Genomic DNA, 288,358 nt, shown 5'->3' with positions numbered 1-288,358 from the left:
AAGCTGATCTGGGATCTGAGATTGTGTTTAAGTTTGCTCACACTGCTGTTGCCAGTGGAATAAATCTCTCTTCCTTACGCCCTTGTGTATTCCTGCTTTGCATTAGCAATTTACGGCATAAAGTATTAGACCGCAATTCTTCTTCACCCTAAGATATAGAATACTTGGAAATAAGAACAAATTACCAGTACTCAAATCCATTTAGCAAAAAAAGAAACAAACAAAACACAGCTTGTCTGGTATAAGGAAACAACAATGTTACTTAGCGAATCATAAAATTGGTACTGCCTCCCATGGGAAAATAATTTGCCCCAACTCCCAATATTCATAGAGTAATTCAACTGAAAGACAACTCCCAATGTCTCCCCACCTGCACCTGCAGGACTTCAACAATTCAAAAGAGTCAAATGTAACATACGTTCTCAAATCAATAGAATAAAATATTATGATTTCATGTACTGTATGAAACTTGTGCAGGGCGCATCTTTCACTGCTTATTTTATTACACCAGTTCTAGAATGATGTTTCATTTCGTGGACCCTTGGGTGAACAATAACATGGTCCTAAAGGGAAGGAAAAACAAACGAACAGAATACTAGAGGCAGTAATTCAACTAATAGATAAATAACATGAGCAATTTAGCCCTGCTATAACCATAACTAGTAGTAAAATGATGAAATGGTATAAAGACAGCATAGTAAGAGTTGTAACCACAAAGCAATTCTAGATTGTAATAGCAAGAAGGATCTTGTTTGTCTTCAGATGCACAAAGACATTAGGTCTAATAGCAGCTCAGACTTCTTAACAATGAGATAGGGTATCGCTTCTGGCAAAGGGCAGCTTATACAATTCTACTGAATGGATATGAAACAGAATCTTTGTTTCGCCCTTGTGCATAATCTGCAGACTGAAAAGGACTGAAAAGGAGGGCTGGAAACTTTTCATCAGTATTTTTTGTTTGGAAGTTAGGACATTTAGAGGAAACTTTTAATCATTACAAAGTAGTTGTGACTGCAATCAAGCTGCTGCAAAATTACTGTATGGAAACCGAGCCATTCTCTGTGATCTTTCATCACTCAGCTTGAAGGTGACCGCCTTCTTCAGCAACTGGGCAGCTCCTCATTTCTTGCTAAACATAGGAGATGTGTATTACAAGTAATTGGGTGTAATTACATTGACACTGTGGAAGAGAGACAGGTGGTAAAAAGCTGAGAGGACGATGATAAGCCAAGAGATGGTATAAGAGGAAAACAGGCAAATAATGTGGCGGAACAAAATACAAGGATGAAACAAGGTGAACACAAGATGTGAGTTGTAGGGATTAGTTAGGGAAAATTGAACTTAAACTATGATGAGAACCTAAAACTAGAAACATACAGGGAATCTCAACATTAAATGTGAAGCTTTTTGCTATGGATAAGGTTTATGGAAACCAAACACATTGATGGCAGGAGCCAAGGCAGGTTTTTGAGAGTGTAGGCCCTACTTCTTGAGCCATATGCAGGTTCAGCTATACTAAAGAAGCAACTTATTAATAAAAAAGGCAAGATGAGTATAAGTTGCTTGACTGGAACAATCAAATCATCCAAGTTCAGCTCTATTGACTTTAATGGTTCGATATAAATATTTCAATGCAAATGACACAGGCAATATGATAAAGAGTATATACGCTTTGACTATAATTTGCCTTTCCTCCTGTCTAAACCTTTCTAAAAGCATATATTGCACACTTGGCAACCATTCCAGTTTTTAAACAGTAAATACTCATATAATTAGTTATATACCTCATGACACATATACTATTATTTTATTATTCGGAATGTACTGTGTTATAACCTCTGATGTCCACTTATGGAACCTTAGTCATATTATCCCCATTTACTATCGGCCTAGGCTAGGATACGTCACTGACCTAAATCTGACATAGGTCAGCACCCCATCTACTCCCATTCCACTTACATTCATAGCCGTCATCCTCTGTGCTTCCTTTTTAAGGATTTTAAGTTCCCTATGGAGGCTGTTCTAGCTAGGCGCTGTCCTCATAGTAACATAGCAATTAAGCTTGAAAAATACAAAAGTTCTTTAAGTTCAACTCCGTTGTTGATATAGAAGAAAGCAAAACCCCACATTAAAGTGGTTTTCTAATTGTGCTTCAAAAGAAGATGAAAGGTAATCTAATTTCTCAATGTGTAAACAAGCTATAACTAATCATATCTTTGTAAGCAGTAATATCACTGTATATTTTACTTTGCTTAAAAAAGTCACCCAGCCCATATTTAAAGGCATCAGTTCAACTTGATTGCACAACCTCTGTTGGTAATAAATCCTACATCTATATTGTTCTTTTAAAGAACCATTTTTTTGTAGCTTTCTGAGAAAATTAGTGTTAAAATATTATGGGGTGGAGAATAACCATTTATTAGATGTTTAAGAGGAAAAACCAGGAAGTCCAAAATCTTACTTAGTTCACATTTGCACATCAGTCCAAGTCAGTATGTCCTCCTTCAGCCTCCCACACCCCCTTGGTATGTAAATTAATAGTATAGATATATATAATATAGGACCATTCTCAAACAAATTAGCGTCAAATTTCATGTCTTGAAATATTTCTTTGGGGATGTCCAAGCAATTTCCTGTCACTATCTGTTGCCACCTCTTTCTTGAAGCATGACAGTGTCAACAGTATCTTCCAGAACTGAACCTAAATGTTCTGCCAAAATCAAATCGGATGAAGCTCCAGGCTGTTCAGAGTTTGAAAAAGGTACATTTGACTTATCAAATCTTGTGTTTAAGTTGTCCTGAAACAACGTTCCTTGTTGTTAGGCAAACACACTTCATTTGGATTGAGTGTGTTTCTCAGAAACTGAAAAATGTGAGCTTCCAGGATAGTCTCTCGAAAATATTGTCCATCCCAAGATTCTTCTTGTTACTTAATGATCTATATTAGCCTTTTTGGGGTAAAACACATAAATATGCTGAAGCAGTCTGTTTTTGACACGTCTTGGAATTGCTCATTACATTCAATACAGATAAATCCATTCTTTCACTGCATATAATAGAGTTTGCTGCATTGGTAATCTTCAAGGCTATAGATTCCTAGCAAATTGTTATTTTCCACTCTGCATACTCACCAGTTATCAATCCAAATCCCATGTAATCGATGTACACAATTAGTAGGCATATTTTATAAATACAGCAAAGCCAACAGTTCAAAGTAAACCTCTACTTATCCAATGAGATCAAAGTAATTGACAAAATAAGTTCAATTCAGTTACATAAACATTTAGTCTCATTAATTTAGTTTTATGTAACCAAAATGTATTTATTAAACCAGTAATTATCCAAAGATATTTAAGTTATAAATTAACCCCTTCGTGACACAGGACGTACTTTTATCTCCTCTAAAACATTCTGTAGTTGACCGAAGACATAATAAGCCTGCGGTTTTTGCACCAGTACACCAGAGATCAGGCTGTCATTAGACAGCATGGGGTCTCCCCTGTCGTCAGAAGACAGCATTGCTAGCTTCTCGCAGACTTATCCAGTGTAACAACGTTCAGTGTGTTACCTCGCCGGCGGATCCGCGGTGTCCTCGTGCGGGGGAGCCGAGACGCAGCTCGCGCCGGCAGCTCCCGCCGGCAGCTCCCGCCGGCAGCTCCCGGCTCGTCTCGCTCGCGGGAAACACGGCAAGGTCCGTCCTGCTGCGGGACGCGCGCCCCCGTGTGAATCGAGTGATCTAGACGGGACGCGCGCCGAGACATCATGAGAGCCGTTCGCGCATGCGCAAACGGCTATCTCATGAATATTCATTAGGGGAATTAAAGGGACCTTTTATCTTTTTTCCTCCTCCCCCTTAATTAGGTGGGTAGGAGGATCTAGGGATGGAGGGATATTTAAACCCTCAGTTTAGAGCTATACCTTGCCTGTGATAGAGCCTTTATTGCCTACACTAGCGTTCCTGTACCTGATTTGACTTATTGTTGCCTGAACTCTGCTTGAACCTGACCACCTGTTGTTTGCCGCCTGCCTTTACCTGAACTCAGTTTGTACCTGACTATCCGTTGTTTGCTGCCTGCCCTGACCTCTGCTCGTGACCCCGACTATCCATGTTTGCTGCCAGTCCTGATCTCTGCTCGTGACCCCGACTATCCGATTGTCTGCTCCTATACCATCTGTTCCTGCATTACTCGCCATCACCGCTTGGGGCGCCTTTCCTTGTACTGCAGCGAGGGTCTACAGCCTGAACCACCGTTAGTGACACAGTGTGAGCACCAATTACATGGAGATTGCACGTCTCTGGTGTTTCTCCTTCTTGTATACAAAATTGTAAATATTTTTTAAAATAGTGAAAAATAAAAATGTAAAAATAATAAGCAGACTGCAGTGACATTACATCATAAGGGGTGCAATTAAGTTGCAAGAGAGATCTGATGTCCTCAAAGGAATCTCCAGTAAAAAGCTAAATAGTGTAAAGAGTAAAAATAAAAATCTAATTTTAAAAAATGGCTAATGTAAAATAGGTGTTTAAACACCCCATGCCCCTCCCTTTGCCAATATACATAAAAATCTCTTTCTTGCACCAATCCAATTATTCTACTCAGAGGATGTTGTTGAACTTCAGTGGAACCTAACTTGTGGAGTTAATTTGTCAACCTGTTTTTTCTATTTTTTTTACTGATGTTATAAATTTAACTTACACTAAAGGACTGTACACGTGTATAAAAGAGAACGCCTTACCTGTCCTTGAAAAAACAATATATCATTTGCATCAGTGCTCTAAACACGGAAAAGGGGAATCATCTGTGATATGCTGAAAATACCAAAAAAGCTGTATGTAGGGCAGGGGTATAAACTTTAAAAAAAAATAATATACATGCAAGCAATTAAAGTGTTACATTTTAAAACATATTGTAGTGTCATAGTCAATTGAAATAACCACATCAAGGTTACATACTTAAACTGCTTGGCACAAATGTGTCAATGTAAGTGTGTTGCAGAGGTCCATGTAAAAAAAAATGCAGTTGTCACCAATTATGGATATTTACTTGTCTAGGCTTCATCCCAGAAATGGATGTGTATGCACTTAAAATATTTTATACTCAATAATATTTGCTATTTGCCTACCTGCCTATGCTCAAGATTGTGAAACTCAATAGTTTACTTTTTAAAGCCAGGATAAAAACTACCTTAAGATAGTGTATAGCATTGCACGAGTGGGTGGATTAGCTATATAGAGAGATGGACATATCAACGCCCTTGAGGGCTCTGGCTACCTGTGGGACTTGGCCAGGATTGCCCGCTGACGTCGAGGGCGGCCCTGCTGACGTTGGGGGTGGTCCCACTGATGCCGTGGGCGGACCCACGAATGCTGTGGGCGGACCCATTGATGTCACAGGAAACACCCCCATTTAAATGGGAAATGGGTGGGAAGTGGGGTGTGTGTCAAGCTCCTGCAGCCCAGAGGATTTGGATGTTGACCCGGAGAACCAGAAAAGCGGTGCTTTTCCCCCCAGAGTTCTCCGGGTCAAACCCGGAGAGTTTCCAGGTATGCAAATGGACAAAGTTAACTATTTAAAAAACAAATATGTCTGTCTTTTGGCTGAACCTGGTATGGAAGTAAGATAAATTCAGGTAATATAGGGTTTATTGAAGCGTCTGAGCTAAGGAAATACTGTTGTCTTTATGGATATGCTGTGAATATGAATCTTTTTAGATGCTTTGTGAAAGCTGTGTTATGGTGACAGCCTGCAATTATTGCTGAATGTGTCGGTTCTGAAAGAGAAAAAAAGATTAAATTGCACCAATTTAGAAGATTTTGCAGAATATGTCAGTTTCTTTTATTATAGATTTTGAAAGCAGAACTTTAAGTAACCTTAGGATGGTTTATGCATAAGTTAAGATTGCTGTTACAATGTCTAAAAAACAGAGAGAGATACTTTATCTATGGTTATAAAACAATCACCTATGCCGTGTATAGTCTAAGAGGCAAACAAAGCCAAGCAGACAGATCCGATCTTAGAGAAGATATAGACGTTTACGTTAACATGACAGAAAGAAACACGATTTCTTCACTTTTTTTATATTTTCCTAAGCTCGACACTCAAATAAATGTCTGTAAATATGAAACCATCACATGTCGTGTTCAAGCTTTTAAATGTTTTTCAAAATATATCACAATTTTCCACTTATTTGATTTTTACTAGACATGTGCAAATGGGCGAAAAACTATTCAAATTTTTCCGTTTCGTTTTTGGTCCATTCGTTTTCTGGGCAAGGAATTACGCTCCCTGCCTGTTCAGTTCCGCTGAAAATTTGGGGGCATTTTTAATTTAGGAACAAAATTCATTGCTCGGTGCCCACATCACTCTCACACTCTTATTCAGGTTTACTGTCTTTCTCACGCTCTCTAAATGTTTCCCTACCTTCTCTGTCAACCACTTCCCCTTCTGACTACCACTTCCGCTTCAACATCTTATTCTTCTTCATCCTCTATCTGCAATCTTCTATCTTTGTCCACATCTCCACATAACCTAGAGGGAACTTCCGCCAAAATGGAGGTGCTTCCAGTGACAGCCCACTTCCCAATTCTCCAATCGGATTGGAGGATCGGGGAGAGAAGCACTGCCATATTGCCCTATGTTCTCCATGGAGATGCGGCCAAAGATAGAAGACTGCAGATAGCAGATAGAAGGGAGAAGATAAAGATAGAAGATGCGGTTGGCAGAGAAGGTAGGGTAACATTTAGAGAGAATGAGACAGAGAGCGAGAGAGAGAGAGAGAGAGATAGAGAAAACGAGAAAGTGTGAGTGAATGTGGGCCCACATGTCGGACAATAATTCTGAGCTTTTGCTTAGTTTTTGTCCGATTCGTGGAGTCTTGCCTCATTTTCATGGCTTTGTACGAATTGCCAAATTTACCAAAATTACATACATTTCATACAAATCCTAATACACAAGTCTAGTTTTACATTTAATAATATGTGCCAGGATTCACAGTTATTTATTTCTGTGAGACACACAGTTTGCGAGAAATTCAATTTTAGTTATTTCACTTTTTAAGATACTGACAATAGTTGCTTAACTATAGCTCATTCACAGCTTTGAAGCTATATTCCATTTTTTACTGTGGCTCTAGCACTATGTTTAAACTGGAAAGTGTCCCAGTCTAGGATAATTTATTCTCCCTACTTTAAGTTAGAGAAAAATCTTGTCTGGCATGTCCCTGAGCCAAGAGTGATTTGGTATCTACAGAACAGTGGCATACCTGGCTTTTAAAGCTCCACCGCATTAAAACAAAATAAATACTATGTAAAATGTAGAAAAGAAAATACATTTCTCTAGTATATATCCATAATAGAAATTAGCAATATAAAATTATACCTTTGTGTATATAACAGGGAAATGCACATTAACATTAGTATTTATGCACAGTTGCTTGTTGATTCCAAGCACCAACATGTAATTTGGAAGCCATTGCGTTCACAGTCTGTTTACTAGCTGTACCAAACTCCTCTACCCCCTGTTTGAGGTTTTCTTGCCGCAGGTAAACTTTTATCCACAGAATCATTACTAATGTATGTCAATGTGATTGCATTTTCCTCAGTGGGTAAAAATGCAGAAGTGATAAACTGTGGTCCATAATTCGTTGGAACACACTCAGTAATTCCGCAGCGTCTGTGTTGTGCTTTGCAGTATTGCGTGTATTGTGTATTGTGAGCCTATTGCCAGATATATCAACCAAAGAGAAACCAGAGGGTTAGATCACTATAATGAGGTTGTCCTGACAATTTAAACAGGGTGGGCTAATGCCAAGTTTTCCTTCTCGCTGAATTGGGAGTTGGGATTTAAGCTTTTAAATGATTCTAGTTACACTGCTGTTGATTGCAGGTGCAGCAATCCTGTATGGCATGTTCTAAACAAAAATCAAATCTGACATTTTGGAATACAGCATCTGTTCCTAAGTGATTTGCTGGAACTTTCAAATCTGTGCGTGGCTTTTTAAGCATGATTCTCCTATGACCTTTGAAGAGAATTCTGTTTTGCAGTGTTAGAGAATTTTTTTTTCTGATACAGATAAGTGCCCTGGCTCAGCCATCCAGCAAATGCGTTTTTTTTTTCTTTTCATAAAGCCGCATCTTAGTGCGTCCGTTCTTGGGGCATCAGAACGACATCTTGCACATTTCTAATTTAATCTGCTGAGGCTTTTCACTGAAAAATTTCTTTGACTTGAATATAAAATATTATATAACTCAGAAGCATCTGATTTGATTTGTGTTTGAGAGAGAGTTGCTCTAGACAATAAACCTGCAAAACCATGCCTTATACTTTCTTGTAGGTCACAGTTAAATAGTACTTCACCAGCCATATACTGGGCATTATGGACCCCTTAGGTCTCAAGAAAGTCAAACGTGCTTTTGACTAGTGATCAAATTCTAATTCACTTTGCCTCCATTGATTAGTCCATCATAACCTACATTATATGACCAAATGTATGTGGACAACACACTTAATTATTGAGTTTGAGGTGGTGTATAAAATCAAGCACATAGCCAGGTATCTCCATAGGCAAACACTGGCAGTAGAATGGGTTGGACTGAAGAGCTCAGTGACTTTAAACATGGCACTCTCAAAGGATACCACCTTTTCCATAAGTGAGTTCATGAAATTTCTACCCTGCTAGATTTGCCCTGGTCCAAGTGCTATTATTGTGAAGTGAAAGTGTCAACGCATCACAACAACCCATCCCTTAAGTGGTAGACCACACATTCACAGAGCAGGGCTGCCGAGTCCTGAAGAGCATAGTATGCAAAAATCTCCTTTGCAGCATTACTCGCTACAGAGTTTCAAACTGCCTCTGTAAGCACAAGCACCGTGTGTAATGAGCTTCATGAAATTGGTTTCCATGGTTGAGCAGCTGCTGCTGGTGTACAGCACCATGTCACTGGACTCTGAAACAGTGGAACCATTTTCTCTGGGCTGATGAATCTCAATTCTGCTGTACAAATATGTGTTTGACAAATACCAGCAGAACACTACCTACTGGTATGCATAGTGTATACAGTAAAGTTTGGTGGATGAGGGGTAATTATATGTTGCTGTTTTTCAGAGTTTGGGCCCCTTAGTTCCAGTGAAAGGTCATGTTAATGCTACGGCATACAGACAATTGTATGCTTCCATATTTGTGGCACCAGTTTGAAGAAGGTCATTTCCTGATACAGCCTCGCTGTGCCCTTGTTTAAAAAGCAAAGTCCACAAAGACATGATTGGATGAGTTTGGTGTGGTGGAACTGGAGTGGCGGCACAGAGCCCTGAACTTAACCCCAATGAACAACTTTGGGGTGAATTGTTACCCAGGTCTTCTCGTCCAACATCAGTGCCTGACCACAAACATGTACCTTTGGCTGACTTGGCAAAAATTCCAACAGACAAACTTCAAAATCTTGTGGAAAGCCTTCCCAGAGGAGTCTGATATAGCTGCAAAGGGGTGGGGGGTTGTCAGCTCCATATTAATACTTAATATTTTTAGAATGGGATGTCCAACAGGCTCATATAGGCGTGATGGTCAACTGTCCACATACACTAGCCTTGGTGCATTGGCATTTCACACACAAAAACTATTTTATAGTTTTTATCCTGGGAAATTAATGTTATGTTGTATATTTGATCTTCTAGTCAAACTCATAGATTCTGGTTTTACGAATATCAGAAATGTAAGTAAACAGAAAGTTTTCTATTCTTCTATGTGTACGTTGCATTTGTTGCCAGGCAGGTAAATATAAGGCAGCTTAATGTTCAAGTAAGGATTTTGTTGGACACTTTATAACCATTTTAGGAATTCTTACCTGCATGATAAAAACTCCCTCCCACACATGTCCTCCTACACACATTCAGCAAAGGCAAACAGCACACTTTCACAACCTTACCCATGAATACAGCCCATCTATTGCTCCAAGGCAAATCCCAAACTCCAGCGATACACGATTGAAATATTTAGTCATGTTATTGTCTTGATATTAGCGAGACATGGAGGCCAAGCCATTAACACTTTAATTCTTGAGTCATATAGTTCTCTTCTCCATTATTTATTGGTATGTGTCAAATAGGGAAAGAAAAAAAGAAAGAGATATAAAAAAATAGTACATACTTAATAATATCCTATATCATTGTAGGTAAATGCTTCAATGAAAATACAGTTTTCCAGGATAATGGAAAACCCTGTTATTGTTATGTAAGCATTGGTTAAATAATGCATACTAGAGAATGTGGGCCATTCTGCCAGTAATGAAATGTCTATATTTGTGAAGACTGGTTACAGACTGAGCTCCACTCTACAGTGCTCACTGCTCTCAAATGAGAGTCCAGTCTTGGGTTCCGCTAATCTTTACACTTCAATCAATGTTAGCATGGATTTGTAAGTGGCTGGGGGTAAAGATGGCACAGGCAGATTGTTTGGGGGCAAAGATGGAACAAGAAGGCTCTTTGGGTCACTGACAAGCTGTTTGGGGGCAAAGATGACACAGACAAGCTATTTGGTGGCAAATGTGGTACTGCCATGCTATTTGGGGCAAAAAAGGACAAACTGTTTTGGGGAAAAAGGTGGCACTCACTACTGTTTGAGGGCAAAGGTGGCACAGGTTGCTTGTAAAGCCAAGGAGCCCCCGGGGCAATTTTCGCACAAAGACCCTGTGGTTTCCAGTTACGTCCCTGACCACTGACTTAAGACAGATCCAATCTGGCAGACATGATCCAAAAATGAAATAAGGCACGACAGAGAAAAAAGCTAATTGAAGTTGAATTTCCAGGTTTCACTCCAGTCAGCCTTTTGACATATGTTTACCCTACATAGCACTTTCTTAGTATGGAGAAATTTCTAGAAAGTTATCTCTGCTCATAACTGCACATTATACAGGACAGCCAAGCTCTTCTGGCAGGAGAGGCCCTCCAGCAACAATCTGACATGCAGCATGTAACCCAGATGCTGAACCCAAGGTAAACAATGGGAACCCCATAGCCTCTCTGCATTGGCCACTGAAACACAATGCTTTTACATTAAAAATGATGTGTACATTATTACAGAATCTGATTTTCACCAAGACAGTCTCTCCTTACATAATGTACCGTATTATTATCAAAATAGACAAATCACCAGGTACAGATGGCATTCACCCCCGCGTTCTAAGGGAGTTAAGTAATGTAATAGACAGACCCCTATTTCTAATATTCAAGGACTCTATAGTGACAGGGTCTGTTCCCCAGGACTGGCGCATAGCAAATGTTGTGCCAATATTCAAAAAGGGGACAAAAAGTGACCCGGGGAATTATAGACCTGTTAGTTTAACTTCTGTTGTGTGTAAACTGTTTGAGGGTTTCCTAAGAGATGCTATTTTGGAGTATCTCAATGAAAATAAGTGTATGACTCCATATCAGCATGGGTTTACAAGGGATCGGTCCTGTCAAACTAACCTGATTTTATGAGGAGGTGAGCTCAAGACTGGATCGGGGTGAATCGCTGGATGTCGTATATCTTGATTTTTCCAAAGCATTTGATACGGTGCCACATAAAAGGCTGGTACATAAAATGAGAATGCTTGGGCTGGGGGAGAATGTGTGTGTGTGGGTAAGTAACTGGCTCAGTGATAGGAAACAGAGGGTGGTTATTAATGGTACATACTCTGAGTGGGTTACTGTTGCTAGTGGGGTACCACAGGGGTCAGTTTTGGGTCCTATTCTTTTTTTTTTTTTTTTTTTGAATTTAAAAGTTTTTATTCGTCAGAGTCATGGTACAAATGGGGAGGCACATGTCACAAATGGCAAATAACAGCCGTCACGCAGGACGGAAATGTCATCACATGAGCAGCATAATGAATGGTAACAAAAAGAAAAAAGGAAAAAATAATGAAAAAGATGACCTCCCTCAGCAGATCTATGCATACATCAGAGACGAGACTGACGACGGATTTTATATTTTTTCTAAACATATCCAGCAAAAATAACGCAACGGATGCGTGAGCACATGTAATACAATGTAGAATAGACATCGTGTGTTGTATGGAGATGCGGAAAACAAATGCTCACGAAAGCAAAAATAAAAGTAACAGTAACAAAAAAGAACTAGAACAGATCAGTGATATATCATGAGATGGAAACCGCGGGGCAGCAATAATGATGAATGTGTGAGACGTCCTGCAGACAGGGAGTACAGTAGAGCTCCTGCACAGTGCGGAGCAGAGGACGATATATATGAGAACGGCAAAATATCAATATGTCAAGGTACTGGTCGGGTGTGGTCAAGATCAAATAGTCAACAATATTCAGAGAAAACCTGACTAGAGAGCCAGGGGGTCCAGATTTTCGTGTATAAGTGTGAGGTGCAGGACGAGTCGTGAGACATTTTCTCCAAAACCCTGTGTCTTTCAACAGTGGTAACTATTTCGGCGGGGGCAGGAGGGAGAGGCGCCCTCCATCGTTTAGCAATACAGAGTTTAGTGGCTATGAGAACGTGTATAAGAAGCTTACGTGTCGAGGGAGGGATAGGTTCGGGAAATAAATGGAGTAACGCAAACTCCAGGAGAAAATCAAAAGGGCAGTGAAAAATGCGGCGTAACAGGGTGAAAATTTCTGTCCAAAGCGGATTCAGGACTGGACAGCTCCACCATATATGAAGCATGGACCCCGAGTGTCCACAACCTCTCCAGCAAAGTTTGGATTGGGTAGGCCACATGTGTGAGAGGCGGACCGGGGTGAGATACCAGCGGCAGCTGAGCTTCTTTTGAAGCTCCAGGTGGTTGGTGCAGTGGGTGACCCCCCGCATCGCCTCCTCTGCCTCCAGCCAGGATTCCAATGGAAATTCCGTGCACAGCTCCCTTTCCCAGGCAAGCATATGAGGCAATTTACGGGCCGAGAAACGGGCTATTAACAGCGAATACCAGATGGAGATGGCCCCTTGAAACCTGGGAGCTGAGTCACGTAGGGAAACCAATTGATGGAGAAACGGGGCAGAGTGGCACACGGGGGAAGGCAGAGAGCCCAGCGTATGACGGAGCTGGAGGTAACGGAAGAAGTCTCGCCGAGGGACGCCGTGTGTAGAAGTGAAGTGTGAGAAGGGGAGCAATACCCCGTCTGTGTATAGGTCCCCCAACGTGGAAAGACCAGGGATGAGCAGCTCTAGAATCCGTAAAGGAGTGATACGTGTGAGGCGATGCAGAGTAGGAAAACGCTTGGCCACCTTGTCCCATGTGTCAATAGTGTGCCTAGTTGTCGGGGGCAAAGGCAGAAGGCGCGGGCGCTTAGAGCGGGGTAGCCACAATAGTTGGTCAATAGTGAGAGGAGAGATGACACTATTTTCCTGAATGGTCCAAATTGGAGGGCGGGTGGATGAAAGAAAGGGAAGTGTCTGAGCAAGAATGCAAGCCTCATGGTAAGATTCTATGTGGGGGACGCCAAGACCACCTTGAAGGCGAGGCACGTAACGGGTACGATTCGCCACTCTGGACCTACTCCTGACATACGTGAAGGAAACAAAAAACTTCTGAATAGAGTGTAGGAGCCCCCTTGGGGGTTTAACCGGAACTGTCCGAAGCACATAAAGTAATTTCGGGAGGGCTGTCATTTTTAAGGCATTTACCCTGCCCAGCCAAGAGAGCTCATAGCCACGCCACCTAACAATGTCCCTTCTCACAGAGTCCCAAACCTTCACTAAATTAAGAGTGTTTATGTCGTGAAGTGACTTGGGTAAGCGAATACCCAGATAAGAGAGGTGGGAGGACCTCCACTCGAACTTGTAAGCGGAAGAGAGACGAGCCTTGCTACCCGGGTCCAGATGGAGACACATCGCCTGCGTCTTAGAAATGTTGATAGAGTGATAGGAGACTTTAGAGTAGCGGGAGAATTGAGAGAAAAGAGCGGGGAGGGATCGCTCCGGGGAGGTGACCGATGCCAGAATGTCATCCGCGAACAGTCCGAGCTTGCTAGTATCGCCATTAGGTAACGGAAATCCAGAGATCAGGGGGTCCGAGCGTATGTTGGCCGCTAAGGGTTCGAGTGCGAGCGTATAAAGTAAGGGGGATAAGGGGCATCCCTGACGGGTACCGTTCGTAATGGAAAACGGGGAGGAGAGGAAACCCATCATCGAAATGCAAGCGGTGGGAGCTGTGTAGAGTGCTAGGGCCGCTTGAATAAATGGAGGGGGAAAATTAAATTTATGCAGAACACGCGACAGAAATTGCCAATGGAGTCTATCAAACGCCTTTTCGGCGTCAAAAGAAATAAAAAGGCTGGGGCGTTTGTGTTTGGCTGCATCCCAAAGGGAATTCAGGAACTTGCGGGTATTGTCGGAAGGCTGGCGACCCAAAACAAAGCCGACCTGATCAGGGTGCAGAAGGGAGGGCAGTAGAGGGGCCAGTCTATTTGCTAGAATTTTCGCGTAGATCTTGAGGTCGGTGTTGAGGAGAGAAATGGGACGGAAATTAGGGCATACTGTGGGTGGCTTACCCGGTTTAGGCAAAGTAACTACATGCGCTCTAAGGTTCTCAGAAGGAATAGTGCCAGACGACATAAAGGAACGGAAAAGAGAAAGTAAATGAGGCCCTAAAGTAGGTAAGAAAGAGCGATAATACGCGGCAGTGAATCCATCCGGACCCGGGGCTGAACCCTTTTTAAGCTGGCACACAGCTCTTTCAATCTCCCTCAACTCAATAGGCGTGGCAAGAGGCTCAGAAATCTCAGGTGTGAGGATGGGTAAGTGTGTAGAATCTAAATAAGCATTAATGTCCGCTAGTGAGGGTTGAGAGAGGGCAGTGTCATGTTGCAGGTTGTATAATTTGGAGTAGTAGGTGGCGAAAGTCTCGACCATTTGAGAAGGGTTGCGAATCTCGCGACCCGTAGCGTCAAGGATATGAGAAGGGCGGGATAAAGAAATAGTGTGCCTAAGTTTTCTAGCCAAAAGAGAGTCAGCTTTATTGCCTTTCGCATAAAACTTTTGTTTAAGCTTCATCAGCATATATGCCGTGGAGCGGGCGTTAATTTCCGACAATTGGGATTTAATGTGTTTGATATTGCGCATTAGGGAATCAGACGGGTGGCGTTTGTGAAGAGTCTCAGAATCGTGAAGTTGCATGAGAAGGGAAGTTTTATCAGCAAGATATTGTTTCTTAAGGTGGGAGGCTAAACTAATCAGCCGGCCGCGCATGACTGCTTTATGAGCATTCCAGACCGTCTCCACAGAGGAGTCAGGGGAGGCGTTGTCAAGAAAGTAATTAGTGAGATGCGTCTGAATTTGTTCCTTATGCGCCGGATGTGACAGCAGGCTGTCATTAAGGCGCCAACTACCTCTGCCCGAGACGGGATAAGAAAGCGCAAGGGTAAGTATAAGAGGGGCATGGTCAGACCAGGATATGGACCCTATGGAGCACGACTTGGCTGATTGGAGAGTAAATTTATCTAGAAAAATGTAATCTATACGGGAATATGATGAGTGTGGCGCGGAATAATACGTGTAATCGCGTTCAGAGGGGTGTAGGACCCTCCAGGCGTCAAATAGTTGGTTGGAGTGTAATAAAGAGGACATAGCGGAGCCAAGCGCATGTGTGCGGGAGGTGTGTGTGGAGTGTCTGAAGGTGGAGCTGTCCAGTTGGGGATGAAGAGCCGCATTCAAGTCGCCACATAGGATGACCTGACCCTGTTTTAAAGCATCTAGTTTAGATAAAAACGAACTGAAGAATTGAAACTGGGAGGTGTTGGGGGCATAAAAAGAGGCTATAGTGTATCGGACGGAATTAATGTCGCACACCAAGATGAGGTAGCGTCCCTGCGGGTCAGGGCATTTACGTATCAAGGAAAATGAGAAGGTGTTTGAGAAAAGAAGCGAGACTCCCGCCTTTTTAGAGGTGGCCATGGAGTGGTAGTGCCAGGGAAAGCGTTTGGAAAATAAATTAACCGTACTAGACTTTTTAAAGTGAGTTTCTTGGACACATACGATATTGGCTTTATGTAACTTGACTTCAGACCACAGGGAGTTCCTCTTCTGAGGGGTATTAAGGCCCTTGGCGTTTATGGAGAGTAAAATCAATTCAGCCATAGGTATAAAGTGTAAAAAAAAAACGCAATTGTCATGTGAAAGAATACCCGCAGGGGAGACAATCCCTCAGAATGGAGCATGTGATAGCGACATATGGGTGACCACACCCGACCAGACAAAACGAAACGGTGTGGAGATGAAAGAATATTCAAAGGAGAAGCATCACTGATTACAAACAAAAAGATAACATATGATAAACAATAGAAATGTATAACCAGGGCAGCGAGCCCAAACATGATATGGAAAAGGTGTGCTAAAGAGGTAAATAGCACTAGGGGGGTGGAGAGGTGACATAGGCACATCAAGTGAGATAGGCACATCCAGCGGGAGGCCGCGTAGCCAAAAACTGTGTGACGCAACGTGGCCGTATGTAGGAACCCGAGGAAGATGTGCATGTATATATATATATAAAAAAAAAAAAGGAAAAAATCGTGTATGCAAAACGGTATATATATATATATATATATAAAAAAGAAAAAGGTGTAATGAAGTGTGCAGTGCTGGTAAACAGCTTCCCAGAGGGGGAGATCAACTAGGGCCCACGGATGGGGCAATAAAGGTCACAGACTCGAGCAAGTCAGAGCCGGGTCTTATAGATGGGAATCGCCCAAATGAATCCGGAGTAGCCGGGGGCAAGCGAGAAAATGGAAAGTATGTGTGTAGCGCACGTCTATGATAAACGAAAACAGTAAAACGTGTAGAAAAATCAGCTAAACACAAAAAAAAAAAAAAACAAACAAAAAAAAAAACCCCTCACATAGGGGAAACATCGTGGTCGACCCGCTCAAGACCCTGGTGGCAGCGGGAGGCACAACATGGAGAAATCAAGAGGTTACCGTCCCGGAGAGTAGCGTAGGGCTTCAAGTTTTCGTGGACCAGTCCCTCTTCAACTGTTTCTGCGGGGAGATCTTTTCTTTCGCGGCAACAGGTGGCGGTGGAACAGGATCAGCAGGCGGGTCGATTCCCCATGTATGCAGAAGAGCCAAGCCGTCCCCCGGGGTGTGGATGGAAGACGTGGAGCCATCTCTAACAATGATGAGACGGATGGGGTAACCCCATCTGTAGGAGATTTGATGAGATCTCAAGAGGCTCGTCACCGGAGCGAAGGAGTGGCGACGCTGAAGGGTAAGTTGAGAGAGGTCTGTTAAAAGCATGATGTTCTGGAAGCGAGGAGGGAGATCAGGTTTACGTCTGGCCGCCTGCATTATCTTTTCCTTTACATCATAAAAATGCACCCTAGTCTGGGGGCGTGTCTGGCCGCCGAGGAAGATGGCCGCATGAGCTAGTTGCTCCGCCGCTGCCCGCTCGTTCCACTAAACTCCCTGACCGCTACACTAGCATGGGACGCAATAAGAAGATGGTCTCTGACCCCTCTCCTGCCGTGGATTGTCACCGGCCCTCCTCGGCTTCTCTCCGCGAATATTTTCGCACTCCGGCTGACTTGGCCTCGCAGGCCTCAGGGGACCACGAGGCTGCATCTCCGGCCAGCTCTTCCTCCGCGGAGGAATCGGCTTCCATCTCACACCCACCTTCATCATCTCACCCTCCGGAGGTTGTCCAGCTATTCTCCTCGGCACCGTGGAAGGCTGACTTCTCTCTTCTCATCGCCGAGCTCAAGCAGGTGGTCCGCGATGAAGTCTCGGCCCTGCGCACGGATCTCTCCGCTTTGGAACAGAGGGTCCTGACCTTGGAGGATTCGGCAACTCAACAGAGCCTTGCTGTTGCATCCACTCGACGCCTTGGTGAGTGCCACACGACTTACCTCAGGGAGCTGCATCGCCGGGTCGAAGACATCGATAACCGTAGCCGGAGGCAGAATGTACGGGTCAGAGGGGTCCCAGAGTCGGATACGCCGGAGGACGTCATCGGCCTGCTCAGAGAGATCTTCAATGGCCTCCTGGACCGTCCGCTGGACACCCCCGTGCCTGCAGATAGGGCTCATCGCGCCCTGCGCCCCCGTGGAGATCCGGGATCCCCTCCTAGGGACATCATATGTCATCTGACTGACTTCCGCCTCAAGGAATCCATTATGGCCCGCGCAAGGGAGGTTGGTGAGTGGTCCTTTCATGGACACCCAGTTTCCTTTTATCAGGACCTCTCTGACTTGACGCTCCAGGCGAGGCGGGCTCTTCGTCCCTTGCTGTCGGAGTTGCGGCGGCTCCGCATACCATACCGCTGGGGCTACCCATTCGCCTTGGTCATCCGACACGCCAACCGGTCCCTGACTATCCGTTATCACCACGATATCCCGGAGGTGCTACGATCCTTGGCCTTGCCTGACCTCCAGATCTCTGACTGGGTGGATTTCTCTGCGGCGCCTGGCCGTCTCGCTGGTCCCCCACCTCGGCCTCGTGGACTGCGGCGCCCTGACACGCGACGGAGTTCTCCGCTTGACCCCCCTGCCTTATTGGCCTCTCGGCGTATGGGCCCGATAGAGGAGTAGGAGGCTTTGCACCGCACTCAATTCCGGCCTGTCGTGGCGATTTATTTTTGTTTATTTACTCGGACTGGACTGTCCTGTTTACTCCATTTATTTTATATATTTAATATTTTTTTTTTTTTTTTTTTTGGGGGGGGGGGTTCGGGCCTCTGCAACTACTTGCTTCTCGTAGCCCTTCTGCCGCCCCCACTCTCTGTGTGGGTTTGGGGGACAGGGGTGCTGTGTCCGCATTGAACCTTCTGTTGCTCGTGTCTGCCAGACCCCCCCCTGACTATGTATGTGTACAGTGATATGACTTTCTCTTTATTTCTTCGCTATGTTCACACGCACTCACACACAACACTGCGGCTATGGGCGCCCGAGCTCTCCCGCACACACACCCCCTATCTAGGCAGTGCCTCTGTCCTGTGCCTCTGCCTGCGGTCTTCGCTCCTGCCGCATCGCACTCAAGTGCCTGCTAGTGCTTCTCTGTGTGGGCTGCCGTGGATCGCATAGGATCACGTATGTGTTTTTTGTTTGTTTTTTCGTGTGTAATACGTATGTATTTTCACATGCTTCCACCTATCCAGCCCAGTCCCCCTCGTCCTTCGGGCCCCTGCTTGGACGGGGTCTGTACCCTATGCCTGCGGGCGTTGCACATGCTGCGCCGCGCTTGTACGACTGTCCACCCATTTGTGGGCAGGCTGACATGGTCCGCCCTGCCTGCGTGGTTGCGCTGCCACCTGCGTTCTCTTACACACACACACGCACGGTATATCTTTTCTTGGGTTTGTTTTTTTTTTTTTTTTTTTTTTATTTTTTTTTTATTTTTTTTTCTCTTTTTTTTCGTACATTTGCACAGGTTGCTTGCGCCTCGTCGCGCATACGTTTCTCCTTGTGCGGGGCTGCCCTCTGCGTCGTGGCTGGCCCCTGGCCCCTTCATTTGCTTTGCCTTGGCGCGGCCGGTGACTTTGTCTTACCTCTGTGCCTGCGGGCAATCCACACACCACATCACATTAGCGTGCCTCCATGCGTTTTGATGTTTTGTCCTGTATACGCACACTCACTCATGTTATATATTTTATTATTTATTCCCCCCCCCCCTTTTTTTTTTTTTTTTTTTTTTTTTTCTTCTCTTTCGTACATTTGCGCAGGTTGCTTGCGCCTCATTGCGCATACGTTTCTCCTTGCGCGGGGCTGTCCTCTGCGTCCTGGCGGGCCTCGGGCCCCTTCATTTACTTTGCCTTGGCACGGCCAGTGCCTTTTTCTTACCTTTATGCCTGCGGGCGATTCACACACCGCATCACACTAGCGTACCTCCATACGTTTCGATGTATTGTTCTGTATATGCCTGTACATTAATATATTTTTATGTTTATGTTTCATTACTTTTATTTTCTTATTATTTTTCCTGGCCACGACACTTGGCCTTTCTCTTCCTTGGTGACAACCTCTGAGGTCTTTCTGATGTCCCCTCCCATTTGCTATGTTTTGGTATGCATGGCGGTCTTTTTGTCACCGCTCTGGTTGCTCTCTCTAGTAAAGTTAGCGGGCGGCGGCCTGCACGTGGTTCACTTATTTTTGTGTTTATTTTCTGTTCTGTGGTTTCATCTTTCCCTCCAGATTTGACATCTCCCCTGCACGGGGGCGCCCTGTTGCTGTCGGGTGTATACTACCCGTCGGGCGCCGTTGGTGTTTTTCTTGTCCTGACCCTTGCGGTTCCCCCCTCCTCCTGTTCTCCCTTCCTTCTTTCCTTTTCCTGCTTCCTTTTCTCTCTTTTCCCCCTCTCTTCTCCCCCCCCCCTCTTCTATCTTCTCCCCCCCTCTATCTTCTCCCCCCCCCCCTTTTTTTTTTTTTTTTTTTTTTTTTTTTGTTTTGTTGTTGTTTGTCCAATGTCGACTCCACCTACCCGCGGGCTTCACCTGCTCTCACTTAATGTCAAGGGCCTCAACACCCCTGAGAAACGCTCCTCCCTCTTCCGAGACCTTCGCAGAGGTCGGGTAGACATCGCTTTTATTCAGGAGACTCACTTCCTGGGGTCTCGGGCTCCTAGGCTCTCCTGCCGCTCTTACCCCACCGGTTTTTTCAGTAATAACCCATTGGCAAAATCTAAGGGGGTGGCGATTCTTCTCTCTGCCCAGTTACCCTTTTGCGCCTCGGGCGTCGTCGCTGACCCTGAGGGGAGGTATTTATTGGTTAAAGGCACGATCGCGGATCAAATGTACACGCTGGTGAACGTTTACCTCCCTAACCGAGGTCAACACCTAGCCCTTCGTTCTGTACTGCAGCAGCTTGATGGCTTTCAGGAAGGGATTCTGGTCCTAGGGGGTGACTTTAATGTAGCACTGTATCCGTCTTTAGACACTTCATCCGGGACAACGCGGACCCCCCGCCATGTCCTCCGCAGGATCCACTCACTCCTTACGACCCATAGGCTAGTTGATTGTTGGAGGGCTCTTCATCCTGACACTCGGGACTACACTTTCTTTTCCATGCCGCATAACTCGTATTCCCGTATCGATCTTTTCTTTCTTCCTTGCCACTTCGCCACCCTCCTCCGCCGCTCTTCCATTGGGGCGACGACCTGGTCGGACCATGCCCCCTTGTCCCTTTCCCTGGCCTCTCCTCTCCCCCGTCCTACTGGGGGCTCCTGGCGTCTTAATGAATCTATTTTATCGGATGCGCTGGCCCGCTCTGAGTCACTTGAGGTTCTCCGCCATTATTTTCAGGATAACCTCCTCCAGGGTACCCCTGAGCTGACGGTCTGGGAGGCGCATAAATGCGTCATTAGGGGGCATTTTATCAAGGAGTGCTCTAAGCGTAAACGCGCGGAGCAGGAGCGGATAGACGGTCTCTACGCCCAGATAGCCGTGGCAGAACAGGCGCACAAAACCTCGGTGTCTGGCCGCGACCTGCAGCTCCTCTTGTCTCTCCGGGGTGAGTTGGCCTCGCTCCTTAATCGCCGACTGCACACTTCTTTTCTGAAAACTAAGGCAATTTATTATGAGCACGGCAATAAGCCGGGTAAATATTTAGCTCGGGCCTTGCGGGCCATACGGAAACCGACCTATGTGCCTAGGATTCGCTCTTCGGTCTCCTCCGGCTCCGCGCTTCCTAGTCAGTCCCGGGACATCAGGTCGTATCTCGATAGGACCGTTAAGCGGAAGATCACGCCGGATGAGGCGGCCGCTCTAGACTCCCCAATCACGCTGCCGGAGTTTCTCCTTGCCCTTAAGTCCTCCCCGGCGGGGAAGTGCCCAGGTCCTGATGGGCTTCCTTTACGCTACTACTCGGAATTTAAAGATCTTTTGGGCCCCCACTTTGTGAGTGCCTTTAACTCTATTCTGTCGGGTGGCCGTATTCCGGATCATACTTTGTCTGCCGCAATTACTCTCATTCCAAAGGAGGGCAAGGACCCGGAGCAATGCAGCAGCTACCGCCCAATTTCATTGCTTAACGCAGATTTGAAATTGCTGGCCAAGATCCTTGCCAACCGGATCAAGCCTTTCATGCGCTCGCTAGTTCATCCGGACCAGACGGGCTTCATCCCTGGGCGTGAAGCCAGGGACAGCACTATCAGAGCCCTTTCGCTTATGCACTACGCCAAGCACACCTCCACCCCGACCATGCTGCTCTCCACGGACGCTGAGAAGGCCTTTGACAGGGTGGACTGGCTGTTCATGCTGTCCACCCTGTCCCATATGGGCTTCGGTCCCGGTCTGCTGACCTGGATTCGGTCCTTATATTCCACTCCCTCCGCTCGCGTCCGGGTTAATGGCTCCCTCTCGGATTCTTTTGCTATCCGTAATGGGACGAGGCAGGGCTGTCCGCTTTCCCCTCTGCTGTTTGTGCTTTCTGTTGAGCCCTTACTCCAAGCCGTGCGGATGAACCCGGATATCTGTGGGTTGCAGGCTGGGGGTACCCATCATAAGATTTTAGGTTACGCGGACGACCTGCTGTTCGTTGTGTCTCGCCCCCAGATCTCTCTCCCCAATATCCTTCGTGAGTTCGCCCTTTATGGTGCCCTTACGAACTTCAAAATTAATGCCTCCAAGTCCGAAATATTGAACATCAACCTTCCCCATGAGGTGGTCGGTCCCTTGAGGACCTCGTTCCCTTTTGCTTGGTGCCCCTCTAAGCTCAAATATCTCGGGACCTGGTTGTCGCCAGATTTCTCTCAACTCTTCCACTATAATTTCTCACCCTTACTGACTACTCTCCGGTCTGATCTGAGGTCCTGGAAGTCGCTGACGATCTCTTGGTTGGGTCGTATCAATGTGCTCAAAATGAACGTCATGCCTCGTTTTCTATATCTGTTCCAGACCCTCCCTATCGCTGTCCCCCCATCTTTCTTCGCTTCTCTGCGTACGGCATTTCTTCGCTTTGTCTGGGGTTCCCAGGCCCCTAGGGTACGTCTTGCCACGCTAATCCTCCCTAAATCTAAGGGCGGTCTGGCCTTGCCCTGCCCTAGCACTTACTACAGGGCGTGCCATCTGCTACGTGTGCTGGAGTGGTCCCATAGTCCGGCACACAAACAATGGGTGGCTGTTGAAACCGCCTTGCTGGGCCTTCCTGCGCGCTCTTTGCCGTGGCTTCTGCCTCCTACTGCCCGGGGAGTGGCTCTGCCTCACCCCTTTATACGGGCCACTCTTGATGTCTGGCTCCAGGTTCTTAAGAAGACGCGTCTGTCCTCGGTGCCATCGCCGCTGACCCCTGTTCGGAATAACCCTGACTTCCCCTCTGGGATGAGCGGGGCCCTCTTTTCGGCTTCGTCTGGGGGCGGGAGGTCAGAGATCCGCGCTTTCCTCTCCAGTGAGGGTCTTAAGCCTTTGGATCAGCTTTCCCCCCGCTCACCCCCCTCTTTTCTAGACGCTTTCCACTATGCTCAACTGCGTAACTTTGTGCGGTCCCTCCCCCGGAGACATGACATGACGCGTGCGCTCACGGTGTTTGAAGACTTGTGTGTTGCTGCTGAGCTCCCGCCGCATGGCGTCTCACGGCTTTATGGTTTGCTCCTTGAGGCACTTAACCCAGTGCCCCCTGTGTATATGGGGCGGTGGGAATCCGAGCTGCAGGTTGTCTTTACGGCGGACCAATGGGAGAAGATTTGTGTCTTCACTCATTGCTGCTCCAGGAGTGCTAGCGATCAGGAAATGTCATACAAGCTGTTGGCCCGTTGGTACCGACCCCCTGCCTTGACTTCTGTATATCGCCCCAACGTGCCGAACAGGTGCTGGAGATGCGACGCCTCTCCAGGCTCTCTCCTGCATTTGTGGTGGCAGTGCCCTCGTATAGTTCCTTACTGGAAAGCTGTTCATGACCAGTTGCAACGTCTCACGGACCGTGTGGTTCCGTTCACGCCGGAATTTTGCCTTCTCCTTCATACCCCTCTCTCGGAACGTTGGTTCCGCAGGTCTATTACGCGCCACCTTCTCACGGCGGCTAAGGCGCTCATCCCGCTGCATTGGGGTGATCCGGCCCCGCCTACCTTTAAGGAGTGGGTCCTCCGAGTTGAGCGAATAAGGGTCCTGGAGGAATTGCACCTGCTTGCCACGGGTGCGGAGGTGCGCTACCAGAAGACTTGGTTTCACTGGCTGGAGTTTATTGCAGGCCCCCTTGTTCGCCCTCTACTAGATTAGCCCCACAGGGATGTTTTCCCTTTGTGTTTGGTGTGGTGGCCCGGTGGGGTGGTGGTTTCTGTCGTGGTGTTTGTGTGTAGTGGTGTTTTTTTTTTTTTGGTTTTTTTTTTTCTTCTCTCCTTCTCCCCCTCTCTTCTTCCCTCTCACTCTCCTTCTCCCCCTTCCCTCCCCTCCCCTCTGTGTTTCCCCCCCTCCCTTTCCCACCTTAGTGTTTCCCCTTCAGCTTCGGGGCTACTGGAACGGGAGCTTCTCTAGCGGCCGTGTATGCGACAACATTGTGCCCTTTGCACTACCTTGCAGACCCTTATACCAGGGGTTCTTATGTATGCCACTTTGCCTCTTGTCATATGGTTCTCCCGTGCAGACGTACGCTGTTGCTATGTGATCTGCCCGTTTTACGATGTAATGTTATATTCGTCTTTTGATGTGTAGCTCCCTCTATGCGTACTGTGAGCTACCCTAATGCGTTCTGCCTCTTGTATCGAGCTATGTTACTGTGGGTCTCTTGTTCTGACCATTGTTTTTTCTGTTTTACCCCGCCCTTCCTCCCCCCCTTTTTTTTTCTTCTGTATCCCTTTTTCCCGAAAAATTACAAAATAAAGAAATCTTGATTTACCCTAAAAATGCACCCTAGTCAGAACGTCCCTAGGGGATTTCAGGGATAGTGCTTTGGGCCTCGCGGCACGGTGCAGTCTGTCTAGGCGTATGTCAGCGTTATTACCTTCTCCCAGGAGATGTTTGAAGAGGTCCACTACAAAATCTTGCAAGGCCTCTTGGCCTATGTCCTCTGGAATGCCCCGTAGGCGTATGTTGTTCCTCCGGGAGCGGTCCTCCAGATCCATCACTTTCGTCTGGAGATGTGCTATCTCCGATTTAAGTGCTGTGTGGTCATCCGCAAGGGTGTTGTGAGCGTCGGCGAATTCCTCCATGCGCCTCTCCAGTTGATCTGTGCGGTCTCCCAGGCCATCCAGGTCGCGGCGGATGGAATTAGCGATGTCCTGGATGTCCTGACGGAGTTGTTCCCGCATCTCGCGTAGAAGCGACTTCATAGTGTGTGAGGTGAGTGCGTGTGTGTCTTGAACCAAATCGGCATGTTGGGCGTCCGATGGTGAGGGAGGTCTGGAGCGAGAAGACAAGGTAGGGCCTGTAGATGCGTCCGAGTCCTCCTCTGGATCACGAGGTAGGCCCGACAAACGAGATGCATGCTTTTTCCGAATTTTCGGCTCAAAAAAGTTCGGCATTTTCGTGGATTTTTTCGTGCGGTGACCCGACATGTACGTGGGACAACCAGGATGAAGTAACAAGGTGAAAATAGCCACCGATGGATGCAGATGGAATGCTGAAAAGCTGGCTAACCGCGGAGCTCCCTCACCTTGCTTCCGTTCAGTTCACCATCCAGACCACGCCCCCGGGTCCTATTCTTTTTAATATATTTATTAATGACCTTGTAGAGGGATTGTATAGTAAAGTATCAATCTTTGCAGACGATACTAAGCTCTGTAACGTGGTTAACACAATAGAGGACAGTGCACGATTACAAATGGATCTGCATAGGTTGGAGGCTTGGGCTGCGATGTGGCAGATGAGGTTCAACACAGATAAATGTAAGGTTATGCACATGGGGAAGAAAAATCCAAGCTGGGAATATGTATTAAATGGGAAAACACTGGGGACGACTGACATGGAAAAGGACTTAGGAGTTTTAGTTAACAGTAAATTTACCTGTAGCGACCAGTGTCAGGCAGCTGCTGCTAAGGCAAATAAAATCATGGGGTGCATCAAAAGGGGCATAGATGCCCACAACAAGGAAATAATTCTACCACTGTACAAGTCACTAGTCAGACCACACATGGAATACTGTGTACAGTACTGGGCACCAGTGTACAAGAAAGATATAGTGGAGCTGGAGAGGGTTCAAAGACGGGCAACCAGAGTAATAAGGGGAATGGGAGGACTACAGTACCCAGAAAGATTATCAGAATTAGGGTTATTTAGTTTGGAAAAAAGACGGCTTAGGGGGGATTTAATAACTATTTATACCCAGGACTGTATCTATAACAAGGGGACATCCTCTACGGTTGGAGGAAAGAAGGTTTCTACACCAGCATAGACGGGGGTTCTTTACAGTAAGAGCGGTGAGATTATGGAACTCTCTGCCAGAGGAAGTGGTAATGGTAAACTCAATAAAAGACTTCAAAAGGAGCCTGGACGTGTTTCTTGAAAGCAATAATATTACAAGTTATGGATATTAGATTAATAGGGACAGAACGTTGATCCAGGGATTTATTCTGATTGCCATATTTGGAGTCGGGAAGGAATTTTCCCCCTGGTATGGGGCAATTGGCATCTGCTTCATAAGGGTTTTTTTGCCTTCCTCTGGATCAACACAGTAGGGACACAATATGTATATAGGTTGAACTTGATGGACTTTGGTCTTTTTTCAACCTTATGAACTATGTTACTATGTTACTATGTTACTATGTATTTGCTTGATTATAAGATGACCCTGATTATAAGACGACCAAAAAAATCTTTATATTAATTTAGGGTAAAAAAAGCCTGAATATAAGACGACCCTATAGGAAAAAAGCTTCACTAGTAAATATTAATTCATGTGAACTATTTTTACACTCTGGCATATAAGGGGGTATAAGGCATTTCTGGAGGCAGAGTGGCATACAGGGGGTTAAAGGGCATATCATGGGGCACCCTGCCTCCAGAAAAGCCTTATGCCACCCATACAACACCCCCCCCCCGACTTACCATTGCTTCTGACTCCATGGTGTCTGGTGGGGCAGCGGGTGTTCCGCCGGAACTTCTATGAGCACCATAAGGTCATGTGACGCCGGTGCTGCGTCATAGACGCTACGGCGGGGGTTGTCTGCGTCCATCGAGCGGATGTTCGCCGGCTGGCACAGAAGAGAATTCCCCGTAGACAACCTCAGCTGCTACCGTGATAGACGCCTGGTGTAAGTGCCGGCAGCAGCTGAAGTTACCAGACAGGAGAATCCAGGTCCCCTGCAGCGCTCCGGAAGATCTGGATCATAGTCGCATAGTCAGACCTCATTTGAGGTCTGATTTAAAGACAACCTTGATTATAAGACGAGGGGTATTTTTCAGAGCATTTGCTCTGAAAAAAACCTTGTCTTATATTCGAGCAAATACGGTATTTTTAAAATAAATATTTATATATACAGTGGAATGACTCTTATGTGCATATTATTTAGCATTTTATAAGATATAAGATGACATGTAATATTACTACTTTTATGCAAGGCTTATGATTGTTTCTAAAAGCCAAGGCAAATTAAAATGTTTTTTTGTCTACTGATCACTTGTTAATGTAAAAACTAATTTAGACACTGGATAATGGAGACTTTCTTTGGAAAGCTGGACAGGGAGTAGAGTTAACATTTGGGAATTTCTGAATAAACAGTTCTACGGCATTTGGGAGAAAAACATTTCATTGGTCGGCACAGTTTTAAATATACAAAAAATGAAAAACAGAAATAGCAAATGTGTCCAGTTCACTACCAAAACATTATAAGAAGTGTGTTTACTAAAAAAAAATGAAATGCCACGACCAGCATTTCAAAACAAGGAACTTCGGCTTACTTCATGGAAGGAAAACACAGGTTATTTTCACTGAAGAAAGTTGACTATATAATTCTAAAATCTTGATCATGGTCTTTTAATTGCTTAATATAGATATATTTAGTCATTTACCAGAGTATCAGGATACTCTGATGTATTTTCTTTCATTTAAGCCAGTGCAGTCAGGTGATTAAGTATAAAGATCCCTGTCTTATTTTCCAACTTTGTAGCTGTTTATAGGCACAACAAAACAATCACTATAATTGCTGTACATACAATTCCTTGGATATTATCTTGATTTTTTGTTATGTTGGAATGAATAACCTTTATTAAAGGACACTTCCATCTATCATGCTGGTATACTTACGACTCCCAGGGTATATTTTCACTGCATGGAAAATCCTTATTTAAAACCTCACCACTAAAAAGATTTGACATAAAGCGTGACCAGTGTGTTACACTAATATTTATTGGGATTGTCATCAAATCTTCTATTTCAACAGATTCTGTCCACAAGACTCAACAATTTCTATGAATGGGGCAGCCAAGATCTTGTGATAACCCTTATTAAAAAATTCTAAATTAATTTATATTATTAAGTAAATAAATTCCTAGTTAAAAGCCATGTCTAATTGTGGTAGTGTTTTATTGAAACAACTAATAATTCATTAATTCAATGAATTAAAATTATGTTCTGTACTACATAATGGAGATATCATCAATGTACCATAACAGTGCATTAAAATTATCATATTCACTTTGGTCCAGAGGCTTCTGGTGTATATAATTTCTGATTTTCTTTGTCCCTAGGTATTAATTCTGTAAAATCTATAAAATACAGTTAACAATAATAATAACTTTGCATGAAGGGCTTGGTGGGGCATAAGCAAAAAGTTAGTTTGGTGGGGTTTAGAAAAAGTGGGTTAGGTATAGGTATTTTTACATACCTAGTTTGTCTTATGGCAAATGTGAGAGAAGTGATTGTCTCTCCTACATAATGAATATATCTAGCACATGTAATAAAATTGTGAATTAATTATCATACCTTAACCAAGAAAGTTTACACTCATCCCCTCATTAATCGCTCCTTATGTAATTGTTTTACATTTAAGAGCAGATGCCAATGCAATCTACAGTAACACCTACCGTAACTCACCTACAGTGGCTTATTTATCTTCAGTGCTGCCCTAGGTCTAACCGAGAGCACCACCGCCAGCTGCTCCCTCCATGCCAAAATTCTTACTTCTCATCCCTAGGATATGACCTGATACACCAGAGCTATGCCTTTTAAGGACGCGTGGTGCCAGGCACATAATAACAATGGAGGACTGTGCCAATTCAGCACAGCCCTCCATAGTGTGAATGGACCAGTTGAGACGACCAGTGATTCCCCTTTCAAAACGAAAAAATTGTGCAGTGGTGCTAGAGGGAGCTTAATCGCCCAATGGCTGCTAAATTGTTTTGTTACATAAGAAAGTATTGTTTAATCTTATATGTTTCACTCAGAGATACCTAACCCAGTCCTCCAGGGACACCAACAGTTTAGGTTTTATGAACCTTTCTAGTGTAATAAAATGGAGTAATTGCTAAACCTTGCCCTGATTGTGCGCCTTGAGGAGTGGGTTGGGAACTACTGGCTAACTAGTCTTCAGCCTTCAAATTATGTCATTATGTTAATTAATGAAACCAAATGACAGCAACTTTGCTGATTAGCCTTGGCAAGCTAACCTTTATGAAGCAACAAATACATAGCCTATGAAAGTATTACTACAAAGATATTAAGGTAATAACACAAAACTACAACTAATGTATCAATCATCAAATATTATCAGTATGTAATTGATTAAAACCAAAAGTTGTTATATTTTCACGAAAAACAAAGTTTTAATATATTTTAATTAAAATGTTTTATTATTTTACTAATAAGTCTAATGATACCATGCCATTCAAAATTCAGAAAGATTCTGATAATGTTTAAATAATATATCATGATTTTATTAGATTATAAAAGGTTTTAAATATAGCAGTTAAATGTTTTAATCATCCAGTGCATTCCAGAATGGGTTTTATAGTCCTTGAAGTGAAATTACTATTATGATGGTGAAAATAAAAAATAAGGATATATGCCAGGAATTAGAAAATATATTCTAGGCATCAGACCTCACTGGTATTTTCAGTTACTGACCTTGCAATTTCATGAAGCAGCTGCATATTAACCATAAAGCATAAAATTCATTATTACAGACTAATAAACACACAGACATCATATAATGCATCAACATGTGGTTTTAGCTCAAAAGTATATTTTAATTTATTTTAAAATCTGTTACAGAATGTTTGAGCCCTGTATGCCTTAACCACCTATTGTCCAGAGAAGGGTGAAATAGAGTCTAAGTCTTCATAGCAGTCTAATATGTCATACTTTAAATGAATTAAAATAACATGTTGCGGGAGCGCGGTCATGACATGCCCCGCTCCCCGCCCATTTTCCCTTTAACCCCTTCGCGACCTTTGCCGGTTCAGGACCGTCATAACAAGAAGGTCACTAAATGACCTTTGACGGTCCTGAACCGTCAAAAAATTAAATAAGCTTAGAAAGTGATAAAGGATCACTTTCTTCGCTTAAACGGCCTTGCTGCAATGCCTCGATGTCGAGGCATTCAGCAAGGCCGAGATCGGCATCGGGGGCAATGTCTGGCCCCTTCCCGGGGCGTCAACAGCCGCCATACATTGTATGGCGGCGGACGCCCGTTTTAAAAGCGTTTAGGAGGCGATCAACGATCGCCTCCTAAACTTAAATGGTGTCGCTGGAATGCCTCGATCAGGAGGCATCCAGCGACACCAAACACTTACCTCTGGGTGGGCTGTGACCGCTCCGGAGAGCGGTCACAGCCGCCGCTGCCGGTGATCTTCGCCATCAAGCAAGATGGCGGCGGCCCGGGAAATAAAACAATAAAGACGAAAAAGTTCGCTAGAGGGTCTCCAGACCCTCTAGAGAACTGGCTCCACTTGCTGGTTGAATACAGGTACTGCATTCAACCATGCAAGTCAATGGAGCCCAGCTTTCTAATCACTATGTGATTAGTAAAATATTCAAAAAAAATAAAAATAAATAAAAAATGGAAAAAAAAATTTTAAAAAAATGTGCTAACATTTAAAAATAATTATGCAGTGATGTCACTAGATGAACCATCCAGTACCAGCAAAATGTGTAAAAAAAAATATAAAAAAAGTATTAAAAAAATAAAATAAAATTAAAAAATAAAGTTTATTATTTTGAGCAAGTGCTAAAATTTCTCAAAAATCTCAACAAAGAGTTAAAATAAAAGCACTTCAAATACCCAAGGGGTGTCTAATATATAAAAAAAATGGCTGATGGGGTAAATTGGAGTGGCCTAGCTCAAAGATAGGGCATAGGTACAGACTGACCAAAATGGTGAAAAAAAGCGCACTTCCCAAATGTGGCATTTCAAATCTGAAACAACCCGACAAACCCATGCATGTCGGGTATCACTGCACTCAGGAGATGTTCCTGAACACACATTGGCGTGTTGTTTGACAGTGGCATATACCAGGACCTGTATATCTATAACTAAAGTACAATTTGTGTGGAAAAAAAAATAAAAAAAATTACTATTACAAAGTTTGACAAAGTGTAGTTGTATAATTGGTGCATGGAAAGGGTTAAAATAACAGCATTTGGAATACCCTGGGGTGTCTTGTTTTCAAAAATATATGGTTTGAATGGGTTAAATTGAGTTAACCGGCTTCAAAGATGTTCCAAAGAGGAGATGGAGGCAGACTGACCAGATTTGTTAAAAAAGATTTGGAAATCATAAAACGCTGCTTGTACTTATTGCCCTATAACTTACAAAAAACAGCAAAAAAACATAAAAACATTGGGTATTTCTAAACTCAGGACAAGTAGTAGAATCTATTTAGCTAGTTTTTTTACTTGCTTTTTTAGGTGAGTAAAAGATTTTTCAAATAAAAGTCATAAAATGTGTTTTTTTTTTCAATTTTTCACCATGTTTTTTTATTTTTTTTTATAGTAAATAAGATGATACGATCAAAATAATGGTATCTGAAGAAAGCCCATCTTGTCCTGAAAAAAATATATATAACTTATGTGGGTACACTAAATGGGTGAGGAGAAAATTACAGCTGAACACAAGCACCACAAAAGTGTCAAAACAGCCTCGGTCCCACAGGGTACAAAACGAAAAAATGAGCCCGGTCCTTAAGGGGTTAAAAGGGGGTGTTTTGACTCCCTGATGTCAACGGAAACAGACCCAGCGTCAGCGGAAACTCCTACTGATGTCAGAGGGGACCGGTCCCGTGATGTCAGTGTGCAGTCCTGGCCACGTCCCGCAAGGTAAGTCTCCAGATAGCCGGAGACCAGAAGTTCCCCGGTATGGACATGAGTAGGTTTTATGTCTCCAGTGGATAGAAACATATAAGCTCTTTGTCTCCAATCTGAAGAGAGCAAAGTAAAATTTGCAAGTTGGAACAAAATTCTGGACTCCGGGTATTGGAACAGATTGCTCTGTCCCAATATCAGGCCCCGGGCACCGTAACCGCCACTGGGAACCCACCATGTGCCCCCCTTTCCCCCAACCCCCTACTTACCTGATACACGGGTTGTGACGCCACTGTGATACCAGTCCTTCTTTTGAAAAGTGTTGAGAAACAAAAGTACACCTCTCCAAACATCTAAGATTTTTTTTCTAATATAAACCACAGTCAAAATGAAATAAAGCTAAATTCTAAATAGCATTGCAGGTCTACGAGAGCACTGAAATAGGTTTTCATCCTTTAGACAAAGCATACAGATGTTTATTTAAAGTATAATGTGTTTTTGGTATATTGGAGCAAGGGGGCATTAACACGTAGCCTTTGAATGTTTCTATATCTGGATTTAGGCAGCTCTACATTCTTTTAGCCTCCTCTAATTATAACTTTGCCAAGCAACTTATAATGATGCTGATAGAGATACTGATAGCTGGTAGTCTTGTAAAAGGCCTAGTATGTTGCTAGGAAACAAAAAACGATCATTTTGTGTTAATTGTTAGCAGTGACCTGGACAGGTCATTGTCCAGTTTGAAAGAAGAGATGACTTAGAATTGGTATAATGTATGGATTCCTGTTGAGGATTTGGAAAGTATATATATATATATATATATATATACCAATCAGCCATAACATTATGATTGAGTGGGACATATTAGGCAGCAAATGAACATGTCGTCCTCAAAGTTAATGTGTCAGAAACAGGGCAAGCGTAAGGATCTGAGCAATTTTGACAATGGACACATTTGATGGCTAGACGACTGGGTCAGAGCATCTCCAAAACTGCAGCTCTTGTGGGGTGTTCTCGGTCTTCAGTGGTCAGTATCAAAAGTGGTCCAAGCGGTGAACCAGCACAGGGTCATGGGTGGCCAAGGCTCATTAATGGACATGGGGGGTGAAGGCTGGCCCATGTGGTCAAATCCAACAGACACGCTACTGTAGCTCAAATTGCTGAAAACCTTAATGCTGGTTCTAGTAGAAAGATGTCAGAACACACACATTGTAGTTTGCTGTGTATGGGGCTGCGTAGCAACAGACCAGTCAGGGTGCCCATGCTGACCACTTTTCACTACCCAAAGCACCTACAATGGGCATGTGAGCATAAGAACTGGACCACAGAGCAATGGAAGAAGGTGGCCTGGTCTGATGAATCACATTTGGATGACCCTGTATGTGTATGTCACTTACCTAGAGAACACATGGCATTATAATGCATCCATGGAGGCCCCACCTCACAACTTATAGGACTTAAAGGATCTGCTGCTAACATCTTGGTGCCATATACCACAGCACACCTTCAGAGGTCGAGTTGAGTCCATGCCTCGATGGGTCAGTTCTGTTTTGGAAGCAAAAGGGGGGCCTACACAGTATTAGGCAGGTAGTCATAATGTTATGGCTAGTGTATAATGCTCAATAGCATCTTGCAAACCGTTCCATGACAAAGATGGTGCAACCATAGTGTAATTGCTATGACCATAATTACAAAAAATTCAGAGCAGCACTGCATTTCTTCATTATTCTAAATTAAAACTCTCATAGACTTTACAGATATGCTACCTAAAAAAATCTGTATGGGTGAACCATAAATTGCATTGAGTAGTGTGATGGGTACAACATGGTCCACTTTACTACTCCCAGCTTTGTAATTAGCTAGAAGAGGAATTGCTAAATTATTGCTAATCATTATTATAGTTGCACTTAGAATTGTAATGTGTTTTATGGAACTTTAATACTTTTATGCTCTGAACTTCTCTTATTAATGAGAGTCAGGAATGTCATGACAATGTCAAAATTTCAGTTGAAGACTGTTGTTCAATCAAAAACGGACATGTCACCTGAAAAAAGACATTAATCACTATGGCATAAAAAATGTTCTACTACAATTTTTGAACAGTTCAGCAGATTTTCAGATACTTTTAATGTTTTCTTCTACATTAGTTTTTAAAATTAAAATTCACCAGCAAGAACCTGATAAAACCCCCTCCCCCACCCGTTTTTGTTTCTCATCTCTTATTTTTTTTTTTTTACTTCTGGTGCAACAAAAAAAAGAATTTGAATGAGAAATTGATTATTGCAAGCCCAATTCATGGGCAGTAGAGAGCTTCAAGAGATGATGCAGCCTCAACATTTCTGATGCTTAACGACTCTCGAAAGTACATGGCAAAGATACCCTGCACTTAGCCCAAAGATTAATAATGCACATAGGATTATTGCAAACAAAACTGTAACAGGGAGAACACAAGGAATGACATGCATTTCACATTTCACAATCAAAGGGGCTTACTCATAGGTTTACCTATGATAAAGCTGGAAAATTAGACATGACCCTTTGCGCAATTTTGTTATTCACAGGTTAGCTGAGTCGGAGTATGCTTCTGTGTGTGCTATCGAGTACTGAGTGGGTACCCAAAATGCCCACAGCATGATCAGTTATGTATTAAAGGTCAAGCCTAGGGTAACACCTATACAACCCCTCAGAACTTGACTCTGTAGTTATTGTCCTCTCTGCGCTAGGATATGGCATCATGTTCCTCTGAAGAACGGTCACCACTGGGGACAAGGCATTATAAAGGCAGGTAATAAATTGTAGAGAGGCACTCATATAGCTCTAAAAGGGTGTACAAACATTATGTTAAAGAATGCAACATTCCAAGGATAACTAACCCCAACAGGAAAGCATACATAGCAAACAAAAAAGGTAAGGAGGCGCACAAAGACAAACAAGACATTTGAAAAAATATATATTTGTTCCAAAAGTAGTATTTAGAAATGGTCAACTTGCAAGGGTGGTCAATAACCCAACAAGCAATCTAACCATAGTTTTGTAACAGAGGTGATGCTACCTCCCGTGAACCTTCTGGCCTAGGCTAGTATACATAATGTGCTAAGTTAGAAAACTCCTCATAACTACCAAGCGTATATTATTTATTTTTCTAATTTACATTAAGAAGGTTGCAAACGCTGCATTCTTTGGACTTCAATGTATAATGTTAACCATTTCAGTGATGCATAGTCAATAACAAATAGCATTTGGTTACTGTGGAATTTAATGGTTAAATATATTGTCAATGCTTTGGTCGATACTGTAGACCATAATATTTAGGATATAATGTCCACTAATAAATGTAGTACTACACTGTAAATATACTCAAGATCAATAAATATGCCATCAATAAATAGGCCAATACATTTGCCATTTAATAAATCAGCCATAAAACTGATGAAATAAGGAAATGAATCATTTAATCATTGGATGAATTGCTCTCAGAAGCAATGACAAATGGTGTAGATACATCTGTCATGCATAAGATGATCTCACTGGATGTGCTTTTAGCGTACATTATTATTGTCATCTGATGCTCTGAGAATGTGGCTTAATAGCCAAATAAATGTAAAATGTAATTATTAAAATAAAACCAGATTGCGCCAAAGAATGGTAATCCATCATTCAGCACCAGTGAAAAAAACGATACAATGCCACCTATCTCATTGAAATAATTCTATTATTTTAAGACTTGTAAGCTTTGATCGCAGTACAAAACAGATGGCACTGCAGTTATTTACATAACAGTAGTCCTGCTAGGAAAAAAAAGGTCCATGTGTGATCAAACTTTATAATGCAGAAACTTTGGGAATGCCAGTAAACAAACCCTTGCTTCTGAAGTGAAGGATGCACTTGGCTGCATGGTTAACTATCTAGCGACATCATGTTCTACGCTTCACCACTGAAGAACGGGCACCACTGGTGAACAAGGTACTTCAAGGTACTACGGAGGATTTGGGCTTTAAAATGAGGCTTCTTTAATTTGAAGAGAAAGCTCTTGAAGGCTAAGCATGCATGCGGTAAGCAATTAGGCATAAAGCTATCCTGAATCTAAAACAGGACCAAGGGCTGATTAAGGTCTGAGTCTCTACATCAGGTAAAATGGGCGGAATAAATGAGGTCCTGGGGAAGAGGCGAGTGGGCATTTTTAACATGGAAAGCACCATGGGGCGTACTATTATAGCCTCTGATGCCTACGCTAGCTAATACAGTCGCTTCACCGAAATGTCACCAGTTTTTTTTAAATTCCATAGAAAGCCCAAAAAACAATATATAATGTATGGGCACACTAAACATGTAACAAGGGAATCAAAGGGTAAACAAAGAAATGCCAAAATTTATATATTTTTAAAAATCTACTAAAAAAATAGGATCGCTTCTAGCGCAGGCAGTCTGCATAAACCATCACTGAGACCCTTGATTTGGAAATCCTAATATAGCTGCTTGCTACCACGCCAGCAGTATTACAAAAGAAAGAAAAAACTGCACCTGCATATTACCAGCTGTAGATCTGTACTGGCTGGCTGACATGCTGCAAAAAATGTTTTATCTTTGCTATCATGCAGTGGAACACACTTTGTGCCACAGAAAACATCCCCTCTCTCATCAGATCCCCAAATAATAATAAAAGAAAAATATTCCTTAAAATCACATTGTTTATAAATATATTTTTCTAAAGAAAAAATGTGCAGACACACTTTTGCAGACTATTACTCCCCTTACCCTCAGCCATACTGAATTTGAATGTATTTGCCATGTAAATTGTGTTTCTTTAGAATACTTATTGCATTTAACCCAACCTTATATGCCATATGTCTTGCATATACATGGGCTGTGTGTTCAATCTGCACTATTAGGGTGACCACATTTTATTTCTGTATTTCTGCCATTCAGAAATACAGACACAGGCTTATATTATGTATATATATATATATATATATATATATATATATATATATATATATACTGTATATGTGTATATCACATGTACACTGATTCACATATATATACCATCACATATATACACCATCACGTAAATACATTTTATATTATATATGTATACATGATATCTCACATACACACTGATTCATATATACTTATATATTAATTATTAGGAAGCCTTGGGATTTCAGATTTAATAATATACTTATTATATACAATCATTACAGACATGAGCAGATTCAGAGAATGAACGCCTCTATTACCAGACATTACACGCAATCACACAGACAGACACAGTCACACAAACAGTCACATACACAGAGACAAACACACAGACCTTACGCTGGTTCCAGCTTACACTGAGTTGGTGTGAAGGAGGGACTCAGCCTATCAGGAGATGAGAAGCCTCTCCTGATTGGCTGAGACCTCTTTCACTCACGGATTGATGGTGCCCAGGACTTAAAGTCCCTTTGCGGGACTGTCCAGGGCAATCTGGGACATGTGGTCACCTTATACACTATATGTACTAAAGCTTTGGGACACCTGGCCATTAGACCAATAGGGACAAAATCTCTTACACCATTTAACAAAAATCTGGGATCATAAGATGATGCAGTCGATAGAAGTCCTGACTTGAGATTTCAGGACCTTTCTCTAGTTTAACGTTATTTTTTAGTTTTTATTTACTAAACACAAATCATGAGGCTTAAAATAACAAAACTAATATAAATACCCTTTATAAGGTGAGAAATTAATTGGCTACTAAAACATTGCTTTTTCAGATATTAGTTCTTGATATGTGCTATATTAAACACTTTCGCCACTACGTGACACTACACTACACTGCTGCAGCGCACATGCGATAGAAGAAAGACCCTAATTGCTGGTGCGTTTGCTAAAGCGCCGGCTGAGCCGCCCATTAGATCCCCGTTCGCACAGTAAAGTCTGTGCGAACAGGGGAGGAGCTCCCAGCGGTCAGCTCCCAGCCGACACACCCCCCGCCCAGCCCGGAGTCTCCCCGCCCGCCCCAGTGACTGACATGAGTGGGGAGGCGGGGCTAACAACGCAAGGAGCGAAGCGCCATTATTCTGTGTGTTCGTGGAGAGGGAACAGAAGCATGTGAACCCCCTTTGGAATTACCAACCAGCCACCACTGCAGCTGTTATGAGAAATTCTGTATAAACCTGCCCCAGTGAAATAATAGAAAAGAAGAGAAGCAGGAATTGAAATTAGCTGCTCTGATCACCAAAGAGAAGGCGGTTCTCAGTATTCCTCAGAATAGTACAACAGGATAGATATGTTTACATAGTAGTACATAGTACATAAGGCTGAGAAAAGACCATCAAGTTCAACCCTTCTACCTAACCTTCCTACTCTTGATCCAAAAGAAGGCAAAAAAAAAACCCTAATGAAGCTATCAGGGCGAAAAATTCCTTCTTGACTCCAAAAGGCAATCGGATTTCTCCTTGGATCAAGCTCTAAAATATTAATTCTATTTATAGCTCTGTATGTAATGCCTTTTGAAGAAATCTAATGTATTTGATAACACCACCTCCCTTGGCAGTGAATTCCATACTTTTATTGTCCTCACTGTGAAGAATCCCTTCCTTTGTCGTCTATGAAACCTGCGCTCTTCCAGTCTCAGCAGGTGACCTCTTGTTCTTTGTACATTTCTGTTAATGAGCAGGTCACTGAAGAGCTCTTTATATTGGCCCTGCATATATTTATATAATGTTACATTAATTTGAACTGTTTACATATACATTGATAAAACCAATAAAACAAATGTTTGCAGAACAAGCACGTTTGATTCATTAATTTATTCTGAATGTCACTACTATATTATATTTATCATTTTATTTAGACATTATAACAAAACTGCATTATATATACATTTAACTGCAGTCTCTCAGCCCAGTACTCTTAACACCTATTATGCTCCTTGATATTTTTTGAGCCTATGAGTAGCCCATACTATGCGTCATCTTACCCAAACACAAGATCAGTTATCCACAACTCAATTCATGATAAACAAGTCAATCACAGATCTCACAAAGATCAACTGTATAGTCAATAATCACTGATCAATAGTGGGAAACTAGGGAATTGAGTTGCTACATAAGTAACTTCAGAGTGACAAGCGATTTGATGTGTGAGATCATTAATCTTTAAACATATAGCACATTATAAATGTGTGATGAGACTGTTTAAACTTTTCAGTGCTATATGGATGATCAATATAATGCTGACGGTCAACTAATGGATACAGTTTTTGACCAGTGCAGCACTGGCATAATTGATGTAAGCTATACCATGGATTAAATATGGTGTCCTCCTGTATAATGTATTTTTTAAAATATCCAAAAATTTCAGAAAATGAATAATCATACTCACAAATCAGCTACCAAGGAGTAAATCCTAAAAGCAATTGCTACCTGCTCAAATGCATATACATGTTTAACATGTTTATCTGATAACTACTGCACATCTAATAACAAGATCCAAGGAAAATATTTAATTGAAAATAGCACAGGTTATTGCCATAACAGAAGCTCATTACAGACAATATGGTACAGCACATAGAGTTTACTTTTTATGTTTGCTGATGTTAAGTGTTGCCTGATTACCTCTGTTAAATGAATATGTTGTTGCAGCAAATAATATGTAGCTACTTATATAGTTAAGTTCTAAAAAGAAAGCCCAATAACTGTGTATGTGTCAAATATTGAGATGAAAGTGAAAATAAATGTTTGGGTTAGAAGTCCTATGGAAGTGGTTTTTTTTTAAGTGGCCGATCTAGAATCCATGATAGTTATCAAAAACATGAAGTTTCAGTCACCCATTTCCTGTCCTGGAAGAGACCGAAGGAGTGAAGATACCATGTTTATCTCAAGACCATGTAAAGCTAGTATGTTTAAATACTTTAGATGAATTAAGTCTTTGATTTTCCCAACAAACAGAGAATGAAACACTGACTGCAATTTGAATTAGCCATAGTAATCACATTGTATGTGCTTGTAGCAGAAATGTTACAAAGCTTTAAGTGCTCAGTACATTACACAGACAAATTGCCCTCTTTTGGATAGATATTTTAATCTGACATTTTATTTGAATCCCTTTCTGACATTTTATTTTAACCCAAATAACGCTTTAGTTTATCTTTATCAGCCAGATTAAAATGTTGGCGTACATTCAGAATACATCTACTGTATAATTCTTTGCCTGAGCTATCAATCCCAAGATGTCTTGATAATAGTGAGGTTCTGCTTTCTTAGACACTACGAAGTCACTGTAGCTTAAAACAACATACAATGTAGTAATTCTTGTGTACTAAAAGCATGCAAAGCACTTACTGTACACACCAATGCTCTCACAACGGTCAATAAACTTCCCAAATAGTTTGGAAAATACTGCTTCCCTATGAAAATGATCAGCTACTGCATTCACTGGGAGAAGTCAATGGCATTAGCCTTTCATTTCCTGGTCCCTGTCCATGGGACTGAGGCTTCATATATCAAGACAAGTGGTCATTTGGGACATTATTATTATCTGACACGCAAAACCAGGGGTGCACAACCACAAACAGGCCACAGTTCTTGGATATCAAATCTTCAACACATACACCTCAATTAAAAACATTCAGAGACTACATTATTCAGGCATGGATACACAGAGATCCTGACCTTTTAGTGGCACTGGAGGACTAGGGTTGTGAACCACCGCCTTAAATGTTATAAGCAGGCAGGTATCCAAACTGTTCAAATTATAAATGAAAAGAAACAAAAGCATGCAATAGTTCCCTCTCTACTATAATGTAAAGTAAATTCCCTAAACAACAATTGGGATAGTTTTAACCAACCTGCTAAACAAACTCACCTACACTCCTGGTCTCATCCAGTTCCAACTAGACTTGCACTAATGCGTTTTTATGCCAAATGTTACCATTTTGTCCACTTGTACAAATAACAAACCAACAAATGCAGCATTGGATGAAAGAAATGAAAAACGAATGTGCGCAATACGAAAATCTTAATTTCTTCCTTCTATCCATTGGTCTCAAATTCCTTATGGAAACCGGACGATCGAATGGGATTTCCTAAAACGAAAATCTTGGCCGAATTTCATTGAATACGAACAAAATCAAACACGAAAACAAACACTATTCCCGCCGATGCCCAAGTCTAGTTCAAACTCCATACTGCCCTTCAGCTCTGAGGGCTGATAGTTTCAAAGTCTCATCATCTGCTAATTAGGATCAGGTGAAGGGGTACAGGCCATGAAGGATTCTGGATCATAAATACTTTCCATTTAAAACCCTCCCGTAGACTCTGTCACTCATTGAACAAGAGAACAGCCACTAGGTGCACAGACACTCTTTTTTTATTCCACTAGACCTTGGTGATACACCCAAAATATTTCCACCCATGGGTTCACCAGGAAATTGGTTTTTTATACACCAGAACTTTTGTACACAGGTTCTCAAGCTCCATCTACTGATCTGGAATGCTCTCAGGGAGTCTAATTTTTGTTAGCGTTTTACACAAAACTCAATGGATATACCTCTTTTTACTACCTAAAAAACAATTGTTCACAGAAGTCATTTTTTCATACTTTAGTGTTTTTAGGCCCTCTGCACAAAATGATAGCTTTTCAATAAAAATAAGTTGTTTTATGGTGCTGAGGTTGAACATAAAGATGAACTGATATCATTAATATATTATCACTACCTGAATCGTAACATAGTATTATATTAGTGAACAAATATACTGGTAGACGTAGTGGTATATTTTGGTTGAAAGCTCCCCTAGGACTTGCCCAGGCCCAGGCTACGCACTAGGATCTGACATCATGGCTAGGTGCTCCTCTTCTTCGGGACATACAAGGCTGGTAAACATTGCTCTGGAGGCAGTGCCAGCTACCACCCCACGGACCTCTTGTCCTACACCTAGTCGGTCTAGGTCAGAATACACCATTGCATAGACATCTACATAGTGCAGAGACTAGTATTAGCTGTATCCACTGTAGCGTCCATGTTGGGCATTTACCGTGTCCATCAATTCTTTTTTATACCAATACATTGGACAATTAAATGTTTTAATGCCACCATTGCTAAACACAGCAATTAATTGAAACGTGTAATTCTGCAGCACAAAATATTACACTGTGGGTGTACTATATGTGTGGTTTATTATTAATTACCAACAATTAACAACCACCCTTCCAAAAATTAAAGTCAGGAATGCCACGAGTTGGAATATTACTGCTATTAAAGTATTTTAATAAAAATCCAAGAGAATTATAATTGTTATAATTAAGATTGGTACACCTACTCTACATCAATAGCAGTTGGATTGTAAGATACTTCTTGGAAGGAAGACAGGCTTAGCAGAGCTTGCCAATTCCCAAACCCGCAACCACACTGTCACTGTGATATTTCTAAACATAAGCCCCAGCTGGCAGAGCCATCGATCATGTATATCATTGTGCTGTTTTCACAGATCTGTGTATATAGAATTTCAAAATCACGATGCTGGAAAAATGTACTAGATGTATACCACTGTCAGATCACATAGTGTACTTACTGCTAAATGGCAAGAGAACAAAACTGTCTCCAGGATACAAAGCTAAGCAAAACAAGTGTAAAATAACTGCCCCTGAATTATTGAAGAGTACAATTATGTAGTATATTTTTGTATTCCATAAAAAATAACATACATTCCTCTTTTGTAAAATGGTCACTAAGAAAAAGGGAAAATTTAGTTTATATAGTGTTTTTTGAGTTTCTCTGACTAAACAGTAATTTAAACAAGTGGAGACGCCACCGGCTCACATCCTTACGCTTTCCCATTTTTCCTGCTTCTAGCACATCAACTTTGATGACGAAAATGTTAACTTGCTGCCTCATATAACCCACCCGCTGACAGGTGCCATGATAAATAGATTATCAGCATTATTCACTTCACCTGCAAGTGGTCATAAGGTTGTATCACTGTAAGGTAATTTTCTCTAAAATATATATTTTCTTATTTTTTTCATATTCCTTAATTTAATTTGTGTTAAAGAGTATGGCGAAAATAAATCAAAATAGAAAAAAAAGCACTACACTTGTTTGGGAGATCCTATGATATCAGTTTAATCCGTATTGGCATGTGATATTGTGGTTAGTAGTATTTGGATCTCGGAAAAGAGCTCACATGAAAAATATAAATACGATATTCAATTCCAAGGGCACAAATACTAAGAAAAAAATTGCTAACTGCTCACATACATTTACATGTTTAGTGCACATATGTAAGACAGCATGTGACATTTCCATGTCAAAACCACTGCACGTCCGATTTGATTAGAGGAAAACATCTATTTGATGTTAGTGCACGCTGCTTCCACAGCAAAACCTTATTAAAGTCAATCCCAGGACAGTAGGTTTTCAACAGCTTTCCAAAATTACCTGTATAAACAATGTGCAAGATTTTGCCAGTGTTTGGACGGTTCATTGATCTATAGCATAAGCCTTAAGGTGAGGATGAAAGAGCAAAAGAGGAGATGGCAGTCAACTCAACATCCTCCATTTTTTTTAGCAGGCACACCTACTGCTTACAGTCCCCAGGGTCTGTTCCTCAAAGCCTGCCAAATACTCTGAACAAGGAATACATCAACATCTAGAACAGGGGCGTCCAACATGCGGCCTCGAGGTGCGGCCCGCGTGAGATCGGCAGCCAGGATCACAAGAGCCCTGCTGCTTACTTGTGGGAGGGTCTATTGTCCTGTACAGAGGAAGCGGTAGGCCACGCCCCCTGCTGAAGTCTGTGAGCGGTATCGAGAGCTGTAGTGCAGGTAAGGGGGTGGGGGAGGGTGTTTGAATGAGTATGCGTGATTGAGGGAATGAATCTGTGAATGAATGAATTTGTGTGTGTGATAGCATGGATGTGTAAGTGCTGGAACCTAGGCATGATGGGACTGTGATTGCTGTTAGCAATCACACTCCTATCATGCCAAGTCAGCCAGTACATGCTGAAACCTGGCTAGCTGCCCCCTTGTGTATTGATGCTGCCAGCAGTATGGGGTCTGCACTTACAGCCACCCTGTACCAGCATGTACTGGCTGACTTGGGATGATAGGAGTGTGATTGCTAACAGCAATCTGCTAACAGCAATCACAGTCCCATCATGCCTAGGTTCCAGCATTTACTGGTTGTCTGGGTATAAAAAGAGTGTGTTTGCTGTTAGCAATCACACTCCTATCATGCCAAGTCAGCCAGTACATGCTGAAACCTGGATAGCTGCCCCCCTTGTGTATTGATGCTACCAGCAGTATGGGGTCTGCACTTACAGCCACCCTTTACCAGCAAGTACTGGCTGACTTGGGATGATAGGAGTGTGATTGCTAACAGCAGTCACAGTCCTATCATGCCTAGGTTCCAGCATTTACTGGTTGCCTGGGTATAAAAAGAGTGTGTTTGCTGTTAGCAATCACACTCCTATCATGCCAAGTCATATTGTTGATTTTTTTTGTCCAGTTGTGGTGTGTTAACGCACTAAAATTAGACAAAAAATACAATAACTATTAATTTATATATGATTGTTGACAGCACTCCTATCATGCCCAGCCAACAAGTACATGCTGGAGTCTGGGTATTGCTGTTAACAATCATAATATATAACTTTTTTGTACAATTTTGGTGTGTAACTTACTTTTATTAAAAGTGTGGGATTTTTTTTAATTATTTTTAAAGGTGAGGGGCGGGGTCATTTTCGTTTTCGTTTAAGTGAACCCTGAATTTTCAGTTTTGGTCCAGAATTTTCATTTTAGTGCATCCCTAAAATAAATAGAACTATTTCATTTTTATTTATCCAGAATCCTGAATTTGTAGTCACAAAACTTTGTAGGCCCAGAAATCAGTGAGAGGAAAAGTAAAGGTTTTGTGTCATTTACTTTATTTTAATCTGCATATTTTATTAAAGGCCATATTTTCTCACAGTGAAAAATGAGTGCGGCCCTCGCACGTATACAATTCTGATTAAGTGGCCCACAGCAGAAAAAACTTGGACACCCCTGATCTAGAAGATACAACAAAGCCAGGAGCTGAGGTCGCAATACTGGATATAATGATGCCTTTATGTGATACATTTTACCAGGTACTGGCACAGAGGGCATGAATATCAGCTTGGCAGTCTTAATTATACTACATAAATTGGCAGCAGCCACAGTGATGCCATGGGCAGAGGATGAGGGGCCCAAATAACTTAGGAATAGCATCAGGCACCTGATAGAAAAGCAGTTTATACTACCCACCTATTGGTCATCCAAGTTCGTGACAGTCCATGTCTCCAATTGATACTGGTAGCCGAGAAGAAAAAAAAACCAAGAACATTCCTCATGCCATATTGTGCTGAATGTAATAAAACTGATTTCTGTGTCAATGTGAATAATCATGTATGGCCGCCATTATTTCTAGAACAGGGTATGTGGACTGGTGAGTGATGCTAGGAGTCATGGCCTGAAAGAACAAAGGAAAAGTACACATTTGATGCCGATGTTCAATGTTTGTTCCACAGTCTTAACCTATTCTTTATTGAGACTTTTTTTTTTCTGCATTTTTAAACTTTGTTTCTTTAACCATTATTCCTCTCTTTAAATTTTTGTGCACCCGCACAAGTTATATATTGTTTCTTTAAGGACAGATAGATTTATAGTCCAACATGAATAATACATTAAAATAGTCAAAAACATTTTTCCTAATATTTCTATTTATTTAAAAATGGTCCCCAAACCAGTTCAGTTGACCAAAATACCACCAACAAATATATTAATGTAAAAGTGTTGAAAAAAATTTCTATGCATGGTGGTTTTTCAATGTTTTTTTGGAAGTTATAGGGCACAAAATGGAACACTTTATGACACTGTGGTAAAGACAGCACTTACAGATCATTCAGGTATAAAAAAATGTGGCAGCGTTTTGGCTGGTAGCCTTTGTCATGGGTCATCTTTCTTGACCCATGCTGTCATAATAGGTTTTAGGGCCCCTTTTTTGATGGCAGCATGAAACATCATGAAGGTTTTAATGGGTTAAGAATATATGATACGTGCCTAACTGCCTTTGGCTAGAAGTGTGTCGATCCCATTTGTTTTCCAAATATCTGGGTCCAATATATCACAATTTCTTAATTTTGAAATATCAACTTTCTGCATGTGAGCTACTGTAACTTCTTTCTGTTGCACAGACGGACGTGTACGTCGACGCTGCTTGTCCGCAGCGTTCCAGACCTAATGAGTGAGTCGCCGCGGCACGTCCGTGGCGCTTGCACACTGATGTACGCGACGGCACGCTTGGGGGTTACAGTGCACACCGACACGGTACATCAGTAGAATGACGTGCGGGACTACGCTGTTCACTTGCATCGCTCGCGATGGCGTTATTCTCAATCCCTATTGGTTGTTTTCTACTCTTTCCCGCCCTTGTTCCTATTTAAACCCTTAGTTCCTGTAACACTTTTTACTTTGGGCCTGACATCCATCATAGTGTGTACACCCTGGCTGGCGCCTACAGGAGATCCTGGCCTCTGCATAGTGGAGAGTTAGGGGTTAATATGACCGTTTGGCAGTGCCTCCACCTAGTAATTACTCCAGGGAATTAGAGTGTAGTGTACTAGGACACATATATATAACTCAAACACAAATAATGTAAAGTTGTCAAACAGATGAACTCATGTATTAGTTTAGATCAGGAACCAACAGCATTTCAATAATATCAACAGATATAGAGCAAACAAAATATAGCTGAATCAAGCCCAGTCCAAATCACCTGCCTCCCCAAATAATTAGGAACCCAACCTTGTATAGTTATCAGTCCCCTGGGGTAACGTTGGTGCACATAGATGTTGGGGCCCTTGATGGAGGTAATACTTCCCTTGAAATGGGTAATGATGGTCTCAATGCCTGTAACTAATCCTGAGTACCTTCCTCTGATATCTGGATCTGGTGCAGTCTGGCAGCTTTAGCTTCTGTAGGCCTTCTGCTGTATACTGGATTCAGTATTCCAACTGGAACCACATGGCAAGCTCACTGCAGCACATCTGCCTTCAGACACCTAGCAGCCTGACACAGGAGTCAATCAGCTAATCATAGCAGAGACTTGTGGGATCCTCAGCAACAGGGAAGGTACAGAGATCTCTTTGGGTGCTTTTCTGTAGAGACCAAGTCACCCTTCCTTTTCCCCAGCTCAGCCACCTCCAGTCTCTCTCTCTCTACTCCCCAGGCAGTCTGGGGGAAGGACCTCACTTCCTATTGGCCCCAAGTCATGCCCAGTGCTCCAGTGATCACTCTCTGCCCAGGAAGTCTGTATCTATGGTAACTGGAGGTATATAGATACCAGGGTTACATTCCATTACTGCAGTGCCCGTTCAAAGAGTATTACTGTTGTTTGCTCTGGGTATTTGTGCTTCCAGTTCCTTGTGCTATATCTGTTTCTACCGTGTACCGAACCTTGGCTTGACTATTGACCTGTGCCGCCTGCCCTGACCTTGGATATCCTCGACTTTGCTTCTGTGCCGCCTGCCCCGACCTTGGACTTCCCTGTTTTTGGCTTTGTCTTGTGAGTCTGCTATATCATCTCTGCTACGTGGGTCCAGCTACCTGTACTACCCTGCATAACATGTTCTTACTGTCTATTTTTCTCTTTGCGAGTTACTTTTGGATGATGCCTCTCTAACTACCATTTCCCTCTTGTAGTCCTATCACTGATACAATTTAAATTTTTACCTGAATGTCTGCTCAGGAAATTTGTTGTCAATGTTAATGTGTCAGGATGAGCAAGAACAGCCTTTTATCTGAAATGGTACTAAATAATTGGCATAGACTCTTGATTCCATGCTGCGTCCTTCTTCAAAGTGGTATCAAAATTTCAACCTGAAAACTAGCAACATTAAGTATTTGTACGGTTGGGACATTTAGAATAAACACGAAACAATATTCATTAACATACATTGCTCAACTATTTCTTAGTATTCACTAGAATGGTTTTATGAAGGGTAAAAAAGTCACAAAATCACAGCAAGGGAAGCATGCACCCAATTTTCAGGTGCTGCTGAAATGATCAACAGGTACATATAAAGCACAGACTTAGCTCGCATCCAGCAAATGCATACTAAAAATGCTATTTTAAAACACCTAGCAAAAAGTTTGATGATTCCATGGCACTATATGGCCACATATAGCCCCGCACTTTGGCAAAGTACCCCACTATTGGCGAGTCCTATCTAAAACCAACATGGTTGAATTGCTTCTGTAATGTATTGCCCCTTTTTGGAAAGCATCATTATACCTGTGTGAGTTTAATGAAGAACAGACCAAGAAGAAAGAACAGAAGTAGTAAGTAAAACATAGACCATGGTGTTGGCAGGCCCAAACTGGCCATGGTGTAAATGCCCAATGAGCTGGTGCCCAAATAACCCTTTCTAGTCACCGTCAAGGATGCAAAATGTGTGGGTGCTAAAAACTTTAAAAAAAATTTATTAAGATTATGCAAAATGTTATCATGGTATTGTTTTTGTTTATTGTGACTGTGAACAGTTTTATTTGATCTCATTACTTTATCCCTACACATATGTGCTTGGGACACATACTCTGGTGGAATTTTGATCTGTTTTGTTTTTCAGGATTATAAATAGGGTGGATAGGAAGATGGTAGTTATATGCTGAGGAAGCCAAAAAAAAGTGGAAACCAAGGAGAGCGCAGAATGCTGCAACCACCAACATTCACATAACCATATTATTGGTTATTATATGTTTTATAACACGTATGCAACAGGGAGCCACAACTGTAAAGTGTGGTGGGCTGATCAATATATGATCACATACCGTGGTGGAATCCCCAATATTTATGTTATATATATTTATAACATTGATAAAACTATAAATATATATACATTTTGAAGGCTTTTTCCTATTTGAATCACAATTAGCACTTTGGTTTGATGTTTCTTTATTTTTTTAATAATAAACATTAGCAATGTGTATAAAACAAGCACGGAAATTGTTTCTAGGCTTCAGTTGCTATGTTTTTTTTCTATTATCTTCCGTCTAGATAAAACATTTCTTAGAACTGCAGTTATAAATCATGTGGTACCATGAAAAAAATGTATGCTCAAGGAGCTTGGCTCAATGACCCGTCTAAACCTTAATTGGTGTTAATGGTGATTGAAAATGCTTGGTTTGCAATTCAGCTCACTAACTAGACCCAAAATAGCTGCCATGCATTCTGTAATTCAACTTGCTTAAGGAAAAAGCTACAATGAAGTCAACAGAAAACAACTACGGTAGTTGTATTATACGTGTCTCCTAGTGAAATACCCTGGCTTATCTTCTGTCCAGAAATATATACTATGGGGGTATTTTGAGCTGGTGGGCTCCTTAACAGTTCCAAATTAGACTTAGGCTCACAAAATAAAATTTTAACATTTCAAGTTTAGCATTTTTTTGACTCATAACTTTAAAAAACAAATATATATATTTTCCAATTCAAGACACTTACATTAATATGTTTTGGGGTATTTTTGTCAACTGAACTGGTTTGTGGACCATTTTCATAGTAAAATATTAGATTTTTTTTTAAAAAAAAACACCATTATTTTCTGTATTTTATACTAAATGTTGGACTATACTTCTAAAAGTGGTATTAAAAGAAAATGCTGAAAATGCCTCAGGTTCTCAGTAAAAAAAGGTTAATATAATAATATAGTACCAACTTGCACTGACATCATTAAGCAGTTTTCCTTTGATTTTAATAGATGGACATTGGCTAGGCACTGGAAACAGAATATACTGTGAGATATACACGCTGTTTGTGTGCATGCGTTGGTAGTTTTAAGCTCTTTGTTTCACCTATGAGTATGATATTAAGATAGAATCTTCATTTTATGAAAAAAAGTCTACTTTTTAGAGGGATTATTGAATCAAACACAAGTTTTTTTAATATGGGTTAATGGGATATTTATGGAATAAAGACTTGCTTAACTTGGTGCATGCTAGAGGGGTTAACAATACAGGTTTAGTGGTGAGCTCCACTCATTTTACTTTGCTGGCGTTTGTATTTAATAGTTGCATCCTGGAGCTTACAGAAAATTACTAACTTAAAGCTGTCCCTTCCTGATAACAAATTTTGCATTTCCTCTTACACATTCAAAAATATGTTCTCTTCAACTGTAATAAACCGTGATAAGATAACACAAGTGGAATGCAGTCTGCAATGAGTGGCTCCCTGGCACTTTACACCTTAGAGGAGGCCATACAATGCACTGCAGGGAAGTGGCCAACATAACAGTAACTGTTAATGAGGGAATTTTGGGTCAGAGGATTATTACTGGCTCACAAAATATTTTCAAATCTCTTCCTTGTGAAGACCAGACACACATGGATAACTGCAAGTTATTATCTTCTATGGTCCAGTACACGCTGTCCCCGGTCAACTATCTGGTGATGGGCATTAAAGCTGGACAAAAATTGCTTAGAAGAGTTGATTGAGTAAGCCTTATTTAACAAAATATTTCTTCTATCTAGGGCCATCATCAGAAATCTTGGGGGGCAGTACAGTCTTATAACCTAGCACCCCCATCAGCCTATCTGTTCAGCCCATTGACCTACCCTTTGCTCTTCCCCTGTTTTACCCATTACACCACTGAGTCAAAGCTGATCCCAAGGCATCGAGTATGGTCAGTAGGGGAAATAGTTGTGTTGTTAATGTATATAGGAGAGAGCAGCGAGCTTAGCCAGGTTTCAGCTAGAGCGAGAAGGTGTAGGGAACTAGAGGCAAAGTGGTCGTGTGAGGCCAGGGCCGGCCCGACAATGGAGCCGAGTGGGGCAACCGCTCCAGGCGGCACTTTTGAAGGGGCGGCACTATGCCGCCCCAAGCCCCTTTTTTTTTTTTTTTTAAAGCGAAAGAGAAAGAAAGGGGCACCGAGCTTACCAAGCTGTCAGTACCCGCTCGGCGCCCCTCTCTCCTCTGCAGCGAGTCTTCCTGTTTGGTCTCGGTGCCGGCTTGTAATGCTGAGTGCTGGAAGATTTCCGGCGCTCAGCATTACAAGCCGGCACCGAGACCTAACAGGGAGACTCGCCGCAGGACTGCTGAAAGGTAAGTACAAGGGGGGGGGGGAAGGGTAGATAATGGGGGGGGGGAAAGGGTAGATAATGGGGGGGGGGCGGCATTTTGCCTTGGGCCGGCCCTGTGTGAGGCTGTTACTTTGTTAGACACAACGTGCATTCCAGAGTGCAAAGGAAAATGGGGGCTAGGAGGAGTAGCAGGGTATGTGGACAAGATTATTGACGTTTCTGGAATGTTGACTGGGAGAGGATGAGGAAGAGAGAAACAAAGGAGGGCCAGGATTTGGAGAAATATTCCCAGCAGCTAAAAGAAGTAGAAGAGATAGTGAGAGGAGGTGGGTATAGGACTTGTGTGAGCGGAATTTGAAAAGTGCTTGGGATGAGAGGAGGGGTAAAGAAAGTAATCATGGTGCAATACGGACATAGTGTGGAGGTGCTGGTGGCTGGAGAGAGAGATAACTGTTCTACTAATAATAGAGGAAAATGAAAAGAAGAACAAGAGGATTGTGAGCATGGTAACTGGAGACAGATGGTGATGGGAATGGAGTGGTGGTGTAACAAACACAATAAGCAGTAGGCAGCACTTGATGACAGTTCAGTGGAGTATTGATTACAGGAAGGCCAATCCTTCTACTTTCTCAACATTCTTATGATTGTTCCTAAAAAATAAGACATGTATTTGTTACATGATCTCTTGTTTTATACTCTTGGTATGCCAGGATGAGGTGGCAAAAGACCTCCTGCAATGCATTAACAAGAGCTTATGTTCATGCAAAATGAAAAGTTTGGGGTTCAACAAAAAAAGTGGAAAAGCATTGTTATTCTTTTACATTAAATGAATATGTGTACTTGTCTAACAACATACATGCTAAGAATGCCTCATATTGTGACTGTTACGGCTGTTCAACACTGCAACACCATTACACACCAACATGGCCGCCTTCAGAAATTATGGGGCCCCTTACAGAACAAATGGGCTTGACCCTCCCCTCCTTGTCCAGACAGGCTGTTTGGGGGCACATGCAAGCAGTTTGGGCCAAACATGGCGCTGACAGGCTGTTTGTGGGCACAGACAAGCTTTTTGGGGGCAAAGATGGCAGACAGGCATGATATTTCAGAACGAATACGGAGGTGCCCCAGGCTATGTAATATTTAATAATATTTAAATATATTGGTATCAAATTGTAGCAAAGTGTGTAACATTGTTCATGTTTGACTATTAACAATGTGGAATTAAACATGTGTTGTATTAAATGGGTTACACTTATAACAAGTAAATATTAAAGAACTGTAAAGAACACAGATTCTTTTTAAAAGGGTTAAACTTTCCATTGTTTGGAACAAGTAATGTTTGGGGCCACAGAGCTATTTGAAGATAAAGATGGCATTGGCAAGCTGTTTGGGGACAAAGATGGCATTGGTAAACTGTTTATTTTTAGACATTACTGTTGGGTAAAGGCAGGTCAGGGGCAGGTAATCAGGAACACAGGAGAATCAACACAAGTTAACCTTTGCTGCTTAAATATGGGCTGGATAATGGGCTGGTCCAAAGGAGAGTAGCCGTGGTAAATCTGACTGGTTGTTAATTAGCCTTCAGCTGAGTAACTCTGGTAGTAAGCAGAAAGGCAGCCACACCATAACAATTACACAGTCACACAACAGACAAACATAGTCACACATCTATCACACACACAGTGGGTTTCTTACCTGGTGCTGGCTGCAGCTAACACCAAGCTCCTTGTGAAGGAGGGACTCAGCCAATCCGGAGAGGCTTCTGAACTATCACTCTATCAGAAGAGTTGAAAAAACCTTCTTGATTGGCTGAGACCTCCCTCACTCAGGACTCATTTTAGAGTAGGGCTTTTTTTTTAAAACTCTTACAGCTTACATTTTATAGGAGAAATGGTCTCTGTCACACTGTTTTATTAATCTGGATAGCAACCTGCATGTTAGGAAAGGTAAGTTTGTAGGTGTCCTTAAAGTAGTGGTTCTTGAGGGACATTTTGAAGGACAGAAGACATGAGTTTGCCAAGTGAGGTAGTGTAAAGTGAGAACAGGAGGTGTGTGAGCCTTGGGGTACCCTGACTGAGAGAGGTAGGGGAGGGGAAGGGTTACTGGAGAGGGAGACACTGAAGGTACGGTCAGAAAGGTAGGATGCGGACGAGGAGAGACTAGTGTCATGGAGACCGAGATCATGAAGGGTTTTTAGAGAAGAGGGTGGTCCACAGTGTAAAAGGCAGCAGAGAGGTCAATATGATTGCAATAAAATGTACCAAAACATTTTGATTTATCCCCTTCAACATATAGCTTTGATGGCAGCAAGTTGTCTAATGAACTACATCAACATTTTGATTGGAACATCGCATAAAGTACTGGTATCACCTCTAAAAACAGATAAGTACAAATCTCGGTATCTCTCCCCAATCGTTTTTACTTATTTATCTTGTTTTGACATGGCAAGTAACCATGTCTAAGCAGAAAATTCACAGGAAGGAACATATTACCTAACCACAAAAACTCTTTGGATATATTTATATATCTTGTATATATAACCAGATTTAACTGTACATTTTATTAAAAACTTGATTTTAGGCTATGAAACATTCTGAACAGTCACACTATAACAATAACACATACGTCCTAATTTAATGAAGCAATAAAACATACTCTTCTTGAATAAACAATACAAAATTCAATTTACACATTACGTAAAAGGACATGTTTTCTAAACCAAATATGATTGTTACTTCCTCAGATGAGTTGTATTCATTTGTGTTTTTAAGAACAACCATAATCCATTCCATCTTGAATTAACCTTAAATTAAACATTTATAAGAAATGTATATAGTTCTAGTTTCTTTGAAATGTCTGCTGTCGGTCTGTTTGCACAGTGGCCCAGGATCTGTATATTTAAATTGCCAGAAGGGATGTTAAGGCAGCGTAGATGTGTTAGTGCTGCACCATACACTAGTTACTGTCATCTCTTGTACTGTTTAGATTCTTATAAGCGTATTAACAGGGAGAAGTGACCTTTGGCAGAAAACAAGTCATCGGATACTTTTGTTAGAAACCAGACTGAAGAGAATCAAGAGGGGAATTATAGGAGAGGAAGCTAGTTAAGTGATTGTTAACAACTAAGAGTCAAAGGGAGGAGAGAGAGAGAGAGAGAGAGAAACTCTCCAATTTTTGGCTGGAGACTCTGGGCTGCATCTCCAGGTCGTAAAGGGGTAACTCTGGGTTGCAGGAGCGGCTTTGTGTATGCGTGCCTCCATGTATGTACCTAATGCCTTTATGTGTCTATGTATCAGTATAGCAACATGAGGGCAGTGGGAGGCAGCTGGTGTCCATACTAGGATGGTTCTTAAGGTAGATAGATCACTGCATAGTCACCCATTTTCCATGGTTCAAAAGTAATTAGACAAAATAACATAATCATGAACAAAGTTGTGATTCTTAATACTTGGTTGAAAATGCTTTGCAGTGAATGACTGCATTGAGTCTGGAACCCATGGACATCACCAAATTCTAGGTTTCCTCAGAAGTAATGCTTTGCTAGGCCTTTAATGCAACTGTCTTAAATGGCTGCTTATTTGTGGGTGTTTCTGCCTTCAGTTTTGTTGTCAGCAATTGAAATGCATGTTCAATTGAGTTGAAGTCAGGTGACTGATTCGGCCATTAAATAATATTCCACGTCTTTGCATCGAAAAGCTCCTTGGTTGCATCTGCAGTATGTTTTGGGTCGTTGTACCTGTACTGGATCTGTACTGTGAAGCATCGTCCTTTCAATTTTGCACCATTTGGCTGAACCTGAGCTCATAGTATAGCCCTAGGCACTCCAGAACCCATCCTGCTGCTTTTGACAGCAGACACATCATCACTAAACACTAGGGACTCAATTTGGCAGCCATACATGCCCGTGTCGTTACACCTCGACCATTTGATATGCTACATGAGCTTTCCTTCCCTGTTCCATACTCTTCTTCAGTTTGGTGAAGGCCTGTTCCTATTCCAGCCTGACTGTGCCCCAGTGCACAAAGCAAGGTCCATAAAGACATGGTTTGACGAGTTTGGTGTACAGGAACTCAGGTTACCTGCACTGAGCCCTCGGGAAGAACTAGAGGCCAGGCCTTCTCATCCAACATCAGTGCCTGACCTCACAAACGCTCTTTTGGCTGACTGGGCGCAAATTCCCACGTACGCACTCCAAAACCTTCCCATCAGAGTGGGGTCCACCTGATCTTGATTTGTCCCTGATGGACTCAACCGACTTTGCGGGGTGACCCTGCAATTTGTGCTGTATCACTGTGATTAATAAAGTAGACTTGGGCGCCGGCCAACTCTTCATGTTCGTGAAAAAACATTTTTTTCGTATGACACGAATATTCGCCCGTTCCTGTGTTCAGTTCGGGGTTAACGGGAGTGGAAATCCGTAGGTTCGCCGTCAGGAGTTAAAGGGCCATAAGAATGACTTTATTGGTAGCCGGCAGGGGCCTCCTCTAGCATAAACCAATTGGTTAATGCCAGAGGAGGCCCCTGCAGGCGACCAGTAGAGTCGCTCACATGGCCCTTTAACTCCTGACAGCGGACCTATGGATTTTCGCTCCCGTTAACCCCTGCAATGCTGCGTAGATAAGGTAGGCCAGATGGGGAAGGGACCAGGGAGATTAGTAAACGAAGACGAAGATTCTTTGTGTTGTGTGTCTTCGTATACGTTTTGCCGCCGCCATGTTTGTTCGGTATTCGGGCTAAACAACGAAAACGCACCCTTCATGTTCGTTTTCATGTTCACCCGAATGCGAATGCACAAGTCTAGGATAAAGCATTGTTTTCCTGAACTTTTTACCATTCAGTCGGTAAAATAACGGCTGTATAGGGAAGCTACTGCCCCGCTATACTTCGTGTATCTTTATATAAGAATTTGTCCCAAAGTTCAAGATATGAAAACCGACTGGAAGGTATAAACCTGGAGGTGAGAATTAAATGCTTGCCCTACGGAGCTTACAATCGAATTACCCCTTTCTTTCATGGATCATTGATATATTTACCCCTTGCATTTTTTTCTTAAATGTATTTACCCTTCTCTTATCAGTAATATTATCACTGTTGATAATAATAATCATAATAATAATAATCATCATAATAATGTATTACCCTTCTAAGCCATCTCACCATCTCCTGGTAACTCTCTCATCAATCTCTTTCTCGCTATTTTCTTCATGTTTCCTCTCTGTTATTCCTCCCATCTTCTTTACCCCCCCCCCCCAACTCCCACTCGTTGCCTCATTGTTGTTCCCCTCCCGTCTCCCCCCTGTCTCTCTCCTCCCCCTCCACTGCTCTCCGTGATGTGACTCCTCGGTACTCGCCGCTACAGACTGTTACAGCCACCGGCCGGGGGTGCAGGTCTCATACCGATAAGGAGAGAAACGCTTAACACCTAAGAACGCGGCTCAGGCTGGGGGATACCGGGAGCCAGGCCGACTTCTCCCGGCCACCAGGGACCAAGGTGGACACAGGGGCCACGGAACACAACCGGGAGCATCCCCCGAGTAGCCATCAAGAACGAGAGAAGAAGCCCAGCTGTGAGCATGTCACAGTCAGCAGCACGGCGGCTGCAGCGCGGAACTCCCCTCCAGCTGCCCCCAGGTAACGCACCTGTTACACGCCGGGCTGCCCTCATATACGCCGGGTCTCCCAATCATCTGCAGGGGTCCGACGGCATAGCGGCTCTCACAGCGCTATTCTAACGTATAGCTATACACATAGATATACATATAGATATACATATAAATGCACGTATAGATATACATATAGATGCACAGCTGGTGCATTTCATTGTTTAGCATAACATGGCATATACACACATGATGTATCTACCATCAGTATACGTATGTGTGTATATATATATATAATATATATATAATATATGTATGTATAATGCCAGTATATAACTGATCGGATGTGGCGTTATGAGATTGTGACAGGAAATGGACTAAAGCAGAAAATGTATCAAATATTTGCCATTTGTTGATAAGTGATCAGTGTTGGGATCTTTAAAAACTTCTGACATGTTTGGGTTGGGGAGCAGGGCAGAGCGGACCAAACCCCCTTAAATGTATAACTCTTTGTAACCACCTATAATAGATATCCTATATATTTGTGTTTGTCTCGTTTATATTACATACATCTACGTACATTACATACATTCCTAAACATATTCAGATTTCTATACATGCATATGTGCACAAGTGCATGCTTGCATTTTCCCATCCAAGTTTTATATACAGTATATATATATATGTATACAGTATATGCAAGATGTATGTGAACTTGTGTCTGGTAGTTTGACAAACTGAGCTAAAAATAGACCATTTACAAATATTTGGTAAAACGTACATATCTTTGTAAACGATTGGGCTGCAACACTAACCACTGATTTGAAGCTGGTGTTCGTATAGTCCTAGCAGATGTGGCACCGTAGACAGTGTTAAGTGATTGATGCATTGACTCGCTAACCCTTAGAGCTGACATTCTTTCTAAAGTGACCTGCCCATTTACAGTGTATAAAAACATTCTGAAAATGAAGCAACAGCACACAGGCTGTAAATGTTACCATCCCAAGGGATATATATCTAACTGTTTTCAGTTATCTAGCCCCTGTCTGAATGTGTATTGCACTTATTATAATTCCGTATTATAACGGCCCTTACATGATCATTTTCCATTCTGTATTTGTGAAAAGCTGCTCCGTACATAAAGTTTTCCCATAAGAGGTGTTTTCTATAGTTGTCCTTAAATGTCTTATCCTCTCGATGACCTGCATGACCTCTTACTCCAGCTAACAATTTGCCTATGCCAGTGATGTTCACAATGTAATTAGCCGTTGTCTAACATTTTGTGAATCAACAACACCGAGATATTGTCTACTGCGCACCTGCATTGTTGGGTACGGTTGAGCACTAAAGCATAGTCTGTCCTAAACCTAAACCTTCGCTCCTCCGATCTTGTCTTTGTATGTAGGATTGGCTGTCCAGCACACACAGGTTTAGGTATCTTCTGCCTTCCCAGACTATAAAGCCTTAAACTGAAGCTTTACTTTTATTCTTCTATAATAAGGTGCAGAAGGACATATTGAAATGCAACATCCTGACAAATAATAATAAATAGTCATTCTGGAAGCCGGTGAATGTACATTGCTTTTGAATATTATGTTTAATGCCTTGGCTTAAATATTTATAATTTAAAAAAAAATGATATTTTTGGCAGGGTGGTTTAGCGTAGCTGTAGAATTATACTTGAGTAGTTTTACTTTACTGAAAGGGTGGTAGATAAATGGAATAGACATTCAGTAGATATGGCGGAGACCAATACAGCGAGGGAATTTAAACATGCATGGGACAGGCATATTGACAAAACCAAGGCTAGGTTAACAAAGAAGCAAAAACAAGCAAGAAAATATGGTACTTGCTTGATTTAATTCTTGTTCAACGATTTAATGTTGTTTTTTGGCATAGACTCTCTAACAGAGTGTGATACCCACATTATCTAAAAATGAAATGTTCTAATAATGTAGACATGCAAATGAATAACGTTACCTGTCTGCGTTCATTGGAAACGAGTGAAATGAATTTACCGTTGTAACTGGACCCCATCACCAGTGCCAGGGGCTTCCAGGGGATGAAGGAGTATGTAGTCCGGGAATAGATGGACTACGAAAGGCCACCTGTCTTTATTCTTAATTCTATTTCTTGGTGGCAGTCTTTCTGTACATTTTATTATTATTTTTAATATTGTTGGTATTGAACTTTCTGTTCAGTATTTTAGCTATATGAATTTAAAAAAAAAAATCTCATTCTTGGGGAAAAAAGTAACTCATTTTATGTGTATTGTGCATAATATAAGTAAACGTGATGTGAAAGATGTACTTCACCAAACCAAACCACTGGAATCCGTCACATGTAATATCATATTATCATTACATGCATCGTATGTTTCATGTAGTATGAATGGCAAAGAGGGATTATTGCACCCCAACCTTTAATATAGCAATTTATCAGACATGTGTCACTCATCTGGCAGTTAAGGGGTTAATGACACCCCTTGCCCCCCCAAAAAAAATATATATCTACTTATCAATACACAGGAGTGTTACTATGCCCCCCCTAAAAATAAAATAGCAGGAATGTAATGAAAAATATTCTGTCCAGCATGATCAAACTATGACCGTCAATGAGACATTAGCGATATATTTTTAAGTGATTTCATGCGCTATTTATAACTGTTTGTGCAATTAATTGAATTATCTGTTAAAAATAAATGTCTTAATGTCAGGTGGATTTACATGCGGTGTTCAGGTCTTGGGCACGAATAGATAACACAATGTTATTCATAGAATTGCTGAAAGTAATTATGCCGTTCTAGAATTATGCCATCAACCATTAAAAATGGATCACTCAGTATTTGGAGTAACATGTTTACTCCAGTGGGCTACAAACTGTCTACCTGTAGTAACAAATGACTAATTAATCCCCTCTTTGATTTATTAATTGAGTGTTTTAAATAGCCCATCATATTCCGTAGCGCTATACAATGGGTAGACAGGACGTAACAAGTAGTATGTAACATAACAATTTGACAGAAACAACAGGTGAGGAGGGCCCTGCTCAAAGGAGCTTACAATCTAGAGATAATGAATATGAGACATTGATAGCAATAGACGGTATATACCTGAGAAGACCTCTGCAGTTGCTTCTCGATGATAGGAGTTTCTATGGTTCCCAAGCAGAATGTGGAATATCCTAAAAGCCGTGATCCTACCTACATAGATGAATGTATGTGTTTGTATGGTGTTGCCAGGCAACCTATGGGGTGTCACGCTAATGTTATCTGGAGATTTAAGGAAATGTTTACCGCACAGTCCCCCTATGGCTGCTTAATATGTGCACCACATACTTGCAGGTTCTGCAGTGCGAGCGTGCTGGGTTATGGGCTAGTACTCGGCAGATATATAGAAAACGCAGTGGAAAATGATTAAAACGCCAAATCATTCTGCCCGTATACGCATTATCTCATCATGTTGATGATTTGGGTCCAGCTTGTGCTTTAAAGAGGGTCCAGCTGGTCGGGTATCGAATGTGAAGCACCCACTGGTGCAGTAGCAGTCTCATTATGTGCTGTCGTTGTCATGCTGTATGGTCATAACATCCACATGTGGCATCTCTAAAGTCCGAGAATGTCATTATAGGTCATACACCAAGGCTGCTGCAGAGAGAAGCGTATGTGCAGACTCCCATAACCTGTTAGAGTCACTAGGGGAGGTTCTCCCACGGATTAGCTTTATAACATGCTCTCCCGTTCGCATACACACACAAACACATAACGGTTACCTCTGCAGAAGGGGCAGGCGTCCTGCTTTATTCTGTCCCTGCTCCTTTTAGTCCCCCCCCCTTCCCTCTGCCCACATTTATCCATCAACGCGTAAGGAGAATAGACTGATTTCCCTAAAGGACACAAGGACGACCGGAGAACATGTGAGAAGAGAAATAATTTGCATGGACCCCCTTGCCTGCGTACAAAGAACACTTAGGTTTGCTGGCAGCCAGCCACTCGTTCTGCTGTGATTGTTATGGTATATGTGAGTGTCTGTGTGCAAAGCTGTTCTCTGATCTTTAATGTCCATTATTGAGCTGTTCATCGGAATTAAATGCCTTGTAGCATCTCCGCAGCATTCTCTGAACTCTTAGGTGCTGTAACGATCAGGCTTAATAGCTATTAACTCTTTTGAGTGACAGCCTGCCCTGGAATATACATATGTTTAACCCTACAGTTCCCTGATAGCATTTCCTCTACTACGTCGCATTCCCAGTTGATTAAATTATCATGATTATCGCTAATGTTGATTTTTTTGTGTGTGTGTGTGTTCAGGAATGATGGAGTCTCCCAGCGTAGACAAGGAGCTGCTTGAAGGATGCACTTCTCCATTAGAGCTGAAATCGGCTCCCAGCAAGAAGATGTGGATCAAGCTGCGATCTCTGTAAGTAGCAAGTGTTTGAAGGGTTAAGGGGCTTCCCCTCCCCACATGCGCAGACCACCAAGAGGAATCCCATCCCTGCTGGGTGATTTCCACCTCCCTTCCAAAACAGAGCCCCTCCGATTAAAGATATAAGAAACCACCAATCACAAAAGAGAATATGTAATCAGACGTATTTAGGGCAATAATTAACTCTTCGTGTGCGCTGTACCTTTTGTCAAATGTATTTTGTTGTATATTTAAATGCTAAGTAGAAGCAGCAACCCTGATGTACTAATGCTTCCATCACCATAGCAACCATCAGTGTTGGATTTCAATTAACCCCTTCTTTGTCCTTATGGATTGGCAGTGACCATATTAGTAATTTTTCCACTACGCATATACATGTAAAGAGCTGCCCTGCAGTACGTGTCAAGTAGGGACTAGCTCAAGGGAATCATTACTCGGTTATACATCTCACATACGACAGAGCAGCATTTGACATGTACCGGTCACATGTAAAATGTATGCGTGTCCTGGAAATATAAATGGCTGATATACTCCACAGCAACTGGAGTGTCAGATCTAGGGTGACCATAACAGCCATTGCGCCATGATGAGCTGTTCTTTGGGATTTTGATCCTTGGCAGATATGTCTGCCATGTTCTTGTCTATGGAACATCCATCTCTGACATCATATATTCTGAATGTCAGATGCAAGTAAGTGCACTTAAAGTATCATTGGGAAATTCTAGGTAATCCTTTTTTTATGAGGGTTTTAAGGATAAACGGGTTGAGATTTACTGGTTTATTGTAAAAAAGTGCACTTTTTATTTCATCAAACAACAGTAACCAATACCATGTATACAAGGAAGATAATGCCATCTGTGGATATCTGGCTGATGAATAACCACTAATCCAATGATCTATTGGTGGAAGATAAAGAGATTTTTTGTTCATCAGCTGCTGCCTCTGCATTTGAGGGGGTGAATATACTCTGCGTTACTCTATAAAGATATAGGTAGTGTTATAGGCAGATATTACATTAATCAAATCAAGTTTCTGTGCGTCACAGGGGATATTTTGGCCGCAATAAGTTAACAAAATGTCATATTGTGTTGCAAAATATACATGTGCCAAGGTTGTGTTTATTACCTTTTACTTGGACAACATCTGCGATGCATGCCCGTGACTAGATAGTACTTCTATCAGAACGCATAGCAATGGATTCTGCCATAAGCAAGCAATGACAATTTGATAAAAGTAATTTTGCCATGCATGTGCCTTAACTAATTTGAAAATAAACCAAGCAATAAATGTATTTGTTTTCTAACACAACAGCAACAGTTCTTTTTAGGGAGAACCTGCCAAGGATTGCAGTTGAAGGGCATCCCAGTCATTCCCTGTACCCAACTAAAGATTCTCACTTATTGTTCATCTGTATAAGGGAGAGCACAAAACCCGGAGACCTGCAACCTTTTTTGTTTTAGAAAATCAGCCCTCTCCATGACTACCAAATCGTGATGCCCATGGGTGCTGTCACTTTTTATATACTGCATATAAGTGCGGGTGCTCTATATGTAGCCGCTGAGTTCTGTGCTGTTTGTAAAAAATGGGATACATTTTAAGTAGGCTTACGAGATACTGAATGTTTTTGGGTTGGGTAGAGTCTTGTCATCTTTAAATGAATAAACGGGAAAGCCTGCTCCAGGTAAGAAATGAAATGTAAGCTTTATATTGCAGTAGCTAAGATATAAGCATCTTAAGATGAGTTATGTCCGTCAGTTATATCTACATTAAATATCCTACTTTTTCAAGAGCATATGTTTACCTTATTAATGACAGGGGAGCGTTCAAGTTCTATTTATGTAGTAACACAGTGATGCCTGTAAGGAGCCAACTTGTTCAGATTCCCTTCCAAACACTGTTAGCATGCAGTAGATCTAAATGTCATCAAATAGCTAGGTAACAATTCCTTCCAAGAGAAATTTCGATCTTCATCCTGCACAAACAAACAAAAAAAATAATTTGTGATGGCAGGACCAAATAATCATGTCTACAATAATACTGTATTAGGATGATATCCATATGAAAGAGTCAGCAAAACTTCTCTCCTGTCTCTTCCTTGGAAGGGATAAATGATCTGCTTCCACTGCAGAGAAATGATTTGTAGAATTACCAAAAGTAATTCGCCTGTCACTCATTTCAGTTGCGTACACATTCTGGTTATTTTTTAAATATATACTGTATATATATATATATATATATATATATATATATATATATATAATGGCTGCTGGGTTATCTGTTGCTGTTAATGTGAAAACAAGGATAATTCACACTTGACCCAGAAGCTCTTGCTTAACCAGATTTCAGGACTCATTTTCAGCAGGGTCATGACAAGCTGACAACCTGATTTCTCTTACATGACAGTTGAAGGATCGGAGGTTTCCCTGTAACCAAGCTAGACATCCATGTGTGCTCTTCAGGATGTATTACATTTTAGTATGCAAGATCACATGACCTGGTACTTTTTTTTTTTTTTAAGAGAATTAGCTCTGTCAGACCTCAAACTTTGTTAGACATTAAGCAAGGACATGCCAGCTGTAGCAAGTCGACTCTACAGGCGACCAGACGCTTATGTCAGAGATCCACCCAACGCCTAATTGGTCTTAGTTTGCTATGTGAGATATTCAGGCGAAAATTAAAATATGCCCCCTGTACATGTTACCTCTCTCTTTTCAGCTCCTTCATGCTTTTTTTTGGCCTCTCTTATCTTTTCTTCGGGGCTCCCTTGTCCAATTAAGTTAGTACTCAAATACCCGAGACAATTTAATGTTTTTGAATCGTGTCTATTGACCGTAACAGAAACAAACGATTTTGTAACTCTTGTAACTAATCTTATACAAATCAAATAAGAGTGTTGTGTTTTAATCTTATATTTTCAATGTTCTCTTACCCGTTCTCAGCGATTGTTATACCCAGTAGAAAAACTGATACTTGTCTTTGACAGCTTGTATATAGCCTGAAAGTTCAGTGCTCACATCTTTGGTGCACAATGAGTTATAAACTTGAGGGAAACTGGTTTGAGAATGAGCACATTTTCATTATTCTTGCAAGCTTTTGTTTGGCAAGTGCACAGATGTTTCATCTGTTGGATTCCCTCACTGCAGCGGATGTTAGCCCAAAACGCACTGTTTAGAAAATTAGTGTTCAAATATACGTCTATTGAATGAAATTGGTTTTTGAAAACTAGTATCCTACTGCGCCTATGAGAGAAGATGGAGTGGGGAGTATCTTCAAGCTTCCTAAATGTTCTACAAAGGAGCTGGCTATAATATACTGGGAAACACTGTCTGAATTTCAAGCAATAACAGAGTCTCGCACACAATTGAAGAGGATAAAAACGGAAAAATACATCTTTAGATACTTTTATTATATATTTTTGATTTTGAAAGTTTACACCGGAGATCATAGACAACTACATTTAATTTAACAAATCAATGCTACACTCATAAAGAGATGTTTTGTTTAAAGTAAGGAATCTGGTTATGTGTCTGTCTATCAGAACAGCCCACCATCTACGTGGTGATATTGCATGTCACGATTGACCAATTGAACACAAAACTACCTTTTCTCTTTAAAAAGTTCAGTTCAGTATAAATTAAATTTCTGCAACATTCCATATCTTTTTGCTGCAGGGACAAATTGGGAAAGCAATGAAATCTAAACTCGGAAATGCTTAACATTTCTCTTTATACAATTGTATATCTGCAAGCGTCTTTGGCTTGAAATGTTTGGGTAGAAAAAACTTTAGGAATGTTAAACCTGGCTTGGCTGACAGCGTTGAAAAAAATAATATTGGCAGCGAATGAATTCTCTTATTTGTTACTGAAAGAATGCTTCTTATTAGCACAAAGGCTAGAAAAAGAGAGATAAAAAATCGGGACGAGGTAGAAGGGTTGTGGAAGATAAAGGAGGAAAGGGGAGAGGCAAAATGACCAGCAAATGTATTGACCTAGGGTTGGTTTCTGAAACATTCCTCAGTCTAAATGCATGGGCAATAAGAAGTACTCTCTTATTACTTCGAGGACTTCAGCTGAGCACAAGAGGTCATAATCTTAAAACGAGAGGGTCAGATGTTTAGATGTAAATTTTAATGTAAGATAAATGGAACAGCCTCCCAGCAGAGGAGGTTGAGACTAATTTATGGGATATGGGATGCATGGGATAGGCGTAAAGCTATCCTGAATTTAAGACAGGGCTTGACAAATTTGTTTTTAATCTAGGAGCCAGCTAAAAAAGTTAGGAGCCAGGACTTTTTTTTTTGCCCCAGCACTCGCACTTTGCCCCATCACCCGCACTTTGCCCCAGCACCCGCACTTTGCCCCTGCACCTACACTTTGCCCCAGCAATCACAGTCCTGCCCAGACATACCCAGGTTCCAGCATGTACTGGCTGACTTGGCATGATAGGAGTACATGCTGAAACCTGGCTTGCTGCCCCCCCTTGTGTATTGATGCTGCACATCCCTGTGCCATGCTCCTCCCCCCACTTACACAACCATGCTATCATACACACTCATTCATATACGCATTCATACACACTCCTTCACCCCCTTATCTCTCACACGCAGACTTCCATAGGGACCCTGCTAATTCTCTCTGTGTCTCTCTGCACAAACTTCTCTTGTCCCGGAATGGAGCACTCATGTGACTCCTCTGATTTCCTGCTTCCTGTGGCCAGCACAAGAGAAGCTGCTTGCACATTCATTTTCGGCTGTTTTGTTTTTTATTTCGGTATTAAGATGTGTTTCGGCCACCGGTTTGGCTCACAAACACCTAGGCGCCAGGACAAAATTATCAGTCACCATGGCGACCTGGGGGGGGCAGTTAAATTGGCGAGCCCTGATTTAAGACATGACCAATGACTGATTAAGACTAGATGGGCCCAATGGTCCTTAACTGCCATCAAATTCTGTTTCTATGTGTTCATGCGCATAATATCATATAGAAGAGGAAAAGTATATTTTCACAAAAAACAACTAGAACTAACTAGGTAGAAATGTGTGTAGAATTTTCTGCAATATTCCAGAAGAAAAAAATATCCTTTACTATATTTCTTTTTTCTCTTCTTCCTCTATCTACCTTTCGCCAAAAAAGTTGAAAGAATGTTCAGTCACGAAGGGCAATTCCTTTTATATTATATACAAAGGTTTTTGACAGAATCAGCATTTATTTCATTATTTCCACTAAAGTAGAAATCTAAGTTTAAGACATAAAATAGAGCACAGTTATTAATTTAATTTAGCCCTAAGGGAGCTCTCTGTAAGGAAAAGGAATGTTAATATAGCCCAATTTTCTTGAATCAGCACAAATGAAAAGAATAACTTTATTAAATTGGATTGTAAAAAAAAAAAAAGGTAAAATGTGTTATTGTGCTGGGAAATAAACCATGGCCTTAGTCCATTTCTATACGTTTAATGCAACATAAATAAGAACAACAGTATTTATCAGAAATCCCTCACATCTCATAATTACCCAGATGAACCCTGACAGATGTATAGGTTTATAGGGGTGACATAATGTGTAGGGGTGCAAGTTGCACACTTTTCAGGCAGTATTTGACTATTCAAAATAATCAACAATTCTAAAACTGGCTAATATTTTCTGAAAGTTTTATTAAACACAATCTATATTATCTAGTTTTATATATTTGTTTACCAGTCATATCTAAGCCTGTTTTTGTTAAACCAGATCGTTATATCATATCTAGATTTTTTTCCTTTTAAAGTGAAACGTGTCATAATCTATCGGATTAAGTAGTACAGGTTACTTGAACAGTGGCATCTTTTTTTTTTTTTTTTACTAATGGGAGAGTTGACCTAAGAGTTTGCACTAATATACAATACTATACAATAATATAAACCTTTATTTTTTTCAATTTTTTGTTTTACACAATGAATTATAATTTATACAGATTCCAGCTCAGCCCTTACAGCTAGCAAAACCAGTGAATTGTGGCCCTTTATAATGAATTGTGGAGTAAGAGGTTTTAAACCACAACGTCTTCCTTTAGTGAATACACCTATTTATCAAAACCTATAGTTTCCCGTAATAAGGTTGTTTCAGAATCACTTAATCCACAGATTTGGCCTTTAATCTGGTGCTCAGGTTGTCCATTGCTGAGAAGCAGATACACAATCAGTTACTATGTTGAGTAAGTTTAAGGATGGGTTTACTATTGTGTAGGAAACAATTAAGGGAAGGTAGTCTCTTTTCCTTCCAGTCCAAAGTACTCAGGAGAAATGTAAGGTCTGTCCTGGTCTGAACCTTCCTTCAGTATTCAAAAGGTACTTTGTGTTCTCTTCTCTCTTACTAGTGGGGTCTGGTACCTTTCTGTATAAGGGGCAAGCAAAAGGTCCTTTAATATTGTGACCCACAGTATGCCCACAGACAACATAGTCATGTTGGAGACATACAAAAGGAGAACACCAAAGATCCTGTTATGGTGTAAACACTGTTTGCATGTATAAGAAACCCATGCTTTCTTTATTCACTATACATATATTCACTGTTGGTATAGGTGAAACATGAGTGGCAGCACTGTCAAAGGGTCTGACTGGGATGCTGCTACGGTAAAAGAATGATCTGATAGTAATATAAGGAAATTATTTCACCCTAACTAATGTTGTAAAGGGTGTAAAAAATGTGTATTATATTACGAGGTCTCTGTTTTCTAACATCTGGAACCATAATCTTTAGCACATGTAGGTTCCATCGTCCTGTTACCACCTCCTGTTGTCAATTAGTGCTATATGTCACTTTCTCCAAGGTCACATTTTAAATAAGGCTAATCTTAAACATATAGAAGCTGTGATTTTATAATATATTTAGGCAACCGAAACAAACAGCCTGTTACTGCAGTAATCAATTCTGCTCCTAGTGTCCAAAATTCATCATGGCAGCCCTGGCCCATCGGCACTCCTTGCCAAATTTCTTCAGAAGAGCAGATGATCCCAAGAGTGTTACATCTTCCATCACTTTCACACCAGACTTTCTTCAAGTAGCGACTGTTTGTTTCCAAAGAATGGATCTCTCCAAGGTGCTGAACACCTGCTATCCGGTTACAGAAGCGCACAGTGCTCTGTCCAGAAGTAACACTTAAGATAATAATTTCAGCTCCAGTGTCTTCACTCCAAAGCAAGTGCCTCAACTATCACAAAAATACTTCAGCGCTAAAAACGCGTTGTCTTTTATAATCACGCTCTTTATTAAACATACAGCTCATCGAACAGTAACTGAGTGTAGTTAACAGCATACTTGCTGATGAAAATGTTATATCCCTTTCAGAGCAGTTAGAGCAAATTTCTATTTATTATTTTTTATTATTATTGAATTATTTCTCATTGCTCTGAATATATGTCACATCTAAATTATTAGTATATGCCATGTGTCCATTACGCCATGGAGCTTCAGTTACTTCTTCAATAGAGGGAGTGTTGGTTAAATGAGTTCCCTATATTTTGTCTTTGCCCATAAAAAGAGGGCAGGGGAAAATACCTGACAGAGGACCCCTCCCCAAATACTCAGTCCCAGTACAGGTCTTGGAGGACGCAGACCTGGTACAGAGCAACCAGGATCCGTAGCAGCAAAGACTTCACATGAAACCTGCCGGAAAACAAGTACTTATTTATGGCAATGTATCTAAGAAATGAACAATAGGCCGTAATAACTAGATGGTTAAAAGCTTAGAGAGCGGTATATATATGGAAAAGTCTCCCATCAGAATTGATAGAGTCCAAGGACTGACTAAGGTCTGAGTCCTTCCATCAGGAAACTTGGGCAGACTAAATGGGCTGAATGGTCCTTATCTACCATCAGCTTCTATGTTTCTTGATAATCTTCAGAATTAATCTATTAATCTTGATTTATCAGTGGTTATATTTTCTGATCTGGTGGGTTAGACTGTGTAAAATGTAGTTAGCAATTTATAGAAAAAAAATAAGCATAGCTAAAATCTGCAAATTACCTTGAGATAGTCTAGTAGGAAAAAATTTGAAAGGTAGGATCTGTGGATGCAAGATGCTTTCATTATATGGTATACATATGCCCGAGCACTATATATCATCAGCTTCAGTTAAGGCTATATTTTTCCTAAGAGCTCTGCTCATTCATATAACAAAGGTTGTCATGGTAATGGTTCATATGGGCCATAAAGTGCCTATGTGCTTTGCGTCTCACGCTAAATACGCCTGCAGAAGGTCTCGGTATTGTCTTTGGGATCAGAAATTATTATTTTTATGTAATGCACAGTATATCCAACCTCAGCCGGTTTAGCATTGCAGCTTCATGCAGAGAATCTGTTAGTTCACACACAGTCAAATGAAAACCTTTGCCAGAGTAATGATGTTTAAAAAGAATTTTGCATAATTGAGTTTTCAGCAGAATCCGTGCACCTAATTGTCCGAGAAAAATGTCACTGCAGGTTTTAATGCTTCCTCTCCTTAAGATACTGCAAATAAATATGGTAAATTAGGAACAGAGAGGCTTCACGAGAAACAATTAGAAATTCTGGATACAATTCTATGGAATCGGGCACTAAGATTACTGAATGTATTTCTCGCAGCTAAAAGTGTATATGAACTGTGAAATGAGAATCTGTTCTATATCCTTGACTGTATGGTTGCTAATGCTTACTTATCATTCAGCCTGGTTTGCAGGAAGAGTTCCACCAGAGGAGTCTTTCCCAACTTCTTGTGTTGCTCTTAAGGGAATGAAAGCAACCATCTTACTTGCCAACATGCTGTCACTTTTATTATGACATCAAATGAAGGTGGTCAGTTTCCATTGCTCGAGAATCCAGCGGTGATGTGCTTTACACCGCCCCAGCCTACTCTTGGCATTGTGCACAGTGATCTTCAGCTTGTGTGCAGCTACTCTTCTTGACACACAGTGATTGTGCTGATGCTGCTTCCAAAGGCAGTTTGGAAGTCTGTAGTAAGTGATGCTACAGAGGACAGGCATTTCTGTTACGCGGTTCATCACTTTTTCATGAACTGACATGCGGCAAAAGTGGCATCCTATGACAGTGCCATGTTTAAAGTCACGGAGCTCTTTAATACGACCCATTATACTGCCTGTGTTTGTCTATATATAGGGTTTATACAATGCCAAATCACCTGGTGCATTGTGCTCTCATGCCTCAGATATTTTTCATTTTTTATGTGTAGCTACCTATAATAATGATAAGATCAAAATCACTTTTTCAAATAGGTCTCAATTTTTGGTGCAATTTAGGCACATAGTATCACTTTTATACATGCTTTTGAAAGAGAAAAATAGCTTTCATTTCATACCAAAATGAGCCCAATAGGTTAAAAAATAAGCAAAATGGGAGGCTTTTTGGAAACAATGTGCAAAAAGTGGCTACAATGCGTCCAAAAAACCCAGAAACACTTTATTTGATGTTATATCATAGGTATTGACAGTCAAATATTAAAATCATGTGATTTGCAGTGGAACTGGACATAGAGTTAAATGAATGATGATTAAAATATTCTAGCTATTTAAAAAGTTGTAACATTGTTTTTGTTATGGGTGCTTGCCTGCAGGTGGCAGAGCATCATTTTAGATTTTTGCTAGCAGGGGAGATAAAGAAAATAATAATAAGCATTTAACCCTCTACATATTAAACCATTCAGCAACTATAATAGTGAGTGACTCTATCCTACTAAATCCTGACTTCCACGGCAAATGCTTTTTAACTTCACATGTCCGATTCACCTGTAAAGAATTGTCAGTTAAGTCAACAAGTCTTGTTAATAATTTGGTATATACTAGTTTGTTTGGATGCTAATTTTACAACGCACCACATTAATGTAGTTATCTGTTTTTGCTTTGTTAGGGAGAATGCGGGTTCTGTTGACCTTGACAAGGACATTTCACCCTTTATCTCTTTTATAATAAGATACGTTCAATGCATTCTGGGTTATACATTTTCTCCTGTGTTTTAATGCCGAATACTTTATATAAACATTTATTTATGTCTATATTGCTGTCAGCATCTCTAATGGTGGTTCTGTTGAAGAACGAACAGACAGTGACTGCAGATCCTTTGGGCTGTTCTCAGTCTTCTTTCTATTCTAAGCGGTTTGTCTTTCCATTTAAAGAAAAGCTTAAATTTTTTTTTAAATTCTCCCTTTTTTCTTTTTAATGAAGCCTTTACCAGCTCTGTAACTGCTTAGCTGTAAAGAGGAGTGATTTGTGTAAATGGGGGATGGTGGAAAGTGTCATTCTTTGGTAAGGTATTCCCAGGGCTTGCCTCTCCCAGCTTCTGCAGTATTCAGTGGAGAATATATAAACATGCTATGGACAGATGAACCCTTCAGCTATGACAGAGCATCAGAGTAGCAATTGGATTCTGGGTTTCCATAGAGAATTAAATCATGCAGTGTCACAGTATGCTACTTTCTAGTATACGACCATGCTGTATTTCTTCCCCATATAATGATTAGAGTATTTTTTTTACTAGTATCCGATTAAAAATAAGGTTTATGCTCTTTTCTTTTCGAAAACGGTTTGAATTTTTGTGTGATATAAGCTTTTCAGACAGCTGCATGGTAGCCAGTTGTATGGGTTAAGAACCATTGGCCCATCTAGTCTGCCCAAATAGAAGACAATAGAAAACAATGTACTAGACAAAACACCCTGACTTCTTATACTGCCGATGGTAAACAATACAATGGTTCAGCCTCATTCACCTAACCAGACACCTAGAGTAACGTGTGGAGGAACGGACTTCATTAGCATTGTCATAAAGGATCAGCTCAATGTGGTGATGTGATGCACAAGTCACCCAAAATATTACATGACCAACAACAATGGGAGCCTCTAGGTAGTTGATCAGAGCAAAATTAGATAAAAACAGGTTTTTGCTAACGCTAGCCTACATCACTATATAAAGCACTGTATTTTATGCTTAAAGGGAACCATATTTTTTTCAAAGGCGTTACCTGGGAAGTGCCCTGGGGTGACATTGGCGGACCTTACATTTATAGCTGTCCACTTCCGTAGCTTTCTGGATCTTTTTATCCATTGACCTTGACATGCAGTGTTACTGTAAGTTTGGAGAACTTCTCATAAGAAGCTATCATTAGAAGGCCAGATGACTTTTGAAGGCTGCTTTCTCTTTCTTATAGCATGGTTTCAGTCTACTTTTGGAATGACATCAGTCACTCTTGGTTATGCATAAAAAGATGTCATATTTGCTGGTTACAAAAAGCTTTGATATATTGACATTACCTTATGTTACCTCGTGTCTTGTTTGCTGCGGGAGGCATGACCACAACATAATGTAATAACCTTCAAAATAACTCACGTTTAATGTGTGTCTAAGTCAATTAGTGCCAAAGCGCTGGAGGAAGAGACATTCAATTTTCTGGTGGTTTTACACTTGATAATTGGCTTTTCAGCAGTAAAGGGGTTAATTTAAATACAAACATTTTCGTGTGCGTTTGTCGGATAAAAATAGATATTTATTGAGAAACTTGATTATTTTTTTTTGCAGTAACGGACTAGCAGGGGAATTGGGTTTTTTTATATAGCAAATCCTTCTTCAGGTGTATTCAGATTATGATGTACACAGAGGAGTCCCTTCGGGATCTATAGGCTGTAATAACTGCGCTTTTATCCCTAAAGATCTGGGAAGAATTTGTAGTGACATAAGGTCATCTATGATTTTTTCCTTCTGCGTATACATATGTTCTGCTTACTAGAATATTGCCCATTAGGGTTTAATATTGCTCTCGGGTGGCATATACTTACTGTCTGAAAGACTACATATGCAATATAAATAGATAAAATGTGTGGTTGCAGAAAGATACCATTTTTATTGCCTGCTATTGTTATGATGTGGCTCTAAAGCCTCATATTCACACCACAGATTTATTTCTTTACGCTTCATTCTTTCACTCATTTATATCTATATTGCATGAGATTTGGCTCAGTTGTGCAGTTAATAGGGACATGATTAAACAAACCAAGGAACAGATGTATGTATTATTGTCACAATCCGGCCAGATCCTAATCTGTTTAATTCCAAAGAAATTTAGAGCAATACTGGTCCAAAGTTTTAAAAGTGGCAAAAAGAGTATTCCTTTGGTCTCTATGATGATTGGACTGTTTTTTCCACGTTGCACCAGGATGGCGCCTTATGTTACCATTACACACACACACATATATATATGTGTGAGTGTGTGTGTGTATATATCCCCACCATAGACCAGTAGACATGGGAACACAGCAAAGAAAGGATAATTAAACCATATTAACATTTACATACCGCTTAAAGTAGGTTGCATTTTGCACCTCACACTGGGCTGCTGTAAAATTTTGTTTTTGTATTCCTTTTCTGTATATCTGCATGTTTTTTCTATTAATGAAATATTTGGACATCACATGACAAGTCTCTTGCTTTAGTAAATCACTAAAGTCATGAATATTTGAGTGTGTGCTCATCTTCATTGAATGTTTCAAGATCTATGAAAAATGTCAGGAAATCACATTCTCATTGGAAACAAATAAAAACATAAAGCGTGCCTTGCACTGCTTCCTAAACATACTGTGTAAACCCCTTGGTTAATAAGGATTACATTCATGTATCTCTTTGGAATGACCCTGTCAAGATTCTCACTCCAAGCTAAAATGCATGAAATCAGCATGGAGTGCTTATAGTCGGGATGCTCAAATCAAACAGTAAACTTCATAGCAGAATCTCTCGGCAGGATGATAAAACAAGCCTCCCGTGCACCATGTCATAAGCTACTGCACAAAGCCAAACAGACTGAAAAATGTACGCACTAAATTCCTCGCCAAAGTTCCCTGCAGCGAATTGCTTTTCTGAAATTTGGATTCCACCAGAAGACATACTCATGCTAATGGAATTTCTTGACCGATTTATGTTCCATAGTAGCATAAAATAATCTTTACATGTAATGAGAGCATAGAAGACATAATGCCTATTTTAAGGCGCTTCACTCCAACTATTTTAAAAGACGAGAAGAGCATTCTATTTGTTGTTTTCTGACTTCACAGGAGTATTTATGGCCTGAGTTGTATTTCAGTAGGATCTCCAATACCTCAGAGATATTACAAAAAAACCCCAAGAGTTACATATCAGACTCTACAGACCTCAGTTAGCATGTTAAATGTTGATACAGTACAATTAGTAAAAGACTGAACAAGTATGGTTTGTTTGGAAGGGTTGCCAGGTAAAAGCCTCTTCTCTGTAAAAAGAACGTGGCAGCACGGCTTAGGTTTGCAAAGCATCTAGAGAAATAAAAAACGCAAGACTTCTGCAACATACAAGACCAAAGTGGAGATGTTTGGCCATAATTGCACATAATGCAATAACTCTCAAGCACGATGGTGGAGGGGTGATGATTTGGGCTTGTTGTGGAGCCACAGGGCTTGGGAACCTTGCAATCAGTCCACCATGAATTCCTCTGTATACCAAAGTAATCTAGAGTGTAAATGTGAGGCCATCTGTCTGACAGCTAAATCTTGGCCGAAATTGGGTCATGCAACAAGACAGTGATCCCAAACACACCAGCAAATCTACAACAGAACATCTGAAAAAGAGAAGACTCAAGGTGCTGCAATGGCTCAGTGAAAGTCCAGACCGCAACCCGATGAAATGCTGTGGCAGGACCTTAAGAGAGCTGTACATAAACATATGCCCACAAACCTCAATAAACTGAAGCAAGGTAAAAGGGCATATTCAGACCTCAGCTTGACAGCTGCCCTTTATTTCCGATGGAAACGATGGCTCCAGGACCATTCTTCACAAAAAGTTGCACCTATGGCAAAATGCATTTGGCATTTTTACTTCATAATCTTTGTGCAATTTCTCTTGCTTCAGTTGCTATACGATTTCCCCAAGATGTCACTGAATGAGACTTGACAGGGTCTGGAAAATAAAATATTTTTTAGAGCTGGCAATTTCTGAAAATTCTGCTTTTGGGGGATTTTCCCTTTGCTAAATACTCCATTGTTTTGCTATGTTCTACCACTACCTCATGATCCTTCTCTTCATTCCTGTATGACATTTTTCATGCTCTTGTTGTTTAATCATTTTCACTGTGTGATATTTAGGCCTAGACTGCATCTCGTGAAGAATAATACTTACAAATTTATGTAGATGTAAATTTATTGCATGACCAAGAGTGATGAATGAAACATAAGGAAGCTGCTTTAAAGGCCATATTTGTAGTTTGCTGCATACTATTGATTCTGCATGTTTGCACTTGGTTTGCCCATGTGTAAATGCGATGTTTATTGGGGATGATGAGGCATCTGAGGCTTGTATTTTACCCTTAAAGCATAAAGCCTAAACCATCCATCAGACGAAGCGTGTTGACACTTCTCCTTTCGGTAAATGTCTTTGTGTAGTTCCGCACTGTCGTCCTGATGGCATTGATGGAGATTTTAAATTGCACATTACCTTTCGCTCCTAGGCACTTGGTCAAAATGCTTGTATGGATACATGAAGGCCTCGTCTGATAGTTGAGGAGCCTTTACCGCAATGGCATAAAAATAACAAATTCATGTTTTTTTCATAATAACATATTAACTAGAGAAGACACCAGGATTGTGTGCAACATTCAGTGAAGTATGATGTCTCTAATCTCTCCAGCCTTTAATGCGGTATTGTTTGTTCTGAGAAGACACTGATGAATAGTATGTAATTATTTCTTTAAATTTTGTAGGAGATGAATAACGGACAGATAGCTAGATAAACTTATAAACATATGTTTTCCTACAGAATAAAAGACTGATTTTAAAACTGAGTTAGGTCTCATGCTATCAAGTTGTTTTGTTCTTTTGTTTGATTTAAGGTGACAAAAGGAGCTTAATGTAATAAAGCCAATATAATGTCTCATGTAGGGTTGCCACCTTTTAACGAGCCATTTCCCTGAGAGTCTTTGAAGGGTCACTCCCATACTCAGACACACACACCCTAACACTCACACTAACACACAAACATACCCTGACATGCTAACATAGAAACACACACCCTGACACACACAGACACACAAAGTCTGGCACTGACACAAAACTCTCACTAACACCCAGATTGAAACACACCCAGACACGCACACAATCACTCACATACCCAGCTTGTGAAGCCTCAGCTCCTCTTCTATGCAGCCGCACAATGGGAGGTGGTCATGCCACTCGACACAGCTGCTTTTTCTGCTACTAATGCTCCTTATTTATACTGCTTGCATTTTCCACTGCTTTATTGCATTATCTGCTTACTCATAAGTCATTAGAAACAATTACTCCTATGTCCCTCTCTTCTCTGTTGGCACTGCCTGAACATTGTCCCCAATGTTAGATTCTTCTTTTCAATGTTTGCATCTCAAGTGCATTATTTTACATTTCTCAACATGAAACTGCAGATGCCACACTCCTGACCTTTCTTCTACGTTACTTAAATAATTTGCAATTTGACAGTAGCCATGGAACAAGTAGCCATAAAAGAGCAGTAACTATGGGTATGGTTAAATTTTTTTATAAGAATGATCTGTGTCAGTGAAGGATTTCATGCAGAAACTATGCAATTGTTAAAAGTATGCATTTGATGTGTATACACAAATTTCATATTGTTTGTTACTCCAAAAAGAGGTGTTTGCTTTATATGAAATTAAAGTAGTGAGTATCCACTCTAAAGATTTATTATATCTGAAAAAGGACTTGTGAGGTTTAAATTGTTCGCCCAATGAAAGCTATCACAAATTTATCTGGAACCAATATAACAGTATTTGTATTCATGTCTCAAATACAACACACAGTGTCTGACAGAAGACAAGCAGCAAAATCACCCATCTTACTCTTCTCTGATTACTCCTATTAATGCTTCTGTGTTCAGACATACCAGGGTTTGACTCAGTGAGAATCTGTCTATATAGTCCTATAAATGCAAAGTCTGTGTTTGCAATCGCTGTCAGAAAACATGTAGAAATGAGACAGTTCTTTTAACCCCTCACAGCTTTATTTACGCCATACTCTCCAAACTATAAATTCAGCCAAAATATATGTTCGTTATTAGAGTGTCAGTACATTCGATTCTCCCTGTCTAAAGGGTTAGCGTGAAGTGGCGCACGGACTCCTCCCCAGTATTGACTTTGTGAATGACTTTGAAGGATAATAGGAAAAATGTTACAGAGTTTAAAGCTTCCAATTTAAACAAGACATTATAATTTCTCTCTCAGAAGCAGCGCCTATTCCCTTTATAATACCACAGGGGTGTCTTGTAATCATTCTGTGTGTAATTGATGTCAGTGTAAGTCAGGTTCGATTCTGTCTGCTGACTCTAGTGGATTATAAACACAGTAGTTCGACAAACAGTGACGGTCCTAGTAGCTAGTGCCATTCACGTCAACGTGTCTGAAAACGTTGCAATGAAAAATCACAGGAGTGGTTTACAATAGACATCTTTTATAAATTAGTAAAATCTACTGACATATCGAATCACATAAACTGGACTGCTTTATATACAGTTGAAAATATATAGATATACTAGCATGTGCACCTGTCATTAAAATAACGTTTTTTCACTTTCTCTCCTCCTTTCATCTCTTTCCCTGTCTCCATTTCCTTTTTCTCTCTGAGTTACAGGAGGGTGTTTGTGAGTTACTTAATTCAGTTCAAGCATATAAACATGTTAATGTGGATATGATCATGTAGTGCAGTTATATTGCTATGGCTCACTATGATATACCAATAGATGTTAATTTATATATATATATATATATATATATATATATAAAATATAAATATACGGTATATATATATATATATATGTATATATATATTATACTGAATTTATAAAATGGGGATATGGGCTCTAATATGTGTTTGTTCCAAAACAAGTAGCATTTTGGGTATATTAATAGTGAACTGCAAACCATCTGACCATAAGACTAGAATACATGATGTAAGGGCCTTTTCGATTATTTTATTATTTACTTGTAAGTCTATTCTGATGCGCTCTCTTTACTTTGTTTTCCTATTCTGGGTGTTTTTTGTGTGATGTTAGGCACACTGTGATAAAAGAAAAATATTCTGAAATATCTTATGCTTCCAATTTAAACATGTGTTCTTGTTTAAAGCATAATCTCACAGTGTAACTTAGTTGTTTTGAAACTGATAAAATATCTTATGATTGGCTCTATGCCTATATACACTATATTTTAAGTGCTTATTATGTAAACATACAACCTTCTATTTTGTAAACTGTTATTACACAGAGGGATCTATTGACTAAATGGAGAATAAACTTCAATATTGATTATGAAAAGTCAATCCCAGTGAGCTTCTGTTGCAGGAAGAGCTTGACTGGCCCTGTATAATGAATAGTTAGGTCAGTGAGTTTTCTCCAAAGTGCCCTTACTTAAATGATGCATTATACAGGGCCAGCCCAGACCCAAGTGATGACCCTTTATAATGAATAGGGAAGTGAGAAAGTTAAAACATATCTCCTGTAAACTGTCATGACAACGCTCCCTTTAGTGATTATGCCCCATAAAGGCGCATGCCTTCTTAGGCCTAAAGCCAAAATTAGGCCAGCATTTCAGTTAATGACCACAGGTTTATTAACATAATCTATCAAAATAAATTACATAACACCTCTCAACCAATTATTCTTGATGAAAGCAAGAGTCCTAGGAGGCCATCAGTTAATAATGGGAAGCAACATCCCAAAACTTGTGCACATGGATCTTCCTGAATGCATAAACATGGAACGCTGGCCAGGAGCATTGCCATTGCTGACCATGGACATTGCCACTGCCTGTAGCCCTAAAATCTCCACTGAAGCCCTAAAATGGATTTGAAGGCTATTCATGGTAAGAAGCTCTTAAGCATGGTGGCCAGCTAGCATCTAACTGAACATAAGGAGCTCAATTCAATTCAATGATGGCTCAATAAAATTGGTTTGAGTAATTTAAAGAAAAAAAATATTACAGAATAATCTACCTTCAGATTAGCTAATACAGGAATCGACAAATTTGGAATTTAGGAACCAGCCAAAAAATGCAGGAGCCAGCCCCCCCTCCCCACAATATTAATTAACATACATACTGACATACTTTTACACATACTAACACACACATTCACATAATAACATACTTACACACAAATACACACACATACTAACTCACACGGTAACATACTTTCATGCATGTACTAACATACACTCAGTGTTAGTATTTTTGTTATACCATAGGAGTAGTCACCTTTCTATTGTATGGATCTCCACGGTTATTCCTCTTCATTAATTTTTTCCTCCAACAAGTTGCTGAATTTTCTGCCAGCTTTTGTAAGAGTTGCGGGAGGAGAAGGGGTAAAACATAATGGTAGCAGATTGTTTAAAAATGTAAATGCAGGTATCCAAAAAAAAGAGAAAAATCTCTTTAACTATCTTAGCGATAAAACACCTTGGATTAATGACATTGTAGATGAATTTGTTTTACAGTGTGCCTCCACTATAAATGCTAGCCACTTAAAAGATGCAATCACAGATGGAAGTATGGAAAAAAAGCGCCAAAGGGATCACTGAAACAAAAGCGACCTTTGACGACTCGCGGAACTAAAATCAGGATAAAAAAAGAGCGATTGCCACTTTTGACAGATGTTTCATTGCGATGCAACCCACGCCTGCAAGGAGGCAAAAGGTTTCACGGATGCCATCGCTTCAAGCAAGAAATGAGTCCCCTGAGCTCCCCACTTAAAAAATCAAGTGGAAGATTAGTATGGAAGCTGCCTGAAACATGAGTTTGGCAGTGTCTAAATATTGTAAATTTCACTGTTGTACTAACAAGACTTAAGGGAAATCTACCAAATTAATTTAGGTACAATAGAACGTATCATGTTAATTTGCTGATGTTAACATCATTGAAAACATAATATAATCTCACGGGATTTCTGTTTTACTCCCTGTGGAAGAGGTCCACTAAAATATCTTCATTCATACACAAGTTACTGAATAAAAAAATGGCTATGTTTACTGGTTTAACATATCCTCTGCCAAAGAAGAAAGCATACGGGACCCTTCATCTATATCAGAAACTTTTTTTTTTTATTAATAATGTAAAAACACCATGTTTTGAGTATGTTCTTCTACCTTGTTGGCAATGTGTGATTAATATTACACTTACTGGGTACCAAAGTAATGCACATATACTCCTGTCTAAAAAGGCTTGTAAGATCTAAATCAAATAAAATCTACTGCTTAGAAATCTGGAAAAAAAAATAGGATGCAGCTTATTTGCCGTGACAAAAAATTATATTTGTTCTCAAAATACCTTAAATTGCGTAGCTAAATTTTCTCACAGTTCTCCCAATTTTCATATGACCCATAGTCAAATCAATTTACCTCTTCAAATTTAGTTTCGTCCAATATATTAGCAGATTGACAACCATTTGATGGAACAAATTACATCAACAGGAATTTACTTAAATGGGCACTCCAACTATCATATGCCCTTTAATGCACATGATAGCTGAGTATCCTGTTCAAATTAGCATTTTTATCCCTTACTCATGTATAGATTGATTCATCGGGTTCATCATTCTTTTCCTTGCCCCCAGCAGGAGATGTGTTCAGTCGACCAGTGCACATGAGCAGTATACTCAGCTCCAGCCAGCTCTGACTCGCATAAAACGAGGTACAAAAGGGCAAAACAGGATCGTAAACTAATTCTACAATCCTGTCCTAAGGACGTTGATCAAAGAGACTTTCTGAGGGACAGGAGATTAGTGAAGAGTCTCAAAAGCTCAGTTAGGGCATTCCATGGGATAGGGACAGCTCGAGACATATTGTATACATACATAAGAAGTAGTAATCAGAGCACAGGACAAAGATCATTAGACGAGTCTAGGGACCATGTAGGTGTGTATTTGGAGAGATGTATGTGGGTAAACCACTATGAAAAGGTTTGTAGGAGAGAGTGAGAATGTGCAGGCAACCAGTGAACAGATTGAGGGGAAAGTGATGGTAAGGAAGATATGCCTGGAACCAGCAGGAGACCAGAAGACTGAGATGCAGTAGTTATCTGATCTCTTGTGTATCGTGGGGAAAAGAACCACAGGTGCAGCAACCATAGCACATACTATAAGGTTCTTATGTTTACCCAACACATGGTCCTTAGGACATAATAGTACATCCTAGGCTCATTAACTGGTTAACCAGTAAATGTTTTATTGATGCTCCATGATAACTTTCATATGTCCTTCAGATTAATATGTGTTAACATAGTTGTGTTGCAGTTGTTAAATTAGGATTTAATGTGTTTTTGTATTGAAATTCAGTAATGTCCTCTGTAAGGTGATCTATCAGTAATGTCCAGAATTGCTGCTACTGCATGTGCAGAACATTATTTTCCTGTATCACCAGTGGGATTTATTGTTTGAACAAATCATGAATTCATTGTTCATCACTCAAAAGGTTTAATCCTAAAAAATAAGTATACTGATTGCTGATAACTTTTGATCTTGAGTGATTTGTTTCCCCCACCAATATCCTCGGGGTCTGCTTTTTTATCTCTAGATCAAATGCCCTTGCTCGAAAGTCAATATCTGAGCTTTGATGGTTCTCTTCTGACTGTCACTTTACACCAATTTACATATGAATGCCCAATTATGAAAAATTAATTATTATTTTCCTTCTGTTTGTGTTCATGCAGAGTTCATATTAAATGAAATTCATTTTATGCAAGCAACTTTGTTGAAGAGGTATAACTTTCCTGGAGAGACCATTAAGAAAATATATAACCTTGAGAGTTCAAAATGTAGAATATTTATGTACTTATATTTATTTTCCATGGTTATTAAGTACACATACTGAAAATAAGATACACAGAGAAACATAGATTCTACTTCTCTTTTAGCTGCTATTACCTTGGTGGCACATACGTGAGAGACAGACTTCTCCCTCTTGGGTAGGCAGAACTCAAAAACAAAAAGGTATTAAGTGACCCACCCCGCCAGGGCTCCTTCAGTGAGGAAAAAAAAGAAAACTTAGGTACACTTGAATACTGCAAAATATCAAAATACTTTATTAGTACAAACAAAGGGGAGGGAACTGAATTGTGCCACAAAGGTAATAGGAGGGAAAATAGAATTCTTGGTAAGTAGAATCTGTTTCCCTGCCAACCTTGGTGGCACATACATGAGATGTACCAGAGAAAAAAGGGTGGACACAAATCAACGAGTCAGCTCAGAGGCAGCAGCTGTAAGCACCATTCTACCAAACGTATGAAGACTTTTCCATGTAGCTGCTCTACAAGTTTCTTCTTTGGCCAAGACGTAGCCATTGCTCTGGTGGAATGGCCATTAATTCCCACTGGTGGAGATTGGCCTGCAGATAAATTACCAGTCCTAACAACTTGCGGAATCCAACGCACGATGGTCCTTTAACCCCTTGATGACAATTGACGGTCCGGGCACGTCACCGGAAAACAAACAGTTAACGACAATTGACGTGCCAGGACCGTCATGACTTTAAACGGGTGCAGAAAGCGATCTACGTTCGCTTTGTGCACCCAAACGGTGTTGCTGTAATGCCTCGACCTCGAGGCATTCAGCAACACCATGATCGGCACTAGGGGCCATGTCTGGCCCCTCCCCGGGGCGGACGCCTGTTTTAAAAGCGTTTAGGAGGCGATCAACGATCACCTCCTACACTTAAATGGTGTCGCTGGAATGCCTCGATCAGGAGGCATTCAACGACATCAAACACTTACCCCAGGACGGGCTGTGACCACTCCGGAGAGCTGTCACAGCCGCAGCTGCACGCAATCTTCACCATCCGCAAGATGGCGGCGGCCCTGGAAAAAAAATTATAAAGATGAAAAAATTCGCTAGATGGTCTCCAGAGCCTCTAGAGAACTCTGGCTCCACTTGCAGGTTGAATACAGGTACTGCATTCAACCATGCAAGTCAATGGAGCCCAGCTTTCTAATCACAGTGTGATTAGTATAAATAAATAAAAAAATAAAATTAATAATAATTAGAAAAAAATAGTTAAAAAAACAGTAAAATGTAAAAATAATTTACCACTAATGTCACTATCAGGGGAACCTTCTAGTTGAAAAAAATATAAACATTTTTTTTTAAAAAAGGCAAAAAAATATAAAATATATATATAAAAAATATGTTTTTGTGAGCAAGTCCTAAAATTAGCACATTAGCTCGCATGGAAAGAGTTAAAACCAATTCTCGCATGGAAAGAGTTAAAATACTGACATATTAAATGCCCATGGGGTGTCTACTTTTAAAAAATGTATGATCTGATGGGGTAAATTGAATGGGCCAGGTTCAACAATGTCCCAATTAACACCGGGGGAAGGATGGCCACACATCTAATTTCCAATTAGAAAAATGCACACGTCCCAAATGTGGCCTTTTAGTTCCCCCATAAAATGACAAACCCATGCATGTGGGGTATCACTGTACTCAGGAGATGTTGCTGAACACATATTGGGGTGTTGTGTAAGCGGCATATACCAAGAGCTGTAAATTCATACATAAAGTAGGTGTGTGGGGGAAAAATACACACAAAAAAATACTACAGCAACTTTGAAAAAATGCTGGTGGTAAAATGTGTGCATACAAAGAGTTAAAATACCAGCATTTAAAATACCCTGGGGTGTCTAGTTTTCAAAAATATATGGTTTTGTTGGGCACACTGAAATGGCCCGGCTCAAAGATGTACTAAATAGGGCATGGGCAGTGGATCCCCAAATGCCAAAGTTCAACATTGAAAAATGCGCATGCCCCAAATGTGGCCCTTTTCCCCCACAAACAGCCAGGCAAAATCATTCATGTGAGGTATCGCTGTACTCGGGAGATGTTGCTGAACACATATTGGGTGTTTTATGATAGTGACATATACCAGAACCTGTTTATTCATACCTGAAGTAAAATGTGTGTGAAAAACAAATGCAAAAAAATGACTACCACAAAGTTTGACAAAGACTGTAGGTAGATATGGTGCATGGAAAGAGTTAAAATACTAGCATTTAAAATACCCTGGGGTGTCTAGTTTTCAAAAATATATGATTTGATGGGGTAAATTGCATTGGCCGGCTTCAAAGATACCCGAAATGGCACATGGGGGGAAGAATTACCAGATTTGGAAAAAATGGCTTTGAAATAGCAAAACACTACCTATACTTATTGCCCCATAATGTGTAGAAAAAAAGCAAAAAAACATAAAAACATTGGGTATTTCTAAACTCAGGACAAATAGTAGAATCTATTTAGCAGGTTTTTTCATTACCTTTTATAGATGAGTAAAAGATTTTTCAACTAAAAGTTAGAAAAAGTAATTTGTTTCTAAATTTTTCACCATATTTTATACTTTTTTAATAGTAAATAATATGTTACAATCAAAACAATGCCATCTAAAGAAAGCCCTTCTCGTCCTGACAAAAACAATATATATAACTTGTGTGGGTTCAGTAAACGGGAAAGAATAAAATTACAGCTAAACACGAGCAGCGCAGAAATGTTAAAACGGCCATTGTCCCAAAGGGTACAAAAAGTAAAATCAGCTTTGTCACGAAGGGGTTTAAGGTGTATCGGCCTTTGTTAGATCCTGAATGACAAATCAAGCTGTTAGAGACTAACATAATTTCTGTGTCCTGGAAAGGTAGATAGATAGGTACCTTTTTACATCTAGAGTATGCATTAAGGCTTCTTTCTGATTGCAGGGATTAGGAAAAAAGAGAGGGAGTGTAATATCTTGCTGTCTGTGAAATGCAGAATTTACCTTGGGTGCAAATTCTGGTCGTAGGGACAACTTTGTTAGGAAATAAACTTGGAATGGTTCTTTTGGCCATGGAGCCTGCAATTCACCCAGTCTCCTGGCCGAAGTTCACCAGGAAGGCTGTCTTCCTAAAATACAAGGAAAAGAGGTGCCAATGTAAGCGGTTCAAAAGAAGACTGAGTCAGTTGCTGGAGTGCAAGATTAAAGTCCCAAAGCATAATTTTTACTGACTGGTGTGGTTGTAGCCTGTCTATAGCTATAATAAATCTACAAAAAGAAATCAAGCCTGTGTCACAAAACATGCTGAGTGCCGAGATATGAACCTATAGTTGGCAAGTGAGAGGCTTTTATCAAAGCCATCTTGCAGAAAGTCCAATATAGTTGCACAAGAACAAGATGTCAGGCAATAGCTCCTAGACTCACACCACGGGGAAAACTTCTTCCACATCCTCAGATAGCAACGAGAGGTGGCCAGTTTCTGTAACTGGTGCCGAGTATCCCATCAATCTCAGGATTCTCCTATAACTTTTCAAGCTGTGAGCTGTAGCATAGCTGGATTCGGATGACACCCCTGGTACAGGAGATCTCATTTTAGTGGATTAGCTTGGAGTACCAGATGCATCAAGTCCAATCTGTTGCAATCAGGATGACAGATTATTGAGCACTCAAAATATTAGGGGAAACGGGGGGAAAAAACATATGCAAGTTGGAAAGCCCACCTTTGAGACAATGCATTTACCGCCAGGAAAGAAAAGGGGCAGATTTACATCAGATCGATGGCAGGAATACCTGACCAATTGACTAGTAGTTGAAAGGTGTCCTTGTCCCGGTCTCAGCTGATGACTGCTTAAGATATCAGCTTGTAAATTCAGAACTTCTCTAATATGCAGGGCTGCAAGGGAGATGTGTCGTTTCTCTGCCCAATGACAGATACGCAGTGCCCCTCTTAGAGAGGCCTGACTCCTTGTTACTCCCGGGTGATTTATGTAGGCAAACTATGGATCTATTGTCCTATTGGTTGTTGTGCACGCATTTGTTGAAAGGTAGACTGCATCTCAGATTTCAGCCATGATATAAAATCTCCCTAGGGGATTCCACCCCTGCAATAGCTTCGAGACACGCAGAACACATCTTCTTAGTAATATTATGCAGAGGTTTGCAGCAACCTACACAGGATAAATGCCTGGTTTTCGCTGAAGCCTTCTTAGGCTTCTCCTCCTCTGTTTATCTGGCAATTTAGGAGCAGACATCGTGGCAGACGTACACACTGCACCAGTGGCGGATCTACCGGGGTCGCGACTGCGACCGGGCCCCGGCGGCAGGGGGGCCCAAGCCAAGGGGCCGCCCGAAATCTTTTTTACGTTTTTAAATAAGGCAGGGGCATCCAACATGCGGCCCGCGGGCCAAATGCGGCCCGCGAGACCTCGAGGTGCGGCCCGCGTAAGATCGGCAGCGAGGGCAACCGATCTTACACGAGCTGCACCTCAAGCCCTGCTACTTACTTGTGGGAGGGTCTTCTGGACAGCACAGAGGAAGCGGAGTTCACGTGACTTCCTACTTCCTCTGTGCTTTAGCAGAGAAGGCAGAGGGAGGCCGCGCCCCCTGGTGAAGTCTGTGAGCGGCATCGAGGGAGCTGCAGTACAGGTAAGGGGGTGGGGAGGGTGTTTGAATGAGTGTGTGTGATTGAGGGAATGAATCTGTGAATTAATGATTATATGAATAAATTAGTGTGTGTGTGTGATAGCATGGATGTGTAAGTGCTGGAACCTAGGCATGATGGGACTGTGATTGCTGTTAGCAATCACACTCCTATCATGCCAAGTCAGCCAGTACATGCTGAAACCTGGCCAGCTGCCCCCCTTGTGTAGTGATAATGCCAGCAGTATGGGGTCTGCACTTACAGCCACCCTGTACCAGCATGTACTGGCTGACTTGGCATGATAGGAGTGTGATTGCTAACAGCAATCAGAGTCCCATCATGCCTAGGTTCCAGCATTTACTGGATGGATGTGTAAGTGCTGGAACCTAGGCATGATGGGACTGTGACTACTGTTAGCAATCACACTCCTATCATGCCAAGTCAGCCAGTACATGCTGAAACCTAGCTAGCTGCCCCCTTGTGTAGTGATGCTGCCAGCAGTATGGGGTCTGCACATCACTTACAGCCACCCTGTACCAGCATGTACTGGCTGACTTGGCATGATAGGAGTGTGATTGCTAACAGCAATCACAGCGAGCACAGTCCCATCATGCCTAGGTACCAGCATTTACTGGTTGCCTAGGCTAACAGCAATCACACTCCTATCATGCCAAGTCATATTGCTAATTTTGTCCAATTGCGTGTTACCTACTTTTATTAAACATGTGAGTTTTTATTAGTATTTTTAAAGGTGGGGGTCATTTTCGGTTTTGGCTAAGTGAACCCTGAATGTTTTGGTCCAGAATTTTCATTTTAGTTCATCCCTAGAATAAATCTAGGGAATCCTGAATTTGTAGTCGCAAAACTTTCAAGGCCCAGAAATCAGTGAGAGGAAGAGTAAAGGTTTTGTGTCATTTTACTTTATTTTAATCTGCATATTTTATTAAAGGCCATATTTTTTGTCACAGTGAAAAATGAGTGCGGCCCGCGCACGTATACAATTCTGATGAAGTGGCCCACTGCAGAAAAAACTTGGACACCCCTGGATTATGCCCTTTGTACATGCGCCCCTTTTTCTTTGATTATGATTCAATATGTAAATTGAATTTGTTGAATTAGTTGAAAAAAAATTGTTGGGTAAAAATCATGTTTTTTGGGGGGGGGGTGAGGGGGCCCTTAACAGATTCTCGCACCCGGGCCCTGAGGCGTCTAGTTACGCCCCTGCACTGCACATACACACACACCAAATGAGGCAGTAAAATGAATGTTGAATGAGCTGCACCAAACTGTGTCACGAATGCTGAGACTACAGTGAAAACACATAAAGATGCCATCCTTGTACAAAATCCCGCTTCCGCTACTTCATTAGACTTAAGTTTGGTGGTACAGTGTTTAAAACACCCTGAAGTCCATTGCGGGTTGCACCGAAAGAGATGCGTACATGGGCGGAGGCTCCAGCCTGCCAGCATCTTCTGTAGTAAAACCTGCACTTGGGAACACGCAGTTACTCGTGAACAGAGTCCTGTCTGAGATAGGCAGGGAAAACAGTGAAGGTGCCCTATTGAGAGAGGGGCTATTAATACCTTTGCTTTTTTGAGTCCTTCCTACCCGGGAGGGAGTAGTCTGTCTCTCACATATGTGCCAGGGTTGGCAGGGAAAAGTAATTTTGTAGGTTTCTGTGTGGTATCTCGATCTGTGCGGCAGAGAGAGGTGTTGGTGTCAGAGAGAAGTGTCTAGTTCAGAGAGATTGTTGATGCCGAGAGTGGGATATTCTACAATGTGATCTTTATGGCTAAGAGTCATGCGTGTGACTGAGAGTGGTATGTGCCATGGGATGGTCTGTATAGCTGAGAGTGGCATGTGATAAGTGTGTGTTATGTGTTGAGAGTGGTAAACCTCTGTGAAGCTGCTGGTGAAGCCTGGCCCATTCACAGTGCAGTCATTCAGCTGCTCTATTCTGGCTGCCCGCCGTGTTTGTTGGAACAAATGAACTGTAAATACTGTATAGTATTGGGATGTGGGACACCAGGGACAGACTTCCTAAAGTAGGGACTGTCTCTTGAAAATCAGAAAATGGTAACCGGTGAGTGATGCTGGAATTATTGCCTAAGCTACACTCAGATACACTCAGATCAGCTTTGTTATTTTTCTGCGATTTAAAGTATTCCACCATTATAGCCTTTAGGTTATAGGATCCTTGTCTCTTGGGATGTTTGTTATAACATGTAATGTTCTACCACAGTTTTAAGTCCATAGTAATGTGAAAACAAACTTCAAAGACAGAAGTGAAATCTTTCATTCACTGAAAATAAATCATATATAAACTTTTATTTTATTGCTTTTTGAAACATTAATTTAAAAAATCTCCTGAGACATCCAAATCATCACATGGTTTTCATAGCAAATAATTTCCCCCAATGATTTATAGTATTTATTTATTTTATCTTTAAGCAATAGTAAAACGGCCCTCTCAAACTTGTATTTGTCTCAGTAAGACATGAATGATACATTTACTACATTTCATTGCTTTATAATGCATTGCCCACCCTGCTGCAAAATGCCCACATCTGCGCCTTATTAGAGTCCTGGCTTTCTTTCATGGTAGATAAGAAAATCTTGGAATTGTTAGCTTTTATGGGAAGGCTCCTTAGTTCCGGCAATACGTTATCTTTGATTTTTCTGAATGCATGATAACAGCATTCTTTTTGGGTTTTTTTTACAATTTTTGAGTCAGAAAAAGAGTTTATAGTTTTCTTACGTTATATGACTACTCTTCACCGTGGTTACCAGCGCATTAATCCAACTGGGTTAGCCAATTCATGCTGTTGTTGCTAAGATGGGTACAGCAAAGAAAAGCACCCCACACCAGCTGTGGAACGAATGGTCCTTAATTCCACATAGAAGAATGCCGGCTGCTGATCATCCAGGAGTTGTGGATTGTGACAGCTGATCCGTATGTAAGTGCAATCATTTTGTATTCACTTAATGTTTATGAAGATACCGTCCCATTTTGGTCCTTTTGTTTCCTCTGTTTATTCAGATCACAGAAAATTAAGACAAGCTTGAAAATCACAGACACACTGTGAGTGCGACCATTGCCGTATAAAAACACATCACTATTGTTTTTTATTGCTGCACCATTATTTCTGTTTTTGTTTTTCCCTTGCTTCTGTGTTTATTATACACAAGCGCCCCTAGGTGGATATATTTTTGGACATCAACATTTGGAGAGTGTAGCTGTGTGAATATACTAGGAAGGCTAGGTTTCCACTTGGGTTTTTGTCCTGCGTTTTTTTTCTTGATGAAAAACGCCAAGAAAACTGCCACTGCATTTTCCTGCGTTTTGGCGTTTTTTTCTGGAGTTTTTTCTGGCGTTTTAGCCTTTCTGTGGAAATTGCTTTTTTTGACCTTAGGCAGTTTTTCCAGCCTTTACAAGTTAGAAGTTTCACCCAGCTAAAAGGGATTAAGATAAATGGCAAGTATCTGCCCCCTGATGTCATTTACTTGGTAGAGTTCTACTTAAACGCCCCGGCAGACCCTTTTTTCACTTTTCTGTGGTTTGTAAGGCCTCCTTTATTCCGAATGTCTGCTCCTCTAGGAAGATTGGCCCCAAATGATGGTGCAAATTGTTTGCTGTTGCTTTTGGCACGCAGGATCCAGTTGATGCGTCGCGTATGTTTATTTGTAATGGCATGTTTTGTTTTGTTTTGTGTGAAACTGTTTGTTTCCAGCCTATTTCTCGTAGGACACACAGATACTGGGTCCATCCTCTGCATTGTAACTGTGGAAAAAACGCCATAAAAAACGCCAAGGCAAAAAACCCACATGGCTTTTTCATGGCGTTTTTTCTCTCCCATAGACTTCTATTGGAGAAAAACGCCAAGATTTCCTTGCAAAAAACGCCAGAGTGTCAACATGCTGCGATTTTGAAAAACTGCCACAGAGCCCAAAAAAGCAGAAAAACGCCAAAGAGGACTGAAAAAACGCCAAACAAAAAAACGCCAAGTGGATATGGCATTGTGCGATTTCCTATTGAAGAACAGCTAACATCTGGCTGCTGCGTTTTTTCACAAAAAAACCGCCAGGTGGCGCTATTGGCGTTTTTATGGGCGTTTTTAGCTAAAAAAAACCAAGTGGAAACCTAGCCGAAGGGGAGTATTTATTTCATTATACTGTATTATCACCATACTCTATAGTACGTGTTCACCAAAGGCATCCGTACCCGATGTTACCAGATTAAACTAATACATAGTGGTGTGAGATTGTTTCGCTGCTGGATCACCAGGATGATGGAATAGGAAGCATGAGGCATATTTTAATGCATGGTTACTTCATTAGATCTCATGACAATAGATATTTCCCCTGCTGTATCACTTGAGCTACTGGAATAACTTACTGATATTTTCGCTGCTTGATGTATGAAGCCCACAGCATAACACAATGACTGTTAGAACACAGACACAAGTAATACGTAGTCACCACTGCTTGATTACCTGAAAGCGATCAGTGCATCTAAATTTGATTTAGTGAGGCTAAGTGTGTGTGTGATTGTGCTATCTTGTTAAATTCTCCCACCTGTAAACCAAGGGGTGGGTTCTCCCCTGTAAAATACAGTGAATTACAGGCCCCTTTATAATGTATGTTTTATCCATATTTACTGTCACATCACTTTAAGTCTATAGCCATCTTTATCTCTTCTCTGAGTATAGAAGTTTGTGATACTTTTTACTACTACGTGCTCTGTAAATATTTTGTCTTTTATTAAATATCTCAATATATTACGGAATATGGAAGATTATTTTTTTGTTGTTTTCCCCAGACTATAAGAAAGATTAGCATGATGTGAACAAAAGTTCTGTCAGTAGACCTAGCCTACATCGGTTAACAGAGTCTGGATTCAGTTAGAATTTCTAGCCTGTGTTACGTCGATGCAGTTTATTTCTGTTTAGCTTAATGTAATGCATCGACCAGAGATCTCCATTCCTCAAGGGCTGCAAACGGATTTCCAAGAACTATGGTTGGATTGTTGTCATCGAAAACATAGTTTGAGATCCTTACCCTAGATCATGAAGTGACTCATGAGTCTTGTCTCCAACACAACACTGCTTTGTTTCCTTTTTTAAGTACGCAAATATACGTTAGCATTATAATGCTAACAATGCCTATTATTTTTTACTCTAAAGGTTTTATTACATAAAACATCCCACATTTTTGTTCAGTTTCAATGACAGCTACCTATCAGCTCCTGCTTTTAGGTCACAAAATTAACTGTAACTGGCAAACAAACAAAATATATGAACTAGACAGGATTATTAGTACTAGCAATTGTGTTTCTAGTGTTGCATTTAGTTATACAAGTGTTCAGCAAAGTAGGTGGAACAGCACCTTTAAAAGACCAAGATCCACAGGGCATATGTAATCTGCGTGAGTAAAAAATGACCAGCTTTTTTATTGTAGGCACTCATATTGCTCATAGATAAAAGTGATATCGATGTGGTTATATTCCTGACCAATACCTGTTTTTCTTATAGTAATCTAATAAAAGTAATGTAGAAATAACTACACATACAATGTTTGACCAGCTGTATTGAAATCTTAAAGTATGTGGAATTCACTGAGCAGCATAGTGTTGACCATTGAAGAACTGTAGTTGTTTCTGTCCGTAATAACACAATGATAGTGTTTATGTGTAAGGGAAGATGGAACGCATTACTTTTAGAGGTTAAATAATAATAAAAAGTCATTTGATGTAAAGCTAAGCCTGCTCGAGATCAGGTCTAAAATGGATTCAGAATGCAAGAGCGATGTAATATAAGTAATTTCTAAACAGAATATGTCAGATAACATAGGCTATCGCAGTTGCTTGGCTAATGTAATGGATGACAATGAAAAAAAATACAAAACGTCAACACAAGGCACAGCAAACCTAGCTTTAACTCTGATCTCATAATTAAGTGGATTGGACGTGTGTATACTTGCCACTCTTGCTGATGCAGTCTCTAAAATGTGTGGATTTGTTTAACCGCTGTTTGTTTCATGTCGCAGTTGAAGGGATCTAAGAGCAAACATTCAGACAAATCAATACAAGGTGTTCCGGTGTTCCGAGGATTTTACTCAGATTGTAATCATCAGTATCGAGCAGTACATGTGTACCAGTGGCTACCTGCAAATGGCACAGAAAGGAATCACAATATCATATAACCTCCACCATATACACCTAGAATTGATTTTTTATCCCCATGAGTGCCCGGGGTTTGAACAATACACTTTCTTTAAATAGTAGTGTATAAATAAATCAGAGATCTCATATACTCTATGGAGTACTGTGCCTAGACTCTATAGCAAACATACTTGGTACTGTGCATCCTTAAAACGCACTGCGCGGGGATATTGATGTCATGTCTCAGCGTTCCACATAGAGGATGGTGGCTGTAGAGGTAAACGGTGGGAGGTGGCTGGGGCATTGCCCTGGGTCAGGCCTAGAGTATAATATAAAATATTAGTTAAGTGTAATCAAATGCAAACCAACAGTGTGTCACAGTGTTTAAGAAATAACATTAATTGTAAAAATGTATACATTTTTAAAAATTAAAAAAAAAAACATACAGTGTCTTGACTGCCCATCACAGAATGTATAAGAAGGTAACTCATGCTCAAGGGAAGATGGAACCAAATGGGCCAATTTGGAGAGGTAGGAATTGTAGGTAGTATTGGGTATCACATTGCAAGATACATTTTATCCACAGAATCCAGAATAGAATATTTTTTTGTATTCCTGACCCCAAAGCACTACTGACCAGTTCCTCCATCCCTTTTAATAATAGAGCAGAAGCATTTTAGGTGATGGAGTGAAGGTAGTGTCTACCATTTTCGGAATGTCATGTGGGCTTCTGCCCAAAAATAGGCTAGAGTTGAGAAGGACCTCCACATCGTAGAAAAAAAATATGATGAATAGAAAACTAATACTTAAAACGCACCCATACAGATAACACACTATTACTTTCCATTTTTTTTTACTATTATATGTTCTGAATTAACAGTAAAATATATGTTTTGCTGATAAGGAAGTGTGTTTTATTGCTACTGAGTTATTAATATATATTAATAAACAACTTCTTTTTAGTAATCTAGGGAAATAGCTTCAATGGGGCTTCAAAAAAATAGCTCAAATTCATAATATATTGCTTCTAATTAACCTCTTAATGCATTTTTAATCCATATATTTATTATTGATGCCCCTGGAGGGTGGGATCCAACTTTGTTTCAGCAGGAAGCATCTGGAAATGAGAACACTTCTCACCAGATACTGTGTGAGCAGCATAGGTAACACTAATATGATATTAACCCTGTTTCTGCTGGAAGAAACCAGTAATTAGCAAGAAACTCTTTGTCTTAGCATCTATGATATACAGCCATGTTAAATGTTTTTTTTTTGAGGGTGATGAGGAAGGTTGAATTAAATTTGTGTTTCAAAAAAGTGTTCTTACATCATGAGCAGCTACATTTGTGCATGAAGACAAAAAGGCAAAAAATATACCCCCTGCAATATCAGCACAAATCCATACCAAACAAGTGCCCAAGTTTTGGCAAGACAGTGAAGACTTTTGGGCGCTGTCCCAGGTGGCTGCCAGCTTTTGAGGGCATGGGTATCATAGACCGATTATACAGATCATTGACCTTCTACTTTCAAATATAAATTCCACTATACTTGCAAATGATATATTATTATTATTTATTGTTTTATATAGCGCCGTCAAATTCTGTAGCGCTGTACAATGGGTAGACAGGACATAATAAGTAGTATGTAATATAACAAATAAACTTACAGAAACGAGGTGAGGAGGGCCCTGCTAAAACCAGCTAACAATATATATGTGGAATTGTTAAATTTAGAGTCACTTTCACTTATTTAAGGGTAGTACCATTGGGCTTTTTGCTAAAAAAATGTTTGTTGTTCCTGAGTGACATAACTTAATATGAATAGATGTTTGGATTAACAAGTTAAAATGTCACACTGGCAAACTTCTTGTTAATAACACAGTAAATACAGAACATTCATTTGTATTTAGTAAGATTCAGCTCAATCAAAAGCATTGCTCCTATATGAGAACAAAACCATATATAAAACATATATTGAAAACTGTTTGATACTGCTACCATTATATATAAACATTTTAAAATTAAAAGTAGAATGATATACAGAAAGGGTAATAGAGGGTTTAAAGAGTTAAGTGTAAATGCTTGTCACATGTGCTTTCTCATCAGCCGTTTGTGTTAATGCATTAGGATGTATAATAAGTAAACCCTCCGTTTAGATGCCTCCAATTAGCAATACAAGAAGAGTTGTCTGACTAATAGAACGGTCAAAAAGCTACAGGCAAATGTCTTCCAATTAATGTAAAACATACTTATTAAAATGCAGGAGGAAATGGAGCTATTTGATAAACAGTTTGGTTCAATTCTTGCTATCTACATGCTGTATAACCATATTTCCCAGACAAATCAGTTGGGTTCTGTTTGATGTATGACAAAATATACATAGGCAACTGCAGGCAGCGACAGGAGAAGGGACTTGATGAACCTGCAATGGAAACAAACAACCAAGGGCAGTTATAAATTAAAGAAATTGTGTAATCTGAAACAAGCCACAAATGAACACAGGTAAAATTAGGGAACAGGTTGCATTCTGGAAGAATTCACACTAACTCCTATTGTGAGATGGAGAAGTAAGATTTTGGATAAAGGCACTGAGAAGGAGTCAATAGTAATAGAAAAATGAATACGAATATTCGCCTGAAACAAGCAGGGGAACGGGCGGATTTACGTAGAATACGTAGATCCCCCCCCCCCCCCCAAAGACAAACACGAAGACTTCGCCGGCATGCAAGTCAAGTTTGGAAGGGGGATCTCTAATAAAAATGATTACAACAACAGTTATACATGAAGGAATTATGGCATAACATATGATCCCATGTTTGTTTAAAACTACAATAATACATTTATAGATTTATTATAGAATAAACCAGTCGCTTTATTGCATAGCACGATACATAGAGGCTCCAACGTACACCTTAATGCTAGCCAACCCATGTACCGTGTACTTCTAACTGTATTTGACACACATTGCACATTGTAATATAGTGAGGCTGCTAACCACATCTTCCACTGCATTCCATGGTGCCTGGGAACAATGTGACCATTCCCTTAATATGCACAAATGCCCTATGTACAAAGATTTGGGAAGCAGAATAATGGCCACCAACCACATCTTCCTCCCATTCCAAGCGCAGTTTATAACAAATATAACCTTGGCTTTCATTTGGACTCTGGTTTTTACTTGGGAGTCACAACAATTATAATCTAGAACATTGTCAACTTGCAACATATGGTGGTATACTAACCACATCAGCCAGTTCTTACTCATGCCTACAGCTTGTTACGCTGCATTAGAGCTAGTCCGTGCTTAAGCAGAATTCAAACTCACAGAGTAGAATGAATGAACAAGCTAATAAAGTGCAATGCCCAGTTAGGATTAGTCTGTGTTTATTTCTGTTGTATAATTTGATGTTACTTTGCAGAATGGAGTAAATTCTAAGTTTACTGTATCTACTTTTCAGTATGAGCTGTATAAATATTGTTTAAGTACATCATGAGGACAGGAAGACATAAAAGATGGTTATCATCTGGCTTATTGTATTATCTGTTCTTTTTATTCATTACTATTGTACAGTCTGTACATCTCTGACCCATTTCCTGTTAAATCTCAGATCGTGGAGAGTTAGAATATGTTTTTGAGTGACACAAGCAATTCTTTCAATGGCTTTATAGCCTTCTGTTATAGAACAGAATTCAGTTCAATTACCAAAGAACAGACCTTCTGCAAAGATTTTAACTGGTGCAATTGCCGATTTACGAGCAAAAGAAAAAGCGTTGGGAGCTTGTGGCAAGCGCATCCCGGCTTTGTTTTGTATTTTACTAGAATGACTGAAGCAACATCCATCACTTAGAGCTTTGGATGTTGTAGAGGCAGTAATTTTTGCAAGAAAGTCATTCATTTCAATTGTCATGTGTTGCCTGGAGTCCAGCTTCGGGCATCCATAACAAAGAATCATACCTGACCTCTAGGGTATAGAGAAATGACGAGGGAAGAGAACTATACATGACGCATGCTTTCTTGCCAAGGGGATTGTGTTTGTAAGATTCAACCTATATTTATCATCTTATTTCATGATTGTAATGTTGGTAATCGTACATTGTGTTATGGCTCCAAATCAAAAACTGGTTAATGTTGACATTAATTCAGTGCATTGAATGATATTGAAAGGCACCAGGATACATGTTAACCTTCATGCTAGCTATCATACTAGCCAACCTATGTACCATTAATTCCTTTGTCTTTCCCAAGGGTCCAGGAACAATGACCCCTAACATTGCTTGCTAAATAGATCTTTGACATGTTGTTATGGATGTCACTACACTACACTACACTTTGTAGCCTCTCAATATGCACATTTCACCTGTACGTACGGCATCAAAAGACATATTCACAGCTACTAATCACATCTTCCACCACATCTCAATGGCCCTTGTATTAATGGTGGCTGCAGCACTATGTAGTCATGCCTTAATATGCACATTTATCCATTTGTCCTGTTACTGGAGATTCCTGGGACATATTTAACCCATCCAAGCCCACCACATGATATACTGTAGATACCACTGAGCACAAATACAGTGTGAAGTTCTTCATTATCATTTGAAAGTTCCCAAGTCTTTTTAAATAATGGAGAGGTCTTCATACTTAAATGGTTTAGAGGTGCACTTGTACATTGTAATTATTAGTATAACTTTAAATACAAAAATATTTCAACTAAAAACACAATAACTGTATTATGGTTATCAGAGGCTACTGGTCGCTACAACTCTGTTGTGTGTCAACAGAGCCTGTAGCTTCATGACATGTTACATGTGATGTACATACTATATTTTACTGTGAGAAATTAGTTATGACTCCACACAAGAACATTTATTATACTTTTGGACTGATAATATTAAGAGCACATATCAGCGCTGTGTCCTCTGTAGGTGCCTACTGCACAGGGTCATAGCAAAAAAAAGGGTATTACAATCAACAAAGCATATACCCAATACTCTCTAACCTATAAAAATAAGATATTTGGAATTGATGTAACAGATGAATTATACTTTGAATTGGGTTTGTCCAAAAATCAGAAAATTGCATTAATAAACACACATATCTTACCAAGTGGCATTTGCCAAGCTTTAATTCTTCCGGTAAAGAGAGCCCTGCATGCAAGCTTACAATCTACACTCAATGTACAATGGCACTTATCGTACACTCCCTTTATGAACGAATACAATTAAAGATATATACATACCTTGAGTATGTATGTGGGGGAGTCCATGGGTAAGGGACATGTGCTGGACATACTGTATCCCCAATGTAATGAATATATTTTATTTTGATTATTGCGGTCAAATTAATTGTTCATGATAGTTAACCATTTTTCTAAAACTTCAAAGCAATCAAATGATATTTTCTTTTCTGAGCCTTGGTTTTAAAATGAACCTGATGCCAGTGCAGAGAAAAAAAAAAGTGAAGCGGTTGAGGTATATTAGTCTTTCAAAAGATTTATTTTTTTGGGGAATAGATGTTACCACTTAGAAACAAGGTCCCCTTTTATAATTCTGCATCACGTGGGCTACAATGATGCTTCTTTTGGAGAATAAAAGGCAAGACATTAAGTAAGATCTTGAGTTCCTGGTAATTGCATTGCATTTTAAAATAGGGAAAAGTGAAAGTACTTAACAAAGACAAGTGAAAATGTACAATATCCTTAATACGTGTTAAAACATATTGTTATAAAAGGAGACGAGGGCGCTGATCTTACAGTATTAATTGAGGTGCAAATACTTAACACTCGTGACAACCTAATAACACATCCCCTTACACTGGATAAAAGCATATATGCGGATGTAATAACATACTTTTACTATGGGTAAGGGCAGAAGTGGAGATCCTTATGGTTTTGGATACTTTTTAACAAATTTTCTTTTATGCAAGCAAGTACCTGTTGGTTAATAAACATTTTCTAAAAGGAATCCACACATGGTCAGTGGCTTATTGGTTTCTTTTTTTTTTTTAAGCCTTATCATAGCAAAACAATGGTCTGCCTTTGGGAGATCTTAAGGGACTGTATATTGATACTGACTATATGACTATGCGCTGGCTATACATTCCTACGCTAAAAATATATTTTTCTGGGGTACTTGATAATTATTAGACTTGAGAAAAACGATTCAGACAAATTTCTCATTTCGTTTTTGGTCCATTTTTTATTTTATTTGCTCACTTTCATGCTCTTTCACGCTCTCACACTCTCATTTATTTTCAATTACACCCTCTCTTACGGTCTTCTCTGCAGACTGCTTCTGTGCACCTGTCTTCTTGCTGCACAGCACCGTTTAGCTTGCATTTTCTTGTCTTCTTTCTTCATCTGGTGCTTTTTGTGTCTTCTTTCTTTGTCCACTTCTCTGTGGACATGGCATTCCTGTGAACTTCTGCAAAAGGTCGGAGCCTCCGGGCACACCCTCTCTCCCGTCCTTCAATTGGGGAGAGATTCTGCCCGGAAGCTCCACCATTTTGCAGAAGTTTGCCAGGAGGCCAGAATGAAGAGAGATTCGCTGAGAAAAAGAGGCATTTCCTCACCTCTCTTTCTCAGAGAATCTATCTGCATTATTATGGCCTCTCTGTGCACTTCCACAAAAGGGCCCGGGGGACAGTCTCTCCCCTTTTATCAATCAGGGGAAAGGGTGTGCCTGGAGGCTCTGCCCTTTTTGCAGAGGTTCACTAGGAGGCCATGTTCACAGGGAAGCAAACAAACGAATAAGACACAAGGAGCAGGACAAAGATAGAAGAACAAGAAGATGCACAAGAAGAAGCGGACCTGCAAGGCAAGGAGACTGTCACGGAAGTGGTCGATGGAGATGGTAGGGAGACATTCAGAGAGAGAGAGAATGAGAGTGTGAAAGAGCGTGAGTGAATGAACCAACGAAATTCAAATGAAAATTTGGAGCTCTTTGCTTTGTTTTCGTGGTCTCTCGTATGAATTGACGAAATTGGAAAATTTTGGTAACATATTAATTTGTACGAATCCAAACAAGTCTAGTAATTATATGGAAGGAGTAGGGCTATAGTTATTGTGTTGTGCTTTAGGTTTGGCCAGAGAAGTGGCCCAAGGCCAAACACTGCTCCCATGTCAGGAGAGAGAAGAAAGAAAGATGGTGAAGCAGTACTTCACCATCATCCACAAGTTACAGAAAGCAGATGCATCAATTATATTTGTATAAAAATAGTGAGTAAGATTAAAAGAAATATATTTTGACGGGAGAAACTACTTATAGTTTGTAACATGCTGTTTGACAGTGACAAGAGCAGCAATTAATTTCAGTGTAGTTAACGTTGCTTGTTTTGTACTGGGCAGGGAGCTGCACAATTCTGGGTGCGCTCCAGCTCCATTTGGTGGCAGTCTTCATATTTCCAAAAAGGCAACAGACGTTTTCATTCTTTCACTCTTCAGTTCCAAGTGGAAAGCTTTCCAGATCACAACAAACAGTGCAAAGAGTGTTTGGCTTGGGTCTAAATGGCACTTTTGGTTCTTTCTTTAGAAACAGAGCTTTTTATCTCCGAAATCAGAGTCAGAATATTAAATTTTAAACAGAGTGGCTTATTAAGCACAAATCAAATGATTACATGAGTTTGGGGGGAAATCTTGCTAGATCAGCGGGCTTAAAAATAGGATTTCTTAAAATGCTGTTTACATTATACTGTATGCAATTTCCCTGTACCTTAATTAGAGTCATTGGCACAGGGATCACTGCTCACCAGTACAAAATCAGAGGAACATGTACTCGATTGAAGATTTGATACAGAGAATATACATATATACAGTATAGATGGAAAAAATATAAATGCTACCCAACACATAATGTTGCACGATTTACAATGTAAGAAAAATATAGTCAAACAATGCCAAACAATATAGCTTATTATTAGGCAAATGCCCGGTGGGCTCGTGGTCGACAAGAGGACAGACCCACCTGATCTACCTCTGTTGCGGCTTAAAAACCTAGCTTAAAGACATATTAATCGGCAGCGCATATATACAGCCGTCGACTGCACCTATGCCATCGCACCTACATCACCAGTCTGGTCCTGATTAAGAATGTATGCCTTTTGCTAGACATAAGCCACTTGCATGTTGCTATAGACAGGCACATGAACACCGTTATTTCTGAGATGGAGAAAAAAGTGGATAACATTATTTTAGGGAAGGGGCTCAGAGTTGTAAATGTTTTCCACAAGTAAACCAATCCATTTTACCCATCTATACCAATAACCACAGCCTAAGACTTCAAATGTTAACCATTTTATTGCACTTGCTCATTATGGTGGCAACCAGCAATTTTCATTGTAGCCTAAATGAACACCATAACTGAATTAAATATCTGTATTCAAGAAAGGATTTCAGCAGCGAAATACTACACAGAAAAATCTCCAGTATGGGTGCTCAGATATTATTAAATCAGAGAGAATATAAAAGGAGTCATTGACCATCCACATTCACTCATTGTGAAATTAAAAAAACTCAGGTCAGTCACTGAGATGTCCCAGTAGGGTGAGTGCTGGCACCTGGACATCATTGTCCATGACAAGGCTTCTGGAAGTCCTTGGTGTCTATGACTCATTTATTGAAATTTCTAACACCTCCTGTGTTGGAATAGGTTAAAAGTAAGCGAATGTACTTAACTTAGTAACTACTCAGGTACTGGCTGTTTGAAAGTTTCTGGACAAATCGGAGCCATCAGAAATCAAAATATATATTTGATCTCAGATGCTGAATTAAATGTAATCAGCTGGGCAAATGTCCCAGATGCCTATTTGAAAATAGCACCTAAAAACACAATTGATCTGACATAGACTGTAAAAGAATATCCACTCTGAAGAAAATGCAGTACTAGGGTTCCCAATTACCCTGCAATTGCTCACATACTGTAAAAGGTCTGGGTAGGTCTATAATTCTACAATAGAAATCAATGGATTACACACATCCACGGGCGTAGGTAGTTTGACAGATTCATTGGTTAACAGCCCGGTCCACTTCTCTGACCATTCCGTAGCTGATACTAGTTAAATATATGTATACGTTGCTCAATAAATATACAGTTCAAGGCTAATGTGTCAGTTGATTGAATGGAATTTCGTCATATCAGCCTCACTTAAGATAAACTGCTTTGGAAAATGATATTGAGTTGATATATTTGACTTCTTCCAGGAGGCCTCTGTAGATAGGGATATATTATGAGAGGTAGATGTTTCGTTTTATATACAGGGGTCTCTTTTGGATTTTAGGGTCAAGAAGAAAACTAGAGAACACAATATTTATCATCACAGGTTAGTTTAAGTGTACACTGAAATTGATTTATTTAAAAGAAACGTCTAATCTTAGCCATATCATGCCCTGCCAACTACTCACTTAGTCCTACCCATACTTTGCATAATGACTTTAAATCGAAACTTTAAGGTGGTTCCAAGTGGTGGCCTGTCTAACCCAACTAATGGATTTAACAGAGGTTTGTCTACAATGGGGATATTTATTCTGTACACCCATAGGTAATACAAAGCATAAATGAAGGAGCATCAATCCCTTCTAAATATCCTAGATATCACCCACAGGTTAGCTGTGCAGTCATCAAGCCTCAACCCTGGCTCTTATTCCATGGGTCAGTTCGCCATTTCTGGGAAGGAGCAGGAAAGTGGGAAATAGAAGTTCTTAGTGGGAGTTCCACAGAGCCGCTCCCGCGATGCAGGGTTTCTCCATGCTGACCCAGAGAAGCTCTGCTTCACCCGGAGTCTCAGGGCAAACCCCAGACAGTTCCCAGGTATGCATATGTCTTTATTACATGGTATTGTTTATGTATCATATCATAGAGCCTTTAGACTTTTCAGACTTTTATTTTAAAGGAGATACAAAATGAAATTCACCATCACAAGCCCTTTTTATTTTGCCTGGAATGTGAAATGGCATGGATCTTTGGTAAACCCATTGAGTTCCTGCAAGTTCATGATCTCATCTGTAACAACGCTGTGCAGTGCGCTGAACAATAGCAGGTAATGAGTAGAACGCATTATCATAACCACAGGGTGCATTGTTATATTCCTGCTGGCTGCATCAGGGGGATCTAATTTGTAAGTGTGGAAATTTCCTGATGCCGTAGAAATATTGCTCTGAAAATATTTGTGTATATTTTTTGTAGCTAATGAGATGTCAGGTGTTAAAGCACCTGCAGTGACAGCACCAAACAAACAAGCAGTGTGAGTCAAGGTGTCAGGAGGATATGCAGTGCGCACAACCGGTTTCTATAGGGAATTAAAGGGACAGTAATTACTTTTTATTATGGTGTCAATGAGGTACAATTGTGAAAGAACGGCCCTTTAAATATATGCTTTAAGTGTTAGAAGGCCAAAAGTTAGATTGCTCAGTCTATATATATTTCTGTCTATCTATCTAACTAATCTATATTTTAATCTAATGGGGAACGAAGGGAAAACTTTCAGAACGTAGCACCACACATGTTAATGACAGGTTCTTAGGAAAATGTTAATGTCAATTCTACAGCTTCTCTTTCTTAATTTCTGGCTTCTAAATGCTTGCTTAGTTCTACTTGCCTACTTGTGGCTGTTCAGCTCTGGAAGCTTAATGACCAGATCTCCCTTTTGGCACTGTACATAAGGACACTGTGCTTATTACATTTACGGGGAAATTACTAATGAACACAAGGGATAGACATGCTGCTGCCTGTTGGAACAGAAGGAAATATGAACAGAGGGTGATTGCTTCCCCCAGAGCTCATTACTCAATGCTCAGCTTCTGTTATTTTAATATTTGTGCTGACCGCACTCATTGTTGCACACAGGGCCGGCCGAAGACTTAACGCCGCCTGGGGCGAAGTTTAAAATGCCGCCCCCCGCCGACGCGGGGGGGGGGCGGCATTATCTACCCCCCCCCCACACCGGTACTTACCCTTAAACAGTCCTGCGGCGAGTCTCCCTGTGCTGCCACGGTGCCGGGTTGTAATGCTGAGCGCCGGAAATTCACGTCACTTCCGGCGCTCTGCATTACAAGCCGGCACCGAGACCGAACAGGGAAACTCGCCGCAGAGGAGAGAGAGAGGGGCGCCGAGCGGGTAAGCGAAAACCACTCGGTGCCCCTCTCTCTCTCTCTCTCCTCCGCTTCAAAAAAAACAAAACGCTTGGGGCGGCAAAGTGCCGCCCCTTCTGAAGTGCTGCCTGGGGCAATTGCCCCAGTCGGCTCCATTGTAGGGCCGGCCCTGGTTGCACAGATAAAGACAATGGATGTAGAAGTATTGGTTCAAGATAAATGGACTCTATAGAACCTTTAGTCAAAGTTGATACCTTATATTGGCCCAAACATAAAAAAGATGTAAAGTTTTCAGGACCTCTGGTTTTTTTCAGATTATTTTTCACCTGAAGAAGAGACCACTGGAGTTCATGCCATTGTACATCATTTTCTGTATTGGTCCAGTAAAATATACCAGTTACAACTAAAGACATTTATTTCCTGCTAAGGTAAACTAGTATTGTGGGAACTGATAAAATAAAATAAAACACAGTTTTACAAATAGGACTTTATTAAGGCTTTATTAAGACTTTAAGGCAATGCTGCACCCTTTCAGATGCCTGATGATAAATAATAAAGCCAATAGCAAAAAAATAAAATCCCACTTGGACACAAAGAATACTTACCCACTTGCTCTAAAGGCAAAGTATTGAAATTCTCCCAAATTCTGTGTTTTTGTGCATTGTACCTTAAATGTTTTAAATGTGTAGCGCAACATGTCTGCCAAGCCAATTAGGCACTAGAGTCCTTTATTCTTAAATTGCCTATTCTGGTCCCTCTCCATATCATGCATGGAAACTGGATTACATTCCCTTTTGAGAAACCTTGATTTGGACATAAAAACTATATAGTGCCATTGTAGTAAAAAAAACAAGTACAAACAACAGGTTTGTTTCTCTTTTTGTCTTGATAGAACATACATAAATGTAGGGATATATTTTACCTTGATTTAATTCTGATATTAGAGTGAGACAAGTATTTTTATGTTGGCATAATGCAGTGATCAGCTTTCATGTGCTGTGGCATTATCTGGTTAAGCATTATTGAGTAACATATTGTCTGCTTTTGTACAGTGTGACCTCCAAATTAATTAGTGTCAAACTTTATATAATATATTAATTCATTTATGGCAGTTAGCATGGTGCAGTAACCTAGACAGAAATAAAAGCAAGCCACATTTCCAAGTGTACCCAGACTCAGCCAGGCTTAGGACAGATCCTCTTTATATATGTGTAGGGATTATGTTTCGCTAGTCAAGACAACAGTAGCTAGTGTTAGCACGCAGCCTTCTTTATGGTACAGAGCTGCAGCATGACTTTGGTTTACAAATAGCCTGCTTTCCTGCGTGTACATGATGAAGTAGGTGCTGTGAGGAGTCCAGCAGGGTCCTGTGGTCTCAGTGTGTATATGTACAGTATATGTACAGTGGTGTCGGTGTGTGTTTGTGTAAATGTATAGTACCAGAGTCAGTATGTATGTATAAATAAAAAATTTAGTTTAAATAAATAACATTTACTGAACATATATGGTACAGCAAAACTCCCATTACTATATACTGAGCCAGACATTGATGGTAGTGCAGCCTATCCTATATCACTATATGGTAAGCCAGACTTTGATGTGGTAGGCCTCAGCCCCTAAAACAGCCTCCCCATTCCACCGCTGGCCCTAAAATAGCCTGCCTGTGACACTGCTGCCCTTAAAACAACCTGCCTGTGACACTGCTGTGCTTTAAACTACCTGCCTGTGCCACCTCTGCCCCTAAAACAGCCTCCCTGTGCCCCAGCCTGCCTGTTGCACCCCTGTACCTAAAACAGTCTGGTTGTGCCACCTCTGCCACTGAAGCAACCTGGTTGTGCCAAATCTGCCCCTAAAGCAGCCTACCAGTGCCAACCCTGCCCCTGAAACAGCCTGCCAGTCCCAACTCTGCCCCTGAAACAGCCTTCCAGTGCCACCTCTGTGCCCCTGAAGCAACCTGCCTATGCCACCTCTGCCCCTCTAAACAGCCTGCCTGTCCCATTTCTGCACCCCCCCAAACAGCCTGCCTGTCCCATCATTTATTCATTCACCCATTCAGTCTCCTGCACCCCCTTTACACTCTTAAAGATTATTGGTCTGGGGGCTGGCCGCTCATCACTGGGGCTGCGCAAATGTCTATGTGGCCCGACGGCCGCCCAACATGGGCCTGCCCTGCAGCTCACTGCTGTGGCACCAGCGCACTGTGTGATGAAACTCTTTCACCGCCCAGGTTCCTGCTCCCCCTGGGCAGGGAACAAGTTCCCTCAAACAGTGCGCGGGCTCCACAGCGGTGAGCTGCAGGCCCGTGTTAAGCGGCCGTTGTGGCACCCACCTGATGAGTGGCACCCGGTGCGGACCGCCCCCCTTTAGGTACGCTACTGGTTAGCCAGTGTGTGTAAGTTGTTAGATAGTGTGTGTATGTGTACATACACAGTTTTAGCATGTATGGTGATCTGTATTTTGCAGTATGGCATTAACATGAGTGTGTATGTCAGTATACAGTGTGTGTGTATTAGTGTAGTGTAGAATCTTAACAAGTGTATTACTGTAAGGCGTTTGTGAGAATAAGATGTTAATGTGTGTCTGTGACTGTATGGTGTTAGTGTGTGTACGTGTAAGAATAATGGTTAAAAATACAACCTTGAGTCCTGGTGTAAAATACCCCTTTTCGCAAAGGAGTTAACTGCAGGGCTGTACAAAGTGGTGCAACGCTGAAGAAAGGTGTATTTTATGTCCTATTGTCCCAATAAACATCATTTAACTTCAGATCAGGGGATAATAAATGAAAATAAAAACATGGTTAGGGAAGAAAAAAGAGCTGGCTGTTAAATTTTTCAGCTGGCTCCCAGATGCAAAACTAATTTGTCGACCCCTGGCCTGAAGTATCTTTGTGTGTTTTGCTTGAAGTTACACATATAGCCACTGGGGTATTTGTAGCATAACAAGGACCTTAGGTGGAATTTACACAGTTCCGTAATAGATTACAGTAGCACTAGCTACCATTACAAGATCCTTACTGATGTCTTTGTGAACCTTCATAGGTTTTCTATGAGGTTCTTCTTGGGGAATGTGAGTTGAACAAGCAGTGCACAGCTAAGGTTTATCAAAAGTTGCCTTCACTATTGGGCTACTTATTGGGACTTGACCACCAGGCTGAATGTTGCCAGCCCTCCCCTGTTTACAGCTTTGGTATAGATGCAGCAGTTCTCCAAAGTGGAGCCTTAATCTCATGGGGTGAAGATGGGAACAGCCTTCCAACATAGCATAAAGAGATGAGTAAAGTGAGGAATTTAAACATGCACAGGATAGGCATAACGCTGTTGATGATCAAATAAGGGTTGAGGAAATTGTGCAGCCTAGATGGACCAAACGGTTCCTATCGGTCATTAAATTATATGCAGGATCAAACATCTGCATGCTGAAAGCCATTTTACATCTATAGACAACTCCACCCCACTATATGGGTTAAAACAAACTACAGTCCCCAGAACAACTGCAATTACACTTGATAAGACATTGAATCAGAAATCCTTTCATTTGATGTGAACACAATGGATTCAATTTGGCATGCCTTCACGCTGCCGCTGTGGTCTATAATTATAATAATTTGGATTCATATCAAGCCTTTCATCCAATCATGATTACAAAGAACTTTATAATTATTACCTCCCCCTTTTAAAAGGATGAATGTGCTTCTCAGTATGTCAGTACAGAGTATAACTATGTATTTCACCATGTCTTTCTTTTAAAAACCATAACATAGCATTTTGTCTCATGTACTGTAGGGTACACCTTGGCTCCTATTCACTAGACATAAAACAAACAAACATATAAAAGAAAACACAAATATTTCCAACAGAGGAAAGTGTGAGCATTTGCAGTAATATAAAAAATATGTTTCTGATTTGTCAGAACAAAATGGAGAATCTGTATGTGATGAAGAGGCTACATAAAAAAGTATTTCAATTCTTGTTAAATAAATGATACATTTATGGGCAGATTGGATGACCAAAATCTGTTGTCAATTTCTATATTTCTAAATGAGACAATTAATCCCTTTGATACATGCAATCAATGTGTTGGCATTGAATGACACGACAGATTTTCATACAGACGGTCATAACCAGATTATTTCCTCCTCATTGTTTTTTGTCTTGGGTAGAATGGCTGAGATCTAGCAGGCACATGGTCATACAGGACAACGTCTGTCTTCTGGGGCTGTTCATGTGTATCATTGCTTAAGTCATTCTCAGTCGATACACCGCTTTCGGGGCTCAGTTAATGAAATCCATATACAATATGAAATATCAACTCCAGACTACGTGACCCTCAAAATATATTTTTATTGAGTGACAATTTGCGAAGTGCTTTCACAGCCTCACAGCTGAAGAAAAGTAATGCTTATTAGAAAAATGTTGGCAATGCTGGGTTAAATAAATAAAATTTTGTTTAATATGACAAATAAAACTGCTGTCTCTGTAGGCTTTTTTTTTTCCGGGCACCTTTGCAAATGACCCCCATTATATATATTGGTTTAGTTGTATGAATGATGAACATGGGGCTTGTGCACAGCACAAAAGGCCTGGAGGATAATGCGTAATGATTTGGCATGTAGTTATTTAATCAGATCTTCCAGAAAGGTCAGGAAAACATTGCCCACTGGAGCCGTATCTGAACGAGGGCACACTTATGTTTGTTACTGTATAACCCTTTCACCCCGCAGTGTTGCTTCTCTGGCAGGATCAGGACATCGGAATCTATTAGATGGTTTCTCTAGAGCATTGGAGTCTTTGGGATACTTTAGGCATTCCCTGGACCACACTTGTTCATGAAGAAATAATTTGTATCATACTAATATATCCCCAAATATAGTATCAGCTCTGATATTTCCTTTAAAAGAAGTCATTAAGTAAATACTTGTATTATAGAGGAACAAAACCAGGTAGATCGACAGATATACATGAACAAGTTTTAGTGCAGATTTGTATTGACTGGCTGTGAAAGGGTTGTTTACTAAAGTGATTTAGTAATTTAGTAATTTTGCACGGTTCACCTTGTGAAGTAAACAACTGCCTTTCCAACAACAAACACAAGTACAAATAACTTAGGCAATGGCCATGAGAGGTGACATATCCAGGCCTTGGCCAACTAGGGCAGCAGGTCCAGGCGTGGCTGTAGTCCTCCTGTTACTCTGCTGCACAATGGGCCGTTACGCTGTAGAGGTGCTGTACACGGATATGTCGGGATATGACATCTTGTCCTGACGTGCCGTGTCTTAAAGGCCTAGGACAGCGTCCAAGGTAAATACACCTATGGCCCTGAGTATAAGCATGTGCCTGACTGCTCCCACTTCTTCTCTGTAGCTTCTGTGTGCATTTCTTCTCAGAAGCTTAGGGAAAAGCTCACCTCTCCTTTCGCTGGTGCAGAGCATGGTTACAGTTCCCCGCAGATCCCTTATAACACCTATAGGTATTGTTAGTCGGTCTCAGTGTAAAACCAGTAAAAAAACAACTATATCTGAATTCACGTAAATGGCCAGTTATTTTACAGACACTAACTAATCATTACATTTAAGAATTTTGAATTAGATCTTTATTTTTCACTGCACCCCAAATAATTGTGAAATAACTTTGAGGAAATGAGATTTGGGGTGTTTACACTAGACTCATTGTCACTGGGCAAATGCTCATGGTCAGCCAGTCTGCTACTGTTCAGATTTTTCTTGGATGTAATAATAACACAGCATCTGAAATTGTGATTTGCTCACTTATACATCACATTGTATATCCCTACACACATAGGTGACTTCAGTCCGAATTGTTTGGTTGCCACCATAAGCTGTTATATGGTTAATACAATATTAAGTATTAAATAGATGGGCTGCTTACATCACTCTTCAGTTATTCTTCTAGGATATCTGTGGAGGTGGGGTTCTCAAACTCTATAAAATAAATCCTTATCATGCACTCCATAAAGCGGTGGCTGGTTTACACTTCTAATTACAATGCAGAGTATAGTTTCTTAAATCCTGGCAAAAGTGTTCTAACGTTCACTTTCAGCAATAAAACACAAATGTGTTCCTTCTTTTTTATTAGTACTCATTGAGCTCATGAAATGCACTGGAAATTTTCAATTCTCATTTTATTACCTGAAGTTTTAATGCCTATTGTGGTTAACCCTTTCTAAGCTTGCGCAATAAAGCACTTCAAGCTCCCATTTGTTCCAGTTAGCAGATTATAACTGCCTGCTCCCTACCATGCTGTTGCTGTGCAGAGGTTAATAGAGCCTCTTCTATATCTTGGAACAAATACAAATTCAAACCAAAGGAGGAGGTATGAACCCTTCCTCTCTATCTATACAGCAAATAACGCTGGAATCAATTCTGCCCTTTTCAAAAAAAATCATCAATTTCAATTGTGCTAATCCGCTTCCAAATCGATGATCCCATCAGAGCTTTATGCTCACCCCATCTCAGAGAATCTTGTTGGTTTAATGATTTTGTTTCTTTCTGATCAGCCGCACTGCCTCTGAGCAGAAGTTTTTTTATTCACTAATATATCAGAGAAAAAATACATGCCGAATGTGATAATGTTAACAATTTTCGCCATGATGTATACTGGTACAGAAACGACAGGTCACCTTGATTTTTTTTATTATATTTCTCTTTTCCTTTGCAAACCCTTTTTCACCTGGATTTTACAGTTACTTCTGTTGATATCGCTTTTCCATATGCAAGACCCTTTTACATTAGGGGTATCCAATAAGTGACTGTAGGTGTTGTAGACCCTTGACTCTCTTGAATCTTAATCAGTATCCTCTGATGTATGCATGTGTTAAACGTGTACGACATGTGTTATGGAACATGGGTAGTTTGCATATACAACTTCAACTTTTTAGGGATATAAGCACCATTCTGCTTTGTATTGCACAGTAACTTCATAAGGCTCTCAAGGCATGATGATGGGGTTTCTGTGGTTGCCCTTGAAATAGCGTCTGCTAGTCTGAGGCACCCATCCCTGCCATCGAAGGCTATGACTGCAACATGTTTTCAGGAAAATGCAGTTTATAGTTGCACCTTCCCTAATTAGATCCCTTCTAAAACCACTGGGATTATAACCATCATCAGCTCACAGCAAAATATATACAGAAAGGAGAGCATGAAGCATAAAAGCCATACACGTTCAGATTTCTGGGCTGCTGCCAGAACGATAATAACCAACAAGTACGTAAAACAATGCAAAAATCTATCGCATACCGACCAAGTGCCATTAAAAAAACACCTATCTAAGGCATAAATATATATGGCCATATATTGCTTAGCCCGCAACTACATCAAAGTTTGGCGAGTCCTATCTTATTTTTCATGGCTATGTTGCTTACCAAGGAGTTGAATCAGTGCTGCATTTTAACCCAAATGAGGTTCTCAAGCAATTGAAAGCCTTCTCTGGACACCATTAATGAGGCATCTTTGTGTCAGGAGGGGCTGCTCAACCCTAAGGTTTGGCCAGAACCTACAAATGTGCTCAACAAAAAAATATACAGAAAGGGGAACAACCTAAAAAGCATTCTATTCACAGCCAGGGGCATACCTGGGTGTAAAGTCACATTCTGCTTTGTATTGCACAGTAACTTCATAAGGCTCTCAAGGCATGATGATGGGGTTTCTGTGGTTGCCCTTGAAATAGCGTCTGCTAGTCTGAGGCACCCATCCCTGCCATCGAAGGCTATGACTGCAACATGTTTTCAGGAAAATGCAGTTTATAGTTGCACCTTCCCTAATTAGATCCCTTCTAAAACCACTGGGATTATAACCATCATCAGCTCACAGCAAAATATATACAGAAAGGAGAGCATGAAGCATAAAAGCCATACACGTTCAGATTTCTGGGCTGCTGCCAGAACGATAATAACCAACAAGTACGTAAAACAATGCAAAAATCTATCGCATACCGACCAAGTGCCATTAAAAAAACACCTATCTAAGGCATAAATATATATGGCCATATATTGCTTAGCCCGCAACTACATCAAAGTTTGGCGAGTCCTATCTTATTTTTCATGGCTATGTTGCTTACCAAGGAGTTGAATCAGTGCTGCATTTTAACCCAAATGAGGTTCTCAAGCAATTGAAAGCCTTCTCTGGACACCATTAATGAGGCATCTTTGTGTCAGGAGGGGCTGCTCAACCCTAAGGTTTGGCCAGAACCTACAAATGTGCTCAACAAAAAAATATACAGAAAGGGGAACAACCTAAAAAGCATTCTATTCACAGCCAGGGGCATACCTGGGTGTAAAGTCACATAACACAGGCACTGGTTTTAGTGTAGCATATGGTTGGTGGGGTTTCTGCAAAATGGTAAGCAACGTGAGAAAGGATGTTTGTGATCTATTTTAACTTTTTTAGGGGTTCTTTTTTCTATGTTAATGGAACAATGAAGTCTTACAGAGGGGCGCCACATTTTCTGTGGTGCCTCTGTCCACAGCTGGCCATGTATGGGTAGGGTTGCAGCCAACCTGAATATCTAGACCTGTGGTTGTCTGGTTATGTTGCTACCATTCAGTATCGTTTGTCAATGTTGTGTTGTAAATCCTTATCTTACCAGCAGACTGGAAGCATAATGGCTGTTTTATATGTTGATACATTTTCATTCTATCCCTGTAAGATGTTATGACTAACCTTGTATGATATAAGTCAGTTGTAATCAAGTTAAATGGTAAGGTTTACATATACCTGGTTCAGGATAATCTGCATATGCAAATGCAATAAACTGGGTAAAGAACATTTATCGTATTTAGGGTACAGGAGATGTGTGTAGGGGTGTTATATATATTTTAAAATTCTGACAGTTTTGATGTCCCTACTACATGATATTCTCAATATGTTGAAAAGGAACAATAATACCCCTTAAAATAGACTTTTATATCATATGAACTATTGATGCCTATTTATTTTTGTAATTAAATAAATAAATAAATATGCTCCATTTTGCAACTGAAATTTTTGATGAACAATTATATTTGTTCAGTTGAGGAAGGAGAACTAGAACTATTTAAATCTTGGATTTAACCTGGAGGATCAAAATAAAATATTTTAAGGTATTTGACCTGAATGGCTTTCTTGCTATGTAGAGAATGTAGCCGATTAAGAACGTATATATTTTTTTTATATGTATTGGGAATTGCACAATTTTTCATATTTATTTTTGAAGAACAGTAGTCATGATTTTAACAGGAAATGATAGCTTGGACTGTCATAAAAGAAAGTTATTATTTTTTAGCAATATAAAAGAAAAATTGAGCTTTTTATAAAAGACTGTTACAAAGACACTAGCAATCCACCAAAATGATATGTTATCGTGCATCAAGGCAGCTCGCTCAGGAAACAAAACGTTTACCCCAAGGCTCAAGAAAATAGAAAAGAGAAATAAAAAAAACAGATTTGCCTTATTTAAGCCCAACAGCTGGTCAAAAGCAGTTTTAAAGCAGCAAATCCTTCTCAGTGGCAGACAATCACTTTCACCAACCTCTAAATTAACGGTTAATCCCTTCTCTCAAGGCCATAATTGGCACAGAATTGAAAGTTAAATAGCTTTAACCTGTTGGCTCCTGGAAAAGACGTATTACAGTGAAGGATGCTTAGATTTTCCTCTTTATAGATAAATAATGTATAATAAAGTTAAAATAAAAAAACATATTCATGAGTCGCGCTCTCAACCTTAATATCTAGAACGTATGTGTAGTTTGTTCTACAAGGTGTAGAACAAACTACACATATCTATACTTTTGGTGTATTAATATATATCACAGTGAAACTTAGCCATCAATCCTCTTTTGCTTTCTGAAACCACTTAGCCCAAATTACTGCTACAAGCGAGCTACTATTCCCCCTTCTCTTTCAGTTACCCCTGCTACTCCCTTAAATTGTAAACTCACAAGCTGGGCCCTTTTCCTGCCAGGAAAAGTATCATAAGGCTAGATGGCAAGGTCACAGGCAGGGTTCTCACCTGCTGATGTGTCTGGATGTATTAATGTATATTTGTTTTGTATGTGGTAACTGCCCTATTTAAATTGTACAGCACTGTGTAATTTGCCGATGCTTAAAAAATAAAAGCTATTGCATCATAAGGCCAAACGCATATTTGGCCTTAATTAATAGTAGAACTGTTGTAAACGCTTTACTGACCCCAATGTTCTCCAGCTGTTGAATCAAGTGAATGACCTCTAAAGGAGACATTTAATATGATGAACACCACACCATTAATATGAATGCCATACTCAGCCATACCATACATGGATGTAATCATATCACCCTTGTTAGTTCTATATTATTTATAAGTTGTACTTTATTTTTTTTGAAATACAAACAAATGTTTCCAGGACACACTTGTAATTCTTCCAGAAAATGTGCTTTACTCATAATACTTAAACTAAATATGGACTACAATAATGTGGCCTGACAATTAAACTCTTCTATGTAAATGGTCTGTAATCGTGGGAGAGGTTGAAAGTCTCTAATCACTTTTATATATTAGGCAGATAATATATAGATATATAGATTGTCAGACAGACATGGTGCATTCACTCATACCAATTAGCAATAACGCTGCTAATTGGACCTTTCCCTTGGTTTTTATCTGCCATCAGTTGGTGTACAGTCAGTACCCATGTATGGGGCCAGGCAAGGAGTGGAGTCAGGTCTCCCTGGTCTGTCTTGGGCCCCTCCTTGGCCTGTTACCAGGAACTGGGTCGTTGAGGCCCGCTGATTAGGACTGAGACCTTGCAGGCTTTGTACTGGGCCTCAAGATTTCTGATGTGGGTTAAGGAAGGGTATGTCAGTTAAGCCTTGCCAAATTACCATACCTGGGTTTGACCTGGAGATTGCCGGGTGAAGCAAGGCTTCTCCGAGTCAAGACCTGAATCCTCCTGGTTGCCCTGCCCATTTTCCTTGAATTAGGGGTGTTTCCAGCAGACGTCAGCGGGACCGCTCACCGACGTCAGTAGGCAGTCCTGGCGGGACGCAAGGGAATGCTCCAGGTAGCCGGATGCCAAAAGTTCCCAGGCATGCAAATTACACATACATTACATTGTATGTATTCTCTCTTATCTTGTATCTGGCAAAGCCGTGGAATGAATTGTCGGATGTTGTGTGTGTGTGTGTGGAGTGCTACAGCAAAGGTCTAATCATAGTCACTTCAACCCTGCCCAGCATGAACAATGAGGCTTTAATATGTATAGAGACATTTTATTTTAGATAGATGTATTGATCACAATGTGGGTTTTTGAATGTCCTGCTCATCCCTTTTACACTTAATGCAAACCTATTTAATTTTGTGGTCCTCATTTTGTGAAACCAGAGTCTTCAGGTAGAAGCAAGAGACATCTGAGGTCCAGCAACTTCATGTAGCTTTACACCTCTTTGTATGGTAGTCCAATAAAAGGTATCAACTTCAACTAAAGACTAGAATGTTTTTACTGATACATTTTTACTAAACATGCATTTCTTGCAATTTCAATCAAAAGCATCACTAATATTCGTATAAGTTAATATAATTTAAAATGTTTAGTATGGCTATTTGCAGATTAAAAAGAATATTTATTTCTGCGTTACATTAAATATATGGAAACAAGTAAGATGCATGAGAGCATCATATACTGCCCAAACACAAAGTGAAGATTTACATATTCAATGTATAAAAAGGTAAAACGTGTCATCCTCTGTTATCACGAGAAATACTGTTAGCATCACTGATCAGTTCTTCATCTATAAACATGTGCCATCTGTGCAATGCGTCTTACATACATAATCCCTTTAAATAACACAAGAGTTCATCGAGAGGCAATATTCTGTTCCCAGGCTGCTATAGGACTGAAACTCCCATTTATCTCAGTAGAAGAATGATTGGAATTACTATGTATTAACTGCATGTGAAATATCCCCTATGCCTGGGCAATTTCAACTGTGAACGATGAACATTATATTATGAACATTATAAAATGTATACGTTGTGGGTCTTGTGTAGCTCCCAACCAAATTAATAATGAATTAATTGAAATGCCGGATAATGGACACTCTACTTTTAGTAAACACTGCTGTCTGTAGCATGGTCCTTCTTTCTCCAGTTCCTTTACCCCATGGGGAACTAGGAGGAAAGCTAATCTACACAAATATATGTAGTTTGCCTTGTCTCAATAGTGCCCAAACTCCATATGGGTGTGCTCAGAATATTGCACATGAGGAATATCATTATGGCTGGCTGGCTGAGCAATGGGAGTGCAAGCAACATGATAACGAATAACCTCCCATAGTGTATAGGTGTACATTTGTCAGGCATTATAATACCTGTTTCAGTAAACAGTTTGGTAGATATATGGATAAAAGTAAATATCTGAAATAATTACTTAGTACTTTGACCTTTTCCAAACACGTGCACATCTATATCACAGTATTGGCAATCAGGGCAGGATTTGTGAGATAGCGTAAGTGCAGTTGACTCTACCCACTGTCTTGCAGACTTTCACTTAATCTGCCAAATGTCTCATTGCCAACGAAACATCATAGCTGCCAACTGTTCCAGAGTTATACAAATAGTCCCTTGATCTAGTTTCCTGTTATCATCCTTTTTGCCAGTTCTTAAACATGTGCTTGTTTTCGAAGGAAACTGCCCATATTATTCCCAGATTACACAATATGGATTACTGATAACCCTTCTCTTTTCTATTCTTTCTGAATTTTCTGGTAATAAGACCACTTAATCATGCATTAACATGTGGCCATCAGTGGCAAACCACACATGTTTTATTTTAAATGCTGGAAAGCCTAAAAACAGCAGTGTGATGTCAATACAAGTAATTTAAAAATTGCACAACAAAAAAGAAGCGGTCAAGTGACTTCAAATACTACAAAGTAAGTTCTAGTGAAGAATTTGTTCCAAATGTTCTTGAAATGGCAGCAGACTCTTCCCAGCCTGCGTCTTCTTTGCTTTTGATAAGTTAACTTCATTAGTAGTCATGTTGTGAAATCTGCATTAAGTGACTTCAAATTGTCTTCTGCTCTCTGCCTTACTAATCTCTGCCTGGGTCTTGGAAGAAACAGAGTATCTCTTCTTCTTTACCAGCTGCAGGCTGCAGAAGAACTAGTTTTAGGTACACACAATGCTCATTTACATACCAAACACAATGTGATTTGAATGCTAAACGAGTTTCTCTTTTCTGTGGCACTCGCATAGTTAAATGTCTAATGACAGAAAATCTGTTTCTTGAAGAGGTTTGCACTTCAAATAATTTGCCTTGAGATGGATGTAGAAGAAAGTTAATTGTTAAGGGCATGCATATCTTCGAGAACTCATTCTTTCACACTCTTTCAGTTCACACACACTCTCTCTGCTACATTCATACATACACACACCCTCACTCCAAAACATTAAGAAACATATACTTGCCCGCTCATACACTTAATGATATTAAATCAGAGACATGCACCTGCTTGCAAGTAGACAAAGCCTGGGTGAGCGGCTACTCCAAAGATCAGGTCAAGCTGCTTAAAGACTTCATTTACCCCAAAACGATATCTAAATCCTGACAAGAAAAAATTAGGCACCAGGAAGTTTGTCAAGTAACAGCACAGATGGTTACAGAGGGATACATGTACAGGGCCACATAGCTTTATCACTGCAGCAGAATGCACTCCCTTAGACAGGTACAGTGACACCCACCATATTGCTTGTAGGAGGAGGGTGCAGTCCTGTTCAAATCCTATTAAAAATACTATGATAAAAGAGGACGTGTTTGTATGTAATACAGACATCATTGACTGATTGGATGATTTACAAGCCTTAATTTCCAGCGATCCATAATCCTTTTTTTTCTTGGGTAAATACTTCACAATTTCCCTAGACAGGCATTGTATTTTGAATGCCAGTATGTTGCTTAGCTTGGTTAGCCAGTATGCAAAGGACTCCAATTTTTGTAGTTACAGTTATGATTGAGGTAATGTTATTCTGAAGAATCCATATGTGACGGCAGTTTATGAGGTTGGGAAACTTCAGTTCTTAGAATGGATTAGTTTGCAGGGTGTTATGGGCGTATTTATGCCTAGACATCTACATTGTGTGAGCTGCACAAGGGCAAAATGGAACAGACCATGGAGATCTGTGCTGTAAAAAAGAACTCTCAACAGAAATCCACAGAACTATCATGGACCCATTACTTTGTAAGATAAGTACAGAGACGAGGATGATATCCTACAGACCCACTGTATCCAGCAGACAAGTCCAGTTCAATGTGATCTATGTGTTATATTCACTTTTTTTCTTTGGGGTGGAGGAGGGGATGTTCAAGACTGATGTTGTGTCATCTCAGCAGTGCCCCTATACTTATTAAAAGATCCTGTTCCACACTTTTTTAACTTAATACAACATTGGAAACTCCATTCCAGGAACTACCAGACCTTTCCCAGAAATAATTCTTTCATTATGTAAAATGTTGCCTGTTGTTTTATAACCTTTACTGGGAGCACTTTTATCTTTTATATGATACATGACGAGTGATATGTTGCTAACATATAAATATTTGTGTTGTTTTGGTGATTAAACCTTTAGATGAAAAAACAAAATTACATACTTAAAAAGATTTATTTGCATTAGGAGCTAGGTAGTATTTTTAATGTGCAAGTGGAACAGCACCTTTAAAAGTAGTCTAATTACTAAAACAATACCAGCTTGAATGTATGAACGTTCTCATGATGACTCATCATGAGCATTATCATATGTACTTAAATAGCAGCTTGTATATCGCACAAAATCAAGCAAGGATGGTTGACAACTCAGAAGGTGATCCTGAAGAATTGTATTCCCTACATTGTGCGATTTGTATGGTGAAGAAGGAAGAAGCGGTCTTCGATTTGCTTCGGAATTATGTGCATTTGCAATCTATGATAGAAATAACAGTATTCTTTTATGTTTTTTTAAGACCAGAAAATAGCAGGGCAGATGACAAGGAACGTCACTGGCCTTTTGTTGGCGTAAAAGCTGTGCTACATGTTTCTTCACTTTGGGAATGCATCTCTACTGGAGAAATTGTATTTGCAGAGTGGCTATCTATCTTTCTGCCACTCCGTGCGTCCTGTGCAAATTGTTTCCGAAAACTCAGTAAAGTGTTATTAGAGCCGAGAGTATATTTTTAAATCTATGTTACCCAAGAGCAGACACTAGGGACAAATAATTGTTATCTTAATACTTAGTGATGGATACACCTACCGCTCGAGTGGCCCAGATGGTATTGTTTTTTTTTTATACCTAAAAAATTGGGTAGCAGTTTCTTTGTTTTAGGATTTATGGAAATAGAAAATACAAATAAGACTGCCTCGCTTTCTGGAAAACTGAACCAGCTGTGGTTTTCCTTCCATATGGGTATTCAGGCTCGGCCACAAGGCACCTCAGTGCCCATTCAGTGTAGTATCACCTGCGTGTATCATGTGATCTATGGACACACTAGGGAAGATCTAGGGTGGGCTGCCTGGCGCTCTCCCTGTGCTACCTGTGCACTAAACCCTTCATCCAGCGGTGGAACTATTGTAGACTTTTACATAATTGCATAGTTTTTAAAATATGGCCCTGATACACCAGCCTGCTTAGGGTCCCCCCTGCCTTCATTGCACTTTACATCTCAGACTTATCAGCTTGGCTGGGGGATTTCATTTTTTAGATTAATGGAAAAACTAATAGTAACTGTTGATTAATTAGTATTATAAAATGTACTTTTTTCACCATTTTTAATTTCCATATCAGTTCACTGATGTTTTCTTTACCTCTGTGGTTTTTATGTAGTTCTTGCTCTACCAACTGTGTAAGTCAGTGCTGGTCTGTTTTGGACCACAAAGAATAAGCACAATTGTCAGTCTATCTATAAATACCTATATCATATACAAACACCTTTTTTTCAGAAATATACTAGTTAATGCTGTAATATTCTACCATCTTTCCTGCTGAAGCAACTAAATAACATGGTTCTCCAATGACATTTTCAATTGTGTTTGTTGACTTTGGAAGAAAAAATAACTTTCTCAGAAGTTCTTGCTTAATGTTCATGCCCTCCCATCATCCAGGCCCCTCTCCCCACCCATTTTTAAAAGCCAGAGACATCTGGCGAGTTTCTTGGCTTTGTCTTGATATACATATATATATATATATATAAATACATACAGACTCCTAAACAGCAGTGTCAGTTCTGGCTTTACTCACGCTGCCGTCCCAACATATGGGGTTAGAAAGATCCCTCGAGATATGCTACCCCGTAAGACCATACAGAAAAAGGATACGGAACCAGGAACAGACTTATCGTCTTCTCTCCAGGACAAAGAGGATATAACCGGAGCTGACAATAAGTCTATCACGGTGCAAAGGAGACATCTGCAGTACCCTGTTTTCTGGTAGGCAGTAACTGAATGAAGTTGATGTTGACATTGGTAAAAGAAGGTCTAAGGGGGAAATTTTTAACTAACTGCATCCTTTTTATCTATATATCATGTATGTTATCTCTACACAGTAAGGGCATAGATCATATTATTTTATACATGGCTGAGTAGTGGTGGTTTATCAGCGTCTGGAGAGGTTCATGTTTCCCATACATGTTTTAATTCACTCTTCATGTTTTCTATATTTATCGAGAATGACGTCATCTGTGAAATATATCGGTAAAGATACCTTTGTTTTAATATAGTCTCAGAGAATCTGATATTGCAGATTGGCCACATCTATGAGATTTGGTTTGCTTGCATTAAACACATTATCGTGATTCATTCAGTATGTTTCCTTTTAAGCATGTTGAGTAATACAACGCAGAGTTTCCTTTTTACTAAATAATGGGTTAAGGAGTTTGGAGTAAGAAAACTTTCCATTAATCGACATTCCATAAGCTATTTATAGTTTAGTTTTCTTACTGGATTGTTTCTAAAGCATTTCATCTCAATGAGAATGTATTTTGTGTGGCTTGTATGATCTTCCAAAAAAGTCAGAATAGATTTTCCTCATATTGGCTAAATGCCGTCACATCCAATATGTACGTTACATGAAGCTCATTTATGAGAATTGTTGACAATAGCTACTAATAAATTTCGCATAGCTGACTGTTTTTCACAAATATACTTGGCACTGATGTGTGTTTATCTCTTTGCTGTTAGCACATGGAGGGCTCATGGGGCCAGGAGTCCTATCTGTCAGGGGCTGTTTTAGATACTAGTATTAGAGCAAAAGAAGGACATAAAAATACAATGTTTTTGACTGTGTTTTGTTATGGAAATAGTTTTTGTTTCCTTTGATTCAATGTTGCCAGCCCTGAGCAGTCGGATCCTTGTGACCCTCATTGGAGTGTCTTCATGTGTGTAATTTAGTCAATAATACCCTTTCCAAATCTTCTTATCTTATGTCCCCAACCTGTTATCCATGGCTTCATCCCTTGGTATTCCCAACCTTGGCCTTGTGATTCCAAAACAATGGTGGTCTTTAAATGGTTGCCTTTGCTGACAGAATATGATATTTTCTCTGAATTAGATATCTGTCATTTTATTTCCTACAACTGGTCCGTTAGTTCTTGGAGCCGAACTAACAAGTTGACTTACGAAGTGCTCTAAATCATAAAATGAATGCTATTGGTCATATTGTTAGTGACACAATAATGCTAAACATTTGGACTATAAACAAGTTATCTCTTACCTTTATGCTCTAAGTCTAATGACAGCTAATATATGGAGTTAAGAATAAACGGTTTACTTATTAATTGAATTTTGTTTCGAACCTTGATCACCAAGTATTTATATTTTTCAAGCTTGCTGTACAAGAAAATATGCTTCCAGGCCCACATGTGTATGTGACACTGAGATATTTGGTTTTCTGGACAATTTCCTTACCAAGTCTTCAGAGTAATTCATTAGCTGTGGTTTGATTATTGCATTGTGCTTCAAAATAAAGTAATATCTTGCTGCTAAACCCACTCATGCTTTCACTAGGTAAGAAGGGATAGCCATAGGGGATGTGGGCTATTTGCACCCAAGGGGAGGAAGTAGTTTAACTAAACCAGTAGCCTGTCCATAACAGGAGAAAATGAGAACGTGGTCTTTTCTAGGTGTTCTAACATCCTTCTGGCTGATTCCTGGGACAATCAGTTTAAAAGGCTGGGAATCACTTTTTGTCTTAAGCTATGCCCATTGTATGATTTCATTTGCAAGAAATGGGTTATAGAGATCAGGAGTTACGCGAAAGTTATCAATTATGAAGGTTTTCCCCATATTCTGCAAAAGTCAGTCACTTACAATATAACATCCATAGCCTAGGTATTCTAGAGTGAATGGTATGGTCTATGACAGCCCCCTTCTCCCAAACGTGGGGCATCAGTGTACTCAGCTCCTGTGGAAGGCACCTGGTGGTCGAAGGGGTCTGGAGTAGGCCACAGTCTTACGCACTAGAACAGAAACCATACATAAAGGGACGAGCCATAAGATGAAGTTCTGATTGTGAACAAAAACAAGCAAAAAGTCAGTCGCAAGAGTTTGTCAATATATGCATATTTAGGGACGGGACACAGGTCAATCAATAGACATTGCCAGTAAAGCATAACATACGATCTGTCAATAGACACAGGTCCACTAAAACTTGGATACTTCAACGTGAAAGAATCAATTTCATGTTACACATCCGGCAGTGGATATGGTCAGCATGGGCACCCTGTCTGGTCTGCGGTTACGCATCCCCATACGCAACAAACTATGATGCACTTTGTGCTCTGACACCTTTCCATCAGAACCAGCATTAACTTTTTCAGCAATGTGATCTACAGTAGCTCATCTGTTGGATTTGGCCAGCCTTCACCGGCCTCCCCCACGTGCATCAATGAGCCTTGGCCACCCGTGACCCTGTCACCAGTTTACTGCTTTTCCTTCCTTGGATCACTTTTGATACTATCCACTGCAGCCTGGGAATACCCCACAAGAGCTGCAGTTGTGAAGATGCTCTGACCAAGTTGTGTAGCCTTTTTTCCTGCTTCCAATACGTTAACTTTGAGGATAAAATGTTCACTTGCTGCCTAATAACCCACTGAAATATTATCAGTGTTATTCACTACACCTGTCAGTGTTCATAATGTTTTGGCTGATCGGTGAGTGTGTGCCATTTGCCAGATTCACTCGAATTCTGGTGCCCAAATGACATTGATCTTATGGATGCATGTGTTTCTGGCTCTTAAAAAATACCAACCGAAATCCTGCATATATTTGTCCAGCCTTGCTGCTTGCTATATTATAATATTAAAGCACTTGAATTCCATTAAGTATATGAAATAAAGTTCTTGTTATCCTGCATCTTTGCTTCTAGATTATATTAGTTCCTCTTGTGGCGCACAATTAGAGGATAATACAGATGAATGCGTTGAAAGGTGAAATCGCATGAATGTACTGCAGGTCAGAATTGAAGAGCCGATCAGATGTTATTTTTTTATAATCTTCACTGACACAGACCTTTTAACTCTGCTGAACAGACAGCATAATTGAATTAAATAGCTATAAAAAGAGGCAGCACTACAGAAGATATTCTTTCTTTCCCGATGCCCTGCTCAACACAAAGGAAGGCAGAATGTGATTAACAAGACTCATATCTTTTCTTGCAACGGAATGCATGAAGGTTGTCCCCGTACCTAGCCGCAAAAAGGGAAACATTCTAGTTTAGGAAATGAGCTTTTCATAAAGACTCTTGTCTTTAGAAGCATAGAATATTGGGGAAGATAAGAGCTATATGACCCATATACTGTCACCTTTTATTTCCTAAAATGCAGTAAAATGTCTGATGTTTCTTGGCCCTTGATACATTCAGGACAGCTATATACTTAACCTATGCATTTATTCTCTATTAACTAATGCCACTATTTAAGGCTATTCCACTAATCCACTACTCTGTAAAAAAAACAAAAAACAGTTTGCTGCAGGCCAGTGGAGCTGTCCTGTCAATCCAAAGCCAGTATTTTTATATAGACTGATCATGTATCTAGAACATGTCATTCAGCCCAAGTTTTTGTTAACAATTATAAACTCACCTGACAGACATTTAGCTATTTGGGGATAAAATGATCCAAGAAGGTCATTTTTCGTGTCCAATCTAGACCAACCCCCCCCTCCCAGCTTTGACTATGTAAGTTCCAGAATTATGTGCATTAGATCTAAAATTCTAGTCTTTTAGGAATCAAAGGTATCTGCAAAATGTCATCTGGGTTTATGTATCCTATATGACCCTAAAACTGGAGTATAGATTGTCTCAAAAGCTTGATGAATGGCATGAGAAGGCACATTTGTATAATTGATTTTACTCTGTTTGAAATATTTAACCATATTTAAACTGAAAGGACCTTTAAGTGGGCATTGCAGAAACAAGTGGAATAAAAAAAGAATTGAAATGTTTTCTGATGTGAATTTTCATCTCTCTTTACATTTGGCAGGAAGCTGGGATCAGCAGGGGTTTCCAGTTCTGAAAAGCTTTCTACATTTCCCAGTGCATTTAACTGGCAGCAAATTCCTATGCTTATTAACCCCTTCTAGTTAGTATCTAGGTGATACTACTATGAATTACAGGTTGCCAAGAGTGTTAACTTTTTGCTTCTCACAGGAGCATGTTAAAGACCACAAGTTGACACAGATTGATCCATCTGTGCTCATTGATGAGGTCATAGAATCTGGTACTGTTGGGAATAATTGAGGAAAAGCATTGAAAAACTCTGGTACTCCAGACTATCCCAATCAAAGTTAATATAGTAATTTGTATGCACTGTATAGCTCTCTAGTATGAACAACTTGGAATGGTCTTTTGTCTTTGTCTCCAAATCTATCCCTAATTGCCCTCTTCATTCCAGCCAAGACCTAAAGGCTCCCCTGTCTGCATGACTTGCACATGTTGTGCCCATTCTATGGATTTTCTATGCTGTCAAAGTCCCCTAAGCTTCCAGAGATATACATGTTCTCTTAAAACTGTCTTGTTTTAGAAAACCCATCACCAACCAATTCTCAGGCTAACCTTAAACCCTTAACCTGACCAGTGGTATAACTACAAGGGTTGCATTGGCCTGCGCCTCTGGGGGCCCGGTGTGACCCCTGCGACCCCTTGTTCCTGCCTCCTCATACTGGTTCCAAATTGTTTAGACAGGGCTTTCTAAACTATTTTGAACCGGCATGGGGAGACAGGAATGTACATACCTGGGAACTCTCCGGGTTTGCCAGGTGAAGCACCACTTCTTCTGTTCTCCGGGTCAAGACCCGAACCCTCTGGGTTGTGCCCTGCTCAGCTCCCATTTTCCATTCAAGTTGGGGAGTTTCCCGCTGGCATCGGTGGGACCGCCTCTGACTTCAGCAGAAACGCCTCCGACATCAGCGGGACGTCCCACTGACATCAGCGAGATCTCCCATCAGCTTCAGGGGGAACTCCCACCGACTTCACAGGACTACCCGCTGACATCAGTGGGCAGTCCTGGCTGCATCTTGCAAGGGAAGGCTCTGGGTAGCTGGAGCCCAGAAGTTCCCAGGTATGCATGTGACCCCGCAGTAAACCCGAGGCCGCCCACACAGTGCGCGAGCAGCCGCATAGCAAGCTGCAGGATCGGTGAGAGGTAAGCAGGGACAGGAGGGAGGTGGGATGTATTGTGTATATATATATGTTTGTATATATGCGTATATATGTGAGCATGGATGTGTAATTGTGTGCGTCTGTAAGTATGGATGGATTTCGTGTGTGTGTTTACATACGTGTGCCAGAGTGTGTTGGAGGGGACAAGGAGCAATGATGGCACAGACCCACTGTCGAAGTTGGGGGACCCAGGGCAATTTTTGCACCAGAGCCCTGTAGTTTCTAGTCATGCCCCTGAACCTGACATATAACCATTGCATCTCTTCTTGCCGACTCTACTTTGACCTACCATACGTTTGTTTCATTTTAAAGACCTTGCACAGTAGATGCCAGCAGAAATAACTTTATCCTTGCTCCTGTCATTACTTCATGAAATTGTTGGGCTTGTAATCCCAGACTGATCCAACAAATGATGCTAAAGGAAATGACATATTAAACACTTTTTTCATACGTTTGCACGTTGAAATGTACATGTAGGAGGTTGGCTGCGTAATCTCTCTGTTCAATCCTCTTAAGCAATGAGGTGTGAGAAATATCTGTAGAACGCTGGTCTTTCAAGCAAACCACTAGGCTATTATCTTGTCAAATATATTGATTGAACTGTGGAATCTTAATCTGCCAAATAAATGACAAGATTTCCTATATGTTCCCTATTAACAGCTCAGACGTATTAGAAATAATGTATAATGGGCATATTTTGCTTTTATGGTGTCTTAAAGTAACAGTCAACACTAGTTTAATGTCTACAAAATTAGAAAAGGAAATAATTATTCTTTTTTTTAAATGATTTCCACAGTTGTATTATGTCCTCCAGTACAGTACTATTTACCAACTTTTTTCTAACTCAGTCACCTGTTTTGATGGCTTGGGTGTGGACAGCATGTTCGGAATAACTATTCGCATATCTTCGTACACATATCTTCATACATATTGAATAATACACATATCTGCAAGCCAGCACTTTGGAATCAATCATTAGACCATACAGAGTAATTCATTGTAGTGAATTACTGTGTGTTGTGTATAAAGTAATTCATTAAACAGTATTTCACTATATATGGTGCAATTTGCTAAAATGTGAAAACTCCAATAACTAAAACTCTTGAGACAATGAGGAATTCCATAGGGCTGGATTGTGAGAAAGGCTATTGGATTAACATGTCTTTCTTAGAGCAAGTATAACTATAACTAGAACTACATCTACTATGTAAATAAAAATAGTAAATATTTCTGAGAAATATGGGATAAAAATACATATATTAATCTTAGTGTAAAAGTTAAAAAAATGTGTTCATGGATCATTTTACAAATGCCCTTTGGTTGCCAAGTAATTTCTCTAGCTGACAGCTGTAACATTCGATAGAAGTAAAGGTTTGTAAATGTCCGAATGAAAAATAGTATTTTGGTCACACTCTTATAAGTCCATTACCTGCTCATTTTTTTGTAGTGCATCTATACATAAAAAAATAAACAAGACATAATTTGTTACGTGTTTTTGCTGTATATGCATGTTTTTTGTACCTTCACTTCAATAACAGCAGATAGAAAAACTGTAACAATTTGCTATGTGCTATCGGAAAAAGGATACTTTATATTGTAAGGCCATTTTGTCTTAGAATAGCCACATGGCCAGTGACAGAAGGACATCAATACTATTTGTGTAATTCTCAAAGAAAATTAACCTTTAAGACCTTATGAATGAAATTGGATAGTTCATCATTTTTTGTAGATGTGTAAAAGAACGAACTACACAATGCAAAATCATTGGCATCAATGTTAAGCTATAGAAATAGTAAATTTTACTAAATTCCAATTATTTTCCAAGAGATTTCACCAGCAAACCTATTTTCAGAATGTATTTGATTTTCTGAAATCCACAAGTCATTTGGTTTTATCCAGGCTGCTGAAAAAATGTATATTGCCTCAAATTTTGTTTGAAATAAAATGACATTTCAGTAATACATATTACTTTTAAATTTTGTTATAAAAAAAGGTTTCCTTACATTTCACACACAATTATTTTTATAGGAGAATCGTTATAAAATAAATTGGAAATTTATCAAATTCACTGGAACTGATGATGATAGTGTTATGATGATGATACTTGGCGGTAACCCACAGCTGATACATTCCACTGTGGGAGATCCAAAACATGCAAAAAGATTTACTAGTTAGTCTAAAAAAGAAAGGGATAAAAACATACCATTCACCAACACTTAACTGTAAACGTAGCATATGATACATTTACAAGACATTTCATCAGCTTCACACATGTGTTTTTGAATATGTAGCCTCGGTTAAGATCAGCCTCACATCAACATGTGTGTCAGTGTGGCAGAGCCTGTCCTGGTGTCTGTGTGTTTGGCTGTCTGTGTGGCAGAGCCTGTCCTGGTGTCTGCGTGTTTGGCTGTCTGTGTGGCAGGGCCTGTCCTGGTGTGTGTGTTTGGGTGTCGGTGTGGCAGAGCCTGTCCTGGTGTGTGTGTGTTTGGGTGTCGGTGTGGCAGAGCCTGTCCTGGTGTGTGTGTTTGGGTGTCGGTGTGGCAGAGCCTGTCCCGGTGTGTGTGTTTGGGTGTCGGTGTTGCAGAGCTTGTACTGGTGTCAGGGTGGGCTGTTTGGGGACAAAATTGGGTCACTGGGCTGTTTGGGGACAAATTTGTCTCACTCTGGACTGTAATGTGTTAATGTTATCTTGGTGCTGGTCGGGGCAGTGTGGACACCAGGGCTGGCTTTGGGGGTGATCTATGCCTGTAATTTAGGGGGTTTTATCTATACCTTTAATGCTTAGTTGTTATGTGATTTCCAGTTGATCTGTACCTGCAAAACTGGGTTTGTGTGTTATTCTGTTGATCTGTATCTGCTATGCTATGCTTCCATACATTATTTATGTATACCTGCAAATACAGGGTTTGTATTTCTTATTCAGTTGATCTATACATGCACGTGCTGTTTACGTGTGTTGTTTATTTCATCTATACCTGAGCTACAGGGAGTAAGTAAAACAGAGGTGTGGCTTAGTGAATGAGGGACAAAGGGACTCTGGGGATGATTACAGGAAGGGGCCCAAGGAAATGCCTGGGGTCCAATTTTTCCATATTTTAATTTAATTTTTTTACAAAGATTAGCTGTTTTTTAATGTATTAAACATAATTTTTTTTACTCCCAGTCCCATCACATTACATCAATATGCGTTCGAAAATCAGGAAAAGATGGGCATGGATGGTGTGCTGATTCGGTGGCTCAACGGGCCACTTGACTAGACTTGCCCCCCAGGCCTTAGACTGCCAGCCCTCCCCTGATTTATATTATAGTGGTACTATTAAAAGTGGTATAGCTTGTGAACTCCACTCTGTGTTTACTATGATTTTGGTACATTCAACTAACATATGATTTATTTTAGCAAGATTACAATTTAGATAGAAACTAGATTATCCATATACACCATTTATATTATCATGCCTGTAGCCAATTGTATCTTTCGCTACTCAATATAGTATCATAGCATATATATCTCCAGGTAGCAATTACTACTATATTTGTTGAATGATGGATCACAATCCAATTGCAGTATGAGGTCTTCCTCTCACCATTTTGTTTTCTTTTTTAAAACATTTGTTTTTTCCATAATAAGCATCTGTGTATTAGCCTCCAGGTCTGTAGATAAAAGACATTTAGTGGAACAAAATAAGATAAAATCTGTTTTTTATGAATGTTAACCTCTGTATACGGACTGTATTTGATGCGCAAAGATATTTTTTTCCATAGGACTTCTGGAGTTTAGGTTTAGTGCCAGTTTTGTTACATGGCAATTAGCTTTAGTTAGCCGATTAAGATATAAAGCAACACTTCTAGCAATTTAACTATGATTACTCATTACCCAACAGTGGATTTTTTGAGGTTTGCTGGAAATTTTGCTGCATGTTAGGTAGCTTTAGTCAGCTGAAAATTTTACATTTATACATAGCTCTAATATAGGATTTACCAATTTCTACTAGGAGTATACTCTAGTTTAAAAGAAAGAGAGTGATATTCAGCGCTTAAAATAAAAAGGGCCAGATTTCTGGTCTAATAACATAATTTAGACAGGTATAATACTTTGCAGAACCAACACACTGACCACAAGTGTGTAAAAGATAATACACAAAACAAAGAAATAAAAAGTGCTGCGCAAAATTTACAAGACACCACAATATGTGAAATTAAATAATACTTAAATTCATTTCAGTGGACTCTTCAATAGTTTCCTCTGTTGGAAAGGCCACAGAGCCCCTTCTGGGGAATGGAATGGAGTTTCATCTTTGTACCGTTATAACAAAACAAGTCTAGTTTACTTTAGGGTTTGTCTATCTACATTTTAACTGATATATTAAGAAAGTTTATGTATGTTTTTGCAGATTTCTTTTTTTTCTTCTTAATTTGAGAGTATTTAAGATACAACTTAATAAACATAAACAAAATATATTATATGTATAAAATGCTTTTCTGTAGGAACCAAATTAATGTGGAGCTCTGTTAACATAGACTGGTGGGATTGTATTGCGATCAGTCTGTAATCTCTCATACAAATAAATCAAACTATCAAGGCAACTTCAGCGTTAATATTTGAATAATTAATTAACTTGCTATGAAAAGTCAGTCTTTACAAAAATGTCTGCTCATTTAACAAACCGCATTCTGGGCAAAAAGAATTACATTTGAGCTCTTAAATATCTGGTTGTTTATAGTGACCTTTTCATGGTTTCATTTTTAAATTAGAAATAGTTTATATAAATATTTTTGTTAATTTCTACTTAAATGTATTACTTAAATTTTGTTTTATAAAATGAGCATTTTAGATAATGGCCTTGAATGTGCTACATACTCTGCCATCTAACTAAATGGTTAACATTGGAAGCATCATTCCAAGTACCGTTGCATGCCCAAACCAGAAATAATTCTCTTAACCTTATACAATTTTGTCTTGTTCATAATTTTACCAAACACTTAATTGCCTTGTTGGGAAACAGATAACAGGAACTCATATGCCTCTAGATCTTCGTCTAGGGAGTTGTTTATATTGTTGTGCAATTTTACTAAGTTTTTTTGGAAAGACAAAATAAAACCATTAGAAGAGTTTTTTCAATTATGTTGAAATCTAGCTTTTCCATTTTAACGTTATTTATTTCTTGATTTATATAGCGCCATCATATTCCGCAGTGCTGTAAATTAAGGGTAGTTGTGGAATTTCTCTGCTGGATTCCTTAGGCTTCTTGCAAACCCTATTCTGAAATGTATAAGAAGTTTTTCCTGCCTCCTAAATAGGAAAGCCGAAATACTGGTCCCGCTGAGAATGCAAATTGACCTAAAGAAATCTGTTAATAAATACGCACCAGTATGTCTTAGTGCATCCTGTCCTATGCTAATTACTTATGTGGTCCAATTATTATTTTAATCAGAATTAATTACCTGCTAAAAAGTTAATTCACTAAGAAAAACAAAGGTAACATACATATAGAGAGTTATATTCTATCATTGCAATTCGCCGAACCTCGATGTATAAAAGTGTCCGTCTCACATCAAGTAGATCGATAACCCAGCTTGTTTGCATTGCACATGTGAAATTGTCTTTGTGGTTGACACGGAGCGGTGATTCAGAGTTATAAACATGAGGTGTTTATGAACCTTCCTGGTCATCTCCGAGGTGAAGCTAAAGCTTCGAATGTCACTTATTCCAGGCTTTCTATCAGTGACACGTGCCACTGCAGTGAAAGCTATGACTGTATCCAGGCAACAGGCAAAGTCTTCTGCCTGCAATTGCTTAGCTGCTCCTAAGGCGACATTCCTAACTCCTTTGTGATGATAAATTCACCAATGGTGTCTGCCCTTATCTGTCCCATTGGAGACTGAAACGACTTCCTCCCTTTGCATTTTAAGAGAAAAATGAATTTGCCATATTTTCCAAATTTAGGTATTTGTAGCCCGTTTGCTCACTGCAAATTCAAACCGTACTGCTAGCAATCCTTTAACCCTCTGTGTTCTATATAGGTGAGCAAACTATTGTGAGTATTTTAATGTGCCAAATTATATTTTGGCATGAAGTTATTATTATATGAACTCTATGTTTTTTAACACTTTACAATTTTGGCTGGACTTGATTGATATTGATTTGAGTAGCTTGTTAAGATTACATTGACATTTAACAGAAGGAATGAAGCAGGGGTGACCAAACTCCAGCGGTGAAATATATTATACTAATTTGACTTCATTAACCTAATTACCCAGCTTGGGTTTCCAGAATCAAATTGTTAACCTTGGCTCGATCTTTATATTTTGTCAGATTGATAACTGTGTTTTTTTGGCTCAGTACACAGCAGTATATGCCTTAGACTGGCAGTGAAATGGGACATCATTGGCATACCGGGGAACTTCAGATAAGATCCCTCCAGCCCATCTTGTCTGAACCTTTATTGGTCCTGGTCTTGCCTTATGTTCAGGACTTTTCTCTCCCTGCATTATACATAGGTGACTATTAGCAGACTAATTTACCCAGCGAATACTATTCAGAGCTCCTATTTGCTCAGGTTTGCTACACGTCTTGTCAGTCTTCCATCAGATGGTCCTGTAGGCCTTGTCTTATTAAGTCTTATGAAGTCTGATCAAGCTGTCTTCCTGATTCCCTTAGGTTTGTAAATATCAGTGTGAGGATTTGTACATACTATTTCAATTCACTCTGTTTAAAGTGGAATAAAATAAATATTGATAGTACATGTATATTTGATAACTAACTGTATTTGGGCCATCAAGGGTGGTAAGTACTGAATGAGACAGTATTAATAGGATAAACAATTTACATCATAGATGAGATTACACTGGAAATATTTGGTTGTAATGAAATGTTCAGCAAACGTCAGTAACATCAGTCCTTGTCCAATAATAATGAAAATGTATGTCATGTATTTTTCTGTAGAAAAGGGTGGCAGTCCATATTGCATATGGTGGCACCTTAATAAACACATACTCAATTCTAGTTTTTAGAAACCATTAACATTAACAGAAAACACGTAATCATTTGTGGCCCGCAGCTAAGCCAAGAGGATGAAATCATTCTTCTAAATGGATAGATTTCCATGCATGGCTCAGACATTCATGTATGAACCGTCTGAATGTATTGGAACTCTTGGACTGATTTTTTTGAAGTTTACATTTGTTATGTTAATCAAACTTTTACTTTTTTTGCCATTAGTGCTATGGCTTTTCATTTTTATGTGGGACTATAGCATGTGTACTTCCCAAGGCAGGCTAACTCGCCCTCTTCTAAGGGAGTGGCTTTGTGAGGGGGCGGGCAGGGCTAGCTACACAGTGGGTGTGGTTACACATGGGAGGGGAAGGGCTAGCCCCAGATTGCATTAAATGAATTAGGAATGTAAGGAGAATTGGGAAGGAGTAAAGTGACCAGGAGACCCAGGGAAGCAATGCTTCACCTGGAGACTCTGGGTCAAGCCCACAAAGTTCCCATGTATGTATATTACATAGCAGTGATATCCAGGCTGCGCTGCCCCTTTTTAAAATATTTTTTGTGATTAAGACCACAAAAACCAGCGTTATGTAAACGTGGATTTCACCTCTACTCTAGGCGTCAGAATCAGCAATGGATTTCGTCTCCAGTCAGGCGTTTGAGGTGATAAAGACAATGCATGCAGTTTTTCAGCACTTGTTAAATAGAAATAAGCACATGGTTCAGTGCAGCAAGGTTTTTCGGAAGATTAACTACCCGTTATGATTTATGCTGTTTTTAAAAAGAATTGAAGATTTAGGCACTCTTTCAGATCTGATATTTTGTTCTAATTCACTGCCCTCACAATGTTACCACGAATGGAAAAATACAAAATGATAAAAATTATTGATGGCCGCATCAGCTCAAAACATACTTTATCTGAATAATTTGTAAGCTTGTAAGAAGCCTGTAAATTTCCACATGACTCACATGGCTGCAAATTGAGTTTTCCTTTGTATAACATGTAATTTGCATATTGTGTATTACAAAATATATCCACAAAGGCGTAAAAGTACAAATCTGTAATTTTTTATTTTTTTTAAGATTTAACCTGTATTGAACCTACAAATTTGTGAAAACGTACTAATGAATTAATTCTAGACATTCATCCTATAAATGCCTTTTGGGTTACACTTTCTGAAATTTTTGATCACCCAACTTAACGGTGTGGCCTTAATGCAAAAATCCTACTAGGACTCTCGTTATTTATTGGGGCCTAGGGCTAGGTTTACTCGTGTGCAAGGCAAAGTTATTTTCATTCATAAACACCTACTCGTTTACCTGGGAAGGAACCAAATTTGACCCAAAGTCTCACGGAAGCAGCATTTAGGGATGCCCACTGCCAGCGCCATTCCCTTCCCACTCCCAAGTTCTGAAGTTCTCAGGTATGTCTCAGAGCCACCTGAACCTTGTTTGGTTAGCATCACGTCCAGGGCATGACAATGAAGTGATTATATAGTGCAAAGGATCTCCCTAAGTGGCCCAAGAACCCTACTGCCTGCAGAATTGGGACAGCTACTCAGGACAGGTATGCGTCTTCTTCCCTGATCTATGGATTATTGATAAGGAGCATTTCATTTGCAAACACCACTTGCTTATTATACAAGCTGACACCTAACTTCAAGGAACTCAGTAGGTTTTACTGCTTATGTGTTTGTGGACAGGCATTAAGGGCGTGTCTCCCATTGTGGTGGAGTTTAGTATTAAACCTCCCCACGATTGTTAGCGCCAGTGGTGTGTTTCCCCATGCTAGCATGGCATCAAGCTGAAATATGCGTAGCCAAACAGCTCTGCAGAGTGTTTCACAGTGAAGCAGAGCATGGCGAAGTGGGTTTGGGGGTCATGTACATTGTATTGCACAAAGTGACTATGTAACCCTTCTAATACATGTGCTATTATTTTCCTTGTGAACATTTAAGTTCTAAATATATGATGCCATCACTGTTCACTCTGCTCTGACCTATGCAACACCTATTTGAATGATTCAAAGGCTGTTTTATGATTTAGGAATATTAAATGAATGTACTAATTTAAACTGATGACATTGTAATGCTCAGTTAGTTTCCATTGATGAGTTAAAAATTGAGGCATGCAGCTTGGTGATGCTTGGTTGACCAGCGTCAGGTAATAAAATAAAAGCAACGTGTATACCTGTACGCTACTGCCCTCTATCTGCAAAAAAAGTACATTTTAGCTACCACTGATCACTGCACAAATTCTTATTGTTATAAATGTATAAAAGTTTTTTTTGGAGAAAATTTATATTGCTGCAATATTGCCTTCAGGAGTTTTGTGACTGTAAAGCTGATCGATTGGTGCTCCCAAATTTCTCAGTACATCATAGACCATTAGGAAGCTCAATTGTTACCTTAAAACAGGAAGATTTAGGTAAAACTTGTGACCAAAATAAATATTATATTATTAAGTTATTTATATTTCTAGTTATTTTCAGCCTCTTGTGTAATTGTGATTATATTATGCTGGTCAATCAAAGCAATATAGAATATTCGACTATTTGAGTATGAAAACTTGCACCCCTACCGTCTGTTTTGTTGGTAAATATAAGAAGGGGATTCCAATAATTCTTGAAAAAGTTCTAGAAGAAACATGCTTTCTTTGCCAAACATTTTTGCAGTGCAAAATATGTACAGATTTTCAAAATTTGTTCTCGATTAAAATCGAGATGTTTTTAGTGTGAATAAGTCAAAGACTATAATATCAAACAAGCCAATCATAATGTGAAAAAAAGGCTGTAAAGTACACAGTAGCCAAGGTTTGCCTTAATCATCTTAAACAGTGTTATCGGCCTGCACAGCACGTGGTCCTCTGTTTATACTGTGCAGCTCTTTATGAATGAGCAGAAATGTATTCTGTCTGGCCCAAGACAGGAACTTGTTATTATAGCACCAATCCTGATGACATAAAACATTACGGCAGAACCAGCTGCATTTGTAAGCAGGGGGTATTGATGGCAGTGATATGCCAAAGTACCTGGGGACCTCCCATGGGCATGCTGCCTGGAGCTCTCCGTCTTATGGGGTAGTAACTTTGTGAGGGACAGGGCTTGCCATACATAGTAATAGGGCCAGCTGTGCAAGGGCATGGCTAGCCAGGGCAGGGGTCGGCTAGCACCAGATAGCATTAAATGGGTTAGGAGTAGAAAGGGGTTTGGGCAGGGAGCGGGCATGGCTAACCATAACCCCCATTACTGGAGGAAGAGGAGAGTAACCTGGAAACTCTGGGTCAAACCCACAGAATTAATAGATATTTATGCCACTCTGTTACAATAGAGCAGCAGCTCACGGTGTGCGAAAGGTAAGCTGATCATGGAGAGCATGCGTGGCTGACTTCCTGACTATCCTTGACTTCCTATGTTTTTACCCAGCTTGAAGAGCATGATTAGTATTAGTCTATAACGCAGATGAAGTAAAATCAGACTTATGATATGTGTGCTGTTACATTTTAGAGAGCTATTTTAAGAGATTGACAATATGTGGCCTGTCATTGTTTTTGCTGGAGTAATATGTTCCTTGACACTTTCTAAGGTGTGCAAAATGTATGAAGGGATACCTTTCCTTGCATTTGTTTTGTTGATTAAACTACCTCCAGTTTGCCTCGACAACTCTTTTAGCAAAGTTTTGCATCTGTGTGTCGATCCTCACATTAATGGGAATCTCATACTAGGTGCTGAAGCTGTAACATTGTAGAATTCCCATAGTGTTTCTATAGTAACCATGGCTAGGCTTTGCATGATGTACATTAAACATTTTAATGCAGTAAAAGTAGATGATATCTTTTCCATAATCAGAAATCACCCATCTCTCATCACATTCACTAGGACAGGAATTCATTATTCTGCTGCGGTGTTTATGATTTAAGACCAATTCTAGTAAAAGCAGTGCAATCACCAGGAACTTTGCCTTGGTTGCTATGGTGACTTCTAGCCACAAAGCACTCCCCCCAGAATAGTTCTTTATAATTCCCATTGTGTTTAGGTTTATGTATTTACCTGGTATTGCACCTTATGATGTCAACAGGTGGTGTAGCCTTTCCATGACATCAAATTCTGTGGCTTTGTGTAATGGCAAACAAAAGTGCTAGAGAATAATGTAATATATATTATAATATATATAATATTGCTCACTCACATACTGTTATTTATGTTATCACTGTTTTAGGGTTTTTGAGCACCTACACTAAAGAGCACCTTTTTTCTCCTTTGAGTATATAATAATTGAGGAAAGGACAGCTGTGGCTCTCGTCAGTAAATTGTTGCTTGGATAAACAAATACCAGTAAATGTCTTTATCTTCTAAAGATATTTTTTAAAAGAAGATAAAATTGCTACTCAATGCAGTAATAAAAATAAAAGAGCACATACATAACACATTTTCATCAAATGATTTTGCGCTGTGAAAGGGTACGCAATCACCCTCAATGTATGCATTCCATTACTTACACTTCTACATACACTCCTGTAACCTTACGTTGCTAATCGCAGAACATCACAATTAACATAGAATCACCTGGGTTTCACTGCTTTTATTTCATATAATGGTGCCTTTTTTAAGTAAACATACTTCGGTGGAGCTGATATACTTTAGAGAGAAGGGATTAATAGTTCAAAAGTAGTCTTTGTTAATTTAATACAGGGACTTTAATTTATCCCCTGTAATTTAGTTTAGTTCCAGAATCCCCTTTACTTTGATAAAAGCATGGTTTGTACAACGTGTTCTCATATCATTGCTGTTCATTCCATTAGAAAGTAATTAAGGAAAAGTAATCTAAAGCTTACTGTATAATGAATGATGTGTTCGCTATTTCTCAAGTATTGATATGGCGCAAACAGTAAATAGCTTTAAACATTGCTATAGTAAGTATAGATGGGGTCAACTTCTGTAAGTAATGTGTTTTTAATGTATATTTTATATATATATATATATATATATATATATATAAGTGCAATGAAATTGTGTATTAATCTCACACAGAATGGTCTTTCTGGAGTGCAATATGCTTAAGCAATGGTCACTAAGTATGTGAGTATGCAGATATTGCCCGTATAAAGTGGTATGAAAAGTCATGTATAGTGGGGTGAGTCTCTCACTTCTGTTCCATCTCTTTTTTCCAAAGAAACCAACTGCTGGTTGTCCTCACAAGTAATATATGCATATATCTACGCCATAGAATCTGTGAATTAAAGAAGGATACCACATGTTCCAAAAATAAAATGCTATGTATAGCATTGGTAAGATTTCATGGGGCACGTGCAGAAAAGAAGAACTAATTCAAATTTACAGGTGGGGCAGCTAGAAAATAAGAATAAGGATAAAAAAAGACTAAATCCTGAATGTTTATGAAATAATAACTAGGTCAATAAATAGGTCAAGGATAGCTACCCAACCTTGACCCATCCATTCCTATTGGAAATATACCGTAACTGGCTAAAATTATTAATGCAGAGAATTTAGTTTACCTCTTCCCTGGCTCTTGAATGGAGACCATGGAACTGTGTGACTGATACAGTGCCGTCATTCTGAATAATAAGTAACAAAATCCCAACTGAATGGAGTCTACAATTAAATGAATGGAAATAATTATTTTTCTGTTTCTTAATTGTCTTTTTTTAGTAATTGTTTAAAGGTTCCCTTTATGCACGCACAACAATACAAACACTTATCATCAAGCCTTTAGAATGTTTAGTGAGATAGTGTTTCCTCAGTTTACATGGCAGATAGGAAACACTTCCACATGCAGAACTATAGAAGGCAAGCAATAAAGGCTGACATTTGTTTTCTAAAGGAAGCCTTTGTTTCCCATCTTTTGTCCCATCACCCCCCATTCAGTTACCTTTTCACCAGAGCTTGTCACCGATCTGATCGGGGTCATAATCTGGTCAACATTTTCCACAGTTAAAACGCCTGACGGTTGTAAGTAAATATATACAGTATAATGGATCTTTTTATCCTTCAACCTTATCGTTGACCGATAATTAGATCTAGAATGACATATTGTGTAAACCTGAGCAAAGAAGAGAAGTTTAGCAGCAATATTTTTTTTAAAGGTTCAGTTAAGTAGTTAAGAATTATACTAACCCAAAGGATGAGATCAGGTTATTTATTGTTAAAGAAGATTCCATGTCGCCACTAAAAAATTGTGTTTCGGTTGTGTGGATTTTAAAAGATTTAAATTTACAGTAACAGTAAAAACCATGAATACTGTGACGAAGGGGACATATGAAATATCTTGCATCTTGTCTGAGGTCAAACTATTTGTTATTTCTTTTAAAAAACGTTACTTCTGAGTAATAGGAAGAGTGATAGAATACAATACAGCATTAAAAGCCACCAGATGATGTATAGGTAATAAAATGAATGATGTCATATGTTGTGATGGTGACAATAGCCCTTTTAGGCATTAGTGATCCTTTATTTTAACAATTTCATTCTGGATACTTTAATAAGCACTGGGTCACACAACATTATCCATTATAACAAGTGATGTCTTTATACGACCCTCTGCCAACTGCCATTAAATGTTGATGCCTCCAGATGCCAAAAAAAATAAATGTTAGGTTGTTCTTGCGCTGTCAGCAAAGGGAATAAAAAGGATCTAAAATGGAAATACTTTCATAACCTTAGACCTGTTTTTTTTTTTTTATTGTTTGTTACGGTTACAACCCAGACTAATTAAAAACGCAATTAGGATGTGCTGCAGTGAGATAATGAGGATGGTTGTTTTTCTGGAATTGCTTCCTACTTAAACGTCTTATGTAATGGGAGTTCTATGTAAAGCAGCCGAAGGAAACCCATGGCTTTAAACATATGCCTGCTCTCAACAAATCATATAGAATACAATAAATTAAGATAATAGCAAAATCTCTCTTTCTCTCTCTCGATCAAACTGCATGATATGTATATTACTATAAATTTATTGACTAATGTTCTTCAGCAATATTCCATGAATTTTTTAGACAGATATAATCAAAGAATAACTTGTATAATAAATGCTTTAGAACATGTAATGTGTTTCTGTATTACGTGATTTTTTTTTTTTTTTATGTATATCTGGCCAAGTTCGATTTAATTTTATTTGTGTATAATAAATCTATATCCGGTATCATTCATGGTAGGTTTTACATTATCTTTTGTGTTACACTCCCATAATAAACTCCCATTTAGTAACAAGTCACTTTGGAACTGTAGAAAATGCTTCTTTGAGTCAGTCACCATGAGTAAGTTTTAGGAATCAGAACAACTGCTGTTACGGTGTGTTAAAAATAATACAATAGGTGATATCACTGATGGAAGAGGCTAACTCTGTTTTTATAGGCAGTGGATTATCCATTTTAAGAAAGTTTGCTCTGTGTGTCAATTGTGTTTTTATGAGTGACCTGTAAATTTTTTTGCCCCTTTGATTTCTTTCGGTTAGCTATAGCAAGAGTTTTTTACTGATGGGTATTTTTCATGGTTCATGAGCAGTTCCGAAAATACTTTATGATGAATTGTTTTGGATCTGTTATTTTTTATACACCATTCAATGTGGTTCCAGGCAGAGACGTGAACATCTCTTTTGATATATATATATATAAATATATATATATATATATATATATATATATATATGTGTGTGTGTATACTATCAAAAGAGATGTGCACATCTCTGCCTGGAACCACATACCACATATATCTTGATTGTAAGCTTGTTTGAGCAGCGCTTTCCTCACCTGTTGTTTAAATCCGTACTGTTTTGTATTTTGTTTAAAAAGATGTCATTTTTTTTAAACGCCATTGTCAACCCTGTAAGTACAGAACAAACGATCTATCCTGCATCTCCTTCTTTAACATATTTTGACACGCCATCACCGATTACCAGAAGGGCACTGTTTTTGCAGGATGTTGGCAGGCTCCAGATGTTAAAACCCCTGCTGGTATTCAGCTTCTAGTCCTTTGCTGTGTTTTTATATCATCTCATTAACTGTCTCTAGAATGCAAAAGGAGCAATACAGAAAAAAATACATAATAAAAAAGGTTGGCAGCCACATGCATTTTTTGTTTAAAGTGTTTTATTCATTTTACAGATGGAAATAAAACAGGCATATCAAACAAAGGCACAGGTCGGTCAGTGTTACAGGACTTTCAGTTATATATATTTTTTTTACACATGCTTATAGATGCTGTTGTTGCCAATATTAAAGATCCTAGAACTAATAATGTCAATCCTATCTTGCTTTCATGACTTGATAACACCTGGCTGAATCATAATGAGAATAATTGATATGAAGTAGAGTAAAGAAGAATGAAAAAAGGAGAAAGGAGAGAAAGATGAGGGGATACCTCACAGTGGGATATTGACCTTGGCGCGTATGTAGAGCAATAATCTACTGGTCCAGGAGGACCAAATATCCTATCCTATCCGTTTTGAGCTTTGCCATATATTTGCCATACATTTTGCATGACCTCTATTAGTTTGGGAGGCTGGCCTGGCCATCTCCTTGCTATTGTTTGTGAAGTGGTGGAACATATTCTGTGAACCAAATGCTGGTCGGCTTTGCTGAGACATGGGTTTTGAACATCTTGGGAGTACTAACCGTGTTGTTGACCCAATCTTATCACCGAGTTTTTTGGCAGCTAAGCGTTCCCACCATGAATTAAGGTATGTACCAGGTGCTCCAGAGTCCACACCCTTGGAAACATCTGTCCTATAGGTTTGTTTAGTGTGTAGTGTGACTGGGGGTGATATCCCACATTGCTACACTCTCTCCCAAGTCAACTTACAACTCATCAGTTTATGGATGTTTTTGTAAGGTATTACTCCATGTCTGATAAGTTGATCTGCAGGTCGTGCTCCTATTTGGTCTTGTAAGGAGGGCTCTGTGTGTCCTGGTACTGTCCAATATGGGCATATATAATAAAGATTAAATAAGCTGTTCTCTGTCTTCACAAAAAGATTCTCTTATATGTCGTGGTTGTTGGTGCTGTTTTGTGTCCCATTACAGAGTTAATAAAATGACGTATTTGTAAATAGCAGGAAAATTCAGTGCGAGGCATCTGGTGTTTTTCTTGTAGCAGTTGTGCGAATTTAACTTTGTCCAACTCTACGAGACAGCTGAGGGTCGGCAAGCCCGCTCCTATCCACCATTCAAAACCCGACATGAGAGTAACCCTCTGTTTCCTACAATATGTGCCAGTTGTGTAACTGGGTAGGTTAGTGTTAGTCATAGAGTATATTGGCAGTCACATGCATTTTATAGCAGGTCTGGTTGTGTTGTGATTTATAAAAAAAACCCAAAAGTTAATGCATTCAATTAATGAACTACTAATTTATTGATAAAAACCTGTGTGTATTTTATACAGAAAAAATTGTGACTTGTGGGCTTTTTGGTTAAATGAATTTGTGGAGATTGACATCAACCTAAGTATAGGGCAATCATCAAGGCCTCCATCAAAAATCTTATAGCATTCTAGTACAAACCTAAAGACAGAAACCCTTGCCTCTCCCACTGCCCCATTCCAAGCTCGCAAAGAGACCACTGGGCCCCATTTCCCAGAAAGAGGCCACTGGCACCAAAATACCGCAAGGGCCCAGTCCCCGGTAGGAGACCATGAGGACCAATATGTCTGTAATTTGTCAGGGAGACTGGGTCCGTATGCATTTGTGCTGGTTAAGGCCCTCTTATGGCAGCCCTACGTATCATATTTCAGAAACATATGTAAAGATTTCCCCTTGTATTAAGCTGTGTTATGACTGTAGGACCTATAGGACCCACAATATGGTATGGAGCTGGTCTCTCCTTCTCCATTCCATTTCTGTGAAATATTCTTTGTCATGCACATTTTAGACAGGCCCAGAGTGGTCATCTGGCACACCAGGCACATGCCTGGTGGGCTATTGCCTGACATACCGTATTGGCTCGAATATAGGCCGCACTTTTTCCCCCCACTTTAAGTCTTTAAAGTGGGGGTGCGGCCTATATTCGGGGTCTAGCACCCGACGCCCGGGACATGCAGTCCCGGGCGCCGGGCAGGCAGCGGGGTTAGGATACAGATCCCCCGCAGCGGTGCAGGGGACCTGCATCCTACTCCCTGATACGCTCAGACAGCCTCCCCTGCCAGCACTTCCCACGGGGGGGGGTGCCGGCACGGGAGGTTGTCTAAGCGCATCGTGCGGACCGTCTGCACGATGCGTTTTACCTCTGCCCCCCCGCCCCAATTACCGGAGCAGACTCCCGGGTGTCTTGCGGGGGACATCTACGCAATACGCGTATACAACTTCCGGTGCCGTCGGGGGGGGGGCAGAGGAGGACAGTGGCAGCATATCTCGGGGGGGGGAGGAGGAGGACAGTGGCAGCATATCTCGGGAGGGGGGAAGGAGGAGGACAGTGGCAGCATATCTCGGGGGGGGGAGGACAGTGGCAGCATATCTCGAGGGGGGAGGAGGATAGTGGCAGCATATCCCGGGGGGGGGAGGACAGTGGCAGCATATCTCGGGGGGGGGGACAGTGGCAGCATATCTCGGGGGGGGGACAGTGGCAGCATGTTTTTTTGGTGCTTTTTTAAAAAAAGCACCAAACTTTTAGGGTGCGGCCTATATACGGGGGCGGCCTATATCCGAGCCAATACGGTAATTCTTTTTTTTTTTTTCTCTCTGACATAATTCTTATGCACCTGATCTCCCAAACCATCAGCAGATAGGGTGCTACAGTGACAGCTCCTGGCTAGATATGCCCAGCAGCACACTACATGAGCAAAAGATGTAAAGTGCAGCCAGTCATTGCCAGTCATGAGTAAAGCCTATGATATTAGGAGGCTGCCAGCCTTAAAGTGCCGGTCTAGCCCTGCTCACACAATGTTGTGGTTATACCAACTCAAGCCAGTTATGGCACCCTGTGTTGTAACTTTGTATTTCCAATACAAATAACTTTTTTGTCACATGGGAATTCGCATTAGATAGTAACAATCCATGACAGTCTGCAATAGTTCTATGTAATATTCAATGTTATCTGCTTTTGAACATTTACATTAAAATGCAGCTCTGTGAATTATTATCAGCTCTCTGTGATTATTATATATTTTTTGGTTTGTGTTACATTGCTGTGTTTTGATATTAACCATTCTACCCGAAAACATGTATATACAATAATATAATGTTATTTTTGCTTCAGGCTTTCTCCAGGTGGATCTATCCAAATAAGCATGCTACATATTTAAATAAGATTTAGCCTGTAAATCTATGGTGAAAAACAACTTCAAAAACAGTTTTCTACATTGTGTTTCTTTTTGCCCAAAAACACAATATTTTCAGTGTAAGAATGAATGTATCCTTACATATAATTTGTGAAATTGTCATTGGCACATATGACCATGGGTATACAAAGCAGTTTGCAGAATTTATAGAAACATATGTGCACTGGTTAATGTAACCTTTCAACATAATCTTGACTTATATAAAAATAGGCATGAGTACTGTTTGATGGTAGCTTCAATACTGTGAATAATTAGGTGCAGTTAGAGGTGTGTGTGCTGGCCATAAAGTAGAACAAGCCAATCAAGAGCCCAATATGGCTTCTCACTATTTGACACCTGACATCTGACTATCACAACTATATGAGCTTGATGCAAATCTTATTCCACAACCATGGGAATCAATATAGCCTCCACTCTTCTGGGAAGGCTTTCCACAAGAAGGCCTGGCTCTCAATGAGCATTACAATGTATCCCAGGGCTGTTCCATGTGGTTGAAGTCGGGGCTCTGTGCAGGCCACTCAAGTTCCTCCACCCCAAACCTGTCAAACTATGTCTTTATTGACCTTGCTTTGTGCACAGGGGCACAGTCAGGCTGGAACAAGCAAGGGCCTTCCCCAAACTGGTGCCACAAAGTTGGGTGCATACAATTGTCTAAAATGTCTTTGTCCTTTCGCTCAAACTAAGGGCTCTTTAAAAAAAACAAACTGAAAAAGCAACCCCAGACCAGTATTCCTCTTTCACTAAACTTTACAGTAGGCACAATGCATCCCTGTAGGTAGCATTTTTCTGGCATCCACCAAACCCAGATTTATCCACCAGACTTCCAGATGTTACAGAGAACAGGATATTTTTACATATAACTCACTTCAGCGGCCACACTCTGTGAGTGTGCGTGGTCTACCGCTGTGTGGCTGAGCTATTGCTAGCCCTAGACACGTACAGTGGACCATAGCAGATCTAGCAGGGCAGGGCAAAGAAAACAGGGCCCTAACCGACCTGCAGTTAAAGTGGCATCCTAGGTCATGTTTAATGTTACTGAGCTCTTCAATACAACCTATTCTACTGCCATGTTTATGGAGATGACATGTCTATGAGCTTAATTTTATATAACTGTGTGTCCACATGCTTTTGGGCATACTGTGTACACATTCTGTGCCAGTGTGCCAAAAGAGAGGGGACTGGTTTAGCTGGTTCCATCTTTTGGACATCTGCCACAGGTTGGACACCCCTGCTTTAATGAATATGTGTAAATGATTTGTGTGAATGAGTGAGAGAATAAATGACTGTGTGAATTATGTGAATGAAAGTCTGAATTAGTGAGTGACTGTAAAAGTGTTTGTGTGTATCATAGATGTATAATTGATTTGTGGAAAGGCAAAGATGGCACAAGCAGGGTGTTTGAGTCTTGGGGACCAAGATTGCACAGGCACTGTTTGGGGACAAAGTTGACTCATGCTGGGGTGTGTGGGGACAAAGATAGCAAGTCCTTAGTGTTATCTGAGTGCTGGTCAGGTTCTATGTGGGCAGTGTGGATGCCAGGGCTGGCTTTGGGGTGTGCAGTCAGTGATCTATGCCTGTAATTTATGGGGTTTTATATACCTTGAATGCTGAGTTTTTATGTGAATTCCAATTGATCTATACCTGTAAAGCTGGATTTGTTTGTTATTCTGTTGACCCATATCTCCTATGCCATGTTTCCATACATTATTTATGTGTACCTGCAAATACAGGGTTTTTATGTCTTATTCAGTTGATCAATACCTGCAATGCTATTTCCATGTGTTTATTTGATCTATACCCTCAGTGCTGAGTTTACATGTGATTTCCAGTTGATCTATACCTTAAATGCTATGTTTCCGTACATTGAATACCTGCAAATACAGGATTTGTATGTCGGATTCTATGCCTACAGTGCTGAGTTCACATGTGAATTTCAATTGATCTATACATGCAAAGCTGGGTTTGTGTGTTAATGTGTTGATCTACCTGTTATGCTATGTTTTTATACATAATTTATGTATACCTGCACATATAAGGTTTGTATGTCTTATTCAATTGATCTATACATACAAGTGCTGTTTTATGTGTTGTTTATTTGATCCATACCAATTTTTTGGTGCGGGAGCGGAGGGAGTGATTGAATGCTAGGGAGTGTGGCCCAAGGAAATGCTTGCGTAGGGTCCAATTTTTTCAATATAAAATGTATTGGCAGCAGGGTCTAATATTTATATATATTGGCAGCAGGGGCTAATAGTAATATATTGGCAGCAGGGGCTAATATATATATATATGTAGGGCTGCAACTAACGATTATTTTCATAATCGATTAGTTGGCCGATTATTTTTTCGATTAATCGGATAAAAAAAATGAATGTAAATTTTTCATTTATTTAAAATAATTTAATAAACAAATGATGTTAAATACAAACAGCAGAATAAAAAAAAACTTTGATAAAATACATTTCTTGTCTTTATTTCCCAACCAGCCCCCCCCAATTTATGCACATTTGAGCCCAGGCTTGCCACGCTGCCTTCCACACATACCACTCCACGCTGCCCCCCACATATGCCACTCCACGCTGCCTCCCACATATGCCACTCCACGCTGCCTCCCACATATGCCACTCCACGCTGCCTCCCACATATACCATTCCACGCTGCCTCCCACATATACCATTCCACGCTGCCTCCCACATATGCCACTCCCCACTGCCTCCCACATATGCCACTCCACGCTGCCTCCCACATATACCACTCCACGCTGCCTCCCACATATACCACTCCACGCTGCCTCCCACATATACCATTCCACGCTGCCTCCCATATATACCACTCCACGCTGCCTCCCACATATGCCACTCCACGCTGCCTCCCACATATACCATTCCACGCTGCCTCCCACATATACCACTCCACGCTGCCTCCCACATATACCACTCCACACTGCCTCCCACATCTGCCACTCCACGCTGCATCCCACATCTGCCACTCCACGCTGCCTCCCACATATGCCACTCCACGCTGCCTCCCACATATGCCACTCCACCCCCACATATGCCACTGTGCCTGATACGCCTTATACCCCCTGATACACCACTCCATCCTCCCCAGACATGCCACACTACCTCCCAGACATGCCACGCTGCCCTCCCCACATATGCCACTCCAGTCTACACCCAGATATGCCACTGTGGCCCCAGATATGCCTTATACACCCTGATACACCACTCCGTCCTCCCCAGACATGCCACACTGCCCTCCCCACATATGCCTTATTTAATGTATATGCCTTATACCCCCAGATATGTCACTCCGTCCTCCCCTGATATGCCTTATACCCCCCAGATATCTCATAGTCCCCTCATAGAGTCACAGACCCGTTCACAGCACACTGACACCATACTTTTTTAAATAAGTACTGGGTTAATCTTCACTGCCCCCAGGATTTAGATTTCCCTTAGTTTCGCCCCCCTTTATCTCTAACTGCACCTTAAGTTAACTTTATTAAATTAATCAAATTAACCCTCAGTCCTCATCATTAAATTAACCCTAAACACCCCATTAACCATAACTACCCCTAAATTAACTCTAAATACCCCATCAAAACAACTACCCTAAATTAACCCTAAACACCCCATTAACCATAACTGCCCCTAAATTAACCCTAAACACCCCATTAACCATAACTGCCCCTAAATTAACCCTAAACACCCCATTAACCACAGCATCCCCTAAATTAACCCTAAAGACCCTGTCAACCACAACAGCCCCTAAATTAACCCTAAACATACCATTAACCACAACTGCCTCAAATTAACCCCAAACACCCCATTAACCACAGCTGCTCCTAAATTAACCCTAAACACCCCATTAACCATAGCTGCCCCTAAACACCCCATTAACCATAACTGCCCCTAAATTAACCCTAAACACCCCATTAACCATAACTGCCCCTAAATTAACCCCCACCTCCCCTAACTTTCAGTAGCCCAAATATTAATTTTATACTCACAGTTAGATGAGTGTCACAGCCATGTGGTTCTGGCCTTCTGGGAGAAGGAAGGGGCGGGGCCAGTTGTCACAGTGATTACAGGGAGGGACTGGTAAGTAGGAGCTGCTGCTGTGAGTCAGACTAAACGGATTATATAATGAGGGGTATTTTTCAGAGCGTTTGCTCTGAAAAAACCCTCATTTTATAATCGATAATAATCGATTCAACTAATCGATAATGAAATTCGTTGGCAACGAATTTCATTATCGATTATTATCGATTTTATCGATTAGTTGTTGCAGCCCTATATATATGTAACGAGTTCACCAAGAGAACTGTAGTAACTCCCAGACATCACCCACATGTATCCTCCTGTTGTCCCCAGAATCACTTCCAGCACCAGCCAGCATGGGCACCTTGGAACCCTGCTATGTGTACCCAATAAGTAGACACAACTACCAATCTATCACCGAGCGCCGGTGAAAGTGCGGACAGCAGCGGAGGTTGCATATGTGCGTACCTTCTCACTGCCGGGATAGCCCGCCCACTCCCGGGGAAGCAGAGCCGGTCGGAGAGATCAGAAGAAAGACCGGGACCGGCGGCACTGTGCAGTCCCAAAGTCATCGGCAGATCCGGTAATTTTCTGGAGGAGGCGGGGCCTAGCGGGGTCACACAGCGTCATTGTGTGTGATCCCGTAGGAGCTGCAGTAAGCGCCTGCTGAGGCATCATAGTGAGTGAAGTCTCTTAGTTGCTTGAGTGTATATTAGGGTCTGGGTATGTAAGTGTCAGAGTGGGTATGTAAGTGGGTATATTAGTGTCTGGGTGTGTAAGTGTCCCCCTATATGCCACTCTGCCCCATGTTATGCCTTTTAACCCCCTATATGCCACTCTGTCCCATGATAAGCTTTTTAACCCCCTATATGCCAGAGTGGCATATAGGAGGTTCTGGAGGCAGAGTGGCATATAGGAGGTTAAAAGGCATATCAGGGAGGCAAAGTGGCACATAGGGGGTATAAGGCATTTCTGGGGCAGAGTGGCAAATAAAAGACAATAAAAACAAACAAAAAGTTTACATGAATTAAACTTTTTTCCTATAGGGTCGTCTTATAATGAGGCTTTTTCTTTTTTTAAATTAATATTCAGATTTTGGGGGGTCGTCTTATAATCGAGCAAATACGGTATATATATATATATATATATATACACCTGAGTGTGTGTGTGTGTGTGATCTCAGGCAGTTCATAGTGTGTCCCTGAATGGCAGAAATAAAATGTGGTCACACTACTTCCAGGCCGGCTCATCCAGCTATAGCAGCGACTAGCACTGTCCTAAATTAAGCGAATGAAAGCAAGATAGCTTCATGCATGCTGGTCCAAGAGCTATAAACATTGGGAAAAGTGGATGGTGAAAAAGACACCATAGAAACGAGTGGAGTGTTGCGGGTGAGTGCTCCTCAGCACCATGTACCAAAAATGCTCTTCGTAAATAAGGCCCATTGATTCACGTATTCTTCCTGAAGATGGAACTCTGTTAGTAACGCTTCTAAAGAATACAAGCATTCTTTATGTTTTTCTTTAATAACCTGTCACTCTTTTTCTATTTTTCAGCTTGTTTAACTAATAGCACCCTAAAATTTCAATTTCCCCTCCCACTACCTCACCTTTATAGTATACTGACCCTATTCCCCTCTATCCATACATGTGACAGTATGTATGTTCATCATAGAAACCAGATCACCTTCCGTTATAGATGCTGTGCCCGTATAATTTAGTTTCAGGAGAAGCCCGATTTTTAACATTTTATATCCTGACACATGGTATCCCCGCACCGGATTTAGGCATTGCTGCTCAAAATTTCCATTGCAGACAAACAACGTACGAAGGAACATTTCATAACTTTATTTATTGTTATTGGATATTTCTTTTCTCAACACAGCAAGCCTGTCCTTTGGCTGATATAGCAACCATGTCATAATCACAGGTAGCATCTATTCAATTAGTTGCAAGCTGAAAGCGTAAAAGGGAAAATCAATTTCTGAACGGCTGGTGGCTTAGGGCAAGGACACACTGAAGGAGACAACGTGTGGAGAAAACATATGAAGCAAAGCAGCATGTGCCGAAACAGAGCTGGATTTTTAAAGTGGGCAAACGAAAATGTATTTGTTACAGGCTGTGACTGTGATACCGTTTATATGCGGCAAAGAGCTTTAATGTGATGTCATGTTTGTTTTGTTTCATCCATAAGTTATGTCTTCCCTGCAAATTAGTCTGACACATAAGAGAGAGTGCTATTTCTCCAAGTTATATCCGTCTTATCCACACAATAAAAAAGGTGTTTCTTACCATCTATACTAATGGGTATACTAACATTTGTGAATTATGTTTGTCAAGAAGCAAATTCATCATAGTGAATACAAAAGGATTTGGTGGTTCCCTTTGCTTTGTTAAAATGCTGTGAAGTTTGCAATGGATTGTATAAAAGTTGTGATTTATGCACTATTACCAGTGAAAATTTTGACACTCCTCTTTCTACATAGCCTGTTATAGCCCTAGGTAGAATTAAAGTCAATCATGCTCTTACTCCAATAGGTTAATGTTTGCTGGTTGTTTCTTAAATTGCTTTTTAAATTAACACCAACGGTGTATCCTGTAACACTGTGCCTCATACCTTCCAGGTCTGTGGAGGGTTGCTGTACTCAGTGGCGTAGCCAGGGGACACCAGAGGGGGCCATAGCGTGCCCCCCCAACCCTCAGCAACCACCCGCTGCAGGAGGAGCTGGGCCAGTTGGCCCAAAATAAAGGGAGCGCAAGGTCTGTTCATACAGACCTTTGTTTCACTGCTACTTCACAATTGCTGAGAGCTAGGGTATGATGTCATATGCTGACCCTGAGCACTAAAGCCGCATGCACCACAAAGGTTTGTACGAATAAACCTTATGCTCCCACGACATGGCTTAAGAAAGGTCAGTGATGGTGAGAAAGAAAAAAGATGGAAGAAAATGGGGAGCTAAAGAGAAATATATAGGGGAGAGATAGTGAGAATAAAGAGATAATGTAAAAGAAGGGGTGAGATAATTAGAGGGGAGATCAAAGAGAAGGAGAAAAATGGGAGGGATAAAAAGAAACAGGGATAGTGAGTGAAAGAATATAGATGAGAAGGAGAGATATTTAGAAGGGGGCATCAAAGAGAGGGGGAGAGATTAAAAAAAGGGAAGCATAAAGAGAAAGGGGAGAGATAAAGAGTAAATGTAGGAGAGATAAAGTGAAAAGCTGGGATAAATGTAATGTCGTAATGTAGTAATGGGAGTGATAAGAAATGGATGGATTAAAGAGAATGGGTAAGATAAAGGGAAGGGGATAGATAATGAGAAAAATGAGAGATAATAAAGATAAGAGATAATAATATCGGGGAAAATTATGAGAAAGGGGACAGATAAGGGCAAGTATGCCTAAGGGCAAAAAGGTATGTGGATGCAATGGCAATGGCAACATTGTTTATGTGTAAGGGCAAACGTGAATGTGTGTGTGTACATACACTATATGGATAAAAGTATTGGGACACCTGACCATTACACCGACAGGGACTTTTATGACATTGCATTCTAAATATATAGACATTAATATGTAGTTGGTCCCCCCTTTGCTTCTATAACAGCTTACGGTTTTTTGGGAAGGCTTTCCACAAGATTTTGGAGTGTTTCTGGCCATTTATACAGTAGAGCACGGAGGTGTTCACTCTGCATTACTATTACAAAATATGTACAGGAGTCAGGGTCATTCTTTGGGTTCACACACACATCATGCCAACAACTGCAACCGCCAAGAGGATAGCCGCACCACTGGCTTCCTCTGAACAGAAGAGAACACTGCAGGTTGACCATAGACCAAACGGCAGCTTCTCCAACAATAAAAACCATAAAAAGTAAAAGGTTTTAAAGCTTAAAGGAATTAAAGCTTGGCACAAAGAGTTTGAAACCCCCCTTTCTCCCATATCTCCCATATTTCTTCCATAGACAAATCAGGCAGGCTATGTTGGAGTGTTTCTTTGGGAGATGGAACATTCATTTTTTGATCCAGAATGCATATGTAGTTTGCAGAATGAGTAATTGGTTAAATTGAAATAAACACAGATTTTACCATTATTAATTTTAAAAAATGAGAATCGTGTGATTCAATGTGTGTGAATATGTAGGCTCTTTTCCCATTTACTTATCTAAAAATCCAGCTTCATGAATATTTGAAGTTCTTGGTTATCAGAAAAGAAAAGAAAAAATAGCATACTGTAGTATGTAAAGTATCTTATAGATCGTAGACTATACAGCCCCCCTGCATCTGGAGTAAATAAGGGTTTCAAGTGATAGCGCTGTAGAGAAACGCACTGTTGTAGGAACATAAGAACATGATTAGAAGGAGCCAACACAAACCATGAAGAAGCCCAATATACTACGTTTGCACAAACTTGATGTTAAATGTAAACATATGCTATATTATTTAAGTAAAAAAGAATATTGGCTATCCTCTTCACATTTTTGCTCCAAATATACCTGACATTGTTCCTTTAAGTACACATTGTGGGAGATGGTCCTACTAAGAGACAGATACATACCAGGGTTGGAACTCCTTTACTTACTCCTGACAATTGAGACCCTAGATGTGATAGGCTCTACTTTTGAGTGTATATACATAGGGGGCTATCATCTATATGATACTTTATATACACTATGATGGTTTTTTTTTCTATATTTAAAGTGAAATTTTACAATGAAGAAATTAAAACATACATGTTGAGTCTACACTAGGGTGACCACATTTTATTATTTTATTATCAGGGACACACTATAAAGCGCATGAGATTACAGACACACAGGTGTATATACATATATATATTTTAAATACATAATATGTAATTATCTCTTTGAAGTAAAGACCATGATTGAAGTATGATTTCAAAACAACAGATGAACTGGCAGTTATTTTTCATTCTTTAATAACCTAACCGGTAGAAACAATCATGCAATCATCATTTATACTGTATTTTCTGGACTCACTTTTTTATCTTTTTTTCTGAAAATCTAGGGCACTGTATATTAATGTGTGTGTTACATTACAGGAAACATATTAGGTATATTGAATACTAAAATGTAACATGCAGGATTTGAAAATATGTGTTAGTGGCCCTTCCAGATTATAGATATCTAGACTGTAAACTCGTTTGAGCAGGGCCCTCCTCACCTGTTGTCTCTGTTAGTCAACTTGTTATGTTACATACTACTTGTTATGTCCTGTCTACCCATTGTACAGCGCTACGGAATTTGATGGTGCTATATAAAACAATAAATAATAATAATCATATGCACGTCTCCTTGCATATTATATACTTACCACCAGTCAGCTCTGGCATCGGCTTGGTAAAGGCTGTGGATGGGGCTTTATTAAGAACCTGTTACGGTCAGGTATACGAGGTGGATCCAACAATGCAGGTAAGCACAGCTAAAGAAAGTCCAGTACACAGTCCGAGGTCGAGGGCAACAGTAGGCAGCAAGGTCAAAAACAATCCGAGGTCAGGGCAGGTAGATCAGGTGCAAAAACGGTAAACAGGTCCGGGTTCGTAGGCAGGCAGAGAAGATTCGTGGTCGTTTAAACAGGCAAAAGGTCGGTACACAAGGCAGAGATAAAGCAGAACGAGAAATAGCACACCCAAAGCTAAATAACGCTTAGAATGGGCAAAGACAAGGCAAACAAATGAGGTTTAAATAGAAAAGGAGACACTGACATCATCGGCCGCGCCGTAGCGTGCGTCGCGCCCGAAATTGTAATCAGGTGCGTTGGCTGGTACCACCACTAGATGGCGCATCTCCGCCGTGTTCCCGGTGTGTGCGCGTGGAGGACGCGGCGACGCGCCTGCAGCGTGAGCGGGCGTGCGTGCCCGAGGAGGCAGGACCGCAAGCCTCCCGAGTGACAGCGGCAGAGGCGGAACTGCGGCGACGACGCGCGAGAGGACTGGAGGTGGATCCGCCGACGTCAGGGAAACCACCGTGAGTGGCCGAGGTAAGAGCCGCAGCAGCCGGGTAAACGCGCGTGTGGAACGGAGGTGGCGCTGCCGGCGCCCGGCGAGCCGGCGTAGCAGCCGGAGAGGGAGCCGCGGCCGCGCGCGTGACAGAACCTTGTGCACATGCGCACAAAAGACTCCCATTGACTTCTTTAGTGCAGATGCCAGGGACAGTAAACCATCCCTTTAAAAATATCTTTTATATATATGTTTTCTTTCATCAGTTTTATAACTGGAAGGTTTCCAAGATAAATTCACCAAGCATTCCACAAAATGCTTTTTTAAGATATTTCCATGAAAATCACCTCCCCTCCTTTCCCGACAAAAATAAATTAAATTCTAGGTCTCCACACCTCCTGAGAGTTCATTTTCGCATTTGATTTTCCCCTTCACTGGGTTTTTCAATGCCCCAGGTTGCTTTAGGTTGGAAAATAAGTGCAGGTAAAGTAGAACATCTTTCCTTTTGACAAAAGATGTCCTTGGGGAGCAGACGGAAAGTAAATTCTTTTGATCCTGAAAGCATATGTAGTTTGCAGAATCAGGAATTGGTTTACATGATTCATCAGAGGTGAATGCTAACTTTGCTTCTTATTAAGTAATTATTTGTGTGCTGGTATCCAGAAAGTTTGGGGTACCAAAATCGGTATAACGTATATATTCATAATGGGTATAAAGTTTCACCATGTTCAGGTAAGTTGCTATATAATGTAACATTACACAAAATCAAAAATAGGAGCAAGTGACTATATTCCCTTCTCTTTAGTACTGGAACCAAGTGTCAGGGAGCCCCATTCACCCACAAATGTATTATGGATCACAAATGTTAGCCTTCTCATACACATGTTGCCTGCTAGTAGAACTCTATGGGCAGTTCTATATTGAAATATATTGTATTCAAATTATTTGATTATTAATTTGTTATACAGTTGAAGCATATCTACGGTAATTTACCAAGAGGAAGTCTTACATGCAATGGATAATTGCCTCTAAAACAGAGTATCACTTTCTATGTTTCATATTAAACACATTTGGCGATGTACCAAAAGGGTAGTATCATCAGAAATTGTTGAACTCTGAACTTGCAGGTGGGTTTCTCTCCTTACTACCTTAGTGTAACAGGAGTTATCCTTATTGATAGCAAAGAACATTGGCACTGGGTAAATTTAATCTCACACTGAGGTTCACCATGAACACTACAGATTCATTCTTCTGTCAGAATGCATAGTGCCCACTGTAAAGCTTGGTCGGGAAGGGACTGTTTTTCAAGGGCACCTTACGTCCAGTGAAGGGTAATGTTAATGCTACAGCATACTACAAATACAAAGACATTTTAGGTACTTGTATGCGTCCAACTTTGTGGGAACAGTTTGAGGAAGGCCCTTTTCTGCCCTAGTATCGTTTGATGAACTTAGTGTGGAACACTTTTGGGATAAATTGGTACGCTGGCTTGTCCAACATCAGTGTCTGACCTCACAAATGCTCTTTTGGCTAAATGGGCAGAAATTCCCACAGACATACCCCAAAACCTTGTGAAAAGCCTCCCCAGAAGAGTGAAGGCTGTTATGGCCACAAAGGGGAGGGAATCTCCATGTTAAAGCCCACAGTTTTTGGAATGGGATGTCCAACAAGTTCATATAAATACGATGGTCAGGTGTCCATAATGTGATGTATCTGTTTTACCATGACACCATGACACATAAAAACTTAGGAAAAACACACAAAACAACCTTTTGCTCTCCAATCAATTTCCTTAGAATTACTGATTGATGAACAGTTATTGTGTATTAAATGGTTTCATGGATCTAGTAGCTCCTCATTGATTCCTGGACTGCTATTTTCAGTGTCTCTTGGTCCTGACACTTGTATTGAAATGTTAAGTGGTGTAATATAATTAGGTGATTGCAGGTGATTAATGATAGCTTAAGGTGTAATTAGAAGATAGAACAGTGCTGATCACAGTGTGCCAGATGGTGAAATAGGCTAGTAATTGTGCTATTCTGTTTTACTACTTGCTCACTCCACTACCAGACGAAGTTAGGCTGCTCACCCAGAGCAGACATAAATCCCGATGTTTGGAAAATGTCACATTTATCCAGAGCCACTGTCTACTAAACTACTATAAATAATAATGCTTCAAAAATCCAAAGGTTTCTGTATCCAAGAAAGCATACCTTTAATGACCTTTGGGAATGGTTGTTTTTTGACAAATGTTATTTTAGTCACATTTTAGCTGTTTTGAAAAAACAAGGCCTTTCCTCTTGTACTATGGCTTACCATTTGTATTTGCCATCAGATACATAGGGGAAATGTGCAAGTACATCAGTTAGTTTCTAATCATATTGCCTGTTTACTGTGATGACCTCAATTAATAATCTCAAGAAAAGAATGCAATTTTCCCACAATTAATGATAGGTAAATTGAAATCATAACCAAACGTTAAAACATATTTGCACGTGGCTTCTTGTAGAAAGTTCATGAATGTGAATAAAACAGAAAATGGCACATTTTTTAAACAGGTTGCAAGTAATGCTTTAATTGAAATAGGGGAATGTAACACTTGGCAACCATCATGCTATGGCCACGTTGTGTGGGCTATATTGACCATGTCTACAGACCTTCTAATGCCCTATATATTGTAATGAAATGCATACATTTAGAGCCACTCATTTTGAGTATGAAGACCCATTTAGTAACCTCTTTGTTTTTACATTTTTTTTAAGGATGGGAGATTTTTGTCATTTACCATATGTTTGTTAAACCATGATTCACATTTTTCACATTTGATTAGTGCCAATTTGTAAAAAACGACACTAAAATATTAGTTTCCTTGCATTTTCACTAAGCGTTTTTCTGCTACACAGCAGGCGCCACTGCTGAAGAATGACCCACTTTTTGTCTGGCAACATTCCATGTTTGGAAGAAGGAGAAACTTTGTTTCTCCGTCTCCTCCAGGTGATCTCGCCTGGGTCTCTTCTCTCTTCCAGGGACCTTCTGAGAGGTGTCAGCATTGACACCTACAGGAAGGGAATGCCCAATCACCATAAATATATTAGTGGTGTACCGGCACTTGCTCCGAGAGTCGCTACACCCAAAATGACGGCAATAAGCCAACGTGCATCATGTGTAGGCAGATGTGGCGTATGCTATCCTCTACTGCGTATTTTCCTGCTACCATGGTAGTTGATATTCAGTAGATCACCAAGTTTGAATATACATTTCTTGATGAGGTGTAGATCATCATCATCATATTGGCTTTCAACTTAACCCAACTCAACTATATACATATATATATATATATATATATATATACATACAAAGGTAATTCTGGTAGTAGGTATTAAAGGTGGTCTTATTACTGTAGCAAGCAATACAAGTTTCCAATATAGGGTATTTCATTCATTGTTATGGTAATAGGACCACTTTGTAAATTTTACACTAGAATCGCCATTTTATCCAGCTGATCTTATTTTGATTATAAAAAAGACAATAATTGTGATCTTAACTCTGTTCCTATCTGATTTGCTATGATATCGAGTTATTTGGAAGCCCTTCAAACAAAAACATCGATAATAAATGACCTTGTGTTCAATGATGATGATGATCAGATCATGAGGCTGACGATACAATAGTATGGTATATACAGCAGATTTGTAATTGTTCAAAATTTGGATATATTTGTCCTCTATGCATAAGTGACTTGGAAGTCAAATCCATAACATGACAATTGCTGGAACACTTCTATGCCAATTAGGTTTCCACTTCCAGTCATTGTAATTATCTTGCATGTCCTTCCTTTTTTGTAGTCTGAAGTTCATGGTGAAGCAACTTGAAAATGGAGAGGTCAATATTGTAGAACTGAAAAAAAACTTGGAGTACACAGCCTCGCTATTGGAAGCAGTGTACATCGATGAGACAAGGTGAGTCTCTTTAAGCTAATCTCAATAACAGAAAGTATGAGTACAGATTTCCATAACTCAGGATGTTAGAAACAGCAGGAGATATCCTAAATGCGATGTGTAAAATATCAGTATTTTCCCACAAGGGGTAAACAGACCATCCTTATAGACCATGTATGGTGATACATGCACTGAATGGCCTCTTTTTTCCGCATTAAACTACATCAGTAGTTAGATGTGTTGTAGACGCAAAGTTGTGATTTGTTCTTTTCTTGGCAGATCACAGTATTATATTTGCGTTCTTACTTCACAGACAGATTTTGGACACAGATGATGAACTTCCAGAAATCCGCTCTGATGCTGTTCCCTCTGAGGTCCGTGATTGGTTGGCGTCCACATTTACTCAACAGACCAGGTCAAGCGGTCGACGATCTGAAGAGAAGCCCAGATTCCGGAGCATTGTGCATGCCGTGCAGGCAGGGATCTTCGTGGAAAGGTACCTGAGTTTTATGTTTTATCTGTTATACCATTTTCCATTATAATGGTGATACAGAATGAAAAAAAAATACGGAACCAAAAAAATAATTTAGGCAGTTAGAGCAGTAGAGCTTAAGTTTTAAGTTGTACCCACTTAATGGATAATACTACCGATCTATGAAATTCTGATTAAAACAGCATCTTAACATAAGCATAGAATTTTACTCTCGACACTTCGATGTAGCATGTACTCAACTCGGTAATTGTCACAAAAGCACACAAGCTCAATTAATTAGTACTGATACATAAATATTTCATTATTTTATTCTCTATGGGGATTGGTAAAACCAAATTATTTATTTAACTGGAATGCAGAATATGTTTTCATTGTTATGTTGAACTGTTTTCTACTGTTTAGATAAATATTAATCACAGCTGTCTTTAATTCTAATTGGTGTGATATGAAAGCAATCTGGACAAGTTTGTTCTTCACAGACAAAAAGTATGAATCAATGTCCTGCACTAAAGCTATCACTCTTGCCCTCATGCCACAATTACTAAGGCTGCCTAACCCACTAACAATCAGCAACTTAACAGTAGGGCACAAATATTTGATTTGGAAAATGGGACAGATAATAGGTGTTGTCAAAGTATATTTTTGTAGGTTTTGCCTTTAGTATATAGTATATTGTGAACTGGAGTGGATAGTCACTCATACATCGTGTGAATGTCTCTGATTATTTGATAAATCAATTGACTTGAGAACTAGAGAAGTACTAATTCCCCTTGTACCCCAGCCGGCAATACAATGAAGTGTCCTGGCAGGTTTGAGATGACCAAGGTGCCCCACATCGATTAATTGCCAAAACAAGAACCGCAAGCTAGATAGTTTTAGTTATATTAACCCCTTCGCGACCTTTGCCGGTTCAGGACCGTCATAACAAGAAGGTCACTAAATGACCTTTGACGGTCCTGAACCGTCAAAAAATTAAATAAGCTTAGAAAGTGATCAAGGATCACTTTCTTCGCTTAAACGGCCTTGCTGCAATTCGAGGCATTCAGCAAGGCCGAGATCGGCATCGGGGGCCATGTATGGCCCCTCCCCGGGGCGTCAACAGCCGCCATACATTGTATGGCGGCGGACGCCCGTTTTAAAAGCGTTTAGGAGGCGATCAACGATCGCCTCCTAAACTTAAATGGTGTCGCTGGAATGCCTCGATCAGGAGGCATCCAGCGACACCAAACACTTACCTCTGGGTGGGCTGTGACCGCTCCGGAGAGCGGTCACAGCCGCCGCTGCCGGTGATCTTCGCCATCAAGCAAGATGGCGGCGGCCCGGGAAATAAAACAATAAAGACGAAAAAGTTCGCTAGAGGGTCTCCAGACCCTCTAGAGAACTGGCTCCACTTGCTGGTTGAATACAGGTACTGCATTCAACCATGCAAGTCAATGGAGCCCAGCTTTCTAATCACTATGTGATTAGTAAAATATTCAAAAAAAATAAAAATAAATAAAAAATGGAAAAAAAAATAAAAAAAAAATGTGCTAACATTTAAAAATAATTATGCAGTGATGTCACTAGATGAACCATCCAGTACCAGCAAAATGTGTAAAAAAAAATATAAAAAAAGTATTAAAAAAATAAAATAAAATTAAAAAATAAATTTTATTATTTTGAGCAAGTGCTAAAATTTCTCAAAAATCTCAACAAAGAGTTAAAATAAAAGCACTTCAAATACCCAAGGGGTGTCTAATATATAAAAAAAATGGCTGATGGGGTAAATTGGAGTGGCCTAGCTCAAAGATAGGGCATAGGTACAGACTGACCAAAATGGAGAAAAAAAGCGCACTTCCCAAATGTGGCATTTTAAATCTGAAACAACCCGACAAACCCATGCATGTCGGGTATCACTGCACTCAGGAGATGTTCCTGAACACACATTGGCGTGTTGTTTGACAGTGGCATATACCAGGACCTGTATATCTATAACTAAAGTACAATTTGTGTGGAAAAAAAATAAAAAAAATTACTATTACAAAGTTTGACAAAGTGTAGTTCTATAATTGGTGCATGGAAAGGGTTAAAATAACAGCATTTGGAATACCCTGGGGTGTCTAGTTTTCAAAAATATATGGTTTGAATGGGTTAAATTGAGTTAACCGGCTTCAAAGATGTTCCAAAGAGGAGATGGAGGCAGACTGACCAGATTTGTTAAAAAAGATTTGGAAATCATAAAACGCTGCTTGTACTTATTGCCCTATAACTTACAAAAAACAGCAAAAAAACATAAAAACATTGGGTATTTCTAAACTCAGGACAAGTAGTAGAATCTATTTAGCTAGTTTTTTTACTTGCTTTTTTAGGTGAGTAAAAGATTTTTCAAATAAAAGTCATAAAATGTGTTTTTTTTTAAATTTTTCACCATGTTTTTTTAATTTTTTTTATAGTAAATAAGATGATACGATCAAAATAATGGTATCTGAAGAAAGCCCATCTTGTCCTGAAAAAAACAATATATAACTTATGTGGGTACACTAAATGGGTGAGGAGAAAATTACAGCTGAACACAAGCACCACAAAAGTGTCAAAACAGCCTCGGTCCCACAGGGTACAAAACGAAAAATGAGCCCGGTCCTTAAGGGGTTAAAACCTGCGACAGGAACAGATGCTCTTTAAAGGGGGAGTAGGAAAATGGCCAGACTAGATGGACCAAATGGGTCTGATGGTACAGCCTGTGTGTAGACTTGTAATGGACAGTGCTTGCATGTATGTGTATCCTCAGTAATTAAAACAAGACTGTGATCAAGTAAACGGCACCAGTACATGGCTGTGGCTACACAGCCAGCATCAGGAAAAAACTCTCAAGAATCACTGTTCAGGAGTCTTCTCTCTCTCACGCATCATTGCCCTGCCTCTAGTAAGAAGGGTTATGCAGGAGATCCTAGAGTTGAGAAAGTAAAATACAACTTTAAGCACTTAATACTTACTCAATTTTCCTCTTGAGGCTGCACGGAAATGTACTGTTGAACAGCAAAAAGCTTTTGCCCTATTGAAACCCACTGTGCTTTGCATGATGCTTCGATCTAGCTTTCTGTGCTTGGCTTTGTACAGTTGGCTTGTTTGTTACAAAGAAACAAATCAAAATACTTAAATAATGTATTTGTCTCTCTCCCTTTCTCCAGAATGTTTCGAAGAACATACACAGCAGTGGGACCCAATTACTCTGCAGCTGTCGTAAATAGTTTAAAGGTACGGTAATAACTCTTTGCTGTGTCATAGACAGTAGAACACATATTAAAAGGGCAATTCTGAAACAATAGTCAAGGGAATATCTTCAGTTGCTATGGAGATGAGACCACCTTTACACCTTGCATGTAAATTGCTCTTAATATATAATATATATATATATATATATATATATATATATATATATATACCGGTATATAGCACCTGCAATTCCCAGGATTCCAGCCCTTTATCACATGTATTCTTGTATATTTAAGAAACACTAATGAAAATATGAAAGATTAACTCAATATACAAAAATTATGATCTAATATGGCATATAGAACACAGGCAATACATTCTAACCATTCTATCGATGAACTGTTGGTACCAAAAGTACCATAATTATAATTTATTCAAATTATACAGAAGATTTATGTCAATAAATATGCAATGAGAAAGTCACTTTGAAAACACTTAAAGTATTGGACAAATAACTTGACAGATTTTTACAATATTGATGGAATATTGGTAGGAACTTAAAATGTATAACATACCAAACAGGTAAATCTCAAGGCTTAAACTGCAGTGAATCTGTATCGCAAGCCACTTAATTCAATTAAAAAGTATTTGTGTATGTAGAATAAAAACCAATTAAGATATGAACCAATTAAGATCATAGTTCATATCTTAACAGTACTATGTCTACTTAAAAGACTTAAAACATGAATTAAAATTAACTATAAGTGGTTTGACTGGACTTTTTTTGGAATATGTTCAGAATCTGAACATAACTGCCATGGATCAGTAAGTTTTCTACCACTTGGTTTACAAATAATTTTGCAATTAATGTTATCACTACTAATGTAAACTAAACGTCATTCTTCAAACACTATAATAATGGACAGACACAGAATGTAACTATATTTGCATATCCAGTTAATTCTGTGCCTTGCATGAACAATGAATTCCCAGGTTCAGGGATTTATATGAGGTAGGCCTCAAGAGTTAACGTAGATTACTCCTTTTCCACTTTCTGTATGGGCACTCCTGCTGTGAGTAATGGAAGTATTCTGGGTTGAATATTTTGCCTCATTGACTTTAGTAAGCATTACGAATGGCAACTCCCAGGGAACTCCTCTCGTACAAAGAGACAAGTTTTCCTGTATAAAACAGTTTGACGACATTAATTATACATTATGCAGGGCCAGCTCAGCCCTTCTATGGACAGAAGCTTACTTACTGTCCCTTCATAATAAATAGTGACATTATTAGATCTTCCACAAGGCGTACTAGGCATGGGCCTAGAGAGCCTCAACCTCTGGGTACCCTGAGTGCTGTAATGGATAGTCCAGCTGGCCGCATTACGCTATTGAAGCAGTAGCCATGAGATGGGAGTTCAGCGAAGACACTTAATTTGACCCCCCATTATTATCACAGCAGCACTATATGCTATGAGAAGTGAAGCCAGGAACCTGGTAAGTGTAATTAAGCAAACATGTGCGTATATGTTTATTTGGGGGAGTGTAAGCCATGTGACGGGGGCCCCAGAGACTCTTAGTCCTGGATTTGTGAGTATACTTCATTATCAAAATGAAATACTTCATTGCCAATCACTTATCAGTATTACATTTATAATGAAAATATAATGAAATATATTGAAAGCTGACGCAAAAATAATGATACATTTCTCAAAGTGTGTACTTTGATTTGTTTATGACCTCCCCATTGAAGACTACATTAAAGGCCAAAAACAAGTATTACAAGTATGTTATTTATTTTATATGGTTTAAATTAAGTTATCCTCTTGGCTATATATGATTATTTGATTTGGGTTTAATACAGGAATTAACTTCCACCTTTAGCTTCTTTGTTGTAAATTCGTAGCTTATAAATTACCGATGAACGACACCAGTGGCAAGGATTTGGACCCGTCTGCAGTAAATTTGGCAGAGAGTAGGAAAATAGCCACAAAAACACATGTAACTGAGGTCACTATGCAGTAGGTGGGAAGGACTGCTAAAGAAAAGGTTAAAAATGCTTTGTTTCCCCAACATTCCTTAGTGTGTCTCCCTTCTCACTTTCTTATGTAGCACCTGGACCTGTGGGACTTTGATGTATTTGTATTGAACAGAGTGAGTGAAGATCATGCCTTGAAAACTATTGTTTTTGAACTCCTGACGCGACACAATCTGAACAGCCGCTTTAAGGTACTTTACCTAAAATATATCTTTTTGTCCTGTTCGCAATTAAATGTCATACTTACACATTGTTTAGATTTAGCGTCAACTATTTTGCTGTGAAAACTACAGTAGCAGTAAATGGTGGTTGGCTTAAAGAACCTCCATGGTTCCTTGCACTGGTAATTTTCTCCATTTAGAAGTTTTCTTATAATGTACTGAAGTCAAATTTGTGTGCAGAATACTTTAGTTATTAATTCATGGCTACATTATTAGAATTACCATATGCAAAGTATATAGAATATGCCAAGGAACACAATAGATCTTGAAACTCAAGTTGTGGGTTATCTCTCACGTATGTTGACAAATGTATTGTCTGTCATCATAAACATCCTATTGGGTTTGGGAACCCAACAGACTTTGCTTGACTGTTCTTCAAAACTAGATATAGTTAGATGCAAATGATCAGATATGATAGTTTCCTGTGAGGTACTTCCAGAAGTTATGATGTCTTCATTTAATGTGATTTGGATAAATTATACCCCCACTAATGTATGTATATATTGCTGACATTACTCGTCAGTTATTCATTAAACACACACACTCAAAATGCTTCTGAAAAAGATATATTGAAGTCTACTAACAATACTGGTTTACTCCGTTCACTGGTCCTTTTCCTCACAAATGTTTATTTAAACCATATTTACACATATAACCACATTGTTTCTACTTTTCTCATTTCCAATAGATCCCGGTGGCATTTCTGATGAGCTTTCTGGATTCTCTGGAGAGCGGTTATGGAAAGTACAAAAACCCTTATCATAACCAGATCCATGCAGCTGACGTGACACAGACTGTCCACTGCTTTCTACTGAGGACAGGCATGGTGGTAAATGTATTTCTATTGTTCATTGCCAGTTCCCAAAGGTTGATCCTACACACTCCGGGGGATGTGTCCTTCACTACTATCATGGCATTAAAGCACATACCAGAGTATAAGGATACAAGGATAAAATTATCATATATTTACAAAATGACATTCTTTTTAAAAGATATGGTGAACACTGTTGTCATGTTATGAGTAATTGTCAATCACAAATGACCGCCATGCCTGGAATGGACATCCTGTTTATTGCCCTGTATCAGATGGCCGCGGTAACGTTATATGCCTCATTTAATGTTAGCCAGATACTTTAAGAAGTAACCTTCAAAGGAACTGCTCCAAAATCTTGAAACCTTTTTTTTACAAGCACATAGAGGCCAGTCATTATTCAGAATTATCAAGTCACAAAATCAGAAATCTGCACACACTCCCCACAGGAACTCAGGTGCTTAGCTGTGCCAGGAAGGGCCAGCTCCCCAGTAAATCAAAATAAAAAAAGATCTAACTTGGTCTTCAGTGCAGATACATTTAATACTTTCTCTCTTGATAATAAAGACAACAACGTTTCGACCTCACAACTTGATAAAGACCTCATCGTGAGGTCGAAACGTTGTTGTCTTTCTCCTTCAATAAATCTGCCTGATGGAACCCTTGAGTGCCTGGAGCCTTTTTCTATTTTTATTATTCAGAATTATGTCACTTTCAATCAAGAGAGAAAGTATTAAATGTATCTGCACTGAAGACCAAGTTAGATCTTTTTTTATTCTCATTTTACTGCAATAAGCGTTAATAGTTTGCGGCAAATTTTGCCAATATGCAGGGAGATGAAAAACCGTATCGTTGCAATAGTGATTAAAAGAGAGACAGTTATAACCATATCAAAACCCCACGTAAAATTAAATATATGCCAGAAAATGTATTAATTTACGAAATAGCAGAGGCACGTATACACTCATTAATAAAAGCCCAGCTCCAAATGTGGCATGTGATTGGCTCCAAACCATGATTCATATGTCTTTAATAGATATAAGATTTAGAACCAGGCATAATCTGGAATGTTCTACTTCAAATTTAATTCTCCATAAAAGGCATTCTTATAATATGTTTATGAAACTAACCCAAAACAATACATATTAAAAACTGTGCCACTAGAAAATTCCACTGTTGGGTAAAATATTTAATAGTTTTTCATTTCTGTAAGTGATCATGAAAATGCATCAGTTTGTAAATCTGACTTTTGTTTTATTGCTTAATTAAAGGCAGGATAAAATGGCTTAATCTGTGTTATACCAGCAGCTGCGTACCTTCATTTTCTGTAATAAATGGCACTCTCTGTAATGAAGTTTATAGCTATAAATTATGTAAATGGCTATGGATGTGTCTTTTAGCAAATGTGTCTGATGTGCTTTCCATGTAGGGTTTTTTTCCATCCGTCTTGTCACAAACCAGTTTTATCTTATAATTCCCTTCTGCAGCTTCCCTTCTGAATCCGGGTTAGAAAATAGTATTCGATTAAAATCTCAGCTTTCATAGCATGTCAGCCATATTATTCTTTTTTAAACAATAGACCCCGGAGATTAGGTATCACCAAAAATGTCTTGTCTGATCGTAAAATGACACATGTCTAATACACTGTGAGCAGACATACAGATCGTAAGATGTGGATTCTGGAGGATTTTGAGCAGAAATTCTCTCTTTGTTGCGCAGGAGCTTATAACAGTGATACTAACTTTGGAATATAGCTTTAATTAAATATCTTGGCATTGTTATAATAAAGAAAGAAGAGCTAATATTAAATTCGAACATATTTAAAGCCTGCATAAAGACTCCTAGCTACTGAATTGGAATAAATCTCAAAAAATGTAAATTGAAATTACTTTTTTTTTTGCTGGAGTTACTCTATATTATTGCGCCCTCTGGTGGCTCCTTGCACTCACTACCTTCTCTTTTTTGTTCTCTTTTCTCTAATGCAGCACTGCCTAAATGAAATTGAAATTTTGGCTATCATTTTTGCTGCTGCCATCCATGACTTTGAACATACAGGAACAACAAACAGCTTCCACATCCAGACCAAGTGAGTACACTGCTGCTGTAAATTATCATTCTCACCTTGAGAAATTCATGCAAAACCTTTTTTATTTAATACCCTAAGCCAACGATTACAATGATTTGCCCGTTGTGACCTTGATCTTCAGTTGTTATAAAGAAAAGAACATTAGTGTTTGGGACTAGATTTACATCCCAGGGGTTTCAAGGCATAACTACTAGACTTGTGCATTCGTCTTCGGGCGAACATGAAAACGAGCACGAAGAGGCCGTTTTTTTGTTCGTTCCGAAGGAACGTAGAACAGAATACAGTGCCGGCAAACCGTAGGCGAAGACGAAGACTCACAATCACGAAGATTCGAAGATTCTTCGTGATCGTCTTCGTTTTTGCCGCGCAACCGCCAAAATTTCAAACAGGAGTGAGCTGATCCTCGTCTGTCCAATCAGCTCACTCTTGTGACGTAACGCTAAGGGTCTCGTCCAATGCCTGTGCTGCTGTTTTTTTAATTCTGAAGGCGCCTTTATAAGACCAGAGCTTGCCTGAGAGATCCATTCATTTTTCGCTGTGACTGCTTTGGCAACACTGCTGTGCTGCATCCGAGCGTTACAGAGAGAGATTGTTCTGTTCTGTGTGAGACTGGTAAGCCTTAGCCTGCCATTTCTCACTGTGTACTTCATCCTCACTTCAGTGCTACTTAATTAATATATTTAATAATAATAATTTGATTAATTTAATTTTTTTAAAATTAATTTGTCATCAACTTTAGTGTAAGTGCTGTTGAGTTGACAGTGCACCCAGTGCCTCAGTGGCACTGGGGTGCCCTTGCCCTGGGCTGGCACTAGTGCCTATTGCCTGTCCTGCTTAAATAAATTAAATAGAATTTATAAATTACAATTTAATAGAATCTATAATTTAATAGTTCATTATAATATTATATATATATATATATATTTGTCAGTCATATATATATATATATACTATAGTATACTAGTGTAGAGTGTACTGTAGACATTCATCTACTAGTGTCTAATTTAAAATCAGTAATATTAATTAATATAATTAATAATTGAATTCATTATAAAATTATATATATATTTGTCAGTTATAGTTAGTAATAGTATACTAGTGTAGAGTGTACTGTAGACATTCAGAACATCTACTAGTGTCTAATCTAAAATCAGTAATATCAATAATTCTCTAATTCTTTCTTATCTTAATAGTTAATTAAATTAGCTATAAATAAAAGTAATAATATTAATTAATTACTACTAGCGTATAGTTCAGCTAATCTTATTAGTACTGGTGCTGCAGCTCTATAGTTTGTGCTTTGTTTTAGCAACAGTAAGAGACCAAGTCAATTTTTCTTAATTAATCTTTCATTTTATTTCATTTGTTTTGCTCACCTCAGTCCATCAGTGAAGTGAACTTGTTGGGCTAGTGAGTGCAGCCGCATAAGTGCTGTGTTTTTTTTTGATCAGCAAGCAGTGACGTTAACTGTTTTGCAAAGATTTTCTCATTTATTTTACATTTTATTTCAATTTTATTAAAAGTACCCTTAGTGTTTTGCTCACCTCAGTCCATCAGTGAAGTGAACTTGTTGGGCTAGTGAGTGCAGCAAGCAGTGAAGATAACTGTTTTGCTGTGACATTTTATTTTATTTCTAATTCTTTTCAAGAAAAATTGACTGTGACGAGCTGTACTAAGCAAAGCTTCAAGCTACTAGCTGTAGTACTAAAATAATTCTAATCTTCTTTAATCTTAATCTATAATATATTATAAATAATAATATTCTAATTCATAATCTATAATATAAGTAATTCTAATTCTAAATTCTAATTCATAATCTATATTCTTCTATCTATAATACATAATATATAAGTAAATTAGTTCTAATCTATTAATATTATATAACTTAATATTAATTAATAAATCATATACTGAATCTGATTTAACCTCACTTTAGCTTAGTGGGTTTGAGAGCGTCTGCCTAGAGGTAGACTTATAGTAAGGAAATATAGCTTTAGGCTAGCATAGTGGTAGGCTAAGCTCTTAGGCCCGTGTAAATTCAAATTAAAAATAAAATACTGCTAGTTATTAAATAGTTAATCTTGAGTTAATAATTTCAATAACTTTAGGATTTTGGCAGATTGCACACAGCACAGTGCAGTAGTGCATAGTTTTACTTTTTAAGCAGTAGCACTGAAGAGAACTTCCTCTAATTTTTTTGTCTTTAATTCGTTTTTCCTTTTTTTTATTTTTATTTTTTTATTTTTTTTTTTATAGTTTTTTAAACACTACACTACACTACACTACACTACACTACACACACAACACAAAATTTGAAATGGATCCTCCTTTTGGGACTAAGGAGGGACAAGCTCCATCTACCACCACCACCACCACCACCAGCACCACCACCAGCACCACCACCAGCTCTAAGATGCAGCCTTTGCGTCAGTCTAGTCGGCCAAGTAGGCCAAGCTCTCGCTTATCATTTGGGGAAGCATTGCTTGAAGGATCATCAAGTAAAGGAAAGGCACCAAAAGCAGGCAGTAGTAGTGCGGCTAGGCCCACAAGCTCTATGGTTTTTTACGGAAAGCCTAAAGCACCAGAAGCACGTTCAAAGTTAAAGGGTAGCACAAGTATTACCAGCCCAGTGACTAAAAAGAAGTGCCTTTTGCCCCAAGCAGCATCTTCCCCATCCACCAGCAGCATGCAAGGTACCAAGCAGAGCCAAATTAGCAGCAAGACTCAGAGGGGTCCCAAACCAAAGCGATCTCATTCCTTTGTAGGGAAAACCACCACCACCACCACCCCCGCCTCTACCACCACTAGTGCTGCGCCTACTGTTCCCACTGGTACCGCCACGCCATGTCCTCCTAGTACCTCTAGCAAGCCACCAAGTCCTTACAAAATTTTTGTAAAGACAGTTAGAGAGAGGGCTACACATAGTGGAACTCCACCTAGCGAGGTAGCAGAGGAGCCTGAGACTGAGAGGCCAAGTGCAGAGTCTATTCTTCCTGCTCGCACTACTACTAGTCACGAGTCTCACGACGATATCAGTCTTAGCTCCAGCCTAGCAGGAATTCCATTCGATCTGGCTAATGAAGAGCTAGACTATGAGCCAGAGGAAGTAGAGGAGATGAGTGGTCAGGAATCAGATTCCTCAGGGAGCAGTGTCCAAATGACTAGTGCACAATTTTCCCCTGAGCCTCCACCTTCTCCGCTACGATCATCACCATCACCACCACCAGCAGCAGCAGCAAAACCTAGCAAATCTAAAGCAATTAGCAGTCCCACTATGGCCAGTACTGTTACCACCAGTCCCACCACCACTAGTTCTGCCTCTGTTCATCCACCCCGAGCAGTAAGAGCAGCACCCAAGGCACACTCCAAGGCTATGCGCGCCCCAATTTGGGAGCACTTTGAAAATGTTGAAGAAGGGCGCTATGGAAAGTGCAAACATTGTGGGAAGCTAATAAGCAGAGGGAAAGTGTCTGGCCATTTTACCAGTGCTAGCATGAAGCATCACCTCAGCACTCAACACAACGCTGTGCTATTGGGGAAAGATGCAGAGGTAAAACTTAGTGCAGGCAGCATAGCTGGTGGCCGTGGAAAAACCCCAACAGCTTCTTCTTCTGAGCCAATAGCAGCAGCAGCAGCAGCAGCAACTAGTGCTGGCAGCCAGAGACCAAGGCAGGTTGGAGCACTGCATGCCCAGCCCACCCTGGAAGAATTTGGGGCATTCCACTCCAAGAGAACGATGCCCAAACAGCAGGCCAATAAAGTAACGCGACTTATTGGTCAGTTCATTGCTGTTGGAGGGGCATCCTTCTCCATGATTGAAGGGGAGCCTTTCAAACAATTGATGGCGGCTGTGGCTCCACAATACACAGTTCCGTCACGTTCCACTTTCAGCAGGAACATTGTCCCCTCGCTGTATCGGTCCTGTGTTGCAGCAGTGAAAGAGGAGCTTTCCAAGGCTGCTGGTCAGTGTGTTCATTTCACTACAGATTTGTGGAGTGCACCTAGCGCCCAGCATGCCTTTCTTTCTTTGACAGCACACTGGTGGCAGCCCGGTGTGTCTAAGGAAGTTGCTGCAGCAGGCTACCGATCATTCCTTCTCCATGCAGAAGTGATGGATGAAAAGCACACTTCCCAAAATATTCTGCATGCGATTAGGAAAATGTTTAGCCTTTGGGTGGGAGCAGAGGCGGGCACCAATGTTGAAGTTGGTTTTGTGGTAACTGACGGAGGTGCCAATATGGTGAAAGCGCTGCGAGATGGTCATATTGTTGGTGTGCGCTGTGCAGCCCACATCATCCATCTTGTAGTGAAGGCAGCAATGTCAGAAGGAACTAATGTGGCAGCAGTAGTTCTGTCCCGCTGCAGAAAGATCGCTGGGCACTTTCACCATAGTGTTAAGGCTAGCCAACTTTTGAGGGAAGAGCAAGAGAGGTCAGGTCTTCCCGTACACTGCCTACGCCAGGATGTCAGTACACGGTGGAACTCCACGTTAGACATGCTAGAGAGGATTTTGGAGCAGCTCCATTGAATAGGGAGGATTGGACAGTGATCGCCCAGCTAGTGGCAGTCCTTAAACCATTCAGGGATGCCACAGAAAATTTAAGCTCAAACACTGCCAGTCTGGCCCAGGTAATCCCAGTGTTCTCCCATCTAGGCAGCAAGATGGATGTGTTCCTTGGAAACCGTGAGGCTGTTCAAGGTGGCACTCTACATCCTGACGTAGCAGCCATAGTCAGGAAGCTGAAGGATCTGCTAAAAGTACACCTTCGCAAGCGAATGGAAGAGAGTCCCGAAATGATGCTAGCGTGCCTTTGTGATCCAAGAATTAAGGGAAAGCTAGCTTTGAAATTCAATGTTCTCAGTAGCTACCGGGAGCAATTGGTCAACAAGGTGCGTGACTGGCAGCGTAAAATGGGAATGCTGTCCGAGGAGGGTGAGGTGCAGGAGGAGGAAGAGATGATGTGGTCTGCTACCCCTAGCAGCAGCATCAGCAGCAGTGCCACAAGCAGCACAACACAGCTGAGTGGAGCAGCTGCGTTTTGGGAAGAGGCACTTGGCAGTATAGTTGGACCATCTGACAGAGCTAGCAGCAGAAAGGAGAGTAGTGCTGCTGAAATGGTCAAACTTTACCTCTGTGAAGTTCCTTCTGCTCCTAATGTTGATCCTCTTAGCTACTGGGATGAAAAGAAGAGTGTGTGGCCTGCACTCTCATGGGTTGCGCAGCAGCTTCTATCATGTCCGCCAACCACTGTTCAAAGTGAGCGCGTGTTTTCTATGACTGGAAACATACTGAGTCCACAGCGCTCACGCATGGCACCTCATCTGATGGAGCAGATTGCCTTTCTTAAATTCAATCTGCCCAAATTGGGTTACCCAGCTCTTAGCTTGGAAAGTTAAATTTTTTCTCTCTAATGTTTAAGGTAGTTTCTCCCCCTGGTTGCACTTGCTGCGGTGTGGCAATGCCTGCTACCTCCGCTGGTGTAGCCAATTTACGCTAGGGCCTAGTGTCTGAGCTCTGTAAGTCCGCTCCCAAACGCCTAGGACTGACAGTCTTTGGATGCTTTGCCCTGGGGTGAAACAGGTGAGTGGGTCGTCAATTGCCCACTCATTCACCTTTTTCCGTTTCCAACGCTGCTGCTGGTGGTGGTGCCAGTATCTTTTGCCAGTTCGCTTCCTGGCTGAAATCATGCCTCAGATGTCCCTAATGGAAAGGGTAGTTTCTCCCCCCTGGTTGCACTTGCTGCGGTGTGGCAACGCCTGCTACCTCCGCCGGTGTAGCTAGCTTATGCTAGGGCCTTGTGTCTGAGTTCTGTAGGTCTGCTCCCAAACGCCAAGGACTGACAGTGCTTGGATGCTTTGCCCTGGGGTGAAACAGGTGAGCGGGTCGTCAATTGCCCACTCATTCGCCTTTCCCAATTCTGCTGCTGCTGGTGGTGGTGCCAGTGTCTCTCTTCAATGCCAGTTCGCTTCCTGGCTAGTGTCATGCCTCGAATGTCCCTGATGGTAAGGGTAGTTTCTCCCCCCTGGTTGCACTTGTTGCGGTGTGGCAACGCCTGCTACCTCCGCCGGTGTAGCCAGCTTACGCTAGGGCCTTGTGTCTGAGTTCTGGAAGTCCGCTCCCAAACGCCAAGGACTGACAGTTTTTGGATGCTTTGCCCTGGGGTGAAACAGGTGAGCGGGTCGTCAATTGCCCACTCATTCGCCTTTTCCAATGCTGCTGCTGCTGCTGCTGGTGGTGGTGCCAGTGTCTCTTCTCTGCCAGTTCGCTTCCTGGCTAGTGTCATGCCTCAAATGTCCCTTATGGTAAGGGCAGTTTCTCCCCCCTGGTTGCACTTGCTGCGGTGTGGCAACGCCTGCTACCTCCGCCAATGTAGCCAGCTTACGCTAGGGCCTTGTGTCTGAGCTCTGGAAGTCCGCTCCCAAACGCCAAGGACTGACAGTGTTTGGATGCTTTGCTCTGGGGTGAAACAGGTGAGTGGGTCGCCAATTGCCCACTCATTCGCCTTTCCCAATTCTGCTGCTGCTGCTGCTGGTGGTGGTGCCAGTGTCTCTTCGATGCCAGTTCGCTTCCTGGCTAGTGTCATGAATCAAATGTCCCTAATGGTAAGGGCAGTTTCTCCCCCCTGGCTGCCTCTGTCTGCGGTGTGGCAACGCCTGCTACCTCCGCCGGAGTGGCCAGCTTACGCTAGGGCCTTGTGTCTGAGCTCTGGAAGTCTGCTGCCAAACGTTTAAGACTGACAGTGTTTGGGTGCTTTGCCCTGGGGTGAAACAGGTGAGTGGGTCGCCAATTGCCCACTCATTCGCCTTTCCCATTTTTCAATGCTGCTGCTGGTGGTGGTGGTGGTGCCAGCATCTCTTCTCTGCCAGTTCGCTTCCTGGCTAGAGTCATGCCCAAAATGTCCCTAGTGGTAAGGGCAGTTTCTCCCCTCTGGCTGCGTCTGTTTGCGGTGTGGCAACGCCTGCTACCTCCGCCGGAGTGGCCAGCTTACGCTAGGGCCTTGTGTCTGAGCTCTGGAAGTCTGCTGCCAAACGTCTAAGACTGACAGTGTTTGGGTGCTTTGCCCTGGGGTGAAACAGGTGAGCGGGTCGCCAATTGCCCTCTCATTCGCCTTTCCAATTTTTCAATGCTGCTGGTGGTGGTGGTGGTGGTGGTGGTGGTGCCAGCATCTCTTCTCTGCCAGTTCGCTTCCTGGCTAGAGTCATGCCCAAAATGTCCCTAATTGTAAGGGCAGTTTCTCCCCCCTGGCTGCCTCTGTCTGCGGTGTGGCAACGCCTGCTACCTCCGCCGGAGTGGCCAGCTTACGCTAGGGCCTTGTGTCTGAGCTCTGGAAGTCTGCTGCCAAACGTCTAAGACTGACAGTGTTTGGGTGCTTTGCCCTGGGGTGAAACAGGTGAGTGGGTCGCCAATTGCCCACTCATTCGCCTTTTCAATGCTGCTGCTGGTGGTGGTGCCAGCATCTCTTCTCTGCCAGTTCGCTTCCTGGCTAGAGTCATGCCCAAAATGTCCCTAATGGTAAGGGCAGTTTCTCCCCCCTGGCTGCCTCTGTTTGCGGTGTGGCAACGCCTGCTACCTCCGCCGGAGTGGCCAGCTTACGCTAGGGCCTTGTGTCTGAGCTCTGGAAGTCTGCTGCCAAACGTCTAAGACTGACAGTGTTTGGGTGCTTTGCCCTGGGGTGAAACAGGTGAGTGGGTCGCCAATTGCCCACTCATTCGCCTTTTCAATGCTGCTGCTGGTGGTGGTGCCAGCATCTCTTCTCTGCCAGTTCGCTTCCTGGCTAGTGTCATGCCTCAAATGTCCCTAATTGTAAGGGCAGTTTCTCCCCCCTGGCTGCCTCTGTCTGCGGTGTGGCAACGCCTGCTACCTCCGCCGGAGTGGCCAGCTTACGCTAGGGCCTTGTGTCTGAGCTCTGGAAGTCTGCTGCCAAACGTCTAAGACTGACAGTGTTTGGGTGCTTTGCCCTGGGGTGAAACAGGTGAGCGGGTCGCCAATTGCCCTCTCATTCGCCTTTCCAATTTTTCAATGCTGCTGGTGGTGGTGGTGGTGGTGGTGGTGGTGCCAGCATCTCTTCTCTGCCAGTTCGCTTCCTGGCTAGAGTCATGCCCAAAATGTCCCTAATTGTAAGGGCAGTTTCTCCCCCCTGGCTGCCTCTGTCTGCGGTGTGGCAACGCCTGCTACCTCCGCCGGAGTGGCCAGCTTACGCTAGGGCCTTGTGTCTGAGCTCTGGAAGTCTGCTGCCAAACGTCTAAGACTGACAGTGTTTGGGTGCTTTGCCCTGGGGTGAAACAGGTGAGTGGGTCGCCAATTGCCCACTCATTCGCCTTTTCAATGCTGCTGCTGGTGGTGGTGCCAGCATCTCTTCTCTGCCAGTTCGCTTCCTGGCTAGAGTCATGCCCAAAATGTCCCTAATGGTAAGGGCAGTTTCTCCCCCCTGGCTGCCTCTGTTTGCGGTGTGGCAACGCCTGCTACCTCCGCCGGAGTGGCCAGCTTACGCTAGGGCCTTGTGTCTGAGCTCTGGAAGTCTGCTGCCAAACGTCTAAGACTGACAGTGTTTGGGTGCTTTGCCCTGGGGTGAAACAGGTGAGCGGGTCGCCAATTGCCCTCTCATTCGCCTTTCCAATTTTTCAATGCTGCTGGTGGTGGTGGTGGTGGTGGTGGTGCCAGCATCTCTTCTCTGCCAGTTCGCTTCCTGGCTAGAGTCATGCCCAAAATGTCCCTAATTGTAAGGGCAGTTTCTCCCCCCTGGCTGCCTCTGTCTGCGGTGTGGCAACGCCTGCTACCTCCGCCGGAGTGGCCAGCTTACGCTAGGGCCTTGTGTCTGAGCTCTGGAAGTCTGCTGCCAAACGTCTAAGACTGACAGTGTTTGGGTGCTTTGCCCTGGGGTGAAACAGGTGAGTGGGTCGCCAATTGCCCACTCATTCGCCTTTTCAATGCTGCTGCTGGTGGTGGTGCCAGCATCTCTTCTCTGCCAGTTCGCTTCCTGGCTAGAGTCATGCCCAAAATGTCCCTAATGGTAAGGGCAGTTTCTCCCCCCTGGCTGCCTCTGTTTGCGGTGTGGCAACGCCTGCTACCTCCGCCGGAGTGGCCAGCTTACGCTAGGGCCTTGTGTCTGAGCTCTGGAAGTCTGCTGCCAAACGTCTAAGACTGACAGTGTTTGGGTGCTTTGCCCTGGGGTGAAACAGGTGAGCGGGTCGCCAATTGCCCACTCATTTGCCTTTCCCATTTCCTTTTCCATTTCATTATTTTCCTTCTGATACACAACCAACCAAACATAACACACACAATAACACATATAACACATATAACACACAGTGACATCACACATAACACACATACACACACACTTACAATGCACAAAACACAAGGACCTTTTCCTTGTTATTTGCCCTGGCCTTCACTCACTAATAGCATTACATTAACACTATAACTCACACTTCACCCTATAACATTTTTCCATCCACATACCTGCCAACAGACCCAACTTTTTCAGGGACAGTCCTGCTTTTTTCCAGTCCTGTCCCATCTAATTTAGCTAAACTAGGTATGCAAAATGCAAATACACATAGGTAGTTATAGCTCGGTAGGTAACGCTACTATAAACATTTAATAAATATAATCAAGTACTAAATAATAAATCTAACTTTAAAATACATTTAAATAAACCCCTATTTTTTTTAAAAAAAAAACATTAAAATTAAATTATTATTATTTAGACATAATCCATCTTTAACCAAACCAGTGCACTGCTACTAATCTTAAACATAACCGTACATTAACCCTAAGCTATTTTTTAGTTCTTGTCCAACATTTTTCCATCAGCATACCTGCCAACACACCCAAGATTTTGGTGGACAGTCCTGCTATTTTCCAGTCCTGTCCAATAAGTAAGTTGGGTTGTTGCAAAGTATGCCATTGTAAATAGGTAGCAAATGTTAGGCATGTAAAGTGGTCCAAAATCAATTTAAAAATGTAAAATATTCCCTATTCTTTTATTAAACATCTATGGACAGTACACCTCGGTATGTGTGTGCAACTCTATTGGTCGTTTCGGCAGGGGGCTCGCCTGCCATCAACGAATGAAGTGCATTCTGCAGTTCTGCAATTCACTCGTTGATGCCAGACCAGCCCCCTGCCGAAACGACCAATAGAGCTGCACACACGTACCTTCACGGCAGCTGCTGCTGCTGTGATGTGTTATTAACCCCGTATTAACCCCTGCTAGGCAACCAGGAGGAAAACGAAGATTAAACGAGCACGAAGAATGTCCGCGAATATTCGCCCGAAGAGAAGACAGGAACGGGCGAATATTCGCGGAATACGAAGATTTTTTTTTCCCCGAAGACGAGCACGAAGACGAACACGAAGAGCCCCCTGGTGCCCAAGTCTAATAACTACTACAGATGTCTGCTTCCATGGATTATTCGGGCTCAGGCATAACTAAGGATGGAAAATTTGTAGGGTCACATCAAGCACTGGTAGTTCAAATAAAAGTTTACCATATGTTAACCATTTTGTGGCTGTATATCTTAACTATACTGGAGGCGTTACATAGACAGAAATAGCTAGTATAAGGATGGAGCAGACTAAACCTTCATCCAGACATACTAATCATCATCAGAAGTGATAACATTTTGCTGTGCTGAGCATTGGAAATGTTAAAAATATTTTGGAATATTTTTTATATTGATATTAATATTTATATTTTTATAGTACAGCTCAATCTGCAATGGTACTAATTATGTAGATATGTCGTATATGCTTTTACGTGGAAGAACTCCTTATATAGTTTTAAAACAATCAAATCTTTACAATATCCCCCAAAAAAGGAGTAATCAGGAATGTCGGAAGATTGGTAAGTAGTTTTGTAATAGCAGGTGGGCTGATCATGACATTGACGATTAATGAAGTATACCTGAAGAATATTGTAGGAACTGCAGAACTACAGTGTTTAGGCAGCACATGCTCTTCTCTATAGTGGGATGCATGATTTAGGTTAATTTTATACTATAGTGATGGAAAAAATTACTGCAGTTTTTCTGAAGTAATACTGCAGTTTTTTGGACATGAAAAAACTGCAATACTGCACTTTTACTGCAGTATTACTGCACATTTACTGCACTTTTACTGCATTTGTACTTCACTGTACTGCAGTTTTACTGCAGTTATTTTTGTACGGAAGTACAAATGCAATAAAGCTGCGGTACATTGAAGTACAACTGTAGGTTTGCAATATAAAAAAAAAAAGTGCAGTAAATGTGCAGTAATACTGCAGTACCGTGAAGTACAAATGCAGTAAAACTGCAGTAAATGTGCAGTAATACTGCAGTAAAAGTGCAGTATTGCAGTTTTTTCATGTCCAAAAAACTGCAGTATTACTTCAGAAAAACTGCAGTAATTTTTTGTAAGGGGAATCTTGGGGATTCAGCAATTTCGTCTGAGTCACCTGTGTTCAAGAAGTACTAGCCAAGTACAACCAATATATTATTAAAATATTCATCATGTAGGTCAGAGTGTCTGGAACCACAGTGTGTGAGCCCCACCAGGCACATATGGCAAGGTTAGTGGTTACTTTAGTATTTCTTTAACTTCAAGGGCCAGCGGAGGAGCTGATAAATAGTGATGAAAGGCTGAGTCTGCCCTACGGTTTAATTTTGACTAGTAATTCAAATTGATCCTTGTATATTCAGAATCCCTTTAAAGCGATGGTCCTGTAAGGTTAATTCACATAATTAACATAGTATTCACACATTAGCAATTCGGTCAATGAAACTTTGGCGTTATCAAGTGAAAAAAAACCATCAGTGAATATGTGCAATATGTAGGGAAGAGAAAATGTATAACATCATTAGGGAATGTTGATTAAATAGTAAGGATGTTGAAATCTGGGATTTGAGCTCAAACTAACTTTCTAACAACAGGACCTTGACAAATACAAACTCAATGCACATGGGAAACATTAGATTAACCCCCAAATACACCATACTAACCCAATACATATGCAGCCTATACATACATTGTAAGCTTTCCTTCCTTCCTGATATATTCTCCCATATGTCTAAACCTAGGGCTATCCAGAATAGCATTTAGCTATCTAGTAGTAATGCATGGGCTGAATAGGTCTGATCAGTTAAGATACTATTCAGGCCGTTCTGATTGTGGAACGATACGAGAAATCAAATTGTTTTCCATATTGTGAAATCATTTTAACAGACTTAATGATTGTGCCTCTCTTTGCAGGTCGGACTGCGCCATTCTTTACAATGACCGGTCAGTTCTGGAGAACCACCATGTTAGTGCAGTGTATCGTATCATGCAAGATGACGAGATGAACATTTTTGTCAACCTTACCAAGGATGAGTTCACGTAAGTGTAGTGAACCAATGATATTGATTATTCATTTACTAAACGATATCTAATTGCAAAAGGTTGATGGAAAGAAGGTATGTAAGTTAGCCTAAGGTTCCTTAATTGTTACATAATTCAGTGACCTTTCTTCAAAAAATACACAAAAATACTCTTCTCTCATGGATATCAAACTATTGCAAACACAACACAAGTTTATGAAAAAGAAATGTTAAATATATGTGTGGCACAACTATTAGCCCCTATGAATTAATATAAGAAAAAATATATTTGAAGTATATTCACATCAATATTTTACATTTTTAGTACACCTGGGAAATTGTTCAACTGGGACACAAGGGTTACTTTAAATATTAGGTAGACACACAGCTGGTATTTTTTCTACTAGTAAGACAAAAACCATTCAGTTCTAGAAATGATTGAATAACTGCATATAAACTGTGTTTGTGTTTACCGCTAGAGGGTCTCATGGGACTTCTCTTCACCTCTTCCTAATACATAGCGGCACATCAATGGATTTTGGAATAAGGAAATACTGACAGTTTTTTTCTCTCATTAGAGAATTGAGGTCTCTTGTCATAGAGATGGTCTTGGCTACAGACATGTCTTGTCACTTTCAGCAAGTCAAAACCATGAAGACATCCCTGCAGCAGCTGGAGACGTGAGTGCTAAACATTTTTTACATAATTAGTAAAAAAAATAATATAGGTTCTGAGGCAAAATGCCGGGGTAGAAACAATGTATTTTTTGATGATGGGAGCTGATGTCTTTAATAGTTGAAATGCGACATTTGAAAAGTATCTACAGCTGCAGGGTAGGCGCTGCGTGTTACAAAGGCTCTACCATTTTAAAGATGGCTCGTAGTAAATAACCTTTCCACTCTACATGACTTTATGTTTACCAAGAAACTGGCCCTGAGATCTCGCTGATACTTTTTTTAAAGAGTTTATTTAAAATGCTTCCAAGAACTATTTAAGTTGAGAGGGTTTCTCATCAGATGGAATGCAGCTCTGAACTTTCAGTATTACATAGTGTGATAGCTATAAAACAATTGAACTACAATGTAATGTTTAATACACTTTGAATCTCCTTCATTTAAAGTTCAGTGTAAAATTGAGATAATATTTTATGTGATATGAATGGTGGCTGCAAAATGAGTCACAGAGAACTGGGATTTAATGCATCAAATGTACTTAGTTTCTTAGTTTTCTTAGATATTTAGCCATCTAATATATATATAGTAGTGTAAACATAAAAAATCCAATGGAATTACTTATATATGGCCTCTATACAGAAACAGCTCACTTCACAGATGTACCATTGGTTTTGGGGAATTTAGGCTTTAAGAGACAGTTTTAGGAATCAAACCTATCTTTTTTGTGGCATATATTGTCTTGGTGCAATTTTAGGTATATTCTATATGACAAATAGAAAGCAAACGGCTTAGTCTACAACATCATTGACCCTAATTAAGTTCTAGAAGAGGATCGTGTGAGTTGTATTTCAGCAATCAAAAACAGAAACAAAATTTCCTCCACAAACTACATGGCTTTTGATGCCAGTTAAAAAACACATGAAAGAATACAAATGAATGGCTTTGTATATAATATATAGGGAGGAGGAGGCTGCTAGTGGTCACAAATTTGAGAAGTTCATATAAGCAATGGTGGACGTGGGTGCAGCTAATATGACGCTAATAGACACCGTAGAAAGATCTCTATAAAATAGTAATACGGAGTTTAAGGTCTTTAGTATTAAATAGGCTGCATATTCCATAACATTTTCTTTAAATTAGTTAATTTTGGGGCAAATTTGGGCATTTGTTGTATACTAAGCTATCCAAGCTTTCCATTTTCCTTCAGCATTGACAAATCAAAGGCTCTTTCGCTACTGCTTCACGCTGCAGACATCAGCCATCCAACCAAGCAATGGAAGGTGCATGCACGCTGGACCAAACTGCTCATGGAAGAGTTTTTTAGACAGGTAAGGACAGAATACTGAAACGTAATGAGACTTGATATCAACAGGTGGTGGATATGGGGATGTCCACTCTCTTTATAGCAACCCAATGGATAATTTCTTCCCAGAATCCCAGTGTCTAGAGTAAGGTCAATATGTATTTATTTCAAAAAACCTAAATAAAGTTCCTAAATTCTTGAACTTAATATAACAAATTGTCAAACTTTCTTCTGCAGATTGGAATGAAATTTGACTTATTTTACAAATAAATCTACTTATCTGAATTGTTAAATATTCCACTGTCCCAGCAACCACATTAGTCTGCAAAGACTACTTATTGTTTCTAGTATACAGTATATCTACATACTCCACTTTTTCACTTGGCTCCCAGCATATAGTAGCCTCTGCTCCATTTCTGTTCCTTATGGTTTACAATAGTACAATATCGTCCTCTTCCTGTTTGCTCTAAGAATATCAGTAATCCTCCTGTTACAGACATCTTAGAAATGTTACTTTGTGACCACAAAAATCAAAGTCAGTATACTAATCATGTAATTTCTTGGTTTACCGATAAGTCATTCCTTCTAGTAGCATATTTATCTCTTGACATTTGACTAAATTGCAAGCTAGTTGAAACACCGAACAACATAGAATCCCAAAGAGCAGAACCTATTGGAACACCAGTGTTTGGGTTGGCATGGGTAGACCAAGAAGGGGACATGACCACTTGACCAGACACATAAGGGGCATGGTCAGGGAAGGGCCATCAACCCACCCACCATACTTAAAGAGCCAACAGTGAGCTTCAGAACATCATAAGGTGGTCATGTAGAGGTGCAATGGAGGCCTGCACTACAACAGCACAAACCTCAAACTGTTTTTGCACCTCTATGGATTGTTCAGGTGAGATCAGAGAATCTCCCCAACTGGCCCATGATCCCTGCTATCCATAAAAGCGGGACAGTGCCCAATAATTGTAACTGTCCCCTGATAACCAGGACACACGGGAGCCATGCAATGCCCTCTAAGCATAACTGGGTCATTTCTTTATGTACTTTACCATACAGTTAATTAGTTGTCAGATTTTTTTTTCTTATTTTCGATAACATGGTCTACTTTTCCCTGGTTTTATTTATTCCCCTCTTTAAACCATTCCTTAAAAATATCTTTACCCAAACTTCTGGGATACTTTTGCCTTTAAAATACTCATAACTGTATTTTAATTCTACTCATATGGTTAATAATAGACCAAGCTGGTAGTCTTGCTGTTATTACTGCACATTAAAGTATTACTCAGCCACTTGGTTTTTGAATTAAAACTGTACATTATAAAAATCACCAGCCAGAGAATGCAAAAAAATTATTATCATTATTATACCGCATATGTAAAACATGATAAAATGATTGTTAAAATAATCCGCTTTTGCAAAAGCGCTTAAGAAGTTCCTGTGCTGAAGAAATAACAGTGATTGATGTTTGCGAAGACCCTTTAATGTCTCTCTAGTTTCATTTTTAAGCACTAATCGGGGAATTCAGTGAGATTCTGCAGATTCCCAGTATAGGTTGTATTAAAGTGTCTATTCAGCTACTATTCACTGATAATTGAGTCGCTTATAATTTAAAACAAATCTCTCTTCTCAAGTAGTGTCTACATGAGTATTCCTTTTTTTATGGTGCTCTATGTAATGAGATATCATAATAGATATCAAAAGGTACCCATTAACCATTATGGCATGTTGATCTATTAACTGGGGAACTGGACACCTGCAGATGGTTGTTGTATTTACAGATAACTACCCATCTATTCATGAGTGCACGTAAGTGCCGTTCCTTTCTGTATATCTCTCTGGTTTTGTTTATCCTCCAAGTAAAACTTTGGACTTGTAAAGAATTTTCTCAAGGAGTGGTATTGTGCTTAGTGGCATGCAGTGCCATAGTGTATGTGGAAAAATAGTTTGATCTGTTTTTCTCGGATTTTATTTCTTTCAATTCGTTTGGTTTTAAGGGGAGGTTAGGGGAGATTGGAGGAGGGATACACCGTAATTACAAATTATGTTTTGGAAGAGTGTGGTCGGATAGTCAATTTCAATAAGAACCATTTTTAGTATTGCTAAAAAAAACAGGAACTATTTATTCCAAAATAGTTAAGCCCTCTATCAGGATTTTTCTGCCACCACTGACCTGTTACCTCTGTGTACAGCCTATATATATTCATATTTTGATATATTAATATATGGAAATATATATATTTATATATATATATATTAAGTTCCAGTGCCATTTGGAGCAAATGTTTCTGATGAAATATAGAAGAAGTTAGTTACTTATAGCTCTGTCACTCATAGATGTAATACATTTATTGTGAGAATATTAAAGAGAGAATAAAAATGTCAGACTTGTTCCCAGAGAAGTAGGAGCCTTTCGTCCAAGGTGGTACACGCTCATTAACAGTTTGTTGACCAGTGGAGATGATTTGGTGAAACAACTTTTAGGAGCTAATAATTGTTTAATAAGAACAATAAAGACCTGCTCCATAGTACTTTTTACCCTCTGGTAAGTACCACCAGCATCTATAAATAAATGATGTATATACTTCTTAACTTTAAATTCTCCAACATTAACTGGTCATGGGTTTCTGAATATTTCATGATGTACTTTAGATTAATTTGTGGCCCATTCAAAAAGAATGACTCATTCCTCCCTTGTTGACTGGCACTGAAGGAACAATTCCTTACTTAGTGAAGTAAAGAAAGAACATACATTATATTTAATAAGAGTAATATAAGTTTACAGCCAGCAGCCTCCGTAGCCAGCTCGATCAAGTCAGTTTTTGCTCCTGACGGAACCTAAATCATTGAGTACAATATCATATAAAACGTTATTTTTTTCCCCTAGGGCGACAAAGAAGTTGAAATGGGACTGCCCTTTTCTCCTCTATGTGATCGCAAGGCCACATTAGTGGCTCAGTCTCAGATAGGTAAGTTACTGGTCCTTACATAAAAACATGAAATGGGCATCTGTATTACCCAGCTCCTTTAGGACCCAAATTGCTGAAACATCCTGTTCTCTTTCACAGGGTTCATTGAGTTTATCGTTGATCCTACTTTCTCAGTACTGACAGATGTGGCTGAAAAGATTGTTCTTCCATTAGTAGAAGAAGGAAGCAAGAACAAGCCAAATGCTCCTGTCAACCAGTCAAGGTCTGGCTTGCTTTACCACCCATTCCCTTTGTTTGACCTTCATATTCATGTTTTGTTTCCTTCTACCGATGCTAGGAGATGCATTTGTTAATGCATTTGTCCTAAACAGATTAGCTGTATTAAAATGATGTTATTATAATTAGTTTTGTTATTAGTGTTATTGGTATTATTATCATTAAATGTATTTTTATGAAATCAATATCTTTCTTTCTTCATTGTATAGCTCTCAGTGGAGGCAGCCATCCATAGATGAGCAAGCGGAACTAGGAGACATTAATGCTGACCTGAACAGCTTCCGAACAGCATGGACTAAGTATATTCAGGAAAACAAACAGAAATGGAAAGAAAGAGCAGCCAGTGGTGAGAAATCCTACCATCCCTTTGAAATGCTTTTGTTATATTTACATTTGCAGTTTTACTAAACATTGTTTTAACGTTGTTTCATCTCTAGGTTAATTAAACAGTTTTTGTTGAGTTATCCAAAATTACTATTTACCATATCCATTATAGTAACTATAAAATCACTGCCTGGTTTTATTACTTGTATAAGCCAAGGATGAAGGTGCATCATGTTATTTGGACAGTAGATGGCAACATACAGTATATGAAATAATAATAATAATTATTTATTGTTTTATATAGCGCCATCAAATTCCGTAGCGCTGTACAATAATAACACAATTACATATTACCACACAGGAAAAATACTTGCAGCACCTCTAGATTACTACAACAAATATGTTTTGTGTGTCTCCCTCCCTCAATCCTGCCTTTTGTCTCTCAAAAGCAGAGCTTTTGATATCCTTCTATTAAACATGTCATTTTTCAAGGATTGGTCTTGATTTCAAGTTGTCCTTAGCTTACTAAAGCTAAGTCACTCCTGGTTTGTCATAACTTTATATTGCTTCCCGAGTGCTGCTAAAGTTGTCTTTCTTTTGTTCGTTCAAAATGACCTTGAGTAGGTTGGCAGGGCTCCTGATTATGTTTATGGGGTTATATATTTGCCAAAATGAATACTGTAAATTTTCTTGGAGATTTCCTCATCTACTCCCAAGATTGGATATGTGCTTTTACATTTCCGCTTATCACAACAGATTCCCTCCCATGTCTTTTGGTAGTGGATGAATGAGCACCACCATATAGTGAAACATATTATTATGATAAGTAGTAGTATAGAGTCTCTCTGAACCACTAGATATAGAAAGCTATAATCCAAGTACTATTTAGCAATCCAAACATCTTAAAAAGCAATATGCTACATTCAACTGCCTTTTTTCTAGGGATCACTAACCAGACTTCTGTGGATGAACTGTCCCCTTGTGAGGAGGAACATAGCACAGAGGAGAATGGCAACCTGGACTAGTGCATATTTTCCCTGTACACCAGGTAGACTCTCACAGAGATATCATGAAGTAAAAGTCGGTTAATATTTACATCCTGGCCTGGGTTAGCCATACAACAAATAATTATTATTATTATTATCTTTTATTCATATATTGCCAGCAATTTACGCAGCGCTTAATACAATACATATACAATACATAAGGGGTATGACAACACAAGAATTGACAGACTAAGACGAACCGATACATTAGGTGGAGAGAGCCCTGCTCGCAAGCTTACAATCTTGAGGGAATGGGGTGACAAACATAAGGCAACTATTATTATTATTATTATTATCCTTTATTTATTAACCACCAACAAATTACACAGTGCTGTACAAGCTGAAAATTAGCCAAAGTTACTCAAACATGGCCTATTTTCAACTGTATAGAGTATTTAGTGGCTTATTTTTGGTACTAGTCAACACCAGTGAGTTTATTTTTGCAAAAAGGGTTGAGAAGGCCCAGCATAATGTATAGTTATTTTTTCATGTCTCAAAGCCTTAAGTGTGCATTATAAAGGGCCAGCTTCATAAAAGAACAAAAGAGGTCACTAGATTTCTATGTGCCAGCATGCAAAGGACCATCTTGGTGGGTACAATGCTGAAGGAGCAACTAGTGTCTAGAATTTAGTATGATATCATGCAGTACAAATTTCATGTATACTTCTCAAAGGCAGCTGGGAGGCATGAGTCCACATATGCTCAAGAGCAGGTTTGAGCTTTGTGGGGTCTGATAAGTCACTAGGGTGTTGTTAGACAAACAAGACATCTTCCTAAATTCTCTGCCAACAACAAAAATCTTGCACAAGCACTACTGACACACACTGACGTACACTGACACACACTGACCAGTAATCTGTAGAAGGCATTATTATTAATGGATCTATTAAATGGTGGAAACCAAACAGTGGACTCAATAGCTATGCTTAGTATTTTATTTGTAATCAGTCGGGTAATGTAAATAGTTGATACAATGAACTGAAGATGTCTTGTTGTGTAGCCGGTTTATTCTTTTATTGAAACATCTTGTAACTTTTGCCCTTTTATTTAACAGGCACTGCTCTGGCTCAAAATGAGGTCTTTGATATCACATCAGATCCCCTCCCTGCAGAATAAGCGACCTGGGACACAGGGAGTGTAAAGATCGGATCTGAGTGAAGCCTCCAGTTACTTAGCACGCACAGAAAGTGGGGCATTCAGGGAACTCGCCTATCCTCAGAATCTCTCCATCTGTGACACTGTGTAGGCTAACTATTAGTACATCGTACGACTCTCCCTACGTCCATCTCTCTGCTCTGTGGGTCTGTCTGTCTTTTATGTGGATCACCTAGATACGGCCATGCCTCTTCTCTTTAAAATAGAGCTGTTTGTATTATTTTTTTTTAACCGTACACATAATTTACATTGTGTGGTCAATACCATTTTGTATGATAACCTCCAAAAGCAACATGACTGTGCATGGATTTTCAGCAACAAAATTATATATATATATATATGCACATGGACGTTAAAACATTCATGGTTTATAAAACATACTTGCATTAGAAATAAAGTAATCTTGTCTTAATCAAACCCAAGTCCAGCACTCCCTTAGGTTTGGGGGGAAAAAAGGCAATACCAGACAAAAATCAGCTTGCACATATAGGTTTAAAGACACAGGCATCAGGATCCAGTGGTAGTAGGTAGGTCCTAATATATATTAAAGTGACAGATAAAAGCCTTTTCACCGCATTGTAACTTAGTTACTCAGGTTATGTGATGGCCGTGCTTTAGTAGTTTAACTAGAAGAAAAGCGTATTGTATTTAATTTAGAGATTATCAGGGCATTCAGCAATAGGTGACATTATTATAACAGATATGCAGTACTTCCTATATGCAGAACTTTACGTGATCCGGTCCTTTCTAGGGAGACCCTGTGAGAGCGGATCAAACACAGTCCTCAAGCATGCAGAATTCTGCTGAGAGTAGTCAGAGCGTTGCTCGTTATCCCTTTAATTACCCTTACAAATTGCCCATGCTACAGGCCTGCAGAGCGTTGCGTAATCCATTCCACACATCGGATTTCAGAAAGAAAAATCTTCTTGTCTTTCGATCTTGTCTGTGTCATGGGATTTGATGTTGTGTGTTGGTGCCTTGTTTTGAAGTGCGTTATGTTCTTTGTCTACACACAATCGTTAACCTTTAGGTACATAATTCCAGACATAGCAATGTTAAAGTCATTTCATTTTACAGTGATTGTGTTGGTTCAGTGTTTTATCCTTTTTTTAAATTTTTACTAGAATCTCGTACTCTTCTTCTGTGTGTAGAGAAGTAGATCCTGAGATTCTTGTCTAATTGTTGATGTCCCGTCACTTTCAGCGTTCTAAACCACAAACATTTTAGGGGAAATGTCAGTGTCTGTTCGTGCCATCTAAAAGCTTTTAGCGAGATCTGGACCACAAGTCTCACAAGCAGATAGATTGGCAGGGACATAACACTATGTGATCTATTTTCTAAAAAGGCAAAGGTTATGTGATTGAACCCTCATCAAGTACCTTATGTAGAAACGATTCCTCTAAAATAACCATGCATCCGTCACTTTAACTGTATCCCTGGGGGCTCTCTTAAGAGATTTATTTTTAAAATAGTGGTTCATCATATTTCCTTATTAGCACACAGTCAGAGAGACAGAGCAATATTAGGTTGGATAGAGATGTCCGTCTCTACATGCAATTGTAAATGCTTATATTTTATACCATTATTCTGGATGTGAATAAAAATTTGGCCTTACAGACAACTGTGTAATTTGTACAGAGGTTTAAAAATGGCTGATTCTCCATGGACTGCTTTGTTTTGAACGAATTAGATGTGCAGTCCGAGATGTGAGAACAGATGAGATGCGAGTTTAGAGAAGAGTTACCCTTAATCTCCTAATCTCCTTCTATAGATGACTGTGGAGCTATTTCATGGCGGGTGCTAGTATCTCTTTGCGTTGGGGATTATAATTAGGATTATTTTGCTGGGTGTCAAACAGATTTTTGAGGTGACACATTCCACATTTGGTATGACACATAATAAAAATGATATATTTACTGGTGTGATAGAAACTCCTGTGCAGAATAAAGACGTCAGTCTCAGATGAAAGCCAAAATGTCACATACCCATAGATGATGTGTTCTAATTGAAGCAAAAAAGTTAACTAATTTGATCATGCGCTACTATCCAACATTTTAAATGTGTTAAAATATTATAAATATCAGTAAATATGGCTCTCACTGTTTGGAAAACAATCTAGAAAGCATTGCTTTATAAATTGGCAACACAAGGTCCACTAACAAAAAATGAGGAACTCAATATTTAACATTCTCGTATAGAATGCTGGTCAAGCAATATATTTTCCAACATTTTATTCAACTATATAATGCACCTAGTGGAAGTATTTCAAAGCCTGTGGGAACCTTGGATTGTCCCGCAAGACAGTTTAGCACCCAGTTTAGTGCCTCTTCTTCTGCAGCAGACCTTGCTGAGGGAAGGGAAAACGTTGTTGAGGTTTATACATCAAGGACTGGTGAATCATTAAGAGGACGTACAACATTTAGAAAATTGAGGAAGAATTAGATTTTAAACCCTACTTTATATTTTGTCAGGGGTTCGTCAGTGAAATGTAATAGTTTAATCAAAGCAAGGTTTTCTTTCAGTACTTCACATTTTATCCGGGGGGGGGGGGGATGATTTGTCTTATGTTTCTCATTTCCTGAGAAAGGGCTTAACGTCGCCTCTTCTGTTAAAATGCAGGATATTCAATGCAATACGACTTGGGTTAACTTTAGCTTTTATAGCTGTGGCAACCGAGAAGTTCAAAGCTCCTTCATTCTGTGCATCAACCTTAAATGCCCATCTAGATAAAGTATAAAATGAATTATATGTGTGGTATAGAGGATCTCTGATGTTTTATGTTTTTCTGTGTCTAACATAACAGTACATAAGCAATTTTCAGTATACCATAGAATCATTTATTTCTAATTAATCTAATTAATCAGTCTCTAGGCTTTTTTTCTGAAGACAATCCCAATTGATATATTATGTTATATACCAGTTTGTGTGTATATATATATATATATATATATATATATATATATATATATATATATTTACATATATATATACATACATATATATAAACATATAATTGGCTCACAGTAATTATCCAAATTACAAATGCGATTTTGCCCAAATGTGTATGGCACCTACCCCTCTGAAAAAATGCAGGATTTTGGACAATGGTAGTGGTAGCCCAAATTCTTTGACACAAAGTAGCCCACCAATGGGTGTAATTTAACTGTAAAAGAGATTTTGATGAATGGACTTTCCCTACTTCCTGGTTTCTCTGCTCTCTCGTTAATAATCACATTAATATATATATAATTATTATATATATATATATATATATATATATTATAACCCAAATACAAAGGGTGAACTGATTAGAAGGTGAGAGTCTTCCTTTTTCTCCGCTGTGCTCTGTATATTTGTCTTTTCTTTTTGTAACTCACAAACTTTTCATGACATTCCCAACAAAAGAAGAAATACAGATCATACACACTTTTGAGTTTGCCTATTTAGAAAATATTGGGATTATGTATAAAGGTATTGTGGTAAAACAATTAAACGTGGACTTATTGTTTCATTGTTACTTTTTAAAGCAGGAGGTATGTGAATGAACGTCTTCCCTAATCCTCGGTGCTGTGCTTATAGCATGATAATGGAAGTGGATGAAATAGAAAAAAAAAAAATTTCTGATCAGGAACATACTTATTTTCGTAACTTCATAGTAGCTAAGAGCAAAGAAACCAGGATGTATTTTATGGAACTTAATATCACTCATATTGTAAGCTATATAGGTTATAGCTATATAGGTTTTAAATGAGTAACCTATTATATATATAATGCTCTTTAAACATGGCTCTTACAATGATCATTTTCATTTTAACTCTTTTACTGCCAGTTGATATGTAACATATTGCAAAACCGGCTCCTTTACAAATGAGAGTTGATGACTCAATGTCTATAGGAGCCAAAAGGCTTTGAAAGTGTGAGGCAGAAAAAGGGTTAAAAATCCCCAGGGAGGTTTGTAAATATCTTGCTTCCAATGTACCCATGAGAGGTATAGTCTTGTAATTACTTAAGATCTTATTTTGTAATGCTCCATACGCTATGCTTACTGGCGGTGCAAACATTTTCATCAAGAAAGAAATTACAGTTTTCAAAGATCGTGGAGAGCGTGTATTTGGATAAAACGTATAGTGAGTGGGACATAGAGAGGCTGTGAATTTTTTAGGTCTCTATAGTACGATATATTTTGGGGGATTAGTAGAGGTTTTTTGTTCAGTTGACCAAAATTGAAGAATTTGCGTGATGGAAGGTTTAGTAACATGGACTGATTTTCTATATATACACATATTCATGGATTTTTTTAATTTTTTTTCAAATTAAAATATGATATAGTGACCCATTGTGTATTTGGTTACCTAAACCTTTTGGAAATGCTTTCTAAGATAGAACAAATTTATTTTTACCTATACATTTTACTTACTTTGGAAGTAAACTTTGATATTGGATGTTTTCCATCATTGGTACACTACTAATTTTCAGCAGTTTTACAGCAGCTGTAAATGACAGCTTTACGCGACTGCCTGAGGAAGCCAAAATGTATCATCAAATCAAATGTTACAAGGAAAAAAAATAATTGCTTAATTATTTTTTTCATTTAACGCAATAGGGGTGTATATGGAGCAAATATGGTGCAAAGTAGTAAAAGGGGCACAAGTACCTATGACAATTAATTTGCCATGGTTACTGCACATCTTAGGTAAGGGGACTCTTCTGGCAATGTCAGACCATAAATGAAACCAGAGACATCTTTTCTCTGCAAGAAACAATGTAGAACTAAAATACTATTACATAAAAAATCATAAACATTGAAATGTATCTATTATATATTTCTTTGTTTGCTAAAGCAACCCAAATGGGTCAATTAAAAATGTAGGCATTAGGTAGCACTAGGGTCTTCATTTTGTGAGAATTTGTTGATAATCCATATAATAATGAAGGTCAAAATAAAGATATTTATTTTCACACCTTGAAATGAACCAAATTTTTCCAACAGTTTTCAAAATGTTTGGAAAGATACAAAAAAAACATCCAAGTCTCACTGTACATAAAAATAACTTTGCGAAAGCTTAAGGATTTAGGGAGAACTGATGGATTTCTTTCTGCAGAAAAAATTTGCACCGCTATAATTGATGCAAAAAAACACCCCACAAGTACACGTCGCCAGATTTAAACTATGCGCATGTAAAATAAACCAAAAGGGGAATATTACTCCTTTGAATGTACATCTGTCTTTAATTCCTTATGATAATACTACTAATAATAAAGCATCTCTTCAACATTAGTGGTGGCCTTTTTATTATATACAACGCTATGTGCACTATTGCAATTACATTGGGATTTTCCCAAAGTTTATTTTCTTACCCTTACCTGTATAATTACATGGTTTCCTTGGTGATAACATAAAAATCAACTTTTTTTGTTGTGCTGTTTGTAGCTGTATGTAAGAGCTGCCATCTTCCTGCTTTATTACATGACGCCATCTTGCAGTTTTACGGAAGCTCTAGGGGTACACATGTTAAAATAACATATCATATATATATATATATATTATATAATAAATATTCTGCAGTGCTGTACAATGGGTACAGGACATAACAAGTAGTATGTAACATAACAATTTAATTTTACAGAAATAAGGGGTATAGAGGGGTATTAAATAATTTAATTGGATTACACCCTTTATTTATTTTTAAGTGCACCTCCTCTTTTTTGAAATGCTATGCCTTTTACTGTTCGATAATATAAACTTATATAAAATAAATATAATAATACAAGTGAAGGTTTGAAAAATGCTGTTAAATAAACTTTATTGATCACCTTGCTTCTTTACTACCAAAGCCTTCTTTAATCTGTGTCATTCCTTTAGATATTACTTGTCCAGGATTTAATCTTGAATACAACTTCTTATTGATCCGGTGGTGGAGTTATAAGCGTTGAGTACTCGAAGTTTGAATGGGTGCCACGCTAAAAACCGTGATGTTTATTTAGTGAACACAGACTAATTGAGGAGGACCCCCAACAAAACAAATGGAAACGAATGGCAACATCTGCAAAATTGTAAAATGTCTTGATTAGTAAGCCACGTTTTAGTGCCATTACAACCAATTATTTAGCTTTCTTTGATGAGGTAAAGCGGTAAGGGACTGTTTATTGGAGGGTACATATAAATGACTGATAGGTAGCCAACAAAATCAGCAGAATGGGCTCATTGATGATTATGGCTGTGATTGACCTGTTGAGATTTTTTATATTTTCTTAAATGTTTTCACAAACATAGACATAAGTGTGCTGAGGCCATTTCAGCTTGTCATTAGCAGCCACAGACTGATGGAAGTTAGGAATGTGAGGCAGTCAGTGATAGTGCTAGATTTATCTGGGATTATAGTTCACCTGTCTACCATACTCCAGGTCATGGGTGTCAGGGTGGGGGAGCAAGAGGGGGCAGCCTGGAGAAAAAGCACGGGGAGGGGAGACAGTAGGCTGCTTAGAGTTTGGTTAACTAGACATAGAGGCAGAAAATAACACCTGATAGCAAAAGAGCTCTTATTTAATTCTGTAAAACCCCTGCTGTCAGAGTGGTTTGGTCTGCTCTCTTCCACTCCCTCTAGCTGGACACCTCCCCTTCACTCTGGTATCCTGCAGTTTGCAGGCTGCAGACACGAGGTACACAAATCAAAGCTCTTCAGCGCATACCAGGTGAATGCCATTAAAAAAACCTATCCAAGGGATATGGATTGGCTATTCATCACACTATATGGCGATATATTGTTTACCCCACCACTACCTGAAATTACCCCAAGTTTGGCTAGTTTCTGGCAAATTTTTCATGGCTATATTGCTTACCAAGGAGTTGAATCAGTGTGACCACTCAACAACTGATAACCAAAGGTTTTTTATATCATTATGGATTGGCACAGACTGGTGGGAGTTAGTCAGCTGCTGTGGAATGCACACCTCATGATTTCCAGCCATCCATCTGGCTGACTGAACATCATGACAAATATAATAACAGCACTCTGAGTACTAAATGTAACCACAACTGCTTGGAATACTACCAAGCCTCCAATTTTAGTTTGTAGCATTTATGTCCCTTTTTCACTCTCCTCTTTGTAATACCTCAGAATGCTACACTACACCACGCAATATTAACTTTTCTTGACTGCAACCCCCATAATGTTGAGCCAGCAATAGTAGGAATAGTAGCTAGTAACCGTAGATTGGGCTATGGGGGATGAAATAAGTTTCAATAACACTAACTTTTGTTAACCACATCTAGAGTAATATTAAGCCATATTGCTAGCTGGAGTTTTAGACTGGGGTTGTGGTGGTCTACACTAACGTATCTGTTGTTGACTGCAGCTACCATGATATACAGACCGCCATCACTAGCTGAACACCATCGCAATTGTAGACCAGGGTAGTTGTGGCTAATCTTTACCACTACTCCCCGTGTTGCGCAGGTTTATGATGGTCTGTTAGCTACTACTACTATGGTCATATAACTTTTCCTATTAAAGGATAACAATGGGAATGAAGTAAGGAGATTTTGGGGTGAGAGAGGGTAAAGTTGAGGATATTTTGCACCAGCCCCCCTATAGATTATGTTACTGATATACTGCAACTGCAGTAGAATGTCCCCCACTCATTTTTTAGGAAATAATTGAATTATTTATATAATTCTTTAAATAGTTGTGCCTAAATAATACTTATACTATCATATACCATATTGAGATAGTTTATTAAGAGCCACCTTGTCGGGCATACTTCAAATGACATCAAATAAGATAAACAGCTCTAATCAAAAAGTAATATTAATATCTTTACACAAAACAAAGAGACTCTTGAACAATAAGATGTGCAGCACTTGACCTAAAGCAGTACTAGCAGTTGTAAATATAAGGAATAGAAAGCAGAATTCTAAGATATTCAAAAATAAAGGCCCTTGTGAATGAGGCGCACAGATGGGGAGAAATAACTTTCTGTCTTTAAAATGTGTTTGGCAACAAGGAAAAGAAGTATTATGCTGCTGGCAAGTGGAATGATGAATGGTGTTTAAAAATTCTCTTTTTAACTGTTTTCGTATTCCGCACCGCCAGTAATCAGTACAGGTTTTGTGAGCACAGGTGGCTGTCAACTCTGAAAGGGAAGCAGATTGATCCACAACCTGAGAAGAAGTTGGAAGCAATTCATCACTGAGAGGACATATATAATGTTTACATGCTGCTGACCATCGCCTGCATTATGAGGGATTATGAGATGTTATCCTGCATTATGGGGGATATAAAAATTGATCAAGTAGTTGATTATCAGTTACACTTCCTTGCTTTCTACAAAACATGGTTGAAAAGCATTCTTAACATAGAACCCAATAAACTAGTGTGATCATTGTACCTTTAACTAGATGTTACACACATATATGATGTATATATTATAAATAAAATACACATTACGTCACAGGAATCATTTTAATGTTGCTGTTAAGGCCTACATGTCAACAGCATTATTTGTTGCTTCTTTTTTATTTATATGTTATGTTTATCAGCCAAAATAAATATTGATACATACTGTTAGGTGTAGGACAGGATTTTATTGCAATTATTATATTTTAGTTTCAATAGCATTAATACATAAAAAACCCCACCTAGTCGCTCTAAACCTGGAGAAGAAATAAAACAATGAAAATTATATTTTGTTTGGCAGCGGAATAGTGTGCAAACTTCACAGATAAATTTAAACAGGATGGTGAAAGAATTAGCCGGTAATAGCATTCTATTTTCTAGCTGCTGTATGCTTAAATTCGTATCAGAATATTAACACTTGTTATTATAGAGGGAGTTTCTACAAGTGAACCAGGACCACCCTCATATTTACCTGGGCTCCAGTGATACTTTGAAACGGCTCTAAGAACCCAGTTTGACGCAGATCGATGCTGGAAGCCAGCACTGACATAGTTAAGAAGAAGTTCCTTATGAAAAAAGTGCCTATTGCAGTCTTGCACAGATCCTACATGAACACCACCATAGGAGCTTTGCTTCTGATTTATGTTTTTTATACCATCTCTGAGCTTTTTACATTTATACATGCCCCTTGGGGTTTATTCATTAAGATGAGATGACATAGAACATTACAATTAAATAATCCATTCCCATTGTATGTTCGAATTGTGTACTGTGTATTGAATATAAGGAATGCCAACCCATTTATGAATGAATATTGCATTGTCCCTTCAGCAAAAGAGGGTTAATGAATCACATAATTCATACAGTAAACAAACTGAAGATTAATATGATAATGTCCTTAAGGACCAAGGCTGTTTTGCATGTTTACACTTATGCACCAATGTATATTTAGCTATTTTGGTTTTTGTTCAACTGTGAGATCCCTCTCATGGGTTTAGATTACCCACACAAGTTACACACACATATATATTATAGTTTTTTTTTTTATTATATATTTTTTTGTTTCAAATATTGGAAAAACAAGTTTTGTACTTATCACGGAAAATGTATGAGGGGTTGCTTTTTAAAAACTTTCTTTTCACTTTATTTGTTTTTCCAATTGTTTTGGGTGCAACATCATTAAAAATTCTCTTGTATTAGCAGGTACCGCTAAAGATGCCAAAATGACAGCACAAGGATTCTATATTTATTTTGGATTTTATTTTAACTATTTTCTTCAGATATTTTTATTCACTTTTTTAAAGGAAGAAACTTGGCTTGATAACTACACAAAATTCAAGACCCAGTGCTAAGCAGCCTTGCTTTCCTGATCACTCCTTCTGTGTTTAATGGCAGGGGCTCATGAGAGACCCCAGCAGGGTCTGTGTACAACTTCCAAGGTCTCCTTTGGACTGTCCAACATTTCCCATGGTGTCAGCTGTGATACCCCAGGAACCTAATGCCCGAGCTTCCATTTGGGCATTAAAATAGTGTCAGTGTAACGGTGCTAGTGTGGAGCATCTTTACACTGTCTCTTTACCATCAAAAAGACTTACCTGTGCTAGAATGGAGGATGTTAGAATGGAGGATCATTGTCATGAAGAAGGCATGGAATGTCTTTCACCGCGAAGAAGTTAAAACGGATTCTGTCTGAGACGTATCACAAAAGTCTGTTTCTTTAAATAATGTATTTTAAGCACTAAATACGCAAGGAAAGCTCGCCTTAATAGAGGGCATTAGTAAGGAAAGACTATCACATTTAATATCACAAAATAAGTATCAAGTAAGTATAATTTAATAGAATTTGAACAGATGCATGACACAAGGTAACACAAGTGTATCTATTAAGATTAATAAAACATCAAGTTGTCCAGCCGGTCCTATGAAGAGTCTGTTTAATTAAGGTAAAGTTAAAACAATTCAGTGTGATCTACTGAGCTGTAAAAACCAATTAACTTTTGATTATAGAAAAAAGGACTACTAGCCAGGGCCAGGTTTCCATACTAGGTAAAAAAACCAGGGGAACAATATCAGAAAAGAAATCTAATAGGGTACAATGAATGTGTTTGGTAAGACCGATTGTGATTTAAGCTTCATTAGTACAACACTACATATGGGGTAATAGAAAAATCCACCCATGCTAGCAACCTTCACAGAACTGGTTGAATGCTGGAACTTTGATATTAGGAGGTGACATTTTCTTCTTTCAAATAAAATAAAAAAAAATGTAGAAACTAATAAAATAAAGAAATAATGCATTCAACCACACCTTTCAAAGCCTTTACGCATTATGAAATAATATGTTAAGACGGTATAAAACCCCTTCACATTCTTGTCATATTCTGGACACAGTATCTGGATTCCAGTCTACAATGACCGCCAAGAGATGAATGTTCCAGAGATTCTTGTCTCATGATTGGTTAATAAGTGATTATTATTACTATCCCACAAAAAAGGAGGCATCAATACAACTTTGCTACATAAAGCAGTTACAATAACACAAAGCCCAATTTTTAGATAACAAAAACGGCAAATAGACTTTAAAGAGCAAAATCAATGTTAACAAAAGGTACAAAAACACAAAAAGCCACCATCCAAGAGAAAATGCTACCAAATTGGCTATCATTTTTAGATAAGAAGCATATCTTAAAATTTGCACATGCTTGTGTTGACATTAATATTAAAGGACACCTGAGACTAACATATAGGACATCTGATTGAAACAAGCTGTTTATCTCTATAACAAGGGCACTTTCTATAAACATGGGCTCATGAGATTAGCAAGATTACACTGTGAATGTTGTGTATATATATATATATATATATAGATAGATAGATGTGTGTGTGTGTTATCTCTGCTTATTTTATGATATATTCTAAAATGTTTGGATAAAACAGGTCATCTTATCACTGATCAACTGCTTTGTAGGCACATGGTAGCTTAGGGTTAAAAGAAAGAAGAGGATTTCCATCAGGACTTAAGTTCACAGTTAAACTTAACGATTTCATTCTGGATTGCAAATGTTCCCAAACAATTATTAGCACCAGAATTACCCATAGGAAGGTGAATCTGGATAAGATGGCCGTTGCAAACACAAATTAAAATAGTGCCTTTTAATGTTTCTAATGAATTAAAAGCATATAAATGTGTGTGAAAACATGCTGGGTGTTATTCACCCAAACCCTTACCAGAAATACATCAATCATGTCAAAATTTCCGGGGACTAGGGAATGGGGATGACTAGATGGCCCTGGCACGTTAAGTCCAGTGGGCACCAAATGACGGAACTGTGGCTGCCAACGTTTTTAGATCACATAGCATGTAGCCAGGCATGTAGCCAGGCACCTCAGTGAGAATAGTGCACTGTACACCAGCAGCCAACTGGGCATTTGCCACAGGAGCTGAAAACTATTTATAGCATTATGTATAGGTGAAACAGCATAGTTAGCCCCAACGTACATGTCTAACTTACTGTTTTTAGGAATTGATATCCTAGTGGCACTCTAGCACAAGTATGTGGTATATATATTTTTTATTAATACCTCTATTTAAAGTTTCTGATCACCCAAGTACAAGACGGGATAGGGACACTGACACGATACCCTGTGTATTTCAATATTCAAGTAGTAACTTGTATCCTTTATGGTCAAAGTTAGTAAAATTTTCAATAGAACCATTTATTGGCGGGTGGCAAAAAATACTTTGAATTAATTACGTTTAATAAAATGTAACTATATCTAGTTCTTCTTTTGGTTATAATTACACATTTAAAACACAATACAGCGTCTGAAGAACTAATGTAATGCTTCTATGTCTAAAGTTACTTTGCTATTGAGTATGTAAAATAAAGATTCTAAGGTGATCTGTCACTTCTCCCACATATTCTATATTTCATATGTCGAAACACTAAATTTAATTATGTCTACTGATTAAAATAAACACTATATATTAGTATTAAAACCCATTTGGTGCATGCCATGGGAAAAGATTTCTTAACCCCCTCTTCTCATTAGGTTATCTCTCCCATGTTGTTGGTGCTTGGTTCAGGTAGACGTGGTGAGGGGAGAACTTCAGGGCGGGAAACTGATTAGATAATGTTTTGCCACAGACCGCCACTGAGCTTCCATGAGGTAAATGTTTGAACTAAAAATCTCAAAAAAATATTACACCTGTTGGCTAGCAAACCTCACAAGCTTCAAGGAGTGTAATTAATACATTTCTGCTTAAAGTTGTAAAGCACAATTTCACACAAATCGAAGGGCTATTGCAAAATATGAATGGATAATGAAGTATTATATTTTGATATATATTTAAACCACCTGTCACAACCCCATCAGAGGTTCATTTTGAGTAAAGTCAATTGTACCCCTTCTGCTTATAAAAACATCCCATCCATACAAAAACTAACAGACATAGTGTATCAAACACAACACTCTTTTCATTGACTCCTTTGCTGCTAGAGGGACCTGTAAATTATTGCTCCAGGCTCAGTGCAGACGCAGGATCCCCTAGCAGCAGAGAGGTGACAAAGAAAAATCATTTTCAACAAGAGGCCTCCTTGGATCCATTATGTGCGACATCCCGCATCGTGGGGTCGGGTGGGTTGCACTTCCTGGCTCCAAAATACCTGGTGTGGAAATTAAAACATAACATGCGTCAGCAAGAAGATACGTTGTAAGACTTCTTTAGATACATAAAAATGACTTAATTTATATTTTATATTTTTTTCCCATGGAAAATTAAGATTATGGGTGGTATTCACCAACCCTCAAGACTGGTGTCTGCTGTAGACATTTTATAATTTCTATCCTGATCCAAGATGATAAACTGAAAAACAGAGGTACTTATCGCACACTTGTTTTAAATTAGTCAAGAACTAAACTGGATATAAGAGCAAGAGAGGCCGAGCAGGTCAGTATAGCAGCCAGCTTTTAATTTAATCTATAACAATAAAAAACATTGTGTCTATATGTCACCAATGTACTTACTCGATGCTCTGTAACACACTTCTGTCAGGATCTACTTGTCATGTATGTGGCTGCTTTGTTTTATTGTATCAGCCTCCTGGCTTTTTTGCATAGACCCATCCGATATATTTCCTAGAATTAAAAAATATGCATATTTATTTTATATCATGGAAACATTTTTGTCCTGGTCAGAATGAATAGATACAATGCCGAGACCAATATATACAAAAAAAGGATGTAGTATATAATTGTCTTGAATAATGGCTGCTCGGCTACATGTAGAAATGCTGTCATGCAGTTTTGTGGGGGGAAAACTTGTATATGTAACATACATTTAGAGAGGAAATGTAATACTCCCCCTGGGCAGCCAATGGCTTGCTAGAGTGTATAGATATAATTATTCTGGAGGGGGCCCCTTGTAACAGTGTTGCCTCAGGGCCCCATCTGATTCGCCCCCAGTACATAGCAATATGTAAAAAACTATGGTCTCGGAAACCACTTTTTGCGGTGAGCTGCATCATGTGCGTCGTAACCTTTACATCATAAAATCCGACCCTGCGTTGTGATGTCAGCGAGCATATGTTTCAAGTTATTGCACGATATGCCAAACATAGAGAATACATTTTACTACATCTCCTTCTTGGATGCCGCTATCTTTTACCCCTAGGTGTCTAGCAAGAAAAGTGTTCTGATCATCATATTAACCAATGGAATATTCCAAGTATTATATTTTGCTATGTATTATTATTTATGTATTTTTTTGTAATAAGACTGCATTTTAAGTAGTCATTTTTTATAAAAAAACTCAAAGACTACTGTATACTCTAAGTCAGTGACACCCTCAAAAAACGCTGCTCCATTCATAACATTGCGTGTTATGACAGCACTGAGCTTTAAAGTGTAGCGTCATCAGGAAAATTTAAATCAGAAAACATGTTATTATGTAAATATTTCTTCATTCAAAAGATGTATTTTCAAAATACATTCTGTCTGCATATTCTACTTAACCCTCAAAATACAATTGAAACCTACTGCTGGTATGACAGCTTGATACGAGTTCTTACTTTCTAAATTATCAAGATGTCTCTTTCCCGGTGAGTTATTTTTCTGTTGTCCATCGTAAGTGAAGCAGCTACAGCTACCCTGATGTTGTGTAGTTTCACTTGGAGCTGTATTGCCATGGCAACAACACCCTAGATTAGGTCTGTCATCCAAGCTATTTTGACGCTGTAGATTCCCTTCTTCTTCTGATCCTTGTTTGCAAAGGTGATGCTCAGCTAATAGCTGGAGTTCTGAGAACAAAAGCAAAAAATTTACATACTGATTAAGTGTCCAGCATCTGTTAAATACCTCCAGACGAACAAGCTTATTATGCATTTTCTAAATTTACCACTAGATGGCAGTATTTTTATATAGACAAGTACAATCATTTTCACCAGATGGTTTTATGTTTCTGTTTTTATATATATTCTATAGCCCCGGTATAATATTTATATACATTTATGTGATAACATTGTACTGCATTTAATATTGTGCGTCAAAAAAAATTCAGCTTCCTATAAGAATACACCTTTAATTTCAAAATGTGGGTAAAGAGGCATTCATGATGACAACAAACTAAGGAATCTTATTACTTAATGTTTCAAGGACTTCATTAACAATTACATGATTAGATTGTGATGCAACAGGAATTTATTTTTAAGAACTGTATGCAGGCCACGGCTTACATGGACCAGACTATATGGCTTCACAATAGATGATGTCCTTTGTTTATTCCTGATCTCACGTTATATCATCTCAGACTTACAGCATACATAATTAATAAGGACTCTTAATAGGAACCGTGTCTTGCTCATTTTAAATTTAAAAGCATACTGAGTGAATATATGTATTACATATGTGTTACATATACAGTTTTTGCTTTGTTTAATACTATACTGTTCTCAATACTGGCTTTGGTTTATACAGCCAGTTAAATAGCATATGTTCATCCATTTGAGTATCATTCTTGCTCAGGAACATTATATATATATACACATATCTTAATAAAAATCTGATCTCATTGACAGCTGATGTTGCCCATACCTCCCAACACCATACCTCAATCTACTTAACCCCTAGAAAAGGAGGGACACAAGGGAAGAAAGAGGGACAGATAGATTAGATCCGAAATGGGATCTGTCCCTCCTAAAGTGGAACAATTAGGAGGTATACTTTGTCTATTTTGTGAACCTCTTCATTGATTTAACGTCCTATATACAATACAATGTTATTGGCAAAGTAGAGGGAATGTTACCGCAATGTCATTTAATATAGCGGTGAAACTCACTGGAGACATGTATTTGTGTGACCTAAGACATGGGCATATGTGCATACAGTTTCATGCCACTGCGTCCACTTCAGTTTATGGTAGCATGAATTACAGCTATTTGTGCAGCTGCATTAGTTTTAACAAAATGTGTGTTGAAAGGGACACTTTAGACACTCAAACAGCCACATGTGGCATGAAAACTGGACCCCTGAGTGGACGATGTTTAACCTAAAGATAAGTATAACATACAGGTTATAAAACGCATTCTAAAGTTCTTACAAAGTACTTTGAAACGCATTCTTCATTGGCGGATCTGTATGGGGCACTAGACTGTCCCTTTAACCACATGCATTTTTCCATTTAAATGAATTACGTTACCATTTGTTGATTTTGTTTAGTTTAAAATACTCAGGGTGTTGGGGAAGCCAATGTGTGATCCCACTACTTTATCAAGAGCATATCACAAAGATTTGTATAGATCAGGTACTGCATTTTACACAATGATGTCCTGTGATTATTATTAATATATAGGTCAGAGGGACAGTCTATAAGGTCCCATGTATCTATTATATTGTCTTTTATCGGACAAGAATAAACTGCGAGAGCAGCTAGCCATCTCAGCGTGACATTTACTGAGCACACATGGTAATATATGATTGGTGAAACGTGACACTGATTTCACAACAGTCATACAATCTGTTTACATGTAATGGGACAACAAAACATACCCTAAATATACTATTGCCAGTAGATAATTAGATTGAAGAGGATAGACATTATTTACTTGCATTATTGATCTCTATATACAATGCCATGTGGCACTACAGATGGTGTATGTCTAAATGTCAATGTATGAGGACACAGGAACCGATAAACCCAACCAACCACGCGGTGTGAATTCTGCTGATAACTCAGCAACACAGAAACAACAGGAATTCAAGTCTAATAGAAAAAGATGATTATTTGCATCTAATGTTATATCTTTTCTTGGTTCATGTCATTGTGAGTTTATTGATGAACAATCCTCCTTTGGATTAGGAGGAGAATACAGATCAAGGTGTATATTACTGGCCCAACATACACCGGAGCGGACAGACAAGGGCCCATGCTCCTTAAAGAGTAAGTCTGTTTCACGAGACTTGCCACCAATGTCTTTGCCCCGATGCAGGAGCAAAAGATCTAGGCATGGAGGTAGGTTGATGGCCCATTATTTCGGCTGTAAAGACTCAAGCCTTAACCAGTCCTTACTGGGTATAGGTGAACACAAAGGTACAAGCCAGTTTGGATGAGTAAGCTCATTTGAGCAGGGCCCTCCTCATCTGTTGTTTCTGTAAGTCAACTTGTAATGTTATATATACTAATTGTTAAGTCATGTGTACCCTTTGTACAGTGCTGCACAATCTAATGGTGCTATATAAAACAAATAATAATAATAATAATAATAATAATAAGTATACTAATGTATACATCATACACCATCCCTTTGCTAACGTATTGAATGTTCTCACATGAAAAATATAATTATAGTGAGAAACTCATTGTCTCACAGGTGATAACCAGTTTCTAAAATATACATAACTATATAAGAAAATAATAAAATCACATTTCCACAAAACTCTGTAACAGTTCACAATCCATAAATTATACCAACATCCCAAAGCAGCTATAATAAAGTGTTAAGAACATTTTACAGCATTCAGAAGTGTATTTTAACGATCTGTCACTTCCAAGAAATATAAACATATAGTTTCTATATCGCATGCAATATTGTTGCTTCATAACAAAAGCAGCAGAATAGATCCCTAGTGCGCCGAGATAAAGCTATACATAATTACATACAGCTATGGGAGAGTCGCCATAGCAACGAAAAAAAATAAAATAAAATGCTGCGGTACCACTAAGATCATGTACATTAACGACGGATTCTGTTACCATGGTAAACAGATGCAAAATTCATATACAAACAGATAACATGTTCTAACCATATGACATATGTATGAGATTTAAAATACATATATATGCATTCTTCTAAATATACGGTATACATATCAGTGAATTTTTTTACTTTCTGTATTCAAGTATTCCAAATGAAAACATAGAGGATCATTGATGTTAAACAGGATTCTTTTTATAGTAGATGCAATAGAAGGATAATATGCACCAGAAATTATTATTTTAATTTCCTTTTTCCCCCTAACAATTCCGATTCACCCTCAAGGGAATATACAGAGCTAAAATAGCCAAACGTTAAAGGGACAGTGTTGTGTCCCATACAGCCCTACAAATGAAGAATGCATAGCCTTGATGGCCACACTTCTGGTGCCAGCCTTGGACTTAAGATATGGTTTACAGCCACTATACTGGAGTTCAATGAATCAATCAATGAGATCCCCAGAGAAATACATTTCTTGAGTGCATGTCTTGTATTACAAAGCAGATGTTCCACTCTTCTGAATTCTAAATACAAGATGAGCCCCATTTAAGTATTATATATATATATATATATATATATATATATATATATATATATAGTGCTACCAAGTGCCATTTCATCAATGAACCAATGCAGCTTATCACTAAGGCAATAAATTATATTCACACAAGTAAAAATGTTTGTTTTTTTTATTAAAATTAGATCAGCAAAGACGGAATTAATAGTGTAATTAGCTCAAGTTCATTCCACCAGATATAATTACAACTGATTATTTCTACATGTCTACATTTTAATCATTGTTGGTAAGCAGATGTGGTTTGCAAGAGAACAGTATAGCTCTCTGTGTATAAAAAGTTTAAAAATATGCCTAAATACTGTATTTGCTCGATTATAAGACTATATTTTTCCAGAAAAAAAAAATCATCTGGAAAAAACGACCTTGTCCTTATAATTTATGTAATTTTTTTATTCAGACCTCAGATCCACAGCACTGCCGCACAGCAAATTAAGCCTAGGGGCTTGTCACTCTCTCCCTATCTCACTCACTCTCTCATGCTGTAGATGAATGTTTAATAATACTTCTACTACCCCCTTTCTCTCTCATGCTCTCTCTCTCAATGTCTCCATACCTTCTGCGCCGACCTCTTTCGTGTCTTTTTCTGCAGCTCAGTTTCTTCTCTTTGTCTCTTCTTGTTCTTCTGTCTTCTTTCTTCATCTGCTTCTCCCCAGCTTTCACACACACATCCTCTCCCCTGACTGGAGTAACAAGGGGGAGTCCCCATGATATGCCTTTGACCCCCTATGTGCCACTCTGCCTCCAGAATTCCCTTATACCCCTATATGCCACTCTGGCATTTAGGGGGTTAAAAGGCATATATGGGGCAGAGTGGCATATAGGGAGGTATAAGGCATTACAGGAGGCAGAGTGGCATATAGAGGGTTTAAAGGCATTTCTGGAGGCAGAGTGGCATTAAGGGGGTGAAAAGGCATTTCACAGAGCACTCTGCCTCCAGAAATGCCTTATGCCCCCCATTTAACACTCCCTCCCCCAAGCTTACCGGTGCTTCTGAGTCGCCGGTGCTTGGTCCGGGCAGCGTGTAGAGCCCTACGTGATTCGCGTACACAACTTCCTCTGCAGCCGGGAGGAGGTGCGTTAGCAGTGGGGGATCTGGATCTTAGTCTCATAGTCAGACCTAGTTGAGGTCTGATTATAAGACGACCCCGATTATAAGACAAGGGGTATTTTTCAGAGCATTTGCTCAGGAAAAAACCTTGTCTTATAATCGAGCAAATACGGTACGTTTTTTCTCTGCAAATCTGTCTGGCTTATCTTTTTTCTTTCATTAAAATGTAAAGTCTGGGGCAGTCATCTTATCATATCTTATCAGGGTTGTCTCATAATCGACCAAATACAACACATAGACACTTTAGAGGGATGTGTTAAAACCCAAATATGGTTCAGGACCAGGGTTGCCACATCAATTTTTTTTCCTAGACTATATACATCATGGTCTGCTAACATGTGAAGCGCTCCCCTGTGGGATCTATAAACTCACAGAAGGGAACCAATTACTCTGTTACATATCCCCTATATTGGACGGTAGCACTTTCCATAAACTAGTCAGCAACATGAGAAATGTATGTGTGTCTTGGTAAGAAATGTTTCCTAGTGCTACTCAAAATCTGTGGGACTCACCAGTGAAGTAATAATGAAAAGAGGCGACTTAGAAACACCATATTTCACCCCATTTTTTCAACAAGGGCATGTTGTGAACGGTGTCATTCAAAACAAAAGACTCGCTGTTTGATCCTCAGTCTCCCATGCACAACTATATCCATTCGTTTTTAAAGTAGATTTAATAAAACAAAGTAATTTTATGTGTTATGGCAATAGCCTTTAACTAAAGTGGGTTACATTGATATACTGGGGGACATTAAGAATCAGCTATGATATATGGTATATTGCAGTCCTATTGCAAAGGCGTGGCATGAAAGATATCTCAATGGGTGAAATGCTTTCAAAACCAAAAGATAATAACACAATTATTATATTTTGTGCCTTTCTGTGGGTGGTAGTCTATGTTTTAATCTGGTTTATAATAGTAACTGTGCGCTTTAAACTGAGTGGGTGTGGATTTCAGTTTTAACAATTACATTTCTCTGAGAAATATAATTGTATTATCGTAATACATATTTATAGCACTGTAGAACTGGATAATTAACAGTAAAATGAATACTCATTATACATTATTTTGCTTCGTTTTCCTGTTTACTGTATCTTACATTAATATGTGAGTATAATATTGTAAAATTCTAATCACTTAGTATAGAACACAGTGCTAGGTGCCACCAAAAGAGGTAAGAGTCCTCATATGATCCAGAGGGGACATGAAGGGCCAAGATCTCACTACAGGGTCTATGTGTTCTTCTACAGATAACCTCATTACATCTCCTGCTACCTGCACCCATATTATATACTCACCACCAGTCACTTCCAGTGCAAAAATCATTCCTAAAGTACTAACAAATCCCTTTATTATGCATTCTCGATTAAAGGAACACTTCAGCCTCCTGAACAAAGAAGGCATGTTCAAGTATTTTGTAAGTACTCCTTTGCATTAAATAAACATGCAAACAAACTACTTACCATTAGGAGGGGCTGCAGCAGAATGCATCATCGGTGGGCTGATGTTTTAGTGACACTGATTGGTTGCATAAAAGCAATGGAAGAGCATTCTGCTTATGTGCACAGGATGAGGGTCTCACTAGACCCCCTTCAGAAGGTTTGTTTGAACACATCTCTCACACAGAGAATAGCTGCGAGGCAAGAAAATGGCCAAATGCATACTGGGGTGTTATCATCGCCTTAAAGAATCAACTCTGTGTTTGAGTGGGGAAACTCATTTAGATTGTTATATCTATTTGTAATTTAAAGACTGGTGTTATAATGTCAGAATGAAGTGAAATTAAACTAACACAGAAGTATGGCATCTGGAACAAACCCGGTTATCAATATCTTAAAAAGCCAAGGTATATATTAATACACAATTCAATATGGCGGATAACATTCCACAGTGACAGTGATCTAAGTAGATTGAGCCACATACTAAAAGTGTATTGCCAGCAGACATGCCAAAAGCTGATACAATCAGCTGATTTCAAATTTTACAATTTCTACCTTAGAGTGGAACAAAATATTGTAAAATAACTCCGCTTGCGGTAATTTAAATGTTAATTTGTCAATGCCGAATTGCTTCAACTTGGCTAAATTTAATTGTGTTACTTTGTGCATGTAATAAAAACATTAAAATACAAAAATTCAACTTTTAATTACATTATTATACTGTTTCAGACACTTGACCCACAGAGACACCAGTCTCTTTGTTTCAAATCTTTGTTGCGAATGTAGGTGGCTGACAGTTTGAATGAAAACATGTGAGTTTACAATTTAATAATTTAACAAAAGAAATGTCATTGAGTGGATAAAAAGATTAGAGTACAATAAAATACAAGTAGAAAAACCCAAACCTTTGCTACTTTAAATTAAGTACAAAGCTATATAGAAAAGGTCTAGTACTTTCAAATTGACATAGCTGACTGGATATTAGGGAGAGGTCTTTTAAATATACCCCCAAATAACACCTTTAGTAAAAATAAATATAATTACCCTGCCTCTTAAACCCTTAACACATAAAAACATTCATACAATACCGGCAAAATCAAACAGTGCAAAAAAAACAAACTGTGGGGAGGTATCCATATAAAAGTTCATATAAAAAACTCTACTACATGCCCACCTGCCTGGGCAGCTGGCCGGGACTGGCAAATAATCACCCTCCAGGTAACTTTACAGGGCTTTCTACCAGCATCTGTCTGCTTAAACTGTTACTATGCAACTACATAGCAAATAACATACTGTTTGGCAGCGAGATGCTATGAGAAAGGTCGATGGTTGAGAGACTGGGTGTAACACTCATTATGGCAAGAACTAGTCCAGTCCATGCCATAATGATGACTATGGTAGACACTATGCCGCCCTTCAGTTGAACCTCCTGGTACAGTTTGCTTATTTGTGTAAAATGAGGGGCAATCCTAAACTGTAGTCAGGAAAGGCTAAGCTCAAGCAAGATCAGGAGGCAAGCCATGATCATACATCAGAAGATCAGAATCACAACAAAAGCAGAGCGAAAGGTTGCCAAACTGGCTCTCACATACAAACCAGTATTTATAATGATGCCATAATGTGACAGAGGGGGCAGGGGACACATTATAATAATAATACCAAAAATGTTAATCGTGCTATCTGAGAAGACGCAAGAGGAAGACTGAAAAGACTGTGCAACTGATGTGGGAGTTGCATGCGACAATATCCACCTCTGAATGGGTGTGGGATACCTCGCCGAAGGCAGTGAGGCATTGTGATTGCCATGTATTTAGGACTGTGCTATTGTACCTTTATCAACGTATATAGAAATCATAATAGGGAGACAGGAGTGGGTACATGGTATACTTCAATGCAAAATATTGGTTGATGAATTGCTTCTCTAAATGGTCTCAAATGTGTCTGAGAGGCTCGTTGGACTGGCATGTAAAGGAAAATGAGTGATTTTTTTTATAACTACAACATGGGAGACACTACTTGGGGACACACAATGTTCCTGTTAGCTGGTGTAGGCAAAGCCCCAGTAGAGCAACAAGTGCACCATGTTATCTGTCTGGTATAAATGGCTAATATCCCAAAAACGATTTAATTTTGTAATTTTACATATTTTGATGTCATCAAGATTTTTACTCAATATCTGATGCAAGGTTGTATCATTACTGCAACCAGCAGAATGGTCTAATCTTCATGGACATTATGTTGGTCTAAAAACAAAACAGTAACAAAATCACCAAGTGTCTTTTCTGTGTACAGTCAGAGAGACCCTTTTACCCTCTGCCCCAGCTGGGTGTTTTTATACCTTTCATGGTGGGAGTTGTTCTGGATACCTTTTTCCTCTGATGTGGGGACATAGATAATGTAGACTGTAAGAAGAGATAAGAGACAAGCAAGCTTAGTCAAGTTAATGTTTGGCCAATATCTTATGTGAAACAATGGAGGGTTATGGAACTCTTAGTATGTTTCTAAATACTAAAATGAACTGCATGCAGGAAGTCTTTTCAATGGAATCCAGGCGTCATGAATACTTGGTTTCAGATGCACTGAAGATTTTCTGATTGAATAGACATGCAGGACTGCCACGGCTACCATGGCTCTCAACACTCCTGGCACATGCACACATCTCTCTGGCATCTAATGAATGTATTAATATGTGCATAGGCATACCTGGAAACATTCTAAAGAACTCAGACCCTTCCAGTAATCACTATTTGTCTTTCACAAAGATTCCACTGTGGTGACATGCTACTGATGCCAACTTAATTGACCATACAATTCTATGGAAATTTGCCTTTCCCCATCCCACCCCTTTTAAAGGGCAAATCTTTAGAGTTCCCGGGTATGTGCACAGGTGAGGAAAATAATCTTCCAGCCATTGACAAACTACAAAGACCATCATTTTCTTCAATGGTAGTACCCATTTTGTGGTTCCACAACATCTGGAGATCCAAGCTTAATACCCTGGATCCAGAGCCATTTCATCTCCTCTACAACTGTGTTCGAGTCCATAAGGGTGGTAGGTATCTAAAGTATTTTCCAACTACTATATATATATATATATATATATATATATATATATATATATATATATACACACTATTCTTCACCTCCCTGTTAGGACTATGTATTATTATGTTTTAATCTGGTCCCTTCGTTTATATAAATTGTGTTTTTAGATGAAATATTTCCTATGCCAGAATCAACTATTCAGTCAATAATCCATGTAGTATTTTAATAATGGGAAACAATATACCATAACGGGATTTAAGGTTATACAATGATTAGTAGCCATGAAAAATGCAAAAATAATAACTTAAATTAGTGTTTAACACTAATATGTTTCCCCAAATAATTTAGACATACCTTTTGTAATGTGTTGGACATCCGATCCTCATCTATCTCTGATGATGAAATGAACAAACAACACATTAAGACACACACATAACCATACAGGTCTACAGGTACAAACAAATTAATTTGCAACATTAATTGTCTTAGTTTATATATATACATGTTCATTTAAATAGCTTGGCTATCTTCAGTGAAACGGGACTGTTGTTATAACCTATTAAAAGAAACTGGAGGTTCCCATTGTAAGCAGTAATGTGATATTCTGGTTATATAACAAGTCAAACATTACTCTAAGCTGATTCTCTATTGTTTACCGGAAGGAAGTATAAAGAGACCTTATTGTGTTTATCTAGAAGACCTTAACACATGCTAAAGGAGAAGACCTAACCACACACAAAAGGATAAGACCTAAACAAATACAAAAGGGACACTAGTTGTATTTGTAAAAAGCTCTAGTTGAAACAGAAAATGACATCACACGAGTGATTTGGAATGGTGTGACAAGCCCAAATTTTGGTCAGAAATGCCAGAAATCTGTGCTTTTGGGAGGCAGCCATGCCAAGAGTGTTTTTACGAAAAAGTGTTGGAAAACTGCAACCTTCCTTTGGAACAAAGAGTTTACCATTTCTCATCTGGGGTACTGTAACTCAGGTCCAAGTGTATAAAGACAGCACAGCTACCTTTATACATTTGAATCTTGGTTGGGCTAGTGTGCAGCATCACAGGCAGTGTGACTCTCCTCGTTTTATTGTTTGTTTATGAAGTTCGCCTTTGAGAAAAGATAGGGCAGAGGTTCTGTATGACTGCATATCAACAGCCAACTCAGTATTTCACATAACAGAGTTTTGTGCGTAGCTGTCCCACTATCCCGCTTCTGCAGGCAGTAGGCCTCATGCAGGATGAACCTGTAAAGTCCACGAAGGTCTGTGTTGTTGCAGCTCCCATGTGTCCACTTCGCAATGCTCAGCAGCTCAGTGCTGCAAGGTGTCTCTTTTGGGACTGCTAATACCCCTTCCCTCATTTTGCCACACTTACTGAGGCAGTTGCTTTAAACTTTACTGTAAAACAGTAATACTTAATATTTTACTGTATTCCTTTTCACCCGTAATAGTTTTTTTGTTACATAATGACCCCTAAGTCATTTTGCTTAATGTCCCTAAAAAACCTAAGGTTGTAGTTTTCCCAGCATGCACCTCAACTCCGTATGGCTATTTGCTTGGTTTATGGGGTTGAATTTTTCTAGTGAGCTTCATATGACCAACTAGGCAGAGGAATTGACTTTTTTTAAGCGTATTTTTTTCAGAACACTACATGCCGAAAGGCATTTTTGTACTCTGGCAGTCGCAATACAGAGAGCTATTTGAAGCTTTACCATGTACTATGCATGGAAAGGTAAGTACTAGCTAAGTAAAAGTACTAGCATCGCTGGACCAGTTGGTGTGAGATTTATCCTAGGGATATCTGAGCGTGATTTGACTAATCCCTTTAGCAGAGAAATTCCACTTTTCACTGAATACAAAGCTCCATCTGTAGCAAAAAGATGCCAAATGTATTATTTTGCTACTGCTAAAACTGAGACATCAGAGACTCAGCATCACATCCTGGTAGCAGAGTCTTGCAAAAAGCAGCACATGGCAATCTTTGAGTAGTACATTCACAGAAATAAACAATGATTAATTAGATAATGAAAACCAACACAAAGCCATATGTCTATAAGTGTAATTCGTCAAAACAAACAGAAAATTACACCAGAAACAAAGGTGGGAATTAAAATGAGCAAGAATGTTCTAATGGCAAGCAAATCTCCAAAAACAATAGGTGACATGATTGAAGAAGTCATGTCCTCAAAATGAAGAACAGAATGTTTGTGAACACGTTAACATAGAGCTCTTAACAAAATAATGTGATGGATAAAATATAAGGTTTCGAGAGAAGTTATGGAGAATGTAACCAAAATTAAAAAGCAAATAGAGACAGAGATCTAATAAAGTCTTAAGTACAGCTTCCATTGGGAAATTGGTAGACTTTTAATATATGTCATCAGCCTGACTTGCCTTTTAAACCATTTAATGTTAGATTTTATTACAGGGTTGAAAGTTAGCAACAGACTAGAGGTACACAGAGGGCATGAGTGCGTCATCAGTGCATCCCAGGGGTGATGGGCGATATTAAGGTATAATTTATTTTTTATTGATGATCTGTAGACTTGCTAGTCATCAGGGTATTACAATGAATAGGGTAATCTGGAATGACCATGTAATAGTTAATCATTTTAGTTACTTCTTTACACACTTTCTTCTAAGACTGTTCCTTTTAACCCTAATACTCCCAATATTCTTTGTATGCTTGGATAACTGACTGTCTTCTTATAACTAGGTACACATCGACAAAATAAATCTTTGCATATATGGTGGAAGCTGAGATATGGTGGAAGCCGAGCACTGATATATTGTACACGGACAAAAAAGGCATAATGCACACTCATGCATGACTGTATATGCATACACACATATACGCTTAAAGGCACAACCATTACACACACATTATTCTTTTCACTAAAAAAAGAGGTAGCAAGAGTGTTTGGTTTCAAATCACCCTCTTTACTATTCACTATGAACATCCATGGAGAACATCTGAATGATTTAAATATGCATTATATAGGACAGCCAAGATCTTCATAATGCATATTGAAGTTAAGGTGTCCAAACCACACACACACACATATGTTCTGAGCCTATGAGTAAGAACTACTGCTCAAAACGTGCAGTTTTCCCAGACTTTGCATGGCGTTATTATAGAAAAAATGTAATTAATAAAGAAGGTTTCTTGGAATTGAATTAAACCTTGGCAAGTGTGGTCCTCTTTATCCGAGTGATAATTGTTTGTTGGAACCTGGACATTCAGTAAAATGGGTTACTCGCCTTTTGTGATTATATAGACAGGAAAAGAGCAAGGTGTGATCTTCTAAGTAGTTAAGCATCAAAAAGGAAAAAAGGAAAAAGGATCTTGATCATTCAGACAAAGTAGTTTTCTGTAGTGAATATAGTGTAGATTTGGAGGATATTATTTGCACCATTAACAAACCCATTTCAGTCTTATGTCTTGATGTAGTGCATAAACCTTACTGTAAAAAAATTCATTAGTGTAGGAAGAAGGGCTGAATCTTTGGGGAATAAATTATCCCCAAGTTATCTATCAGATCTAACATGGCCTAACATAAAGGGACTGTTCCGTGGTTGAGAGATGCTGCAAGTGTTGCAATTATATTAGGGCTGAAACAACGAATCGCTAAAATCGATAATCGTTGTCGACGATTTCCGTTATCGATTAATCGAGTGATCGATTAGTTGTTTGAGAACTCGGCTTGTTTTACCTCCTCTGCGAGCGTTTCCCGGCTTCTGCTACGCGCGCTGCAGTCTCCGCCTTCTTTGAGCTACGTGACGCGCTTCAATGTTGGTCTGCCGTTCGAATAAAGTTTTCAACTTCTTGAAGCTTGGAAGTGGAACGAGTCCATAGCTGAGGTAAGTGATTCTCTATGTGTGAATGTCTATGTGTGAGAGTGTCAGAGTGGGAGACTGGGTGTAGGGCTGGGTGTGAGTGGGGATGCAGGGCAGGGCAGAGTGTGAGTGTGGGTGGGGGTGGGGGTGCAGGGCAGAGTGTGGGTTCAGGGCAGAGTGGGAGACTGGGTGCAGGGTGGGGGTGTGGGTGCAGGGCAGGGTGTGAGTGTGGGTGCAGGGCAGGGTGAAGAGCAGAGTGGGAGACTGGGTGCAGGGCAGGGTGTGGGTGCAGGGCAGGGTGTGGGTGCAGGGCAGGGTGGGGGTGGAGGGCAGAGTGTGGGTGCAGGGCAGAGTGGGAGACTGGGTGCAAAGTGCTGGGTGCAAAGTGCTGGGTGCAAAGTGCTGGGTGTTGGGTGCAAAGTGTTGGGTGCAGGGTGCAAAGTGCTGGGTGCAAAGTGTTGGGTGCTGGGTGCAAAGTGTTGGGTGCTGGGTGCAAAGTGCTGGGTGCAAAGTGCTGGGTGCAAAGTGAGTGGTTTAGGTATTAAAACTAGTTTGACAAATATTGTGTTTGGGTTCTCGTAACAAAATAAGAATGTTAATGTGAATTTTAAGTTGTTTTTTAACATCCAGTTCATTACATTTTAAATAAACGAAAAGTTTGCATATTGGTTTTTTTTTTTAATCCGATTAATCGAAAAAATAACCGGCCAACTAATCGATTATTAAAATAATCGTTAGTTGCAGCCCTAAATTATATGTTGAGAGGTAATACGTTATATGTCATCTGTAATGGGAAAAACATTTACGATTGATGATTTCTTCAATTGTAATATGAATGATGTCAGTGTTGTAATATGCAATATGTAGGGCACGCTATACATTTGATAAAAGACAGAATCCGAGAACATCTCCTTGATATAGGAAATAAAAATTCAACACCTATGTTTTCAGACTCTTTGAAGTATCAAGTCATAGAAAAAATACAAATGCCGCCATGGAAAGGTAACAACTTTAGAACATTATATAAACGGGAGGTGTATTGGATTTTTTTCTCTGCGGACTCATTTAACATGATGTTAATTTATTTTTTCATGAATGAGATAGGAAAATCCCAGTATATTATAGCATTTAGCGTGTTAATAGATTCATTATGTCTTCAGTCTCATTTTGTTCTATCAATATACATTAAGAGAGGAGAGAGAGAAAAATTCTTATCAAATTGTATCGATGTGAAATACATTTTCCTACCAGTGCTGTCTAGAAACACATTTTTTATACATTGTTTAGTGTAATATATTCACATTTACTTAATATTAAAGTGATTTTGTTGTTTCTAATTGTGTATAATTTGCGTGTCTCTTACTAATTTGCCTTACAACTTAGGTGGGCCTGTTGCTAAAATGAATATTTTATTCTAAGAGCGTATTAGCTATGTTGTCCATAGTTTGTTATGTTTAATTGGTTAGACTAATTAACAGGTAACGCTATATAGAACATGCACTGGTCCTACTTTAAATAAGTGCTATCATCACCTGAACTGGATACAGAGTAAGCTGAAGTTAAGACCTCTTAAACATCTAGTGAGTATGCCAAGGAAGCCCAGAAATTAGCTGTGAAACCTGCAACCCACATGACTGATCTAGAGAATTTCTAACAAATCTACATTTCTGTTTTAATAAGTCACATGATTTATCTACTGTTTAGTGCTGTCTACCATTTTCACACACATTATCATAACAATATATATGGAACTATGGAGACACATAGACAAAAGTAGACAGCATGTGACCCAGAAGCAAACCCAGTAACTTCTACTTGCTGCCCCTAGCAATGTAAGGAACTCTGCCATAGGCAAAAGCAAGCACACTAACTGAACCCAGTAAATTGTAAGTGCAAAGGTTATAACATGACATTGTCTCGGCAAAGTGTCATGACAACAACCAAGTGCATTATCTAACATTTATTAACATTAAACTGCAGCTGTTACACTATCAATTCTAATTTACTTAAATCACTTGCCATTCGGCTCGTTCCACCTAGAAAGTCAACATTGTTGAAGAGCTTTGAATCTTTTGCAAAAAGACATCCTTTACCATTAAGATCTTTTGTAATATTACTAAGACATTAAAAAGTATGGGTCCTAACACAGATCCGTGAGGTAACCCACTAGCAACAAGGCCTACCTCTGAATATACATCATTAACTACAACCTTCTGTCTCCTGCTACTCAATCAACTATTTTGAATATACAAAAAAAGAGTTTAGCTGGGAAAACTACCATGTTCTACAGCCCAATACCTGTCTTTATACTGTTCATCAAAAGGGATGGCGCATGACCCAAGCCAGTTCCTGAACACCTGTACAGAAATAGGTTAATCATGTCAACTTTCCTAATGTGGAGACAAATCTTGCCAGGTCAAGCCCAGGTTCTGTCTCACTCCTGGCTTTGGTTCCAGTTTGGCTGATAAATCTCTGACTGTTAGTTCATCTACCTTCAATTTAGACAAGGGGGAAACTGACCCACTTTAAAGCTTTCTTCTGATCACTTGTCCTAACCAGCCCTAATCATCTCAAGTGTTAAACAGGGGACATTTAGAGGCCACGGAGGCTGAATGTTAAATGGATTCAAATAATGTGAAGTGATTATTCATTTATAGAAGAAATAATTCAAATATTCTGATTAACAGCTATATCAGGCAATATAGAATTATTCAAATGCCAGTAATAGGTTAATCATCTCATATGAATGAAATCGAATGAAAGAGTGTTGAAAGGAATTTAAATTACAACACATTTAAGCAAGTTAACCATCCTAAAATCTAGGAAAACCCCAGATGATTAACAGAGATTCACCATTAATCCCAAATTATAATTATTGAAAATATTATTTGATATTATATGATTTAAGGTGTCAATAATAGTTTATACAACAGCTTTCAGCATAATTAAATTAATTCTTTATATTTACCTACAGTTTGTGCTCGTGTCCCAATCAGTATAATTGTTTAGTTTAAACGTTCACTAATTAATTCCTTGTTATGAAGTTATCACCATTTTCCTGATGATTGATGGTGCACTTTCAAGAATTCAAGGGATACTGAAAGGAGCACTCCAGCCCTATATTAATGATAAATACATATTGGACTCCATTTTGCACTGTTTCAGGGACTTCAATGGGAGTGCTACTGAGCATGTGTAAGAAGCATACATACTAATGCTTCCTGGTTTCAGTAGAGGCAACCAGGGGAGAAGAAAAATGAGAAGTCGAATTTTCTAACTCCAGTAACTAAAGAATTTGCATGCAGTAAAAATCATTGGGTTGACCTGAATATATTTCAAAAAAATAACATTTTACGGACTAGACTGTTCTTTTATGCTAAACCAGTAATGAATCCTTTGAGTTATCGGACTCAAGGGAAATAAAAATGAGCCAACTCAGTGGGAATCAATTCTGAATTAATTAGTGATCCAACCTTAGCTGACCAGGCAGCCTTTTTAACAAATGAAGATACATTGTAGAAAGGATAGCAAAGTGTTTGACTTTTGAGAAAATGATCAATCACACCATACATATAATATAAGAAGGTTTACATACAGTCTTGTAAAAATAAGAATTGAATTCTATGGTTATACATATCAGGACATAATAGCAATCTTGTGTTCCGTAGCAGGTCTAAAAATTAGGCAAATATAACCTCAAAAGAACAACACCTGACAAGCCAAACTGGAAAAGCCATGTGTGAAAAAAAAGTACAGCTTATGATTCCATAGCTTGAAGAACCACCTTTAGCATCGCTAACTTGATGTAATTGTTTTCTGTATGACTTTATCAGTCTCTCACATCGTTGTGGACGAATTTTGGGCCACTCACCTTTATAATGTGTCTTCAGTTCATTGAGGTTTGCAAGCATTTGTCTATGCACAGCTCTCTTAAGGTCCCGCCGCAGCATTTCAATCGGGTTGAGGTCTGGACTTTGACTGGGTCATTGCCACACCTTGATTCTTTTCTTTTTCACCCATTATTTTCTAGATTTGCTGTTGTGTTTTTCCTGTTGCATGGCCCAATTTTGGCCAAATTTTAGCTGTCAAACAGATGGCCTCACATTTGCATCTAGAATACTTTGGTATACAGAGTTAATGGTCGACTCAATGACTCTAATATGTCATTTTTTGTTGTTCATCTGACGTTGTATTTACCTAATTTTTAGACCTGCTAAAGAGCAGATGATTGTTATTATGTCCTGATATGTAAAACCCTAGAATTCAAAGATGTGTACTTTCTTTGATAGAGAGGCAAATATACAACACATACAAATAAGTATTGGTAAGTAAGTATTCCTTGTCTTGTTTAATCTTTCTCTCTATTTAATTGTTAATCTGTAGAATTGTTGGCAGGACCAGCATTGTCTGATATACTTTGTATCCTGAAGTACTACTTCTCACCCCGCCCTTACATTGAGATCCCATACTCTCACACCTTTAACAAGCTACTTATAGAACAGATTTTACTCCAAATAAACGCTTCACCTCAATAGGTGAACCAAAAAATGTATGGGGCGCAGGAACATATATAGGAAAAAACAAAATGGAAAACAACACAATATAGTGTAGATTGTACTTCCAATATTAGTGATTAAGTGATATATTGCACTCACAGGAAAAAGAGGCAAATCCAACCCTTCAATATGGACTGTAAAAAGGCTTTAATATTCTTCAATGAAAATAATTTCTTCATGCATAAAATGCATATACAGGCATAGAAAAAGATTCAATTGGACTTTAACCTATGCCTGTATATGCATTTTATGCATGAAGAAATTATTTTCATTGAAGAATATTAAAGCCTTTTTATAGTCCATATTGAAGGGTTGGATTTGCCTCTTTTTCCTGTGAGTGCAATATATCACTTAATCACTAATATTGGAAGTACAATCTACACTATATTGTGTTGTTTTCCATTTTGTTTTTTCCTATATATGTTCCTGCGCCCCATACATTTTTTGGGTCGTTTGCATTTTACACTTTGAGGAGAGTGTTGTTTGGGAGCTGCGGTCCAATTAGGGAAGTATTATTATTATTTAATTTTTTATTACACCTTACCTGAGTGACACGTGTTATTTGGTTTTTTTCGGTTCACGATATTTTTATATATTTCACCTCAATAGGTGACCTATTTAGTAATTACTCTATGGATCAGAAGCCAAATCATTGTTTCAATTGGATGTTTAATAACGCTCTTCTTTCTTTTATGCTTTTAAATCATTTATGGTGGGAAAAGTTTCTGTCTGAAAAGGAAAATTACATGCCATCCAACAAGTCAAGCATACTTGAACATAAAAGAGGTGAAAAAACAGATGGTCTCATTAGTGAGAGATAAAAGAATGTATAATTAGCTGTATTTAACAGAACCCTTGAATTGATGGAAGGAGCAGAAAGCTGTATATTATACCTTGGAATGTAAGGATTATAGAATATTCATATGTGTGCCACAGGTCAAAGCAGCCAAACAAATTAAGAATCATATTAATCATATTGACTGCATGTATGTCTACGTTATATGTAGGACAGCAAAGTTATAACATGAATTTCTAAATAAACATGGGAATAGTCAGGTTTCCATTCCACAGCATATAATGTTTTCTGATTAGAGAGCTTTAGAGTGCCGGTGCCCAGCTGGTGGCTTAGGAATAATACTATCAATTTGATTAATTATGTACCTTTAGGTGGTAGTCAGTGGATCTAGATCTAAGATCTAAGCTAAATCTTAGACCCCCTAACTTAAAGAAATAAATGAAAAAATTGTTAACATTTAAGAGTTAAAAGAATTTCTTGAAAATGAATCTGTGAACACTGGTGGGACCAACATATAGACAATTTAAGCAGCTACTCATTAAGTGAACTGGACCCAAGCTGAGGATGGAAGGGAGAGACCAATTAAACAGTGACTTAATTTTAAGAAACATTCTATAACATAGTCCTGGAATGGCCAGGGAGTGTTATTTTCTTGCGGTAGTCTTAACTTCTGTCTAATTCTGCCTTCCATGTTAGTGTGTGTGAGAGAAGCAGGTGGCCAGGAAACACACTGTAATGAACCTTTTATAATTACCTGGAGAGGACTGGTCGCTGCTTAAGACAAGTGTAGCAGGAGTAGGCCTCCGCCTGCGAATCTATAGAAGAGAAGAAAATATTATAGTTTAAATAGTCAGTACAACACATTAAATCCTACATTCTAAACAGACATGACCCATATATGAAAAACAGTTACAATCCCAGGAATATGTATCTACTCCACCGAGTAGTTGTTTTTTCTTGAAGAAACATAACTAGTTGCTGTGCTGTAAACTGCCTATTGAATCCGAGCGTATTAAGAAATATGGCTCATATTCCAACTATAAATTTAACTGCCTATTTAATCCATCCTGGTAGTTGTTTCTCTTTTATTTTACCTGTGTTCTGGCTCAAGATGGTCTCAGTGGAACAATAATTTAGCGAAGAAGAGAGTGACACTGTAAGAGCTTTAAAATAATCCCACTAAAATTCAACTGCTGTAACAGGAAGCCAAGACATCAATTATCAACAGAACGTTGGGTGAATTAGGACAGCAGGTCTCTGTAGGAATAAGAAACCACTAAAGAACTGTGTTACATGTATTGGATTTCCTGTGGGACAGATAATATGACATGTAAAGGATCATATAGTCATTCACTGTCCTTTAAATAACCCCCAAAAATAGGACGACCTGTGTTTTTCTAGATGTACCGTCTGGAATAGACACCTATCTCGATAAGAAACCCAAATCATACTGATTCACAGTTCTTACATGTTGAGATTGTATTCTCTACTTAGAAACTCTGTCATTTAGACCAAGATAGTTTTGCCCAAGAGCCAAGTTCGTGAAGACCAATACAGGGGCAAAGTTCTAGGTACGGAGCAATTTGTAGAACATTCCATTGTTTTTTTCTGATGATTGCTCTTTGTTGTGTCACAGAGTTGCTATCATAATATATGGCCTAATTTAGATTACATCCTGATTAGACTAGACCAAATTACAGAGGATGGCTGCATAAGTGGATTTACATAAAATAATGGACTCATGGGGATTATCATCATGGTTTATAACCTTTGTGTTGCTATTTTCCTTCACAAAAACATGTCAACACAAGGGGTAGATGGGAGATACCCTGTGCATATTTTACTTTGTGTTGACATTCTACAGAGAAAGTAAAATGCTAAAACACTAGTTGCTTGAAAGTAAGCGCTAGTACTTCCTTTCTATTTGTAAAAAAGCTATGTCTTCCTCAAGATTTTATTGACTTAACTGGAAGTTTGCAGCTCATAGTTAACGCTCACTCATTTTTATTATGCATTATTAAGGCTTAACCCTTATGCGCTTCTTCTAAACTAAATACTGGGTTAAACCTATATAATCTCTTGAAGGTCATTTTACCAAGTTATCAATGCTTTATGCAGGGCCATCTCATCTCTTACAACAAAACAAACAAGACAAAGAAGTTTCTTCATAATGTATAATGACGTCAGTGGGTTGATTCAATTCTCTTGCAAAACCCAGTCCCCTAGGCACACTAATAGGATGTATTAATTACCACATTCATTACTGGTCCATATCTGAATGGTACTTATAGTTCCCTGAATAAGGTAAAAGATAACACATGGCTAGTGGGTCCACGGGTGATTATAATTTTAGAAGTATATTTATACTTTGATGGGTCCATCAGAAACTAATTTTAGATTTTGAATTATTAAGTAAAATCAGTTCAACTGCATATATTCTCTAATGTGTCAGTAAAGGCAAATTTCAACTGTTTAAATTTAATTTAAAATTTAAAATAATTATTCATTTGATATAGTATGGATATAATTAAAAGTTGCTCAGGACTATGACAGAATGAATCCTTTCTTACAAATTGGAAGTCTCATTTGTTAAATAATTCAGTGCAATAATTTTGCTTGAATGAACTGCCTTACTTGCAATTCTTGATGTTCTAAAGAAGAACTATTCTCCAAACTCAACCTTGCTTGAAGCTATAATTTTACAGAAAACGTGAGTTTTGATAACATTTTGAGACAAACAGGCCAGTAATCAAAATGTTTACACACTTGTTTATTCATTGTTTAAATAACAAATTTTTTTCCCACTGCTTGTAAATAATGGAAAATCAGAGCATGACTCATTCTGAATGATGTCGGCACCAACGATATTTTTCTACTTGTTTTCCATATAATTAGGAGTACTTAACATAATTTATTATAACAAAACATTATGGTTGCAGGAAAAAAGGAACATAACTCTAAACATAAAAAAAAAACACTAAAAGAAAAAAATGAATTGATTTTAAGGTATAATAATATTAGAATAATATTATGTTATTCGCTACCTTTCACATTGTATTAATCATGCAATATCCACTAAGTAAATAGCCCAAAATGGCATTCTTGTACATTTTTAAATCTTTTTTCTTTTCTTTTTGTGGCTCTTGCTATAAGATGTACAAAAATATGCAAAAAAAATATTTTGTTTCTGAAACATTTGTAAATGTTTTTAGTGTGTGCACAAATACACATTATATTAGCACAAAATAAACAAATGCATGCAAAATAATAAAAACATATTTCTTTGTACCATAATTTTTGTATTTTTTTTTTATACAATACCATATTTCATATTTATTCATATTTATTACCACTTTGGGGGTAGTAAAGTGCCTAATTATGTTAAATCTAACAACAGATTTAATGCTTTTTACCCTATATTTGTTCTAGTTTTCCTTCCACCAAAGATTGTCTAAAGTCACTGCTTTACTATGCCTTTTTTCCATATTATAAAAACGTTTTATTTTGGAAACAGGATTATTTTTTAACTCTGTATAAACTAACATTGCTTTCTAATATTTACAAAATAGTTTTATTAACATTGCTAAGCTCACGACTACCCTTCTTTTCATTGTACTCTCGCTGTCATACTAAATGTTTGTAAAAATGATTTTATTGAATGATATACAATTCTAGGGCTCATTTACAGAAAATATCTGTGAATTTATCAGGTTTAACCCAGAGTCTCCAGGAAAAGCATGGCTTTCATGGGACTCCAGGTCAGTTTCTTGAATTTGTGTTTGGTCACACCCACTGCTTGCCAAGGTTCCACCCACTTCCCACCAACTTCCTGCCTACTAAGAGCTAACTGGAACTAGCTCTGCCCCTATGTGTAGCTAGTCCCATGCCTACCCGTGGCCAGCATTTCCCATGAACAAAGCTACACGCCGAGGAGAGTAGGAGCTATGGTCAACCCACCCCGAGGAGTTCCCAGATATGGTTATTTATGCTGGTATAGTACACGGTTGTGTATAGTAATTATAGTAAAGTATAGTAGTATAGTAACACTGGTGTAATTCAACTTAATGTTCCAGAAAACACACACCACAACTATAATACAGACACATTCCATAAAGAACGTATTGGTGGCAACACATTCTTTCTTGTTTTTTTCCCTTTCCTTTCTTGTATATTGTGCACCTGTATTTTAAATAACACATTTTGCTTTGATTCATGTCAATAACTTTCTATTGATTTTTATCATTATGTTTGGGTGTTGCCAGTATTATTGCCTTACTTTTTGAGGTTTTAACAGTAGTGTTTTATTTATAAAATTAGACTGGGGCGCTGGCAAAGTCTTCGTGTTCTTCTTCAGGAAAACCAAAATCTGCGTATTCTAGCCTAAATCTTCCATAGTATAGCAGGGGTTAACGGGAATCTGTAGGATAGCTCCAGGGTTTGAAGGTCCATAAGAGCGACTCTATTGGTCACCAGCAGGGGGCTTGTCTCACATCAACCAATGAAGGGCAGCTGACTTATATGGGGGGGGCAGGGAGATTAGTTAGGAGATATTTAGGGATTTTCTCTTAAGTAATAGGCTAACCCAGTATATATATATATATATATATACGAACACAAAGAAACGAAAATTCTTTGTGTTGTACGCCTTGTGTATTTTATGCCACATTCGTTTGTTTGTTATCCCGTTTCAACAACGAAAACACAACATTTCTGTTTGTTTTCATGTTCTCCCGAATACGAATGCACAGGTCTAATAATCATGTTAGTTATATTAATAACCATAACAACCAGTAAATCGGGTGACGTCTCAACTGGAACCCTGCCATACTTGCTGATTGAATTATCAGGTTGCTGACGTGAATGTACGCATGAATAATTTGCTGTTTTTTCTGCTTAACCAAAACATATGCCGTGGAGAGCAGAGAATCAAAATAGAATAGATACATTATTGAACTACTAGACAATGATAGCGTCTTGATAATTAAAATGAACAATATGTGATATGATTTTATTTATAGTGGGAAACAGACTGTATGCACCTTGTATTGCGCATTTGAATCTTAGAAAATGTGTATTATATTTGTAGTATGTAGTTAAGTGAATCTATAAGCTTTTTAGGATGTGCTTCACACTTTTTGTATTTTTTTGTGTATATTTGCAGGTTCTGTCGGGACCTTGGGCTTAAACACCCTACCTGCCACAAAGGTGTCTAATTCACAGTGTCCAAAGACTTTAAACTGCATAAGAGAGTCTTAAAAATGGTTAAAAGGCACTGTTGCTTCAGTTCCATGTAAGGATAATTTAGGACTTGCCAAACATGGAATACTTTGACGTAGTGGTGGGCTAATCAATATATGGCCATATAGTGTGATGGAATCCCCAATATTTATGTGTCAGATTGGTGCTTTTATATAGTATTTACTGTGTGTGTGTTGATCTTACTTTTCTGTGTGTACATATTGGTCATTTCATCAGCACCCCGAAATCTGAATTTCTAAGCTATTAGGATGTGCTTCATTTCTTGTATCTTTTCTGCATGAGTTGACTATGGGGTGGATTGGAGAAATTATAAATACCTTTTTTTACACACTTGGAGATAAATGTAAACCCAGGTCTCCCGTTTCATTCCAGATAATACATTTTCTCTTAAACAGGATAAGTCAGCTCCATCTATCTGAATGTAGGCTGGTGTAACTGAATGAGTGATTTAAGGCAGTGTTTAGGAAGTAGGCCACTTTATTTTTGCATGATCGTGTGCTAGCTGCCTTTCCATAATTTATAATTTCACTGTATGTAATGCCGCTGAGTACCTGAGATAGTAACACGATTAGCCTATTAATGCCCACATTGTTCTATCTTTATCCTTATCGGGATGGCATTCAGCAGGCAATTCCAAAACTAGCAGAATAGTGTGGGGCGATGTTGCTAAGAAGTTCATTGATGTATTTAAAAATAGCAGGAGTGGTAATGTTAATACAGTAAGGGAATTCTAACATGCTTGGCCTATGGCAAGACCAATGATTGATCGAGGTTTGAGTTTTCACAGGAGGAAAAACAGTCAAACTAGATTAGTCAAATAGTTCTTATTTGCCATCAAATTCTATGTTTAAACTTTGATACATCTAAACAACATTGTAAATAAGTGCTTAAGCACTGGTATATATCACTGCTGAAATACCTATCCATCAAGAGGAATCAAGGCTAACATCATGGGCGTAGGAACTGGGGGGGGGCAGATCCCCCCCAGTAACTCATGCGGGGGGGACCGATAATGAAGAAATCCCCCCCAGGGCCGTAGGAACCCCCCAATAGAAACGTCCGCAAGACCTTGAGGTACGGCCCGCGTAAGATCGGCAGCCAGGGCAACCGATCTTACGCGGTCCGCATGCGAGCCCTGCTACAACAAGAGCCCTGCTACTTACCTGTGGGAGGGTCTTCTGTACTGCACAGAGGAAGTGGAACCCAGCAGAGTTCACGTGACATCACATCACATCCTGCTTCCTCTGTGCAGTACCAGAGAACGCAGAGGGAGGCCGCGCCCCCTTCTGAAGTCTGTGAGCGGCATCGAGGAGCTGCAGTGCAGGTAAGGGGGTGGGGAGGGTGTTTGAATCAGTATGCGTGATTGAGGGAATTAATCTGTGAATGAATGAGTATATGAATGAATGAGTGTGTGTGATAGCATGGATGTGTAAGTGCTGGAACCTAGGCATGATGGGACTGTGATTGCTGTTAGCAATCACACTCCTATCATGTCAAGTCAGCCAGTACATGCTGAAACCTAGCTAGCTGCCCCCCTTGTGTATTGATGCTGCCAGCAGTATGGGTCTGCACATCACTTACAGCCACCCTGTACCAGCATGTACTGGCTGACTTGGCATGATAGGAGTGTGATGTAAGTAAGTTATACAGTATAACATGTTGAATGCAAGGTCCCCACACTGGAGAGTCTTTGTCAAGCAACTCGATTAATGTCAGACTAGCAACTCTGAGGCTGCACTGGTCTGAAGAGCTCACCATTATTGACAGTCTGATTCACAATATTCCGTCGACATGAAGCACTATCAACTATGAACTGTGTTTAAATGAGATTCTATAGGATCACGTTCTTTGGTTAATGGGCTGACCTTTAACCTTAGAGAGAAAGACAGCTTTAAGAAGTCCACCAACACAATGAGATTACTTTAAGACTTAAGACCATTCTACAGATTTAAAGATGCTGCTCCACCTACTCTGCTAAATGCAACTTTTTAAGTTAAATTACATTACAATCATCCTTCCTAGTACTCCAGAATACCAAAACTCTTTCTATAAATGGTAATTGGATAATGTAATAATTTGCTCTCATTAATAAGGGATCATTTAATTGTTCTGTGACAAGAAAAACAGGCACTGATAGGTTGTTGCCATGGAAACTGAAAAAGCTTCTTAAAAGCTTTTGTTTTTACGTGGCTAAACCTGCAGAGTAAAGAAAAAAAAAGGGCAGATCTGCTAAGGTTTATTTTCTTAGCATATTATTAGAGTCTGAGTGCTATTAATAGTTTGTTTAAGTGGAACATACTCTTTAATTGTAATATATTTGTAAAGTAACTTTAAGCCATCCTTTAACTGTGAAGAAACATATATAATTTATTTTAGAAGATGATCTAACAGCTGTAAAGCATGACCCCGGGATTTACAATTATTGCTCAGAGTTCCTTACGACATGAAAGCTGGAAGGCAAAGCAGAGAAGAATGAAAGAGAAAACCAGAGGAAGGCTGATGTGAATGCTATATGAACATGCCGTCTATACACAAACTGTGTCTAGACTGTGAATCACAAATTTTATTTCATTATAGAGAAATGCCTAACAGAAGAGACCACAGTTACTGATATTACATGGCTTACTGGAATTAGGTGACTGAAGTCAAAATATTCTGATGTTTTGTTCATGTACACAAAGCAACTCTCCGGCGGTGGCCACTCTGTAGAGTTAGCGAGTTGTTTACTCCAACGTGTCACTATGTTCTATGATAAGGTGCTGGATTAATGTGACATTTAAGTGTCTTGCATTGTTCTAAACACCCTACAGTATCTCTGTGGATGGTGTTAGTTCAGTGTTGTCCGACAGACAGAAAAACTTTTTACCGGTAAAGGTCAGCATGTGCTTTGAGCAGCCCTCATCTCCTTTACACGTTGTACTACCAGTTCGTATGGCAAGGTTCATTAGCTATGTAATTCTTTAGGAAATAAAAAATAATAAAAACACCAATATATATATATATATATATATATATATATATATTTGCATATGCCACTCCTTTTAAATTAACATTCCCTTTTTTCCGTTTTGTGACTATTTAGGTGTATTTTTTACCATTGATTTTTTCTTAATATTCCTAAATATCTAAAAGTGTACTTTTGCAGGCTCATGTGCTGTATCGTCACAACTAAGTAACACAATAGTAAGACGCGATATAAAATCCATATTACTATTAAGAAGGACCCCGTGGTATTGATCAGCACAGACTGTCCGAGGCTCACAGCTAAGCAATAACAGAGCTTATCCCAGCTGCATTTATGAAGACAGTTTGTGAAGAGGGTAGAGGTTAATGTTCCTCCTGTGATCCCCAGAGAGGCAAAGACAGACCTCAGCAATCTTATATCTAATGTAAGATATCCTTGGGTTCTTAGTGCTTATTATCAGATATCGGATAACATTTACTGTATCGTTGATGAGTAGGTTGTCTTGCCTTTTCAATTTTAAACTAAAAAGCAGAGAATATAATTTGGTGTAAGCACAATGGCGTCTACGAAACAGATGAATACTAGTAATATTGTATTTAGTTTAGTCAACAAATCACTAATTTAGGAACATTTATTTTGTAAACCTTCCAGGGAGATACAAACCCATAATAAACAAACGTAAACGGGAAAATAAATCCATTTTACAGACTTTCTACATTTACCTGCTGTTGAACCATTGGAAATAATAAAATATTCTGAGGTTTACATGCCCTGTTAATTAACAAGAGTTTTAAGGTTTTGCAAAAAAAAGGCAGAAAAAATGTAAATCTTTCATAGGGAACCATGGAAACTGGAACCAAAGCTTTGGAGAACACAGACTTACAAACAATCAAAGATAACACAAAGTGGGTATCATTATTTTTATAAACATATATTACACAGCAATTCTCTTGGTACATAACGAGTCTTAAGTTAAAGTGAAATACACCAGATAAACACTTTTCAAGATAATCTGTGACAAATAGGAAGTAGATAGATTGTGGTGATTTGCTTTTACCACAGTCCGATAAACTTGTTGGGCGAATGGGCTTCTAGGTGGAAGCAGGTAAATGGTCCTGCTGGGGAGATCATCTTATAATCATTTCATTAAAATTATGAAGGCGTTAGTCACAGTACACATGGGACATCAGTGAGTAGGTCAGCACAATCCTGACACCGAGCGCTACAATATTCCTTCATATGCGGGATCTATTCAAAATACAATGTGTTTTTAAAAGGTGGACATAAAAAATGGCTGCGCTGTTGTCAGAAATGTCCGTGTCAGCTGAATTGTCCAAGATGATCATTAAAGTGATTGCCGATGGCCAAGCAAAACAGAATGCATTTAAATTTATTACAAATGACAGGTTTAAAGGATTTTTTTTTTTTTAAATAGTGCATGTATTTCCAATGATTTTTTTGTTGTGGCCTCACAGCTTATACCATATTTGCTCGATTATAAGACGACCCCCCAAAATCTAAATATTAATTTAGGAAAAAAACAAAAAGCCTGAATATAAGACTACCCTATAAGAAAAAAAGTTTTACTAGTAAATATTAATTCATGTAAACATTTTTTTGATATTTAATAAAAGCTATGATTGAGAAAAATATATATTTTTTTATTTCCTTTTATTTGCCAACCTGCCCCCCCAGTTATGCACATCTGCCCCCAGGGTTGCCACTCTGCCCCCAGAAATGCCTTATACCCCCTATTTGCCACCCTGCCCCATGATGTGCCTTTTAACCCTCTATATGCCACTCTGCCCCATGATATGCCTTTTAACCCCCTATATGCCAGAGTGGCATATAGGGGGTTAAAAGGCATATCATGGGGCAGAGTGGCATATGGGGGGTTAAAAGGCATTTCTGGAGGTATATATATATATATATAACTGCTAACAGCAATCACACTCCTATGAAGCCAAGGCAGCCAGTACATGCTGGAACCTGGGGATGATAGGAGTGTGAGTACAGCCTCCCTATGCCATGCTACTACCACCACCACCCTTACACATCCATGCTATCATACACACACTCATTCACAAACATTTAAATACTCATTCATTCCATTAATCACACATACTTGCTCAAAAACCCTCCCCCACCCCCTTACCTGAACTGCAGATCTCTCACTCGAAGACTTCTGCAGGGGCCCGGCTGTGCGAGCAACTTCTCTGGCCCCGCCCCCAGAGGAAGGAGGGAGGGAGGCAGAGTTATGTGACACTCTGCTGCTCGCGACCAAAGCACCGGTAAGCAGCCTGGCCCCAGTGGACATTTTTTTGAGGTCTGATTAGAAGACGACCTCCATTATAAGACGAGGGGTATTTTTCTGAGCATTTGCTCTGAAAAAAACCTCGTCTTATAATCGAGCAAATACGGTATTTATTGTAGTTTAAGGAAGGTTGCCCCCCTTGTTTTTCAGGACCGTGATTTACTTAGACAACAAGAAATGTAGGCTTTGTTTTACAAACCAAATCAGAAATGATAGCAAGGAAACATAAAAAGACATAAAGAATGGGGGTAACACAAGATTATGGGTATTTTCCAAGCTTGAGGGTGTGAGGAGATGGCTCTGTGCCAAAGTCAGCGCCGGAAGTGAGCTAGCCACCCGCCATACCTGGGAACTCTGCTTTTCAGGGTCACTGCGGGGTAACTCCGGGTTGCAAGAGCGGACACATTCTCTGCCCTTTTCCCCTCTAAAAATGGTGCATCATGCAAAGGTATGCCATCTGTCCATCTTGACTGAAAAGCCACCTTATGGCGCTCAGCGAAGATCAGATGATCCCCATTGACCACAAACATGGAGCAATAAGCAGCTACCCAGGACATCAGGACAGTGCCCAGTAATTGCAACTGCCCTGTGAAAACTGTGATACTTAAAAGGCATGATACATTACACAGAGCCAGTCATGGTTCTATACTGGAATAAGGGTTGGATTAAATCAATGCGATCATACTCAAGAAATCCCAGTGAGTTTGCAGCACCTTATGCAAGACCAACCTAGTCCTTCTTGCAGGAGAAAATCACCAGGGTTAACCTTTCATAATGCATAGTTACTTTAGTCAGATGTTTAAACTTAATTTAACGGGAAACTTTCTATGCTTGGGTGGGCAAACAATTACCACCTGGCACCCAAAAAGAAGATCCTGTGACTTTTTAAAGCCCATCTTAAGATGTGAAATGGTAAATGTCAAAATACAAAATAAATTAAACAAGTTTAAAATTTGATTCTCTTACCAATTACTTCCTTCCATGATTCCAGCTTGTAGTAAACTATTAATCTACCCCTGTTATCCGAAACAGTCCCTCTGGGTTTTGCGGATTTAAAATAATCTTCCAAGCAAAAGTAAAGGTTAGCTTTGATTTAATGCTAGCGCTGAGCAGATGGTACGTAGTATACTGTCAATGAACAGACTATATTGGGAACTTTTCATGCGTAGCTACTGTTGTAAAATGTAATGTATTACGTTTGCATATGTGTGAAAATTTATATTTAGAAAGATAAAAAATGGTTATGAAAATGTGCAACATATGAACAGTGAGGTCATAAAGTGGAATAGACTAGCGTATTATTAGTATTATATGTAATAGGCAGTCTTATTAACAGATTGTTTACGATACGACTGTTAGCTATGTAGATTTAGTGTAAGGTTCACTAAAGTAACTGTTCCATTGAATGTGAATCAGAAAGATTTCTTTATGCATTTTGTTGGGCCAACTCTGCTCTTCTTGAAATAGTTGATATTTATGAAAAGATTGCTATTGAACACCGATTCCAGACAAAAATGTCTCGTTTCTCCTAAAGTTCTCTGGGCCAAAATGATATGGGACCAAAATATGGTGCAAAGCAAACCAAAAAAGTTTAAAAACCCAAACTTGTCAAATGCAATATAAAGACAGAAAAGGTGTGATGACACCCAGTGTGAGATCCCTCAATATTTCGGCTAAACGCCTTTGTCAAGGGTAAGATCTAAAGTATCTTTTTTGGCATGTAAGCCTGATTCTTATTTGTATTTGTAACATTGCAATATATGGTGCTGGCGGGGCACCCGTTTGGGCTATTTGAACCCTTATATTTTGATAGGATAAAATGTTTTTATCTTAAATGACACACGGAAAAATAGCACTGAAGGTATTAAGCAACTCAATAACATACAAACCCAGCCTTGCAGGTATAGATCAACTGAAAAATAACATACAAACTCAGTATCGAAGGTACAGATCTAGGGCTGAAACAACTAATCGATAAAATCGATAATTGATAATGAAAATCGTTGACAACGATTTTCATTATCGATTAGTCGAATCGATTTTTATCGATTATAAAAAGAGGTTTTTTTCAGAGCAAATGCTCACAGTCACAAGTTTTTTTATAGAGAGACATATTATATCAGTGCTCAGCAAAACATTTTCAGGGTCATAAGACCATTAATCATCTGTATATCTATATGGGACACACCAAGTTATTTTAGTGAACCACTCAGAAAAAGGGGTTAAGAAACTAATTAATCTGCATGAATTTAAGAACGTTATACAAACTTCCCAAATTGGGTGTATTTCTGGCATTTGCTCAGACTGATTTGATCTCTTTAAATATAACAGCCAAGTCACCATGGGAATTGCATGTCATTCTGGAGAAGACTTACAGTGAAGCGCACTATGAGTAGACCTTCGGCTTTATGCCCCACCCAGCGTGACTGACAATTCACAGCAGGGTTGATAACCTACTGAATAGTGTTGTGTGCCAGATAGTGTACCAATAGTGTTTGTTACCTAAAAATAGGTAACAAAGAGAGTTAGAGAAGGAGAGGAAAAAGAAAAAAAAGTAATGGGAAGAGAGAGAGAGAAAGAGAGAGAGAGAGAGAGAGAAGAAAGAGAAATGAAAAGGAAAGATGGATTGAGAAGAAAAGGCCATGGACACTAGATATACTCTAATGTTTAGATGTAGGCTATAGCTAAAGTAAGTGTTGCTTTTAGGATCAGTTGGAACCTGCAAGTGGTACCTTGTTATGTACAGTAATGTGATTATTTACAGTTCTATTTTTTACCAGTATCAACATAAACTCATATATACATTTATGGGTTAATACATTTCCTTCCCCATGACCTAAATAACTGTGCACACTACAGCTGGGGCCCTCTCAAATATTTATGGGACTATTCAAGCAGCATAACAGTGGAAGCAGCAGTTTTTGAGTTTCTTATTAACCCCATAATTACCAGAAGCATAACTAATAGCACATACTAATGCAGTGATCTTTTGAGCATTGCCTTGCTTCTGTAGCATGCTACAACTTCAGATCCCATAGTTCAAGGATGAAGAAAGACCACCATGTTCCAAAATATCACTAATCGCACAGATGAAGGCAAAGAAAAATGCAATTTAAGCACATGCCATGTTTGCCAAAAAGGTGGTAAAATTCCTGGAAAACAATCCTGCTTCTATTGGTTGCCAAGTAATTGAGCAAATTGAAGTAGGGTAAAACAGAATTCCCAGTTGGTCCTAAGAAAAACAGAATTTGATGACAGATAACACGTCCACTCATCCAGTCTGTCACCTTTTCTATTTCAAAATCTGAAAATGTATTTGGTCATTAGCCTAGTTCAGAATAGCCTTAGGTCTAAGGTCTAGGTGTACACAAGTCTTATCTGGGGACTGTTCCCAGATGAACAGAATCCTCAGTGAGTAGACCTCTTATTCTGGGTGCATTGGTTGCCATGCCTGTGTCAGTTGTGGGCAGAAGCTGCTGGCAAGTTTAACCAAGGTCAGTTAAGTTGCTTACTGTCAGGGAAATAGAATCCCTAGCCGTCTGTGTGTATCCTGTGTGTATCCTGCAAGGAAGGTAGCAATGTACGACGATGTTCCCGCACTGCCGAACGTAGTTGGCGAAAGTCTAATTCCATGTCTGACTTTCTGCACTATAAATTTATGCTACGTTCCTACTACTCTGCTCTTAACCTTGCTAAAGAATCCTATTTCACCTCCCTCATCTCCTCCGTCCCACAACCCTAAACGACTCTTTAATACTTTCAATTCCCTGCTTCGACCGATCCCTCCTACCCCTTCCACTAACCTTAATGCATCTGACTTTGCCACATTCTTCAATAATAAAATTCAAACTATCAGAGATGACATATCTGCACAGTCACCTCCCTCTGACTACGCACCCCCCTTCCCACTGACCTCTTCTCCCCTCACTACGTTAACTCATTTCTCTGCTGTCACTGAAGAGGATGTACATGCTCTTCTTCTTTCCTCTCGTCCAACCACATGCCCCCTTGACCCCATCCCTTCCCATCTCACCCAGTCTCTTTCATCTACCCTTGTCCCTACTCTAACTCATATCTTCAACCTCTCCCTCACTACTGGATCTGTCCCATCGTCCTTCAAGCATGCTACCATTACTCCTATCTTGAAAAAGTCCTCCCTTGACCCGACTGGTCTCTCCAACTACCGTCCCATCTCTCTGCTTCCTTTCACCTCCAAGCTTCTTGAAAGAATTGTTTATATACAACTAAGTTTCTAGACTCCAACTTCCTGCTTGACCCTCTTCAATCTGGTTTTCGCCCTCGACACTCTACTGAGACCGCCTTTACTAAAGTTACTAATGACTTACTCACTGTAAATCCAAGGGCCACTACTCCATGCTAATACTACTGGACCTTTCTGCTGCTTTTGACACGGTGGACCACCCTCTTCTCCTTCAAAAGCTATGATCTTGGACTCCGTGATACTGCTCTCTCATGGCTCACTTTCTTCCTCTCTGATCGTACCTTCAGTGTCTCTGTCTCCAGTAACACTTCCCCTCCCTCTCTCAGTTGGGGTACCCCAAGGCTCAGTTTTAAGACCCCTTCTGTTCTCTCTTTACACTTCCTCCCTTGGCAAACTGATCTCATCCTTTGGCTTTCACTACCACCTGTACGCTGATGACACCCAGATCTATCTGTCCTCCCCTGATCTCTCTCCCTCTGTCTTAGATCGTGTAACTAACTGCCTTGCATCTGTCTCTAGCTGGATGTCTGAATGTTTCTTGAAACTCAACCTCTCCAAAACTGAACTCCTCATCTTCCCCCCCTCCAATGCTAAGATTCCCCCATCTATCTCCCTCAATATTGATGGTGCTATCATCTCCCTGTCTACTCATGCACGCTGTCTTGGTGTCACCCTTGACTCCGACCTTTCGTTCACACCCCATATTCAGTCTGTCTCTAAAAACTGTCGCCTTCATCTTAAAAACATTGCCCGCATCCGTCCCTTCCTAACACAGGATGCCACTAAGGCTCTTGTCCATGCCCTGATTATCTCTTGTCTTGACTACTGTAACTCTATCTTAGCCGGTCTCCCTCTTAACCGTCTCACCCCTCTACAATCCACCACGAATGCTGCTGCCAGACTTATCTTCCTCTCACATCGCATTACTAACATCTCTCCCCTCTGTCAGTCTCTACACTGGCTGCCTGTGCGCTTCAGGATTCATTTCAAAATCCTCACTCTTACTTTCAAAGCCCTTCACAGTAGCTCCCCTCCCTACATCTCCTCACTCATCTCTAAATACACTCCTAACCGGTCTCTCCGCTCATCGATCTCCTTCTGTCCTCTCCTCTGATTTCTAGCTTTCATGCCCGCTTACAAGATTTCTCAAGGGCTGCCCCTATCCTCTGGAATGCCCTCCCCCAGTCTATCCGTCTCTCCCCCTGCCTTTATTCCTTCAAAAAATCCCTCAAGACCCACTTCTTAAGGATGCTTACAACATAGCACATTAACCCCTTTCCTCCCATATTCCTTTAGCTTACCCTTCCTACTCCCTCCCCTGCAATACTGTTACTTTTATTAGCGTGGCTGGTCTATCCCCAACAGTGGCACTTTTAACTTTTACCTTTTGTGCAATACAACCCAACTCCCTCTAGACTGTAAGCTCGTTTGAGCAGGGCCCTCCTCACCTGTTGTCTCTGTTAGTCAATTTATGTTACATACTACTTGTTATGTCCTGTCTACCCATTGTACAGCGCTATGGAATTAGATGGCGCTATATAAAACAATAAATAATAATAATAATGTACTTAAAAAGTTTTTGCAAAGAGCGGCACTATAATGCTCCCCTACAAAGACTGTGCAGGGCCAAAGGAGCAGAAGCCTTGTATGTTTTTTGGTGTCAGCTTCTTGATCTCCAAAAGGGCGTGGATGAGCAATATCTAGTGTTAAATAAGGCACTCTGTTTAGCCTAAGCCGTAAATGTGTGTCTTATTATTGGTAGACAATTATTTCTTACATATACCTATAATATACTAAACTGAAAATTAAGATTTTTTAATGTCAAGTCTATTGAGCGCCAGCTAGAAATAGTATTTACCGAACAATACTGAACCAGGTATCAAGCGTATAATTAGCAAGGCTCCTTGTAAACATCAGACACACAATATACTTAAAATGCCACACTGAGCTACTTAAAGTGCTCTTAATTATTATTACGGGTATCATTTAGGCAGCTCTCTGGCTCTTTTTGTTCCCACTGGGAACAATATGTAAAACTGAAGTAATCATCTCAATATCAAAGGTCAGGTTTCATATGTAGTAGTTCATCGACATGGAATCAAAGCTGGTAAAAATGACGTCAGCTGGTAACATTATCCATCTGTGCCTGGTGAGTCATCGATTCACACAGGGCATCTTTTCATTAAACCAAAATTAAACATTAACATATTGCTTTCCACTCTACCTCTGTTTAACAGAACTCTGCATCCAGTCTATTGTACATCTGTAGCTTTAGGTTTATATCTCAGGCTATTACAGTTCAGTGTGTGGAGCTTTAAATGATACTGTACTATGATATTAATATGACAGGAGTGTATTTTTATTACGATTCAGAGTAGGTAACTATGGCTAACAGCTTTAATGTTATTCTTTTTCTTCTTCAATTGATGATGCTTATTCAAATGTTGGAATATGGTATATCCAAGTGTCCCTCATAAATCAATACTGAATGGAGGGGCTGTGTTGAATATATATATTTTTTTATTGTTGTAGCTTAGCCTGTCCGGATGTGGGTGGCAGAGACTGTCCTGGTGTGCGTCTTTGGGTGTCGTGTGGCAGAGCCTGTCCTGGTGTGTGTCCGTCCGGGTGTCAGTGTGGCAAAGCCTGTCCTGGTGTGTGTTTGGTGTGTCCGTGTGGCGGAGCCTGTCCTGGTGTGTGTGTCCGGGTGTTGGTGTGGCAGGTGTGTGTTTGGTGTGTCGGTGTGGCAGAGCTTGTCCTGGTGTGTGTGTGTGTGTGTGTGTGTGTTTGGGTGTCGGTGTGGCAGAGCCTGTCCTGGTGTGTATCTTTGGGTGTTGGTGTGACAGAACCTGTCCTGGTGTGTATCTTTGGTGTTGATGTGACAGAGCCTGTCCTGGTGTGTGTGTCCGGGTGTCAGTGTGACAGAGCCTGTCCTGGTGTGTGTTTGGGTGTCGGTGTGGCAGAACCTGTCCTGGTGTGTGTGTTTGGGTGTCGGTGTGGCAGAGCCTGTCCTGTGTGGGTCTGTTTGGTGTGTCGGTGTGGCAGAGCTTGTGCTGGTGTGTGTTTGGGTGTCGGTGTGGCAGAGCTTGTCCTGGTGTGTGTGTTTGGGTGTCGGTGTGGCAGAGCCTGTCCTGGTGTGTTTGGGTATCAGTGTGGCAGAGCCTGTCCTGGTGTGTATGTGTTTGGGTGGCGGTGTGGCAGAGCTTGTCCTGGTGTGTGTGTGTTTGGGTGTCATGTGGCAGAGTCTGTCCTGCTGTGCATGTCTGGGTGTCAGAGCCTGTCCTGGTGTGTAGTATTTGGTCATCTCAATCAGTGAGAGGAAATTAAAGGTTTTCTGTTTTTGACTCTACTTCAATTTGCATATTTTATTGAAAAGGATTAGTGGCATTAAATTGTGGCTTCAGGCATCTATTGTACGATGACATTTTGTTTAGTGTGTTTAGATTCTATCCTATATTATCTGCCAAGCACTGATGACATCTTTATCCAGTACGCATGGATGCCGAGGTGTCTAATTTATTTATTTCCCTAAAAAGGCCCAGCCAAAACCTCAGCACCAGGCCCATGATGCTCTTAATCCGGCCCTGGCAAAGGGGCAAATGCATGGAAGGATTCTGAAGACTTTACAGCACAATATAAAAGACAAAAAAACTTCCAAACTTCCACCGGTCATGTGTATAAATAAAAAGAAATATATCCTACACGTTCTGCTTCTCTCAGTAAACACACTCCTCACAAGTGTTCATACAGTAGATACGTAAAAAATGAGGCGCAAGACTTTACAGCACAAACTAGGTACAGTGCATACATTCTTTTAACAGGAATATTTAATAGCATTATGTATATATTAGACAGCTGGTCTATAAAGCTTAAAAGTGAGAATATTCTGCATTAAAATATTGCAGTTATCTTGTGCCCAAAAACTTGACATGGTAATTGTTTCTAAATCCATCATGCCCAGACACTTTTTAGATTAACTTCCATACTGCTGTTTTATTTTGTCTTTACTTATATTTACAATTATAGCTATTAGAATTTATACTTATGTTATAACATTTGAATGCACATTTCTAATTTCAGACTTGGGCTTGTACCAAAAAATGTACTCTTCAAAGAATATGACTGATTATACCACCATTACAACAGCTGTGTTCATCAAACAATCTGATGGATTTCCTGTGGCTTGCCTTTTAGCCAGATTATAATTGTATCAGTACAAGAAGATGCCCCTGGGAAAATTAGGAACTACTGCATTAATCTGCACAGTGATAAAAGGATGATTCACCGAATCACATTAAAATATAAATAAATCCCTTTCAGCAAAAATCAGTTTTCTTATGTTTCCTTAACTTTTTTGATTAATCTGGTTATCTGGGTTTAGATCAAAATCAATGGCTAGATAATCAGACTTGGCTACCCTGTCTTCAGTGTCACCATGGCATTCACTATTGATGGGCAAGGACCATGGTAATTGTGCCTCTTAGTCCTAATGCATTGCTAAACTTGTTTAAAAGAAACCAGTAATTTAACAATATTATTCTATTATAGCTTGCTTTTATATGCTTAATGAGGAATTATCACATCTTTCTGAATTAATCAATCATGGATGGATCCTGGGGGGGGCAACTGGGAAATTGTCTGCTCCAAGAATCTAGACAGTCCTAGAATAAAAAGGTAGGTCCCAAGTCACGGACTCACTTCTTTATGTCCCTAAATTCCAGGAGCAGTTGGGGGTCACGTAACGTTGCGTTGCACAATGTTTGAGTTACATTAAAGGCGGGCTGAGGCTTCACTAGAAATCAGTTCTGTGTGTCCTAGGTTAGCGTGAGTGTCTGGGTGTGTGTTAGCGTGAGTGTCTGGGTGTGTGTTAGCGTGAGTGTCTGGGTGTGTGTTAGCATGAGTGTCTGGGTGTTTTAGTGCGCATGTCTGGGTATGTGTTTGTGTGTATATGGGTATGTTAGTGTGAGTGTCTAGGCATGTGTTGGTATCTGGATGTGTTAGTGCATGTGTCTGGTTATGTGTGCTAGTGTGACTGTCTGGATGTGTTAGTGTATGTTTATGGGTGGGTGTGGGTGTTAGTGTGAGTGTCTGTGCCTGGAGTTCACTTAATCAAGTGAAAAACAGTTATCACAGTAAAGTAAAATCAATTAACTTGACTGTACATGAGAAATAGATTGTTTCAAATATCTTGATGAAACTACCGTGATATTTGAAGGAACTAATAAAGTCTGTATGGATAATTTGGATTTCCGTCTTTTCATATCTGAGAGAGTAACCTGAGGTGAGGGCTTCATGTGTTCCATGTTGAGTCCAGTAGTAAACAGCTTTGTGCTCAAGGTTTATTTACAGAAACATTTATATTAACATAAAACAGATGCTTTACATTGATACACAAAGTGATCTTATTTGTATTTAACTTTAGACCTAAAAGGAGCTACAGGTAAAAAAAAATCCTACATCAGAATTAATATAATTAAATGTGTATTTGCAATGCCACAACCAAGTCAACTTAAAACTGTGTATTATGGGTCCGTTGCGCAGTTAGTGATCCGCCATAACTTCTTAAAGTAGGCTTTGATCTTAGCCACACTAGTGGCTTACTGATAATTATAGCACAAAACACAAAAATGTGATCTTTTATTTTTTTAAGCTTTTACTGATTGTAACTAAACAGCTCCCTATTTATTAAAGATCTATGCCTTCCTTTTTTTAACATGGGATTCTGTAGGTCATCTCAGTGACCAGCCAACGGAAAACTGCTTCCCCCTTTCCCTGATTCATAGTAAAACATCACCTAATCCACTAATTGAAGCTCTTCCTTTGTATGTTAGTTATTGTTTTCCTTTAAAATCATTCTTTAGACCAGGTTTCCAACAGGGTGAATAATTTATTTTGGCATCTTCTTCTAAATCCCATGGTGCTTATAATAAATAACCAACTTGCCAAGTGTTTCAGTGGACAGCAGGGAGAACACAAAAATGGGAAATTCCGTTTTAGCCAAATGTTATTGCACAACAGACACACATGATTAAACCAAAACACTGCTAACGAGGTTAAATGTAAATTTAGATGTTGGCGATCCTGAATTTCTGTGTCATCGAACCCCAGTGGGCTGACTTTCAGATTAAGGAATTTACGCTGGATCTAACTCATTGGTATTTCAATGTTTAAAATATACAGATCAACTGATTTCCCTCATTATTGTGCAGGAATTAGGTATGTTCTGAACAGATGTGCAGATAATTCTACTGGCCTTATATTATAATATAAGGGTCATTAAAATGTCAGGTTACATTTAACCCCTTTTACATTTCAGCCATTATTTCTAAAGATTGCCCGACAATGCCATCTCAGATCTATCATGTCCCTTTTCTCTTGAGTGCATCGTCATTCTAGAGCTGTCCCTAAACCTAATATTATTTGAATCCCATCTAAAACCCTCCACTGCCATACTCAAAGGTTCATTCTTTACCTTATCTACCTGTCTGTAAACTGATTTTCATAATGGCTTTTCACTCTAGAGATACAAAATCCTGCAAGAGCAGGATCTTCTTCACCTTCTGTGCCAGAATGTGCCAGAATGTTTTAACATGTATTAATGTTATTGTCAACTTTGTATATAGTCATTTAAAATTTTTATATATATATATATATATATATATATATATATATATATATATTACACACTTTATAAGGTGTGAACTAAGATTTGCATTTAACAAGTGCACTTCCAGGAGACGAACATTTTACCAACTGAATTTTCATAGCATCTGGGACTTTTAACAATTTATTGAGACCACTGTTCTTAATTCTTCCACTATTGTAATAGCGCTACAGAATCTGCTGGTGCTCTATAAGTAACATGTAATTAAATAATTTAGAGCAGGAATTTGCAGAAAACTGAATTTCAATTTCCTGGTATTATGAAGGGCCAAGCATGGCGAGCTTCTCCTGCAAGAACTAAGTTAGCTCTGTATAATACATAATTATATCAGGGTGACTTCTTTAGAATCACCTCACTGATTGAACTATACATTATGCAGAGCTTGCTAAGCCCTTCTTGCAGGAGCAGCTACTCCCCTAAACGATCTTTTTAGTGAATAATTAATAATAAGAAATAAATATATTAAATAAACTATGTCAAGAAAAAAATGCCTAATAGGCCTTCATAACAAGTTTAAATAAAAGAAAAGGTGTAAAATATGATAGTGTCAATCTAGCTCCAGTCCCTTATGGCTTTACTTTTTGTCTTTAATTTGGAAGATATCAATGCTGCCCTGATGAGAGAAGTGGAAAATGTAGGGTTGGCTTTGGGAAATAATTCGGGAATAAAAAATGTTGGTGTGTGGAACTGTCTATCAGAGAAAGCTAAAAGGCTATGTGACAGTTCAATATTGGTTGTGGTTGACAGGTACAGTCTAATTCCAAAAACTCTGCTTTTTAATGTGTGTTGGGAATCTATTTTGCACAATATGATCATCGTAGCACCCTATAATTACATATTTATGGGTAGACCATATAATGGAGCAGCCATTGGTTTGCCTATATCACTTTTCTCTCATTTTCCTCCTTCCATGGCTGCCTCTACTGAAACCAGTTAATATGTAAACTTTTTGCACACGCTCAGTATTAATCCCACTAAAGTCAATCACATGTATGCTACCAATATATCAATATATCTAATTGGCTGCTGCTATGGAAGTTTATTGGGTGTGGGTAAGAGGCATACTGTGGTATGCTCTCGGTTTTCAGTAGAGGCAGCCGGAGGAGGAGTTAAATGAGTTATAATAACTAAAGAATGCCTGTACCAATTCTGCCTGAAGGGGCCAATTACTTGGTATCTGCAGTGAAAATCTACTTTTCTGTATTTCAAACTTAGGTGAAATAATCAACAAATATATTTTGTGACAGGGGTACACTTTCAGTGATTCAAAAAACATCAAAAAAACAATTACAAACCTGTGAAGATAGCGGCCATCATTAATTTAACTTCACAGGAGCAAAAAATGAAAATCTAACGTTTCATCATATATCATATCCCATCTATAATTATATGCCAGCATTTATCACAAAATACTGAAAATTCTATCGAGTGATCAGCTGTTGCATCGTAAACCAATACAATCTATCCAAACCGCAGACAATCTGACAGATCATTGTTAAGAATCTGCTGTGTCTGTAAATTGCTATTCAATCACCAAGCACTACTCTGAAAGCCAGATAAAAGCAGCAAATAGAAGCAGGTTTGCAGGTCAATGAACCATATATCCTTAGCTTTCTGTTATCAAAGACATTCAAGCTGCCTGACAGAGAATAGCTTATAAGCATTTTCTTTTCAAAATAATTCTTCAAGGGGAAACGAAGCAGCGATAGTTATTTTAACAAACATCCAAGTAGATGCTTTGTTAAGGATTGAGTTTGTTAAAAACAGAAAAATCATCCCCCACATACATGTGATGGAACATCCTTGCAGAATTAGTCTAGAATAAGCAAACAATGACATCACATATAGTTACATTCCTTCCCGATATAGAATGTCCTTCCCGATAATCTGTTTATAAACTGAAGGTTTCACCAAACATTTTGTAATGTTTATATCTTTTGTTTCAGTATCTTTTACATTTACAAACGCAATGCTGATTATGTATAAACAGTGATTCTAGTGCAAAGTAGTTTTATCGCTATAACAATCACTTGAACTGTCCTTCCAGAAGAGCACTCAATTACTTGCTATGTTGATAAGACCACTTATCAAATTTTGCACCAGAATTCTATAATTTAAAGCATGGGTCATTGTCTGTCCTCAAATCATAAACCTCCTCAATTAACATTCAATAAATTAAAATGTGATTTTCATGCTTGTAAGAACATTATCGACAAAGCCAAAGAGTAGAATGTTTATTAACAGTGTTTTCCTCCAGAACTTGAAACTGTTCTATGATATGTACCAGTCAATACCAGCCATGGCTAGCGCTGGCTTGGAGAACACTGCGGGCGATCCTATTGAAAATATCAGAAAATGGAGGGTCTGGAGTGCCCCTTCAATCGCTTTCTTATTTTAAAAGGCTTTTTTTCTATTTAACCGTTTAACCTTTTTTGTTTCACTGACCGGATTTTACAATTTATTCATTTAAAGGTAATAGTTCTTTTGCGGTTTGATAGCGTTTGTTTTCTGAATGGTAGCAAAGTTCATTAATAATTCATTTATCTTATTGCAATTTTCATTAAAGTATGCATAAGTTATAATATTAGCATATAAAGAATATATTCGCGTAAGATTCAATCTTACTCCATCTGTTCACCAGTAGACTAAATCATTTGTTAAAGGTCCCAATCCTCTGAAAATTCAGTTTGTAAAATGTTCATAAAATGTGTTTCAAAGGCACACTTGTTAAATGCAAATCTTGACCTTAGTTTACATCTATTAAAGCGTGGACTACCTTGAAATTCTATAGGTTCTGTCGTATTACTTGTGTCAATCGGCTGGTCCTCCAAAGCTCTCCCTCACCTGCTCACGAGCCATTAGCGAGCCCCAATACACTTTTAAGTGAGTGTGACGTGAACAGAGCTGGTGCACAGGGTGAGTGGAGCTCAAAACACCGCTGCGGGGGTCTGGTAGTCAGCTCTGATTCCTGGAACCTCCAGAAAAAACCTGAAGAGTTTTCAGGTAGGTTGATTAAGGCTTTAGGTCCATCATTTTACCAGTTATTAATACTACCCCTTAGCAATGTAATTATTTTAACACTGGTGGTACACCAGGTTTCTTTATTGTTGATTACATTATTTTGATCAAATAATTTAACCAATGGTTTACTTTGTCTAAGTGGTATTCACTATAAAAAAAGGTTTACCAATAGTGGTAAGTAGAACAAGTAAAAAAAATATCTGAAAAATCTGATTATTCTTTCATTATTAGCATTTAGTTAATCAAAAAAACCACCGTATGGGTATGTAACAGGTTATCAAAATGGTTTTGGTTTTATGCTTCAATCCCAAATCACCATGGGAAAAATTACATACATACATACATGTTTGGACAAACCCCAGAAGCTAGCGCTCCTAAATTTTACTTCTGATGCAAAAAAGTTTGCACTATTTTCTATTGATTTTTATGGATTTTCCAAGATCCCCCAAAAATGCAGGCTACTATTTGTTTTCCTCTGACCACTTAATTGTCCATAGATTTATCCCGCCCAAGTTATATCTAGCATCACTGGCCGCTACTGTACAAATAGCCCTGAAAAAACCACATATCCCGTGTCAATGAATAACAATTGACTGCTTTGCATTGAGTATGCCCCATAGTTCTATCCATTCTAATCTCCAGCAAGCAACAAATGGACATGTAAATCTTTGGACCGGATAAGCTGCCAATATGCAGGACTAATTTCTGCAGTAAATCAGATATCCCATTCACCAAATGGAGATTGAGCAATCAACGTAATATCTCTACTCACAGAGAAGTGTCTATTAACCATGTTAATATATTGAACCCAATACATTAGGGGCACTCGTTAAAACGCACATAATATAACAAATAATGATGTCGGTGATTATTTACCCCATGCCCTTGATATATCTATTCAAAAGAATACACCGCGTCTCTAAATCATGTTATGTCTCTGACTATTACCGCCACGCATAGTTAAAAACCCAATTTTAGTAGAATTTTAAAAATAACCTAAAATGTGGAGCAGATATTTTTACAGCAATTCATTAATGCAAGTCATTCTATTTTAATTTACATTTGGTCATGTCTCTTGCCATGGAATTTATGTAAAATGCGTAAGCTCCAGCTCAGGACAATATAATTTGTTGTTTAACCTTACTTTGTGAGCCATGGATTTGATGGCTTTTATTTCATTTTGTTTGAATAAATATCCTTCATTATAGGCAGTTATGTCACATTTAGGGTGTTTTTTTGGGGTGTTCAGACACCACACTGAGTTTATTCTTTAACACAATGCTGATGGTGTCCTTTTCTCCATGGAGTTAGAGTGATGAAAGATCTAGAACATATACATAAGACAATTATACAACTTCCTGAAAACTTTGTTATGTGAAAACTAGAATTATTTCAAAATAGAAAACAAGAACACACTAGTAATTAAAGATCTCCTTCAAGGCTGGACTGAAAGTGTAAAAATATAGCCAATTTTTATATTGGATCTAGCCAAATTCCCCTCTGCCTGGAGAAAGAAGAAGCTGGCCTAGAGACCCAGTGAAGCGAAGAATCCAGGTCAACCCCGAACAGATCCCAGGTATGTTCGTACGCAGGGCCGGCCCTGCCATGAAGCAGAGTGGGGCAATTGCCCCAGGCAGCTCATTATTAGGAAGGCAAAATAATAGACGACAAATTGAGTGGCGCTAAGATCCCGTAACAGTTACTGCTCGTTACAAGTTAGGTCCATCTAAATTTAAAACGTTTCAGAATTAGATCATTTAAAGGTGTGGTTCAACATTAATTGTACTCTCTATAATGCTAAGCAACCACACTTTAACACAATACACCTCAGCTGTTAAATGAGAAAGAGGTCTTAATTCCTTTGGATAATAACTAAATAATGCGAACAGGTATTTGCATGCAGAAAACGCACTCCAACACGCATTTAATATTAAAACAGGACCGTGGTGCTTTAATGACTGTACTCAGTGCTTTATCCTATTGTTCGATTATTTATCATACGCAGTAATGTGGCAGCTACCATTGTGAACATTTGAACACCTACACTAGCTTACATGTGCAAAAGAGCTAAACACAACAGAAAAAATACTAATTATGGAACACATTGCAAATCTATTCTGCATGTTCCACAATAACCCCAAATCCATGTGTTTATGTGTCTTTTATTCTGTAGACAAGTGTTTTTTGGTTATGCCAATAGATACTTTTAATGCTGATTGTAAGAAGTAGGGCTGCCTATACATTTTAGCAAGATACCAAGTCACAACATTTAATGCTGGGCATTTATTTAGTTTTCATCAAAAATCACCCCTTAAAATATCGATTTGAGATATCACAAAGTTGTCCGCTGTTCTGATTAGGTTGTGTAATGTAGGGAGTGTGACATAAAATTACACTGCAGCCTTTTATCTGCATACTACCCTGACGTTAAAACAGCATAAAGCTTCCCCTACCTAAAAAAGATGGATGTCTTATCTTAATAGCTTGTGATAAGCTGGGAGTGGTGGGGGTTGTAATTACCTAAATCTTTTTATGGTGTCAGTTATCAGTCTCATTACATGTATAGCCCTAATGTTAAATAAACTAATACATCTTATTGTCAATCCCATATATTGTCCATTTTAATGCCATTATTAGATACTCTTGCCGTCTCTCTAATGCGACAGTGTTACGGAATCTGCTGTTGCCATATAAAGCATGTAATGTAATACAAAATACATTTCACATACTAAATCTTATATTTTGAAACATCTGAACTTCTTAAAAAAGGGTACATTTTGTGAGATAGTCAACAAAATGTCAGCTATCATCTTGACCTTTGAATCTGAGTAGATACCAAAGCCCCCCAGGCCAAACAGCTAAAACACTAACAGTAATTAAAAAACAGAAGCAGTTTTTTCTTCTTTCTTCCTTGTGATTACTATGAAACATATATGGGACAGGCTTTAGACCTTCGTGAACATACGCCAGGACCAAGTGATTCTTATTTAACAACATAAACAAATAAATAATAATAAAACAAATAGCAAGAAAAGGGCTTAATAAACAAAAGAAGATAAAATCACGGGGACTACACTGATGGAATTGGACAAATTGTCCTTTTTTACTTCTGGATATATGTGAACCTGCTTACACCCAAAGCATTATTTTTGGTTCCCATGGGAACGCAGCAAATTGTAATTTTGTTTTTTACTCTCAAAGCTCTAGTCTCAAACATGACTGTTAAATTAACAATGCCTTAGCTGATAATTATATTCTTTATGTGAACATATTATAAGACACCAAAAAGACAGCATATGGCTGGCAAGGCACTATCCCGCTGTCCCGCTCTACAGGTAGAACTTCGTGGAACAGTGGGATAGCGTGGCAAAATAGGGGCAGTAGTGAGGCATGGGACATATAACTTTTCTACCCTTAAGTGCTGCTCAAGCATTTAAAGCCTTAGAATTGGCGCTGTTGACCCAATATTAAAGAGACACTTCAAGAAATGCCCACTTGTACCAAATGTATTTCCTTCACCTTTTTGCAATTTAGACTCTTTTAAATTAGGATGACAATATTCTAAGGTGAATTCTTTCGCAATAGTACTTAGCAATAGGATGTATGCGGCGATGGCCTATTGTCTCATAAACCAAATGGAGATAAAGGGACCCTCTTGGTGGCAATTATCAGCATGGTGTTAAAAAAAGAAGAAAGAAATGTGGAGCCAATATTCCATTTGCTTGGTAAAAAGCCATTAAATAAAGCAGGCCTCACTTTGTATTCGATAAACTCGACATAGTTTTTTAAATCTCTTCTTAAAAGCAACCTACTAATCCACTGATTCATTTAGAGAAGCAGTTTATATGTTTATGTGGGGAGTCCCATACCATTTGTATGATGTGGGGGGCAGAAAACCAAGTAGTTACGTGACGCAGGAGAACCTATGATCTTTTTCCTGGCAGGTTAAGGGTCAAAAAATAACGTAGATTGTTATGTCTGACCCGTAGCTGGTAAAAACAAAATACATTTTGATCTGCGCTTACTGTATGCACTAGGCAAGCTGCCACAATAATAAAGATAAGACAATATTTTTAGCTGCGCTTCAACACAACACAACCCACTCATCAGCACAGAAAGCATGTGTTCCTGTGTGCCAATGGCAGATAAAACCAGAAAGCATAAACAGCAGTGCTGTATACAGAGATGCAGGTTAGTAATAACAAACATTTTATTTCATTTTTTTTAATACACTTTCTTTATCTGCCAACCTAGAGGCTGCCATTGTTGTGAGTCATGTGATATTTTGGAAAACTTTCCTGCTCCAACACCACACTGAGCTGATGCTTTATGGTACTCCTAATATTGACCTTGATTAGTTAGAGTGTGAAGCTAAATGATTAAGACTAAGCTATTCCAGTGTTTATTACAAGAAAGTATGATAAGTAAGGATGTTTTTCTAATAGTCCGGATACTTACCAGAGCTAGAATGCATAAGATGGCTAATATGCAGCTGCCTGAAAGAATCATGTGAAAACTAGAAATTACTTATTTTTATCTGGTATCAGATATAATTTTTGGTGGTACCTCCTCGATACTCCTCGGTGCAGCTGCATAGATCAAACGTGCTATAATTTAAGTTGCTCTGCTGTCCTATTTGCATAGCAGGAGGCATTTTTACTTATTTGCTGTTGTCATGTCAATATGAGTGTGTTGTGATGTAATATGTTGGGAGCTAGCAGACCTTTTATCAAATGGGAACCATACATATGTCCTAGCAAGATGGATCTGTCCTGCTTTTTTAAAAGGAAATATAATATATACATTTATTTATTTTGCATTTAAAATGTGTGCGTGCACCGCATGTACCATAGTAGAATTTTTTTTTGCCTTGACAGGCCTTCAAGCTCCGAAGAGCTAACCTTGTTTCCTCCTGAAGACTATTACTTCATTTTCAGTGAGTTCACTTATGTCTTAGGAAATCAATGTTGAAGATGTTAGAGCCCAACTGGATGTAGTTTCAATTCCAACATTGCTCATGGAGGACATTTACTGGGGTCTGTGATGGACCACTTAATGATGTTGCCACCGAAACTGGTCTCTTTTACTGACACTTTGCCTATACCTGTGAATCATCCACCTCAGGATGGGTCTCAAAACAGAAGACTATAACCCCAACCAGCCAACTCAGGGCTAACTTCAATTAAGCCTCAACTTCCATGTTTACTCTTGCTGCTTAATAAAATGAAGTATAATTATATTTCATCTTTTTTCTTTATTAGGTAATAAAAGAGGAACTGAAACAGGGGCAGTCTGTGACTAACACTATCTAATCAACTTCATGTCTCGAAGTTCTCTTCCTTCTCCATTCCCAACCATTTCAACCCCTGTCTAACCTAATCAACAACAATCAGCAACTTAACAATAGGACAGAACAAACATATTGGGGGGGGGATTCCACTGCGCAGTATCGATTGTACGCTCATACTCCAACTCCAGCACTGACTCACACTAGAGTTTCAGGATGTCTAACAAGATTCCCAGCATGCATGCACAGAAAGAGCTCCCATTGAGCTATTTGCAAAGTACTTCTAAATGCATTCTTTCTTTGAGATATTAGACTGTCTTTTTAAAAGTCACAATTATGTGTATAGAAACCGCAGAAATGGATTCATAAATTGCATTTTCTAGAAATTCTGGATTGTGAAATAGCAAATGAAATACACAATCGTATAACAAATATATGTAACAAAAGGATGGCAAAATGTGTAGTGGATAGGAAAGCTATTTTACTGTTTGTCACAATGTCAAAAAATTTGTTTTAAGCAAAACTCTGTACAATTTAAGTCAATTGTATTTCTTTGAATCCTTTCCTTAGAAAAACCTGTCCGTTTCATGCGCTTGTCAGGCTTCAGAGAAAGCTGAACAAAAATATAGATCATGTTTTATAGCAATTCCTATATTCAATACGGAATAATGGATTAAATGGAGTCTAGTCACTGTATGTGGATTAAAGCAGCATTCAGGAAAACCTTTATAGCTTTAAATTAGCAAACTCAAGGTTTTTCTTCAGTCAGCTGTGTTTAATATTAAATTAATAGATCCGGCCAAGATTTGTAGTGCAATCTTAAGGTTTGAGAAGAGATAGGAGTAATCTGTGACATCTGAAATAACCCGCAGATAACAAAATGTTTTTAGAAAAAATGCCTACAATAAAAGAATTAGATAAATAGTTCTACAAGCTAGGGCTGCAACTAACGATTATTTTAATAATCGATTAGTTGGTCGATTACTTTTTCGATTAATCGATTAATCGGATAAAAAAATGTAATCTTTTTTCAATTTAAAATAATGTAATAAAAAACGTACAATTTACACTTTCATCTCTTTATTGCAATGGCCTCTCTCTCTCTCTATTCACCTTCTTATTTTACTGACATAATGATAAAAGCTACAAGAACCCAAACACTGTGTTTCTCAAACTAGGTTTTAATACAAATTTATTAGTAAATATTAATTCATATGTTAACTATTTTTCATATTTAATAAAAACTATGAGAAAAAAGCCTTGTTTAAAATTTTTTTATTTACCAAACTGCCCCCGGTTATGCACATCTGACCCCCAGCTTGCCATTCTGCCCCATATATCCCTTATACCTCTTATATGCCAGTGATATGCAACTGAGCCCCCTGATATACCTTTTACCCCCAGATATGTTTTATGTCCCCCTGATATGCCTAATATCGATATGCCTTATACCCCCTACATGCCACTGAGCCCCCTGATATACCTTTTACCCCAAGATATGTTTTATGCCCCCCTGATATGCCTAATATCGATATGCCTTATACCCCCTATATGCCCTGAAATTCATAATACCCTCCATCCACCACTATAACTCACCCATACACCACTCTGGCTCCTCCCCCTCCCATACACCACTCTGGCTCCTCCCCCTCCCATACACCACTCTGGCTCCTCCCCCCTCCCATACACCACTCTGCCTCCTCCCCCCATACATCACTTTGGCTCCTCCCCCTCCCATACTCCACTCTGCCTCCTCCCCCTCCCATACATCACTTTGCCTCCTCCCCCTCCCATATACCACTTTGCCCCCTCCCATACTCCACTCTGGCTCCTCCCCCTCCCATACACCACTCTGCCTCCTCCCCCTCCCATACATCACTTTGGCTCCTCCCCCTCCCATACATCACTTTGCCTCCTCCCCCCTCCCATACTCCACTCTGCCTCCTGTCAGCCACGGAGGTTCACAAGACACCAGGGAGCCGGGTGGAGAGGCAGAGTGCCGTATGGGAGGGGGAGGAGCCAGAGTGGTGTATGGGAGGGTGGCTCCCATACACCCCTCTGACTCCTCCCCCCTCCCATACACCGCTCTGCCTCTCTACCCGGCTCCCTTACTGACAGGAACTTTCACTGCAGCTTCATAGAAGCCTCAGCGTAAGTGAAGGTGAGTAACGGAGGCTGTCTGTGCGATGCAGACCCCCACCGGCTGACAGAGAGGATGATCCTCTGTCAGCCGGTGGGGGTCTGCAGGATGCGCACAGCCAGCCTCCGTTACTGCCCTTCACTTATGCTGAGGCTTCTATGAAGTCAGTAACGGAGTCGGGTAGAGAGGCAGAGCGGTGTATGGGAAGGGGGAGGAGTCAGAGGGGTGTATGGGAGGGGGAGAGAGACGGAAGTGAGAGACCGGCCGACAGTTAGGGGAATCCAGGTCCCCTGCAGCGTTGCGGGGGATCTGGATTCTAGTGTTATAATTTTTATAATCGATACAAATCGATTCGATTAATCGATAATGAAATTCGTTGACAACGATTTTCATTATCGATTATTATCGATTTTATCGATTAGTTGTTTCAGCCCTACTACAAGCATTTAAAAAGGACAATTCTCCTGCATCTGATTTGTAAAAAATGGCAAAATTAAACATATTCTTATGTTCTTAAGGAAGCACACCATCCCTGCTTTCAAGATTAGTATTCTGCATTCATTACATTAGATTAGTATATTCTGCATTCATTCCAATATATTTTACCGAATGCAAATCAGCGTATGCATTATTTAGTTACTTTAGTAGACTTTTGTCTCATCTCCTCTCCCCTGGTGTCTTTCCTGAAAGCAGGGAGTGTACTTAAGTACATGCTCTTTAGCACTACCGCTAAAGTCAACCGGAGCAACGACAGCCAATCACATTCAGGCTAGCTAAACATTGATGTTCAACTAGCATATATGCAATTGGTTGCCACAACTCCCTTTGATCTTGCTGTATTACACAGCATGTGCTTCTTCGTTACACTTCCTAGTTACAGTATATTCAGCCAGTGGAGGGAAAATGATACAGATGTCTCAATGTCCAACGATAATACTTAATAATTAAAGAATGCATTCGACTGATTCACCTCCGGTATGGGCTGAATAGAAAAATCACACATGCCACAAACCTCGATCAGGTCTTTGGATTAGTAAGGGTTAAGTGGACCCTTCAACTGAACAAGTTGTACTTACACATTTCAGGTACGCTGTGCATATTTCCCCAGAAAGCTTGTTTCTCCTACTTTTAATTTAATGTTATATGCAAGCGTAAGCATTCTTCAACATCACAAAGGGGAATATATTGTATCCGTACTTTTTAGAATCTAAAGGTAAACTTGGTATAGTATGTGCTATAGCAGGACACGTTTTTTCATACATGACTTTCTATCTATACGTTTGCTAGCATAGAATCCAGCTTAATGTATAGATGAAATGATATACTCTATTAAGTGACCCCTTGTCACTTTTTTGGAATAAGTGCAGTCTTAAGCCTTTCTTTTGGAAATTTTAGGCATATGTTAACGAAAAGATACCAAACTTAACTTCTCGCTCACAACGAATTTGCAAAATTACATATAAAAAATAGCTCACTGGTGCAAATATTTATTATATGTTAGTAAGAAAAATCCTAAACTATGGCAGGGGTTATACTGACCTACAATTTGTTTTTTCTTCTGTTTTTTTAAGACTTTGATCCAATAACCTCAAAGATTTGAGGTCATTGGATAAATATTTGTAAAGTCTCAAGGTATTCCTTGAGACACCCATGCTGGAGGACATATATATGATGTCATGTAATAAAACCTACATATCTATAAAACATGCCACAATTACACCTGCTGTCTTTCTTCAACACCGTGGGAAAGATTTACTAAGTAAATTAAAGTGGAAATGTTGAACACACTGATAGACTCTTCCATGCCATTTTGTTATATTTTTCTTTACCTTGCCCCAAAGCTGTGTATCTATGTATCGCTTTTTTATTTTTCTATTGTCCTCACCATTTGTTTTTCTTAACAGTGCACATGTGTCAATTGATTTCTTACACAAAATATTTTACTGAGACACAGTTTCTCATCACTGGAAAAAGCCAACAGTGGAGCCGGATCCCCAGGAGATTCTGCTTTTTTGGTTAGGGAGGTACTTTGTTCTTTTGGGATCCTGCCTCTCCTTGAAGACTCCAAGTGGTTCCCCTCTTTAAAGGGGACTAATATGATCTGACCCTCCTGCAGGCCTTTTGCCATGGAGGTATGGTAGGGGTCACATATTGCTTTAGGGAGTGCATCCCCAGCTTTGAGGATCCAGCGGCCCACTGTGGCTCCTAGGGACATTTTTTCACTGCTTCACTTTATAACATAGAACTGGACTTTCGGCTTAAAAAAATAATGGAAAAATTTCCAATACATTTGCACCCATCCTACACATGCGACCAATAGCACGTCCCATGAATGTTGCCTTTCAAACCTTCCCCATTGCTATATACATACAAAAAAATTCAATCCAGCAACCACCAGAAAGCAACTCTGATTTTAATCAGAGTGACAACAAGCTGGTGACTTGTTTCAGGGACAGTTTGAAGAACACTACTGCCTTTCAACTGGTACAGGGTCTAAACCTCATTGTGTATGGCATATCAGCAATGTTTAACCCAGAACATGTCAAACAGGGACCATGCTGTGACTGACAACACAAACTTAAGTCATCTTGTACCTATTTATTTAGGGAATCACCACTGGTTATTGGTGCCTTCATAATACGAGCTGAGAGCCAAGACGCTAGGATGCCACCAACAGAGAAGTAGCTGATCCCATCCCATTATTGTGAGCAGAGCCCTCTCTGCCTTCTGTATCAGCTCCTCTTAGTCTGTCAGTTCTAGTTTTATCATTTGGAATGTATGTATTGTAAATTGTTAGCAGTATATGAATAAAAGATAATAATAAATCTCTATCAGACTCTACTGACCTACTCAGTGTTGTGGTGTGGGGACCACTCTCTGAAGTGTTGCCCTTTTAAATGAAAGTCTACCTGGCTCAGCTCCCTAGCCGAGTAAACATGTGAATCCGAAAGTGTGTATGTAGCTTTAATGTTCTATTTATTTTTAATGTAAGATATTACTAAGGGTACTCCGTCATATGACTTTCTCCTAGCATAACCATAACCGAAGCATCTACAATGACAAGTGTCATAAATACAACCACTTTAACCTCCATTCCCCCAAAAATATATATTATATTATATATTATATATATATAAATTAACTATTACATTACTGGCTATACACGGTATATATCCTTACAGATTGACTTAAGGACACAAATACACGCACATTTTACAATGTTTCTTATGGAACAGGTAACTAGAATCTTAAAATATTATTGACTAAACCCACAAAGACATATAAACTAAATAAATATGATCCACCCAATACTGTTACCGTTTGGCAGTCACATAGACCTTATTTCATGTGTGAGCACCCTGGCAGATGCCAGCAGCCCCAGCTGCACCCCCTTCCCCCCAGCAGTATTTAATTACAGTTTGGAGCTCTCACATTGTGACCTTTACTGTACAGTCTTCACTCCTCTGCCATCTCCCTCCTTGTCTCTCAGTGACCTTTCCTTTCTTATTTACTAGTTCTTCACTTGCTGTTTTCTATATATACCCCAATGCATCTGCCACTCACTCTTATATCCCTCTTTCATCCTCTTTCAAACACAATTCTATTATCTGATTGAATCCTCTGCCTTGGCTATCTGCTACCCCCCCCCCCCCCCCATGCAATCGCCACTTTAAAGGAAGAGGACACTTCTCACCCCAGGTGCTGCTGATCACAGCTTTCAACTGGCCGAGTGTGATGGGAGCACAAGGAGTGACAAGCGGTGACTTTCTTTGCTACCTATGGGTATATGGCAGTGAGTTGACCCCCCCACCCCATTTATCCTTTATCCACCCAGTAGATCCCAGTTCAGGGACCCGTGCCCAGCCTCACCTGCTCTGCTGCCTCTGGATCCAGGTGAGGTTCCAGCAGTGGGACAGTGAACTGGATCTTCCTGGGACTGTTGGGTTCCATCTCCTGTACTGTATGATCTCTGCAGGGATCTGCTGCTCAGCCTCTCGCTTTCTGAGGTTGGTGGATTCTGCCAGCCCCTTGTCTCCTCCTGTCTTCGCACACAGAGCACAGAGGAGGATCGGCTAAGTGGATCCAGCCTGGACCCCCCCTCCCTACTCAGCCCTCCCCTCCTTCCACACCAAAGTGTGCTTGGCTGTGCACATTGTGTCAAATCCCAATGATTCCTATCGATAAGCATGCATAATTTGCAATAGCATAAAATATATTTACATGGATACAAAATCATATGTAAAAACACTAATTTGTGTGTGAGCCCCTATCCTATGCTATTCCAGTATTACATTACATGTATATATATGTATATATATATATATATATACATACATACATACACACACATAAATAAATGTATATATATATACAATGTATTGCTATAAAAAATAAATATTATATAATATAACTGGGCATTTTTATTAGATATTACACATATTATATATTAGTATATGTTACAATGGTAATTATAGATTAGCCAACCTTAAAAGCCTAGTGAATTTACAGTATTTATAATTTAAAATCCAGGAGGAATGGGATTTATGTCTCATATTGGAGCTGGGTCGTAATACACAAAGGGAAATGACTGCTTATTTATTAATTAATTTATTTAATAAATAATATATTGTACTTTTATTTAACACGTGTTAACTTGAGACCTCTGTACAGGCTGCAGCACTTTACAGACACCGAGTTTCATAGGTTTTTAGCTTTTAGACAAAGTACATATCCCCTAGCCCTAAATATGGTGTACTTGGAAACTGGGAATAACATGAAAAACAGCCATTTCCGATTAAAAAGCTGGGGAAAATCCCAAGGATACCAGGATCTCTTAAATACATTGCTCCATACATTATTGCTCTAAAGACAGTTATGATCTGTCCACAGGCAAAGGCGGCACTACCATTTGGCTGATCAATGGAGGAGACCCATACAAAAGTGACACACATTCCTCATTCTGATATTTGTGATCATAATATTTGTGTTCATTGTTTTTTTTACTTATGTTAAAGATGGATCCTGATAAATCTGCTAACTGTCCCTAGCCACACATAGTAGATAATTGATTAGGTTTTCTATAGTCTAAGTAAAATAAATTCAACTAAAATGGCAACGTATTTTAATGGGTTCAATGAAAAAGCACTTAATTAATGGAAATCAATAAAATTTAATTATTTTATTCTAAAAAAAGAAGTGGCTGTCCCTTTAGGACAAGGTAGTCTCCATGTCCCTACACCGCATTTACTCTTGTGTAAATATCAGTTGTGTAGGAGATGTTGACCTTCCAGAGAATACACGGACATCCTTCAAAATTGGAGGAAAGTAGCTTTCATATAGAAGGTTTCTTTACTGTTAGAAACTTGTGGAAAAGAAGTCGTTTTGACCAATTCAATCAATATATTCAAAAACCGTTTGGATGTTTTTCTAGGTTTGCAATTCATACAAGGTTATCAAGAGTAAAGTTAGATAGGGCAATGTTGATGCAGGGTGAGTCCAACTGCCTTGGAGTCAAGAAGAAATATTTTTATCATTGAGATGACATTACTACCTAAATGCGTTTTTTTAGCCCTTTTGTGGATCAACTAATATAGATTTGTGGAAAAGTTGAACTTGATAGAGTATATGTCTTTTTCAACCCAATTAACTATATAACTGTAAGATGTGGATGTCACTTTAAGTATAAATCTTTTGTTGTCTGATGGAACTTACAGAAAATACCTAGCAATTTCTTTAGGAATTTATGAAGACCTCCAAATAAATGGAAATATGCATAATTTTATTCCTTTAACAACTAAAATTTCTTATAACATTACAGGAAGCATAGTCATTTATAACAAACACAAAATTTATTTTTAAGTAAGTTGAGAAGAAAATGAAATGTATTATTCATGAAAATTCTGCAAAGAATGGTGGTATATTACCAGCTATCACATAAAATTAAAGGAAGAATACACCTGTAAACTTGCCTAAAGATATCATTTTAATTGCAAAGCATGAAGCTACATCAGCAGAACCACGCAATTAAGATGCTCATATAATAGCTTGAATCAATTTACATTACCCTAAACAGCACAACTGTTTAAAAGAGAAATTTGGGTTATAAAAATGCAGGTTTTTTTCATGTAATCTGTAAAAAAAATTGGCTTTATGAAATTATGTGTATATCTTATTACCATTTATTTATTTCACTACCAAAGGACAACATCTCTATGGCCCCTAACACCCCAAAAGAGGTGCTTGGTTCTGCTTTTGCTAAAATTATGAATTAGGCAACACTTTATAAGGTTAAAAACAAATGACTTCTGGGAAAGGTTTGATCATTCTCGTCTAGTACAAGGAATGATGGAGCTTGGTTCAATGGACCTGACTAGTTGTAGTCAGAAAGTACAGAATGTTTTTTTTGTACACAGTATGTACATAGAAATTCAATGCCCCAGACTAAAAGCAAATACAAGTAGTAAGCAACTGTATCATGTAATTACACCATAACATGCGCCGTTAGAATGGCCAAACCACTTAATTACCAATTAGATCAACGGAAGAATACAAAATGACGTTGGACTTCGCCATTGCAACAGGAAATGCTGATTACAGCCATCTGACAGTAGGTATACGAGGAGACCGTTGCACAGTAAATTACACATAATTACACATAATATATCTTTGCATGTATTACAAATACTGCTGCCATAAACGTTAACAAAGAACACATTTTTATTTCAACAGTGTGATTGTCGACTGACAGCTTTTCATTAAATAAGGGTGATCCGTATGTGCAAATGGGTAGTGGTGGACCTGAAAGTAAGGTTTGAGCGAGCACAATAAAGTGTAAGTTGTGCATCTGTGTAAGTGGTGCGTAGGTGTGTATATATGTAATAAGAGATTTGGAAAAAGCGTCAAAGCTAAAGCCAGATATATATTTATTTCACAACTGGCGTTAATTCCACTTAACACCAGGATATGACATATGTCATATCCCAGTGCTCTTCTCAGAAAGGTACTGCATGCTTAAGTTACCTTAATTCCACATTTGCGCATTAAGAAAAACCCCCATGGTAATATGAAAGTGTTATGAGCTCAGGTTACCTTGGGCACATGGACAAGTTACTGTTTCTACCCAACAGGCTACAAGTGACATGGTGTCAGAAACAAATCACAAAACATTATAATTGTTCCATGCTTCCTGATCCAAGGGATTGATGTTTCTGGAATGACATGTGTAGCAAGTTTTTCATTCAACAAGATGCCCAGTACCTTCTGGCCACTACACAACAGACATAAGCAAGAAATCAGAGCATACCCAGTAAATACCATTCAAAACCTCTATCTAAGGCATAAATATTGGGGATTCCATCCTACTATATGGCCATATATGGCTTAGCCGGACACTATGTCAAAGTACCTCAACTTCTGCTAGTCTAATTTTTCATGGATATATCGCTTACCAAAAAGCTGAATTAATGGGACTGTACTACATTTTAACCTCTCAAGCAATGTAAAGCCTTCTCTGGAGACCAATAATGAGGCACCTGTCTGGCAAGAGGGTCTGCTCAACCCTAAGGCTTGGTCAGAACCTGCAAACATGCACTACAAAAAAAAATATACAGGAAGGGGAGCGCACAACCTAAAAAGCACAAAAGGCATACACATTCTGATTCCTGGGCTGCTGCTAGAACAACAATGACCAATATGTACACAAAACAAAGCATACCCAACAAATACCATTTAAAAAAACATCTATCTAAGCCATAAATATTGGGCATTCCATCACACTATATGGCCATATATTGCTTAGTGCCCCAATTTTGGAGAGTCCTATCTAATTTTATATAGAGCAAAATTTTATAGCATACATACATTACAAAGCAATTGCCATTTTATATTTTAGTTTATCTTATTTGGGTATATTTAAAGTTTTTACTTAAAGACAATGGGAACATTATCTTGTCCATTTTAATGAGATCTGGCCTTGAGTAGGAAGATTAGTAGAGTTAGATTAGTGTTAGATTAGTAGTGATATTGGTGAATCTTCAAAGAACTAAGATTTTAGCAAATATTGATTTTTGATTAGTGTTCGTGTTATGCAAGTGTACAAAATACCGGTATAACCTAACAGATGGTAGTCCTAAAATGTGAGCATTAGGTATATATATAACTTAATATAATGATCTGGATGACCAATACAAGATGTTTTGAGTTAAAACCAACAAGATATATATAAATATATGTATATATATATATATATATATATATATATATATATATATATATATATATATAAAGTCCAAAATTAACAATTGCACTCCAATTACCACTTTTTTCTGCCCGGTGCCAAGTAGCTGCAACAGCAATTCATATAATATCCAAAAATAGTTACCGGCACTCCAGGGACTTCTTTAAATAATCCCTCGAGAAACTCCAGTTTTCCAATCAACGTTTCAGTCTGTTTATTAGACTTTCATCAGGACATGGAGTTTCTCGAGTGATTATTTAAAGAAGTCCCTGGAGTGCCGGTAACTATTTTTGGATATTTTATATATATATATATATATATATATATATATCCCCATAAAGTGTACCATGTCAAAACAAAACACCATTGAAGGCTTCTTATCTCTTTGGGCTAAATACTATTTTCTCCCATGTGATTCAAGATATTTTGTCATTCACCTGTCTAATCCACCTTCAGGCAATCCCACGGTTGTTATCCTCACTAATTAAACCAGTTAGTTTAATCATCCATGAGTTCTTACAAAGAGACAGATACATTGGTTCTCTAGATTGCTGCAAATCTGACAAGTCTGTTGGTATTAACCTGTTTACTAACTTCCACTTGTCTTTTATACCTGAGTCCACACTGCCAGTCCTGACCTGACAGATTACAGACCAGAGCCACCTGTCCTTGGCCTGTGTTACAGTTACAAGCCAGAGCTAGCAATGATTCTTGCTTTGTTTTCTTGCCTTTCTGGTGTGTTATCAGAAATCCACTGCGGTCATGAACCTAAGGGCTCACCCCCTGGTGTTGCAACCTCTGGTCAATGGGTCTTTCCCCAGAAATGACTTTGGGCATAGAGAGTATCTTTTAAGTTACATTGTGTATAAGGATATGTGCCTTGTATTGTGATTTAGAAAGCAGGCAGCAAGGATAAGTGGTTGCAGGGTACTATCTTGTCAAGCAGCAACATGCAGTATATCACTGAAATCTTATGCTCAAGTCTGGTTGCTTACAAATGGATTTGAATATTATGAGGTCTCTATGTAAATTGTTTTTCAGAGGAATTGTGTTGTAGGAGCTCCCAGTTTGTATATACTGTATATTAAGTGCTGAAGAGAGCTAGGGTAGCTGCTCCCCAGAATTTAACGAGTCTTGACATAACAGATGTGGACACATATACCCTGGCCTGTGAATGTTTAACAATCATACTCCTCATCCTGACATGTTATGTGGAAAGAGTGGTTGCTACTTAAAATGTGGATAGCTGCTGTACAAAAGTGGTATGATGGTGCACCAATAGTTTACTACGTGAGGGTGGCAGCCACATCAGTGTGGCAGGGAGACCTCAACCGAACTCCCCTATATCTCATGTCCAATCTACGGGAAGTAAGATGCCTGATAATACCTTAGGGTTCAAGAAGGCAAGACCACATTGCCTTTCAGAAGTTGATGTGTTGGAAGCATTGTCTAGTTTGCCTCGAACTCCAAGTGCACAGTGGCTGCCAGAAGGGGCTTAATAATGCTTGCAGGTAGAATATGGATAATTTGGAAGAGCCAAAGTAGGGGCAGTAAGATATTCATTTTGAACACATTAATACAACCCACTCATGAAAGGTGGACCAGGTTTTTAGATCTGGGAACAGAGCTGAAGCTTAGGGAGGGGATTCTTCACAAATAAGTGGAATGGGTCCTTGGAGAGCCACACACTAAGCTACTTAAGCTGATCCTCCCCTTACGAAAAAATTACTGCAGTTTTTCTGAAGTAATACTGCAGTTTTTTGGACATGAAAAAACTGCAATACTGCACTTTTACTGCAGTATTACTGCACATTTACTGCAGTTTTACTGCATTTGTACTTCTCTGTACTGCACTTTTACTGCACATTTACTGCGCTTTTTTTTTATATTGCAAACCTACAGTTGTACTTCAATGTACTGCAGCTTTATTGCATTTGTACTTCCGTACAAAAACAACTGCAGTAAAAGTGCAGTACAGTGAAGTACAAATGCAGTAAAACTGCAGTAAATGTGCAGTAATACTGCAGTAAAAGTGCAGTATTGCAGTTTTTTCATGTCCAAAAAACTGCAGTATTACTTCAGAAAAACTGCAGTAATTTTTTCGTAAGGGGATCTATCCATTTAAATGGGAATCTGGCCTCTAGAGCGGACACCTAGGCTAAAGAAACAATTTTTCATTTACTATAATTTTTACATGAAGGGCTATAACATTCACGCCAACAGGTTTTGTAACCTGATACATGGTAGGTAAACAAAACATATCATCAGTGTTATTTGTCATTTTATACTTTTAGCCACTGGGTTCATCACTGAGGTAAGTGGTAGATGTGTTGGGCTTCTGTCAGTAGGCACCAGGTGGATGAATATCTTAGCAGTGTCTCGCAGTAACACAGGGATCAGTGAAACAGTCTTTTTAACGATGGCTAACCCTTTTAAGTGACGCTAGAAAAAGTGAGCACATTTAGGTCATAAACACAGTAGTCACAGAAGAAAATAAAAAGCTGACAAGTAAGATAAAAGCTGGCCCAGCATTCATCCCTGGGATGACACAAGTCTGAATAAATATTTAAAAGCTAAAAGTCAAGAGAAAATCAGTCAAAAGCAAATAAAGTTTAACTCAATATATTCCCTTAATCTGTATTATTTATCAGCAGTCAATGCAGGTATATATATGACAGGTGCCTTAAAATCAACGGGCGCACACTTTAGCAATAGCCATATTAAAAAAAGGAGAGGTTTAACAGTTTTAGTTAACTTCTCAAAGTCTGTAGGGCACCTTGGCAGCCACAACCTTCTGTAGGCCAAAGGTTGTTCTCCAAAGGCTTCGATTAGTACATCTGTGTTCACAATACACAGTAATTTCACCTCATTTTATTGCCCCTTCCATGCAGTTATCATGGTAGCTTTCTAGGCTTGCTACACCAACTAATCTTCCAGACACTTCATTTGTGAACATGTTTACAGAGCCATTTTCTAATGTTCATTTAGCCCTTTTCAACTTATACTTGAATAAGCTAATACAACGTGCCATAAGAACACATGAGTGATTGGAGTGATAAAGGTCCTTTGTACACCTATGAAGATATTCTATTAATATTTACCGGTTTCCGGCTACAATAGTCATTTACAACACTATCTACACTGTATTTATGATCCATTTGATGTTATTTTAATGGTCAAAAAATGATTTCCTTTCAAAAACCACAAAGACATTTCTAAGTGACCAAAAACTTTTGAACGTTATAGTAAATTAAAGTACATTTAAGTAATTGCAAATGCATATGCAAAAAAGGAAAAATGTTCCTCAGGGAGACCAGTCTTACGATGGTCTGTCATTTTGTGCCACTGATTGGGTGCTTGAAGTAGGGAGATGGTGAAAGGGAAAAATGCATATGGTGAATTATGCAATTGTAAGGGGGGCTACCCCAAAAATTTCAGAGGTCCTCTCAGCTATCATTTAGTATGTGTATGTGTTATGTGTATATGTGGCTGCAGAGCCTGTTCAAACATCAGGATCACAGGTTTAAACTCAGCCCATCATCCTTCCCAGGTCAATAAAATGAGTATCATTAATTGTAGCATCTGTTATTTATCTGCTGATTCGATTTCATTCTGCAATTTTGCATAAAAAACGCTTTGAGTCCCACTGGGACGAATGTGCTATATAAATAATAGTTGTTATGTTTTGTGAAGTGTGTATGAAGGCTTGAGTGTCCCTTTAAATTGAAAAAAATGGCTGACTTTTGCTCTAGAGTACTGTACTGCAAACCTTTTCATACACCTGAGGTTGGTATGCATAGGTTTAAAGAAAGTACGTCATAGGGGAATTTTGACAGACAGCATGAAAAAGAAGAAAATTATAATGTTGACCTTTTTGGAATAGTGACATTTTACGGCACTTACCCTACTGAATTATAACATACCTCTATCAACAACTAGCATAAAAAAGCTTTTCACAATAATATTTCCCTAGTCGACTTGGTTGAGAGATACCCAAGTGTTTCTCGGTATGAAGGTATTACAAGTGACATTCACCTCAATGATCGGCAGGGTTTGAAGTACAATATACATAGTAATTTTCATAGGCGCAGCAACCCGTCTTAAAATTAGACCGAAAAATTACATTGAAACTGGAAGCTGTTTAACGTGTAGCAATTGTATGGCTCATTGACATACAGGATCTCAGCAAACTGGATTAAACACCAGCTGACATTTTACAGGACCTTCCACCATTGGAAAAGGCCAAAGAGAGATACTTTAGCTTAAAACAGGTATAGTCAAAGGCATGGTGATAGCAGCGATTTAACAATATTTATTATCTACATTTGGGACCTATTGGCAGGGGTTGGCTGGCATCAAGAGGGGCAGTTAAATCCTAGTTACCTGCCACGCGTGCATCAATGAGCCTTCACCGCTCATGACCCTGTCGCTGGTTCACTGCATTTTCTACCTTGGACCACTGCAGACCAGGAACACCCCACAAGAGCTGCAGTTTTGGAGATGCTCTGACATCTGATACCCAGTCGTCTAGCCATCACAATTACATTTGCCCATTTTCCCTGTTTTTAACACATCAACTTTGAGGACAAAATGTTCACTTGCTGCCTAACATATCCAACTAACTGACATGATAACAAGATTATCAGTGTTATTCACTTCACCTATCAGTGGTCGTAATGTTATAGCTGATTGGTGTATACTGTATGTTACTAAATGTTTTCATCTGTAATTCAGATTTTTGTATTGTTTTAATATTGTAATTTTTCACATACCATGCAATTATACATTCATTTTTTTAATCCATTAAAACACTACTATCTCACACAAAACAATTATCACTTCTATATAATTATAATAATAATTAACAATAATTATATAGCATTTTTTTACAGTGTATTTTATGACTTTCAATTTAATGAAGTGGCTTCAGATTCTAGTCAGAACCAGATCTGTGTCTCAAGTATAACAAAATAGCATCCAGATGCTTGAGAAGGTGTTTTTAAGGACTAGTTATGCTATGATACCATTATCCCTAAAAAGTTTTTTAAAAGTTCGTATTCATATTCTACATATCTCTGAAAGGACAGTTCATTATTAAGGGGTACATAGAATTGATTCATATAGTCATTGCTGATTACCCAGTGAGCATTTGTTTAGAGGTGAAAAATCAAGTGTATTAATATTAAAAATGTTTTTATGCCCGGCCCAGCAAATTTTAGGACTGGCTCTGCCCAGCCTCTCAGATTTACCAGTTTCATATAGGATCGACACTAGGAAATTTTAGGATCTAGTATCAGTTTAAGGCCCAGGGACCCACCCCACTCGTAGGGCCTCGCCCCACTACAGTCTATCATGTTAATCCTTCAAGGTGCCCTCCATGGATAAAAGCCATCCTACTAAATTTCCCTATGTTTTTTTTTAAACAATATCGCTTTCTCAATGAAGCATCATAAGAATCATATTATGGGCCTCCTTTTTTTTCTTGACAAGCAAGTCTTCCGTTTTCTATGTCACTGTTACAATCCGTGCCTCCTTGTGGCTTTATTTTCTATTATTTGGTAATGTTGACTTTGGTATAACAGACAAGGATTCCTCTCATCTGGGGCCCATTCATGATCCTTGTACTTCCTATGCTATGTCTCTTCTCCTTCTGCCTTAAATATCGACATACTGGCTCTTGTTCTAACTTGGAACGAGAAGAAACATCCATGAATTGCCTCAAGGATCAAGCAGTCATATTCTTGAGCGTATACGTTGCTAAGCAACAATGCAGGCAGTCTCCTGGGTCTCTCGGTAAGCAATAACACTCAGACTATGTGAAGCCAGGTACATGCAGACAAGACAAAACTGTGAGGTTACTGTTGGTAGTGAAAAAATGGAGAAAAAATATAGACCATATTAATACTCATGGTTAGCCTTTTTTTTTTACTAGGCTTTTGGTAAAATATTTTCTTTATGAAATTATTACCTACATTCAAAATACTACTGTACTATCATAAACAATATTATTGATATCAGTAAATGAGTATAATGCAGATCAATTTATTTTCTTTGAGATTGTAAGCTCATTTGAGCAAGGCACTATGCGATGCACTACTTGTCCCGTTTACCAGTTGTACAGCGCTTCAGAATATGATGGTGCTATATAAGTCAACAAAACCCCCCCCCCATTATTCTACATAAGAACGCATACGCTGCAACAATAGTTGCATTTGGTGGAATATCTATTTTGATGTTGTACTGTCTCTTTAATTTATAGCTCCCAAATTGATATTATTTTTTGTTTTACACAAATTTTACTGTATTTAATATCAGTGAAAGAAAGACGGATACACGTTTTTTGTTCAGCTATAAAATGTTTATTCTTGATCCTGGCTGCTTGTGCTCCTATGTGCTTTGTTTTGAATCGCCTAGCTTCATCTTTCCATCTGGGCATCTTTTTTTATCTGTATGGGCGCTCGGTTATGAGCACAAATACCTGCATGCATCTGCATAGTACCTTAAATGCCCTCTGTGCTGCTTTTTATGTATCATGATTTGCTTAGAATTGCCTTAAATCCAGGCAGTATGAGTATCCAGACATTTATTTCTAAGTTCTGTTAGTTAGATAGGTACCTTAGTACAGGATATGGATACAATGTCCCTTCTGTGTAGGATATTTGAATGTCTCCTCTTCCAAATTAAATTCCCTTTCATTTGCTGCACAGATTATTGTTGGCTGTGTCAGTATATAATCCGTGGCAAAGTCACAAAGTCGATGTTTAACTGTGTGATTGCCTTAAAAGCACGTGTTCTCTTCAAATGACTATAGCAGAAATGTCACCTCTGTCACCCAAGTGAGCATCACATTATTTAAAACATTGCGTGAACATATTACAAGTCGCTCAACTGCTTAGATATTTTTATCATTTACCTGTCTTTTGAGGCAAGAACATACACACACACACATATATATATATATATATATATATATATACACCGATCAGCTATAATATTACGACTACCTGCCTAATATTGTATAGGTTCCCCTTTTGCCTCCAAACAGCCCTGACCCATCGAGGCATGAACTCCACTAGACCTCTGAAGGTGTTCTGTGGTATCTGGCACCAAGATGTTAGCAGCAGATCCTTTAAGTCCTGCTAGATGGGACCTCCATGGATGCATTCTGGTGCCATGTGTTCTCAATTCATCAGACCAGACCACCTTCTTCCATTGCTCCATAGTCCAGTTCTTATGCTCACTTGCCCATTGTAGGTACTTTCAGCAGTGGACAGGGATCAGCATGGGCACCTTGACCAGTCCGTGGCTACACAGCCCCATGCGCAACAAACCGCGTTGCACTGTGTGTTCTGACACCTTTCTATCAGAACCAGCATGGACGCCCATGTCCCTGTCGCCGGTTCACCGATTTTCCTTCCTTGCACCACTTTTGATAGGTACCGACCACTGCAGGCCAGGAACACCCTGCAAGAGCTGCATTTTTGGAGATGATCTGACCCAGTTCACTTATATGTATGCCTTATATTTCCCACCCACTCACAGGTGCCATGATAACAAGATTATTCACTTCACCTGTCAGTGGTCATAATGTTATGGCTGATCATATATATATATATATATATATATATATATATATATATATATATATGTATATATACACACACAAAGTATTCCCCTGGCTGACCTATTTATTCCATGAATTAATATATTTTTGTAAAATGTTTATGATGAACCCCTAAGCAGTTAAATTGAATTATATATGGATGTTTAAACACTGAATCGTTTAAATATTAACACAGCTGTGATCTTTTTTAATCCCTATAAATGCATTCCATAAAACTTCAGCACCAGATCTGATATGATAGTAAAGAAATGAGGGTATCGGGGTAAAGGCGGATTAGTGATAATTTAGCATTTCCCCCTTTATTCTGTATTTCAGTAAAACAGAAAAGGCTAGAGATCAGGATTTCTTTCATAACATAAATGGGCAGAGCTGTTTTCACACAGGGATATGGCCATCTCTATATATATAGCTTTCCTGGAACTCAGGCTGAACAGGGAATATTGCAAAATGCACAAATCCACAAACAAAAGACGACACGCTATCTGAGGGCGCACAATGAATTGTTTACACTCACACTGGTACAGTGACTCAAAACACAAATTAACTTGGAATGCATACAAAAAAAAGGTCCATTCAGAGAAGCTGAGCCAAGAGAATTGCTTTTTTCTGAAGCCAAGAATATCACCATTCATGTCCAATAAACATGACGGCCCTGTGGTTTTTTTGTACATACTCGAATTGTTTGTGCTACTCTATATAATGAAGTGTTTCCTGTTGAACGGTAAACCATTTTAAAGGTCAAAACTATGTCTATCTCTAATGATTTGTGAGACAGTATTCAAAACATTGAACTAAATAATTATATATTATATATATTAGTAAACTAATATATTGTATATATATATATAAAAAAATAATAATAGACCCACTGCAAACCTAATTGCTCAAGGGATATTCCCAAAAGCACTAGCTAAGGCTTAGTGTAGAGGTAAAACAGGACTCAGTTTATTGAGGAGAGCACAGATATTTATACAGCAAACATGATAGGATTAAAGGTATAACCTCATCAATCACCAGACAGCCGCCATACAGTTCTATGGCCAGCAATGCCCACTGACAAAGAGTCACTATTTCGGGTGATCACAAGGGAGCGGCGTCAATCCCGGGGCACCATTGGTGAGCTCAGGGTCCGAAGATGTTATGATCCAAAATGCAACAGGATCCGACTTGGGACCCTGAGCGACAGCGTTGGAAACTTCCTTCAGGGAATAGTCCACGTGGCAGCCAGGCCAAAGTTCCATAGCCGCGGCTGGGTAAACCTCGGTCCTAAAGATTGGTAATAAAACCAGGGTTCCCGAATGAGCTCCCTCTCTGTAACCACCACCGAGTGTTGCCCACCACAAGCTTAATGTAACAACAAAAGAGCAATGTGGTGGGGCAAAGGATGTCCGTAGCGACGCTGTTCCAATTGTCGGCGGGCATCACCATGGTTCCTTGCACCAAGCAGGGGGAAGGTGGAATCCGAGCAACATTAGGGGTATACAGGGTCCATGATCCTTTAATCCTTGGGGAAACCACAGGGATGGGGTGTAACACACGAAAAACAGGTATGGGGCCAAAATAACATAGTGGATAAACAGATGGGCTGTGACAATATTGTAAAAATAAAGACATGTCAGAAACAAACCCCATTGATATTCACACAAGGAGAGCCCTTAGGCATGAATGGGTGTTCTGTATAACCATACTATAGAGTTCCAAATTGGTCATCCCTAAGACCTTGTATAAATTAAACCGGGGGGGGGGGGGGGCAGGTAAGGCCAAGTGGCTATTCCCCTCCCCCAGTAACTAACATACGCACTGACACATATATTGACACAAACTTTTAAACTTACATAAACTTACACACTCATACTAAGACACATTCCCTTTAACATACACCCTAACTCTCTTGCCCTCCCACTCTATCAGTCTCCCTCTACCCCCACCTTTACCTTTTACCCCATTATCCTGGCCAGACCCTTCTTTCTAGTGGCTCAGACACACTGGGCAAGCAGCCTCACTTTATGTGACCACACCATGTTCCTGCATCCATGAATGGGCTGCTTCAAGTCCTTCTTTTAAAGAATTACAAGCTAGACCCAAATTGCCCCTTGGCCAGGCCACCCCTGAATTAACCCTTTAAGAGCTCATCATAGCAATTTTTCATATTTAGTTGTTGGGTCTTCATGAAAACTTTAATAGAGAAAATTGAATATATGTTACAATGGTTAAATCCAGCGCTCAAAACCATATTATCACTTGTGGTATTAGTTTTGTTAGTTAACATCCTGTTTTATGTTATACAGTTTTATATTTCCCAGCTATAAACCTGGCCGATCAAAGGCTAAGCAAATGGACAGCTCAGTCTTTTCCCATGAACAATCAACTGAAAGGCATACATTAAGACTTCTACTGAAGTCACCATTTTAATGTCCCTGACAAGTTTACCCAAACAAACTAAATTACGTCATAATACTGAGAAGGAAAATGTAGCCCTAAATGGCTTACTACAAAATAATCTATTGGAGAGTGACACAGTTAAAAAAAAATTTACATTTTGCAAGGCTTGGTTCATCTAGTCTCCCCATTTTAACCAATGTGGAGACTCAAGCCGTAGTCCTTGGTCTTTACAAGGCTATCCCACGCATGCTTAAATTGCCTTAGTAGAGACCAATACATCATTCTTGACCCTAATGATCACCAGGAATTGACAATGATTTTACAAAACAAGGTAATAAGCATCTATCAACCTTATATGCTATCGCTACATGCTATAGCAAATGCTCTGAAAACTACCCCTCGTCTTATAATCGGGGTCGTCTTATAATCAGACCCCAAATAGGTCTGACTATGAGACTAAGATCTAGATCCCCTGCAGCGATGCAGGGGACCTGGATCCTCCTGTGTTATGCCCCCCCCCCAACTTACCGGTGCTTCTGAGCCCCCGGTGCTTAGTCCGGGCAGCGTGTAGAGCTCTACACAATTCGCGTAGACAACTTCCAGAGTGGCATATAGGGGTATAAGGCAATTCTGGAGGCAGAGTGGCATATAGAGGGTTAAAAGGCGTATCATGGGGCACAGTGGCATTTAGAGGGTATAAGGCATTTCGGGGGCAGAGTGGCAAGCCTGGGGGCAGATGTGTATAACTGGGGGGGCAGGTTGAAAAAAAAGAAATAAAAACAAAATATTTTTCTCAATCATAGCTTTTATTCACAAACAATTGTTCACTTAGTTTACATGAATTAACATTTACTGGTAAAACTTTTTTCCTACAGGGTCGTCTTATATTCAGGCTTTTTCTTTTTTTCCTAAATTAATATTCAGATTTTGGGGGGTCGTCTTATAATCGAGCAAATACGGTAATTAAAATATTAACTGTGTATATTGCTAAACAGTAAAGTCCAGCTATGCGTTCATTGGCATAAAGCAGATTATAATTAATACAGTGTTTTGGTCAAATTAGTTTTTTGCTTCAAGCTAAAGAGCAAGTAAAAATAGCATGGGGAAGCTTTTCATTTCCAGTGAAAATGTCCTTTTAGAGATAATGACAGAGCTGATTACCTTACAATATTGTGCTTAAGGTTTAAGACCCCTAAAATGTTCACTAGTAGTGAAATCCGAAACTGTAAGGTTGTCACAGTTTTTCTTATTTCTTTCTGTCATCTATACAAGAATGGCTGATCTTTGCAAAAGAATGCACTGTGCTTCCTCCATCTGCAGTTATTGTGTCCTAAAAAATAATTACCAGTAGACTCAGCTGGATCAGTAGAAAAAAATCTATGGCATCACCGGGCTCATGCTTTTTGGCCTGGGTAAAGTATTGACTACTGATAAGGCATTTCAAATATAAAAGCTATCGCTTTTGGACAAAACCTTTCCATTATTATTTGAAACTGTAAATATGGAAAATAATTGGAATTATCTACTTGATAATATGCGTGGTATGGTATCACTTTAGGTATCTAGAATGGCTTTAACACCAAGGTACTTTCAATGTCTGTATAATGAGCAATTCTATGTAAATGTGTGTTTCAGTGCTGGAGCAGCATGTGGGGGTTTCCACAAGGGGGGGGGGGTTCAGGAAAAAATATAGTGGGAGCTCCCTTTTAAAAGTCAGTGCTATAACTGCTAGCCAGAGATATAATATACCGTTGGTCAATTGTATTAGTATATAAACATATCATAACATGAAAAGGGCTGAGACACAAGAGTAAGCGGCCGCAACAGTATTATGTCATGCCACTTTATTATCATTATTATTATCTTTTATTTATATAGCGCCAACAATTTTAGCAGTACTTCTTACGATACATATTTTCAAGGGGTATGCCAAGACTGGAATTGACAGACTAAGACAAACTGAGACATTTGTTACAAGCTTACAATCTTGAGATGATTATTATACCAAGCGTTACCTTATTTGTGAAAGAGAATGTTAAAAAAAAAAAGGTAAAATAAAAGAAAATTTGCTTTTTATCTGGAGAAAAATCTGAAAGCATAATGAATGAGTAATATTGAAGAGAAGAAGGGTAATTGTAGTAACTGCAGAGGGACATTTATTTAGTATTTGGAATAGCTGTGAACTTCCAAGACACGATGATTGATTGGATAGGGTGTTATTAGAGGAAATCGCTGACGAAGAGTAAATCGATAGTTATAGAACATCTTGATATTCCAGATGTGAACTACAGCTGAATCAGAACAAATTGAGTCATTTTCAGTCCCTTCTAGGACAGCATCTCAAAAACAATTGGTAACTCTTCTTACCTGTAATATTTTTGTATAAAAAGGACATGACAGACCACTCCGAAAGCATACAACTTGGCATACCCAGCCAGTGGCCACATATTGCAGGGGAACTGACTCCTAGGCAGGGCCGGCCCGACAATGGAGCCGAGTGGGGCAACTGCTCCAGGCGGCACTCTTAAAGGGGCGGCACTTCGCCGCCCCAAGCCCTTTTTTTTTTTAAAGCGAAAGAGAGAGAAAGGCGCCCCTCGCTCTCTCCTCTGCGGCGAAGATTTCCGGCGCTCAGCATTACAAGCCGGCACCGAGACCGAACAGGGAGACTCGCCGCAGGACTGCTGAAAGGTAAGTACAAGAAGGGGGGGGCGGCAGGGATGGAGGGAGAGGAAGGGTAGATAAGGGGGGGCGGCAGGGACGGAGGGAGAGGAAGGGTAGATAAGGGGGGGCGGCATTTTAAAATTCGCCCCAGGCGGCATTTTGCCTTGGGCCGGCCCTGCTCCTAGGCTTGCTATTACAGTATGGATCAATTTGCAGGAACGTTGCATTTGTTTCTATGGGTATTGCTCCAGCACTGCCCAGAATTTTGCTTTTCACAAATACCTATCTACGGTGTTGGGCAAAGACCATCAGTCAAGTTGGCAAAGTGAATTAACCACAAAATGAATCAAGCAAATGCTTTTGAAAGGGTGAAGATCTTAATGGCCATGCTTTTTCTCTAAAAATATTTGTCGTTTTACTAGATTGTAGATAGTGAACAGGCACATGCAGCAGAATTCAAAGAGCAAAATGGGGTTATACGGAATGAGGTCGGCGAAGGAAAAAATAGACGAATCTTTCCCTGCAAACAAAGCTCCAGCTCCCATACCCTGTAGAGATCTTCACAGTAACTGAACCACTGACCCCTCCAAGACTTATGAGGAAGGAGATAAATTTCCAGGGAAATCCTAAACAATTATGAAGGCCTCGAGAGGGACTGGAGACATGCTTTGACTTGTATTCTTCTTGGCAGCTATTCATCAGAGCTGTAAAATAATAAATACATATTTCCCCCCAATGTTAGCTGGTGTTCCTTTCCAGCATGAGGGCTAAAGATCTCATTTATAACTTAAAACTGGATTGTGATTATTCGAACCATGTCCAAACAACAATTAGTTAATCCATAAAAAAGTATATAAGGATCAAAATACACATATTTTTATTATTTTTTAAACTTTTTGAAATTTGGATTTTCTTACACAATTCTTTAATATTTTTGTAGAAAGCAGGAGTTTTTAGGAATAGATAGAATTTTAGACTGTATTTTTTAGATTTAGGTTGGGGATATATTTTTGAATAAGTAATTCGATATTCAAATAATTAATGTAGGAAACCCTAGCATCTGTGGAAAAATCACACTGTAAAAACACTTTGCAAAGTGTTCACTGTGAAATAAATTGTATGGTTTTTACAAGCAATTCATCATTTTATTTACTGGTACTTACTTTCTCCATTGTGGTAGTTAGTTCTTGTATTATTTGATCTTGGTTTTTAAAATGTTGGCCAAAGTTTAACTCTTTGGTTTGTGAATCAAGAATAACTTTTAATTTTACTGAAATTACCCTTTCTGTTCTTTTGTGTAGAGTATATATGCATTTCAGACCTCTATGGCTTAATTCAACACATCTGCTTTAATGTGATACAAGGAGGAATGAACACTTGCATTTAGGGTTAAAAAGACTTTCTTTTGTTAAAGGATAAAAGAAATCTTTTCAATGTTTGGACAGAAGTCCTCATGGGTGAATACGATCTCCTAGCAGTATTTGTCAGCACTTATATTTTAATAATACTTTCTTAGGTTACTGTATTCTATTTTCACTCATCTAATGGAAGGCAAAAAGGCTTTCTAAAAAACTTAATACCAAAAGCTGAAGCTCATGACAGCCCGATAGTGGAGGAACTACTGTGACAAAATGTTCTTATAAAAGCTGCCTAACAAGGTGGTTTTTTTTCTTTTATGTTCACCTCCCTGGCAACTTGTTCTTTTTCTATTATTTGAAAAGTATACTTCACGTAATCTTGTCTTCAAGCTTAAAAATAGTTATTCCTTTATTTACTTATAATGGTAATAATTACATTATTATATTTAAATGTTGTTTTACTGTCCAACTTTTCACCTTTGGTTAATCTCTGGATAAGTATTGATCGCTTACAGCAGTATTGGATGGCTAGTACTTCTAACTAAATTGATTATGACAACTTTGTTATCGAACAATACATGATTAGCTTATCACATAATTATATAATGTTGTGTTGCCTTCAAACATTATTATTCTGATATGCTATAACCAACCAACAGAACAGCCTCACGTAGATAGCGTTCCAGGGACTAAATCTTACCCACATATAAGCCAGGACGGTTTCTGTACTACACATAGAGATAAAAAAAGAAGAGACAACAAATAGTCAAGTGTGATACCATTAGGGGCATAGTAGAATTCAAATAGAATTAGACCATAGAACATAGATCATCTAGTCTGCCCATTTTCCCAATGTACAGACTCAGACCTTAATCAGTCATTGGTCTTCTTTTAAATTGAGGAAAGCTTTTTGAGTATCCAATGCTGTTCCATTTATCTACCGCTGTCATGATTCCACCCTGCTAGTCTGGACCATGCCTAATCATTTCGCGGTCATGTCCGTTTTCAACCACTAGTGGCCGCTCTTGTCACTCTGAATCACTTGCCTTGTTCCTGTACCTGCCTTGTTCCTGTACCTGCCTTGTTCCTGTACCTGCCTTGTTTCTGTACCTGCCTTGTTCCTGTACCTGCCTTGTTCCTGTACCTGCCATGTTCCTGAGTTGCGGCCAGTGCCCCACTAAGTGGACTCCCAAGTCGAGTACCCTGCAAGTGGGCAACCTGCCGTGTGCCCTGCAAGTGGGCAACCCGCCATGTTCCTGAGTTGCGGCCAGCGCCCCACTAAGTGGACTCCCAAGTCGAGTACCCTGCAAGTGGGCAACCTGCCGTGTGCCCTGCAAGTGGGCAACCTGCCATGTTCCTGAGTTACGGCCAGCGCCCCACTAAGTGGACTCCCAAGTCGAGTACCCTGCAAGTTTCCTACTGAGTGTGCCCCATCCCGAGGGCTTCCTGCCGAGTGTGCCCCATCCCGAGGGCTTCCTGCCGAGTGTGCCCCATCTCGAGGGCTTCCAGCCAAGAGACTTTCCTTGCTTCTAGTTCTGCTCTTTGCTTCAGTTCTGCTTCCCTTATGAGGTGTGCCCCACCCGTGTGTTCTGTTTGTCTCAGTCTGCAGTCTAAAGGTATGTCTTAGTGCTATGTGTTTGGATTACGTGTTTGGTTTGTTCCGTACCACTGTCATGCAGGGATTAGCGTTAGGACCCACCGTCATTGGAGTACTTTGGCGTAGTGGTGGGCTAAGCATACTATGGCCATAAGATGTGACGGAATCTCCAAAACGCATAAAGTTTTTTTTTTTTAATTCTTAAAAAAAATGCAGATTCCTAGATTTATTTTTATATAGATATAATTGTCTAGACACATATATAAACACTTATATATAGATTAGACACACAAGTTCAGCTCCCCAGTGTCACCTTTGTCCCCATCCAGCCAGGCAAAGGATGGGCTGTTTGGGGACAAAGATGGCAAACCCTACGTGTGTTATCTGGGTGCTGGTCAGGTTCTATGTGGGCAGTGTTGAGACCAGGGCTGGTTTTGGGGTGTGCAACCTGTGGTTTTTAGGGGGTTTTATCTATACCTTTAATGCAGAGTTTTTATGTGAATTCTATTTGATCTATATCTGCAATGCTGGGTTTGTGTGTTATTCTGTTGATCTATATCCGCTATGCTATGTTTCCATACATTATTTATGTATTCAAAGAAAAAGGGGCGCATGTACAAAAGGGGCCCTTTGTACATGCGCCCCTTTTTCTTTGATTTTTTTACAGATATGATTCAATATGTAAATTGAATTTGTTGAAAAAAAATTGTTGGGTAAAAATCATGTTTTTTGGGGGGAGTTAGGAGGTGGGGGGGTTAGGGGGTGGGGGAGCCCTTAACAGATTCTCGCACCCGGGCCCTGAGGCGTCTAGTTACGCCCCTGTTGCTGGTCCTCCCTAAGGGGCTTCCTGGCCATAAACAAATGTCTACACACCATTCTAAACTCACATGCCAGGTTGCAGGTAATGTTCAGGATAACATTTCCTTCATCTGTGAGAAAAATCTGTTCACCTGTTGGACAGTTCTCATGCATGTCTTTTTGTAAGTAATTCCATGGTTTAGCATCTGCCTTTCACACACTTCATTTGTTGTTCCAGAAAAAGTCAAACAACCTTTCATCACATTTCTTGTTTTAGATGACGGCGAAGAAGGGATTTATTCCACAATCTCAGAGACAGCTGGATTAATTCTGGATCAATATTGTCTCAATTTAAACAAGTGAATCCATGTAAAGCTCAGCATTACCAATAATATCTTAACACCCTTTCCACTGGCTGTGGATTCTATAACTTTTATAACTTCACTTCCCTGCCTACTTGAAAGCTTACTGAATATCTGTTTCCTGTTTACCATGGATAGAGACCTCACTTTTTGGGGTGAGAAGTACCTGTGAGAGTTCCTTATACTGCCATTTAATACACTTGTCTTAGATAACACTAGATTGCTATTACTATATTACATATATTTCCATTAGCCCAGGAGAAGTTGGATTTTAAAAAATGGGTTTTGAAGATTAATTTCAATACTTTAATCGGGTCTTCAGCTGAAGTTTTATTTTATTAGGCCAACATAGAAAAAGGTATAAAGTCGTATTTTTTGCATCTCTTCTTTGCTTTTGAAGAAGGGACCCCTGGGGCCCCAATAGCTTATGTGTCTTTACACCTTTTTTGGCCCAATATAATGGATTGACTTCAGCTAAAGACCTTTTCTTTTAAAATTGGTTAATTTCAAATTATTTTCAATCTTTACAACAAAACAGATATTTTTGTTATATTATTTTACTGTTATGCATCTGTTTTATTTTGCATAGTGATGATGGACTTGCCTTTACCTACAATGTATTCACTATATTTATGTTTTATTATGGTCACAAAGTATGTTTAAGTTTTTCAGTTCCTACTTTATCTGCTTTTGTCTAGAATGGCAGTTCAGACCATATATTAGTAATTGCTTGGATAAAAGCACTAGGGGAATATAGGTTATTGATGACTAATCTAATGTGAATGACGGGTCTAAGCAATTTATAGATCAGTCAGAAATGTTTTTGTCATCTTAGTGTTCGCAGATTTTTACCTGTGAACATCTAGCACTTATTTATGTGGACAAAACATCTATGTACAGCATATTTCTGTCTGTATTAACTAGGTCAGCATCCATACCGAGGGAATAGTGACGTGTAATAGAACATAATTTTATTTCCACACATAATAGATGGTACATTTTTCATAAAACCACTGCTTAGTAGACTTGGGCACCAGGGGGCTCTTCGTGTTCATCTTCGTGCTCGTCTTCGGGGGGAAAAAAATCTTCGTATGCCGCGAATATCCGCCCGTTCCCGTCTTCTCTTCGGGCGAATATTCGTGGACATTCTTCGTTTCCCCAGTTAAGGGGTTAATACGGGGTTAACGCAGCTCTGGCGCCAGGAGTTTAAATGTACGTATGAGCAACTCTATTGGTCGTCAGCAGGGGGCTTGTCTGCCATTGGTTGATGGCAGACGAGCCCCCTGCTGGCGACCAATAGGGTCGCTCGTACAGACTGTTAACTCCTGGTGTCGTAACTTACCCGGCACATCCCACTGGTCTCCCTCCCTGTTCAATTAGTTAAATGTCCGTACGGCATGCCCAGTGGCATCTGCAGGGTAAGTTGCAGCATTGGGGTTTTAAAATCCCAATGCTGCAACTTACCCGGCACATCCCACTGGGCATGCCGTACGGACATTTAACTAATTGAACAGGGAGGGAGACCAGTGGGATGTGCCGGGTAAGTTACGAATCATTGCATACCATTATTAGGAAATTAACCTCAATTTCTGAAAGACAGAGGTATTTAGACTTTGCTGATCATCCTGTCAGACGAACCAGCTTTCTACAGCTCCTGGGGCTCACTCACATATAGGGACTGTTTTATACAGAATGTACTGAAAAATGGTAACAAACTGCTTTCTTTTATGAATACTATCTGGGACATATTATCTTTCTGTGCTTCAGAAAGTACACTCAGTCAAAATGTCAGCTAAGGCTAAGCTGGACACTGGGTTGTTAAACCAAGCTCTCGTGTATTATACCATTTAAGGGATGTTCTGTTCTGCAACTGTATGGCCTGGCACATAACCAGTCCTGATACCCAATGGCACCCCAGGAAATAGTACTTAAGTGTACAATACAATAGTGAATATGCCTGCATTCCAGCTTTGTGACTCACACCCACTCACTCTAACACCAACGCACACCCACCCACTCACTCTAACACCATACACCAACGCACACCCACCCACTCACTCTAACAGCATACACTAACAGTTACATTAACAGTTTTCTGCAGCGGGCCACTTCATCAGAAGTATATTTGTGCATGGGCAGCATTCATTTTTCATTCAGAAAAAACGTGCAAAATTCACAACAATATGCAGTATTATTAATCTGCAGAGTGTATCATAAAATTGTAAAATGAAAAATAAAAAAATGTGTAATAACTTGTAAGTGACAGGTTTATGCCACTGACATTGATCGTTTTTCTATTTTTTTTTATGTACCCACTGCTGGATTTACATTATATAAGAGGAGGAATATCCCTTGTATTAAGGTAATTGCACATGTGGGTTAGTGTACATTTCACTTTTTGGATTTTATTTTGTAATGTATTCCATTTCTGCTTTATGCCTTTATGCAGAAATGGGGTTCATTTTTCTCTACACAGAGACCATTGTCACTGTTGTTGTGCATTTGTCAACAGGCTATTAATTAAAAAGTTACGTTTTATTATCAACATTTTTTATTTTTAGTATTAGCTTTAGGATTAAGTCCCCCTTTCATCATACAATATTTTGGCATTTAATCTTTTTGCATATATCAATACCCAGATGAAATGATGATGGGTCTGTGGTCGGCACAATCAGTTATGGTACTATTCTGGAGAAAATGGAGCAAGGGGTTACTAATATGAAAAAATCTTTGTTCCAAACACTGCATGACAATCCCACTTGCAGGTTTAAGGGTTTTTTAAATTATAATTTGAGTCACATTATCAATATTTATAAAATGTCTAAGGGTTATATTTATAAAAGGCAATTCTCCAGCAAGGTGCTAAAAGTGGAATTTGCTGAAACGTTCCAGTAGTATTCATAGTCCTTGCTCCACATTTTACCATGAGCTGCATTATTGCTCTTTAGAAATATATACAATATGGAAAATCTAAAGAAGGGATTTATTTGTGTACAGGAGGATTGGCAGATGAATTAATTATTGTTTACTTTCTCGATGCATAAAATTCTTGTTCTTTAAGAATCGGCAACGGCATGGAACGGATCAGAGAAAGAAACTTCATCATTCCCATAGCAACTACTTGCACTTCACCTCTCATTATAATATTAACTTCTTCATTGGCAGAAAGGCCTAGCAAAATTACTTCTCAAGGTAATGCATATAGATAAAAGGTTAAAATACACTTATAAAAAGCATATAATACCTGGAAACAGTATCAATGAGTCTGGAAACTATTTTGCACAAATCCACAATTTGAAATAGACACTCTATGTATGATAATGTCTTCCATAAACCCTATTAATCCTCTTACATTTTATTGTAAAAATTATTGGAAAATACAAGCAGTATGGTCCAATGTCTACAAAGAATCCTTGCAACCAATTATTATTATTACTATGAAGAAGACTATTGGGGAATGACAGTAAATAATAAACAAAGTTATGGAGCCTTCAATTAATGTAAATTACAATTTAATATTACAAAAATAGCAGAACCAAATTTTAATAAAACCTGCAAGATCAACACAGTTCTCCATATCACCCTTGGTTCAATCAACTCATCCCCACCCAAGCAGTCCTCTCCTACTGTCTCACTTCCCCCTCAACCACCGAACAAATTGTAAGCTCTGGAGAGCTGGGCCCTCTTCTCTTGCTAGTATGTTTTAACGTGTGGTATGATGTCATTTATTTTCACTGCCCTCTATTGCAACAGCACTATGGAATCAGCTGGTGCTATATAAATAAATGTAATACAGTTAAGGGCATAGATATTTTATTCTTGAATTTTGGTTCACTGTTAGCGGAGAACCTCACAGAGAATTCCCTTTTCCTGTTTTCACAATATCTGTGTATGTTAGAAAATGTATTACTAGAAATGTACCTGGATTCCCACATTGTGTGGTCACAACTAGTAGGGTGGGTTGTCAATATGTGTGTTTCGGGCAAGACACACATTTACAGTACATCTGACATTGTGCTTTAACATAATTTGATGTCTTCATTGTGTTATATGAACTGATAGCAATGCTATCTTTCAATCAAACTACCCACCTGTAAATAACTAATTTATTTTCTCTTCTATATGTTTATTACATGTATTATCTATATAAAAGCAGACCTGTGGATTGTGGGTGGCAGCTCCAGCATGATCTCTGTGTATCTCTTGTTACAGATACTTGCAAACTAAACTATAGTATGAAATCAAACTATCACACGTTATCAAAGCAAGCCCTGTATCAAATCACACTGCTAAAATATACTTTTACATTTCATCATACCTTTGGAACGAGTGATGTAATTGAATTATATGAAATAATAGAAATGGGAGCATGGTAATTAAGTTGCCTGGATTTCTCTTCTTTTACTTATCCTGATGTTGGATATGTTATTCCATCTACCATGGAATCTAATACTTCTGCAGGTAAATGTAGCATTGGAAGCAGCATTTCTACTCATTCTACAACATTTTAACACAAAAGCAAGAACAGATAGGTTGTTGCCATAGAAACAGATAAAGTTCCTTAAAAGTTTTTGTGTGGCTTTTTTTGTGATTAAACCTAGAGGGAAGAATACAAGAACACTAGGTGTGTTTGCTAAAGAGAGCAATAAATGGTCACCATCTTAAAAACCTGCTGTCCTTAATGTCACACCATGCTGTTATGAAAACAGTGGGCTTCTAACCCTTCATGACATCATGGTACATCGTGATAAAACTCTTCTCTGATCTTAATCCAGCATGAAGAATCTGAACACACCTCACACCTGAGGGATTCCATCAGAAGTTTTTGTGTTATTCCTTGTAGACACGAATCTTCCTATAAGAATGGAAGCCAAACAGTTACCAAAGCTATTAAATTTTTGCAGTTCACCACAGTATGTAACCATATAAACTTTTTTTAGAATTGTTTACAGATACTTCCTATATGTCTACTTCCGCTAATACTTATCCGCTAATAAGTTATCCATTGTATTCGTGTGTATCACGAGCAGTTGAGGCTTCTGTGCTCCAGTCCCTCCATGAATACTAGGTCATAATTGCACTAAAGCTGTCCGAATGCAATGATCCACTTCCAGTTAATTATTTGATCCATCAAATGTGGTGACACCTTTCAGAGTTTGTGAGAGAAAGGACATGTTTCATTATAACTGAATGCTGCAGACGTACAGGTACCGCTACAGACTGTAGATGCCATTGAGAATAATAAGGGAAATCACAGCCAAGTTTTTACATCTGTAACCATCCTGCTGAGCTTTCTGGAGACAAACAGCTCTCTATGTTTTTAGTGACTTGGTACGTGTGATCTCCCTCTGTAGGAATCAAAGACTAGCCCTCCCCTGTAGATTTCTGACACAGGCCAACTGTACATCTACTGAACGTCAGCACATTGACAGCTCCCTAAGGACCAAGTAATGTAACAATGCATTTGACATGTGTCTGCGCTCTAACCGTGAATCTATGCTGAGCTGGGCTTCCTGCTATCTCCAGTTACAATTTCCATTACCCTCGAGTAGACCCAAGGCTGTTTCTCAGGCCATGACATTTATTATTCACACGGTTTTATTTCAAAGGATGACCACCCATACAGTTAAAAATGTATCCACTGTTTTATAGTATATAAGGGTCTTTCAGTAGTAAAATGTAAAATAAAACACACATTTTCAAATAAAATTAATAGACCAGATATGCATATTGGTGGGTGACAGTGACCTGAACAAATTTTAGGAACCTTCCTCAGCCACTGTGGAAAATTATCAGGTTCTGCTAAAATGAATTGAATAGACCTTATCAACCCTTCGTGTGGAGCATTTAGGCTTTTGGTAGATCTGTGCAATTTAATGGACCAGGTATCAGAGAGCGCTCCAGCTATGGCATATTTCATTGCTTGCACCAGCTGTACCTCCCTTTCAGAGTGGTGATCTCCCCACACTGCACTGTTCTATAGTTTTAAGGCTCCTAGGATTGATTAGTCCCATTGTTATAACATCAGGGTGCATAATTTCTTCCACTTTATAATTTGGGATCCCCTTCTTTGCTACTTCTTGTTTACGTGTACTGGGACACTAACTACACCATAGAGGTCTTCAAAAATCTTCCATCTGGTTGAATGAGAGTTGTGATGCACTAGGCAAGTCACATAAGGCAAGTGACACGAAAGGGGCAATTGGCTTCTAGCCAAGCAACCATGCGGCTACTGAGCTCCATGAAATGAAAATATAAGTCCAATATTTTTAGATGAAAATATAAGTCCAACCTATAAAGCTAACAGTTATATTACAAACATGTTCTACTTTTTGTATAGTGGTTACGAGACCAAAATACTTTTTTAACTGCTTAGGATACAGAATGTTATGGCATACACTGCAAAGTATTGCACCTAATGTTTAGCCAGTCTCCATTTTATGAAAGGTGATACATCTTATTCCTTCAGTCTTAATATGTCATTGATTTAATTATGTATGATGCCAAATGAAAATGTCTGAGCATTCACGTCAGGGTATAAAAAATATTCCACTTGCTCTCTTGAAAGTCAATCTTTCCAGCAGTGTTTGAAATCGATAGATCAGCATCTTCCTCTGTGAGTCTCCCTGTCTTGGAGTGACCTCTAAATGTCGGAATTCAGCGGCATGAGAGGTGGATTGTGAATACAAGTTTTATGATGAAGACACAAATGTTAACATAGAATTTTATGGCAAATAGGATATTTTATTTATACGTTAACAAACATTATTCCTGTAATTAGAATTGCCATATATCTAGGATATTCTTTGCCTTGCATTCTTGAATGGTCAGTCTAGGTCTCTGAAATTGGTTTTGACTAGCTGTGGTTTTGCTCCGGCCCCTACTAAGGATCTGTTTCACCTAATTGTTTTTTTCAGCATTACAGTTAACAAATTACTTTATTTTGTGCATTTTAAATAGGTAAACAGAAGAAATGATTTAACATTAATTGTTCTGACAATGCAAAATTAATATTATTGTATTATCTGCGGAGCTCTTCCAATTAGTTGTGATATGCATAAGGTAGATGGAGAGATAGCAGGAGGTTGCTTGCAGTGATGCAAAGGTGGTTTTAGGGTTGAATGTGTTAGGGATACAGTTTTTATGTGATAGGGATCATTGAGGAAAAAATAAACAGTCACTTTCTGGTAAAATTATTGCAATATATATGTATTACCGTATTTTGCATGGTGATTAATTGCACATGAAATAAGCCCACATGTCATGGTCTGTCTGTGGACTATATACTGAAAGAAACATAGGCTTTTGATATAGCCCATATTCTGATTATTATATACTGCAGAGGGTGTGTGTGGGCATGTACCGAATCTATGTGTGAAACTATAGCAAAGTTGATTACATAGAAAGGTGTCAATCCACCTGAGGAAACAAGTTGACAGGATGCCCTCCAGCTGCCATGCAGTTCTGAAATCAATCAACTTTTATATACTCCACCTAGTGTATCTATATTTATGGGCACATGTTAGACCCCCAGCCTGCAGAAGTGGGAGAGTCAACAGTATCCTTAAAAGAACACAGGCAACAAAAGCTTTTTGCGAAACAAACAAAACATTCTGTATCAGCTATGGTGGTGGGGTCTCTGGATTCCTTCCAAAAGACCCCCTTCTGTTTACTGCTTTTTTCTTTCTTGTGTGACCATGCCCAGGTTGTACCCAATATGTGTCTCTTTCAGAACTTCTTCACTTTCTATACACATGCTTTGTCCCTAAGTGACATTTAATTGGAAGTAGAATTACTTACGAAGTATTGCTTGTTTGTCTATTGTTATTGTTTAACTATATATATTCATACATTGTGACAATATTCACCAGTTTCTTTCACAATCTTGCAGCCTTAGCTTATTTTTCTTTTAGTATATGTTTTTTAATGGAACAGCAAATCTACAACCTACCTGCCACTAATACAACCCTCACAATACCCCTCCCCTTTCTCCATACCCTTTGTTTCTCCTCGCCCCATTCCCCCTAGATTGTAAGCCTGCGGACAGGGCCCTCTTTACCTAATGTATCGATTTGTCTTAGTATGTCAGTTCTAGTTTTGTCATACTCTGTCAGGGTCCCCGTACACGACATAGTGACTCACCTGAATACCCACTTGTCTCGAGCGACCAGTCTTGCATCCACTGCTCCCTCCTCCACTGCCCGCATTGTTGCTTCTGAGCGTGCGCGCTCTCACCAAACTTTGGACGTGGCATCCACTAGCGGGTATTTTAAAAACTGAGCACAGAGACTCATTCAGTGCTCAGTTATTGTGCTGTTTACACCCTTGTGCCCTTGAAGATTTACTCCTTACTAACTTCCCATGTACCAGACCCCGGCTATTCTATTCAGGCTTGCTGATTCCCGTGTACCAGACCCCGGCTATTCTTTATCGTGTTTGCTGATCTGCATGTTCCTGACCCCGGCTATCTGTGTTGATATTGGCTATTTATTGTGGGTTTCTATTGCCTGATTTCTGGACTCCACCATTATTTCCCTGGCGCATATTGAGGCTGCTGACATACTCCTTAAATATATGAATTGTAAGAAGCACTGTTGGCGTTATATAATTAAAACATAATTATAATAATTTATAAATAAAACAAACTGAGATAAGCAAAGAAAAACCTAACTCTAACCAGAGGTGTATCTAAACAAAAGTCATTACCAGATGGCTAAACCCATAACAAGCAATACAAAACACAATGTAAATACACAGCTGCATAAAATCAGACCTACAGGATGCAACTTTTCCCTTCTGCTGCCCCGAGGGGTATGAAAGCCCAAAGCACTTGTTCTTCTGATATCCTAAACATACCTTTAGTTTGGTTTAGGTGTATCTCATTAGTAGGTTCTACCTAATGCTTTACCTGCTGGGAAATGTAATTTCCTGAGATACACCTTCCAGAGGGCTTCAACTATGTAGGTTTCATTTTGGCCGAAGTTCCCGTCAGGTTATGTCTGATCCTCCAATCAGGGGAGTGGATGTCACAAAAGGCACCGTCATTCTGCCAAAATTGAGGTGCTTTTAGTGACATCTACTCACCCGATTGGAGGATCAGATGAAGGATGTCACCAGAAGTGCTGCCATTTAGGTTATGTCTGTGGAGATGCAGACAAAGATAGAAGATAAAACATAAAAGATAGAAGATGAAGAAAATGCGGAAGTGAAAGCAGAAGTGGAAGTGGTCGGCAGAAAAGGTAGAGAAACATTTAGAGACCAGGAAAGTGAATGAGAGTGAATGTGGGCACCAGGTAATGAATTTAGTTCCCAAATGGAAGGTATGGAAGGTAAATCATTGCACCTAAAAAATGTTTTCCCATGTGTTCATCTAAAGGGTTGGATCAAAAAATAGTAGATTTATTGTTTCTTTTGATAGAAACAGTATTGATGTTCGTTAACCCTGTTATACAAAACTACAATTATTTTACAGTACCCTGGGACAGTGGAACAATGCCCCAAAAATGCGATAGAGCTACGGAATTTGCCAGTCTTATGACCACTTGTTCCAGCAAATGTCCACTGAATTGCAACCAGTAGCTACTACAAACCAAGCAACAAGAGCCACAAAAAAGAGATCTGACTTCACTAATAAAGCACTTTTTTTCAAATATGTAGTTCCTCTACAGGAATATGTATAACTACCTGTTTGCGGCATAAAATGTTAAAGACGGTAAATGTACTTTTCCTTAAACTATATGCAAGCGATACGTAAGTAAGTATTGTATCCATTAACTGTTTATGAGCTATTCATGCAGCTCAGAAGGTGATGTATAGACTGGTCAAGGAAAATAAGAAGTCAGTTCTGAGAACTTACTGAAAAGGTTAGTGCAGTGTCTCTCCACGCTGAATCCTGTCAGATAAAAAACCCTTTGAGAATAAAACTGAATAATTGCATTTTCTTCAGCACACTGAAAGAAGCTACTGGTTGCTATGGAAATTGAAACATCAAATGTTGATTCTGTTCTCAACTCTCTGTGAAACAGTTCGCTATATACCAGAAAGCGCAAGCAGTTGTGTAACACCAAAAACAACTCGGATTTATAAACAAAACCCAAAAAGCTTTTTCTATCAAAACCTTGATCTCTGAAGAATGACAACGTACCGTTATCAGTGTTCTTGAGTGAGTGTACACATTACCTGGTGAGAAGGGAATATTCTTTGTAATGCATGATAGACAGAAATTTTGGGAAGCCTTTTATTTTTGTACCAGAGAACCCATTCATTGCAAATAGAAATTTTGTATTGGTAGTTTTGGTACCACCTGCTGTTGTAGATAATTTATATCTATTTTAAAGGTGAAATGAACCTTATTGACAAATAATAGAGACACAGAGAAACATTTGAAAAACATTTCCAGTAATCACTGGCATAGGTGGATGTCATCAAAGATATATGAAGTCATAAAAGACGCTGTACCGGCAGGATATGGACAAGCATGGAATTCGATCATATATACAAACCATCCGGCCCATCTAGTCTGCCTGTTTTTCCTCATGTAAAGACTAAAATATTAGTCAGTCTTTTCTGTACCACTTCTGCCAGGAGATTGTTCCTGTCAGAACTTGGGTAAGCAGGTTGGGTAGGAGCCATGGCCATAGGAACCGGGGTGGACTGATAATGAAGAAATCCCCCCCAGGGCCGTAGGAAGGAAGGAAGAGAAGCACTAGCCTCAGGTGCAGCTGTGAGGGGGCACACAGTAGCCCGATGTAATGTTTCTGTTGGTAAATGCAGGTAAGGAATCCAGTATGCAGGAAAGGTAGCAACAGGAACGGTTCTGACAGAGTCCAAAGAATAGTTGAGCAAGCCGGGTCAGGAATGGAGAAGGTAACGTAGTCAGGAGTAAGGCAATGGATCAGCAACAGGAGGATCCTCAGACAAGCCGGGTCAGGAGTGGAGAAATCAGAGTAAACAGGAACAAGCCGAGTCAGCAACGAGAGGGTAATCAGACAAGCCGGGTCAGGAGTGGAGATATCAGAGTAGCCAGGAACAAACCAAAACAGGAGTAAACGCAATATGCAGCAGGGAACAGCTCAGCTGGGAACAACAACCGAGCACTGAATGAGTGTCAGTGCTCAGGTTTTAAACTTGCCGCCTCTCCAAGCCCCGCCCCCAGCTGATGACGTGGAGCTGTGCGTGCAGCATGATCTCTACTGAGGCATAGAGAGAGGGAGGGGGCGTGGTATGTGTGCGTGCTCCTCCTCCCTATTCTGGAGGGGCGGCATGGGGAGTAGCAGACCCCGAGTGCCCGCCGGACGCGGGCACCGAAGATTGGGCACCGGGGAAGGTAAGTGGCGAGTACCCGCTATCCGCGGGTACTCGGGAGAATGGCTCCGCTGCGGTTCGGGACGAGACCGTCCCGGATCGTGACAGTCTCCCCCCCTAAAGAGAGACCTCCGGGCTCTCAAAGGACCTGGTTTGTGAGGATGAAGAGAATGAAAGTCCTGTACCAATTCATCGGCATGTACTTCCCTGGCATCCTCCCAAGAATTTTCATTCACTTCATATCCATTCCATTTTATGAGGTACTGGAGACGACCCCTGTATCTTCTGGAGTCCATAATCTGCTCAACCTCATATTCATCAGATTCGTCGACGACGATGGGAGCAGGAGGATCTGGGTGTCTACCTGGAAAAGGATTCTCAATCCATGGTTTCACAAGGGATACGTGGAATACTGGGTGAATCCGCATAGAAGGAGGGAGCGTTCGTTCAACTGCCACGGGAGAGATGATTCGTAGGATTGTGTAGGGACCCACGAACCTGGGTCCTAGTTTTCTGGAGGGAC

The 288,358-nt window shown here is 39.4% G+C and overlaps 2 protein-coding genes across 2 annotated transcripts; one reads left to right on the top strand and one right to left on the bottom strand.

Annotated features, from left to right (window-relative positions):
• The first annotated feature begins 61,080 nt into the window (after positions 1 to 61,080).
• On the top strand, positions 61,081 to 185,461 carry LOC149285282 (dual specificity calcium/calmodulin-dependent 3',5'-cyclic nucleotide phosphodiesterase 1B-like). The gene is made up of 14 exons (XM_089495554.1): positions 61,081 to 61,184; positions 157,646 to 157,759; positions 158,052 to 158,234; positions 161,399 to 161,465; positions 163,535 to 163,651; positions 164,370 to 164,510; positions 166,478 to 166,578; positions 178,814 to 178,939; positions 179,499 to 179,600; positions 180,802 to 180,922; positions 183,794 to 183,875; positions 183,975 to 184,098; positions 184,322 to 184,458; positions 185,379 to 185,461. The coding sequence occupies exons 1-14, from the start codon at positions 61,081 to 61,083 to the stop codon at positions 185,459 to 185,461; spliced, it is 1,602 nt and encodes a 533-aa protein (XP_089351680.1).
• Positions 185,462 to 189,208: 3,747 nt separating this feature from the next.
• Positions 189,209 to 255,464, bottom strand: LOC149285281 (protein phosphatase 1 regulatory subunit 1A-like). Its single transcript, XM_089495627.1, has 7 exons — positions 255,384 to 255,464; positions 220,399 to 220,459; positions 210,808 to 210,845; positions 209,747 to 209,810; positions 201,105 to 201,332; positions 191,055 to 191,154; positions 189,209 to 189,359 (listed from the first exon to the last, which is right to left on the bottom strand). The coding sequence occupies exons 1-7, from the start codon at positions 255,462 to 255,464 to the stop codon at positions 189,209 to 189,211; spliced, it is 723 nt and encodes a 240-aa protein (XP_089351753.1).
• Positions 255,465 to 288,358: the final 32,894 nt, after the last annotated feature.

Source organism: Sceloporus occidentalis, unplaced genomic scaffold (assembly GCF_023333645.1).
Source record: "Sceloporus occidentalis isolate IW3139 unplaced genomic scaffold, rSceOcc1.0.p SCAF_82, whole genome shotgun sequence".
NCBI classification, from domain to species: Eukaryota; Metazoa; Chordata; class Lepidosauria; order Squamata; family Phrynosomatidae; genus Sceloporus; species Sceloporus occidentalis.
The sequence above is the reverse complement of the archived record's forward strand: the minus strand, read 5'-3'. Positions and strand labels throughout refer to the sequence as shown.

Bases quoted from the DNA above. Each gene is read 5' to 3' on its own strand.
- LOC149285282 (XM_089495554.1), top strand. From the start codon at position 61,081: ATGGAGTCTCCCAGCGTAGACAAGGAGCTGCTTGAAGGATGCACTTCT. The intron at 179,601-180,801 runs GTGAGTGCTAAA...ATTTTCCTTCAG, and splicing joins TCCCTGCAGCAGCTGGAGAC to CATTGACAAATCAAAGGCTC. The intron at 180,923-183,793 runs GTAAGGACAGAA...TTTTTCCCCTAG, and splicing joins TGGAAGAGTTTTTTAGACAG to GGCGACAAAGAAGTTGAAAT.
- LOC149285281 (XM_089495627.1), bottom strand. From the start codon at position 255,464: ATGGAACCCAACAGTCCCAGGAAGATCCAGTTCACTGTCCCACTGCTG. The intron at 201,333-209,746 runs GTATAAAAACAC...TTTTGTTCTCAG, and splicing joins AACAACTCCCACCATGAAAG to AACTCCAGCTATTAGCTGAG. The intron at 191,155-201,104 runs GTAAGAACTCGT...TGGCTTCCTCAG, and splicing joins ACATCTTGATAATTTAGAAA to GCAGTCGCGTAAAGCTGTCA.